The 260,457-nt window shown below is 45.2% G+C and overlaps 1 protein-coding gene and 1 pseudogene across 1 annotated transcript; one reads left to right on the forward strand and one right to left on the reverse strand.

Annotated features, from left to right (window-relative positions):
* Nucleotides 1–7,901: 7,901 nt before the first annotated feature.
* Nucleotides 7,902–232,097, forward strand: CCBE1 (collagen and calcium binding EGF domains 1). The gene is made up of 11 exons (XM_045886615.3): nt 7,902–8,774; nt 9,152–9,232; nt 199,814–199,866; nt 204,617–204,751; nt 207,005–207,157; nt 215,992–216,095; nt 221,945–222,065; nt 225,342–225,481; nt 225,583–225,618; nt 226,323–226,358; nt 227,980–232,097. Exons 1-11 carry the CDS (start codon nt 8,644–8,646, stop codon nt 228,211–228,213), a joined length of 1,224 nt encoding a protein of 407 aa, XP_045742571.1. The 5' UTR covers nt 7,902–8,643; the 3' UTR covers nt 228,214–232,097.
* LOC135362600 (glyceraldehyde-3-phosphate dehydrogenase-like) lies at nt 161,847–162,977 on the reverse strand (annotated as a pseudogene).
* Nucleotides 232,098–260,457: the final 28,360 nt, after the last annotated feature.

Consider the following 260,457-nt stretch of genomic DNA (forward strand, 5'->3'; position numbering starts at 1 on the left):
CAGGCACACGTGATATGCGTGAGCGACTCTGAAACCAGAAGCTTAAGGGCTGTATTAGATTTGTGAAAACTTGGAGAATAAACAGAATTCCAAGAAAAATATTTTCCCAGATCCTCCAGTCCCTCCAGTGGGACAGCTGAGAGATAAGGTAACTGCTGAACTAAGATGGGAACACAAAGGCAAGAGGAGGGAGAGAGAGAGAGAGAGCCTAAAAGATGAGATCTGACTGAGTTTAAAGGTATAAAGGGGAATCCAACCAAGGAGAAGAATGCCAGGGCATGGAAGAAATGCTAGCAAGAAGATGGGAGAAAGACTTGGGGAAAGGAAGAATTAAGCAACTGGGGTTTGGAAACAGGAGAAAAAAGAATTAGAGGGAGGAGGTGGATAAATGTTGGTAGGGCAGGATTTCTCAACTTTGACTCTACTGACAATTTACCAGGCAATTTTTTATTGTGTGCAGTGGGGAGGGGGCTGACCTGTGCATTGCAGGAGGGTAAGCAACATCCTGGCCTCGACCCACAAGATGCTGGCAGCACCCTCCCCAGGGTGACAACTAAACATCTCTCCAGATGTTGTTGAATTTCTGCTGTGTGACAAAAATGCCTCCTGGTTGAGAACCAAGGATTTCAAGGAAGAAATAGGATTGAGTAAGGAATATGCTTTGTACCCGGGCGCTGGGGGAAGGATGTACTTGAAGGAAGAGCAGCAGTAGAAGGAAGATAACAGAGAAGAGACAATCAAGTCAGAGGCTGGAGAGTGAAAGTTGGTGAGTAAAAGGGCAGCATCTGAGCAAAGGAGGAGTTACGGCAAAATGATGGATGGAAGAGAATGGACAAGAAAGCAAGCGAAAAGCAGCAACAAGAGAGAAAGACCCAAAAGGAAAAGCAAGGATGACTGGCCAAGTAGGAAGGACGCAGCCTGAGCGGGGATCAACTTCAAAGTGGGTCACTTGGGGGAGTTTAATGGCGGGTTACCAACAAGAGGGGTCAGGGCCCATTAGTCTTCATCAGGACGTGAAGATGCAAGAGCCAAAGACATGTCAAATTGCATACACATAACTTTGCAACTCATTATCATTACACTACAGATAAATGCTGGAGCTGCAAGAGGATTCACAAGGTCCCAACTCCCTTTCTGATGAATTATCAGGACGCTCATCTGTGATCAAACCAAACAAACAATACTAAAAGATACACTCAGTCTAAACATCACTGATCAAGCAGAAAGAAGGCAAATGATTGCCCTGAAACACCCCAAACAAAAAATGATGCACGTCAATTAAGTGAACCTAAACCAAGGCAGCTCATTTTATCTGGCATTCCTTTGGGATTCTGCATTGTTGGTAAAGATTAGGACTGAAGAATGCAAACCCATGCTGCTCTTAAACATCCAGACAAGCCAGCAACCTCTGAGTGCTGGGTGTGGGGACAGAATGGTGGGGCGGGGAGGAATAGGGAGGGGAAGGGAAGGAGGGGAGAGGTCCCAAACTCCACCATCTTTCTTGAGCAAACCTTGGTTGCAACTGCTTATCGTCCTCTAGTCTTTCTGGGTCTCAAAGAATCAGTTTCGGGTTGAAAGGAGATGCCAAGAGATTATGCTGGACTCTGAAATTTTAAAAACACTTTGCCTAGGTATTTCTTTGTGGTGACTGCAAGAATGCTACCCGCCCCCCACCCCGAGTCCTTTCATAATCTCCGAGTTCCGTAAGAGGTCTAGGTCTGATAAAGAGCTGTCTCGGGGCCAAGGACAGAACTGGAAGGATGGTTTGCAAAAGTGCCAGAGTGCCAAGAATTTGGAAACCTGAGCTCATTCTTCTCATGCCAGCATTTCACATAAATTAGCCGACTGTGTGGCTCCATGAAGACAGGTCCAGTGGATGTAGCTCAGTTTTGCTTTGGAGAGAGGTCAGCTCATACACATAGGTGAGAACTTATGGGGCCAGCTGGTTGGTATAGAGCTGCAGAGGAAGGATCATGCCCGAGCATGAATCATGATAGATTCTCAGAGTTACTGGTTAGGGTGGTAGACCTTGGGCTTTCCCTGGTTCTCATATCGCTGGGCAAACATCCTGGATGTAGTCTGTCTCTTAGGAGAAAACTGCCCAGATGCTCACCTCTCCAAAAGGCAGTTTAATATAAGTGTTGAGCGCATGCACGCTGGGGCCCCAATTCAAATCCAGCTCATTACTCTTAACTCTGTACCTTAGGCAAGTTAATGAAAATCTCTACTTCAGTGTCCTCATCTGTAAAATGCAGATAATAATAGAATCACTGACAGAGGATTATAATAAGGATTAAATGAGATAATACTTGTAAAGTACTTTAAAAATGTCTGCATGCACCTGTTGTTACTCTTTGTGCCAAATTCTTGGAAAATCACCATCCATTAAAAGTTTGCAGGAATGTGGCTTTCTTAGTATTATAGCATGAACAGGTCTCCGTTGTGGCTAAGAAATATATCGCACCTTCTACAAGAATCTAACAACCTTTAAACTGAACTCGAAGATTTTTCTACACAATATGGACTGCCACATTTGCTTTAAACATAACTGCCCTACTGAAAGATTGTGGCCTCCTTAGGCAGGGGCCCTTCACACTACCGCAAATTTTCTAGGCCTGACCCAATGAGAAAAAGCTCACAAGAAATTAATGCAATCTCACCAATAGATTTATAGGGAACATTCGTGCCACTCTAGAATTGACCACAGCTGGGTCTTAACTATCCAACTCCTTGAACACTTTTGAACCGTGATTTGATTTGGGGCACCTGGGTGCCTCAGTTGGTTAGGCGACTGACTCTTGGTTTAGGCTCAGGTCATGATCTCAGGGTCCTGACAATGAGCCCCACCTCCGGCTCTTGGTCAGGGTGGAGTCTGCTCTCCCTTCCCCCATCCCCACCCCCACACACTCTCTTTCAAATAAATAAAATCTTAAAAAACAAAACAAAACCACGATTTGATTTAAAATATATAAAAGTCAGACGGGCACAGTATTCAGAAGCACAGAGATTCTCCAAGTATATACGTTCGCATTTCTAGCAACCGTTAATGGATTTGACTGACCCAGAGCCTTAGTCACTCTGAAACGTCTAATTCAAGCACAATGGTAATGACACCATTCTCAATTCTACTACTTAGCCTCCCATGACAGAATGTCTCTAGCCTTGGCCATCCATTTCACAAACTCTCTCTTATGGAAGCAAGTTAGAGCTGACAAGGTGGATGGCCCACCGTAACTGCATCAGAATTTTTGGAGAAAAACAAAACAATATTGGCTATCATTTATGATCTCTGACGCCACAGGCATGTTATATATCTTATTGGCTCTTTTCAACAATCCTACAAGTTAGAGATTGTGGTTTCTACATTACTTATGGATAAACTGGGTCCCAAGAAGATTTCACAATTTGATCAGGGTCACAGAGGTTTTAGGTTGTAAGCTGGATTTCAAACCTAGGTAAATCCGATTTTTAAGTCTAATTTCTTCCCATTTCCCAGTGCTATTTCTATCTATTTTTTAAAGAGGGAGGTAAATATATTCTCCCTCTCTTATCCAGAGGGAAAACATATTTTAATTATAGATTACAGTAAGTACTGGGGCTCAGGCAGCACGGGTAATATATTTTATTTCACCAAGATATCCCAAAGAGCATCTTGGCTCAGAGTGGAAAACTGTTATGGTCAACATTCTTATTACCTGTCAAATTGGCTTGATACCATATTACTGAGCTCAGTATCTCCTAGTTCTCCATAAATGTTAAGTAAGAACTCTTACCCGCATGGAGGAAAGGGATATAAATAGAGCTAGCTCTACAAAAATAAAGCACAGAAGTTTGTGTGTTGGCATGGTTGACACCCAGAGGAGTTAGCTCATAAATCCTGGGATAATTCTAATGATGCCATTTTCTCGACCAGCAATCACAGAGTGGGAGCCAGTGGTCCTACCTCTAGTGTTGGCCCCTTATCCTTCCTTGCTTATGCTTATGGGGACCCAAGAGATGGGGCCATCCCAGCTGCATGTCCTGCGGTTTCCATTTGTCCCAGGAGGAGCTGTAAATTTGAGTGGTGTTAGAACACACTTAACCTAGAAACTTGGGGTTTGATCCTGCAGCTCTGAAGGTCAAGGAGACTGCCAACTCCCATTGTTTCCACAATCTCCTCCTTTGGGAGAAACCCCAGGCAGGGATTCAGTGTGTGTGTGTGTGTGTGTGTGTGTGTGTGTGTGTGTGTACTTTCAAGAATACAACATCGAAGTCACATTAATACTTTTTCTTGTTTTTTTTGAGATCTTCAACCAAGTTCTCTCTTTTTATTGTGTGTACATTTTTCTTTTAGCAGCCTATACACACATAGGCTAACTAATCTTTTAAAATTGCTTTTATTTCAAAGTTTGGCAAAAATTGGGATTCTGTCATGGACATAGATGTTTCTTCCTATCCTGGGTGAAAATTCCAGAGACCCAAAGCTTCAATGTATGTTCAGAATTTGTGCAAGTTAAAACAAAGGCAGACTAAGTGCCAAGGCAGCGTACACACCCCAAAACTAGAAATTTAAAATCCTTTTACTGTGTTAACATGCTTGAGTCTTCTTGCCTGGAGCATTTCCTCACAATGGTTTGGAGACAGGCACATTCGAGCCCTTTTCAAGGTGTAACCCTGTTTCTCTAAGCTAACCTGGCTGTATGGCAAGGAAAACTGAAACTGAAGGACAGTTATCAGGGCAACCTGTTTATTTTAGGGATATTATATTGTACGGATATCACTCAAATTCAGTAGGAACTCTACCCACACTTGTTGAGTCTTGTTTCTATGAAAAGACCTTTACTTGACAGATGACTGTTGCTATATTTCAGGGAGACCAACAGGAAAAATCTGTGATTTTTTTTTAACAATTTATAGGCTTTTCCTTTACAGCTACCTTGATTTGGTAACTGATCATGGAATTATCTTGAATTGATGTCTGAGTCTGAGAACTGATTTGTGATGTGTTTAAACATAGCATAGGACTTTCTGTATAATGATCGTGCCAACTAATTTCACTTCAGTTTCATTTTATTATTTATCCTGACTTTCCTTTGCCTGAATTGCTTTATCTAATCTTGCTCTATTCTATATAGAATATATACTATACATAAGGCATATAATATAGATAAATGGACAAACTGTAAAATAGTATGATTTGTCTGCCATCACAAATTCTTTTTTATGAAAAGGAAAAATTTGAACAAACAATGAAATGAAATGAATTGTGCCCTCAACTGGTGGTGTTCTGTTTCTTATAGTAATTTATCTTTTTTATGGATCTCTTTTTTCTAATACTATGTTGAATTTGTCCAAATAAGTTATTGGAGTCCCTTAAAAATGAGTGGAAGAGGCTACGGTTCTCATTCAGAGGGTATTCTCTGCCCTATGGTCTAGTCTTACTTTTCTTTTTTCCTTTCACTTTGCTTTTGTATGCTGACCTCTAGATTCTCAGGTCAGCCAGTCTCCCTCCGCACTGCCCCCTACACTCAGTATCCGGTCCACCAGGGAGTCTAACCTAGAGCTGAGTGTGCACATTAAGGCCCAGCACAGCCCCATGTCCTGAGGATATGGTAAATTGTGTAACAATCCACTCTCTGGTTTGTTTCAGGGAAGCTGACAGGTCTATATGGAAAACATCACAGAGAGTGGTATGCTGAAAAGAAATAATCATACAGAGCCTCCCCTGAGGAGCACTGGGTCCATATCATTAATCTTTGCCACACTCTTATGAAAGAGGCAGTGGGTGAGGCCTCTAATCCACTGTTTTATAAACGAGGGAATGGGGCAGATCGGTGGGGGCAAGCTGGGGAGTGGGGAGCTCATGCCTGGTGGGGGAGAGAGTGAGGGTGCCAGTAAAGAAAACCTATGACCCTGGAGGTCCCTACCACACTTGGCCTCCTTGTGACATCTCCCATACAGGCTGCAGCCTGAGCAAATGCAGCTTTTGTCTTTTGCATGAGTGTTTAACTGCTCGGGGAACTGGTATCCATACAAGGCCATCACATCTCCTTCTGCTTGGTTGCGGTCTCCAGCCCAGCCCCCACCCCAAGCGTGACACTAAGTGTCCTGCTCTCAGTAGCTGCCAAGGAGTTTAAATTCCAGGCCTCAGGGCAAAGGTTTTCTCCAGGTCTCTGCTCCAGCTCACCTCTTCCAGAAATGCTCTGATCACCCACTCTTAGAATTTCCTCCCCAGGCAAACCTGGGCTGATTGCATGGCCCCAGCACCTTCTCTGACGCCTCTTTGTCATGCGTGCTCAGTGTACTGGGCTGAAAATAAGGTGGCGGCAAAGTTGGCTTTGTCCCCAATTATGTCCCCTGTGCATAATGGGCACGGTTTTGCTTTTACCATTTTGCAGCCTGAATTACTTTCTCTGCCAAGCTTCGTGTCTCCATATGTGGCTTATTAACTATTTAATGAAAGTGAGAACTAATCTTCACCATTCTATTACTTGTAGAACTAACGTCCACCATGCAACAGTAGAAAAACAAGTAAAAATGAGAAAAAAGATAGCAAGATATCAAAGTAATTGATAATAAAAACAGACCCTCCTACAGGATAGTGTCTTCCCTGCAAGATGGAGACTAAACAGGTTTGTGGTACAATCTAAAGTGATACAATTTTTATAAGTTCCAGGATGCCTTTATTTTTCAATGTGCTCAGAGAGGTATCGCTTTAGAAGCCCAAACAACTATTGTGAAATAAACTTTTATTTATCTAGGAAGCAGAAAGCTAGAAAGTTAAAACTGAAAATTCTGTGCAATAATTACATTAAAAATAATAATAGTTAATGTCTACTGAGCACTCAATACATGGCAGGCACTAAAAAAAACTTTATATGCACTACCTCATTTAATACTCATAAACATTTATGAGGGAGGTTCCCCATTTTGCAGATGAGAAAAATAAATTTCAGAAAGGTTAAGCAACTTGCCCAAAGTCACATAGCTAATAAGTCACACAGCCTGGATTTGAATCCGGATCGTTTGTTTTTTGTTTTTTTTTTTTTCCTGATCCCATGATCCTCATTCTCAGGTGTTGCAAGCTTCTGAAGGGTCTTCTGAATTACCACGTGAAAACTTTCTTTGTGTGTAGCACTGTATTTTAATATCAAGTCTGTTTTATGGTCTGCTAAGTCTGTGTAAGATTTGTAGGGAAAAAAAACCCCACCTTACTAAGAAATCGGATTCCTAGTTTTAAGGCATAGTGTATCAAATAAAATCATGAATGTGAAAAACCTTTGGAAAATAGAAAAGCATTCTACAGAGGGAGGAGGCTGCCATTGCTCTTAAAAATGTCAAGGTGTATGTGATATGCACGGTAATTCTCAGTTGACCAGAATATTCTGAACCCAAGCACCTGCTTAACACCGGTAACTAGTGAACAAGCTACCTTTCGCCGGGTCCTGGCCTCTGCAGAACCACGTGTTGGTTCGGCATTACAACCTTGTGCTGTTCCAATTTCTTTCTGGGCCACGACCACTTGCCTGGCTCCGTGGGGCACGTCTATGTCACCAGGCACGGAAACTCCTGATGTGCAACCAAGCGTCCAGATGCAGAGGAATAACGAAGGACAGTGGGGTCATCACCAAATGAGCGGATTTACCGCCCCCGCCCGGGGTCTGCGGGCTCGGCGTGCTCACGCCGCGGTTAACTAGCGGCTGGCAGGGCCGGCGATTAAGGGCCCCTCGGTCTCACCTGGTCTTGGAGGAGTTTCCTCCTCCAAGTGTGGTGGCTCACGTGGCGTGGAAACCTCGTGAAAGCCGCTCATGGCAAGAGCATATAAGACCCCCCCGGGGGGGGGGGGGTGAAGAAAAAGGAAAGAGAAGCGCGCGGCTCACTTGTCCCCGGCTCCAATTGGGAAGAAAATAGCGGCTTTACGAACGATTGAAACGACCGGAGAACTTTCTTTTAAGATCTTAAGGAAGCCAGGCTGCTACGCCCTGTAAGCCGTACTGTCCCGGGCGTGAAAAGCAGCTGGGGAGAAGCGCCTGTCCTTCCGACAACTCCTTCCCGAATCCTGCCGAGAGGAGCCCAGGGTGGCGGGAAAGCAGGGCGTAGGCACTGGAGGGCGAAAGGCGACCAGAGGCCTGCCCTGGCCTTCAGAGGTGACCTGACGCCAGGAAGGAAGCTTATTAACCCTTAGGCTCCCCCCGCCCCCCTTCCTTCTCCCCCGGGGGCGAGCCGGCTCCTCCTCCCGGTCGAGCTGGCCTGGGGCAAGATGCGCACAGCCGTCGGCTCGCGCGCCCTGCCCGTCCCTCCCAGCCCAGGAAGAGGTGAGAAGGGAGGGCGCTGCCCAAAGCCGAGCCTGGCGAGTCCGTGGATCCCAAGTGGACATCCTGGGCGAGACGGCTGAGCCCCCGCGACCCCCGCGCCGGCCGAGCACCGCAGGCGACCCACCTCCCTGTTCCTCCGCCGCCGCCTCTGCACCCACACCCCGACTCCTAGCCTGACCCCCCCACCCCCGCTCCAGGACACCCCCAGCCCCGCGCCTCGCGCAGGTGGCGCAGACGCCCCTGCCCTCCGGCGCCCCCTGCCGGGGAGAGGGAAGGCAGCGGCCGCCGAGAAGCCGAGCACAGGCGGGGAAAGAGCTCCAGCGCCGGGCAGAAGCCGGGAGCTTCCCTGATGGTGCCGCCGCCTCCGAGTCGGGGAGGAGCGGCGAGGAGGCAGCTGGGCAGGAGCCTGGGTCCGCTGCTGCTGCTCCTGGCGCTGGGACACACGTGGAGCTACCGAGAGGAGCCCGAGGACGGCGACAGGTAAGCGCTGCCAGCCCCGGCTGGCTGCGCGCCCGGTTCGTGGGGTGGGGGCAGTATCCCGGCCCCTGCAGGCGCCCGCACGCCCCCCAGCGCCCCGGCTCCGCTGGCACGGGCTGGGGGCTCAACTACCCCGGGCGGCATTAAACTCCGCGCCCTGCCCGGGCTCCCCGTCAGTGGGTCTGGGGCGCCCTGGTACGGCTCCTCCGGGGCTGGGTTCGCGCCGGCGGACCCCAGCCCAGGCCCCGAGGCCGCTCGGCGTCCGCGCTCGGGGACCAGCGCCTGCTCGGCGCGCCGGGACGCAGCGCCCTGCCACCCTCGCGCGCCCTGCCCTTCGCTCTCCGCGGACGGCCAGCGAAGTGGCTGCCCTGTCTTCCTAGAGAGATCTGCTCAGAAAACAAGATCGCCACGACGAAATACCCGTGTCTGAAGCCTACGGGGGAGCTCACCACGTGTTTCAGGTAAGTCTCCGGGCTCTGCCGAGTCCGCCGCCGAGCACCGGGGCTAGTTGGGAAGGCGGCTGCGCAGAGGAGGGGTTTGGAGACGCGCTCGGTGACTGGGGGCCACGGTTGCGCCGGGATGTGCTTGGGGAGTCCTTTAGTGCAGACCTCTCGGTGTGGTTTTTGGGCCAGAGCAATGATGGGCAATCAAGTGTGCACCTAGACTTTGCACCCTAGGACCCTGAGGCGTTTACCGCTTCTTGGAATATTTCGTGTGGTGGAGAGGAAGAGGCTGAAAGCTTCTAAGTGGATTGGATTGTGGGTGCAAACTGCGCCGTGGCAAAGACGGATGGCCGCGTTTGCGTTTTGTTTCAAAAACACAGTTGACAAATACTTAGTCCTTGACTGTCCTTTGACCCTCTCCTGGGACGGAGTGCAACACACTAACGGTCTCTGGAGGCAAAAGGATGGAGGAGGTTTGCGGGCTGTGGACGTGGGTATGTGTGTGGAGGGGGGGGGAAATGTTGAGCTTGTTGAGCCATAAGGAGAGTACTTCCTGAAAGTGCAGTCCACAGATCACCTGGGTGCTTGTTAAAATTACCCCTGACTAGGGCTAGGGAATCCATGTAGATTGGAAAACGTTTCCCAGGTGGTTCTCATTCTCAAATTACTGTTCCCTGCTTGCAGCCTTTTGGAGGTGAGGGTTGATTTGTTTTCACCGTTGAGTTCTTGGCTTTTGGTCCACTGCTTTGAATGGGGGGCATAGATCCATAAACACGAATTGCTTTTTAAAGGTATGGTGCAAGGTACTGGGAATCACACTCCCGCCAGACTGTTTCAGCCAATCCTACGCTCTGGGGTGCCAGGATAAATATTGGGTAGTACAAGGTAATGCAGCAATCCCCAGAAGTGAATTTGGAGAAAAGCTTTATTCATAATGTAACAGATGAATCAATCACCATGCTTTTGGGGCCGCTGAGATCTTAGTTCACATGCTCAAAGTTTCAGATATAAGTGGTTTCAGGGCTGGTGAGTTTGTGGTACACAAACCAGTAATCAGTTACGTTGCATACGGTGCTTTAAAATCTTGTGGGCAGTGGAATGACCCCCATCCTTTAAGTGGGGCAATACTCCCTGGGCTTGGGAAGCATTGTCTTATCCAGGACATGGGTGGTCAACACCGATCAAATGTGCTGAGGCCTGGGTGGGGGAGATGGGGGGTAGGAGTATGTTCAGTTGACAGGTAAAGACTTGAAGAGGTTAACTGGGTAAGCAAGGTTATCCAGCTGGTGGGATGACCCGAGGGTACTAGCACCAGGATTGTTTGCCTGGCGCCAGCCCCATGTGTCATCCACATGACCACAGTATTAGGACGTGTTGTTTTCCTAGCATTCTAGTACAAAGCCTCTCACAGGGAAAGTGTCCCTGAGATGGTTTACTCATTTGTTCAGTCCCTGAAGGTCAGACTGCACATAAATCAGTGGTACTTGCAGAATGCATGTCCAATTTTCAGAAACCACTGGTGCCGGATTAGTGTTCTAAGTTGACTGTTACTCCTCTTCCCTGGTTTAATTTTTTTTACACTGACTCCCCAAGAGACACTATCAATGTCTTTAAGTGTTCTCATTAATGGCTATCCAAAAGAACAGCTTATGAGAACTAACAAGGCTATTTTACATCACAGAAAAATAAGGAACTTTGTTTTTGGGAATGAGAGGAATGGGAGAGGGGTTTTTCATCTGGGGAAAATGAGTAGTGGTCCCTGTGAATATTTTCTGGTTTTGTTACTTTGTTTTATGGATAATCCAGGGTTCTGTGTATACGGTTATACTGTTCCTGTAACTCCGTAAATTCCTGAAGACAGTTGATTGGCAGTTACTGAGCCCCTGTTTGCTTTTGAACCCCAAGAATGGGGGGACTTGTGCTTGGTTTGTGGATTTATTGTCTCGGCTCCTAGAGGCTCTTGCTCCAGGTGGGATCTGGAAACCAGTATCCTCTAGGAGCTTGTTAGTGTCCAGGCCCATCCCAAACCTCCCAGATCAGAGCCTGTGTGTTAATGTAACGTGCATTAAAGGCTAAGCACTTACATAGGAACCACGGTCCTCCATCTGGTCACTGTGCAAACCCATTTAAATTCAAGAGGCACAGAGGCTTCTACAGGTGCACGAGTAGTTACTCCTACCAAATCAACCAAAAACTAAAAACCAGCCTTCCAGGAGACCAGACTCCTCAACTCTTGGATGATCCTTAATTAAGCTTAAGTACAGTAGCTGAGCTGCTTGGGAAATACTGACAGATGGCCCGGATTTTACCCCTCGTCCTTTGAACAGTTTTTAGCACAAGTGAGAACTACAGAAGTCCTTCTGAACTTAAATTTTTTTATGGGACTTAAAAAAAAAAAAAAAAATTTACTCCCACCATGTTCATGGTAGTGTTAATCTGATCTGTTATTCCTAAAAGCTATAGAGACCTAAATGGTACGGAGAAGGAAAGCTGGGTTCAGAATCTTTGTTCTGGACCGCCCCCCCCCCCCACCTTTGTATACTTGTTTCCCAGGGTTTCACCCAAGCACCTTCCCACGTTTGCCTTCTGTATATGAAATGACAGCCTGAGGACTTTGTACTTAGCACCATTCTATGCACTTTACATACATTATCTCTAATCCTCAAAGCCACTCTTTTGTATTTCAGTTTTACAGGGGAAGAACCGAAACTCCAGGATTAAGTAAACTTGGTCAGGGTCACAAAGTTAATACACGTGGGAGCCAAGATTCAAACCCAGGTTTGTCTGACTTCAAGGTCTGGGCCCAGGCCCTTTCATCATCCCAGAGGTGCCTACAGAGGAGGTAGAACTTTCAAGATCCTGGGGTCTAAGGAAGACTATAAATTCAGATGGCAGTAAATTTAAAAGACCGTTTGATGGAAAACAACACTCACCATGACAGTGGTTTTTCAGTTAACCACCATCCTGGAGATCTGTCCTTAAATAATTCATATTCTGTCATATACAATATTGGTTCATATGTGTATAGCTTTCCTTCCTTGAAGGATTTCTTAATCACAGGGCTGTCTCGAGACCATCTAACCCAGTGTGCATTGGGCCAAGTGCCCAAAGTTAAACTTGAGTGAATGCCAGTGACAGCCTACCAAGCTTAGAGTATGTACTGCTCAGTGTTATAATCCGATGCAGGGTGTACTCCTTTATTAAAGATTTCACCGTTGGGGTGTGATTTATCTAAGACTCTTATAGCCAAACTAAGCATATAAATTTATCAGGGTGCTAGCCTCTTGTGGCTGTTTTTCCCCACAAGTTTACCCCACCCCCCACCCCCCGACCATGTAGTTTTGAACAAGAGGTTCATGTTTACCTTTCATTTATTGGGTCTATCAGTAAAACCTGTTAAAGGCTTTTTTAAAAATGAATACATTGTGTAGGGGATGTCCAGAAAATCCAACTTTTGAACGAAGCAGTATCTAGTAAACATTCTAACTTTCCTGATCCGGTAAGGATTTACTGAGCATCTATTAGCTTAAAATAGCCTTACAAAATGCCTGTAGAATAAGTTACTGTCTGGTCTGCTTAGAGACCTGATTTTTAGACTAAGGCCTTTGAAACTAACCAATACGCAATGGTAGATGATCCAGTTCAAAGTCCTGTAGTTCATACTGTATCGATGATGGAGATGAGCTTAGAAGCAGCTAGGAATGGCTTTCTGGGCAAGAGAAAATACTTTATCACTGTTAGGTGTTTAAATTGCATTGGCTGTAGCTCCGTTTTGTGGTTTGTGGACTGCCACGGCCCGTAGCTTCCCCTCGGCAGTGTTTGTCCCTCTGCAGCTCATTAGGTACTGCTCTTAGGACCCTGTTCCCGCGGGATATAATGACCTAGGGATGCCAAAACCCCCACTTTTCCATAATCTGTATTGCCAAATCCTGTTAAAAGGTCGAAGTTAATGTGATCTTTCTGCAAATGGGTTTGTGTGGGATTTGGAGAACAAGAAGGTCACTTAGAGCAGCCCTACCAGCTTGAGAGCCCTGCACTCTAGCTGAGGCTACATTGGAGGGAAGACTGGAGAATGTGCTATCTGGTGGGTCACAGTTCCTACAGAGGGCTCGGAGGTCAACCTGAGCAGTAATAGGAACTGTGCCAGTTGGAATCCTAGCTTGACTAAATTGTTCTGTGACTTAGGATTTGAGAGACCACTAAGGTAAAGAAACCAATTAGTGGTGAAGTTACAGGGTTATGGTGAAGGATTAAATGAGCTGATATACATAGGAAGTGCTGGATGAACAGTACCACTCATACTGTTGAATCCCCCCCGCCCTCCACGTTTGGCACGTTGGGTGCACATAGGTGCTCAGTGGACATGGAGTTTTGGACAGTACGGTAGAAATTTTTGAAAAAGTGAACTCCACATCCAGAAATGGTGTTTATACACCACTGTACGCTAGTTTTTAGATACGTTTTCAAATGCAGGAAAGCCCAAAACTGCAGTGCCTCGGGGGGGGGGGGGGGGAAATCACAAAGCGTATCTGTGTTTCTTGCTTGCTGACCATATAAAGCGCCCTACTCATGTGCCCATAAGAGCAGGAAGAAGGCATAGTTTAAAGGATCTTAGAGGCTTGCCCCTTGCCTGAAGTCACGAAGGACGCTCTGGGCAGAGACAAGGCTAGGAAGCAGACCCTCTGGTCCTCAGCCCACTGCCGACAAAGCTCAGGACCGGCACGGGGTGGGTGGGTGTGCTGTGGGTAATCGTTGGCTCAGGGCATGCTGCCCCCTTTCAGAAAGCACATCTTCATGATCCTCTGCTGAAGAGGAGCTGGTATGAAAAGAGCAGGAGACCGGTGGTTTGGGTAGGAACTGTCTAAATTGCAGGCAGCCTCGGTTTCCCTGGGTTAGACCGTCTGTCACTGGATGGTCAGCCCGCTTGTGTGTGGGGGGGGGTGGACCAAGTGTCCCCTGGTTCGTGACCATACCCTCTGAGGCTAGCCTCAGGCCTGGACAGTGTTCCACATGTCAAATGACCGAGTGAATATACAAGTGAATGAAATCAACTTTCAACTTACTAACCTTTCTAGAACTGTGGTCGCTGGCCTATCCAAGTATGCCTCCTTTTCTGAGAGGGGCTCTTTCGGAACCCACGTTCCCTGGGCTGCTGTGAGGTGCTATGGTTGTCTTCCTCAGCGCTCGGCTGGACCTGCTTGAGCTGCTAATGTGTTACAGGTGCGGATTCTCGGGCAGCTCCAGCTAATGCCCTGACCTTGCTACTTAACACCTGAAGAGGACGCAGGTGTTCCTGCCTGTTAATTGCCCTGTAGACCCTGGCTTTGAAGTGAGGATTGCAGTTTTAAAGGGGATCCCGCTCCCTCCCACGTTTATCTTCAGCTGAACAGGTGTTGGAGGAGGGCGGGGACGTGGGAGGGCTTGGCCAAGGCGGGTTCCATATCACTTTTCACTCTTCTCAGAGAAACAGCACCAAGTGATAGGAAAGGACAACCAAATTCACCACAAAAGGCTGCACATTCCCCAGAGTGCCCTCCGAGACGGGTGCAGTGGCTTTGCTCGTTGTCCCTGAAGTCATGGATGCCTGACTTTCCGATATTCATCTTTTCTAAGTGAAGCTGCGTGGGTGCACCCGGAAAAAGCAAATGCACTCTTTTATTCTAGGATACCCTATCTTCTCCGGAGAAAGTTTGCATTTCAATCAGTAGTTCACGTGCCAGTGAGCTCAGCTTCTCCAAACCTACCACCCCCTGCTCAGCGGGACCTTTCCCGCTTTTGTGAGTGAGACGGTCCGCCTGCGTTGGGAGCCCTGCTGAATAGCCAGAGAACAGAGGTCTCCGCTCCATCTCTTTATTGCTTTTCTCTGGGGGTGAAAACCACTATACCATCAGCTTCTCAGGCTAGGTTCTTTTCCATGAAGCCATTTATGAGTGTTAAAGTTTTACCAACAACTTTGGTTCACTTATTCAGCAAATACTTGAGTTACCAGGTGCCAAGCACAGTTCGAGGGACTTTGCATTTCCCACAGATGTATGCTGAAAAACTCTTGCCTCTACCCTCCTAGAACTTATATTTTAATTCGACTTTTAGTAAGGGAATTTTGAGTCAAAGCTGTCTTTGGGACCTATTTAAGTTCTTTTGGCACACATCTGATTAAGGTCCCATTTTGGAGGCTAAGAGCTTGAAATTTCCTATGGACCAGCTGTCTTTCAGCAAAAGAAACCCACCAAGCAGGGACCCAGGAGTCCAGGGGTGGTGGTAACCAAAGTTTTGTTCTACAGAGGTGTTAGTGGAAAATTAATGCGTGCCCCAAGTCTCAAGAATTACTGGAATGTGAAAGTACAAAGGGAATTCTCTGGCTGTCTGCCCTGTGAGGTGGATGGCAGCCTCAGAACTGGCCCATTAGGAACACCCAGTTCACCTCTTACTCCACCCTCCTGTTTTCCAACAGTAACTTTAAGCAGACTGTTCTAAGAAGGCCTGCCCCTCCACATTCCTCCCTTCTCCTAATCCCTTATGGATCATTGTAGTTGTAGCTGAACCTTCTGGACGGTCTCCATCCTGAGACCTGGGTGGGGGGATGGGGTGGTAGTAGGAGGTCTTCATATTTAATCTCCTTTGAGCAAAGCAGCACATCTTTCCAGCTTCACGTCAAAAGCCTGCGTGAAGAGTTTGGATGCATGAATATACTGCCTTGTTCGGTGTGGCAGAATGTGAACTAGATCATCTTTTCATACTTTCGGATTTCAGAAACGTGGACCACATCTGTGTTCAGCCTTTCTCTCTGTTCTCAACCTTTCTTTCTTGGCTACACCTGGGGGGTGTTCTGTGTTTGCCCCACTGGGGTGAAGCCCTCCAGCCTCCATCTGGGAACGGCGGGGGCGGCTCTCAGCCCAGCAGCTGCTGGTTGAGAACGGGTGGGAGGCCAGGAGAGCCCTCTGCTCTAGGATCTGGTCTGGGAGTTTGGTACAGAGCAGGAATTGGTGAAGTAGTAGGGCCCATGGCCTGTTTTTATACAATTTATGATCTAAGAATGCTTTTCATATCTTTAAAGGGTTGTTAGAGACCTCATTTGGCCCCCGAAGCCTCAGATCTTTAACATCTGGCCGTTTATAGGATGTTTGCTGACTTCTAGAAAGCCATCTCTGCCCCCCCCCCCCCCCAAGTAGGCTCCATGCCCAGCATGGGGCTGGAACTCACAACCCTGAGATCAAGAGTTGGACACTTAACCAACGGAGCTACTCTCTAGTGAGCCATCTTAACACAAAGACTGAGTGGGGTTCTCTGTACGTAACCTTGTCCACAGATAAGTTCTCAGGTCACTTGGGATGTATTTAGCTTCATCTTTAGGTCTTTGCCTTCATGTTGCCTTATTGTATTTGGACCTCCTGGCCCGAGCATCTTTGTGACTTGGTTTCCTGATCTCGGGGAATCAGTATTTGAGCTGGAATTTCTGCCCCCACCAGTCATCCCCAAGTGGTACTATAAATGGACATAATTTCAGTGTTCTTAAGCTATTTGCAAGTAGTTGAGGACTAACTTCTGCTTTTCTTCATGTTCCCAAGACCAGGCCTTCATGTTCGAGTTGAGTACTCTGGATTGCCTTGGCTGATCTTACCCTCCCCCACCCCTAATTCCATACTTTAATTCCTGACTTGCATATTGATCATCCCATGCTCTGTTGACTCAGAGCTGCCTCTCCGAGTTTGTTTTGAATTTCTATAGTGGAGAACTTCACATCCAAAAATCAAATGAGAGCACAAATATTTCGAGGGGACAGGAGCAAAATCTAATGGCATTTTGGAGAGAGGAAAGGAGGAAAACGTTGGAACACACCACCTGACCTATTAGGAGAAAAGCTCTGGGGCGTGGTAAAGAAAAAGGTATAAAAACTTGATAAGGAGCAGAGAGCATCCTATGGAGGTGAAGTTGGGTGGAGAAAAAGTTCATATTAAACTCGTGGGAGCTTCTGACCTTGGTAACAGCTGTTTTCTACGGATTCAACCAAATTTAAAAGGCCGTCTAAGCTTAGAAAAGTTGATAGCTCTACAAACGCAATTTTCTAACCTCTCCTGTGTGTCTAGCACTACCACCTTGGAGGTCAGGCTGTCTAAAAGCCAGCACGGACATGGCGCCATGACTTTCCCTCCAGCTATTCTCTTGCTTTTGCTCTCACTCGGCATTGCTCTTGGTAACGTGTCCATGTGTTGTGTTGGAATTTTTCTATAGCGAAATTGCTCGTGATTTTTATGGTGGAAAAATTGCATGGCGGAGCTGAGGTTGCCTTCCTAGGAACCCACCAAGACCACAAAGACTGTTCCTTGGAAGCAAGGTTGTTCCAAAAACGCTGGAATGTAGTTCTGGCAGTACCTGAAAGGTTAGAAGAACCTAGAATCTCACTGATGTTGCATTCTATCTCTGAGAAAACTTGATTCTTTTTTGCAAATTCTGTGAAAATTGAATTTAATACTAATTTACATATGTAAGAGATCACTCATGCCCATTCTGGCCTAGCTGGGTGGACATAGGGAAAGCAATTTTATGCCAGAACCTGGGACTTACGTGGAGGTCACCTAACCAGGCACCAGTTTCTATCTGGAACACAGAGGAGAAAGAGGAGGGGGAGTGAGTTTTGAATACCAAAAACTGAGATCACAACAAAAAGCAGGGTGGCTACCTTCCTTGTGGGTAAGTCTTCATGCAAGTTCTCAGTCAAGATCTCAGGTGTGTGGCAGAGCCAGGGTTCAAAATAGATACACAGGTATGCCTCAGTGGCTCAGTTGGTTAAGTGTCCGACTCTTGGTTTCCGGTTTAAGTCCTCTCAGGGTCATGGGATCAAACCCCAAGTCGGGCTCTGCGCTCAGCTCGGAGTCTGCTTGGGATTCTTCCTCCCTCTGCCCACCCCCCCTGCATTACTCATTCTCTAAAACCTTTAAAAAAAAAAAAAAAAAAAAAAAAAAACCCCACAAACCAAGCCCCCAGTGTTGGTTTGCTAGGACTGCTTAAACAACATGGTCTCGGGTGGCTTAAACTATTTTCTCAGATCCCGGAGGCCAGAAGTCTGAGGTGAAGGTGTTGGGAGGGTTGACCCCTTCCAGTGGGTCTCCTGGGCTTGCAGACTGCGGTCTTCCCTCCGTGTCTCCCCCCCACCCCCCGGTCTTCCCTCCATTTCCCGCCCCCCCCCCCCGGTCTTCCCTCTGTATCTCTGTCTGGTTGTCTCTTGTGAGGGCAGTATTATTGGATTCCAGCCCATTCTCATGACCTCATTTTAACTCCGTGACCTCTTCAGGGCTCCTGTCTCTACATACAGTCACATTCTGAGGTACTGGGGTTAGGACTTCAATTTCGGGAGGTCACTGTTCGGCCCATATCCTCCCCTCCGATAAAACCCAGCACACACTGGGCCACGTGAAGGGGATGTTTTCTAGACCCCCTATTTTCCATGGGTATCTGTCCACCAGGGTGATCCTGAGGGAGCCAAAGAGTAACTTTAGCAATGCCACTGAAGGGAGAGGGTTAAACCACCTAAAGTAATGTAAACCATAATGTAGTCCATGATCAGGTCTGTGGAGCTTCTGTAGGATGTGCGATGGAGGCCGTGATCTGTTCTAGCCCTTATGTTGAGATATCCGTTAGGAATGCTGAGCCCCACTCCAGATCTTTCAAAGCAGAATCTGGTATTTCCTGCGCACCACTGCGTCATTCCAGTATTCGCTTGCTCTCGTGGCTCCTCTGTTTACTGTGTAGAACCATAGGCAGTGATTCATAGCCTGGACTGCACATCGGAATCACCTAGTGAGGTTTTTTTGTAATTTAACATCTGTACTACTAGTTTCAGGGGTAGAATTCAGTGATTCATCAGTTGCATATAACACCCAGTGCCCTCCTTAATGCCCATCACCCAGTTACCCCATCTCCCACCCCCTTCCCCTCCAGCAACCCTGTTTCCTAGAGTTGAGTCTCTTATCTTTTGCCGCCCTCTCGGTTTTCATCTTTCGTTTCCTTCCCCTGTGTTGATCTGTTTTGTTAAATTCCACATAGTGAAATCCTATCATACTAGTTTTTCTTATTTCACTTAGCATAATGCCCTTCAGTTCCATCCACATCGTTGCAAATGGTAAGAGTTCATTCTTTTTGTTGAGTAATAGTTCATTGTATATAGGTACCTCCTCTTTATCCATTCCTCTGTTGATGGACATCTGGGCTCTTTCCACATTTTGGCTGTTGTGGACATTACTGCTATAAACATTGGGGTGCATGTGCCCCTCTAGGGAATGTTTAAAAAACAAGCCTAGTGTCCCCACAGTGCACGCTAGACCAGTTATAGCAGAAACTGCAGAGGTGGGCACCCAGTACCAGGAATTTTTTAAAGCTCCATGCATAACAACTTGCAGCCAAGGCTGAAAACTTGGAGCAAAGGGCAAAAGGGGGTGAGCAGTCTGGCACTTTGCCTAGGGGACAAGTGGTTGCTTCTGTGATTGCTAAGCGTGGGTCCTCATGCCTCTCAACAGGGAAACTTCTAGCTAAAGTTTGTGTTGGTGAACCATCTGTCAGCCTGGTGTCTCCATCCCTTGTCTGGTAGGTCTTAGTGTTTCTCTTGGCATCTCCTTTCCTTCTGTGGGGTGGTTCGTGGGGATGCGGGAGTGATGGTGTGGGTGGAGGTGAGTCAGGATGGGTAGACTGGTCCTCATGAGCTCGATGTTTCCCAAGCTGAGCAGTGTGAAGTCCCCTGTGCAAATTCCATCACTTTTCATTTCCTATTGCAGGCTCTCAGCTTGGTGTCTGGAGCTGCTTAGTGACTTTTGGTGCATTTTTTTTTTCAAAAATATTTTGCTTTGTTGCCACACCGCATGAACCTTCTCCCAAGATATAAACATGGCTCAGCGTATTATAAATGAAAGCTTTTCAGTTTCAAGCTGTGTTTTTCTTTCCTTGCAAGCATCAAATGCAAACATACTGTTTTTTTCCCACGTAGTGGGATAGGCAATCTGTGTGCTAGCAGAGTCTTCCCATTCCAGTTTTAGTTCTCCTCAGGTTTCTCCTCTGATAACTGAAAGAACATCTCAACCCCCTAGCAAACGCGGAGCTTTTTATAGGTTTGTAATTAACTTTAACATGAGCTAATACTCTAGCGTGCCCGCGTGGTTATCACCTGAGCCCTGTATTTTCCGTATGGCCTTAAACCAGACAATCCCCAAATGTATCCACATGGAATGCATAGGTATATACATGGGCTGCTTTTTGGAATAACAGCAATTATATTGGTTACGTCCTAGAAATAGAAATTATTATAAACTGAGGGAGGAAAGGCAATTGCATTTCATGGATGGATGTGCTGAGGTTCTTTAAAGAGGGAGTTCTTTGAATGGGAGGCAGATAAGATGAAGTGGTTCACAAGTGACCTCTGCATTTGAAATACGCTTTCAGAGTTTGACACCATAATGTGTGGCACCCTATTAGAGAGGATATAACAGGAACGGACACTTAAAATCTCAAGTGAAGGCACGAAAGGACCCTAATAAGTGACTCAGCGCTTGCCACCCCACCATCTTCAGGTCTTTTTCCCAGAGACCCCTAGTGTTTGGGAACCACATCTTCAGGTGTTGCCGCACAGATGAAAATTATTTGTAGAGGGCACATTGAGGTCAAACACAGGCTGCTCAAGGCTGGAGATGCCTAGCCCCGGGGGGGCTCTGGCAGCCCCGCTGCTACCTGCTGTCCCAGGGCAGGGGGTGGCAGTCTTCTCACACCTGGAGGCCCTTCCTGGTCGCGCGGGGGGGTGGGGGGCATATATGCATCTCTCGTGTCGACTACCCCCCCCCCCCAACCCTGTAGCTCTTAGCATCGAGCTCTATGCAAGCTGCTCCACCAAGTCCTGCCTCTCTGGTGACTCCTTTCTTGGCTGTTTATAAAAACTTCTTTTCCCCTGTCCATCCTTTAAAATGACTGGTATTCTCCTAGGATGCCTACTTACCCCTTGGCTTACGTACAGCTCGACTGTTGTGTTGTCCTGACACATTGATGTGTGCTCGTGCATGTATCTTTGATGTGATGTATGCAGTCCTGTGCGGCTGGGACCACATTTAACATGCTGTGCCCCGAAGATGAGAGGGTTTCATCCACACTTCTGAGGATGTTACAAAAGGAAATTGCCATAACGATGAGGGAACGACGATGCTGTTTTAGAGAAGTCTGGAAAGGGAAATCCTGCTTTGAAGTTCCTGCAAGGAAGGGGGCACAAAAAGGAAATCGTCCTTTTAATGATCACAATACTCGTTCTTTGCGCATTTACATCATAGCGATGCAGGACTTCGAACTGGGGTGCTCTAATTCCCCTCTAGGCTAATGGCTACCAAGGGACTAGAGTGTGGTTTTCTTTTTTCTGTGCCTGGGGAACAGAATATTTGTAGTTGCTATGTACAGAAATGGGTTTGTTCTGCAATTTTTTCACATAATAGGTAAGGAACACATCACAAAGGGTACTGATCCATTTTAACAGCACAGCATTTCATTGTACAGATACTCCTTAATTCATCTCTTCACTGGAGAGCACGCCTTCTAAGGCAGCAGACGCTAAGGGGTCCTTCCTGATGCTTTGACGGGTTCAGGTTTTAAACTGAAGATGCAAATTTCAAATAGACCAAGGTTTACCTACATGAATCAAAAAACCATAATCTAGTGCCACCAGATTGCAGTTTGTACAGGTCTTGCTGTTCCAGACCAATCTGCTACTGCCCTCCTAGAACATATGGGTGCTGGTCCCCATGACCCTCTGGTGCTCCCTGATCCTGGGCCGCAGGAGGTTGGGGCTTTGATTGCGTTCTTTCTAGGTCTGGCAATGTGTGACTGATCACTCGTTCAGAGCAGAACAAATGGAAATGGGCTTAGTTTTCAGCCCAGGGGATTTGCTTGACATAAACAACTGAAGATACCATGGGGTGTTCTGGATAATTCTCTAATCAGTCTTAAAAACGGGAGAGCCACCTTTGCGCCGTGGAGTGAATCTCTTGAATGCCTTGGGTAGTTTTTCTTACCCCATTATTAAAGAGTAGAAGGTCTTCTTACTCCCCAGGTATGTATACTCTTGAAAGCGAGCTCCTCTTTGCTGCAAGCACGGGACCGTGTGAGCTCAGGAGCCCATCTTCACAAGTGTTAAGGCCTCGCCTTCCCATCACACCCCGAGCCACCGGCCGGCTCCTGTCTGCTGGCCTTGAAGACCTGCCGTTCCATAGACTAAGCTAAGGAGGGGGAAGTGTGCGTTTCCTCATGTAGGGAAGAGCTGTACTTCCATAGTGACCTCGAGAAAGGAGAGATTGTTCCATTTGGAGGAGACTCATGCTAATAAAGTGGGAAGGAACGATGACCTCAGATGAGAAGGCTTTCTCATAAAATTTCCTTCACCTCTTTTATCCTAATATACTGGACTTAATCCTTGTCTTAAATTTACAAAAACTTTTATTGCAAATTTACATTTTACTGTGTATCCTTTTGAGTTTATTTATCTAAGGGCCCTTGTGAAGACTTCGAGCGCTAATTGGCCTGCTGGAGCCCTGCATTGCCAGGGTCCTCGTTTTGCTGCCCTGGTTCTGGTTCCATATTTGGCTCTGTTTAGAGCTGCCAAGAGGGAGGGACGTGGTGAAACAGGGATAAACCAAGAACTTCGTTTTCAGCCGAATTACCCACATAAGAGGATCAGGCTTCTCTTGAATTACCAGATAATTATTTTTCTCCCTTATATATTTTTAAAATTTTATTTAATAGTGTGATACTGGTTTCAGAGGTAGGTCAGTGATTCATCAGGTGCATATAACACCCAGTGCTCATCACATGTGCCCTCCTTAATGTCTATCACCCAGTTACCACCTGTGCTCCTCGCCCCCCAGCTGACCTACCCTCCAGCAACCCTTAGTTTCCTACAGTTAAGAGTCTCTTATGGTTTATCTCCCTCTGATTTCATCTTTATCCCTCCCTTCCCCTACGATCCTCCCATTTTCTTAAATTCCACATGAGTGAAATCCTATAACTTTCTTGGATTGACTTACTTCACTTAGCATAATACCCTCTAGTTCCATCCATGTCATTGCAAATGGCAAGATTTCATTTTTTTGATGGCTGCATAATATTGTGTATATATACCACATTTTTAGACATCTGTTGATGGACATCTGGTCTCTGCATAGTTTGGCTATTGTGGACATTGCCACTATAAACATTGGGGTGCAGGTGCCCCTTCAGATCACTATCATTGGGGTAAATACCTGGACCAGATAATTCCCTTTTAATATCCTTTTCCATGGTCAGGTGGTCCTGCTTTAACAAGATGGTAGGCCACTAGAGTTTTGCGTTGACCGTTTCCTCATTAGCTTGAAGCTTGATTCTGTTCATCTCTTCTTGTATTCTACCCTGCTTGGTCTGCATCTCAACCCGGGTTGCCTCTGAAAGCACTTTCACCAGGCTGAGGGTATAATGGGATGGCCTTAAACTGCAGCCTTGGCTTTTCGGTATACTTGCATCACAAACACAAAGAGGAAGAAGTACAAACTCCCCTCCCCCCCCCCTTTTTTTTTTTGAAAGCAAAAAGCTAACCATGTTTTCCCTCTGGGTACATTTTTTTAAATTATGAAAACAAATCTATGGTGGGAAAATCAAGTCCCAAAGGCTCACTACCAACATCCATGATTATCAATATTCTCCACCATTTGCTCTATTCCCTTTTCTTTGCTAGAGTATTAAAGATTTTGTCAGCACAAGCGGCGGGGAGTGGCAGGCAGAGAGAAGCAGGCTCTCCGCTGAGCAGGGAGCCTGACGCGGAGCTGGATTTCAGGACCCCAGGATCATGACCTGAGCTGAAGGCAGACACTTAGCCACCCAGGCGTCCCTGCTAGAGTTTTTTTAAGATTTTATTTGACAGAGACACAGTGCGAAAACACAAGCAGGGGGAGTGGGAGAGAGGGAGAAGCAGGCTTCCCGCGGAGCAGGGAGCCCGATGCGGGGCTTGATCCCAGGACCCTGGGATCATGACCTGAGCCGAAGGCAGACACTTAACGACTGAGCCACCCAGGCACCCCTCTGCTAGAGTGTTTTAAAGCAAATCCCAGACATGTCCTTTTACCGTTACACGTTTCAATATTCATCTCAAAGAAATGCAGTCTTCTAGTACAAAAATGTCACACAAAACCCAATATGCATGCTTTTAACCATTTTTTTCTCCCAAATAAAATGGAGGTTTGAGTTATTTCTCTTGAGTGAAATCATGGATGAGTGGTACTTCCATCATCACTAATGTGTGATCTCCTATTTTCACAGGTATGCCTAATTCAGACTGTTTCTAGAGGGGAAGTTCAGTACTGTACCTGGGATGTCCACGTGGAGCAGAGCAGAACTCTGTATGAGACAATGGACCAGGGACAGTTACTTGCTTACGTTTCACAAGAATAAGCTCGTTTTTCCTCAAAGGCATTTCTATGGGTTTGACCCCCCAGGATAACACCATACCATGAATGGAGTGTGTTCTTAGCAGATGAAAGTATAGTTTCAAAAAGAATGCTAATATTTCATTTAGTTTTGTACCTGTTTTTTATATTTAGGGTCTTTTTCTAAATTTTTTTTAGAGTGGGGGCGCCTGGGTGGCTGTTATTAAGCGTCTGCCTTCGGCTCAGGTCATGATTCTAGGGTCCTGGGATTGAGCCCTGCATTGGGCTCCCCACTCGGCGGGAAGCCTGCTCTCCCACTCCCCCTGCTTGTGTTCTGTGTGTCTGTCAAATCTTTAAAAAAAAAAAAAAAAGTGCACGCACAAGCAGGGGGAGCAGCAGATGGAGAAGCAGGCTCCCTGCCCAACAGGGAGCCCATATGGGACTCGATCCTAGGACCCTGGGATCATGACCTGAGCCAGAGGCAGACGATTAACAGACTGAGCCACCCAGGCACTTCTATTTAGAATCTTTTTAAACCAAGTGAACGACTTTCTTTTGACTCTTGGTAGCAAAATTATATTAACAACGCATTAGCTTCACTATCAGCACCGTAGGTGTTCGGAAGTGAAGGTAGCCATAGTTGCCCTGTTTTTAATGTTCTGATGTGCATTTTTCAGTGTGTTACATAGTAAAGTAAAACCAGTGGTCTGACTTTTTTAATGTCTTCCCATAGTTTTAGTTTTGAATATTATCTAGAGTCCAGTGACTCCACAGCTGAGAAGACAGGCCCTCATCCCCTTCCAAACCCTCCTTTCCCACTGCCGCAACCACGTTCTGATGTTTAAAACTCGTTTCTTTGATTTTTACATCTGTAGCTCTAAATAACTTATAACACTTTTCCCCAATTTTTGGTGTTGTCTCTTGATGAATTCCTTCTGTGGGAGGAGAGAATTCCACTGTCCTGAGCCACCATCCATGCGCTGCCCATCTCTGCCTCCATGTACTTATGGTTTGGGATAGACCAGTTTTCATTGTCTATAAGATGATTGTGGAAATGTTACTGACCTCTGAGCCCTGCTAAGTGCTCAGTGCTTTTCCTTTCTTCCATATTTTGCCTTTCCTGGAGCTCATAATGTTTTTTTACCTTTAAAGAAAAAAAAAAATAGAATCATGAATCCAACCCCCACATCACCCTCGTTTGTAATAAGTTCCTCTCAACATAAGTGTTCTGTCATTTCAAACTTGGAGGAATTCCTTCCAGAATTTGCGGCCTGCCCTGGTTTCTCACTAACCCCGCTGTGTCCTTGGGATCTCCCTTATTAAGGGATCAGCCTGGGAAATCTTTCTGGTGTCAGATTCTGGGTTTCCTGGATCCCCTATTTTCCCCTTTTTCTGATTTACTCTGTTTTGGTGGAGCATACAGTCTAGTACTTTCCTGGGACAGGGTCTTGGGAGGGATACATATTTTTTGAGTTTCAGCAATTCACATATCCAGTGGTCTACATTTAAGATGATACATCCAAATAGATGGTAATTTCTACTCCCCTCCCCCACTCACAATACAAACCCTCCTGCTCTCACTTGTTCCACTAATACCTGTGAGTTGCTCTAGATGGATCCAGAAGCAATTTTGGATCCTTTTCACACATCCTCTGCATCCAATATTTCACCAAATATATCCAAACTTGGGCTCTTTACTGCCACCCACCTGGTCCAGGCCATCCATACCGTTGGTCCAGACTATTGCAACTGTTATCGTTGCTTCTGCACTACCTCTTGGATTTCAGTCCTATGCAGCAGAAAATGAAACCCTGAACCTTAAAAGGGATGATGTCTGACCTAGAGTTAAAAATCTCAGTGGTTTCCTGTTGCCCTAGAAAAAAATCTATACTCCTTAACCTAGACTGAGAGGCCTTGAGTGATCTGACCTCTGCCTGTCCACCCTCATCCTATGCTCTTTCCTCAGGTCAGCTCTTATTTCTTTAAATGGCAGACTCTCTTCCTTGTCTCAAGCTGTTGCCTGTTCTGCTCCCTTTGGATAAAAGGTCTTCCCCAACTTAAAAACACCCTCCCCACCCCCCCACCCCGCCCCAGGTCCAGTCCCAGCTCCCAATCCTTCAGAATTTACAGAGTTACCACGGTATATCCCCAGTCCCTTCGGTTCTCCTTATCAGGTCCTTGTTTTTTGTTAAACAATTCGTAGTTTATCTTGTCTTTTCCTGACCAGATGTAAAGGCAGAGCCACATCTGTCTTATTTCTGAATCCCCTGTGCCTAGCACAATGCCCCGCCCATTCTCCACACAGAATGCCTGTTTGGGGAAAGGTGAATGAATACACTAGGTCACTGTGCAGTAAGATCATTTTCTGAAACAGCCATGTTTACACTCTGTGGATTTAAGTTTGTACTTGGATCTATTCCAGATATGTAAGGCCGTTTATAATACGTAAAATATGACAAGATAGCATAAATTAAAAAGACAAAAAAACTGGGACCTAAGAAATGGAGCCAGGCTTGAGGGTAAGTGTATACCACAAAGACTTACAATGGGTGGGCCAGTTGGCTCTGGGCTCTCCAGCAGCCCATGAGAAAATGCTACACGAGTCCATATGGTAAAAACTGAACAATGCCCAGGAGAACTACAACTATTAAGACCAAAGAGAGGGGCACCTGGATGGCTCAGTCATAAAGCGTCTGCTTTCGGCTCAGGTTATCCCAGGGTTCTGGGATCGGGCACCCTGCTCGGCGGGAAGCCTGCTTCTCCCTCTCCCACTCCCCCTGCTTGTGTTCCCTCTCTCGCTGGGTCTGTCAAAATCTTAAAGACCAAAGAGAAATTTCACCCAAGGGTCACTGTAAAAAGAACAGGTTACGTGATGAAATCGTCCCTATAATGGTTGTGGTCAGTTTCACAGGAATGACTCTTACCATGGTCTTCCAGTACAGATTGTTGCTGTCCTGTCCAGTCTGGCTAAGGCCCATCGATGGGTCCCTGTGGTGATGTCCAGGCTACACGTGCAGTATGCCAACAGCTGTGCTGTGTGCCGATTTTTGCTGCTTTGCTTTCTGCGGCTGCCTGCTTCAGGAGATGACCTATGTGGGTGCTGGCAGAGGGGCACGTTTCTTGGCTTTTACTATTTGTGACTTCCTTGCTTTGTCCTTCCCAAATGCTCCTGGCTTTTCCTTAATGATGGCATGATTTCTTGTTCTTACTGGCTCCTGTTCAAACATCTTAGAGATTCTACTTCCTTCCAGACCTTTCTGTCCTGTCCTTCTCTCCCATCTGTAGGTCTGGTGTGCATTTCCCTTCAAGCGGCATCTTCTAGCTTAAACACTGCTAGTCTCCAAGACAATATTCTGAGGATGTCAGACGGACATCCAGAACCAGTTTTCTCTATCTCCTGGATGCGGTGGAGTTTCCAGTGCTGGTATGTGTTCATACAGTCCCTAAGTTTCTAAAGAAGAAAATGGAGTTAAAAGACAAGACGTTATTTTCCTTAGCTTGGTAGAAGAGCAAAGTAAGCCTTTTAATGTGGGAGCTGTCCACTTAGGCTGCTCAGAGCAGAACTGTACCGTGAAGAGCAGATGCTTTCATGATTCCATAATCCTGGGGTGGGGGATAGGTGAAGTTGCTGTAGATTTTAGTTAATAGGGTTTTGTTTTCTCCATAAATAGCTCAAAGTGAAATTAGCCATTGAACATACCAGTCATTATAAAAGGTAAGCGGAGTTAACAGGTTTTATTGCATCACGGGTAGGCTACGGTACAGACTCTTCTCTCGCAGGATCGCTTTAACACCAAAATGCGATATAATGTGACCGATTACAGAACTCTGTTTGCTACCCAGGCTATAACGCAACTTTCCTGACTGGGAACTGGAAGTGTTCATAGTGAAAGTGGTGACACTTGGTTTGCTCAGCTGATTGGCTCTGGGTTCTTTCCTTCAACATTCTTATGATCCAAGTGGTGATTTAACAGGGGGGCTGTATTAACTGTATTTCCATTTTGCACTTTATGAAAAGCCACAGATGACCCAGATAGGAATGTGTATAAGGAAGTGTGAGTGACAGTCTTGGTGGATATAGTACACGAAAGGCCTTTTGAGCAGAACCTGGATATGATTAAATGCTGGATTTGCTCAGGGAGGTTTAGGTTTTAGAGCCATAAACTATTGTTATTTATTAAAGTCTTGCAGAAAATAACTTTTATTGTAAATCTGAACCTTTGGAGATCCTAAACCCCTTTTCCCTGTGGGAGCAGTCGTTTTTATAACAGAATTGTTGATTATACAAGATTTCTTAAAAGAATGCAAATATTGTGTAACAGAAGAGACTGTTTAATTTTTCTGGACATTGCCAAACACACACTTAAGACTAATTTTGGTTGTGTTCAGAAATATTGACCTAACAGTTTTTATCCGTAACTTTACAGATGAGATAAATTAAGGCTTAGGCAGCTTCCACAAAGTCTTATAGCTTATAAGTGACAGAGCCACGGTGGAGTAGTGTTTCCAATTTTGATTATTCATTTCTTAATTGCAACGGGATTTTGTTCTCAGTCCTCTTGCTACATAACAAACCACCTCAGATCTCCGTGACCTGAAACCATGATTTTCTATGGGTTTGCATTTTGGATCTCCAAATGGTGTTGGCTGGGGAGACTCAGCGGGGGCTGGAGGAGCCAAGGTGGCCCCAGTCTCATGTTAGGGGCCTTGGTACCGGCTGCCAGCTGGAATGCCTCTGTTCTCCAAGGGACCTCTCTACCTGGGCCTTTATCAGGAGTCTAGGCGGGGCTTCCTTTCCTGGAGGTCCAAGCATTCCAACAGCACGGGGATGGAAACTGTCGGAGGTAGCTTTTCAGGCCTAAATTACTGAAGACTGGAAGTAGTGCGGGTCACTTGCTGTACCCTGGCGTTTTGTGTATTTTTTGTAGTAGATTCCAGTATAGTTACTCTACAGTGTTATATTTCAGGTGTATAATATAGTGATTCAACAATTTTATTCATTACTCAGTGCTCATCATCGAAAGCGAGCTTTTTGTCCCCTTCACCTGTTTCCCCCATCCCCACCTTCCCTCTGGTAAGCATCAGTTTCTCTGTAGTTAAGAGTTTCTTTTTTGGTTTCTCATTTGTTTCTTAAATGCCACACATAAAGTGAAATCATATGGTATTTGTGTTTCTCTGACTTATTTTCACTTAGCATTATATTCATGGTCATTGCAAATGGCAAGCTTTCGTTCTTTTTTATGGCTAAATGATACTCCATTGTGTGTCTATTATATATGTGTACATATATATATTATATACACTACCTGTTCTTTATCTATTCATCTATTAATGGACACTTGGGCTGCTTCCATAATCGGGCTATTGTAAATAACGCTGCACTAAACACGGGCTTCGGCCAAGAGGCATTGGAGGGGGCGGGAGATGTGCGTGAACACGTTGAGCAGTGTGCATGGGGGCTGTGCATTTATGCTGGGGAGTCGGGGGGGGGGGATGGCGCCTACTAATTCCTTTGTTCCTGGAGGAACCTCCCAACAGCTTGTCCCTCCTGTATGCCTCAGGTGTTTTTCATACTGCTCCTTCTATGCTCTCTCTTTGAGGGTGAGGGCTCTGTCCTCTTGCCCTCCTGGCTCTCCCAGTGCCGAGCCTGCTGATTTTTTTTTTAAGATTTTATCTGACAGCAAGAGAGGGAACACAAGCAGGGGGAGCAGGAGAGGGAGAAGCAGGCTTCCCGCTGAGCAGGGAGCCTGATGTGGGGCTTGATCCCAGGACCCTGGGATCATGACCTGAGCCGAAGGCAGACGCTTAACTGACTGAGCCACCCAGGTGCCCCCGAGCCTGCTGATTTTTAATATTCCAGGTTTTCAGTCCCACGGACTATAGGAACTCATGAAATTTGACCCCTGGCTTTCAAAACCAAATGTTTCGGGGTTCATCGTCCCTGTGTGGGCTCTCCAGTGTGAAGGTCTGCTTCTCTCCCTTCTTTGCACCAGTGGGTCCATGTAGCTCCCAACTGTCTTCCTTTCCTACCCTCTTCGATATGGCCTCTGCAGTTAGTGTTGTGGGGTTGGTTCTGCCAGTCTTCAAGTTTTCTGGGCTATTTACACTGTTGTGATGGTACCTAGTGATATCGTGGGATGAGGTGGACCTGGGTCTTCCTATTCCACCATCTTCCCTAGAAGTCTCTGTATACTCTTCGTCAAACCGAGGGACAGGCCCAGCCCAGACTGGAGGGAGGTGGCCTGTGCAGGGGAATGGGAGGAGTGTTGGAGGCTGTTACTGCAGAGAAGCTTTGCTGTAGGTCTCTAACCACCACCACCCTGCGGACCCGAATCCTCCTTCACTTGACGTCGTCTTTTCTGTTGACTTAGAGTCTCATGTGGCTCCTCGGACTTTCCAAACAGCTGCTCCAACCATTTCTTTGCTGTATTTTATATTTCATTTCTATTTCTGCACACAATAGCAGTTTAGAGCTCTTGGCCCCAAGTTCTAGTTTGCTCATGGCTGTTCACTTCCTACTCCATGTGAATAAAGAGCGTCCCCAAGTCCACAGCTGAAGGCCTTGCTGCTTTCTTCTCTCATCCTTTTGAATGTTGCACAGATTTCACTCCGCTTGAATTTGTTCTCCAAACGAGCATCTTGCCAACCTTATTATTGCTGATGGGGCCAACATTTTCCTGGCTCAGCAGACCTGCTGTCTTGGAGTATTGATCCCCCTTTCTTCTCTCCATGCTCCATCTCATCTACCAAATAACAGCCTTGAAGGGTGCCTCTTCCTTCATCACTCCTGCTCAGGCTTCTGTCACCTCATCCCTCACTTGACAGTGTTCCAGGGATTGTCCTCCCTCCTGATCACCCCCTGCTCCACCCCGTTCTTCCCACAGCTGTTGGCCTTTGGGAAAGCTATTGATGAAACCTACATCCTGTCCCTTCCTACCAGTCACCTCTTGCTGGCCACTTGAACTGCTTTCCTATGTTCTGGACCTGTCAGCAGCTATGCCACCCCTCCCCCCACCTCAGTAAATATTTAGGTGAGAATTTTCCCGTTACAATCCTTAAGACCTATTCAGCCACTTTCTGTAGACCTCTGCTCAAGGCCAAATTGTAGGCATAGCTTTGAATGTCTTGGGTTTAGATTTTATTTTGTTGAAGGGTTTCTGAAATGCTTTTGTACACTGGAGTGACAGGATGGAAGATTTGGGAGGATTGATGGGGGTGGGTAGGGTGCGTGGTAGTGATAGAATGTTTTGCTCAGGAAGGGAGAAGTTGATTTTGAAGGAGCAGTAGCATTATGGAAGTGGATACATAGCCAGAGTTGTCTCAGATGTCAGCCATACAGGAGTTGTGTAAGATGTGAGCCATCCCCTGTCTGTGAACACGTGTGACAACAAGGCAGGTCTTAATTATAAAGGAGGCACATAACCTCTCCATCTTCACCCATCCTCCCCTTAGGCTCATTCTTCCCATCCTGAGCTGGTGTCTCCTTATCTCAGACATGTTCCTGTTTCCCTTTCTTGTACTTTATCCACCTTTGAGGAGGAAAGAAACTGTTAACACTTCCGTTGATTGAAAATTACAGTGGGCTGAATGTGGTCCCCCTCCCCCACAATTCATATGGTACTGCCTCCCCAATGTGATCCTATTAGGAGGTGGGTTCGTGGGGGGGGGGGTGATTGATTAGGTCATGAGGGTGGAGCCTCCGGGAATGGGATTCATGCCTTCATGAAAGGGGCTAGAGTGTTCTTTCTGTCCCACGTGTGAGGACACCGCGAACTAGGAAGCACGCTCTCCTCTGGCGCCCTGATCTTGGACTGCCCAGTCTCCAGACTGTGGTTTAAACCACCCAGCCGGTGGTATTCCGGCATAGCGGTCCAGACAAAGACAGCAAATCATTCCTATGAAAGTGTCCGTTTCTTTAGTTGTGAGATAAAATTAACAGTAATGCTGTAATCCACAAAAACCTAATCCTTGGGGTCTTGCCTTAAAAACTGGAAGAAGAAAAAAAACCACAAAAGCAATGCCCTCTCTGTCCTCCTCTGCTGCTCCCTGGAGCTCAGATGTGCGGGGGCTCAAATAGGAGCACCTGTTGGGACTGAAAAGCAAGCTAGCAGCCCAGTATCTTAGCAGCCTGTGCTGTTCGTGAACATATGAGCGAGAGAAAGCTCTATCTTCAGTCCTTATCGTTTGACTCTGTAGCTGCCAAAGAGATCTTCGAGTTGATCTCACATCCGTGATGACCATTACGACTACCATCCGTCGGGTGCCCATTCCGTGCTGTGGGTGCGTTTTACACGACGGCCTGACGAGGCAGCTAATTCCCCTCTTCCACCCGAGCAAACAGAAGCTGGGTGTGGTTCATCGGCTGGCCTGAGATCCCACAGTAGGGGCCTGTGCCGGCGGCTGGGCTTCCACCCATCTTGGCCTGACCCTGGGCTCAGGTGCTTCCTGTTGAAAGCACCCTGACACCCACGTCTGCCCAGAAGTTTGTGGAGAGCTTGGAACAACCCAAAGTGATGCCCGGACTGGTCGTTTCTGGCCCTTTATGGTATCTGGGGGAGAGGCCACAAGGTCACCGTGGTCTTGTGTCCGAGCCTTTGGGTCCATGAGCCTCTGCTAGAGAGCTGGGTTTGAAGGCAGCTTGGTTAGAGCTGCAGCGACCTGCCTGAGATGCCACCACACGCGGGCCCTGAGGGGCGATGGTCCCAAACCTCCCCTCCCTGACTCGAAGTGTCCTCTGAGCCGCTGGACAGCCCTTGTGACTGCATCTTGGAGTGTTAGGTCCTGCCAGTGCCTCGTGTGGATTCGGGGGTCACGACTTGAAGGGAGCAGGCAACTGTTGGCCAGAAACTCCTCAGGGGGGGCACAAGATGCTAATGGGGTCTAAGTGGGTCGGGCACAGGCAGGGTCAGCCAGGAGAAAGGCACTGGGCGCTGACAGGACCTTGTTACTCAAGAGTATTGTCGAGGCCCTCTGTCTTCAACGTTCATAAACCTTGTGTGCCTGGAGATGGACAGCCCTATGTCGGAAAATAGAGAAAAGTGCAGCTGGAAAGGGGGTTGCTAGCTGCTCTGTACCTCACACCGTGGAGTGGTTTCCCCTAACCCTGTGCACATCTTTGTAAAGAGTTACAAAACAGAACTTTCCTCCTGGACCCGGGAGGGATACCCGGACCATTCCTAATACATCTGCAGTGAGCATGCCTTACTTACAAAGGAGCAAAAGGTGCCTTGTAGCTTCACAGCTGGGCCTTGTGGCTTTGTTGTGACTTTCCGGTAAGAGCAAACCCTGTCCCGTGAGCGTGATGTGGCTGCTTCCACAGGCCCTGGCTACTCCCAGGGACCACAGTTGCTGGCCCCTGTCACGTGGCTGTATCTTCAAGCAGAATGTCCTTCGCTCCCAGCAGGCCAGTAAAATATTGGTACCTCTCTCTGAAGAGGTGAATCTCTGAGGGTGGTTTGCAGCATTTGCTCCCCGGTCCTTGGCATCAACCCCCAGGAGTTCACTACTGTGTTTTGCACGTTGTGTCTGTCACATGTTGGTGAGCTTGATGGATTAACTCCAGCCGCCCTGGTGGTCTTGCTCAGTTAGAACCGTGTTCCTCGGCTGACAGTGCGTTCTAGCTATACAGCAGATGTTCACTAGACCCATTTGCTGTGTCTCCTGGTGAGCAGTATGCTTTTCGGTGGGAAACACTTAACCAGCGAGAACTGGCCCAGAGTGTGTACATGCACTCAGACCTCTAAGCGCGGCTCCTCTTGAGTGTAATGCTCCCTGACACCTAGAGGTTTGCTTTTATTTTGTCTTCAGAAGAAAATCGGATTTTTTTTTTTAAAGATTTTATTTATTTGACAGAGACAGCGAGAGAGAGAACACAAGCGGGGAGTGGGAGAGGGAGAAGCAGGCTTTCCACTGAGCAGGGAGCCCGATGTGAGGCTCGATCCCAGGACCCCGGGATCATGACCTGAGCCGAAGGCAGACCCTCAACGACTGAGCCACCCAGGTGCCCGAAAATCAGATTTTCTTGACTACACGTAGTGAGGTGATATACCCAGATATTTCCATGAGATTGTGTTTTTTGCAGTTGGATCTATAAAATAAGCATAGCCAGATGAATTGTTGGTTAAAATGATATATATTTTTTTAAAGATTTTATTAGACCATGCATGAATAGGGGGGAGAGGCAGAGGGAGAAGGATTGCAGACTCCCTGCTGAGCAGGGAGCCTGACATGGGGGCTTGATCCCAGGACCCTAAGATCATGACCTGAGTGGAAAGTAGATGCTTAACCAACTGAGCCACCAAGGCACCTCAATAGACTCCTACTTTTTGAAGAGTTTTCACATGGTTGCTTCATATGGTAAGCTTAATGATGATTATCCAACACTTAGAATGGGATTAAAAAAAAAATTCTTGTGGATTCCTTCTATGATTACCAGCCATCTAGTCTGATGTTTTGTTGCTGTTAACCATGGGGAGCCTTTAATGCTAATAAACTGAGAAGTCCACACATCTTCAGTCCCATAACCAACAAAATCAGGTTTAAAATGCTGAGACAGGGAATGTCCTCTGTCTCTTGATGATTGTTATTGGCTATGAGTAGGGATGTTTGTGTCCTTATGAGTGAGTTTCCATCTTGGAGGGAGCACCCTGGTCGATGGGCCAAATGGTTGCATGTACGTGAAGGGGAGAATGCCAGCTAATGCATACAACCCTTTAGCTTTGTAGGATTTCTCCCATCAAATCATGAGAAAATTACAGTGGAATCTATGTGAAGTCCAGGCTAACTTTAGCTACTGGACTTCTATAAGTAACTTAATCCCCAAGAGAGGAAGCTAATGGAAGGATATTTAAGAATTGTGACTCTATTCCCCTTGTTTCTTACCAGTCTTTTCACTTGGTTTCTGCCTCAGCTCACCTTTTGATACTGTTTTTCAGATTACTGGCAGGGAACTCTTAAATAGGAGGAGACACTTAATTGTGGCGACCTAGTTTGAAGGCCGGGAGCGGAGGCGGATGGAGGATTTGTGTTGAAGGAGTGTTTGAGTAGAAGGCCCGTTCTTTTTGTTGAGTTGTGTGTTTCTTGAGCATGTCTTAGGGGAGGTGGGGTCACATTCCGGGTTCTTACAGTGGGTCTCTTCTCGGTCTGTGGCTCCGGTGCCACCCAGAGTGATCTCATCTGTTCCTATTTACCCTCAGCTGCCAAAGGCACATGGACGGTTCTTCAAAGTTCTAGACGTCCATGGCACTCCTCTGGAGGCCCTGCAGGCCCCACAAACATAGCGTCTGAAATGGAACTCCTTTCTCCGGCCATTCTTCCCTCTCAGCCTTGCGTTCTAGATCTCACCTAGTGGCTCCACCACCAACTTCCCAGTCTCCCAAACTGCAGTCAGGGGAGTTATCCATTATTTTCTGCCTTTCAAAAATCTCCAGGCTCACTCCGTTGATCCCAAGTCCTGTCCCTCCTCCTCCTCATGAGAGTCTCACAAACGAGATCTTTCTGTCCATCTCCATTGCTGCTAAGCCCACGATCCCTTGCCCTAAATAACATGCTCGGGCCTGGGCTCTGAACGGTCTTCCTCCGGGACTTGATTTTGTGTTGCTGTGTCACTTAAGACAGCCAGTCTGAAGTTGTCCAGCTCTGCTTGGCTTTGCGTGGAAATCACTTCTTGGCTTGGCCGACCTTCTGGGGCCAATCCATAGCCTCCCCCTCTTCCACCTCCCCATTCTCAGGTGCCCACCTCACTGAACTCTGCTGCATCTGGGGAGATGGTGTTGTCCAAAACAGGACACTTTTGAGAAAGAAAACGCTATTAATGATTATACCGATATCCTAGGCAAACAGGGAGATTGTTCTGGGCAAATCAGGACATCTGTTCACTTGATGTTGCCTCTTCCCTTGGGATGCCCTTCCCACTCTTCCAATAAATTCCCACTATCCTTAAAACTCAGCCATAACCAGAGGAAAAGACTGGTTTTCTCTTTGGAGCTTGATGTTGCTTTTTCATGCTGTTCTTAAAGCATGTGTATGCTCTATGTCCCTCAAAGGGTCTTCTCCCCGCCCCCCCCCCCCCCACACCCTGCCCACCCCATGACTGTAAGCTCCATGACCGTAAGAAGAGTATTTCTCCTCCTCTGTATCCCTAGCATCATGCCTGGTACCTAGCGCTTGGGAAATAGTCAATCTTTGTTGAATGAAAATCATTTAAGAAAATTAAGTGCATTGAACTTGGAGCCAGTCTGTAGGTTTCCTTCTGTTGCAAACCTTCAGTATTCGTGACCGGATTTAATTATGCCCAAGCTTGCCTCGGGGCTCTTGGATTTATTGTGCCTTCTAGCCTTCAACCTGTGCTTTGGTACTGGGCTTACATGCCCTGATCCTCCTGAACCTACTGTGAAATTATGGTCTCACTTCAGATATTCCCGTATCTTCCACATCACATGGTTATCACGCTTTGCAATTCTGTATTTGGGTGACTGTCAGTCTGTTTTCCCAAACTAGACTGTTAGCACAGTGAGGAAAGAAGCTGTGCTGGTCGCCTTCCACCACAGTGGCTGGGGTTAAGGAGGCAGTCAACTTTTAGGGAATGGATAGAGTCCGTGCTCACTACTTGTGGATTATGTATTGGCAAACTTACCTGCGTGCTGACATTCATATGTAACCCCCAAATCAATACTCATGGGGCTTTTGTGGTCATTCAGACACATGCAGAATAGTGAGGAATGTGTCCTGATGCGCACATTCCCAGCTGAGGGGGATCGAGGGGACAGTCGGCCGCCTTTCCGCTCTCCTACTGTAAACAAAGTAGCCTTTTTTTGTGGTCTACTTGTGCCAAGTTTTCCACGGGTTTTTTTGTGCCTTTTGTAGGTGATTTCACGGTTTAAAATGGACCCCAAGGATCGTGCTGTCTAGTGTTCCAAGGCCAAGGAGGCTGTGGTGAGCTTACAGAGAAGAGAAGCGCTGTCCAGGCTGTGGTTGTGACTTCATTGTTGACTAGTCAGCAACATTTATTAAAGAAGAGGTCTTTAAACAAACAGAACACAAGGTTATGTAGCAATCAGTTGACAAAATGTGACCAGATTCTTGCAGGAACGCAATGGTGTGTTTCCCCCAGGAACAGTGTATTTGCAAATTTAGTGTTTGTGGCAACCTTACAGAACCTCACCATGGTAAATAATGAAAACTGCATGAGCCCCATTTCTTGGGAAATTAAAGCTCTGAGAACTTCAGTGTCTGGCATCGAAGCAAATAGCTCGTGAGTACAAGACCTGAAGCTTTCATTCAGCAAATATTGCCTGAGTCACTACCAGTCAGGCTCTGTGTACATTTTACTCTCCAGATCCTTAACCCCCGAGACAAACGGATGTGAACAAAGTGTCCTAACTTCTTCAGTAAGTTATTATAAACAAATAAGCTCAGTCACACACATCACCAAACTCCTTTTGAGCTAGACCAAAAATATTTACTGTGTGTGTTTGGTCTCCAATCTGCAGGTCCATAGAGACGCCTATTAGATGGCCGAGTTGTTTTTTTAAGTTGCAAAATTTTCCAGATGAATTCCACAATGGGAGTATGTTAGCAGTATATTGTTGGACCATCTCCAGGGAAAATAGCTTTGGTCAAGGGGGAAAAATACTAAAAAAACAAAAACAAAAACAAAAAACCATTCCATGATCATCAAGTTGTCATGGGAGGAATTAGTTTACAAAGATGTATTTATTTATACATTTCCCCTTAGTCTGCCAGGTATTGAGATGTCTCAGGCAAAAGGCATTTGTAAATCTGTGGTTAGCCTTTTGGCCATGGGATTATGAAGTTATTCTAATGAAAGACCAGTTCCAGCCGATTATTTCCATGAATCTAATTCTCTCAGCTTTTCAGGAGGAATTTTGGATGACTTCATATCATTTTTGAAAAACTGGTTGGGTTCTCATTTGTAGAGGCACAAAATGGGGACAGAGTCTTTGACTTAAGAGGACGTTACTGTATAAATTTCCCTATGAAGGAAAAACATGTAAAGAACACACAGCAATGTCAAAGCTGAGGGCGCCTGGGTGGCTCAGTTGGTTAATAGGCTGCCTTCGGCTCAGGTCATGGTCCCAGGGTCCTGGGATCGAGTCCCGCATCGGGCTCCCTGCTCTGCGGGGAGCCTGCTTCTCCCTCTGCTTGCTTCTCTGCCTGCGTGTGTTCTCTCTCTCTCTGTCAAATAAAAATCTTTAAAAAAAAAAAAAAAAGTCAAAGCTGAGAACCTGTACGGTATTTATGCAGTGTGGTTTAAACAGTTAATATACACGAAATGTTTAATCTTAAGCTTGAAAAGCCTTTACCCTCTGCACCGGACATACCCAGAATATTGCAAGGGGAATATTCTACAGAGAGTAATGTCAGTGTTTAGGAATTGAAATGCAGTCCCTGAGACTATGTTAAACTTCAATTTTCCTTAGTTAAAAAAAAAATGAAAATAGGAAGATTTAGGCTCTCTATAGCAGTCTCTAACAGGCATATTTTTTCTCATGTGTTAGACTGAATGATCATTGCTTATTACTTAGGTTGGTTTAATACTTTGTGTGTTTGTGAAAAGGTTCATGTTTCCAGGCAGGGGTGCAGCTAGGATGTAGCATGTTTTTGTTTGAATCCGGAAAAAGCATCTCTTCCTCTAGGCTGATACATCGGGGTGGGGGGGGTGCAAGCAGGCTGGATTTTGGCCCCGATTGCCTCTCCCCAGCTAGGGCCCATATGCAGGGCAAGGCTATACAACTGGACGTGGAGGTCCTGATTCCTGGAGTGGCCTTCTGGAGAACAATCATGGGCCCTAAGAGACTCCAGCATTGTGCATCACCGGCTCAGGACACAGCTGAAGAGGGAAGAGGACCATGTTCCACAGGGAGGTGCTGGGGATAAAGGGGCTCCCTGACACAGAAACTTAGGACTGAAAAGATCTCCGTGCTCCGTTTTGTCTCCACAACCCTCTCATTTTACAGATGAGCAAACCGTCTAGGCAGCTTTCATCCATGTGTTTGGTCATGTAGCTCCTTGTTGGCCGTGGGGAGAGTTTCTGCCTCAGTCCAGAGAAGGGACCTTCGGTTTCCTCTGTGTCCGTATGGCACAGCAGCAGGTCAGTGGGTGCTGTGGCCAGGCCCTGCCATGTTTCCTGGGACCCCGGCTCTCCAGAAATCCTGACCTTGTGCTCGGGCACGTCCCTAGTGTGGTTCTGCCCTCTGGCTACACACTAGATGTGATGGATTTTGCTTCATGGCCGTTTTCATTCATTTGGGCATGCAGTGAATAGTCCTTGCTAAAAATGCAACCAAATCATTTAAACTCTCTGAAGTGTTGGGAGTAAGTTTCTGCCTGCCCACCTCTTTTTTTTTTTTTCTTTTAAACATTTTGAGAGAGCCGGAGCGTGCGAGCACATGAGCAGGGGGAGCGGCAGGCAGAGGGAGAGGGAGAAGCAGGCTTCCCGCCGAGCAGGGAGCCCGATGCGGGGCTCGATCCCAGGACCCTGGGACCATGACCTGAGCCGAAGGCAGACGCTTGACGACTGAGCCACCCAGGCGCCCCTTACCTCCCCCATTTTTAAATGACTTTTTTGGTGGTGCTGAACAGAAGGCGCGAAGGGAGTACTTTCGAGAATTGGTTGGTTATTCGAAAGCCGTGTGAGTGATCTGGTGTCAGGTTTAACGGTGCCCATACTGGCTTCTCATGTTCAAAGTTGGCTCCTGTTTAAAAGAACCTACCCCTATTTTGTAAACCTTAACACGCTAAGAGCACTTAGGGAAAGTGCTCCAGATTCACGGCGGGAGGCCCCGTGTCCTTATGAAATCCCTCCAGTAACCTAATCCTCCGTGTTTACGTGGAACCTTTCTCCAAGGAGGTCGGAGTACCTGGGGCTCCGTCGCGACCCCCGCCGGCTCCGAAACGTGGGGGGCGGGGCGTGCAGAGGAATGCCTTGGGGCACGCTCGGGCTTGGCTGGCTTTCCTTTTCCACTTTTAAAAGATTACTTGGCGTTACGGGCACTGATTTGGTGCTGGGTGGAAGGATCACCTGGGGCTGAGCCTCGCCTCGCCTTCCCGTGGAGCGTGATTACTTACAGTGGAGGGGAGGTGGCGTCAGGTGACCTGAATTGGGTCCTTATGACAAGGCTGGGTGCCATCGTAGGCTCCCTGGGTGTCTTACCCTACTGAATCCTGCCAGCAGCCGTGTGAGAGAAGTAGCGTGGATATCCCCATTTTACAGATGAGCAAACTGTGACAGGGAACTCGGATACCCTGCCCAAGGTCACTCAGCGTATGTGCATCAGAGTAGTTTCAAAATTGGACCATCTACCTTCACAGCCCCCAGTGCTGAGCTGCTCTGGTGTATTGTGATCAATAGGTCTGATGTGGCCTTTCTGCAACCAAGTTGTGTCTGGCATTTAACATAGTTCTTCATCAGACTCTTTTTTTTAAAACATTGTAATTTTACAACAGATTATATTAAGCTTGTAGGTTGGTGTCATTAACCATCTTGAAACTCTGATAACCCGTAAGAGTCCGTGAAGGCAATCCTTCCTGTTGAGGAGTCCCAAGTTTGGTGTCCATTGTCTGGGAGGCCAGTGGCGATGCAGTGCCCTGCCCCAGTCAGGTAGGATGCAAGTGGAGGAATGACCTTTGTCTTGGGCTTTCTATTCTGCCGTCCTCCCTTTTAGAGCTGCTCAGTTCTTTGTGTTGCCGGGCTGTTCACTCCTCGCTGCGGAGCTGCCTCTCCCGTCCCGGGCGTGCCTCGAACCTCTCTCTTTCCCTTCCACTCACCTACAGACCTGTCTCAGCTCTCGTTCCCTGGATGCTTTGCTGGGTAGCTTGGCTACATCCAAACCACTTTGTGTTGCAACAGAGGTAAGAGATTGGTGGCTTTTGGAGGTCTTTCGTGTCTACACAGGACTGCTGGAGATAATGGGACTGAGGAACGGAAAGGCTCAAGGTAGAATTTCAGGCTGTGAAGGACGAGGGGTGGAGATATTTTGGGGTGCTGGCCTGTCCCTGCCCTCTAGGTGCCCTCTGAAGCCAGTAAACCACAGGAGATCCTAGATTCGTCTTCCCAGCTCTAGTAGTTTCCCCTCCCTTTCAGGGTCTCTGGGCTTGGCTGATGGCAAATTATGGTGGCCTCTGCGTGCAGAAGCGTGCAGAGCGAGTGAGCCTTTTGGGGCCTTCTCCACACTGCAAGACTTAGCAGTAGTACCAAGTAATGCTGAACCCACAGTAGTTTCTGTACTGGAGGGAGCCTGTGACATTAGCATTTGGTGTACGAGAGACTTTGTTCTTCGGACGAAATAATAAGCCTTCTGTTTACAACTCCATCACTAAAAATGCCGACCTCTTAAAATATATTAGTTAGCCAGACAATTGCCCACTAGATACACATGCGAATAATTGGGCCCAGATGCCATTCCTGACCATCAAGAGCAAAAACTAAATGGCCTGGAATTCATGTTCTCTGAGCAGCGTCCCTAAATTCTCCCTTTGTAAAACCAATTTAAAGCCATGGCTCACTGGAAGGTAAATTAACCTCCTCCCCTATATTGCAAACTAGCAATTACCAAATACCCGAGAAAATAATTCAGTGTTAAAGTAGTTGCTCTCCTAAGATTTAATGTAACTTAAAATACTCTTTTAAACATTCTACGATAAAATGAGCCACAATCACGAATGTTTTGTAGGGCTTTAAAAGATCCTTCTCTACTATATAAAAATAGTACAAAATACAATTGGCTTGCCTTTTTCATTAAGTATGAGAGAATTTCAATGAACTGTTGTGTCCTCTGAAATCCTACCCCATCTTATTGAGATGAACACTTTTCTTTGATTCACTCGAAACGGACCTGCTCATTGAAAATCTAATTGTAAAATTAGTGTGCAAGTTCACTTCTGTGGGAATGGTCCTCCATTTTAGGGTTTTTTTTTAAAGACTCCAAAGCAGAAATTATATTTAGGATACCTCATTGTCCCTGCCTTTTTCTTCTACCACCCTCTCATGTTCTATAATCCTGCGTACCACATTCCAAGTAGAGTCAACATTTGGAATAAATCACCAGACCAGATTGCTTACAGGTTTGTGAAAACCTCGCAGACTTGCTATCAGGCTTCATAAAAAAGTGAATGTGGGTTCTTTGCGTTCTGAGTGATGATGTGCGTGTGCTTGGTGTGTTCGGATGGGGCTTGAATGTCTGCTGGCTGAGTGGCAGCCCTGGGGAGCCATGCACAGCAGTCTCTTGTGAAGATGGGTTCTGGCCAGCGGCTGTGGCCGGTGGGCTCTCTACAGCCCCTGGGCCTTTTGGGGGTTGTCTTGACTCCAAGGAATCCTGTTCTGCCTCGGGTTGGCAAACGGTTCATCTGCTGAATCTGGGTTCTGTGTGGTGGTTTTTTTCTTTTTAATCGTTTTATTGGAACATAACCATGAGCATTTCTTCACATGTTTATGGTTGCTTTCTTGCTACAAAGGCAGAATTGAGTAGTTGTGAGAGACTGAATGGCCCATAATGCCTAAAAGATTTAGTATCTGGCCCTTTACTGAAAAGTTGCCAAGAGACATTAAAAAACCAATTGGATATAACAAGTCCTTGAAGCTTGTCTCCTTACGGAAAGATCATCACCCACCCACCCATTGCTCTCGATGGGTGACCAGTCTTACAGAGCTGTGCTTGGTGACTGGGTCTCCTATGGACCTATGGCCATAGACTTTGTCCTTAGATTTCTATGTTGAATAGAGCCCAGCAATATTAGTCACAAACTAACATTATCTAAAAGTGGGAAAGTGAATTTTAGAACCAGAAGAGCCCCAGCCCTCGTGGTCAAACTCCCTTTTTGTTTGGATGACAATGTCCAGATTCCAAGAGGCTGAGGGACTGCCCGAGGTCACACGTCCAGGTGGTGACTGTCAGGATCTACCCTGGGTCTCCTGGCCCTTGTTCCAATTGTCTTCCCACAAATACCATGTTGCTGCCATGCACATGCCCAAACAAAACACAGGCTGTGTAACCTCAGGTGTCTTGTGAACATTTTCTTCATTTCTGCCCCATGTGCCTTTATACCACGTTGGCGAGAAAGAAATGATTTGTGCTCAGAAGGACAAGCAACAATCCTGTTCATGCTGGATAGGCATAGTCTTTTCCTTCACTGTTTATCAGATCAGTACTCAGCCATCAAACAGAATGGAACTTTTTTTTTTTAAAGATTTTATTTGATAGAGAAACAGAGCAGGAACACAAGCAGGGGGAGTGGGAGAGGGAGAAGCAGGCTTCCCACTGAACAGGAAGCCTGATGCGGGGCTCGATCCCGAACCCTGGGATCATTATGAGCCGAAGGCAGACGCTTAATGACTGAGCCACCTAGGCGCCCTGGAATGCAACCTCTTTAACTCTATCAGTAATTATAATTCTAACCATTTTTTTTTCTAGCCTCATTTTAAACCATCAAATTATGCTGCTTTCTCTTTGTACTATTTTAGCAATGCTGAAAGCCTTCTGACTGCCTAGATAACCTCTGGAATCAGCAGTTTTATGTATTAATGTTCCTGATGGAGCTGATGATTTTGCTTATGTGTATTATAAGTGTAAGTTTTTGTAAATGACATGACAGTCCTCAATCCACTTCTGATAGGATTCCCTATTTTCTCATCAAGGATCAATAGTTCGATAGTAACTAATATTTACACTTTTGATTTTTGAATTCTTCTAAGATTAGCCCCGTGGAAAGCAGTGCTATGGGGGTGTTCGAATTTTGTCCACCCTTCACTGTCCATGTGGGATTCCTTACTCCATTGGGAACGTAAAGCAGCATTGATGTTGAGAATGAATTTTGGGGCTTATGGGATGACCTTGGGTAATCTTCTTAACTTCTCTGAGCTTTAGATTCCTTATCTATGAAGTAGAACTAATGTACTAATAGGATTGCTGTGAGGGAAAAATTGGCAGAATGAAAAGTGTAGTACTGCGTTTAACATAGTGCTTACCTTCCGAGTAGAAGCTTTTAGAGCTGTGTGATTTGTTAAATCATTTTCTGTTCAGATAAAATGATGCCTCAAATATATTGGTTTTATTAAGCAGCTGGCCTTAAAAAGACCAGACTGCATTTCCCTTAAATTGGGTGTGAGAGTTTTGGTGTTTAGCTCCTTCCCTGAAGGAGTGACCCTCGGCTATGTTCAGGGGGTCTGAGAGGCCTAGTCTGGCTCTTACCTGGGCTCCCTGGGGACAGGAGGGATGGTTGCCAGTTCTGCCAGAGTTGGAAGGTAAGAACAATGTCATTCTTTGAGCATGATGGAGGAAAGGATAAGAGGTTAGTGGGAATGTTTTGTCCAGGCTTATGCCACAAACCTACATGATGATTTTTGTGGAATGTGGGGGGAAAGGGGCTGAGAAGTGAAATGGTGAGAGCAGTCTGACCCCTCCTCCTTTTCAGAGTCTTCTATAAAATCACCTTTGCAGTGGGGCTGGTCAAACCATACTAGAACTGAAATTCCTTCAAGTGGAGAAATGGCTTTCTCGCTTGGTTCCAAGTCAGAATGGGATGGGAGTGGTAACCTCCTCTTTTTCCTTTCTTTACCCCATTGTCACAAAAATTACTTCTATAGACCTAAGCTTTATTCAGAGCTGTAGCATTTTATTCTGGGCTACAGACTTTGCATTTTGAAGTCAAAAGGGAGTCGTTTGTGTGTTGCCTTTGCTGATCATTGAAAAGATGCAGAACGAGCCTAATTGTCCTTCAGGCTTGCTAGACCCCTGCCTACACAACAGACCCATTGCTGATGATTGGCAACACCTGTTGCCAATCAGATTCAGCTGGGGTCCTTGTCACTTGTTCCCCCATCAGTGATTGAGGAGGCCTGAATTGTCCTTGATTCTTGGATTCCAAGGTTGAGACTCCTGGGAAAGACGTATTTTAAAATGATAGTCCTGGCTTTTCCCCTTGTTTTCCCAGAGCTGAAATTTACGTGAATGACAGGAGGGAGTCCTCTGCCCTGGTCTAGAGTCTGAAGGCACACGGTGATGCCCTTTGCTGTGTAAATTGTGCACTTCCCACCCCTCCCTTTCTCCCTGAGGGTCTTGCCTAGAAAACTGTTCCTACAGCTGCAGAAGATTAATTTTGTTCCTGTCAATCACTCCATCTCAGGAAAGATCCTTGCTAAGATATGCCGAGCCATAGCTAACAGATTATTTGATTCTCAGAAAAAAAATGAACAGTGCAGAGAAATCTCAAGTTAGGTCTAGGAATGACTGCCAGAAAGTCATCAGACAGAACGCTAAGCTCAGCCTAAAGGGCAAAAGAGCACTTAGCATGCACTCTTGGCAATACCTGTCCCAAAAAGGTAGTGGTAGGTTTTCACTAGAATTGCTCTGTTTTGTTTCCTAGCAATGCAGTAAGTACACTAGTTTTTTTGGTTTTTTGTGTTTTTTTGGTGGGCGGGGGGTGGTGACAGGGTGTGGAGAGGGAGAGAGAATCTTAAGGAGGCTCCATGCCCAGTGCAGAGCCCTACTCAGGGCTCATTCTCACGCCCCTGAGATCATGACCTGAGCCGAAATCAAGAGTCAGATGCTTAACCGACTGAGCCACCCAGGAGCTCCTACACTGGTTTTTGAGTATCTGCAGCCAGCCCCAGTGCTTGCAGCTCATTTTTTAGATTTGCTTGGTTGTCCAAAGGTGAGTTATCTAAATAGCCTGAGTGTTTACCCCCTTGGACACAGTGCAGTTGGTGGGATCCTAGGTCCTTTTCTTTCTGTAGCCTGGGTTTGACCTCTGGAGAAATGGAGTAGGGTAAAAAAAAATCATCACGATCTGGGGTGAGGTTAAAAAATCCCGCACGATATTCAGATTCATTCACTGTCCGTGGCCTGTAAATAGTCCGTTCTTGGAAAATTCACCTTGCCCCTTATGTGCTGTAGTTTCTCAAGCTGTGCTAGAGTCTTTTTCTCCAGGTTCTGTGGCAGCTCCCCCTGTGCTGGAAGGGAATCTTGGTTTCCTTACATTTCATTTGTCCCTGCTGCTTGTCAGCCACTGAGCACTAACTCTACTTCTGACTACAGTTACTTTCCCAGGTGAGGTTTGGGTGCAGAGATGGAAACATGCTTTCGAGTGGGACCTGCCTGGTGTGGGAACCAGGAACTCCTAAGAAACCATTAAGATGCTCAGGAGCCAAAAGGAGTGACTGTAAGATCCAAGCAGAGAGTGGGTGAGAGGGAGAAGTGTGGTTCTGGAATGTTTAGGGAGCTTTCCCAGGGCATCAGAAATGCTTGAACATTCAAATTCCAGCTGGGATAATAACTTCAGAGGAAATTGCACTTAACGTAAGCTAGCGAAGTTTTCTCTGAGATTATCCCTTACACTAAAAGGATTAGGCACCTTTTAATGTGTCCGAGGCTTTCTGAACCCGATCACATTAGGAGGTTTCCCAGGGCATGATAAAAGTTGAAGGCAACAGGAGGTTAAATGTCATTCACTTGTAGGAACCTGGGGAGGAAAGGGGTCACCCTGCAGAGATGCGGAGCCTTTTGTTTGGAGAGCTGGGCCTCTGCTCTGTGGGTGCGCTCTGCTTGGTCCCTCCCCATCCCACTGAGCGTGGTGTCCAGGCCGAGGTGGACGGTGGAGACTAGCCTAGGCCCCTGTGCGTCAGTTTGTTGTGTTCTTTAATTGGGTTCTCTTAGATAATTCCATGTGAGTTATTTTTGCTGTGTGCCAGAAGCTTTTCTCTGAGAAGTATTCCATGGATTCTGCTGTATTTCAAATCTTCTCTATGGTCCTGAGGCTGGGATAACCGTACGGAGGAAGAGGATTAGAGGTGGCTCCCCAGCGGGGTAACCATGGCTCATAGGCCCCGCCCAAACTGTTACCAGAGCAGAGGGACGGAGCCTGCCTGAGCCCCTCCCCTTCCCCGTGTTCTCTTTCAAGCCCCCCCCCCTTTCCTGGGCCTTTTCTCCCATCTGATGGGGCTCTGAGCTCCTCGATAGTGGCCTTGGCTTGGTCACGCTTGGGGTTCACACACGTAGACTGGAGTAGTGGTCCCTGCCCTGTACACGTGCTCTGTGAAGGTTTAAACTGACCCCCTTCTCTCTCCCCACCCCCACACCCAGTTTTAGTGACCAAGGAATGGGTGCTTGTTCCGTTAAAACTGAACAGTAGCTGAGGTGGTTGAAAGACTGTACTTTGGAATCAGCAAGACCTAGATTGAATCCAGACTCTACGACTCCCTGGTTATGGGGGCAGTGGGACCCCTCAGCCTCTCAGAGGCCCAGTTTCCCCATCTGTAAAATGATTGAGGATGGAATAAGCAAATGTGTGTACAAGGCCTGACATGTGTTGTTGAAGTGCTCTCTTAATAGTAGCTACTACTTCCCATAAAGTGTTAACTTACGGATGATGCCTTTCAGTAAAGGGAAGGAGGGCTGAGTGTGGATCGTCTTGCGTTTCATTGTATCAGTGGTTGAACAGAGACCGTGCCTCTGGCTGAACTGTGGAGAGTATTTTCTTGGCTCACACCACTGACTGAGGAGGTCCTCGTAGCGACTGCAGGGGCTGAGCCCAGAGGCACGACCAGCCAGGTTCAAAGAGGCAGTGCACAGATCTCCCAATAGCCACGCTTCTCCACAGGATACGGGAAGGGATGGAAGTTTCCTGAAGCCTCTTGTGTCTTAGTAACTAAACAGTAATAGTGTGCTGTACTTTGAGATGCTTCCTATCTACTCTTAGAAATACACAGACTTTTATAAACCGTTTTGATGGACCACTTTGAATTGGGGTGTGGATGAAACGGGAGTCAAAGTATAGACTTCCAGTTATAAAACGTCATGGGGATGTAACCTATAGCATGGTGACTACAATTAATACTGTAGGGGTGCCCTGCTGGCTCAGTCAAGAAGAGCATACAACTCTTGATCTTGGGGTCATGAGTTCGAGTCCACATTGGGTACTGTAGATTACTAAAAAATAACAAAAAAACCCCAAAACCAAAAACTTAAAAAGAGAATACTGTATTACATATTTGAAAGTTGCTAAGAGTAGATCTTAAAAGTTACAAGAAAATTCTGTATCTATGGTAGTGGGTATAAACTAGATTTTGATCATTTTGCAGTATATATAAATATCAAGTCATTGTTTTACACCTGAAACTAATACATGTCAATTATACCCCAATAAAACAAATCTAAAGTGCCTTTATGTAAATGAAATGAAAACTTTGTCGCACACAAAAAAATTGAAATGTGTGCCAGATAGAAAATTGTGAAAATTCCATCCTTCCTCACCAGTATCCAGTTGAATCTGCATATTTTAATAATACATCATTCACAGGTGGAGGGACAGATCCATAATACAACACAGGCATTCCCTTTTATGACTCAATTTATGGGAAGTGCCAGGACTTTTTATTTTTAAAAAGATTTTATTTGACAGACACAGTGAGAGAGGGAACACAAGCAGGGGGAGTGGGAGAGGGAGAAGCAGGCTTCCTGCCGAGCAGGGAGCCGGATGCGGGGCTCGATCCCAGGACCCTGGGATCACGACCTGAGCCGAAGGCAGACGCTTAACGACTGAGCCACCCAGGCGCCCCTGCCAGGACTTTTTAAAGAAATTAACATGCACAGGAGTTTTCTGCCAACACTGCTGTTAAGAGCAAACCTTGCAGAGTAGTTGGATCGTTACATGATATGATTGTAAAGCAAAGTGTTCATTGTAGAGAACTACAGAAGTAGGAAAACAGTTGATGCATAATTGCATCCGACAGAGGTGGTAGTATTCTAGTGCATATTTTTCCAGTTTTTTTCTGTATGTGCAACTATACCCTTGTTGAGCTCATATATGCATGTTTTGTTTTTCATCTACAGGGAATATTTCCCATGTTAATTATACAGCTCTTAATACAGAATAGATATATTTGAGGATGACTTTTCATATCCATTTTATTAACATTTTAGGGCTGAATTTGTTCTGATACTGAATACATGGTGGATATTTTTAGGCAGAAATGAAACCAAATGTAAACACGGATTAAAGAAAAAATCTGAGAAACTGTTACCAACTGTCTTTTTCCCCCTCCAAGTCTAGCATCAGCATCAACTTTTTGCTTTAGTCACTATTTCTATTAGATAAAATCAACACAGCAAATTCCTTCAAGTTCATGTGCCCCTCCTCAAGACCACAGACTGATCCAAGCCTTTTGCATTGTTTTGCTAAGGCTGGTGGTCCCTAGTGTGTGTTTAGGGGGTAACCCAGATTCAGAAGGAGACTCTGGGAGGAAATCCTGCAGGGACCTCTCCATCTCAGGTTCTTCTATATCCATAGGGCACGGGTGGGTCCCAGTCCCAGCTTGGCTGATGGTTGAAGCAGATGGGCCAGCACTTCATCAGTAACCGACTCACCACTGCACACCAGGCCCTCATCAGAAAGTAAATAACGTTTTGAAACCATGGCTATATAAGACCGATCAAAAACCTCAGCTGTTATGAGCAATATTTATGCTTTTCAGGCAGCTGTTTTTGTTTGTTTTTAAAATATCGAGGCGCCTGGGTGGCTCAGTCAGTTAAGTGTCTGCCTTCGGTTCGGGTCATGATCCCAGGGTCCTGGGATCAAGCCCCGCATCGGGCTCCCTGCTCGGCAGGAAGCCTGCTTCTCCCTCTCCCACTCCCCCTGCTTGTGTTCTCTCTCTCGCTGTGTCTCTGTCAAATAAAATCTTTAAAGATAAACTCTACACTCAACATGCGGCTTGAACTCACAACCTTGACATCAAGAGTTGCACGTTCCCCTGACTGAGCCAGCCAGGCAGCCCTGGGGCAGCTGTTCCTAAATGGGTCTGTGGCCCTACTATGGTTAATGGTCAGAATAGCTGGCCACATACACATGAAATTCTGCATTGATTTCACAGGATTTGTGGTCCCCTAAGTCCAAGCTCATTTCCAAGTTGAGATCTTGCTTTAGACACTGTAAGCTCTGACCCCTCCATGCTTCCTCACCAGTGTCCCCTGAACACTGGCCACAGCCCCTCTATGACCCTGCATCCTCCCTTTTAGCAGTGAGTTCTTGGCCACCCACTTCTTAGGATCCTCTTTCTCCAGGTAGTCCTCTTGGGTGTGGGGCCCTGGTCCCTTCTTGAAATCTGTATCTGACCCCCAGGAAACTCACTCTTTCTTGACCCTGACAAATTCTGAGAATGATTATCCATCTTGTTAGCTTTTTAAGCTTCAGCAGTGTGATTTCAGCACCTGTCACTATGCCCTACAAACTCCAGTGGACACTCAACTGCCTGGAGCCCCTCCCACTTGGTAAAGGGGGAAGGGTGGACTCATTAGCTTTCTTCAAAGAAAATCTCTACACCTCTCAAACGGTCTTGTAAAACCCTGGGCAAAGGCTAGCTGAATTGGTTTCAAGACCATTTAATGTCTTGCGTGGGGTGTCTACAGCTTCTTTGGAATAAGGGGGAAAGTGTTGGCCACAGATTGTGTCCTAGTTCATGGACCCTCTGAGATCAAGTATTCCATGTTGACATCTTAACCTAGATTGCTCTTTCTATGGCCAAGAGCAAGGACCTCCATGGAGTGGGACATAGGAGCAATGCCTTTTGTATTAAGAAGTGCTTTGGAATGATTCTGAAAGGAAGCAGGTAGTTTTTAAATCTTACTCTTCTGTTTTTCTCCCGCCGAGAAGCAGGAGGGCCTTGTCCAACACCAGATGAAATTTTTATGACCTCATACTGCATGTGTTAAACATCCAGCTATAAAATCCTGGTTCTCAGAAGCCATATGTGGATCTGTGACATTCCCAAGATCTGTAAACCAACAGATGACTTACACTCGGAGCGAATATAGCATTTTGATGGGCATAATTTTGCATCATTATTCATATCTAGTAGAAAAAGCAGATGAGAGCAAGAAGAATTTGATACCAATTTTTTCACTGATTACTTGTGGAAAGCAGGAAAATCTCTGGGCTTTAATTCACTTGCAGATGATACTGTTAGGAATTGTCAAGGGTATTCTTATGGGGGAGGTAGCGTGGATACAGAATCTTTTTCCCCTCAACCTCTCCCCCATTCCAGCTGGGAGTTATAATAGGGAGGGAGGGATATGAGGTATTAGGGAGACATCTATACGCATAAACATTTCATCACACATTGGACCAATTAGAGATTCATTTTTATTTAGCAAGTTCTTGGAAATGGCAAATGGTACTTGAAAGGATGTAACCACATGGGCATTCAGTTAAATAATCCGCTTGTTCTGGGGGTAGTGGTTCTGTAGAAATAATGCCTGGGGAAATTTTGGAGCATATACCTCTTTAAAGACAGGTTAAAATGGCTTGCTAGCATAGTCTGGGAGGGGTGCGTTCCCCTCCATGGCCACAGAGCGTAGGAACACTAGAGTTTATACACTGTCAATAGAGACCCAGAGAGATGATCCAGGTCAGTGTGTCTCATTGTGTTCTACTAACCCTGTAGGATGTTTCAGAGGGGAGAGGAAGGATCTTTGGTCAAATATATTTGGGAAGCACTCCTTGGCATCTCTGACTTTGGCATCCACAGTAAACAAGCATATACCAGGGGTTCTGAGAAGATCTGCAGTTTAGAAACTTACTTAGCTGGATTAAGGAAGTGTTTCCCTAAGTTGCATGGCCAAGGAGCACCCTCTACCCTGAAGGACTTGTGCATTTTGGGCTTTTTTTTTTTTTTTTTTTTTTTAAAGATTATTCATTTGAGAGTGTGTGTGAGAGCGGGAACGCACACACGAGCTGGGGGAGGGGCAGAGGGAGAAGCAGACTCTCCGCTGAGGAGGGAGCTCGATACGGGGCTTGATCCCAGGAACCCAGAGATCATGACCTGAGCTGAAGGCAGCCGCTTAACCTACTGAGCCACCCCAGGCACCCTTACTTGGGCTATTGAGTGGCCCATGCTTTGGAAGGTTCTATTTTGCTTTTACAACACTGCAGCTCTGAACGTTCTTTGCTGTGTCTCCTGGGGAACATGTGTAAGAGCTCTGGTGGTGTGCCAAGAGTGGATCTGCAGAACCACTGGGCCGGAGGATGTTCAGCTTTGCTAGAAAATGCCAGGTTCCCCCAGTAGGGGGTCAGTTTACCCTCCCACCAGGAAGAGGACTCCCGTTGATTTGCACCTTCCCACCAATTGGCATGGTCTGACTTAATTTCCATCGTGTACATGTAAATTACATCTTTGTGGTTTGCATTTGCTTTTGATTCCTAATGAGCTTAAACATCTCTCCGTGAGTTACTGGGCGGTTTGGGTTTCTTCCACCATGAAATGCCCTTGACTCCGTTTGCTACTGCATTGTGTATTTTCTTTCTTGATTGATTCTTTATGGATTTTGAATACTAATACTTTGTCAGTTTATGTGCTACAGAAACTACTTCTGGTGTCTTTTGATGAAAAGATACTTGTAATTTTATTTTTTTATAAGATTTTATTTACTTGATAGAGTTAGCGAGAGCAGGAACACAAGCAGGGGGAGTGGGAGAGGGAGAAGCAGGCTTCCCGCAGAGCAAGGAGCCTGACGTGGGGCTCGATCCCTGGACCCTGGGATCATGACCTGAGCTGAAGGCAGACGCTTAACGACTGAGCCACCCAGGCGCCCCAAGATACTTGTAATTTTAATGTAACAGTTTATCATCTTTTAGGATTTATACTTTTTGTCTTAATAGCCACCTGAATTGTCTCAAGTTTTATAGTTTGCTGCCTTAAACCCACCTGGAATTGATTTTATGTATAGTGTGAGATAACCCAACTGCATTTTTCCCTGATGGAAAACCAGTTGGGCAAGCCTCTTATTTAATATTTCATCAGATCTTCCATGCCATCGTTATAAATCAGTTTTTCATATATACGTGTATCTGTTTTTGGAGTCTTGATTTTTGTTCAACTATATATTTCTGCACCGATATCAAAGCACTTTGATTGCTATAGATTTATGTATCTTGATATCTGATAGTTACCCTTGTTCTTCGGAAGGATTTTGGCTCTTTGCCATTTGCATTTCCTTTTAAATTTTATTTTTAGATTCCGTTTAATGTTGCATCATGAGTAAAATTCTGTAACTTTCTTTTCTCATGGTATGCTTGTTTGATTTCATTATCCACGTTTTACCAACCTCATAAGATTACTTGGAAAATGTGTCCTCTTTTTCCCCAGCAGAGTGTATAAATTGGAGTTACCTGGTTTTTTTTTGTATGTTTGGTAGAACTTGGGAGGCCACTGGGCCTAGTTTTTACTTTGTGAAAAGATTAATTGGATTTAATTTATTGAATGGTTACAGAAATATCCAAGTATTCTAACTTCCTTTTGAGTCACTTGTATTATGTTGAATTTCCCTAAGAATTCATCTGTTTCCATGATTTGTCAATTTTTAAATTTATAGGTATGAAATTATTATATAGAATGCCCCATTTTTCATTGTTTCCTCATTAATCTTGCCAAAGGCTCGCCCATACTGTCTTTCCAAAAAACTTCACTTAAATTTTTCTGTGCATTTTTGTTTTCCTTCCTTCTGCTTTGGTTAGTATTCAAAGTCTGGTTTTGTTTTATCTGTCCTTTTTTTCCTTCACTTTTTGGATTGACTAAGATTTTAACACACCCTCTCAGTAATTGATAAACAATTGTTATCTTTTTAACTAGTTCACTGTGCATTTTATTTTTGTAAAACTTTATAGAATCATTAAACACTAAAACATGAGAATAATTATAAGACCTCTTATAACACCAAAGATAGAAATACTAAAGAATATAAAAAAATTAAGATTAGTTCATGTTTGTGTAGGACAAAATGAACTTGATTTATGATTGCATGTATCTGTTCCAGATATGTTGCTGGGATTTAATTTGATATTTGTGTGCAAATTACTTAGAAATTATTCTCCATTCTTGATCATGTCTTACCCATAAAAGTGCGTGAAGAGAAGCACTGCACATAATTACATAGTTCTGGCATTCACTGAAGGTTTTGTCTTTTCTTCCTCAGAAGATTTTGCACTGCAGAATTTTACTCTGAGGAACATGCACGCAAACATCATTAGATCATTAGGAGACCTCACACCAAAGATTAATGCGGTTCATTTGCATATGGAACTTAAGACACTATAAAGGTCTTATCAGTGCCTTTATCCTCTCAAAGTTTAAGATCACTGCCTCCCCGTGTAAAATGTTATTCTTATCCAGTATTTTAATTCTTAATTCTTCTCCTTCCCTGAAAGTCAGGTATTACTATATTTTGCAATGAGTGTTTCACATGTATCTACATGTGGGATGTAGACCCAGATCCTTGCTCACTATTCTTAAATCTGTGACATTTTATGTGAGGTACTCTTTCCAAGGTGTATCCTCAGGAAATCCTTTTAGTGAAGATTTGTTGGTAAATATTCTGAGTTTTGTTATAAATGTTGATACTGTATTTTTGAAAGAGCCCTTTTGTTCCTCGAATATTGTGTGATAAGTCTTACTCTCTGTCTGGGTTCCTCTTGTGTTTTTATAATTTTTGACTGTGACCTCTTGTCCTTTGGTTCTTTATCTGTGGGAATTTTTTTTTAATATTATTTGAGCGAGCATGAGAGGGGGAGGGTCAGAGGGAGAAGCAGACTCCCGCTGAGCAGGGAGCCTGATGTGGGACTCGAACCCGGGACTCCAGGATCATAACCTGAGCCGAAGGCAGTCGCTTAACCAACTGAGCCACCCACGTGCCCTATCTGTGGGAATTCTTAAGGCCTGGGATAAAGTTTTCCTTCAGAGAGAATTTGTGATCCCATCCCCAGATACCTAGACCTGAGACCACTCGAAAAGATGTTTATTGCTGTGTATTTTTCACGCAAGCCTGGCTGAGGGACAGGTCTGTGGTTAAAACCGAGTGTTCCCTCCCCACCACCACCACATAGTGACAAGATCAAAATGACTCTCTATCCTAAATGCTTTTTACCTGAATATCTGTTTTGTCTGGTTTTAATACAGCTTTTTTTCCCCCATCATCTTTACTCTGCTCCCCTTTTCTAGGTCTTTAAGTGTGTCTAAGGAGCACATACCTAGTTTAATTTTTTAAATGTAATTTGACTCTTGGAAAATAGATGGACTTCTGATATTATAAAAATTACTTCCCCCTATGTCATTGTATGCTTTTTCTATGCTGTTGCTTTCTTTTTATTTTTGTCTTTGGATTTTTCATTTAAAAGTATTTCCCTCTGGTTTTTTTTTTTTTTTTTTGGAAGTTACCAATTCTAATCATTTAATGGGTTACTCTTAAATGTTCAACCTGCACACTGACATTGAAGTCTGTCATTAGTACCTTTTTTCTCCTCCTGAATAATACAGACTTTTGTTAGAATAATTTTGATCATACCTTCTGTAAGTTCTGAGGAGTATTTTAGATCTTTGCTCTAATCCCCCACACAACACATGTTGCTTTTGGGTTTTATAGTTGCTGATTTTTTTTTTTTTTTTTTTAGATTTCATCACATTGATTTGTTTGCATGCTTTTTCCTTATTGCATATCTCCCTTTCAGGGTAATGAAGTACTCTGAATCTCCCTTTCCTTTCTAATGAAGTACATCCTTTTTGGCAGTTCCTTTGGTAATGTGCCACTAATACTTTCTGCTTTTTTTTTTTTTTTGGTTTGCTTAAAATTGTTTTGCTTTATTGAATGCCAGATTAGCTGTTCACATGATTCTAGATTGATAGTTATTTCCTAACAGCACTTTGAAGTTATGATTTCACTGTCATCTGGCTTCCATTTATAGCTATTAAAATCTGATGTCAGTCAAATTGTCATTGCTTTGAAGTAATTGGTCTCTCTTCTCTGCCTGTAAATGGCCTTTGCTTTCTATATTTTTATTCTATCTTAGCTCCCTCCCTTCCTTCCCTCCTGAATTAGAATGTGTGCCTTCAGCATGTGAGGATTTTGTCTTTCATCAGTTCTGGGGAATTCTCAGCTGTTACCTCTTCAAATGCTGACTGTTCTTTTTTTTTTTTTCCCCCCGTTTGGAGATCTAATTAGATGTATGTTAGACCTTCTCATTCTCAGCCCTCCTGTCTCTTCATCCCTCTTCAATTTTTTAGTGGCTGTGTCCTGGGAAGTTCTTTCAATAACTAATTCGGTCTTCAGGCTGTCTGACTTATTTAACTCATTTTGGGGTCTTTAATACTAGTGATTATAGATTTTGCGTATTTAGAAATTTTTTTTTCCCCAGATTTCCCTGGTCCTTCAGGTCTTCATTCCTTGCTCATGTTATTTCTTTAAATGGCATTTTAAATTTGGTTCTTTTATATGATGTGAAGAGATTCAGATGGATAGACTTAGGCATTCTAATTCTCAGTGGTTTTTGTTTTTTGCTGACTCTAGCTCAAGGAGTCTTGTTTCCTCAGTGTTCTGTAATTTTTTCTTGTGAACTTCTATTTAGCCACAGTGACCTGTGGGAATCCTGAAAGGTTTGGCTGAAGGATGGCTCCTCCAGTAAGACTTGGGTTTGCTTCTGCCGAGTACCATGAATTGGAACCACTTTGAGTTCGTCTTGCAGCTCAGGGGATCCCAGATCCTGCAGTTAAGATAAATGCAGCCTCTGAAGCTGCGTGAATATAGATCTATGATTACATAGATGCACAGGGGAGACCTTGTCTGTTTGGGCCTCAGCTCAGGTGAAAAGCGCTATTATTGCTTTCCCTTGCCGGGCAGCCCATCTCTCACTGAGGGAGTAGCCCTTTGAGGATGCTGTTACCATTTTGTAAAATGATCGTGTCTGACTTCAGTTTGAAGTTCAGCACACTGCGTTTGTCTTAGTTTGGGCTTCTTAGTTGGGTTCAGGTCCCTAGTATGTGCCGGAATCGAGGCTCAAATTATCAAGAAGTCCTTCCATTCTTTCTCTTTTACTGCAGCTCTTACAATTTTGCAGGCACATCCCCCCCCGGCCAGTTTTATTTCGCGTGTTGGTCACATCTCCCTTGAAATTAGATATTCATCCACAACTCGATTAATGTTTGTTGTTGAGTCAGGATATGACCCTTTCTGTTGGTGTTTGTCCAGTTATAAGATCTACCATTTATGTTTGGGCCCCATGTTAATGGAATATTGATACCATAAAAGAAATCCAAGATTTTAGTATAAAATTACATGCATAAAATTACTTTAGGCATATAACAAATTTTATAAATATGTGTAATACAGGAAGAAACAGCCTGTTTTTGGATAGGTTGCCTGCCCTTCATTCTCCTGGCTACTTAACCTCTTATTAAAGATTTAGACAGTGCTTTCAGTGTTTTGCCTCAAGGGCTATTGCTGGCTGAGGGTTCTTCCATAAGGACACCAGGGATCCAAAGGAGCCTGGAAACCCAGTTTAATGAAATGCACAGATGATGCTAAAGAGGGAAGTGTTCCATTCTCAGTGGGGACGGGAGCTCAATAACAAGAGGAAAAACTAATACTGGAGGCAATAAATAATGAAATGAGAATACGCCTGAATTTTGACTAGAGAAAATTAATGTATTTTTTTTGAAAAATGATCTGCAGGGATTCTCAGAGCAGTGATCCTACAGAGAAGATGGGATCCAGAGAGGAAATGTGAGAGCAGAGGATGGGCAGTTACTCTGTAGTTATCTTCAGCTAATTGGTCATTGACCTAACACCAGGGAATAGGGAAGTTTTAGTCTTATTAATAATAATAAAATTGTTATCCTTGGGGAACAACGAACACTTGTAGAGTATTACTGCTTTGAAGCTGTGGTTTGCATCCACCACCATAGGTCATTTCTGCCCTACATTGAATTTTACAAGATCTTCTCCATGTGAGTTCCCGAAGTATGCATGAATTAAAAGGTAAGGAGGCTGTTTGGATCATCCTCTTACTGATGAAGTCCTTTGGGTACAGAATGCTTAATTACATAGCCTCAAGCATGAACGCCCAGACTTACCTTTGTGACCCTCTCCTTGGTTCACTCTGTTCCCTCCTTTGTAAAATGATTCCCAATTTTCAAGTCCTTCCCAGAACCGATATCCGCCATCGGCTCCTCTTCTCTGACTACCAGCCCTCATTTATCTCTTGTGATCCTGAGGTCCTTGTGCAACATTTTGGACCTTTGCTGCTTCATCAATGACATGAATAGCTTGGTGGATCAGCTCTTCTAACTTGTGTCTATGGAGATTCCTACTGCCCTTCTGACGGATGATGTGACATTCAGTGCTTAGTTACTCATTCTCTTTGTATTGAACCTTAAAGCTTTTACAGGTGAGCCTTGGCTTCACACTGATATTAAGTTCTTGTGGAGTCCATGTCTGATCCTATTTGAATCTGTAGGACAAGATACGGCCGTCTGTGTACTGAATACAGAGTAGGTACTAAGTGGTAGCTGTCACACATATTTGCTGTCCTATATTTCCCGCTATCTTTAAGATTTCCATCCAAACCATCCAATACTTAATTTTAAGGGTCTTAATTCTATAGTCCGTTAATTTGTGAAACCCCAGATTTCTGCCTCCCTGATGCATGGGTGCCACCTAGTGGGAAACAGTGGCAAATGTAGGCTGCTCAGGGCCATGCCCTTTCCCCCAGGTTCTTTGAGTGAATCAGGAGGCGATATGACTAGAACCCTGCCCCCCTTACACATAGTGCAGTCAGCTGGACTCTGCATGGCTGCATACAAAGGTAGCTGATGGATGCTCTGCTGCTCCAAGGTCCTTGTCCCAAGGGCCTTTCCTGGCTGTGTTAAAGGTTCATTCCATAAGAGTCGTCTTACTTTTTGTACCCTATTCATTGATCCCAATATTGTGTTGCTCTGTCATTGTTTCCTGGGTGTAAGAGCTCTCAGTTACAAGTGAAAGAAACCCAACTCAGGCTTGCTTTTTTCTTTCTTCTTCCTTTTTTTTTTTTTTTTTTTTTTTGAGCTAACAAAGGGAGTTGATCAGCTCATGTAGCGGGAAAACCCAGGGATGGGCTGGCTTCAGGTACGTTGGGAACATTTCTTCTGAATTGAACTTCTTACTCGTTATCTCTTGGCTCTGTTCTTCGTTTTATTTAATGGCACTTGTTTTCCACTAGTTACCTATCCATTACCCTCTCCCCTTTTATGCCTTTCCCTCCAAATCATGCAAAAGTACTGGGATTTACTATTCTGGGGCCATGTATCAATCGTTGAACCAATTACAATGTACAGGGTAGGGGGAGAAAAGTCGAACTCTGGCCAGGTCTCCATCACCTGCCCACCCCAGTCCCATGAATTGAAAGAGGGAAGGGGATTATTTCCTAAAGGACAATGGACATGTGATCTCCAAAAGGAGGATTGGATGCTAGACAGGCAAGAAGAACAGCTGTCTGTGCTGTTGGCTAGCCTTTGCTCTGATACCTGCCAGGGTTTGCACATTGCTAAATCTCTAGTATGCATTTAATGATTACTGGCTGAATGAGGGGGTTGGTGAGGAGGCCAGTGAGCCACCACAAAGCCACTGGGTACCTGGGGGAAGGGTAGAAAATTAAGTTTCTGTCATGTGAGTAATTTCAGAAACCACTCTGGGATAGTTCTAAAACTTAGTCTCAAATATTTTGAAGCTTCTACTGGGAAAAGGGGTCTGTGTTCCCTCCCCTTGAATCTGGAAGGGCTTCTGATTGCAACTAGAATATAGCAGAAGTGACCCCGTGAAGCTTCTGGGGAGAGGTCGTAAAAGACCATGCAGCCTTGTTCACCGGGACACTTGATCCTGGAGCCTCCATCCACCTCAAGAGACGTTCAACGTGAGCCCACCATGCTGGAGAGGCCGCAGCGGGGTGCTGTGGTGGACAGTCCCAGATGAGCCCAGCCTTCCAGGCATTCCTGTTAAAGTACCAGACATGAGCGTGCAGGTGGCTGAGACCCTTCCGCCCAGCCCATCTGCCAGCTGAGGGACACCAGGGAACCTTTGATGCCACGTGGAGCAGAAGAATCTCCCAGCTGAACCCTGCCTTTCTGACCCACTGAAGTGTCAGATGTGGTAAAATGGTGGTGGTTTTAAGCCACTACATTTTTGGGGTAGCCTGTTATCCAGTAATATGTAATGGGAACAAATGGCCATTTCTTCAACTGTAATGAAAAAGTGAAGACCAAACACATTTCGCATTACTTTGACTATGATCTCAAAGCAAATGTGCTATAAAAAGAGCTATTTATGAAGAAAGATTAAATGATTTCTTTTCCCCCCAAAGGCTTTCAAATAATGTGAATAAATGTCTTCCTTTTGCCAGCAGCTTGTTGGTGGCCTGCCTCCTTTTATCTCAGGGAGCCTAATGTAGCAGGAGGGCAGGGGCCAGGGTTTTACTTGCTGTCACAGCTTTGCTGCCCATGGCAGCTGGTTTACACATCCCCAGGGACTTGGAGGACTTCTGTTTCCTCATGCAGATGGAGATTGGCGGGCAACTGGAGTGTGTACCATCCGTGGCTTTGCGAAATTGAAAGTAGGCTTCCTTTCTGGAATTTTGATTCATTTCCCCCCCCCACCCCCCCCACCCCTGCAGATCTACAGCCTATCCTTTGCCCCCCAGAGCCTTGTTAATGACTGGGCAGGGAGAGAACCAGGGTGAAGTTTGGAAAGGTGGCCTGAGTGTCCTGAGCAGAGGGGAGATGAGGTCAGAGGACCATGTGGAGCCATCTCTGAGACCCATGGGAGCCACTAGAGAGTTTTGAATGGAGGAGTGATAGGATCCGACTTGTGAGATGGCTCTGGCTGCTGGTTAGGAATAGTCTGGGGGGAGAGGGACAAGGGTTTAAAGGAGATCCCGCAGGAGCCTCCTACAATAACGTGGCTGAGAGCTGGTGGTTGGACCCGTGAAGGAAACCATGGAAGAGGTGAGAAGCAGTGGGATTTCAAGAGTGGTTTGTAGGTAGGGTCCACATTATTTGCCAACGGATTGGGATTTGGGTGGGAGGAGAAGTCAAGGATGGCTCTGAAGGTTTTGGTCTGTAACGAGGAGGTTGGGGAAGCAACTGAGGAAGCCGGGTTGGGGAGAAGCCGAGCAGGTCCATGTGGGCCATGTTGCAATTGGGAGGGAGGGCTGTTAGACACCTAAGTGGAGAGGGGTAGGCACTTGGTTATGTGGGGCTGGGCGTCAGAGCGAGGACCGGGCTGTCAGGATGAAGCTGTCCCCAACAAGCGGTCTCAAGTTAGATGAGGTGTCTGAGCAGAGCGGGCACACAGCTGTGTTCCTGAGTCTTACAACCTGCTTCAGCCCATCAGGTCTTGTGACTGCCCTCTCTTCCGCAAAGTTGTGGCAGTTGAGGTGGTGACAGAAGCACAAAATGCCTCATGACACCATCCCAGGATTGGCTGTGTGACCGCCGTTGGCCCGGAGCATGGATTGGACAGTTGGCTTGGTCAGACACGGAGCGGGCTTCTCTGGGACTGTGCGTGTGAAGTTTGAAGAGCCTGAAGACCGTTTTTTCCCATGGCCTCCTGTTACTTGGGGGTAGGAGAAAAACTCTTCAGAAAAATACCATTTTATTCTGGGAAGCCAATAAAAGATGCACTTTGGTCTGACTCCTTCCTCTTCAGATGAAAAGTAGTGACTTCCACATAGCTGATCTCTGCGATGTTTACGAATTAAAACTGGATCCCCAAAGATGGAGGTCCCAATCTGGCATTTTAATGCACTTTCGGGTATAGTTTCCAACGCACCTGTATCCATTTTTTCGGGGTTGCTGTAATACCACAAACTGGGTGGCTAAAAATAACAGGAACATTCTCCCATTCTGTGAGGACCGGAAGTGTTGAAGGCTGGGTGTCTGTAGGGAAGACTCCTTCCTGGCCTCCTTCAGCCTCTGCGGGAGGCTGCGGACCCTGGGGTTCTTGGCTTGCAGCTGTGCTGTTCCCAGTCTGCCTGCCTTCTCCTTGTGTGTCTTTGTGTCAGAGTTCCAGGTCCCACCTGAATCCGTTAGGACCTCATCTTGTCTCTACAGAGACCCTTTCTCCAAAAGTCACATTCCCAGGTCCTGGGGATGAGGGCTTGAGCACATCTTGTGGGAGGACCCAATGAGACCAACTGTGACACTGAAGGAAACACAGAAGAATGGGCTGTAAAATGCTTTATAAGCTAAGGAAATAATGCTTAATCACAATAACTCCATTAAATAGCTGCTTTAGTGACAGATTTTGTATTTCTTTTGTAAAAACAGACCGTTTCAGATAAGTTCTAACTTTTTGAGATTCGTTGCATGTGTGTACCCAGAGCAGGGACGCTGCATCTCGGGGGGTGTGTGGCATTTTAGGAAACCTATTCGCATTAATGCGAAAAGGAATGGACCGAAATCTGCTGTCTTCACCTGGAACGAGCATGGATTGCTGAACTAATGATGGGATGTTTGCGCCTCTCTGAGATGGGGATTATTCAAAAGGAAAGTGATGCGGGCGTTGCTCTCTAGGAACAAGATGTACACGTGGGTCCAAGAGCCAGGGGCACGGTTGGGAAGCACAAGGAGAGGCGGAAGCGCATGGTGACTGAGAGTGAAGGTTCAGGCCCAGCACAGTGCAAACCCCAGCCCATAACCCCTCAGGGCCTTAGTTTTCCTGTCTGTAGAATGGGGACATTGACTGTACTTACGGGGTTCTTTTGAGGCTGTGAGAGGAGATTCATGTGGAGGTGGCATTGTGCGGCAGGTAAGAACATGGATTCTGGAGTCAGATGACCTAAGGGCTCACTCCCTGTGTGACCTTGGTCAAGGTGCTCAGCCTCTCTGTGCCTCAGTTGCCTCTTCTGTAAAATGAGGATAACAGTTACCTCGTTGTGAAAGTTAAATGAGTTGATATGTGTAAAATTCTTACAACTGTGCCCAGAACAGAATAAATGCTCTTGCAGTGTTTGAATGCCAGGATGAGAGCCTAAGCTCCATAAATGTGAATTATTCCTACTGTCGTTGTCCTATCCTCCTCCTCATCCTGCCCCTAAAAATGGAATATGAGCCACCTTCTCAAGGTCCTGAAAAAATGCTTCTATAGGGGGCATTTCACTTCAAGGACAGCTTGAACTCTCAAAGCAGATGCAGGGAGACATGGCCTAACTTACTCCAGGACGTACCGTGGGATTCTTTAAATGAACTAGCACTTTGAGGTGACACTTAAAAAATTCACTTCTATACAGGCCATCTTTTCAGGAACCGACTGCCTGACGTGGACTAGATACTCAGATTGGATACATGTAATCTCCTCTGTTGCCTTGTCCATGGGGCATCCTTGGGGGTATCCATTTCTGCGCTTTGATACTTCTACACAACATTTCAGCCCTGAGTATTTTCTTAACTTTACCCAAGCCATGACGACTGATTTCAGAACTCCAGACTGTTGAAAAGTGCCTTAGAAATCCCCACATCACATCCCTGCTGGTTCTGCATTCAAGAATGTTGACTCAGATGGTGAGGTGGTTCACTTTCCAGAACGTCGTTTCCTTTGCAAAGCCGTGAGTCTCCAAAGCTCCCTGCAGACGTTAGTATCTGGCTACAATTTTGCTCTGCTGTGAGGATCTTACCTTCTGTTTATAGCATGCCTTTCAGTTTCCATGTGTGACATTGGTGTGCAGCCTGGGGAATGAAATTGTAGGTGCCTTGGTCCTGGGGCCCCTGCCCCCAGAGATTCTGTGTCACACCTGTTTAACTGCCCAGTCGATACTACTATAAAGCTGTGGTTGAGAACCATCAACTTATAATCATGTACTTTTTTTTTTTTGTATCCACGATAATGCGCTTGCTTGCTTGAAGGTCAGTGGGTAATCAAGTTAAGCCCTAATAGCCCCGGTGGTTGCAGGAATGACCAGGGCTTGCTAAACATTAATGAAGCCCAGGGAGGTAGAGTGACCTGGCCACCATTGCCTTGGGCTGGTAGCAAGTCTGTCTGAGCTTGTCTGAGGCTCCTTGTTCTGTTCTTGTTAGCTATGTTCAAACGCCTCTCAGACTCGAAAGCACTGTGGCTGCCTGCTTGTATTAACGGAAAGCCGAGCACCCCTCCGTCCTTGGTCATCTTGTTTTGTGGCCACTGCCTCTGTAACAATATTTACAAGCTTGCCTCTGCTTCCTGCATAAGCCTCAGGAAGCCAGACTCTGTATTTTGTTCGTAGTCCCTGGAGTCTATCGAGGTTGGGAAGTTGTGCTCACTAGATGTTGATATTCCAACAATCACAAATCTTTTAAAAACTTCGAGAACTGCAATCTACTGAATATTTCAGAAGTGATACCCATGTTCTTTCTCCCCTGCTTCCTAGCCCCATCTCCCTCCATCTCCCCTCCAAGATGCTCTTGTATGTGTAACTGAGCCCCAAATGTTCTATCATGGCCTTGGAATGGTTCTAGCACAGGCCAAAGAATTTGGGGCTGAAATGTTAAAGTCTGGCCAATGAAAAGGAAATATCAATAGTGTTCTCTGCCAGCCTCGCAGTGAAGAATAAGGGCAGAGAGAGTTGCAAAGCACTTCTTCACCAGAAGCTCTGAGAAACACGTTCTTAGATTGCATTTCTAGTGACTCCAGCCACAGCCTGGCCAGACCAGACCACCCTCCTTTTTATACAGAAAGATAATTCTGCCACTGAGTTCTAGTCCATCAGCCTCTACCATTTGGAACAAGTTATTCCTATTGGCCTTGTGGTTTGGGTCTTTGTGTGCTAGGGAACATGTTTAATGAAAACCACACAGTTCATCCTGACAGCCTTGGCCCATCTCTTCCCCCTCCCCCCCACCCAAGTGAGGAGCTGCTCGTGACTTTCTTCTATTTTCAGTTTGTTTTTTAATTGCAAAATCAGGCATTCCTTTGAATTCATGTGTGTCCTTAAAAACCAGCTATGTTTTCGTGAGCTCAGACTTGCCCCCTCAGTGTGGCTGTTGGTGAATGTGGAGGGAATTGTAAACAATAATTAGTCAACCTTCCAGGGTCCTACTGCTTGAAGGCAAAAAAACCAAAAAAAAACCCTTAGAGCGCTGCTTTCTGTTGTCCGTGGGCTCCTACCGTGTACAGGATGAACCTGGGAATGGTGCCGGGTGGACGTGCGTGTCCTGGGGCTGTGGCCGTGCAGAGTAGGGGCCCAGCAGGAGAGCGCATGGCAGGTGGGACACAAGACGGCGGACTTCGAATATTTGCTCTGCCATCTTAGTTCTGTGCCTCGCCCCACCTGCCGTGCCTCCGTCTTCCTTTTGTAAAATGAGAGCAAGTGTAGGGATGATTTTCAAAGGGCCTGGCCCAGGTGCCCACCAAACGGCAGCCGTGAGCCAGTGGTGGAAGCCGTGAGCCGCGAAATCAGTGAGCCCGTCCCCTCCCGTGTGCGCGCCGCCTTTTACATCCTGAACCATACAGGCTCATTCTCCCTCTTTCACCCTCTTTCGTGGCCCCGGATAACGCTCGACTCCTAACAGAAATCTAAACAGAGTTGCTACGACTCAGAATACTGAATGTTGTTGCAGCCTATAAAAGTGATTTCAATAGATGAATCCCCCCAGAGTTCTGAGCAGTGGCAGGTGTGTGGAACCGTGCAGCTGCTCGCCGGGGCTCCCCTGAAGGGCAGGCTGCTTGTGTGGGCAGAGGGGACCAAAGGATGGGGCACGTCGCTTCCTCTGTCCAGGCCGTAAGGTGGTGGCCCCGAGGGGGAAGGCCCTCTTGAACGCCTCAGTCACAGGCAGGAAGCATCCGTGGCGATGGCCACGGAGGAGAAACTAACAGTGAAAACCTGACCTGGGAAGAGGGCGGGTGGATACAGAGGAGGGGGTGGAGAGAAGCTGGAAGAAGGCGGGCTCTGGTTCAGCACCGGGGCTGGGAGTCCTGGGGCACCCGTCCAGGCAGACGTCTCCGCATGGCGGTTATGGGCCTCCCGAGTGTGCTGGAGGCTCGAGTACACGGAATGTAAGTCGGCAGCTGGACTCCATAACCAAGGGTGACATCTGAGTTGCCGACTGCAGGTCACTTACGTGGCAGGTTCCCCACGTGGAGGTAAGCGGATACTCCTGATGTTAAGGCAAAGAATAAAGGGACAGTGGCTGTGCCCTCGCTTTCATCCACGGTCTTGGGCAAGTGACGAAAGGATGGATAGGCTTTGGAGTCTGGGAGATCTGAGTTCGCTCACCAGCAGCATGACTTCGACAGATTTCTCACCCCTGAGCCTCTTTGCTCTCCTGTGAGATGGAAATAATCTCATGTTTCTTAGTTTGGATTTGGTTATAACCTATGTAATGTGAGGTATGCAGAAGATGCTTTTTTTTTTTTTTTTTTTTAAGATTTTATTCATTTGAGAGAGGGAGAGGGAGAAGCAGGCTCCCTGATCTGCAGACCATGACCCAAGCTGAAGGCAGATGCTTAACCGACTGAGCCACCCAGGCACCCTGTAGAGGATGCTTAACATCATAATATCACGAGTTTGCCTCCACATGCAGGGGCAGGGGTGGGTGGCCCAGCAATGTCCTCTATGAGCAGCTTCACTAAGCGGGTTTGAGGACAAACCTGTGACTCCAGTGGCCCCAAGGCAGGTTGTCAGGAGGTGGAGACCTCCAGAGAGGGGACTTTGGTTAGTCCAGGCCTGAGTCCTGGAGGAATGAGTGGCTGATTAAACTTTTCCTGGTGGGCTATTCATCTCTCCACCTTCAGACCATCTATAGACTTGACAAGCCACTCTCCTGTTCATCTGGCTTGATCTGAGTGTGCATGGAGTTTGGTTTTGGCTGTTTCAGAGCTAAGTAGGAAGACAGGTGCACTGTTGAGTAATGCATCATTTCTTGGCAGCCTCTGGGTCCCCAGTGCCATGGTGTTTTGTTCCAGAATCCTGGGATGCCCTTGTAAGGGAGGTGTGGTCTTTCAGATCATCTTATATATGTCACATTTTTGCTATGAGTTGGTGGACTCCATCACTTCCTCTTACTTTATCTCGGTTTCACCCCTCTCTGGTCTCCTGCACAGTGCATTGAAGTTCGTTTGCCCTGACAGACCCAGCCAATGCATGAACATTATTCTAGAAACCCTTCCCATTTGCAACCAACCTGGGATCCTGCCAAATATAGTATCAGGATTTGCACAATCCCATGAAGATTAAAAATCAAAAACTTCAATTTAAAGTCCTAAGGGGCTCAGCTTTTTCTTTCGAAAGCTTCAGGACACTGGCCACGCTGCGGAGGCGAGGGGGGAGAATCTAGCCCTGTAAATTGCAGACTTCCCAGCCACATTGAAGTTCCTTCCCTCTAACCAGATATATCCCCAGAAAGTCCTAGGAGTAGTAGATTTCTCCTTTTGATCCAGGGGACCTCTAGGACACAGGAAGAGAGTAAAGAAGGTGGTAGAGCACCGAGGTCAGAGGTGAAGGGGTGGGGGGAGGGTCACATGTGAAGTCACATGGGAAGCCTGGTATCAAGATTCTCACAGTGTGGGGGAAAAGTGGGTGTGTGTGTACGTGTGCAAGTGCATATCTCTCTCTGCAACTGTGCCCTCCTTCCCCTCCCTAGACTTGGCTTATACGGATTAAGGCCAAAAGCTGTAGAAATGTTTAATGAGACTGTGAATAAGTGCTTTCCCTCATCAGATCTCTGCCATAAATTCCCTACCTGCTTAGCTGGCTTGTGTTAAAGGAATTGGTGCCCCTTTACACTATATAATCCTAAGGGAACAATCCACCAAGATAGAACAATTATAAATATTTATGCACCCAACATGGAAGCACCCAAATACATAAAGTAGCTAATAACGAGCATAAAGGAGGCAATGAATAGCAATACAATAATAGTAGGGGACTTTAACACCCTACTTACATAGGTCATCCAAACAGAAAATCAAGGAAACGGGGGCTTTGAATGACACACTGGACCAGCTGGATCTAACACCTATATTCAGAGCATTCCATCCTAAAAGAGCAGAGTACACATTCAAGTGCACAAAGAAAATTCTCCAGTAATCACATATTAGGTCACAAAGCAAGTCTCAATAAATTTAAAAAAAAAGAGGTCCTATCATCTTTTCTGATCACTGCTATAAAACTTGGAATCAACTAAGAAAATCTGGGAAGAATGCAAATACATGGAGGTTAATGCTACTAAACAATGGGTCGACCAAGAAATCAGAGGAAATAAAATACATGGAGACAAATGAAAATATAACAGTCTAAAACCTTTGGGATGCAGCAAAAGCTGTTCTAAGAGGGAAGTTTATAGCAATACAGGCCTAGCTCAAGCAAGAAAAATCTCAACTTTACACCTAGAGGAGCTAGAAAAAGAACAACCTAAACTAGTAGAAGGAAGGAAATAAGGATTAGAGCAGAAATAAATGATAGAGAAACTAAAAAAAAAACCAAAAAACAAAAAACAAAACCCCAATAGAATAGATCAATGAAACCAGGCACGGTTCTTTGAAAAGATCAACAAAATTGATAAACCGCTAGTCAGACTCATTAGAAAAAGGACTCAATCAGAAATAGGAGAAATAATAAAATGAACACCACAGAGAAATACAAAGGATTAAAAGAATATTAAAAATTACAGGCCAACAAACTGTACAACCTAGAAGAAATGGCTAAATTCCTAGAAACAGGAATCAGGAAGAAATAAATCTGAACAGACCAATTACCAGCAATGAAATTGAATCAGTAATCAGAATCCCAACAAACAAAAGTCTAGGACCAGATGTCTTCACAGGTGAATTCTACCAAACATATAAAGAACTTAATAGCCATTTTTCCCTCAAACTATTCCTAAAAATACTAGAGGAAGGAAAGCTTCCAAATTCATTCTAGGAGGCCAGCATTACCCTGATACCAAAAACTGATAAAGACTCTACAAAGAGATGGACCGACCAGTATTTGTGATAACATAGATGCAGGAATCCTCAAAATATTAGCAAGCCAAATCCAACAATACATTAAAAAAAAAATTCATAATCAAGTGGGAGTTATTCCTAGGATGCAAGGTGGTTCGATATTTGCAAATCAATCAACATGATACCACATCAAGAGAAAGGATAAAAACTACATGATCATCTCAATAAATGTAGAAAAATTATTAGACAAATACAACATCCATTCATGACAAAACCCCTAAAAGTAGGGTTAGAGGGAACACACCTCAACATAGTAAAGGCTGTATGTGAAAAATGCACAGCAACATCACACTCAGTGGTGAAAAACTGAGCACTTTACCCCTAAGATCAGGAACAAGACAAGGATGTCCATTCTCACCACTTTTATTCAACATAGTATTGGAAGTTCTAGCCATAACAGTCAAGAAAAAGGAATAAAAGGCATCCAGGTAGGTAAGGAAAAAGTAACACTTCCACTATTCACAGATGATATAATACTATATATAGAAAACCCTCAAGACTCCACCAAAAAACTCCAAGAACTGATAAATGAATTCAGTAAGATAGTAGGATACAAAACCAATATACAGAAATCTGATTCATTTCTATAGCTAATAATGAAGTAGCAGAGAATTAAGAAAATCCCATTTACAATTGCACAAAACAAAACACTGAGGAATAAACTTAACCAAAGAGGTGAAAGGGCTGTACTCTGAAAACTGTAAGACATTGTTTATATTATCTTTATTTCTTTCATCAAATAGATATTCCATGCTCAAGGACTGGAAGGATTGATAACGTTAACAGGTCCATACTCCCCAAAGCAATCTATAGATTCAGTGCAATCCTTATCAAAATACAGCATTTTTCACAGAACTAGAACAAACAATCCTAAAATTGGTATGGAACCACAAAAGACCCTGAATAGCCAAAGCTGCCTTGAAAAAGAAAAAAGCTGGAAACCGCACAGTCCCAAATATCAAGGTATACTAACGAAGCTATAGTAATCAAAACTGGCACAAAAATAGATGCATAGATTCATGGAACAAAATAGGCCAGAAATAAGCCCATGACTATATGCTCAATCTTTGACAAAGGAGACAAGAATAGCAGTGGGAGAAAAAGACAGTCCCTGCAGCAAATGGTGTTAGGAAAACTGGACTACTTTCTTAAACTGTACACAAAAATAAACTCAAAATGGATTAAAGATCTTGTCTATGGCCATACCACCTTGAATACACCCGATCTCATCTGATCTCAGAAGCTAAGCAGGGTCAGGCCTGGTTAGTATGCAGATGGGATTAAAGACCTAAATGTGAGACAAACTATTAAAAAATCCCAGAAGAGAGAGCACGGGTAGTAACTTCTCTGGTATTGGCCATAGCAATGTTTTTCTAGATACTAGACACTGAGAAAAGTAAAATATTTTGAAACTTTAGGATTTAGGAAAATACGTAATGCATGATGGTGGCATTATTTCCAGTGTGATTCATTTCAATCTGTTATGCTTTAGAAATAGATTCTCTGGGGCTGACACATAAGATTTTCAAGTATTTTTCATCTTTACTACTTTCATATTAGAAAAAAATCCTAAGTTCTAACAACCAGCATAAAACCCTTATGATTTATAATTATGAATGTTTGACAGTCCTAATATTAACACTGAAATCAAGTAACTGTTTCCCAAGATAGCTGGGGGTAGCATATGTTCATTCCATCTCTCCATTTTGTATAAAGTAAAATACACTTAAAAAAGGTTTCTCAGTCTCTTGGGGCGCCTGGGTGGCTTAGTCGTTAAGCATCTGCCTTTGGCTCAGGTCATGATCCCAGGGTCCTGGGTTCGAGTCCCACATCAGGCTCCCTCCTCGGCAGGAAGCCTCCCTCTCCCACTCCCCCTGTTTGTGTTCCTGCTCTCGCTATCTCTGTCTCTGTCAAATTCTTAAAAAAAACAGTTATGGGGACATTTGACTTTTACACATAGTTAAGTATGGTTCAAATTGGTTATCTTAGGTGTCTTAGATTTTTAAAGATAAATGGATCTTAGATCTACTTATACAGACCTGTCTTTGAGGCAAGTGATAGAATATCCATCAGTGAATTTGTGTCTGAGTAATCCTGATATGATTACTTCAGGCCCTGGGCCTTGGACCTTCTCAGTGGGCAGGGAATAATGGATCCAATAAGAGCATGTTTGGACACGGGGGCCCCAAGCTCAGCATGGTTCAGTTCTGACATTAGTAATCCCCAAGTCAGAGGTATTGTCTCAAAAAGTGTTTCTGCTGACATGGATGCCTTATGAGCCTAGAAATGGAAAACGTAATGGCAGAATTCTCTAGGAAAAGGTGTTGGAGTCAGAGGCCAGCCAGGCAACCCAGAATCAGGGAAGATCTCCAGAAGAAGGACCTCGAGTGGTGGTTGCCTCCGGCTTCCATTCCTCCTCCTGCCCTGTGACCTGTTCTTGGCCAAAGACAGGCAGTCTACTCTGATGGAAAATTGCATTTCTCTTCATTTAAAATAAACTCACCCTTCTTGTGTTTCCTGTTCCTTTTCTCAGCTGCTGACCTCAGTCTAAGGAGTGTATGTTGGGGGGTGGGGGGTGCCCTTGCCAAAGGCTGGGCTTATGGTGAAGCACGTGCCGTCTTCAAAGGTGGTTTTGCTCGACAAAGAATCTTAGACCATAAACCTGTGAGTGTTATCAAAGTTAGCTTAGGCATTCAGTAACTCCTCCTTTGATGTCAAAAGTGTGCAGGGAGTGATGGGAAATGAAAAAGGTGTGTGGTTCCTGTTTCTAAGGAGATGCCAGGGTAATTCAGCACCACCCCCCCGCCCCCGTCGCACGAAATGACAATTGGTGATGATCGTGGACATCACGGCCATCCCACCACTGTCTTGTCAGTCCCGTGGTGTGGCACTTTGGACTCTGGCTGCACATTAGAATCACCTGGGAGCTTTTAGGAATGCTGATGCTTGGGCTCCAGTCCCAAAGGTCCTCATGTGATTAGTCTGGGGTGAAACTGGACAGCTGGATTTGTGCGGCCGAGTTTGAGGATCAGCGGCTTCATGTCCACCCAGAGAGGCAGACAAGACAGGTGCTGTTATGACTCTCACTCAGCACATGTGAAAGCTAAAGCCCAGAGTGAGGTACTGACCTGCCCGACATTACCCAATTAGTCAGTGGCAGAGTTAGGCTGGAAAACAAACCTTTCGATCCAAGTGGACTTTCAAATTAAATTTGGCAATTCATTTATCACACTGTGGCCATTGTGTGAAATTCTTTGGTTATTACCTTAAAAATCCATTTCTGGGGAATGTAATGCAACTTGTTTAACCCTGGACTCCCTCCAACCTTAACGGACTGTCTCCCATGCACCAAGCTTCTGGTGCCAGGTGGGAGGAGGATGAAGGCGACCAGGCCCTTGGAAGAGCCAGGACTCTGAAGGAATGGATTTTTTTTTTTTTTTTAAGATTTTATTTGACAGAGACAGCGAAAGCGAACACAAGCAGGGGGAGTGGGAGAGGGAGAAGCAGGCTTCCTGCTGAGCAGGGAGCCCGATGTGGGACTCGATTCCAGAACTCTGGGATCATGACCTGAGCCGAAGGCAGACGCTTAACGACTGAGCCACCCAGGCGCCCTGAAGGAATGGATTTGACATCGAGCCTCTGAGGGAGTTTCACAGGAGACCAACTCCAGCCAAGATGGCACTACCTCTCTCTAGCCCGGGGGTCCTGTTTCCTCCCTGAGGAGCCATAATCCCAAAGAAGGGAAAGGGGCAGCTCTTCTTCCCTTTGTCATGTTCTCAATGTCTAGATTTGAATCGGATCCAACTTTGCAAATGTTTTAGATAATGCTGCTTAACCTACAATTCCTCACCTCAGAGTTTGTGTTAACCACATTTGGGGTTTCCCATAAATCCTCTTGCTTCACCATTTCTCAGGGTCTCCACTGGCTCACCTTCTGTCTTTTTCCCCATTTTTGCCAACTTTGCATTTAAGACTAGAATCCTCAAACCTGTCATCTCGATGTTCCTCCCTCCTCCTCTGTTCAACACCACGAGCTCCCCTGACCCCACAGCAGCCCCCACTCATTTGCCAAGGCTGCCCACATTGTCTAGCTCCGGAGGGTTCTAGGGAGCTTGTCTCTCACTGGCCCACATGAGGAGTCCTCGGTTGGGAGGGAGGCACCAGCGGTGTGCTAGCCAGGAGGCGGCCAGGCCATCCGTTCGTGTGACGTCTGCCTTGTTGGATCACAGCAAGGCTTGGTCGGCTTTGGCCCCCATGACTTCCTTAGAATTTCCCCTTGATCCTGATATGGCCATGGTGGTGGTTCTTTGTAAGTAATCTTTTAGGACTAAAGTCCCCTTAGAAAGCGTCGCCTTCTTGTAAAGAAGCTTGCTTTCATTTTTTTGTTGTTGTTCCTTTTCCTCATATATTGAATGCTTACAGTGTGTACTGTTTTAACTATGCTGACAAAGCTGTGTGGATCTTGCCTTCTAAGGTGGTATCTGTGAGGCGGGGAAGGACATCTATTTAACACCTTCTTTGTGCCAAGAACAATCTCCTACTTCATGGAACAAACAGTAGGTTAAATATGCTAAGTATTGTGTCCATAAAGAATAAAACAGCTCCTGACTCTGCTCACAACCTAGTTAGGAAATAAAATTATAGTTTGATACAGTCCAGGTGTAGAGCAAGGGCAGTGAAAAGACATGGAAGAGGGGATCAGGTTTTTTTTTTCCCCTGACGGTTGATCTGCTTGACCAGTTGCAGATGACATCGGAAATGACCCTCAAACAAGGAATAGCATCTGATAAGTGGACAGAGGAGAAGGAACTGGGTGGGCCACAGTGTGGAGCATGGGTGTGGATGGTGTTAGAAACAAGAACAGGGGATTCTGGGAATAAAACGAAGTAAATCTTTGAACAGCCTTACAAATCCTAAGGGATGACCCTGAAGATAATCAGAAACCGTGTCCAGTTTTACAGCTCAATGGTTGACTCCAGTAGAGCTTTGTGTTCAGCGAGTGATTACTTTGGTAGGGTAGTGTGGAGGACGTATACAGGGGAGACTGGTTAGGACTGTGAACTGTGGGTCATCTTCTCATCAAGACCGGATGTGTTCAGCTGTCCATCCTAGGTAGGGCAGGTGAAGGAGAGGGCAGGAGGCAAGACTGGACGCATGGTTGTCAGACATTTATAATTGGACATGCTGAGTGAGGAAAGGAAGGAGTCACTAGAGGCTTGGGTTTCTGACTGGGACATCTGGATGTGCCATTCAGTAAGAACAGAAATATGCTAAAGTTGTGATTTGGATATGTTTCTCACATGTTAACATTTGTTCTGAAACCAACCCTGAGATGTGTAGGGGGGGTGGGTCATGTCATTCGGTTTTATATCAAGTTAATGGAAGTCAGGAAAACTGTTATCAGCTCAACTTTTGAACTGTGACCACAGAGGCCAAAGAAATGGAAACTCCAACCTTGGCTTGAAGGAAATGAGCTGCAATCCCAGCGTCCAGACTTCCAGTATTGAGAAACTGGTAACCTGTACTTAACGCTGGGGATGTGGGCTGTGAGGCCATTCCTTCTGGACTGGGTTGACATAACAACCATAACATGGGATGCTGAGAAAAATTGCCCCACCTCTCTGCTGCTCCAGATTGTGGCCAATGTGCAAACCCAGCCAGCTGAAAAATATCCCCCAAATCCAGTGTGGAAGGAAGCTTAAATTATTTGGGAAGGCATGATTGTTTAGTGGATTAAGTGTGTTTTAAGTAAGAACTAAGTAAATCAAACACATTCTTTTTTGGTTAAAGACCAATCTGTGTACATTTGTTATTTTAAATTGGTGGCATTTAAAATTATAAAAATGTTGCCCAGGACAAAAATATCCTTATGTTTATATTTAAAATAGGTAATTGAGTAAAAGGTTTAGACTTATGTTAACAAGTATGGGATACATGAGACACATTAGTAACAGATTATATTGAGATTTTAAGTTAAAACATTCAGAGCATAATTTGTGAACTCTTAATTGTTAAAAGATGCTTATATAGATTTGTAGGTGGAACTTTTTTTTTTAAGAGGGAGAGTTGGGGGCAGGGGAAGGCCAGAGGGAGAATATTAAGCAGACTCCATGCCCAGCTCAGAGCCTGACATGGGGCTCGATCTCACAAGCCTGAGATCACGACCTGAGCTGAAATCAAGAGTCGGACACTTAACCGACTGAACCACCCAGGCACCCCTGGAACTTTAATTCTTAAGGCGGGATTTGGAGTTGTAAACCTGAATACATTGAATATTAACTTTTAAAGTAACAAATTCAGAAGTAACTTTTGAACTTTTAAGTGTTACAGAAACCACTCTGGAGAATATGAAAGAATATGTGCATTACAGTTTGCAGTGACCCTGTGGGTGGTGACAAATGATAACCATACGGTGACCAGCAGGGCACAATTATCTGTATACATGTGCAGCCCCCAGTCTTTGCTCCTGTCACTTCCCCAGAAGTGCAAGTCTTTGCCCTGCCCACCCCCCCATTCAGGCCCAGGTCAGGGAGCCTCTGTCTGCTCTGACTTCCTTTAGGGTTTTAAGGTCCATACCATGTAATTTTACTTAATTATATGCCCTCTTGTCAGTCTCAAATTCTTTCAGTGTAAGTCTTGTCTTCCCAACCAGAGCAGGAATTATCTTTTTATTCCTCCCATCATACCTCTAACCAGCCATCTAATAGGTTTTTTAAAAGCATGCAGAAGAAAAGCCCACCTGGGTTTGAGTTCTTTTCCCCTGAAACCATGGTCATGTATGCAGGGAAATCACGGGAGGTGGATTTTCAGAATCCTTTACATCTGTGGTTCCTACAGCACAGAGGAGAAGGCTTCAGAATACCGCGGTTCCCATCTGGGCTCCATTACTTGTTAGCTCTGTGAACTTGGCTAATTTATTTGGGCATTCCAAGCCTCCGTTTCTGCAGCCCCTTAGCCCAGCGCCTGCCGAATAACAGAGCTCCATAAATATTCATTGTTGTTGTTGCTGCTGCGTTTTCGGGAAGAAGGGAATGGTGCCCCTTCCGGCGAGACCTCTTCCTTGCCTCTGACCAGGCCAGAGAGGAGGGGGAGCAGCTGGGGCAGCCCTTGTTCCCTCTGTCACAGCCCTGGGCTGGCTTTGGCCTGTCGGGCTGCCCTGGAGAAGGCAGGAGGCAGATTCGGGTTCTCTCTGGAACACCTTATTCTAAGATGCCAACACAGTGCCGGATGGAGGGAGGGTTCGGTGTAGTCTGAAAAACCATTGCTTTTGCCAGAGGATTAACTAGATAAAGATCTTTTTCACTTGATCTCTGCCCTGATCACTCTTAACTTACTCCAAGGTGAGTGAAAACTTAAGAAACCATCCTTTAGGTCCACACTGTAGATTTTCTGCTTTGACCTGAGAATTCCAGGAACTCTCTGCAGGGGACTCCACTGGCTCAGGGGTATGAATGATCAGCAAAGCCCCAGCAGTCCGTCACACCTGAGCCAGGCTCAGAAGTATGCAGACTGAATAGCTTTCAGTCAGCAAAGTAGGTAGATCTTGCCCTGCTCCTGAGACTTTTTAGATCTCTGTCTTCTCAGTGACTATATACTTGAATCAGCATATGCTTCAGCCTGAACTTTATGCTTAAGCCTCAGGCTCACTTTTGAAGCCTTTAGTTCAATAAAATGAATGCCATTTTTCTGGCCTCAGAGAAATGCTTTTTGACAGCTCTCTGCTTTGCCCAAGCATGGGGGTGTCCTAAAAAGCGTTTTGAATTTTTTCTGCTTTCTGAAAAGCTCAGGTTCACTGTGCTTTTCCTTCTGAGCTGTGCTCAGAGAGGCCGAGAGAAAAGCTCCCACAAGCAAGTGCCATGGGAGTCCTTTCCCGTGTTATCACTCAAGTCCTCGGGGCCATGCTTGCCAGCTCTCTGCTGGGAGGGAGTGTTGATGCTGAGGACACCAGCTGAGTGACACCTGATAACTGACAAAAGACCTGCATTGATGGCGGGGCTCCCCCGTGAGACTACATTGTTCTCACGTTGGGAGAGCCAGAGCCAGCTATGACATCAGCCAGTTGATGTCGCCCTAACTTCCAGGTGCATGGACCTTCCAGCTCTTTGAAAACAAGCCTGCTGTTGCGGATGCTGTCACTTCCTCCTCTTTGTGCTCAAGCATGAGACCTACACAGTAAAAGCAATTCAGAAAGGCGAGTCAATCTGATTCAAAGGATATTGGCTTGGGGACATCTCATAAGGTCATTGTTGTGCTTAAAGAGGCCCTTTGGGTTGTGCCTGTGTTGAGCACTTGTCCCTGTCCTGTTGGCAGCTCAGGAATCTCCCCAGGGACTTTGGTAGGGAGGGAGAGGAGCTGTATGCTGAACTTCACTTGTCTAGCTGGCTCTGCAGAGAGGATGAGCCTTGTCACCTTTGGTCTCTGAGGCTCAGCCCAGCTCATGTATCCACCTAGGGGTTGGTGGGGTTATTTTCTGAGCCAGCTCTGGAGCCCTCTAGGGAAATGGCTGCAGGCGCCAATGCTGCTTTTCCTGTTGGAAGGCAGGTCAGACAAGTGTGGTTATGTAATGTGCATGAAACAAAAGCCCGTCTGAGAACGAACAGAACAATCCGGTTAAAGTGCAGTATGTGCCAATTGTGGGGGATTCCACAATCTTTTATTCTGAATTTTATCAAATGTTGCTCGAGGATAAGATTTCCTATGGCCAGAGTCTAGGAATCCTTTCTGTTCTAGGGTTATCTTGGTCTGTAACATGATTACAGGGTGGCTTTTTGGGAAGAACCGGTGAGGAGGGACGGAGCTTAGAACAATGGTCTTTGCATGATAAGGTCTGTTTTTAGATATTACCCTAAGCCATTTACCAAATAATATATACAAAAAGTATAAAACCTACAGTAAAGGTTCTAACAGGTTAAGATATGAAATATTTCAGTAGTGAACATATCCCCTTGGTCACCCCTCCCTGATTTCAGCCCCCTATTCCAGCCACACTGAGCCACGATCCCGAATTTAGTATTTGTTATTCCCACATATTCCTTATATTTGATTACTTATGTATGTATTCCCTAAGTGACGTATAGTAGTATTTTTCATGTTACGTTTCCTATAAATAGGACTTTTTTTTTTCTCCACTTAATATTAGGGGCTATATCCATGTTGACCCAGATAGTTCTAGTTACCCCCATTTCACTTTCCTATGATCTCCCATTGTAGCAATGTCCCAAAGTCGGAGAAAGAATATTTATTGATGTGGAAATATTTCGTTTGTATTTCCTTGGTAGTAAATGGAAATCTTTCTCTTGTCCAATCATACTGAAGTATTGTGAATATTGTGCCTACTCTCCATAGCTGGATCATTGCCTGTATGGGTAGATGGGTGTAGCTTATGTTTTGGAAATTTTATGCTTTAGCAATATTTTGTATTAGGAAAGGTGTAGACCCTTTCAGAAAAAGCCTTTTCAATACTTCATCAAACCTGAGCACATGAAGAATGAACTGGAGGAGGGTGAAACTGGATAGGGGGTAAAGATAATTGTATGGTAAATTAGGCCAGTAAGTATGATAGTCCTTGACTACACATGGTGACAGGGATTGAGAGACCTATAAAGATCTGAGAACTAGTAAGAGGGTAGAACCTGTAGTACTTGGTAGACCAGATGTGGAGATGAGAATGATTTGTCTGGCTTTGGTCCACTAGGTGAATACTGGAACCATTTTCCAGCACATGGGATTCCTAAGAAACAGCCATTTTAGGGGCACCTGGGTGGCTCAGTCATTAAGTGTCTGCCTTTGGCTCAGGTCATGATCACGGGGTCCTGACATCGAGCCCTGCCTCAGGCTCCCTGCTCGGTGGGAAGCCTGCTTCTCCCTTTCCCACTCCCCCTGCTTGTGTTCCCTCTCCCGCTGTCTCTCTCTGTTGAATAAGTAAAATCTTAAAAAAAAACAACAAAAAAACTTAGTGGCAATGAGGTTGGATAATGATGATTAATTTTGGACTTGTTGAATTTGAGCTGCTTGCAACATATGAGAGAGATATCCAGTAAGCAGTTATATATATATGAGTCTGTGAACAAGAGAGACATGTGAGCTGGGGAAAGACTTCTGGGAATCACTGGCAAGTGAATGGTTGGTGAAGCCACAGAAGTAGCTGAGACTCCAAGATGGAGTGTGTATGCTGGGAAGGGAAAATGGCTGAAGACCAAACCCATCAGAACACGAAGAGGAGCCGCAAAGCAGTGTGGAAGGTAGAGGCCTAAAAAGAGGGAGAAAAGTGCTATCCTGAAGACGGATGGAGAAGTTTCAAGGAAGAGGAGTTGGTCAACAGATCAGAGGTGACCGAAAAATCAAGTTGGGCAAGAATTCAAAGAAGTCCGTTGCATATAGCATCAAAGAGGACACTGGTAATCTTCAGGAGAGCTGTGTCAGCAGAAGGGTAAGGGCGGGAACCAGATGATGAATCAGCAAAGACTGGGTAATGAGATAAAGGAGACAGCAAAGAGATGTTGAAATACTGTTTCAGGAGGTTTGGTTGGGCCTGAGAAACCGACGGCAGCAAGAGAAGAACAGTAGGATTGGGGAGACTTGTTTTGAACATAGGAGAGGCATGAACATGTTTATATGCCAAAGGGAAAGATCCAGTGTAGAGGGAAGACTTAAGAGAGGAGGTAATTGATGAATAAGAAGGAATGGAATCCAAAACAAAAGGGGAAGGATCAACCTTGGGTAAGAGAAAAGATTTATATCCCACTGAGGAGGAATGGCAAAGGAAGAGACTGGTCGGGGAGGGGGATAAATTTGTAATTGGGAGGCTGGGAAGTTGAGGATGTTTCTACTGCTTGACCTCTGCAGATACCTTTGCTCCACAACCACCGATCCTGAAGAACTTCTAATCGTCTTACAAGAGTCATTTAGCATTCCTCAAGAGCTGCACTGTCCAACATAGCCACCTGTGGCTATTTAAACTTACCTTTAAAATTTTTAATTTAGTTCCTAAACACACTAGCCACATTTCAAAGATGCACTAGCCACATAGTGACCACCATATTGAGCATCAGAGCTGTAGAATATGTCCAACATTGCAGAAAGTTCTTTTAACCAGTGCTGGGCTGGAGTCCTCCCTGGAAATTCCCCCACTAAAACCCAAGCCTGGCCGGCTATATTAGACCTTCATTCTCTGAGCTCCTCGGTTAGGGTATTGATACCTATTCAGCTCAGTGTCAACTACTTAAAAGGCAATTCAACAATATATAAAACTTTATATTCCAGTAGCTAGATCAGTGTATGGTTCACAAAGAATGGTGGATAAATGGCCATTGAAAATTCAGATGAACAAACTGAAGAGTGAATGAATGGGTGTATCAGCCTTAAGTCTTCGGGCCTTAAGACAGTGAAGCTTGGGGTTCTGTAGGGATTTGACTGGCGTTCATCCATTCACGATAAACACCTTATTTATATTAAAGCTCCAATTGCAATGCTCACAGGCCATGTGTCAAAATATCTCAGAAATCCTTAACTTCCTTGAGTAGTTGACAAATTTTACCTTCAAAGAACCTTTTCCAGATTATTCCTTTGCTGATATAAAATCGGGCTGCCTCCTTATGCTTCTCCTGGCAGTAGGCAGTAAAGACCGAAGGCAGCTCTTCTCCTTCGAAATGCGAAGATAGTATTTGGTAGGATGAACACTAAATCCTTTTATCTGCCATTAACACCTTGGCCAAAGTTTGTTATATAATTTGTTTAGTGCAAGCCGGAAGTAGAGCTCTAGGGGATCTGGAACATAGGAAAATTCATTGTAGTGTTGACCTATAAGGAGTCAAAACCTGGAAAAAGAGTTTTGTAAATAATAAAACAACATTAATGCTTACTGAGTACTTTGTAGGTCAAACACTATACTGAGTAGTTTGTTGCGTTTTAATTAATATAAGCCCCACGGGGTGCCTGGGTGGCTCAGTTGGTTAAGCGACTGCCTTCGGCTCAGGTCATGATCCTGGAGTCCTGGGATCGAGTCCCGTATCAGGCTCCCTGCTCAGCAGGGAGTCTGCTTCTCCCTCTGACCCTCTTCCCTCTCGTGCTCCCTCTCATTCTCTCTCAAATGAAATCTTTAAAAAACATATATATATATAAGCCCCACACATACATGCTTTTATTATCCCCATTTGGTATATGGTAAACCAACAACCTGAGGTTTGAAGAGATTAATAGCATTGTTAGTGTCATATAGTAAGTGGTTAGAATTTGAATTTAGGTAGGTTCCAGAACCTGTGTTTAACCAGTGTGCTGTATTAGCTCCCAAGCCCCAGTGTGGTGCTCTAGGATGAAACGAGTCTGTCAAGGACAGCTGAAGGGCATGGAGGGAGGGCAGCGAAAGAAACAAGAATGAATGCTGAAATCCAGCTACGCAGTCCTTTTTTGCTTCGGATGGTCTATAGGACTGTAGCAGTCATGCTTCCGTTTTATCCTTGTAGGCAATCACCAACTACTAGAGGAGTTGTGCCCTATAGTTCATTGTATGTCAGTTTGAAATTTGGGATGATTCTGCAGTTGAAACAATATCCTAAATGGTGGTAGGTCTCCAGTATAGCAGTCTGCGTCCATGTAAATAATTCATCCTTTTTGGTTCACAGATTATCAGACTCTGAACATTAAGAGGAGGATCTTCATGGTACCCACAAGCTCATGAACCAGCATCTACCCTGCTGACTGGTACATGCTTATATATAAACATCAACCAAAATCACACAAAATTAGAGGACCAAATCCACAAATGCAAAAATACTGAACATTTCCTGATGTACTGACAGGATTTTTGGATTAAACTAGATTAAACTCTTTTCAAGAGTACCATTTTTCCCCTTTATCAGCCTAATGCATGAGTGTGCTTATGGGTTTTCATTTAGAGAGTGGGCATACGTTGAAAAAGGCTTCTCTGAGTAGCTAGTAAAATGTAAAGTGAGAGAACCTGCATTTGTGTTTATCAATGTCAGGTCAACCCATTTTGGTTAAGAAAGCAGTTAACGCTCAAAGTCAGATTTCTTGGATAAAAAGACTTCACTGGGTTCCCTTTTCATTTTAAAATAGCCAGAATGACAGAAGATCCAAACTAAAATACAGCCTCCAGAGAGGATTCTTGATGCGTTTCTTGACACCCCTCTGAGGTTGGCGTATGTCCCCCACTGGCCAGTGGGAGATGCTTGATTTACAGATGCTCAGCTGGCTCCGAGATAGGGCCCAAAGATGGCAGGGGTTCCCAAAGGGACATTATCTTTGAAGACGAGAAGTGCTGTTTATGACTTTTTTTGAAGACCGTTTGTAATGGGATGTCATAACAGGCTTGCTAAGTATGTAGATAATTAAAACAAAGTTTGATTTATAAACAAAAACAAAAGCACATAGGAAGTCAGCATTTCATGCATGCATTTTGTGGTTTGCTATGTGGACATTTTCCTCATCAAGGATGCCTTTCTGATTTCCCTGAAAGGGTCACTGTGTCCCTGTCTGTCACATCTGATGAATTACATCCCAAGGAACTGAACAATTTGGGGGGGGCGTTGAATGCCTTTAGGTCTGTCGTGGAGTATGCAAACAACATGCGGGTGATCCCTGCCCTCTGAGAGCTCCACAAAGCATTTTTTCCTGAAACAGTTCACAGTTAAGGATTAAGTTTGTATTACTGAGAAAACCGTATTTGTCAGACTCTGAGTCTGGGGGTGGATTGGAGTTGATCCCAAAGCACAGCAGGAGCCGAGATCATCACAGTGGGTTGGGAAGGGTAACATGCTTTGGGCAGGAAGCTATGGCTGAGAAGTTCAAGCATTCAGATTCGTATCCCAAGCCCAGTTTCCTGGGGCCTGGCCTAAGCAGTGTTCAAGTGGAACAGGTCAATTCCTTCACCTTTTCCCATGGAAGTTGCCAGGAGGAAAACAGGTTATTACAGGCTGCCTCATCAGGCAGTTGTCCCGGGGGCTCTGGGGCAGTCGAGCCCTCCCCTGGTTTTCCCTGTCTGATGGCAACACAAGTGCCTTGTAACTCAGTCTGGGGTCTCCTGGGAGCAGATGGTCTGGTGCTTCATCTACCTGGGATCGTTTCACTGGAATGAGTGAGAGGTGGGGGAGTACCTGCCTCAAGAGGCTCCGTGTCCTCTTTAGGTCTCTGGTTTCCCAGTAAGGTCTTAGCACATGAGAGGCAGTCAGGGAACATCTACTGGGTGATGGTCCCAGTGGTTGCAAATGGGGGTGCTGAGGAGCTGGCCAGAGCACATGGTTTCCTCTGCCTAGAGCTGCCTCCCTCTGCCACCCTCTCAGCATCCACCTGGATCACCTGGGGTTTTTGTGGGGGGTTTTTTTGGTCCTTCAAGGCTTAGTTCAAGTGATGCTTCCTCTGTGAGGCCCTTCTTGTCTTTTCCTGGCAGTGAGGAGCATTCCTTAGACCTGTGCTAGATACATACAGCTCGGTTCGCGCCATGTTCCAACCACTGATTGTCTGTTCTCTTTAAGGTGTCCTCTTTGTTACGGCTCCTCGGTGCCTGGCTCAGTAACTGGCTTTCAGCAAATGAAGGAATGGTCAGGCTTCATTGTTCTTGTGTTTTAAGTCTTTCTGGTATTTTAAAAAAATCGAGCTGTAATTGACCTACCGCATAATATTTAAGATCTACCCCATGATTCAATATTTGTATGTATTGAGAAGTGATCACCAGAGTGAGTCTAGTTAACATCTATCGTCATCAAGAATTTTTTTTCTTGGTAAGAACTCTTAAGATCTACTCCCTTAGCAACTTTCAGATCTGCAATGCGGTATTAACTAAGGGCACCATGCTGGACATTACATCACCATGACTTACAACTGGAAGTTTGTACCTGTTGACCCCCTTCACCCATTTCCCCTACCCCATCCCTCAGGGAACCACCAGTCTGCTCTTTGTATCTGTGAGCAAAGTGTGTGTGTTTAAGCGTCCAAATATAGGCTTTATCATTCTTAAAGAATTTCTCTTATCTGTAGCATGTTCCAGAAGAGGTCTTATCAAAAAGACAAAAACTCACATTGCTGCCAAACAACTCCTCTTTGTCTACTTCTACTCCCTTTGCCTCACAATGGACAGCATCCCTGCTGGGCTGGTCCACCAGCCCTACCATTGCCAGTGAGGCTCCCCGAGTGGACACTTTGTCTGGTATTTGCAATCAGGCCAGAACACATTTTTCCCCAGGCACGGCTTTCGTCCTCCGCGATGAACGCAGGGTTGGTGGTGGTGAGAGTGGAGACTGAGTTCACATCTCCAGTTTGAGGCAGGTCTGGCCCTGCCAGGATCTGTGCTGGTCACTGGATATAGGACACAAGGGTCTTGTCCCCGGACTGGACTTACCCAGCATCTTAGCAATAGCTGACAAAAACTGAATATGTTTTGAAAGGCTTGCAGTAGATCTTAAAAACACACTCATTACTAAGCTGACAAAACTAGGCAGGACACAGTGCAGCATTTAAGAATCCGGGGTTCTGGTCTAGTGCATATCAAAATTACCATTATGAATAGTAGTTCAAAATGGCCATGGATGCAAATACCTATTGAAGCAATCATAAATAGTGGAAACTGTTTACTACCTATCACCTATCTGTTTAGCATTTTTTTCCTGTTATAAAAGTAGATGAGGAATTAACATTCCTTTTAAATACAGGTGACTGGGGTTAGGTGCTTAGAAGAGTCTGTTTGTGTCAAGGGAGTCATGAAATGTACTGATTGTCTTACACCTGTCTGGTAGAGGGGACCGTCAAAGTCAGGTTGAGACCGTCTTGCTTTTTACTGGATAAGTGTCTGTCTTGCATGCCCTTGGACGTTGCCCCCGCTCTGGGAGGAGGACTCACGGCCTCCTGGCTGGTGGTGCCATGCTCTGTCCGGTGACTCTTCAGCCTTGTATGGCTCTCACGCCTGCCTGAGATAAGATAAAGTACCAGAGAAATAGAGGAGACTTTCCCCCACTTTCAACTATAAAAAAGTGATAAGGTCAATGTTTCCATATATTGAGGATCAGACTTTCCACACCAACCATTTTAAGAGATTGTGTGCAAGTGGGAGGGTCTGGGAGAGGGGCAGGGGCGGGTAGAGAGAATCCTCCAGCAGACTCCCCACTGAGCGCAGAGCCTGACATGGGGCTCGGTCCCACAACCCTTAGATCATGACCTGAGCCAAAATCAAGAGTCGGACACTTAACCGACTGAGCCACCCAGGTGCTCCCATCCATGTTATAACAGCCCTATGGAGTAATCCCTGTTTGGATGTGGAGTCTGAGGCACAGAGTGGTTGAGTACCTTTCAGCCTAAGGAAGTCCAAATAGAAGTTTCAGTTTCTACCTCAGGCTGTAGGTGTTACCTCGATCCTATTTATAATGTCTGAGCTTTTTATCAATCTGGTGATTTGCTCAGTCTCCAGTAAGGCAAGGGGGTCTCTATCTCCTAAGAGAAAAATTGGTGTGTTTCTTTATAAAAGATAAGGGGGAGTGTTTTCTGGGGTAAGCGAGGGGAAAAAACAGCCACTTTGTGTTAGGGGGATGCTAACTTCGTTTTGTGTTCTTGTTAGATTTAACAACGTAGGAACATTTAATTGGTAGATAATTCCATAATTAAAGATGAGCATAAACTTGAAAATGACCTAGAATGTGAAAGGTTTTGAAGTCCGGAGCTGTGCTCCCTGGAGAAAGCCAAAGACTACATTTAAATCAGATGTTTTATGGGGAGATGAACCGTCCTTATCTGTAAAGGCCACATTCTGCCTCTTCACAGTGGTAGAAAAAATTGTTTTAGAAATAATAATAAAAACTTTATTTACAGAAACATTTCAGCCAAGGACCCAAAGGGCCTAGCTGACATTAATTGATGATTCCTTGCAGAATTTAGCATCTCCCATTTCTTCAGCTTCTTTAAAGAAGAGTTTCAAGCCCCAGGGACTAAATTCTGTGCCCTGATACTTGAGGCTGTAGGAGTCATGGCTGCCGTGGTTATTCCAGGATCTTCTGACTGGTCAGCATTTGGCTCTGGTGCACACACACTCTGGAATTTTCTCAAGGATCATTTAAAATGGAATGTGTCAAAATAACAAATTGAGGTATTGTGTACCTGGGAGCATGTGAGCACAATTCAAGCAATATTATTGGTTCCCACAACAACAGGGTAGGTATTATTTCACTTTATGGCTCAAGACCATAAGACACAGAGGTTCAGCAAGTTGTCCAGGGAAACAGAGCCTGTAAATGTGAAGCTAGGTTTTTGTTTTTGTTTTTTTTTTTTTTAAAGATTTATTTGAGAGAGCAAGAATGAGAGAGAGAGAGTACATGAGGGGGGGGAGGGTTAGAGGGAGAAGCAGGCTCCTCGCCGAGCAGGGAGCCCGATACGGGACTCGATCCAAGGACTCCAGGATCATGACCTGAGCTGAAGGCAGTCGCTTAACCGACTGAGCCACCCAGGTGCCCCGTGAAGCTAGGTTTTGATCTCAAGTCTATCTGACTTCAAACTTGTGCTTTTTACCATTTGGCTGCATGGTCTCTCCTTTCGTCAGACCACGTGTTCTGAGTTGGGTTTGGAAACTGACCATCATATAATCCCCCTCACCATGGTCTTTAGGGTCCTATAGATATTGGGCAAGATAATTTATGGCCCACAATTCCTAGGCCTCTGGGTTTACCCCCTCACTCAGGCTTGGCTTCTCTGTGGAATCCCCCTTTCCTTTCTGTCCCTGTCACTATTCCAAGTCCTACTCATGCTTCAAGGGTTCCGCGAAGCCTTTCGTGGTTATTCAGGCTTATCGTGATCACTCCTTGAGATTTCTCCCCACTTTGAACTCAGGAATTTCTTTCTGCTCTGCCTTGTTCAACATACATTCCCTTTCTGTGTTTCCTATTTTCATAGGGTGGCGTTTTCCTATGAGGTCACGGTCAGTGGGAAAATCTGTTTATCCAGAGGGTTTATATTGAATTTGTATTCTGTGTGTAAACATTAGGGATATGAATGAAAAATGAGGAAGTCAGTGCTTTGACCCTTTAACGCTAATCCTGATGGAAGAAGGAAGAAATGAAGGATCACGTGAAGATGGTAATGCCTGTAACCTTGCGGTCTCTCTTGACATGTTTGTCCAAAGGTAAAGGTAGAATAAGACAGATGTAAGAAAATCATGAAAAATTTCAGCTCGTTTTGCTACTCCAGCCTCTTGGCCCTCCTGTCCCCCCTGACCCCAAGAATGATCCTGGTACAAGAGCTTGTACTTTGGGCCCCATAACACCCATCTGTGGTGTTTAGTCAAGGACAGCAGGTAGAATTTGGTTGTAATAACAAGTCTCATAAATATCAAGCACTCCTATGACTTGCAGTAGATCCTTTTTTTGATATTTCTCCCATTTTGTTGTATTAGGTCTAAAAATGTTTCAAATTTGTGGATGTTTTTAACTTTCCTGTACAAGCAAGCCAATCAGAACTTGAATTTGCTGATTAGAGATAGGTACAGTTGAAAAGCTCTTTTGGAAAAATTGACAGAGGGGATGAAGGGTGTATGCATGCGGCTGGGGGGTGGGGGAGAGGCACAGTTTCTTCTAAAATTTCAAAAGATTGAATTTAAATGTCTGGTTTGACAAGAGCAGAATGTCCTGTCCCTCTAATTCCATAATATTCTGGGCTCCACATACATCCTTTGTCCAAGTTTTGCTGTTTAGATAGGTAATGAATGCAATTAAAAGAAAACTGAGACATAGCTAAAATAGGCCTCCGTTTGAAGCTGAGCATAGGCCCCCTTTTCTCTCCTGCAGACAGGGGAAATGGGCTCAGTGAATTACAGGAAAGGAAAATGATTGCACGCTCCTCTCTGCCTCCCCTCACCAGGCTTGAGATCTTTTAAGGAATATCAGTTCCGAGGCTTGGGGGTGAGGGACGAGGGTGCCAACTGGAGAAATCAGGAGAGGGAGAAATTGTTCTATATAAGAAAAGGGGGGAGCTGTTCAGAGAGGAGAATCTGTGTGGGGAGGAGTTGGTGGTCACGAGCTGGGAGGGTTGCTGGGGGAAAGGGGCAGCTAGGGCACGGGGGGGGGGGGGGCTCTGCTAACTGGGAGTTGTAATCCTCTTTGGTCTTCCTGCATATCCTTCGGTGAAACTCACCTCATTCACTTGAGAATGCCCGATGCTGCAGCTGACAGACTATAAAACATAATAGCTGGGAGACTGGGGACTCCTCTCCCTCTGGAACGACCTGTTTCATTGGGAAACACCACAGCTCTGTGGGGTTAGGGTGAATTTTTGACGTTCAGCAATGAAAGTTGTGCTCTCAAATATGGATGGAATAAGAACGAACCAGGAGTGACACTGGTGTCTCTTTTAAAAACCAGCAGGTGTGCAAGGGCATGTGGTATTTTCATAAAATGCAGTGACATGACTCCAGTAAGAATTGAATTGCCACTAACTACAGTTCCCATTTTCTAGAAATGCCTTATTCCATCTGGAAGCCTTTCATGTCTCTGCATCTGTCTGTAGATCACAGACTAGGTGTGTTGCTTATGGTGATTTTGCAGGCGGGAAGGAATACCCCAGTGGTACGGATGAAAAACGTTAAGGCATAGAGCGTAACCTACTCGGGTCTTAGGAAGAGATGTAACTGACATTGGAACCCAGATCTAACTCCACCTTTTGTGCTTGTAGCCACCGTGCCCGAAGGCATATTGTCATGGTAATGCGACAATTCGGTAGTGCCCAGGGGTAACGTCTGACTTCCGTGAATAAACTACATTTAGGGCGCCTGGGTGGCTCAGTTGGTTAAGCGACTGCCTTCGGCTCAGGTCATGATCCTGGAGTCCCGGGATCGAGTCCCGCATCGGGCTCCCTGCTCGGCTGGGGGTCTGCTTCTCCCTCTGACCCTCCCCCCTCTCATGCTCTCTGTCTCTCATTCTCTCTCTCTCTCAAATAAATTAAAAAAAAAAAATGAACTACATTTAGTTCACTCTGTTCACTATACTGTAGTGACGAAAATTAAGTAAATGAACTGCAACAGAATAAACAGAACAGTTATTTCCATTTTAGTCATTATATAATTGAGCGCTGCTCCTGTCCTCTCCAGGTATGATGTAATTATCTTAGTTTTAGATGCCGCTGGGTCCCGAAGTGCATATTTTCTCAAGTACTTACTAAATACGTCAGCCCCTAATTTAGTTCTAAATGAGATAATGGCGTGAATAGCATCCAGCATGGTGCCTGGCAGGTAGTATAATTTATAAACCTTCATAATAAAACTTCTAAATCCTCTTTCACCCCCCCCCCACAAGCCCTCATCTGTCCCCCCCCTCTTTCTCATCTCTTCCCTTCTTGCATCCTCCCATCCTCTGTATGACTCGGCACTGGTTGCAGGAGGAAGTCCTAGAACTTAAAGGAGAATAGACTGGTTAACAAAGAGTCCGTGACACCGGCTTTGAGTGTCTCCATCTTTGATTTCTGCTCACGTCTGCATCTGCTGTTTTCTCAGGCACATTTTGCCGTGGGATGGTGCAACGGCCTCTAGAAAAGTCAGGCTCACCTCCTTGCAGCTTTAGATCTGTCAGAAGGAGGTATTGTTTCTCAGTGGATTCAAGAAAACCATGGAATTGAGCCTCCCTCCTGGCTCGGGTCGTATGCCCACCAGAGAACCCATCCCTGAGGCCAGGGGAATGCAGGACTCTGCTTGGCCAGGTCTGGATTACATTATCCTTGGCTGGGGGCGGAGCCATCCCTACCTCAGCCCCGTGGATAAACCATGGGAAGAGTGGTTGTGCAGAGAGAACTGGGGCGCAGAGGTGGTACTGCGGGGAGGTTACCTCAGCAGCCCTTCCAGCCACCACCCAGTATGCCTTCACGCTTCAGAGGGGGGAAACCTAGAAACTGCATTCCTTCATTGTTTGCGCCTGGGATTCTGGCTGGGAATTAAGTCTTGCCAGTCACTGGTACTCAAGCGAAGTGGTTCAGACCTGGGTTAACAGATAAATAAGCAGCTACTTGGCTGGCTTGGACCGTGTCCGTGGCAATGTGATTGGGCATGTTCAGGATCTGGTGGCGTCCCACGGTGGTGGGTGACTATCACAGCAGAGGCAATGTCATTCTGTGGGATGGGGGGCTTTTTCCGACTGCTTGACCTAGAGCCTACTACTCCAGGCTTTGTAAATCACTTAATACCCGGCATTTAATCCCTTTCTGCTGAGACTAGCTAGTGTGGTTTCTGTTGGTCTTCACTGACCCCTACTTGATGATGGTGTTACTGGGAGACGGGGGCGTGGGTACTGGGCGAGCAGCACCATGTGTGCCCACCGGGGTCCCTAATCTCTGTTTCCATCCTGCCTTTATCTTCCCTTTCTCCACTTTCTTCTTTCACTTCTTTCTCTGTTCCCGTCACATTCAGACTACAGGGTTCCAAGTTGGGTTCCTCGAGAGGTTCCAAAATGGGTTCCTCTTCAACAATCTTGAAGAAAAGTGTGGATAGGTTATTTCTAAGGTGCTTGAATGAAATCCATGCAGAGATGGAGATGGACTAGCGAGGCTCATAAAGTCCCTTCTCGGTTTCTATATCTGTGCCCTTCTGGACATTTCTTAATGAAAAACAGCATTAATGGAAATATTATGGAGTTGGAAGTCAGACTTGGGTTCATATCCCCACTCCTCAACTTACTAGTTGTGGGACATTGGGAACCACACTTTGTCTCTGAAGATCAATTCTCTTGTCTATAAACAGATAGTAATAAGACCTCATGGATTTGCTGTAAGGGTCACATAGCATAGTATATATATAAATGTTTTCCTCCATGAATGCTCCAGAAAATGCCTCTTTCCTCCTGAAGCCTTATGCTTCTGCACCTGTCCCTTTTCTGACTCCACATTACATTGAATGGTAGTTAATATTAATTGAACACTTCTTATGTGCCCTGCTATACTATATGGATTATCTCCTCTCATCTTAACAATCTCATGAGATAGGCACTTTGATGATCCTGAGTTTCCAGGTGAGGAAATGCTGTGGGATTATGTAACTTGTCTCTGTTTACACAGCCAGTGAGAGGTCTGAGGTTTAAATCCACCAGTCTGACTCCAGAGCCCAAGCTCATAACCACTGGCTGTACTGTTACTTTATTCCTAGCACCATGGCCAACTAGAGACAGCAAATGAACTCTAAAGCCTTTAATAATTGGATAAAATGTACTGCTGTTCCTTTTTGAAGATGATTAGCATATCCAGAACATTTCTTGCCGCGTTGACCTATTTGCATCGTGGCAACCACATGCTCTTTTGTGGCTTACGTTTCTAAGCTTTACGGGATGTTGTGTCCTTTTGCTATGGAAGAGGTTTTACCCACCTGAGACTAGGTGGTCTCCTTAAATGTCAAACCCATGGCTTTGTTTCCAGAGAAGTCCCGTTTTAACCAAACAAACAGCGCTGCTTCTATTGATGGTTGGCTCCCACTCAAATTTCCAGCATATATGACCGAACAGATGAACAAGTCTTCTGTGAACCACTGTTGTCTCAATAGTATAAAACTAGAGATGCGGTGTGAGCTCTCCACCTGTCAACTGTGAGAATCCGGGCTCAGGGGCCATCAGATACAGGAGTTTAGCTTCTGTTGTAAAAACAAATTGTTTGCTGCTTATTAGAGCTTTCTTTCCTTTTGTCATATATTACAGCCAAGAGTGATTTCCTGTCAACTTAGATCTAGCATGTTTCTGAAATATTAGCTAAGACTCTTGAAAATGATGCAGATATTGAAACAAACATTTCAAAAAGGGTCAGCTCCCGTAAACATTTCCATGTATACCTAATTTTTACTGTTTAAATGAGGAAAACAATTACTTGGAGAAATTCTTTTAAAAAGTCTTCTGTCATCCTGATCTGCTCTCCACTGCCCTAGAGTCAGGATCATGGATCCTGAGTTTGGACCTTCTGCCTGGGCTTCTTTCCCTCCCACTCCTCCTCCTCTAATGTAAACCACTGAAACGTTTGAAGTTGTACTTTTGAGAACAAGACTTCACTTCCCTTATGGAAATGGAAAGGTATAGGACAAACAGCCATTATATTCAGCATTCATTTACCCTATTCTTTTGCCATTTATGTAAAAAAACAAACACATGGGGATTTGTTACAGAATTAGGCACGACCATTTCCATGTAGACATTTTTTAATTATGTAGGTTTTAATGGGTAACACTTCTAGGAAATCTATAACAATTATATTTACACCTTAATTTCACCTTTTATTCACTTTTCATTTCTTGAAGGTGGCAGAGCCTTTGGGGTGGGTAGCCTGTGGGGAAGGGTGCCCCCGTGGGATCCCACTGATAAGACCTAAATGCCTTCATCTTGGAATTAACATGTATTAGTCCTGCACCTTTTCCAGTACATTTGTTCTCTCTGCCAAAGAACTGATACTGTTGGGAAACTGAATTGTTTTACACTATATTTATATACACATTTGCTTTTCAAACTATTTTTTAATGCTATAAAATTTGAGAGCTAAGAGTAGTCACCAGTGGTAGGAATTTAAGGCAATACAGGCATGAGAGGGGGAAAGATACTTTCGGTCAAGGGAACTTACCCTAGTTTCTGGAGGAACTCAGGTGGTGATAAAAGTATAAAACGTGAGCATTTACAATGAGCAGGCTCAGTGCTAAGCGATTTTTCTTGCTTTGTTATAGTTAATCCTCATAATGACACGACAAGGTTAGTTCTACAATTGTTTCCATTTTTCAGATGAGGTAACTGAGGAAAGGAAAAAAGATATTAAAAGAACAAGCTACCACTACGCACCTATTAGAATGGCCCTAATCCATCATAGCGACTGCACCAAATGCTGGCAGTGGTTGGGGGTACCAGGAGCGCTCCGTCGTTGCTGGGGGAAGGCAAAATGGCATAGCTACTTTGGAGGACAGTTTGGTAGTTTCTTACAAAATTAAACATAACTCTTACTGTGAGATTCAGCAATCATGCGCCCTGGCCTTTACCCAAAGGACTTGGGGGATGGGGGGAGAAGAAGAAGAAAAAAAACTTGCAGATGTTTATAGAAGCTTCATTCATAGTTGCCTAAACTTGGAAGCAGCCAAGATGTTCTTCGGTGAACGGGTAAATAAACTGATAGATCCAGACAATGGAATATTGCTCAGTGCTAAAAAGAAATGAACTATCAAGCCATGAAAAAACATCGAGAAACCTTAAATGTATATTAATAAGTGAAAGAAGCCAATCTGAAAATGCTACATACTATGATTCCAACTTTCTGACATTCTGGAAGATGCTAAAACTATGGAGGCAGTAAAAATAGCGCTTGTCTGGGGCGCCTGGGTGGCTCAGTCCGTTAAGCTTCTGACTCTTGGTTTCGGCTCAGGTCATGATCTCAGGGTTGTAGGATGGAGCCCTAGGTCAGGCTCTGCGCTCAAGGGGGGGGCGTTTGCTTGTTCTCTCCCTCTGCCCCTTCCTCCCGCTCTAAATATGTGTACAGAAAGTATAAAACCTACAGTAAAGGCCCTCTAACACTCAGGTTAAGATAAGAAATATATCAGTAGTGAACATACCCATTAGTCCCCCCCCCCTCCCTGATTTCAGCTCCCTATTCCAGCCACACTGAGCCACGATCCTGGACTTAGTATTATTCCACATATTCCTTATACTTTGATTACTTATGTATATATCCCTGAAGTGATGTATTATTTTTCATGTTAAGTTTCAAATAAATATGACTTTTTTTTCACTTAACATTAGGGGCTGTATCCATGTTGACCCAGATAGTTACCCCAGTTTCACTGTCCTATGATCTCCTCTTGTAGCAACATCCCAAAGTCGGAGAGAGAATATTGATGTGGAAATATTTCGTTTTATTTTCTTGGTAGTAAATGGAAATCTTTCTCTTGTCCAATCATACTAAAGTATTGTGAATATTGTGCCTACTCTCCGTAGCTGAATCATTGTCTGTATGGGTAGATGGGTGTAGCTTATGTTTTGGGAAACTTATGCTGTAGCGATGTTTCCGTGTAGGAGAGGAGTACATCCTTTCAGCAAAAGCCTTTGCAAATCAACTTGAAGGTCTGTTCCCCTTTGAGAAAAATTTAGACTTTCTAAACAAGTTAACTTTACACAAGAATTTTGTTTTGCTCAAGAGTAGCCTGCATGTCTTTTGCTTTTTTTTTTTTTTTTTTAAGATTTTATTTATTTGACAGAGACACAGCGAGAGAGGGAACATAAGCAGGGGGAGAGGGAGAAGCAGGCTTCCCGCCGAGCAGGGAGCCCGACGCAGGGCTCGATCCCAGGACCCCGGGATCACGACCCGAGCCGAAGGCAGACACTTAACGACTGAGCCACCCAGGCGCCCCGCATGTCTTTTGCTTCTTAAGAAAAATTGTGGAAAAATACACATAACCTAAAATTTACCATCTTAACCATTTTTAAGTGGACAGTTCAGTAACATTAAGTACATTCACACTGTTGTGCAACCACCACCACCATCATCCATCGTCAGTACTTATTCTGTCTTCCCCACCTGAAACTTCGTGCTCCTTTAACTCGCTCCCCCCGTCCCCCCAATGTTTTCTAGTTGTGAGAAATAATTGAATGCATCACTGCATAAGTTTAAAGCATGCATGATGGTTTGATTTTACATATACTGTGACATTATCTCATAGGTTTAGCTAACATCTGTTAGTCTCCTATAGATCTAGTAAATTTTTTTCTCATGATAACTTAAGATCAACTCCTTAACAACTTTCCTGTATATCACACAGCAGTGTTAGCTATAGTCATGTTGTACATTATATAAATGTCTTAGGACTGGAAGTTATGTTTCTTAAAACTGGAAATTTTTGCCTTTTGACCACCTTCCTCCAGTTGCCCCTCTGCTCTCCCTCCGTCTCTGGTAACCATGTCTGATTTTTCTGTGAGGTATCTCTAAGATTTCGCATATATGTGAGATCATGAGGTATTTGTCTTTCTGTGATTTATTTCACTTAGCGTTGTGCCTTTAGGGTCACAAATGGTAGGATTTCCTCCTTTTTATGGCTGAATAATAATCCTGTGTGTGTGTATACACCTATCACAACTTCTTTATCCATTCATCCATTGATGGACACTTAGCTTGATTACCTGTCTTGCCTGTTGTAAATAATGTTGTAATGAACATGGGGCTGAAGATATTTTTCAAGTTAGTGTTTTTGTTCCTTTGGATATATTCCCCAAAGTGGAATTGCCCGATCATATGGTGCATGAAAAGAGACTCAGCATCACTAGTCATTAGGGAAGTACAAATTAAAACCACAGTGAGTTATCACCTCATGCCTGTTAGAATTGCCATCATCAGAAAGATAAGAGGTAACAAATGCTGGCCAGAATATGGAGAAAAGGGAACTCTATGCCCTGTTGGTGGAATTATAAATGGGTACAGCCACTATGGAAGGCCCTCAAAAAATTAAAAATAGAACTATCCATCTGATCCACAAAATGTTTTAGAAGTTCAAACATCAGCATAAATCAAGAATCTTGGGAATACTCATGCCAAGACTGCCTGCAGCCAGGATTATAAAGCTTATAAACGTGTCCAGCAAGTTCACAGAATTTCAGACCTTGTCTTATGTAATAACACTAGGCCTCTTCTACTTTTTCTTAAGCAAGTGAATTGAGTTTTCATTTTTTTATTGTCTATGCTATGAGGGAGGATAGCAGTGCAGATACTCCAAAACAGCTGATAGAACAAACACAATTTAGCATTTACTTTTGGTACTGGAATGCATTACCAAAGTTACCGTTGGCAATATTTAGTCTCTTATGTTTTTCTTAAGCTAATCTGAAAATTAGAATATGTTCTCTGATCATGCAGCATCTAATGGAAGGAATGTTACAGAATTGTACTGACTCAGGTAGATAATTGCTAAAGATGTGAGAATGTCTTCAGATGAGCATGACACAGATCATTGAGAAATGGCCAGACATTTAGTCTCTTCTCAAAAAGTTTTGTATCATAAAATACAGAAATATAGATGAGCACTCAAAACAACTGTGCAGCTTGATAGAAGGCAGACATCTTTGTAGTCACCATCTGGGTCAGAAAATAGCCAGTTAGCAGTCGATCCCCGGACCATGTTCTGAAATGTAAGCCTTCCTTCCCTCCAAAAATAGCCACTATCCCAACGCTTCCTTGAATTTCTCTATAGTTCCGTGGCCCATCTGTGCATCCCTGAATGCCTGGTTTTGGTTTGCCTATTTTTAATTCAAGTATCTTTTAAAATCTTAAAATTTCTTTTCATTACACTTATTTGTTGAAGATCCTGGGCCCTTTGGTCTGTAGAGTTTTCCATGGTCTGGATTTTGCTGGACTGAGCCCTCATCCTTACTGAGGCAGGTTTTGAGGATATGAAACATTAACATGATTCCAGAAGGCAAAGCTACACAAGAGAGAATAATCAGAAGCACCATTCCCTCCACTAATCCATGGGCTCCGTTTTTACCCAATAATCTCATTCATTTATCCTATGTTTGTTAGCAAAAATAGATGCATATATATAAAAATACATAGTATCATTCCCTTTTTGTACTAAAGTTGGCATACTATATATGTTCTTAAGCACTTGACTTTCTTCACTTAGCAATATTTTGTGGAGGTCTCCCTCCATATCAGTTTATAGGGATCTTCATTTTATTTTTCTTCAGCTGCAGAATATTCCATGATGTGGATATACCATAGTTTATTCAGCATGTCTTTTATGTGGGTACTTTCCCCATTATTGTAGTTAACACATCATCCCGCAATGAATAATAGACTTGTGCACATGTATTTTCACTTTGAGACTCAGATTCCTAAAACTGAGATTGCTAAGGTCAAGCAGTAAATGCATTTGTAGGTTTTTATCTGCTATTTTAAGTATTACCAGATTCCACTCCATGAGGTGTGGACCAGCTTGCCTCCCCACCAGCACTTTCTGAGTACACCTGTTTCTCCACACTTTGCCAACAGTATTTTCAAGCTCTTTAATTTTTGCTAATCTAACAGATAAAAGATGGTATCTTAGTGTAATTTTAAATTTCTTATGGGTAAACCTGGACATCTTTTTATACATTTAAACACCCATCTTTAGATCTTAACTATATATTTCTGTTGGGGTTTTGCCTCATCCCTCATTTAAAAAATATATATATATATACACACACACATATGCAAAAATAGATCTAATATGCAATTACATGTAATATATAAAAATGTATATTAAAATATATCAGCCTTTTAGTTGTGGCATGCATTACAAGCATTTTCTGCCAGTTTGTCATTTGACTTACGGTATATTTCATGATGCAAAGGTTTTTTATTTTTACATAGTCAAATTTATCAGTTTTCTAAAAATTGCATGTGGAATTTGCTTCTAATTAGCTGCTTTTTGCTCTCACTTTATAGAGGCATTTCCCCTATTTCTTTTTTTTTTTTTTTCTTTTAAGATTTTGAGAGAGCATGAGAGTATGTGTGTACAATTAAGGGAGGGGTGGAGGGAGAAGGAGAAGCAGACTCCCCACTGAGCAGGGAGCCTGACATGGTGCTTGACTGATTCCAGGACCCTGAGATCATGACCACCTTAACCAGCCTGAGCCATGCAGGTGCCCCACCCCCATGTTTTCTTCTAGCACTTTTGTTTCAGTTCTTGCATTTACATCAAGATTCATTTGAAATTGATTCTCATGAGTGGATTGAGGTCTGGATCTGATTCTTTTTGTAAATGGCTATCTAGTTGTCCTAGCACAATTTATTAAGTGCATCTTTATCCCAGTGATTCCAGATGCCTCATTTTTTCCCTGGCTCTAGCTTTTCTTTTTTAGTGTTTTCTTAACTATTCTTGCATGTTTGTCTTTCCATATGAACTCTAGTACCCTCTTGTCTAGTTCCATAAAAACCAAAAAGTTTGATATTTTTATTGAAGTTGGTAATTTTATTAGAATTTAGGGAGAACTGACAGATTTATGATGTTGAGTCATCCTATCTGAGGACAAGGGGTGTCTTTTTATTCTAGAGTATTTATCTTCCAAGAGTGTTTAAAAATATTCTTTATATAGGCTTTACAAATTTCTTATTCTGATTCCCAAGCATTTTACCTCCTATGATGCTAGGTCATATGCCATCTTACTAAATTTTTTTATTATGGAGATCTTTAAAATTGTTTAATTTTTTCTAGGTATACTATCCTGTCATCTGCACATAGGGGTAGTTTTATTTTCCAATTTTTATACCTCTAATTGATTTGTCTGAGTTGGCTGAATAGAATAATGCTAATGTTAAATAGTGAAGGTAACGTCTGTATTTTGTTTCTGACCATAGTGGAAATGCCTCTAATATTCACCTTTCCATTTAGAAAGTTGAGTAAGTTGTTAAAAATAAGGTGCTGATTTTAGGACTAAGGTTATATATCCACGATTACTATTTTCTTGAGTGTGTGTGTGCTTAAAACAATGGGCATTGAAGTTTGTCAACTTCTTTTTTTAGTGCTATTGAAATAATTTTATGGTTTTCCTAGATCTGTTAATAAGATGTGTGTGTTGATGCATTTTCTACTATTGAACCTAACATGCATTGCTTGAGTATATCCCAGTTGGGATTTCTTAAAAACGGTTGTGGTCCATTATTTTTTTAATGAGATGTGATGTTGGTTGTAATACTTTTTTTGGTGCTAGCAGTCATGGGCTATTTAACATTGGACCTATCTGGTCTTTAATGGTTTAGTAAAAAACCTCAGTAAAACCATTTTGTGAGGGGTAACTTACTTTCTTACATGAAATCGGTCTATTTAAACTTTCTATCAGTACGGTGGTCCATATTGATGAACTGTACTCTTCTGGGAAATTAGACCTTTCATATAGGTTTGTGAATTGACAATAGAGGGAGTAGCTACTACCTCTAAGGCTGAGTTAAAGCCCATGGAAGAGAGCCCCTCCCCCCCCACCCCTAATCTCCAGGGCTCCTCTATGGGGAGACCCAGACCTTGATGAAAAGGGCATTGCTGTATATAGTGGCAGAAATCGCTAAGATCCTGGGCAAATGGAACTTGCTGGCAATACTCCCTCTGGGATGCTGGCGGAAGTCCTCTATCAGGACGCACCATACTTTGAAAATCACTGCCAAACTACCCAAGGAGGTGGTGCGGAAGCCATTCGTGGAGAGGTTCCTTGCCAGCAACACTCTGCTGCAGAGTCTTCTGAGGTGTCAGGCATTTCTGAGGCGCCTCGCAGGTGGCCTTCACTGCGCATCTGCTTGAAGGGATGCTGCAGGAAGCTAATGGATGTTGGGCACTGCTGATTGCTTAGCACCTCAGGAGCTTGGTGCTAAGAAGCCGCCTGCTGCCATTGCTACCCCCATCATGAGAGGTTCCATGTTCTGTGGGATCTTAGCAAGAAGTGCACACCAGAACTGAGCAGAGGAGTACTTCTTGCTATCTGATAGAGTAAGTGCCTGTGGTTCTTCACATGTTTTAAACCAGTTAAAAAGGGAACATTCTGTTTGGTTCCAATTATGTGAGCAAGATTAGACAGAGCTAATCAGGAGTGCTAGAAGCCAGAATAGTGGTTGCCTCTTAATATGGGGGATTATAACCTGGAAAGGGCATGAGGGAAACTTAGTGATGCTGGAAATATTTACATCTTAATGTGAGTGGTAGTTACATGAGCTCCTCCTATATAGAAAATAATCAGGCTGTATACATAGATTAATGCAAATTACAGAATTTACTATATATGGCACACCTCAAAAGTTAATCTTGGCTCTTATTGGCCCTTTGGGATTCTATGTAAATTTTAGAACCAGTGTCAAATTCCACCAAAAAAAAATCTGTTAGGATTTCATTAAATCTATAGATGAACTTGAGAACTGATGTCTTTATAAGTCTTCCAGTTCATGAGTCTATTTCCTTTGGCCTTCTTAAATGTATCTCAAAGATTTGTATTTGTAGAATTCTTTAATTTATTGCAAGCACTTGACATTTTAATGCTAGTCAAATGGTATCTCCTTAAAATATTTTCATTTGTGATCTCTTTATAAAAAGTAAAATTGGTTTCAATTATAAACTGGTATCCAGCAAACTTAATAAATTCCTATGCTAGAAATTTATGTGAAGGCTCTTTGGATTTTGTTTTGTAATCTTATCAATGATTAATAAAAGGTTTTTTTTGAATCTTCATTTTTTTGTTCATAAATCTCACCTGGAAGAGAGCTACCTTGAGATGTTGCCTACAGACTTCTATAATACTTTTATATGTTATGGTATTGAAAATTTTGGGCTTATTACTATAGCATACCCTGTCCTGACTAAATCAGATTAGTAAAAGCAATTCTTTTCAATTCCTAGTTTGCTGAAAGGTTTTTATCATATATGAGTGTTGAATCCTAGCAATTGCTTTTTTGGCATCCACTGTGGTGATGATATGATTTTTCTTCTTTATGTGGCAAACTATATTTTTATCAGTGTTAAGACAAACTCCTTTTCCTGAAATAAACCCAAACTGGTCATAATGCATTATTTTGTATTTGTTGCTAGGTTAAGAATGCTAATATTTTGTTTGGGATTTTCACATTGATGTTCATGATTGAAATCATCCTTTCTCATATTTTTTTAAATTGGGCTTTAAGGTTTATAAAGTGAATTGGGAAGTATATCATCTTGTCTCTTTAAGAGTTTATAAAATTGGAATTATTCAGTCCATATTTGGTAGAATCTGCCAGTGAAACTGTTCTCAATTCTTTGTTCAAATTCAGCAGTTTTTATTTGATGAAATTTTTTTTTTTAAGATTTTAATGTTCATGGTTTGCACTTGGCTTGGTCTCCTACCCTATTTTCCCCCCTAATCTCCAGACTCATTGGAAATTTGCTATTCCTTCTTCTCTTTATTTTTTTTTTTTTAAGATTTTACTTATTTGAGGGGTGCCTGGGTGGCTCAGACAGTTAAACGTCTGCCTTCGTCTCAGGTCATGATCCCAGGGTCCTGGGATTGAGCCCCATGTTCGTTCGGGCTCCTGGCTCAGCGGGGAGCCTGCTTCTCCTTCTGACTCTCCCCCTGCTCATGCTCGCTCTCTGTCTGTATCTCTGTGTCTCAAAGGAATAAATAAAATCTTTAGGAAAAAAGATTTCACTTATTTGAGGTGGGGGGGGGCACAAACTTGTGGGGGAGGGGCAGAGGGAGAGGCAGGCTCCCCACTGAGCAGGAACCTGACACGGGGCTCGATCCAGGACCCTGAGATCATGAGCTGAGCCACTCAGGTGCCCCTCCTTCTCTTTAAAGAATATTTTTTGAAGTAATTTTTAGGCTGCTTCCCTATTTCTTTTTCATCAGGTTTTATCAGCTGAATTTTCCCAGTTGTGGGTCTGCCACGTGTGTGTTACTGAGTTTCCTGCTAAGCTCTGTGCTTCCATGAGTGTCTCCGTCTGTCCGCTAAGGTTGCGAAGCAACGGAGGGGTCTCAAACTGAAGTGTGGGGTTTGTCATTCAAAGTGACCATTCTGGATGCTGTGCTCACTTGCAGGTCTAGCAAGCTCTCTTTCACATGGCTGATGCTCTTTCCTCCTTGACCATCAGAGAGCATTATGTTTCTGAACGTGTCTAGGAGCTGGTGCAGAAGCATCTTAGGCCTGATGGCAGCCTGATCCTAGTTCCACTGTCTTCCCAGGGAACTTGGTTCTGGTTTCCCCCAAATCATGCTCGTGAGGGCTGTTGGGCTGCATTTCCTTGTACCAGTGGGGACCACTTCGCAGAGACCAGAGGGTTTCAGCCACTCACCACTGCTTTTTCTCTTTCCAGGCATGGAGATTTTTGTTTTCAAGTGTGCCTATGTAGATTGGATTCCCCCACCGCCCAAATATTTATGTGCTTTCTAGCCTCCTTGTGCGTTTGAAATGAAAGGAACAAAGTAATTCAGAGCTCCCTCCCTCTTACCGATGGTTATCAAGTGACTTTTCTTTTTAAACCTCCTCATTCTTTATTGGACTCAGAGCAGATGAGCAACCTCTTAGGACTAAATTAGGACATTACCCCAAAGTTAAATTGAGCACTTCCTTTTCCATGAAATTAGTTTTTGTGTGCCACTTTTAGATATAAAACACATCAAATTTTAAGTCAAATTATTACTTAAAAGGTCAATATTGAGAGACAGAATGTCTTCCATTTTGGGTATCAGTTTTGTAGCAAATATTTTTAAGACCCAAAGTTTACTACTTCTACCTAAAATTTTATTTCACACTTCAAATCTCACACACTCAATCTCACACCCTTAAAATCAAGTTTGTTAAAATTTTTATTTAAAATAAAAAATTTACACGTGTGAAGACACTCCAGTGGACTTAGAAAGTAGTAGTTGAAGTACAGGTATGCAATTAAAAGATGGAATTCAATAGTACATGCTGGTCTTACTAAGCGGCTCCACTGCCTTGGTTTTCGGAGAGTGTCCGTGCCTACACATGTGGAGTAAGCTGTTGGTACAGACTGAACAAAAAGGGAGCAGCATGACCTGCACAACGAGGCATGGAGTCCGGCGTGCCAGGTGTCTTCAGTGTCTACAGTTTTACCTCCACGTGGGCTTGTGACTGCTTAAAAAAAAAAGTTGTTTTGCTGAGACTTAACAATGTACGACGTTTTGCTACATTTCTACCTCTGAGAGGAGAAGCTAGAATTTGAGGTGCCGGAGAGGGGCACTCTGCAAATTGTAATGGATTTGATTCAGAGTTCACTCGCCCACAGGTCCTTCCTGAGCTGCTGTGATGTGTCAGGCTCTGACCTTGGTGTTGGGGGCTTGGTAGCAGTAAAACCCAGCACGATCCTTGTTCTCAACATGGTTGCTGTGGCATCTGGTTGTGGCATCAGAAGGCTAGGGGCAAATAATAACCAAACAATCATGGAGTAAATGTGAAGTTACTGCTGTGGGGGGTGAGCGTGTTGATGAGAAAGACCTGGGTAGCTTGGGAGCAGAGTAGGCATCCGAGAAGGCTTCCTGGAGGAGGTAACATTTAGGAGATAAGGGTGAGTAGGGATACTCCATGTGCAGGGGACGGCATGTTGAAATGCCACGTGGCAGGAGGGAACGTGGCCTGCTGGAGAAGCTGAAAGGCGGACAATGTGGCTCACACTTGGACTGCCAGGAGAGACATGGTCTACGGGGCATCTTTGTGAGACAGTCAGGGCAGGGCATGTGTGTTGTTTTGATCCTTTGTGGTGATAGGAAGCCACTAACTTTTGCTGATCTCAAGTAGGCAAGTGACTGAATCAAAGTTGTCTTTTGAGTGGATTCTCTCAGGCTACATGCAGAAGGCCTGGAGTTTGGGTTAAAAGTTCCAGAGGAGCATGGCACTAGTCACACAGCCTTCGGATCAAAGAATTGCCCTTGTGTGGAAAGATCTCCACTTCGACTCCATAGTCCAAGACCTGTGAAGCAGAGTGAGGGAGCAGAGATTTTGGCTGTTATCTATAGGGAGAAACTTTTTTCCCCTAGCAATAAATCCTGAGGGGAAGCTGTCACATGGCTCTTTAGGAAAAGGACATTGGCAGTTTGGATAATGAAAAACCAAATCAAAGAACAGAGCATGTTCTTGTCCTCATGAACCGTTAATCTGGGGGCAAGTTTGCCCTCTCCCCCCGCCCCACCCACCCCCACAGAAGACAAGTTTTGGTTATATATGGAAGCAAGTTCAGAAATAGTAAGCATTAAAATGAAGAGCTAGAAAGTTGCCTTGAAGTTCCTTTTCATCCATGAGAATGTTTTATTTTTCACATGAACTTAAAGCTGAAAGCATACATTCCCATTTAGTAAAGATATTTACTTGGGAGAACTTGCCCATGTGCTGAGTGGAGGTATTGAACGCCATGCAGGGTTAGAATTTAGTCTAAAAATGGTTAGTATGCGCCTTCAAGCTTTACTTTTTTCCTTTATAAAAACACATAACCACTTTACAACTAGCAAATTTATTTTTTACCATGTTGTAAAACCGCCTTCATTTTCTCTGTGAGCCTGAGGAGAATCCTGGTCCGGGGCGTTGGTGCGAGGGCATTGGGCTGCCGGTGGCCACCCTTGGGGGATGAGGGCTGACAGCGCCCCGCCGCGGCTCAGCAGGTGCCCCTCCCTCCCTCACCACCCCAGGGCGCACATGATGCTGAGAGGAAGAGCGTGACTTCTTAAGGCAAGAGTCCCTCTTGCCCCCATCTCCACTGAGCGCCTCCAGACAGACTCTCAAGGTCTGTTTGCACATAGCACAAATTCCAGCATTTTCTTATCACGGACTTGGCATGAGTAGTCCTGGTGGTTAAAATAAGGCTGGTACCTTCTCAGCTGAATAAAGCTTCGGGCTTGGATAACATAACCTGAGTTCTAACACCCTGAGGTCTTAAAAAAAAAAAAAAATCAGTGGAGTGCTCTGTACTGGGTCACAATGCAGTTTAATTTCTTTACTGTTCTTCAGAAGAATAAGTTCAGAAAGCATAAGAAAGGTGAAGGAAGAAGAGGTGGTGAGGAAAGTCCTCATGGGGCAGCTGCTTTTGACTTGGACCTTAAAAAACCAGTAGGCTTTCCTCCTGGTGGGGACAAGGGAGCAGTCCTAGCATGAGGAACAGAGGCAGGCCGGTTAAGTGGTACAGCAGTTTTGTGGTAGGAAGGGGAGCCCTGAACCTCAAAGGTGCAGTAGGGTCAGATGGTGAGCCCGGATTTTTCTCATCCTCTCCTTTCATCTTCATCTTTAGGCCTTATGACAGGGAAGGTGGTTGTTAGCAATAAGACAAGGGCAGAAGACCCAAGACATCGAATGGAACCGCAGATGGGGTGAAGACACTGGAGTGCAGTGGTTCTCAGCTGTGTAGTGGGGACCTTCAGCAATATCTGGAGACCTTTCTGGTTGTCACAATGGATGGTGGGCACTGTCAGTATCTTAATGGGTAAAGGCCAGGGATATTGCTGAACGTCCTACAAAGCAGAGGCAGCTCTCCTTCCTGCCCGCCAATGAAGAAGTAACCAGCCCCCAATGTCAGTAGTACCGAAGTTGAGAATACAATCGTGGTTGGGTTATTTGGAGGGACCAAAAAGTCCCCTTTCATTCCTCTTTTCCTTGGCTTACCAAAGGGTGTGTTACCCTTGGGCATAACTCTTACTCCTAGTATCCAGTGTCTGTTACTCCAGGGCTTTTCTTTTCAAAGTGGAAAGTTGAAGAGACAGGAGTAGGAGTGCCTTGAACGTTTTCCACAAGAACTAGAAAGCCTGTCGGGTGAATTTATATTTCTCCTGTCAATATATATTCTGCTTGGCTTCTCCTCAGTGTTAAACACGGTATGAAAAGTTGTCGCTTCGGTTTCAAATGTGTTGGCAACTGTTGCTCAAGTTAAAGGAAATAAATAAAACTAACCAAAGGAAATAGTGCACAGCCCTGGTGCCTTTTCTCATCCCACCCTAAGGCAGCTTCCACCAGAGAAGCACATAAAGGTGGATTAAAATCACAGGCCGAGGGGTGCCGGGGGGGAGGGGGGGCGGCGCAGTCGGTTGAGCGTCTGACTCTTGATTTCGGCTCAGGTCATGATCTCAGGGTCATGAGATTGAGCCCCGTGTGGGGCTCCACACTCTGCTTGAGATTCTCTCTCCCTCTCCTTGTTTCCCCCCCCTCCCCCCCCGCAGCGTGTGTGCACACTCCCAAATAAATAAATCTTAAAAAAAAAAAAAAAAAATCACAGGGCCTGAGTCTGGCCAGCACATAGTCAACACTTCCGGTGTTCTCGGGTCCCTGAGTATATTGCCTAGTATTGAGGACTGTTTGGTGGGAAAAGCCGGACTGTTCACCCTTGGGTAAGTCACTACTACGGTTAGGAGTCCATGGCCAACTCTCTCACAGGTGAGAACGTTGGACTAAATTTCACCCACAGTTGCCTTAACCCTAAGGCTTTCTGTAGCCGACTGACAACCGGCTTCACCCTCTCAGACTCTCAGTAAGGGTTTCTTTCTCTGTTTTCTCTAGAAAAGAAATTCCAATTAAATCAAATGTGACTTGCTCTCCTTGAATTACAGAAGAGAGAGGAGCTCCCGGAAGATTTTCTTACACTGTTGTTCTCCTGTTTCCAGACCCCAGAGGCCTCTTTCTCTGGTGTGTCCAGCAAACCAGTTGTCCTAGTGAAGACCATGAGGGCAGAGGCTGGTAGCCCACTTGAGGCGCATTCTGTCCTAACAGGGCAAGTCAGGTGCGCACGTGCTGGGCCAGGCCCTAGACATCCCCCAGCAGTGACAAGAGTGGTGCTTCTCGGGGCCTGGCCCGGGCGGCTGTCCCTGAGGGGCACTCGTGCAGCGAGAACCCGAACGCTTCCTCCTGCGGGCACCGCCACATGCCGCGTGGGGAGCCACGAGGGTCATCTGGACGTCTCAGTTACTGAGCCGCCCTGCGGACAGAGTGTTAGGAAGGTGAGGCGGTCAACACTGGCTTCCCCTGGAACCACAACAGTGTTCAACCTCTGCTGAGCAGTGAGTGAGGAGCTTTGGAAGCACTCAGTGCCCAGAGGCTCCCCACTCCTCCAGCATTTCAATTAGCATCTCAGAGTGTGGGACCCGGGAATCTGCTGCCCCCCCCCTTTTTTTTTAAAGATCCCGTGGGATTCCGGTGTGTAGGCGAGGTTGGGGGAATGGTTCTTGGGAAGTGGGGATCAGGTATGTGCTCTATGTCCTGTGTGCACATCTATGGAGCTCTTTCCTCTTCCTGCTGTAGTTCCTCTTTTCCAACGAATTTTAACAAATCAAGAAGCCAACGAATTTTAACAAACATATTTGCTTGAATATGCAGCTGTACCAGTTGTCAAAAAAGGATTCAAAAGTTGTCAAAAATGATGAATCCCTGGGCGCCTGGGTGGCTCAGTTGGTTAAGCGACTGCCTTCGGCTCAGGTCATGATCCCGGAGTCCCGGGATCGAGTCCCGCATCGGGCTCCCTGCTCAGCGAGGAGCCTGCTTCTCCCTCTGACCCTCCCCCCTCTCATGTACTGTCTCTCTCTCTCTCTCCTCACTCTCTCAAATAAATAAATGAATCTTAAAAAAAAAAAAAAAATGAATCCCCTGTCAGGCTTTTTTTTTTTTCTTCTTCCTCAAGGGGATTCTTGTGCTTTGAGAGAAATTGGATAGAAATTCTCTCATTCCGTCTGAGCACCCAGGGATTAGGCTTCAGTCAGTGAGGCAAAGTGACAGACCTCCGTGTTGGTCCTATCTTCTGTTTAAACTGTCAGCTCTGTAGATTGGCCCTTTCCCTGTGTGACCAATTTGCTTTGGTCAAATACATTGATTTTTTTTCTTTACATCTGTTTAAAATTAATTTGATACAGTTCTACCACAACTCCTTTGTGGGTTTTCCCAATGAGACACATGTGTGTGTGTGTGGGTACAGCCTGTGTTCTATGTAACTTATGTGCTGATTTATTCATAGATACCTATTACAATTCTTAAAAATCCACAAATCTTGTTAACACTTCTATGTGGCAAATGAATTTGAGCCTATTTTTATCAAATATGATCTAAGACACGTGGGGAACACTTTCTGATGACTTAGGTTTAGAACTTGCAGAATACAAGTGGTGTCAATCAAGGGCAGCTTAAGCAGGTCTCTTGTGTCTTTCCAGGGGGCTTTCCTTTATTAAATTAATCTTCAAACCTCCACTGCGCTGCCAGACTTGGCTTTTGTTCGAAAACCAGCTCTAGCTGGAGCTGTTGCCTGGAGACTTGAAGCAACTTCAGAGCTGCCACCCTTGGTGACCCCCGTCAACCCCTCTCTCCCTACGTGTGCATTTGCCCAAGTGGGTAGTCCATGCTCACGCCTGTCTCAAAATCCGCCATCCCTTTCCCGTCCATGTCCAGATCCAGGGTAGCCATATCCTCTCAGGCACTCCTATTTCCCCCCAAACACAGGTTCGCGTGAAGACCCTTCAGAGAAGAAACTGGGGTATTGGATTTTTTACAAAATGTGAGCCAGCTTGGGGCGCCTGGGTGGCTCAGTCGGTTAAGCAACTGCCTTCGGCTCAGGTCATGATCCTGGAGTCCCAGGATGGAGTCCCGCATTGGGCTCCCTGCTCGGCGGGGAGACTGCTTCTCCCTCTGACCCTCCTCCCTCTCATGCTCTCTGTCTCTCATTCTCTCTGTCTCAAATAAATAAAATCTTTAAAAAAAAAAAAATGTGAACCAGCTGGTCTTTAGACTTACCAGCAGGGTTTGTCTTGGTCCTGTGCAGAAAGGCACATCCATGACTGGCCTGAAGTTCAGAGAGCATGAAGGGATTTAGGGAGTGGTGGTGTCAGAAAAAAAAAAAAAAAAAATAACCTCTTTCAGGGAAGCAAACCCAATCTGCAGACCTGCTTGGCATCCTCCCCTCAAAAGATGGCAGACAGATCTCTTCACTCTGGGCGAGATGTGCACAAATCCTCCGTACTTTTGAGGTGCCCATTCATCTGGCTGGCCCAGAAATGCCGTGGTAGAAGCTGTAGGTGGGAGGGCAAGCCGACAGGAAATGGCAACGTCAAAACCAGGGTCTGGATCCACTCACAGCTCATCACTGGGGGGAGAGGGCGGGGGGCATGGCAAAAGCAATTTAATTCCACATTGAATCAGAAGCAAAATAAAAGTGGAAAGAAGTGGCTTTTAGCCTTAGGCCTCTGCTCCCTTACAGCCTTGCTACATTTGTTTGTTGGCTTAATTATAAATACTGAGGTTTCTGACAAGTGTTAGACATCTTTCCATTTAAAATAACATTGACATTTGTATTGAAACTGCTCACGAACAAAAACATTTTACTGACTAATCTTTTCCCGAACGTTTAAGTGTAATATGGAGCCCATGTAGTTGGGGAGGGGGAACTACTTTAAAAACAACTGTCTGAATGGTATAGCCGTTTTGGAAAACAGTTTGACATTTTCTTATAAAGTTAAACATACATTCATCATACGACCGAGCAGTTCCACTGCTGAGTATTTAAATCCAAGTGAGATGAAAACCTATGTTTATACAAAACTGCATGCAAATATTTATAGTGGCTTTTATGTGTCCTCTCCAAAAACTGGAAACAAGCCAAATGCCTTTCATCTGGGGGAATGCAGACAGCCATGGTGTATCCCTACTGTGGAGTATCCCTACCGTGGAATACTACTCGGCAATAAATGGGCATGAGCTGCTCATCCGCGTAGGAAGGTGAATGGATTTCGAATGCATTAGTCTAAGTGTTTGAAAAAGCCAGAAACAAAAAGGCTATGACCTCCTCTGATTTTTTTTTCTGTGACTTTCTTGCAGAGGAAAAGTTACAGGAACAGGAAACAGGTCAATGGTTGCCTAGGCCTGGATGGGAAGGGGTTAACTAAAGGGGCACTGGGGGCAAGATTTGAGGGGGATGAGACTGTTCTCTATCTTGATGATGGAAGGCAGTTACTGACTATACATGTATCAAATCTGGCAGCACTGTACGCTTTAAAAGGTGCATTCTACTGTATGTGATTCATGCCTTAATATATATAAAAAGAAAAATGGGGGGGAGATGAAATCCTCTCTAAGATGGGGGAGGGTCTTACTCATCAGAACTGTGGTGGCCAAAGTGGATTGGGTCCAGTCTCCTTTTAACTTAGGACTTTATGAATGATTGGCAAAGTAGCAGTTCATCCAGACTGAAGGCACATGAATGAAATGAGAACTATGCCGTTAGGGGTGATCTGGTGACCTATACGAGACTCTACCAGGGCTGCCTGATCTCCATTCCCATTCTCTTCCCTTTCAACTTTTGTCTTTTGTCCACATTGATCATATTGTGCTCGTCTATACAGGATATTCTTTCCAATATCCAATTATAATTAGAATATTCTCAGCCTCAGGTTGCTTTTTTGAAAATGTACACCCATTACTCTTATAGGTTTGTTGTCACAAACCTATGAATTCAGTAAAAGACCGGCTGCTGGTTTTACGAATAACCCGGGGAGGGTGTGCACACTCTGTCTCTGTTGTGCTCTGTGTCTCTTGGCTTGTAATTTGCACAGTTGTTGCTTTGTAGTTTTGCATGGATTGGTGTGGATCAGTTTGCTTGAGCTGCAACAACAAGGTCCACAAATGAGGTAGCTCATAAAAGAGAAATTTGTTTCTCAGTTCTCAGAGCTAGAAGCCTGGGCTGAAGGTGTCAGCAGGGTTGGTGCTTTGGGAGGGATGTGAGGAGAATCTGTTCCATGCCTCTCCTGTACCTTCTGGAGGTTTGCAGGGCAGGCAGCCTTTGGCGTTCCTTAGCTCCTGTTGCAGCACCCCAATCTCTGCCTTCATTGTCACATGGCGTTCTCCCTGGGTGTGCATCTGTGTCTGAATTTTCTCTTTCTGTAACACCAATATGTTGGGTTGGGGGCTCACCTTTCTTCAGTATGACCTCATTTTACCTAATTATATCTATAATGACCCTATTTCTAAGGTCACATTTGGAGGTACTGGGAGTGAGGACTTCAACATATGAATTTGTCAGGGTGTGGAGGGAGCACTGTTCAACCCATAACAGTGTATCAACTGCTTTTTTCACCAGGGTAAGAGGCAACTACCTGGAGGTAAAAGTCTCTCCTTACCCCAAATTTGGCAAATACTCAGAAGCCCCAAGACCTATGTAACACAGTTAAACACCTTGCCAAGCTGCAGTAAAATAGAGACTATCCCTATAAATTTACTTAATGAAACCTACATCAAGAAGACTTTTGAGGATGTGAGGGTGATCTGGCTGCGACATCTGTCACCCCATTGATCGCCAGGGTTGATTCGGCTGATCTGGCTGGCTAGGCGGGTGTCCCCTTCCTCCCTCACCGCTCCGTGTGCGTCCCTCCCGAAGCTGCGCGCTCGGTCGAAGAGGACGACCTTCCCCGATAGAGGAGGACCGTTCTTCGGTCAAGGGTATACGAGTAGCTGCGCTCCCCTGCTAGAACCTCCAAACAAGCTCTCAAGAAGACTTTTGATTTAGGGGCGCCTGGGTGGCTCAGTCGTTAAGCTTCTGCCTTCGGCTCAGGTCATGATCCCAGGGTCCTGGGATCGAGCCCCACATCGGGCTCTCTGACCGCAGGAAGCCTGCTTCTCCCTCTCCCACTCCCCCGCTTGTGTTCCCTCCCTCGCTGTGTCTCTGTCAAATAAATAAAAATCTTAAGAAAACTTTTCTTCCAAAATAGAGCCTAGAACGTTAAGGGTACATTTCATGGAATTATGTGTGGAGCTCAACCGAATACCGTACATGAGGGAGTTTGTGAAATCTATTAGCGGTTTTGACCCAATTTTTAACAAGTGCTTCATGGGCAGTGGCATTCCTACTATGATGTTTTAAACATAGACCCCATTTCTCTAATGCACAGCGTTACCAAGTCATTTCCTGTAAGTGGGATTTATTGAGTGAGGAGCTATTTGGTGGTACAAGCGTGAGCTTCAATTTCAGATCATCCGTTGCCTTCAACTCAAGTTCTGGAAGTATTCAAGCGAGGGGAGTCTGGCCAAATCCCGGTGCTATAAACTCTAAAGGTAAAACCTGGGTTCGGTCTCAAAAACACTGAAATGCCATCTAACTTAATCAGATCATAGGGGTGGCATTGGTGCGAACCAGCAGGGATTAAACGGGGATCATTCAGAAGTTATTTGGCACCTGTGTAGCCCTTTAAAACCTGCAGCTGTTCCTGTCGGGCTTGGCGCAGATAGAGCATGGGTCACCTGAGCAGGGGAGGGGAAGCTGTGAAGGAGCAGAAAGGCCTCAGAAGGGCATTTACTCTGAAGATTTCCACAACTCATCCATTTAGCAAAGAATGTATTTAACACCTATTGCATGAAGACCATTTTTTAGTATAGTTGACGCACGATGTTACGTTAATTTCAGGTATACAACACGGTGATTCAGCAACTCTGTACATGTGAAATTTCAGGCATTCTCTGTCCTCAAGAGGCTCACAATAGATTGGGGAAGCTAAGCATGACACTAGCGTGAAATTATACAGTAAATGAAATAAGTGTAGACAAAGTTCTGTAGGATTTCAGATGTTTTGTGATGGTTACTCCAATTGGTAATAACCCTGTGTAGCAAGAACTTCATTTTCTGCCTGGCAAGTTGTGACACTTAGGTTTAAAATAACTCTTGAAAGTTTCTTGATTTTTTTTTTTCTCTGCTGTTTTGACCAAATTATGTCAACTAAAACGAGAACAGAAGAACAATAAGAATGTTATGGAGACTATGGATCAAAAGTTAGGGTTTGGGGGCTGTTAGAGTTCCCCAGATAAACAACCAATAGGATCTATAATTTCAAGTGATTGACTCCTGCAGTCGTGGGGCCAGAAAGTCTGAGAGCTGTAGGACCAGCCAGAGGGCTGGAGATTCGGGTAAGAGTTGGTGTAGTGATCTTGAGTCCAATGGTGGAAAGCTCAGGCAGATTTTGTGTTGGAATCTGGAGGCAGAGTCCTCTTTCCCGTACCCTACGCCTTTGCTCTTGAGGTCTTCAAATGATTGCAGGAGGCCCACCCACATTATGAAGGCTAATCTGCTTTATTCAAAGTCTCCTGATTCCAATGTTCATAACATCTAAAAAAAAACTTTAACATCTAGACGAGCGTTTGACCAAACAGCTAGTCAGTCACACAAAATTAACCATCTCAAGGGCACCCATGTGTATTGTCTTCATGGTCTTCAAGACCTTGCATCCTGAATGAAGCGCAAATGTGCGAGGAGGTTGTAGTTCATTCTCTTGAACATTGTGCTGCTGGGATTCAGCTTCTGCTTCCTGCCATCGAAAGGCCCTCTCAAGAACTCTGGTTCACCTTGCTTATCTGTATTTGCTGAAGTTTGAAAGTAAATGAAGTTAATCCAGCCAAGCTTGCCCAAGCAATATAAATTATCTTGACTGATTTACATATTTTGACATTCCACATAAAGTGGGGTATTTTTTTAAACAATGTATTATAAAATCACAATAGGGAATGTTAAGAGAAAGAAAAAAAATGTTACATAGTCATTATTCTTCCTTGAAGTATTTCATTTGGAAACATTGTCAAAACAATCCATGACAAAGTCTGTGCAGTGCCATTTCATGTGGGTTTAATTATGTTTAAAAAAAAAAAAAAAACCCCGCAAACACCCATATGATACTATTTTAACATCTCAAAAAATCGATCTGTAATAACAGGAAATCCGGGACCTCTTTCTATTTAGTCTCCTTATAACAACAATTGGTTCCAGCTTCACAGGGCAAAGGGAAAAAACAAAATTTGTGACAGCTACAATAATACTGGCTTGGCTAGATTAGACTCAATAGCAAGCTGATCAGGGAATTGATTTGGTGCCACAAGACATTTTTTTAAAACACTCACTGTTACGGGCTGCATGGTTTATTTCTTATGCTCAGTAACTATGAAAATGCCCGTGAATCTTAAGGTGATGCCAAGTAATATGTTCTTTCCATTTTTGTTTTCTCCCCCCAGATCCCACCTCTGCCAAAACTAGCACCAGAAAGACCCATTTTGGTGTCATTCTAAGATCATTCTGAAAAGTACCCAGGGTGCCACTGGACTAGACTCTCCAGCAGCCTAAAGAGAGAGCTCTGTCCAGTGTCTGGACAACATTGAAAACTGGCTTAGATTGCTGGGCCCCTAACCCCAGTAGGTCTGGGGTGGGGTCTGAGAAATGACATTCCCAGGTCCAGACCATACATTGAGAAATACTCTGTTTCAGAGATAATAGATTGAATCAATCTTGTTATAAGATGCAGGTATTTCTACCTTTTGTCCACGTTACCCATCTATATCCATCTATTCATTTATTTTACTATTTGGTGGGACTATATGGATAAAAAAATAAACCATCCCCAGAGACCATACAGTCTATTTTTAAAAAACCACATGATAATGTGGTTTTGTGATAATGCAGCAAAGAAATATGTGCCACATGCCTCACCCTTTCCTCCTGCCCTTAGGAAGTCGACCTCTAAAAGGAAATAATCTTGGCTTACTCCACTGTTGAGCAAAAAAAGAAAAACAAGTTTTACTTTGGGGGGTTGATGACTATTATTATAATCAGAAATGGTAGGGTGAATTTCTGACTCAAGCTCATGCATTCCAACCCAACGGTCAACTTACCCTTCTGATGGAGCATGAAATTGAAGCAATATGCCCGCCCCCCGCCCAGCTGAAGGACCCGCTTTGTGGGATCTGAGCCCACGGCCCTGCTGGGGACTACATGAATGACAGAGGCTCTGAAGCCTCAGTTTTCATCCTGGTTGGTGGGCAGCCGAGGGGGCATCCAGCTCTCAGCTGGTGTGCTGGGATTGTGGTCTGATTCCTCTGCCCAGCAGCAGTTCCGCCCTTTGTCCTTTCTGGCAGCCTCACACACAGAGCACTTTGAACATTGCTGTTGATGAGCTGCCCTGGGCCTCTGGGAGGTCCTGGCTCCCTAGCACGTCCCTGAAGACAACTTTCCTTTCATTTTCTGTGAGGTCATTGCCCTGACCACGTCACACAGGACTCTTCTTCCTTGGCTGTGATTTCAGGGTCCATGCCCTAGCAACTATTCTTGCTCGTTTGGGGCTTAAGTCAAATCCAAGAGAATATATGCAAAGCCCTTGCCGAAGCCAGAAGTGTTACAACCAGCCAACCCAGGACCAGATGCATCTTCCTTAAACGCCACTGTGTTCTCTTGATCGGAAACTCACTGCGGCCTGTTTTAGGTTCTGGCTTTAGAAGCCTGACTTTTCAAAGCCCTCTCATCAGTACATAGTCTTGTTTCAGACAGCAGCTCTGCTTGGCCTCGAGTAACATTTTGTCCCTCCTCTGTGTGGGCTCATGTCCCCCCAACACTGGTGTCTCCTCTCCCTTAGGAGTCGAGCCTGATGTTAGTAGCACACAGCTTGCTACTGAATTTTTCTGTGCAGGGAAGCCAACCAGATGCTGCCTGGCTTCTGGAAGACTAGCTTCTGGTCACTTCAGGTTAGCTGTCTTCTCCTTTGTTCTCATGGTCAAAGGGAGAAGTTGGAAGGCTTTCATTACTAGACTCTCTTAAAACCCTTCTGAGAAGAAAATTGGTCAATTGGCTGATTTTGTGAGAGGCCAGCTAAGAAAGGAGCTCAAAAGACTGCTCTCAGTCACTCTGTGCTAGTTCCTTTCAATAAACCTTTTGGGGGGCAAGTAACACTGTTTATTTCCAGTCACATTCTGTTGAAAGACCCCCCGCCCCCGCCCCCGCCAACCACCACCTCTCTGGCTGTCCTGTTCCACTTGCATGGATTGGTCCTAATCTGTCACTGGACAGAGTAGAGGCAGAATTTTGGATCAAATCTTTTTATAAACCAACTGAATAGCTGTGAGTAGACAACACTTAGCAGAATTTAACATTATTCTACAGAAAATCTTGGCCTTTGGTTCCTACCAGATAATCTGAGATGTCAGGATTGGGAAGTGTTCTGTGGACTAATTGTATGTGTGTCCCACCCCCAATTCATACGTGGAAGCCCCAACCCCCAGTGTGGCTATATTTGGAGAAAGGGCCTCTGTGGGGATAATTAAGGTTACATGAAGTCATAAAGGTGAAATTCTGATCAATAGGATTAGCATCTTTGTAGGAAGAGACCCCAGAGAGCTCCACTGTGTGTGCTTGCTCTCTGCACCGAAGGGCACAAAGAAAAGCCATGTGAGGACACAGAAGGCTGCCGTCTGCAACCCAAGGACTGAGTCCTCCCTGGACACCAACCCAGCTGGCTCCTTGATCTTGGACTTTCAGGAAATCTGTTGTTTAAGCCACCCAGCCTGTGGAATTTTGTTATGGCTGCCTGAGCTAATACAGGAAGGTTCAAGTTTGGAAAATGCTGGAAGGACCCCTGGAGGGACTCACTTTTGCCCACAAGGATTTTCTTTGCTGTGGTTCTCTGTGTGAATTCAGATTTCCAAAATGAGAAAAAGAGCCATAACAGCAATATTTGAATAGCGTGTGAATAGACAACATTAAAAGTTCAAAACAAGTTAAAAAATTTTTTTTTGAAAACCGTGCCATTTAAAAATAACACCAGGAAAGGGACGTCTTGGATCCATGCTCTGGTGCATGAAATATGAGTCTACTGCTCAAACCCAGAGTGGAGTCTGCTTTAAAGCTGCACCTTATTTTTTTTATTAACATATAATATATTGTTTCAGGGGTACAGGTCTGTGATTCATCAGTCTTACATAATTCACAGTGCTCACCATAGCACATACCCCCCCCAGTGTCCATCACCCAGCCACCCCATCCCTCCCACCCCCCACCACTCCAGCAACCCTCCGTTTGTTTCCTGAGATTAAGAGTCTCTTATGGTTTGTCTCCCTCTCTGGTTTCATTTTGTTTCATTCTTCCTTCTCCTATGATCTAAAGCTGCACATTTTATTTTATTAACATAATGTTATTTGTTTCAGGGATACAGGTCTGTGATTCATCAGTCTTACACAATTCACAGCACTCACCATAGCACTATACCCTCCCCAATGTCTATCACTCAGCCACCCCATTCCTCTCACCTCCCTCCACTCCAGGAACCCTCAGTGTTGTTTTCCAGAGATTAAGAGCCTCTTACGGTTTTCTCCCCCTCTGGTTTCATCTTGTTTCATTTTTCCCTCCCTTCCCCTATGATCCTCTGTCTTGTTTCTCAAATTCCTCATATCAGTGAGATCATATGATAATTGTCTTTCTCTGATGGACTTATTTCGCTTAGCGTAATACCCTCTAGTTCCATCCACGTCCTTGCAAGTGGCAAGATTTCATTTTTTGATGGCTGCATAATATTCCATTGTGTGTGTGTGTATATATATTTACACCACATCTTCTTTATCCATCTGTTGATGGACATCTTGGCTCTTTCCATAGTTTGGCTATTGTGGACATTGCTATAAACATTGGGGTGCACGTGCCCCTTCAGATCCCTACATTTGTATCTTTGGGGTAAATACCCAGTAGTGCAATTGCTGGGTTGTAGAGTAGCTCTGTTTTCAACTTTTTGAGGTAAAGCTGCACATTATTGACAAGGACTTCCATCCACAGCAGAACAGTTTTGTTGTTGTACAAAGTCATGTTGTTGGCCAGTCTTGGATACCCAGTTCAGACCATTCTAGGTGGAGCATAGGACATCAGCCCTGGAAAGTACACCAAGATGGGGCATCAGTTACCAGCAAAGGAATTGGGCACCAGCAGAATCCCTATATTATCACAGGATCCACTCAGCAGCTTAGAATGGTCTGAGGGTGAAGTCAAGGAAAAAAACATCTCAATTTGCTTCCCCACTGCCGCCATCTGTGTTTCAGTAGCTAATTGAAGAGTCGTGTCCTCAAGGATTCATACGAGCAAGGAATGTCCCACAAAATAAAGTAGCAAAGGATAAACTGTGTCTCCTGTATTTCAATAAAGCCAGAACCATAGAACAGGGAGAGACTCTTCACATTACAGATAGCAAGGAGACCATTTGCAACATGATTTGTGGTGGTGATGTGGTAGGCCTAGGAAGCTTGTCTGAAACAGGAAAAAAAAAATCCACTTAGTTTATCTTAATTGCTCGTTTCACCCTGACTTTCATCTTTATTCTTAATGTCTTATGAGACTTTAGAGGGGTTTTTTGGTAGCTAGACATTCCAGAAAGCAGCCCTCATTTTTTTTTTCTTGGAGAAAAAAAGTGGTGGGGAGTGATCTTAAGAGGCAAATGCTAACCAGTTGTAATGTCAGCGGTTATGTTTCTTAGGGAATTTAAGGGTTTTATTAATATGTTCAGATAAGATGAGCAGCATCAGCAAATAGAATCTTTGGCAGTGTGGAGAAGAGCAGAAAGTTCCTTTCCCAGTACCAGTGCCTCTTTCCTACTTTGTTGGGGGGGCTTTTTCCAAGCACATGTCTGATGAGCCTGTACCAAGGATTTAACTGGCTGCAAAAAGTTACACTTGTTTAATGATGGTACTTCCATCCTTTTAGGTAAATTTTCTGTGTCTTTTTGGAAATGTTGTAAAATTTTTTTTTAAAGATTTTAATTGACAGAGAGAGGGAACACAAGCAGGGGGAGCGGGAGAGGGAGAAGCAGGCTTCCCGCTGAGCAGGGAGCCCCATGCGGGACTCGATCCCAGGACCCTGGGATCATGACCTGAGCAGAAGGCAGACGCTTAACAACTGAGCCACCCAGGTGCCCCGGAAATGTTGTAAAATTTAAGCAGACAGGTTTAATTAGGGAATGCTAGTGAGTTACGTGTGTGAGCTTTAAGCAGACATGTCCAATATGAAAGTGTCCCCCTGCTCTACCCCCCTTCACCCTCCCCCCCGGAAATTTGCTCTCAAAATGGTCCTAAGAGTCAAGTGAATAATTTTTTATAATGAAAACAGATGTATTGTGAGTGGTCCTGGAAGAGGCTGTTTGCACTACCACGTGGGTGGGAAGGATGGATGGATGGAATGATTGGCTGATTGGCTTTGCTGCTTCTGTGGCTGTTGCGTGTCCTGGGCATTTTGCTCTCTGCGTCTTCGATTTGGGTGCGATCTGTCAGGGCATCTCGTAGAGCCTCCCGCTGCCTGAGAGCCGTGCCTGCTGCGTGTGTAGGTCGGAGGTGGTGTGATGACTGGTGAGGGCCGGGGGGCTGTGGGCGAGAGTCCTGGAGTAGCAGCCTGAAGAGCTCTGCCTTCCACTATTTTATACATTAAATTGGGTTTTGCATTCGACTTGGGGGAGCCAACAGTTTATTTGTGCTGTTAAAAACAAAAAAAAAACAAAAAACCTGTGCTCCCAGGATATCTGTGCTATTAAAGTGTTGGCGGCCCATCTTGCCCTCTGCTGCAGGGTGTGGGTTTGTCTCCCCGGATGGGCAGGGCGGGCTTCACAGCCACATGGCCTCTGGGCATGCACGGGACCCCACGCTCGGAAGGGCCCCGTGTGTAGTTGAATGCTGTGATGTCACCATCTTGAGAAGGCTTCGTGATTTCTGAACAAGGGCCCCACATTCTCAGCTTGCACTGGGTCTGGTATACGATGTGTCTGGCCTGCCTCCAGGCTCAGCCTGACCCTGACTTCAGGTCCTGAAGTCTGTCTGCTGCCGCAGGTTCAGGTCAGGAGTGTAGAGTGCATTCTAAATGCTGTGTTCTAGCCTCCCCTGACACAGTCCTTGACCGTTCTTCTCGGCTGTTCTCCATGGGGCCTGGATCTCACGTCCTCCACCCTCAGCCTGCGCCGTTGGCTGGGATCCTGTTCAGAACAAAGCACACAGACTTCCTGGAGATCTGACCTACCTCTTACCTGACCAAATCCCAACCTCCTCTTGCCTACTCCCCTCTGCCTCCTACCTCCCTGCCTTTTGACAGGCAGAGTCAGCCCAAGAAGGCCACCACCTCAAGCCAGTAGACCCCTGCTTCTCCCCCTGGTGGGTCTCCCTAGCCCCCCACCTGGCTCCCCTTTCTCTGTGGAAGTCTGCCAGCTAGCCCAGCCATGAACACGAGGAACAAAGCTAAGTCTTCAGTTCTGTTGCGGTGGTCATGTTTGATTACTGAAGCCATCGTGTTTGCTGGTTTTAGCTGTGGTTCACGTGATGGAACTCCTATGTTGAAGTCCCCTTGTCATCTGCCTTTAAATCGCTCCTGGGTCTGTTCTTTGCTTCCTGCTTTCAGCACCTTGGATCTAGCCCGGGTGCTTATCACTTTGTTCTTGGGTTCTTGAAGGCACAGCCTTTCTGACCGCCCCTGGTTTCTCCTCTCCGTCAGCCTCAAATGGCCTCATGTGCATTGCCCTTCATTCTGACTACAGGATTTGAACATGCTCGCTGTGCAGGAAGCTGAGTACTGTGGAGGAAACATGTTTCAGGCAGGTTCCAAAGATGTCATGATGTGGTCGGTGAGACCATTGGTAAAATGCACGACAGCTGGTAATGGGTACCCTGTGAAGGCTATGGAGAAAGTTCTGGAAGCATTGTCATATATGATGAGAAAACTGGGAATGAGCCACATATACTGCAATGTGTAGAGATGGTTAAATAAACCACAATCTGTCCATACAATGAATACCATGCAACCATTTCAAATAGTAGAGGAGTCTGTACTGAAGTCAGAAAATATATACTAAGCAAAAGGAACACAGAAGAGTGTATGCATAATAGTACCTCATTTCTGTATTTATGAATTATCTCCGTTAGTCTGTGCATTGAAAATAGTCGGGAAACTTAGAGCAAGTGAATCATGGTCCCTACTGGGTAGGATTGAGGAGAATTTAACTTCTTCCATTATGCGTTTCTATTAAGTTTGAATTTTAAATAACTTTGTACTGTATTAAAAAAGGAAACATTTTCAAAAGGCAAGTGTTCAAAGGATTCAGAGTAAATGAAGACTGGACCTGCTGATTGTTATAAACATTGTCTCCCTGTGTGGCTCCTGAAGTCAGAATGCTCTTAGGGGACCATCCACCCTGGTCAGATTTGTCCTGCTTTTGATGTTGGCACACCCCTGCTCACCCTGCTTTCTGGAACTCTCCATTGAGCCAGCATGAGTTCTTCACTCCAGAAGTGAATTCCTTCTTCACTGGCTCAAACCTGTTCATCACATTCTCTGCCACAGAGAGCACTTTCTTCTCTAGATACTGAGCCACCACTGATTTGGGGTTATGGTCATAAACAACCTTCCTTGTACCTTTGTACAAATGATTTAATGTGTTTTACCAACTCCTAAATTTTAAATCCTTCTGTTGATAACAAAACCAAAATGTGAATTCTGTGCGCCTAGTAAACGTTCAACAGACTTGGCTGAATCAAAGCCCAGGGGGCTTAGCTTCCACCCATCCATCAAGGTTGGCTCACTTACACCAGAAAGGGCCTCACCCCCATGAGATCCAATGCTGCTCAAAGCTCTGTACACTTTGAGCCAGTCCGAGGAAGTCCACAGCCAAAATCAAATAGTGGTATTTCCTAGCTCATATGAGAAAAAAAGGTAAAGCGGAATTTTCTCAATTTTATATATTTCCTATATATTTTTTAGAAACCCTTGATATTTGCTACAAATGGTTTACTTACGAGTGTTGGCCACATGGCCAAATGAATGCACAAGTAGCTGACAAATATGGGGGGAAGAAAACAGAAAAAGCTGATCATATTTTAGCAAATTGGTGGTCCTCTCCCAACACTCACTCTTCCTCCCTCCCTCCCTCCCCTCTGCTGTTGGCATCTGTGGCTCTGGTTGGGCTGAGGGGCCACGCTCCGCTCCACCACCCTGTCCTAATCGTGGACACAGACGCACCAGAGAATAAAAATACGTAAATATTCCCAGAAATGTGCCAACAGTTTTTGTCTGAAGCTTAAGCAATCCATAAACTTGTTGCATATGGAAGACCTCCTTCCTTGAACACTGTCACTCAGGGAAGCAGAAACAGCACAGCCCAGATCGATTGAAACGTCTGGGAAGACTTCACTACAGGCTCAGTGACGACACAGAGAACGGTACACAGAGATGTGTGACCTCTGAGGGTGAAGGCTCTTGAAATAGAGACAGCTGAGTCCCCTGCAGTGCCAGGAGGCAGAGCTGACATGGGCCAGGGGCTGACCGGTAACAAGAGCACACTCAGTGTGGATGGGGAAAACACACCTGGGTTCTGGTCAGTGCTCATCTGGCTGTAGAGACAGATCTCCAGGTAGCTCAAGTAGAAAGCAGTTTTATTGCAAAGATCAGGGGGCTATCTTGGAAATGAGGCACAGCAAGTTCGCTGGGTCCCTTGAAAAGTGGCAGGTCTTCAGGCCCACGCTTTTCTCCATCTCTCTGGGGCCACAGGGTCTTGTCCCTGCTTCTCTCTGTATCTGATTGATTCTCTTGCCTGTCTGAAAATGTGTGAATTTGCCCATGGTGGGAAAGGGCTACTCTCCTCCCCAACTCTATCATATTTACATTGTTAAGTTTCTTAGTATTCTAAAAAGATTCGGATTGGTTCCTGGTTTACCCATGGATTCGTTTCCTATGGGTCAGGTGGTTCATATTCTTCCTTCAATAACTACATGCATAATATATATATATATATATATAAATACCCTATACAAAGTTTTAACCAGTGCATTATAAGTCACTTAGAAAGTGGAACACAGATGCACCTAAGTCACCAATTATAGAGCTGTCTTCTGTTCTTCTTTGGGAGAATTTTGAGGGTTTTTCTTCCCAACACTTTCTCATCTTTGATGTGGAGTGGTCATGATAATGACCTGGTCATAAAAACTCTTCAGTTACATATCCATGTACAGTTTAGTAAAGATATGTGTATGAGGGAATTAGAGAAGCACAAGTGTTTAACTGTCCACCCTTGTGGGCGCTGGTTAGACGGTCTCTGTAAAGCTGTCACTTCCATGTCTGGTGCTGAACTTGAAGTCTGTGGGGCTGGCATCACAAGGAAAGATGAGAATGAAGTGGAGAAGAGCAAGGATGAGCTAGAATCTGTCTCCTGCCGCCTCTAGGCCTCCAACAAGCATGATGTTGGCAACCTGCGGGAGAAGCTGGTCCAGGATACACAAAGGGTGAAGGAGGGGGGTGCCCAGCTGCTGCCCAGCAAGCTGCAGTGGTACCTATGCCCTCCAGTGACCTCAGGAGCAGGCAAAGCATGGTTTCTGCTGCGCTTCACCTTCCAGATGGTGCCCTGTTGTGGCCAGTGTTCATAGAACTGTGCAGGGCCAGGAACTCTAAGAAATGCAGTCCCAGCTTAGCTCAGCTGGTGCATAATGAGTGAATGCGGCAGAGTTTGAATATATATAAATGTTCCCATAAACAATACAAACAATTTTTTAAATTTCATTATGTTAATCACCATACATTACATTGTTAGTTTTTTATGTAGTGTTCCATGATTCATTGTTTGCATATAACGCCCAGTGCTCTGTTCAGTACGTGCCCTCTTTAATACCCATCACCAGGCTAACCCATCCCCCCACCCCCCTCCCCTCTAGACCCTGTTTGTTTCTCAGAGTCCATAGTCTCTCCTGGTTCGTCTCCCCCTCCGATTCCCACCCCTCACTTTTCCCCTCCTACAATTTTATCTTTGCTTTAACCTAGCCATAAAATGGACTTACATGGAATACCTCTTTCCTTGAATACTACTACTTCAGTGGAACAAACAAAAAGCAGGGAAAGAAAAAACTGTGTGGGTTGAAGTTACTATGATGATATATTGATCAAATAATTTCAGAACTGATTATATCCTTCTCTTCTAAAAAATGGCTGGTTCTCTGAGCAGAAAGGAGCCTTTTAATTAAATTCCAACACACAAGGTCATTGTCGTGGTTCTGTCTCCAGCTGCCTTTAATGTTGTATAAACCTTTGTCTTCTGCAGCTGGGTCACATTCAATAAGTAATTACAGCACATCTGATTAAGGTCACTCCCGGGGCTTCCATTAATCATCTCCAGGAAGGAATGCTGGGGAGGCAATGTTACTGCAAGTCGCTTTCTCCTATCCTCCTGCTCTGAGGACTCCTCATGTTCTGCACTCCATCACGTCCTCCGTGTTAATTGTTCCTGGAAGACAGAAGCCAGCTGGGCCCTGAACCCTCCTGGGACTTGTCCACAGCTGGGATTTGGCCCTGCTGAGATCTCAGGGGTTCTGAGGACAAGATGCCTTGTCTTATTTCATGCATTTCCCTAAGCTTCCCCCACCGAAGCCATAGCAGGTAGGTCCACTGAGATGTCATTCAAGGTGGTCACCAAACATGATGCTGGGTATGAGGGAAGGAGGGTGAGAGGTCCTGGGATGGAATAGCCTCCTGGGGGAGCTTGCATAGTTGAGACCTGCATACGCTTATTCTGAGCAAACCCTGAAGATGATGAGAATCTGAATATCATGTGTGTAGAAGGTATATTTCATCATCGAGGCTGCGGGCAGCAAAGCTTCCCTCGGGCATTCTCTGTGCCACCCCCAAACTCCTGGGCTGTGGTTTCAGTGCCAAGACAGGACTTCCTTCACTTAAAACAGATGGAGTTGGTCTGTTTCTTCAGGAAGTGTGACCTGTGACTGTAACACTGACTTCCCTTCATATAATAGAATATAAAGAATGACTCCAGGTCATTGGCATTTGTACATGATCCAGCAGCATCTCTCTCAACTTCAGAACATTGAGTGCAACTGAAGACTTTTACTGTAAGTTAGCGCCATAACTCCTCCTAAGGCAAATACAGTAACTTCAGTCGCTTTGATCTTAAATAGAAACCCAAGTTGCTGGCCCAAGAACCAGACTCTTGAATTACGGTATTGGACCTGGACTTTCAGAGCAGAAGCTGAACATCACCTGTTTTGACAAACATAACATGAGAGAGCACAATAGCAGAGGATGTCGGTCATGGGCTACTTGCACAGTTTTGATCGACTGTGGTGTACCCATTAAAATTTACCATTGAATTCAGCTCATGCCCCCAAGAGAAAAAGCCAAGAATCCATATGTTGGTTGAAACTCAGTCTTTTACCTTTGAATATTGGGCAATCAACAGTTCTGGAAGGATTTTTTAAAAATGAGCCATTTCAAGAAAAAGTTTTATTCCAAAACCACTTCTTGCTATAGTTCCCATGAAAGGAGAATGGGTAACATTTTCCATTCATATGTTCCCCGATATGAAGAGTACACATGCGTCTGTTAAATTGGCTCTGAGAGGGATAAAATGAATGTCAAGAGCAGGGGAATCTAAGAAATTGTGTCCTCCAACTGTTTCATTATATGAATGGCTTTAAATCAGTGCCTGGCTTAAAGTCCCTGCTGGTTCCTGGCAGAGGGCTAGAATCTGACACTGATTTCTCATTCCAGCCTCTTTCCACTAAATCTCAAAGCTGCTTTATTCTGTCCAGACAGTGGGACATTCGGTTGGAGACCTGTGGTTCCACTTCATTGTGAGCACATTTCCGGGTAGTGGCTGGGCCGGGGCAGAAGAGCCATGGCCCGCTATCCTCCTCTGCCTCCATGAGACAGTCCTCCCTGCTGGACTGTGGAACACCTTCTCACATAAAATCCCCAGTGTGCTAGGGGGAGAGGAGATTCTTAGCGGGTCCACACACACGGTATGATCAAATGTGACAAACTGGATTTACATTTTTAAAATCAGTTGTAAGCAGAAAATCATAATTATAAGCCAGCATCCCTCCCTAAGTCCTTTATTCCAGGAAAAACTTCCGACCTGGAAAGAAGTGTGCTTGCTTCTCATTGAACACTGATCAATAACCGGATTCTCTTCTAGATGCTAGTTGTCCCCAGCAGCGCTGCCTCTAAAGTCTGGAAGGGAGTAGAAAGCTCCTCCATCCTTGGCTGTGCTTTGCAACACCATAGACCTATCTTATTTCCACTTCCAGGATGGGAGGGATGACCCCTTCCCAGGCCTCCTAGAGTGGTGCGGGGAGGGGGGGGAGGTTGCTGGAGGAGCAGCCTGGCGTCTGGGGCTGACCCAAGTTACTGAAATCAGAGCTGTGGCATGTCACCTCCACTCTTCAGGGCTCCTGGCTCCATAGCAGGAAACTTTACAAGGCTGTACCTGCCCACCTAAAAAAATGTGCTTTTCCTAAATAGAAAATACCATGGCTGGTTTGGAGTTGGCCCCAAATTTTCTCCCCTTTCCTTTGCCACGGGGACAGAAAGAATTTGAGTGGCTTGAGTGCGCAACTGAAATGGCCTGACAGCATTTCTCAGCAGCTGGGACTCCATCCTCACCCAGGGCCCCGCAGCCATCTGCCCGTTCCGAGGTGGGGCCGTCGCTGCGTCTGGGCTACATATGCCTGGTCTGTGCAGTAGCTGTGTGTGTGTGTGTGTGTGTGTGTGTGTGTGTGTAGCAGTCACTCTAGTGGAGTATAAGGGTCTCTCTGGGCCTCAGTTTACTCCTCTGTCAAGGAAGCAGGTCCCCTGTGCCTCTGAGGTCTGGTGGCATCAGGGGAGACTGAATGCATCAGCTGAGCTGCAATGCCCCGGCACCCCTTCTCAGAGTCGTGCCTGTGATTAGAGACTCTGTCCCCGCAGCTAGACCCCTTGGCTTCAGATGAGAACAGGAGTAACTTAAAATGCTGTCTCATTTGTCCAGGACTTTGCTGTCTTTTAGGATGGTCAACCCTCTGATGATACATAGGCTGCAGCCAGCTTTGGCTCGTGGGGCTATCCCCCAGCACACGGAGACGGCCTCCCGCAAGAGGCTACGTGAGTGTAGTCGGGAGACCAATGTTCCATCTCCACCATATCTCCCCGACGTTACTATTTTATCTTTGTATGGCTGGACACGTGGGTCAACTAGTGATCTGAGGAAGGCCAACTTCAGCTCAAGGGAGGAAAACTCCACCTTTAACCAAGCCTAAACACTCATTTTAAGAGCATATACACTGGGGCGCCTGGGTGGCTCAGTCAGTTAAGCATCGGGCTCTTGATTTCGACTCAGGTCATGATCTCAGGGTCATGAGATCCAGCCCCATGTTGGGCTCCACACTGGGCATGGAACCCGCTTGGGATTCTCTCCCCCCAACCCCTCTCTTAAAAAAAAAAAATATGCAGTGCTTTTTTTCCCCCAAAAAATGATTAAATGGGTCCTTTTACTAAAGGGGCAAGTGACGATACTCCATATTTTCCGTAGGCTGCCACTTAGCATTATTTATTGATACTAAATGAGTTTGATCAGGTATTTTCCTTTTGATTTAGACGACTTCCCAGAATGAAGTCTCTTATTTTTTTCATTTTTCATTTTTTCCTGATGGAAAATCTACTTTAGAACTATTGCCAACTTTGACGTACATTTCTTTTGAATTAAGTGAGCAAATGAATCCTTAGGAGAGTTGAAGCAGAAGGAGTTGTCAGCTTGGCTCCAGGCACTGACAGCGTCCGGATGCACATTAACAGGAGGAATGTCTTTAAGACGTCTTGCCAAAAACCAGATGAAGAGACATTTGTTCTCCGTGCCCCTGCTAGTTCATAAACTGATCCTCTGACGACACGTTCTACGTGTTACCTCTGAATTGCGACAGACACAAAGGCCTGCACATCCTGGGGGACACGTGGCTACGGTATTTTGCAGCTCTTTTCATCAAGAGGCGGAGTCCGTTTCTCCACCTCTCGTGGTGTCCCCTGGCCAACAGGATGGGACAGTGATGATGTGCACGTTCTGCAGCCTTCACTATCCGGCGGTACAGCTTCTGCCTTTCTCTTGGAATGTTCTTGCTTCCATGTAAGGAGCTCTGGTCTTCCTGACTAGATGATGACGGGCCCAGATGACAGCAGGTGCCAGAGGCAGGAGCCCCGTGAGTGAGGCCTTCTTATACCCTCCGGTGCCAGGCCAGCTGCTGAATGACTGCAGCCATAGGAGTGAGCCAAGGCAAGAACGCCTGGCTGAACCGAGCTCCAGTCGAGAATGATGGTCGGACACGTGGTGATTGTTTGAAGCTGCTGAGTTTTGGGGTGAATTGTTACATAGCAATTGAGAACAGCTACAGAGCTCTATATCACAAATGAAGACATTGAGGATCGGGAACGTTAAGGAACTTGTCCAAGTGTTGTAGGGACCTGGGGGGTGGTGGAGTCAGGATTTGAACTAAGTCTTTATGATCTCAAATTCTCCACTGCTTGTCCGTGTCAAAACTGTATGCCTTAAGTGAACAAGTCCTTAATTTCAGGAAATGTTAAGGACCTAGTCTCTCATAAACAGATGATGATGGACTAGTTAAAACGTAATTTTTTAGCACGTTTCTGTTTTTATTCATTAGGAAGTGTTTTCCAAAACACTGTTGGAGAATGCATCCCCTGTTTTTTAGGAGCAGGATTCTTGAGCTCACAGGATTCTTCAGCTCATATTCTGGGCTGGGGCACGGGCAGACACGATTTCAGAGAAGGGCTTTCTAATCCGTTCCACTTGATGAAAAGATTTACCACGGAGTCAGCCCACCTCAGAACTTGGTAGTCTGAAGCTTATGAAGCCTTAGGGGTGAAGGCCCTTCTAAAGAGGCCACCAAGTCAGGAAACTTTTCTGTAAAGGGCCAGGTGGTAGTTTAGGCTTTGCAGCCCACACGGTCTCTGTCACAACTATTCTGCCCTTGTAACTTGAAATCAGAGGACTATGTAAACAAGTGAGTGTAGCTGTGTTCCAGTAAAAATTTTATTTACAAAAAACGGGTAGCAGGCCAGAATGGGTCCGTGGATCGTGGTTTGCCGACCCCCGAATTAGAGGACGCTTGCCCGCCAAGAGGCCACCTGAGGCTGTGCTGCTGGCCCGGGTGTCTGTCTGATTTACGTGAGTCCATAGCTTCCGGGTAGCTATTGTGTAGACCAGCTAAAGCAGGGAGTAGATAAGCCAACAGGATCAGACCAAGAGGTGCTTTTAAGGATTCACGGAAGCACCCCTTCCAATGGTGCCATCATGCCGGGCACTCCCTAGGAAGCCAGGTGGCTGGCTGGCAGCCGTGTGGCCCAGGGAAGTTCCTCAGTTATGTCCTTGGGCAAATTATCATTGAGATGTAGCGTGCTTACCTGTACAATGGAGAGGATAATCGGGAGCAGACTCTGCAGAATGAGTGGGCTCTATGACACGCTGCTGTTGTCGTTTCCCCCGGGCGCGGAGATCCAGTCCTGTGCTGGCCTCGCCCAGCGTGGAGAGCAGCTGTAGATCATTAAGGTTAATTACCACCCACGAGCTGCGCTAGGGCCATGTTAATTGGACACAGTATCGCTGAGGTGCCGTTGGCCTTGCTTGGTCATCCCCTGGTCTGAGTGTTAACGTCTCCCTCGCTGCTTTCGCTGAATTGGTGACAGAAGGCAGCAGGGCCGAGGGGGGTTTGGTGCCTGGTGTTCCCAAGAGCTTACGCAGCTGATTGGCAGAGGTTACCTGGGGCCCAGGTGCACCAAATGGAGTTTTATTTTTAAAGTCAGCCTCATTCCTCAAGATCAAATATTCCCTGCTCTTGAATCGGTTTGCTCTTGTGTCCCTCCCTGGATGCCCATTGGTACTGTTTGCTCCTTCAGACTGCACTTTGACTTATTTTGCTGGAATTCTTTTGGGCATAGACTAATCAGAATAGCTGAGTTAAAAGTCTACCTTCACCATGATTATTTTCACAAGTGTTACATTTCTGGATACTATATTTGAATCAGATGCTATCATTTTATTTTAAGATTTTATTCATTTGACAGAGACACAGTGAGAGAGGGAACACAAGCAGGGGGAGTGGGAGAAGGAGAAGCAGGCTTCCCGCTGAGCAGGGAGCCCGATGTGGGGCTCCATCCCAGGCCCCTGGGATCATGACCTGAGCCGAAGGCAGACACTTAACGACTGAGCCACCCAGGCGTCCCAGATGCTGCCATTTTAAAGCATGGGTTATTTTAGGTTTTGTTGGTCCATGATTTCCTTTGTGGCAGCAAATGTGCCCTATCATATGAGGTTAATCTGAAGTTTCCTGAGTTTTTTCCTTAAGTAATTGTTCGTTGCTGAATCTGAAAGGAATCTTAGTGGTTACCTAGCCAGGCCCTGCAGTCCCTACCCCTCCTCCTTTAGAGACTCAAGTTTTTTATTGTTTTTGTTTGGTTTTCTTTTGAGTGTAGCAGACGTACAACATGACATTAGTTTCAGGCGTTCAACATAGTGACTCAACAAGTTTATATGTTCTGCTGTGTTCTCTGCAAGTATAGCTACCATCTGTCTCAGGAGACTGCTAGGAGGGTGTCATTGATTATATTCTTTATGCTGTGCCTTTTATTCCTGTGACTTATTCATTCCCTAACCGGAAGCCTGTATGTTTTCTGGATGATGTTATGGACTGAATGTGTTCTCCCCCAAATGGATGTGTTGAAACCCTAGCCCCCAGCGGGATGGCCGTAGGTGGTATTAGTAGGATAGAGCCCTCATGAACGAGACTGATGCCCTCATGAGAAGAGACGAGAGCTCGCTTGCGCACTGCTCTCTGCCATGTGAGCGCACGCCATCTTTCTTCATCCTCCGGGGAAATGAAAGTACAGCGTGTTAAAGTAAAAGTCTTCAGAATCTCAGCTGAGATGCCCACTGCTTGTATTTCAGTCAGGTTATCCTTCCCTGCAGGAGCAGAATCATCAGAGATCTCTTTTGCTGTGACCAGGGAGAGTCCTCCTAGGGGTTCCGGAGCACTGCTGCTTTTGGCATCTTCCTGGGCACTCCGCACACTGCCCTCGCTGTTCAGGGGCGGGTCACAGGGGTCTCGATATCTCACTGTACGCAGTCACTCTCTCAGTCTCAGCCATGTCATGAAGAATAGCCACAAGTATTTTTGTCTTCAGTTGGAAGCAAATAGCTTTCATGTATTGAAATGTTTATCAGGTGTGTGACGCGTCCTATTAGTGCTTTTAATGAGCTGTGAGGGGAGGCCCTTCTGATGTCACCTTTTGGTTTTCATGCTAACTTAAACAACTCTGTTCTTGTGGCTCACAAGATGGTGATGCCCTAGCATCACTTTCACACCTGCCCTTCCCGCTGGGGCCATCCCTTCTAGTATTGCTTGCTGGACATGTCAATTGGGAGTTTCGGTTGACATCTTGAAAAGCAAGGTCCTCCTCGTCTCCCCCAAATCGGCTTGCTCTCCCAGTTTTAATTTCTGCTAGGGGCTCCACCATCCTCTCAAGGTGAGCTCTAAGCTTCAGCTCTGTGATGCTGTCTTAGTTCTACCACCTCCCTCCCACTACCACCATTTCTAGCCCAGGCTGTTCTTGTTTTCTTTATAGAATATGCCATCCTTCTCTCTTCCACCATCTTGTCGTTATCACACCCCTGCAAGACAACAGCGGTCCTTGGCTCCACTTAGCCAACGTAGTCCCCAGTCTTCCCACCCAAAAACTCTGTGTGATTTTCTCATTTCCAGTTGAAATCTGAACCTGTGTGTGTGTTTTCTAAAGTCCCAGATGCTTTCATTCTCATGGCCTCGTATGGAAACATGATTGGTTCTGCTCTGGCCCGTTGCTAAACCATTACCTTTCATTGTTGCTTCTGTGCCTTCATCCGCGGGGACAGTTCATCCGGAATACCCTCCCGGGTGCCCCACCCCCACCCATTAACTTGAATTTCACTCTCTCAAGCCCTCCTTAACTTCGCTGTTCTTTGAATTTCTTCTAGTTGTCTAGTAACAAATCCTGCATTGCCTGGTCCCGTTACTCTCCCTTGCTAGGTTGTGATCCAGTAGTTGTCATGGCAACACTGTTTTGTGTTGGTTTCCGCCTATCGATAGTGATGCTATGGACTAGGAATGCCTCCGGGGTCCTGACTTGGGCCCGGACTGCTTGTGCTGAGCCTTGCAGACATTTCCCCACCCCGAGCCAATGTTGTGGCCACAATGGCGCCTGTGGTCCTGGGGATTTCAAGGCGTACCTCAGCAACGGCCAGCAAGGAACTCTGGAAAAACAAGGCTTATGATGCATCCTGGAGGGTACAAGGCATGACCGGGGCCACACAGCGAGAAAGGAAGCGCAGACCTGGCATTCTGCCTTTATTGGGGTCAACGGTGGGGGCCTAGGGTTTCACGAGGTCACTCTTTATTGGTGACTTTAAAACCTAACAGTGGGACTTAAAGCATGGGAAGGGAAAAGCAGGGTCACTCAAGTGGTCAGTAGTCTAGGTTACCCAGGGTTTTCTAAAAGGAGAACTTCATGGATGGGGAGCCTGGCTCTTTGTAGTTGGCAATAGGTTTCTTTGAAATGGGTGCCTCAGCAAGCAAAAGCTTAATGTTGGGCATGTACGTTACAATAAAAAAACCCAGTTGTCAGGCACTTGGCCTTACACACCAGAACCCCGAAGCAACCGCAAACTCTCCCACGAATGGACTGGCCAGTGCCCTCCTGGGAGCTGCAGGAGCCAAGCTTTGTGGCCATTCCCTCACACTGAGGTTACAGCCCATTTCTCTCCTTCAAGCATGCTATTCCTCCCCTCCCCTGCACAACAATTCTCTCTTCTTTGGCCTGAAGGAAGCTTTAAACTGGAATATACTCATCTTCACTACCAAGCATAGAACCATGGATTTTTTGCTGGACAGAGGTCACCAGGTTGCCTCTTTCTGTTGTCTTTGGAGCTGATACCCCAAGTCTCTTCTGTGTCTTGGGCTTAGAGTATATCCTTGGCCAAGGGGTCTGCCCACCAGCTGCTGGTTAAGACACCTCACCAACCTGAAAGGTTTTTTGGAGGTGAACATGAACCAATGAATAAATCATTCCCTCAAGACAAAAAGAGCTAATCAAAGAATCATGGCCATTCCTTGGCTTAACCAAATGTTCCTAAGAAAAGCCCCATAGAGGGATGCTTCTTGTGTGCCCCCATCTGGAGGTTAAGTCCACATAGGGACCACCTCCCCTTGCATGCGGCTGGCCATCTCCTGTGGGCCTAGCTGACCCTTTTGACCTAAGTATTTACCAGGGAGAGGTTGGTTGGTAGGACAAGGCTACACATGAGGGAAAAAGTTGTAGGTTTTTTACGATCAGGAGATGCCTCAGTGTCAGCGGAAGAAGTCCCCTGCGGGTATGCCGTCACATGATGCAGTGGAAGGAAAAGCTCTCCCCTTTGTTTATTCAGTCGTCCACAGACGAAGTCGTTTCCTGAAGTGTGAGACCAGGGACGATGGTGTCTTCACATCCCAGCCGGATTCTTGGCCTGAATCCACACTGGCTGGCCTGAACTAGATTGCTGGATTTCAGGGTGTCCCTGTGCACAGATCCTGCTTTCCCAAGGTTTCCTCTGTGAGGCATCCCGGCTCACTTGCTCCTCAGGGAAGTGAAGGAAATGAGAGAATTGCATAGGCAGAGTGTCAAAAGATGTAGATAAACGCCAAAGGTAACATCTTAGTGCCAGAATTTTAAGAGTGTGAAGTGCCTCCTGTTGCCAAATTTCAGGAATCAGCTCCCCCCCCTCCCCCCCGTTTCCTGCAGGTGGATAAGCCATGGACTAAAACGAGATGTGTGATTTCTTATCATGGATGGAAATTCCTGAGATTTCTCTCTCTACTGCTCTTTTCAGATATCTTAGAGGTCACGAGTAATTAGTCATTACTAAGTCCTTTTTTTTTTTTTTTTTTAAAGATTTATTTGAGAGAATGAAAGAGAGAGCATGAGAGGGGTGAGGGTCAGAGGGAGAAGCAGACTCCCCACAGAGCAGGGAGCCCGATGCGGGACTCGATCCCGGGACTCCAGGATCATGACCTGAGCCGAAGGCAGTCGCTCAACCAACTGAGCCACCCAGGCACCCTACCAAGTCCTTTTGATTCTGTCCTGGAAATGCCCCTCTCCCCTCCCTCCCTCCCTCCCTCCCGCCTTTTCCATTCCTCTAACCACAGGCTGTTAGTGGTCCTACTTCAAACTCCACATACTTCTCACCTGGGCATTTACAATATGTTTACTAACCTTCTGTCCCTTAATCCATTTTACTGCCAGAATACTCTTCACAAACCAGATCTCATTAGGCTACTCCCGACTAATTAAGTCCCACTCTAACTTGGCATTGGATGTCACCCTTGACCTGGTCCACAATGACCTTTCCAAAGTTCAAAAGTAAGCAGCTTGCTGTCACACACACACTTTCACTGGGGGGCCATGTGCCTGCAATTCCCTCTGTCTGATGCCTCACCTTCATGTATGTATGTACCACCTTCATATCCAAATTCCATCAGTCCTAGAGACTCAGCCCACGTGGCACCACCTCCAGGAACCTGGATCTTCTCTTCCCCACTCTTCAGCCTGATTTCTCCTTTAACCACCCGCACTTCCAACCTCTAAGTTATGATCTTTTGTCCTCACATCCCAGCCCATCTACATTGTAAACGTCCTGTGGCCATAGACCATGCTTTAATGCTTTGTGACTCTAGCTACCCCAAAGCATTGTCCCCATATAAGCATCCAATTAATGTTGATAGATCAATTAATGAACTTAGGTTGTTTTATTCAATAAATATTAAATGTGCATTAAAAGCCTTTTATGCCTCTTATTAGTACTCTGTCTAGAACTGCCCACGAATTAATGAATTATTGGTATAAGACAAAAAATATAAATGCAAGAGTTCAAAATAACTTAGAGTAGCACAACAGTTTTTTTTTTCCGCCTCAGTGAGTATAAAGTAAATCTTATCCAGATCTTTTCCTTCTGAGAAGAGGAGGAAAGGAGAAGCTCTAGAGATTAGACAAAGTGAAATTACTGTGGAAAACTCGAGTTTTATCAACTTAGATAATAAATTGCCTTAAAATTTCTATAGACAACATCTGGAAGATTAACAGATTTGACTAACCTTTGCCATACAGAAGATTAGCAAGTTTAAAATGCCGACTGAGAGAAATATTTACAGAATATGTAATGGGATAAAGGATTAATATTCCCCAAATAGAACAAGTTTCTACAAATCAGAAGTTTAAAAATGGATGAAGGATTTTATCATCTGTTGCTGTTGAACAAACTACCCAAAATGCACTGGGTTGAGTCAACACCGATTTAGTATGCCTCATGGTTCTACAATCTGGGGCTGGCTCACCTGGGTGCTTCTCCTCCCTATGGTGTCCTTCGGGCTGGAATGTCCAAGGTGGCTTCTTCACTAGCATGTCTGGGGCCTCAGCTGGGGTGAGTAGAATAGCCAGGCATCTCTTTCTCCATGAGGTCCTTCTTGCAAGGAAGCTGGACCTTTATGTGATGACTTAGGGTTCTAAGAGTGAGCTTTCCAAAGGGAACAGCCCCACTGCATAAACATTTCTCAACAAGCCTCTGTTTGGGTCATGCTTGCTAATAACATTTTGATCAGAGCAAGTCACTTGGCCAAGTCCAGTACCAGGATAGGCAGTGATAACACGAGAGCATGAACGTGAGGTATGATTCACTATAGAACACCAGTGTAACAGCCTACTACCTATATGATAGGCCATTCACTAAAGAAATAGGAATGTGAGTAATAAACATGAAAAATGCACAATTTTGTTAGCAGTCGAGGTATCGCAAATGAAAATGCTTACAGGCTGTTTTCACCAGGAAATTGACAAATCTGAAGTACCTAGTTAATATCTAGTGTTAATAAGCTTGTGGGAGAATCTTCTACATTTGGGTTGGGGTATAAATTAGTGTGGCCCTTTTAAAAGGTTATTCGGCAGGGCGTATCAAAATGTAAAATGTGCATGACTCAGCACATTCCCCTTCTACATGTTAAAATACTTCTATGAGTAAAAATATTTCTGTAAGTTCCCCCAGAATATTATAGAGGGATGTTTATATATCATTACTTCTAATGGCAATGAACTAGAACCTAAGAGCCTATTAGGGAATGTGTGAATTATAATAAATCTATATTATGGAATATCCAGCAGCCTTATTAAGTTAATTAAGTGTATGCTGATGGAGAATGATATCCAGATACATAGTTGAGTAGAAAAATAGGCATTGTGTGTCACCATTTTCATGAAAACAAAATTTGGGGTAAATACATACCAGAGGGAGAAAAGGGTCTGGAGTGAGGAATCGAATTGGGTTGGGGAGTGTATTTTTACTTTTCAGTTTTGTATTAACTTCTGATTATTTGGAATCTTTTCTGATGAGTACTCATTGCTCTCATGTGGGGAAAAATGGAGGCTCTCTTAAGACATGTCTTTATATATATATACACACATACATATACACATGTGCAGGTGTGCATAAAGGTACAGTATAAGATGGAAGAGAAAGGGCACCTGGGTGGCTCAGTCGGTTAAGCATCTGCCTTTGGCTCAGGTCATGATCCCAGGGTCCTGGGGTCAAGTCCCATATTGGGCTCCTTGCTCAGCGGGAGCCTGCTTCTCCCTCTGCCTGCCACTCCCCCTGCTCGTGCTCACTCGCTCTGACAAAATCTTTTTAAAAAATAAGATGCAGGAGAAATTTCCTTGGATGCCTGAAGCTCTGTCTGTAGAGCCTCTCTCGACCTCTTGTTCTCTTCAGGGCCCTCCAGTTTATTCTCTCTGGAAAAATAGAGGTCTGTGAGTCCCTTGTAATTCTTAATAAGAGGCATATTTTTTAAGATTTAATTTTAAGCTTTAAACTGATATTAACAAAAAATAAATTTTGGGGTTTTTTTTTCCCCAGTGTCTGGAACCAAACTTCCTAATAGGAATGAGGGGTTGTTAGAAAATGTGACTCAGGGCGCCTGGGTGGCTCAGTTGGTTAAGCGACTGCCTTCAGCTCAGGTCATGATCCTGGAGTCCCGGGATCGAGTCCCACATCGGGCTCCCTGCTCGGCGGGGAGTCTGTTTCTCCCTCTGACCCTCCCCGCTCTCATGTGCGTGTTCTCTCTCTCTCTCATTCTCTCTCTCTCAAATATTTAAAAAAAAAAAGTGACTCAGTGTACCTGTTCTGTTAGATGTCCAGCACAGCGTAAACTACTCACGGCATCTTCTGACGCCAATGTGAAATGGGTACAATTCACCCCCGGGCTGCTTCATGGAAGGTGTGATGGACAAATAGACCCTTCCATTAATGTCCGAACTCACTGCTGGGGTAATAAATCAGAGCTGGCATCTGCTGTGTGCATTTCCTCCTCCTGGTACCTGAACAGATCCCCACCGCCTTTCTCCCCTCTTTCTCTCTTAGCTTCCTCTCCTTAGCAAGGAAAAGAACAATGCCACTGGCTTCCATGCTGTGAAGCTCTTTAAGCCACACAAGTGGAAGAGAACGCAGCCCGGAGGAAGCCTTGTTTCTCCCAGTTCAGAGCTGCTGCAAGGTCAGGCGTGTGTGAGACCCAAGACCAAGCCTCATTTAATTTCACGAGATCATTTGCAAGATGATATCAAATCTGGCAGTTTTTGCAAGGGTAAAGCAATGGCGTAGAAATACACTGAGGGCTTTTATTTCGTAATGGGTTCAATTCCTTAAAATTTCTTTAACAATACACATCTGAAGGTAACATGTTTAACAGACAAATATGTTTAGGACTATTACATCTTGGCTTATAGTTACGTGAAGAGGGAATCCATTAAGTCTCAAGAAAGATCAAAGGTAGCTAGCACCAGACAATCATTTACACTTCTTTCCAGCATTTAGGAAAAACACCCAGTATATCACTGGTACAATTTGTTAAAGTAGCTCTTTCTGTTATGCCTTGGGTCAGCTGTTTATATATTATCTTGATTGTGCCAGGTATTTTATACATTTAGTTTTTGAATGTTATACAATGTAAATATTTAAATAGAGCATGCAATGTGTTATTTTCTAGGAGTATTTTTATAATGAAAAAAAAGTGCTCCTTCCAGAACACCTGTGTTCCATTTCCAGTGTTTTGCAGGCCAGGTGACGCTCATTGAAACACAAACTGAGAATCCCAGAACTATGAGAAATCTGAACTTGCTTTTAGATTCTCACATATAGGTTTCATGGATAGAATCTTTGTACTATCCAGTCTTAGGTAAAAGATGGTTAAGTTTTTTTTTTTTTTTTTTAAGATATGTTGCCTAACTTATCTGAAAATCATATGCATAACGAAACAGTTTCCTTCTTACAACCTAAAATATTTGCCATAGAAAAAAATTAAGTCTTTGGATGGAAAATAAAAAAACTTTATTGCATCTTTCTTGTAAGACTCCCTAAATAATGTTTATTGAATGTTGGCACAGAGTTCTAGATTCTGTAGCAGGGTTCCTCCAGGTGTGATCCACAGGCTCTAGAGGAGAGAGAAGAACTTGTGCAGGATCCCAGTATTTCCCCCACACTGAGTCAAGGACAGGGTCCTGGCCCCTGTGTTTTAAATACTCCCAGGTAGTTTTTAATGTATAGTGAAGTATGAAATGTTTAGAATTGAGCTAGAAAAGTCTAGGACTTCCTGAGAAGCCAAAATTCTGAGGAGGATTCTAATTATGCTTGTTGGCTTCTTCGATAAAAAAAATTTAGAAGAACTTTTCAGAAAGAGGGAAGAGGTCACTTCTGGGTGGCCTGGGTTTGGCTGGATCTTGGAGGAATCAGTCTTCCTCCCTGGTGGGGTTCAAGAAGTTAGCAGGGATTGAGAAGCCAACTGTGGCCAAGAAGAGAGGGACGCTGATGGGTCAGAGCTTCGGAGGAGGTTCAGTTACATGGGGCACTTCCATAGTGGCCCTGGAGGGCCCCAGGAGGGGAGTGAGCCAGAATTTCTGCCCGAGGGGAAGAAGGGATGTGTGGTCGGTGATGCTTCGCCACTCCAAAGCACTCTTCGGTTCTGCCTTTCTTGGACTCTCTTGGCCAAGACACTTTACAGAAGTGCTACTAGTTTCCCAGCAATATTACATAAATTTTTAAAAACCGTGCTTGCCTCTTTTAGTGTATTGTACTTTTGAGATGAGCACTAGCTCAAGAACATTAATAATGACTTATCAGTCCATTAAAGTGATAGTATCTCTCCTGATTCTTTATAAATAAAATTTTTAAAAATCTATCGTTTTCAGTTTATGCAATTTCTCTATAGTGCTTTAGGTTTGCATTGAGAGTTCTGTCTTTGTGTGAGAACTAATAATTTATCATGTTACATGAACAACTTGTTTATAGATATTCTAGAATCTCATGTTTGGAGAGGTTGTTAGACCTCGTACCGTACAAATAGTCCCTAAATTCTTCCAGGCTTTCAGTAGGAGCACATACAAGATACTGTTCAGCAATAGGGGATGCAGAATTCGCCAAGAAAGTACAATTCTCTTAAGAGACCACTCTAGTTGTAAGAAGTACTTTTTTAACTGACCAGATATCTGTCTCCTGGTATCTTGACTCTTTCATTCTGTCCTTGCTTAGTGAGAAGAGCTGGAAGAAGTCCAAGGTCTTCTCCGTCACATCCCTCACCTGTTGAATACAGTGGGTGTATCATCCTGTGTCTTCCCTCTCAGTGTGCTTTTCTTTCATCGCTTCCTCCCATGGCCACTCACTCCACCTGCTGATCTCTGTTGGATGGCCCAGTTACGAGTGACCCTTAAATATGGACACCTGGGCCTGAACTCTGTCCTTTAGTCTGAACAACAGCATTCAGCAGGACTTTCTGGATACTGTATGTCTGGAAGCCTTATCTTTTTCCCCCAGTTTTATCGAGATATAATTGAGGTATAGCATTGTACAAGTTTAAGGTATATAACATAATGATTCAATGTATGTATGTATTGAGAAATGATTATCACAGTAAGTTAATGTCTATTGCCTCACCTAGTTATAAATTATTTTTTTCTTGTGATGAGAGCTTTTAAGATCTAGTTTCTTCAGAACTTTCAAATACACAATACAGTATTTAACTCGAGTCACTATGCAGTATGTTATATCCCTAGAATTTGTCTTAACTGGAATTTTGTCCTTTTTGACTACCTTCTCCCAATTCCCACCCCACCTCAGCCCCTGCCTCTGGCAACCACCGATCTGTCCTATTGCTATGAGTTTGAGTTTTGTTTTTGTTTTTTTTTTTAGATTCCACATATAAGTGGATCATACAGGATTTGTCTTTTTAGGTCTTATTCCACTTAGCATAATGTTCTCAAGGTCCATCATGTTGTTGTAAATGGCAGGATTTCCTCATCTTATAGCTGAATAGTATCCTCACCTCTTAATAGCAGCTGTACCATAGAGCAACCCACATTTAACTTCTGGTTAACTAAGGAACCCTTTTGCAGATTGACTGCTCTTAAGCCCCTTCTTTCCCATTCTCACCTTCTGAAATTGGTTTTTAGAATTTTTTATACTTACTATCTTATTAGAGCTGGCTTATTCTTTACAGCCTGTTGATCCTTTGGGGTCCTGCCTCAGCTCATGCATGGTGGAGAGAAAGTAGACATGTCACTAGAACACAGGATTAAGTCCCAATTTTGTCCCCCATCAGCTGAATTCATATCCTCCCTTGTAAAACAATGAAGATGGTAGTGATACCCACTTAACCAAGTGTTGTAAAGCCTAGATTATTTAACAGGTGGTTTACTGAGAGGCAGAGCACACAAAATGGATATGAAAATATATTTAGAGAGTGAAATACTATGGAAAATTTTATATTCTGCATTTGCTATCCTTCCCATTTTCAGGTCACCTACATATTTAAGCAAGTTTTTGTCAAAGTTCTTATCCAAGTCGTTAATAAGTATGTAGAACAATTCCAGGCCAAGGGTAGCTACCAATCCACTGGTCTTCTTTAGAACAGTTAACCTAGTAGTACCTTCCATCCACAATATGTTTTTCCAGCTTGACCTCAATGAGATTATAAGACATTGTTAAATATCTTGTTGAAATCCAGATATGTCCATTGCATGTGCTTCCCCTTGCCCTCCTCCAGAAAAGTAATGAGAATATTTGAAAGCACGTATACTTAGTAAATCCATCTTGATTCCAAATGATCCCTACATCCCTCTTATTATTGCAAAGTTTCATTTAAATTAATCTGGAAGTTTGCCTGTGGTTTTTCATATAGTTATGGACATCATCATCTCCTTACTTTTGGCTTCTAGTCATCACATTTTTCATGATTTTCTTTTCTGACTTTTAAAGAATACTGAACAGGATTTAAGTGAATAAATTGTCAAGATTGAATAGTAGACATCATACAGATAAACAGTGGAGGGAAAAAAAGATGGGTTCTTTACAAAGTTACCCTATATGTATAAATTGTACCATGTCCTTAAGCAACCCTGAGAAATGGGTCAGATATTAGTCTCATGTGTAATGAGGAACAGTCTCAAAGAACTTTGAGTTGTTCAAGATGGCCATGTCCGTAGGGATCTTGTAAAGATTCAAATGTGATTCTTTGGACTCCAGATCCAGTGCTTCAAGGGAAGAGGCAACTAGCCTGTCTTTGATTTGTTACTTTTCTAACACCACCATTCCTTAATTTCTATCATGATTGTTCTAGAACAGGAGTCTGTGAACCTTTTCTGCAAAGAACCAGATATTAAATACTTCAGGCTTTATGGGCCTTGTGGTCTGTCACAACTACTTAATTCTGCTCTTGTAGCATGAAAGAAGCCATAGACAATACGTAAATAAAGGGTGTGGCTATGTCCCAATAAAACTTTATTTACAAAAACAAAGGGCCGCCGTTTGCTGATACCTCTTTTAGAACTTGAATTCATTTAGAAATAAAACCTCACAACATAGATTGGGTTTCTTTTTGAAAGTAGTTATGTTAGGAAAATTGATTATCTTGACACTTTAACCTAAACCACTACAGTTTGAAACTGTAAGAAGTCAAAAAGGAACCTCCATTACCACCCACCTAATATCAGGGTTGGCCGGAATCCAAATATAACATGGCCAAATTGGCAGTCAACTTCACTGGAACATTAGTTGACCCTGAATTATTCCAATACATTTATAAATTGTACTGCCTTTCTGGATCCTGTATATAATTTTCTCATAATGGATAAAGATTGAGCTGTGGCCTCCTTTGGATTAGAGGCAATATGAAGAACACAAAAATGCAAGACAACGTTTAGCTACCTTCCTCTATGGAGGAAATGTTAAGGAGTGCTTATAGTAAGTTTATCAATTTCTCAAAGATGGCAGCAAGGGATTAAGTATACATTAATTGTTTATAAATTCCCATTCCTTTATTCATCATGGGAAATGAGAGGACTATCTAAAATTTCAGAATTTTATGGACTCAAGATTATGCATTGATCTTCAAAGTAAACCAAGTGCCTCAAAGAGGATTCTGGAGGTGGGGAATAAGGCATGACCCCTCGGGAGAATTTACCAAACAGAATTCCCCATGGTGCAAGGGCATGTAGAATTTGAAAAAGCCTGTTGATTATTACAAAATAATCTTCCAAAAACAAAAAACTATAGAGGTAAAATTAATAGAACTCCCAGTCTGGTATAACATTTAAAAGCTGAAAATCATGTTATTTTACTATTATGTGGGTTTTAAAGCAAATCTGGCGATACAACCTTTGGGAGAAACTTCAGGGAATTTCTCGTTTTAGTTTCCAAACTGCTGAATGGAAGTGTAGAGATTTTGAGGAACCAGAAGATATAGTCAGGGGACGCCTGGGTGGCTCAGTCGGTTAAGCTTCTGCCTTTGGTTCAGGTCATGATCCTGGAGTCCCACGTGCTCAGCGGGAAATCCACTTCTTCCTCTCCATCTGCCAACCCCCCCCCCCCACCCCGTCCAAGTTCACACACCCGTGCTCACTCTCAAAAAATAAACTCTTAAAAAAAAAGTCAGATTCATGTAGCTCTGAAGAATTAGGATAATATTAAAGCAAGTAGGTTTTTTTGTTTTTTGTTTTTTTAGATTTTATTTATCTGACAGAGACACAGCGAGAGAGGGAACACAAGCAGGGCGAGAGGGAGAATCAGGCTTCCCACGGAGCAGGGAGCCCGATGTGGGGCTCGATCCCAGGACCCTGGGACCATGACCTGAGCCCAAGGCAGACACTTAACGACTGAGCCACCCAGGTGTCCCAGTGCAAATAGCTTTATGCCTTGTCTGATTTTCACTAGTTCTAGACCTTATATTAGTTGCTGCATAACAAAACCCCAAACTTAGCAGCTTAATACATGCTTATTGTCTTAGAGCTTCTGTTGGTGGGTTACTCAAGCACTGCTGAGCTGGGTTCTTTCTTTTATCACCTCTCACAGGCTATAATAAAACATCAGTGGACTGTGGTCTGTTTGAAGTTCAACTGGGAAAGAATTTGCTCCCAAGATCACGTGGTTGGTAGCAGGATGCGGTTACTCGTGGGATATTGGATGGAGGGCCTCAGTTCTTCACTGGCTGTTGGCCAGAGGCCATCCTCCATTCCTTGCAAATGGGCCTCTTTGGTGTGCTTCATCAGGCATACAAACCAAGGAGGCATTAGAGAGAGCCAGCAGTCCTTCATAACCCAACCAGAGGGGACATCCTATCACCTTTGCCTTCTCTATTGGTTAGAAACAAGTCACTACATTCAGCCAACCCACAAGGGGAGGGGATGACAAAAGAGATAAATGCCAGGAGACAGGTATCATTGGGGTCATTGTAGAAGTCTGCTCGGACTCCTGATTTCTTTCCGGACAGGCCAGTCTAGTCCTTGAATCGAGAGACTGTGTCACTAGTCTCTGTACCATGTGATTTACTTTTGGTTGGTTTCTCTTGTTCCTTTAGTGACTTGCCCTATGACACATAGGAAGGGGTGGAGTTGTGAATCAGATCTAGGCATTGATCTTCAAGATGTCATGGGTAGCACCTTTGGCTGGTAGTTCCCATAATTAAGAACAAATATTTCAATACCCTTAAATTATCCTTTTGAGAATTTGTGTTACTTAATATGATAACCAAGAAGACATCTATAGAGGGAAGGCAGGGGTGATGTTTGAGAGATGTCCACTGAAATATTTGTTTTTTAGCATTCCTTTTTGAAAGTATCTCAATAATAGATACAAGCCTGTTTGTGATTATGTTTAATGGATTTAAGTTGTACTGAAAAATAATGGCTTTATCAGATTTATGGATGGAAATGAAGAGAAAACAAATATGTATATTTTGGCAACTGAAGATGAACATTGCTTTAAAGTTCTTTGAAATTATCTGAAATTTACCATGGAGTTTTTTAGAATGAACTCATCCATTTCATAGCTTTTACTCTATTCTGTACTATATTAAAAAGTGCTCATATCATTCTTATCCTTGCCGTATGGGACCATAAATCTTTAGATGTATTATCTATAAGACATACTGAATGAAAAGCAAGACGTTTTGTTAGATATCATCTTGTCTTGCACATGTAGCTTATTTATAACCATATTCATTTATTTTTTTAAAGATTTTTTTTTTAAGATGTTTATTTGACAGAGTTACAGCGAGAGAGCGAAAACAAGCAGGGGGAGTAGGAGAGGGAGAAGCAGGCTTCCCGTGGAGCAGGGAGCCCGATGTGGGGCTCGATCCCAGGACCCTGGGACTGTGACCTGAGCCGAAGGCAGACGCTTAACGACTGAGCCACTCAGGTGCCCCTATTTTTCTAAAGATTTATTTAGAGAGCACCTGCACATGAGAGTGGGGAAAGGGGCAGAGAGCGAGAAGCAGACTCCCAGCTGAGCATGGAGACTGACAGGAGGCTAATCCCATGACCCTGAGATCATGACATGAGCTGAAATGAAAAGTCAGATGCTCAACCAACTGAGCCACCCAGGTGCCCCTATAACCATATTCATTTAGAAATACATATTGGATTTACCGTGTTCCATGTACTCTTCAAGGTGTTTTAAAGTGGCTCATTGAGTGCCCATAATACCCCTATAAAGTAAGCACTAATATCATCTCCATTTTCTGGGTGGGGAAAGTGCTATCGAAGAGATTTAGTGACTTGCCCTATGGCACATAGGAAGGGGTGGAGTTGTGAATCAGATCCCGTTGAGTTGAACATGTAGTTCAACTTCAGTTTTGATGGATGAAATGGAAAACATATTGAGAACAGAAGGATTAGCCACATTCCTAATGAGTATACACATTGAATGCTGTGTACTTTACTGGCTTGATAAACTTGGGAGCTGCACTCTTAGTATATGTCACATTGGCTTGCCTTGTCCTACAAAGATGGTAAATACCATACAGGGAACTCTAGAATCCAAATTTGAAATTTAGGGACAAGATTAGAAAATGGTAGCCTTGAAAATGGATCAGAGCCAATATAAAATGGATGACATTAACAGTTGACAAACCCCAGCCCAAAAGAGTTTTTAAATCTTAGCTGATGACATCAAAGGTCTCACAAATGTTCCCAGGAACTATGCCCTGAGAATTTGCTTTTTTCTAGTTTATAAGCTAGCAAAACAAAAACACAAAATGTTCTTTTATTTTGTTTAGCATCAAGAGATGAGGATGCCCATTTAAAACAATTTTGCTCCACAAGTTTGTGTCTGTCATTCTTATTTCTTTCTGTACTGTCGTCATTACCATGTTGTGGTTCTCCTGGACTTCTCTCCTCCATTCTCTGGGAAAGTTGATATTTTCCCAGCCCAAGATAACCTTAACTTTGTACATAAAGATCTCCCTCTTGCATTGTTTTGGATATTTCAAATACCTCTTTCTTGCATATGCTGAAGCATTCGAAGGAGCCTGGTTGACAAGGGAGGCGAGCCAGAGGTGGGGTCATGTTGCAGGAGAAGAGTGCGAAGGAAGAAGGAAGATGGTGAGCCCAATGAAGGGACACAAAGATTTCTTGAGCACCTGCTGTGTGCCAGATAATAATAGTCCTTGCTTCATAGGGGTATTATGGGGACTAAATGAGTTATTTTAAAATACCTTGAAGATTTTATGGAACATAGTAAATGCAATAGGGATTCCTACAATGTAGAGAACCTCAAAGATGGCATGTCATTGGACCCTCAAAATTTTCTCGTACCAGAAAAGAAAATCAAGTCTCATCGAGGTTAATTTCACCAAAGTCTTCCTACTAGTAAGGGCTAGAGTTGCTATTCCTATCTCTCTAGATTCAGAAAGTATTATTTTTTATTTTTTTATTTTTATTTGACAGAGACCTAGCAAGAGAGGAAACACAAGCAGGGGGAGTGGGAGAGGGAGAAGCAGACTTCCTGCAGAGCAGGGAACCTGATGCAGGGCTCAATCCCAGGACCTGGGACCATGACCTGAGCTGAAGGCAGACGCTTAATGACTGAGCCACCCAGGCGCCCCAGAAAGTATTTTTAGATGAAATATTTGGCCTTTACGAATGTTAGAGAATATCATGAAAACATCTTGTATTCACCTGGAAAAAATATAAATAAAACATGACAGTTGAAATCTGTGTATCCTTCTCCCCCTGGAAGAAGTACACACTATCCCACATCTGGATTGTTATATTTCTCTGAAATACCTTTATGCTGATATACGTATGTATTCCTTAGCAATAAATACTCTTATTTTCAAGTATGTAAATATTGTATCCAAATATGTGATACTTTTCTGTATCTTAAACCATAATTTATATATCTCTTCTCTTGTTGAGGCACTTTTGGGTCATTTCCAAAATTTTTAGTTATGAAAAACAGTGCCACAGTGAACATACCTATGTATGCACCCTTGTACTCATGTGTATGAATTTCTCAGTGTCCCAGTCCTCCAGGCACTTAGGACTGGAGCTGCTATAGCAATGCTCACATTTCCAACTTCCCCAGGCATGCACATCTCTCTCCAAAATGTGCCTATTTTCACTTACGACAACAGTATTTGAGAGTTTCTGTTGCTCCCCATGCTTATCAACTCTGGGTTATATCAAGCTTTTGGGTTTCTGCCAGGCTGGTGGGTGTGAAACTAATTTGAATAGCTATAATTACTATTGATGAAAACCAACCTTTTTACAAAAGGGCCGATGCTTAATGAGTACACCCTCTTGACAAATCTCAAGTCTCCATTCACCAACTTTGAGAGTCTCAACATTTCTCAGTACCTTTCTAGCATCAAGATTTAATTATGCCATTGACTTCATTATTGCTGAAGGCAAAACGACAACGTTCTGAATTGCCTGACCTAAGATCCAAGAAATTGTACAATTTTCATAAGTCTGTTACATAGAGTTAAGAAATTATTTGTAGAAACTGGTGTAACATTTTATTCACCTCTCTGAAAATTAGGAATAATTTTTCAGTTTCAGAATAAAAATGGATAGGGGCGCCTGGGTGGCTCAGTTGGTTAAGCGACTGCCTTCGGCTCAGGTCATGGTCCTGGAGTCCCGGGATCGAGTCCTGCATCGGGCTCCCTGCTCGGCAGGGAGTGTGCTTCTCCCTCTGACCCTCCTCCCTCTCATGCTCTCTGTATCTCATTCTCTCTGTCTCAAATAAATAAATAAAATCTTTAAAAAAAAAATGGATAAAATGGGGATTTTTTCCTTTCTAGATCTTAGCGCCATAACTCAGGACTTCTTTTCTCCTTCCCATTCTCCCAATGAGTACTTGACTTTGATGTGTGCAGTCAATTTGGTGACTTTCGAGATGAACAGGTTATGAACTCCAGGCCACAGAGTTCTGGGAGACATTTTCAAGGGAGTGCAGAGAAGTTTCTGGAACCAAACAGAATCTGGGGAGAACCCATTCTTTAAAGCAGTGATTCTCAGATGTCAGTGAGCATCAGAATCAGCTGGTGGGCTTGCTGAAACACAGATGGCCTGGCTCCATCCTTAGAATTTCTGATTCAGTAGGTCTGGGATAGAGCTGACAATTTGCCTTTCTAACAAGTTTCCCTGACACTGGAGAGCACACTTTGAGAATCGCCGCTTTAGAGCAATTTACCCCAAAGTAGGGGTGGTACTGGACCAGGATGGAGCTCTCGGACTGAGGGTTATATCCACACACACAGGTAATTTAGGCATAGCCTACATATTTTAAAGGAAGCGTGTGTTTTCAAATATTAAGGACAAGACTAAGTAAAACCAAGTGAAGTTCTTATTTTGAATTTGAATTTTTAAAATTCAAGCAAAAGTTTTAGTACATGATATGAATGTTACAAGTGTTTTATTTTTAGGTCAGTAGACTTTTAAGACAGGCAAAGCAAACTATTTCTATGAAGGTAATAGTCATGCATTTATTTATCATTATCCCACCTTTAGTAATCCTCTTCCATGTGCCACGTTATGAAGGATGAATCTTGCAATTTTTAAAGAAACGGTCATGATGATGATTCTCCAAATAGGTTGTTTTGTTTTGTTTTTCTGCTGTTCGAGTTCTCCCAATGACCTGAATCAGGCCCAAGATCATGGATGCCCAGGACATGTGATGATAGTCATGTGATGATTGTCATTACAAATTGAAGTTGTGACTTAGGTAAATGGATTAATGTATTTTTGTCCTTGTGTATATACATGGCCACATGCATATATATATAACCCATATATGTAATGGATCACCTGAATAACTTGGATATTGTAAGGTGATCTAACATTTCTGTGCATGGAAAAGCAAGGTAGCTTTGTTTAAAAAAAAAAAAAAAGATGATTGGGGGGTGCCTGGGTGGCTCAGTCAGTTAAGCATCTGCCTTCGGCTCGGGTCATGATCCCAGGGTCCTGGAATCGAGTCCTGCATCAGGCTCCCTGCTCAGTGGGGAGTCTGCTTCTCCCTCTCTCTCTCTGCTGCTCCTGCTTGTGTGCTCTCTCACTCTCGCTTGCTCGCTCTCAAATAAAAAAAAACTTAAAAAAAAAAAAAAAAACAGACCCATGGCATGGAAAAGGAATTTGTGTGTAAAGGTCTCTTTTAACCTGGATATGTTTACACTCGTCTTCATTTGATAAAGATTTGTTTTCACTGAATATGTAATTTTCATATTTCTGTATGTAGGTTTCACACTAAAATTCTTTAAATATGAATGTGAAAATCATTTTATTTCCATAGTGCTTACATTTCTTTAGAAAAGTTATGCGTGCTAATTAGAGTTCATATATTTTTATATGTGCGTGTGTGAACATAAAATTGGAAAAGTATGGACTAAAAGCAGTACAAGAAAGTGTTATTCTACTTATATCTGTCTTTATAACTGGTCTTCTGTGGGAGGATTTAGTCATTTTAAGTGTTCTAACCAAGTTTGCCTTGGTGTAAGTTTCAATTCTTATTTTCTATTTCAAAAGACAAATTCTAGATTCATAATAGAAGTAATGGGCAGTCAGATGTAGGTGCATCAGATATCATTAACACCTCACTGTCCCCTGACAGTTCTCACGGTCCATTTCTTTTGAACTTACCATGCTCAGAATAAAATGTCATTTCTAATTGTAGTCTTTGTTTTCTTTGAAGATTTTATTTGAACATATATTTAACATAATGGAATGAAAACCAAGAATAGCATTGTGGGGGGGGGACTAGGACCAAGGTTTCAAAATGTTATGAAAAGGAAATAATCAAATGCAATACTTCCCTTTTATGTTGATCCTCTCACTCTGGCTCCTTGCCCTCCCCACTGAGTGAAGTGCTCTGAAGCCTGTAGGCACTGGTGACCCACCAGACAGAAGGTTCCAATTACCAGGCACACGCAGCAGTTCTGGGTGCCACGGATGGGATTTGGCGGAAGTGGACAAGGCCTAGCTATAAGGAGAATGGACGAGGCCGGGGTAGCTTTTCATTTTATATAACTGTTGTCTCAAGAGGGAAGTTAAGCAGAAATCTTTCTATTCCGAGTCTGAAGTGGCTTAACAGGGTAGAAAGAACATGAACTTTGCAATCAGGTATTCACACTCCCCTCCCCTCCCTTCCCCATTTCTGGCTGTTACAATTAATCCGAGTTAATTAACCATAGATCGGTGAGAATGCTTCTTCAGTCCGTGGACTGGGTATCCTGATCTCTCACAGGATTTTGAGGATGACATGAGACAACCTATGAGAAAAGGAGAGACTGGTTCCTGGTACTTTGTAAATATTACTTCCCACTTCCCCCTGCCCAGCAAAGCAGAGCACCAGGACCTTTGTAGGTTAAGCAGGCTGTGGGGCCGGGTCCACACTGCCTGGCCCCGTCATTGGAAGAGATGAACTGAATGGGCTGTTATCCATGTTTCTGGACACAGGTCCTGACTTCTGGACCTTCAGCCCCTAAAAAGACCACCATATAAGAACACTGAGATATATGGAAGGCCACGAGTATGCTTATTCGGTGTCTAGTAGATGAAAATGACATGGAAGTAGGTTTTTAAAAGCAAATTTAATTGGTATGGCCCATGCTCGTATTGGGGGCCAAAAGGAGAAACGATGCCACTTCCTCTGGGTCCCTCTCAGGCCATCTGGAGCTGGCCAGCACAATGACTGGTGGGTCTGTCTCTTTCCCTCCTGGGTGCCCCCTCCTCCCAAGAGCCGAGAACTCATGCTCAGCACTCCCAGCACCTGGCAGTTGGATGAATGAATCCTCAGCATTTGAACAGATGACCTCTAGGTTTGCCCCAGCATATGTGTTGATGTGATGTTGTTGTAATGATACTCTCAGAAGGGTCGGGTTTCTGGAGGCTGAGTCCAGGACTAGAGCTCTGCAGAAGAACGGTGTTCAGGGTCCTTGCCTACTTGGTTTTTAATTTGGTGAGGCTTTTGTATGTTATGTTCTTCAATCAGAATGCAAGGACTCATGGAGTATCTTCCTGTCTTGTCTTGACTGTAGATGGGCCACATCTTTGGGATGAACTGGAGGCTCTGTTGTTTCAAAGTGGTGACTGGACAGGAATACTAACACTGCAGGAAGGCTTGCTGCTCTCCAGGTGTGCTTCTGAGTGCCTTGCATTTTTCAAGTGTGTGGGCTTTTTTGGGCGGTTAAGGACTACAGTGAAACCTTAGCAGGTGTAAGACAGGATATCCTATAATCAACATACTCTAGTTTTAAGGTGAAACTTGTATTATCCTGAGATCTTTGCAGGTGGACTCTCAACCAGGAAACTTTATTACTCAGTTCCCAAAATGGACAGGTAGTCTAGTGAATTCTATATTAACCTGAGTCACATATGCTCGTATGAAGCAGCCAAATCCTAAAATAATTCTTAGTATATCAAAAGCAACTGACATTTCTCTGAGGGCTTGTTCTGTATCAGGCATTGTGATAAGGATTTTACATGTTTTATGTCGCTTTATACTCAGAACAGCCCTATGAGGTAAATGTTATTACACGAAATCCAGATGTTAGAACTGTACGGTAAAGACTGTGTGTCGTCTGACTCCACATCGCCTTAATGAAGAAATCAGTGAGCAGATGGCCAGAGTGAGTTGTCTGAAGTCAGGAGGGTCAGCTGATAGAGCTGGGGCTGGGAGTCACATATCTTACCTTGAACTCCAACGTTCTTTCTGTTACACTGTATTTTCCTTATGATTATCTTTTAGGTTCTCTCACTCCTTAGTTGACTTATTTCTGGGACCCTCTTCAGAACAAAATGGGTTTTCGTCGCACACTCCCACTACTACAACTACTGTACCCACATGCTCCCCATGTCAGAGTTCCCACGTGTTATACCCAAGACCCTTCTACCATGGGGCCCCTTCTCACCTGTCTAGGCGTATCTCTGTCATTCTATAGGCATCTTCTGCTCTTGCCAAGCCCTGGAGAAACTCTTTACAGTCTTGAACTTATCCCTTTGCTCACCTGCCATCCTTTGGTGAATTGTCAAAGACATGGCTTATAAGAACCCAGTTCTGATCTCCTGTCATCTAAGAACCCTTCCTGGACTGCTGCCCCCCAGTTCCCTCCCCATTGTCGGAAAGCCTGCCCCTCTCAGATCTCTGCCACTCACTTAACACTGACTTGAATGGCTTTATTTTATGTTGGTGTGTTTTGGCTCCCCAAATGAAATACCATTTGAGAGTATCACCTTCTTGTCTTATACATAGCCCTTCAGTGAATAGTAGGTACTTAATAATTTTTTTTTGTTCCTGAGAACATCTTTTTTTGCTCCTCTCGTTCATTTTTTTGTCTAATAAGAGGCCTGGGGGATTTGATAGCATGTGAGATTCTGGGACAGGAGAAGGAGAAAGATCACATGTGGTTGAAAGTGAATGTGGTTTCTACTTTTATCTTGAATGTGTCTCTTTCATTCTGGCAGGGGCACTGATGAGGTGTAGTTCAGGTATCTGGGTCATTTCTTTTTTAAAGTTGGGAGTTCTTTTTATTCAGTAATTGTGTGGCCAGCAAGTTGATTTGAGGGATATCAAATCATTCAGCTTACTCTGATCCCTTCTTGTGTTAGAAGAACACTTGAGTATTCAGATGTATTTAACATGACAGTCCTCTCTAGAGGACATTTCAACTGGCTTTTTGGTATTTTGCTTGAACAGTCTTGAATCCGTCAAATCATGGCCATCACTTAGCTGACAAGAGTTTTCTCATTGTAATAAAGCATCTGATTAAAATATTGTGTTTAAGAAAAATATCAATAATTCGAGAAATAATAGATCCAGCACTAGAACAAGACAATGTCAAAATAATTGGGAAATCTGTATAATAACAGCAATAACATCTAGTGCTATTGATCACGGTATTTGAGAAGAGAACTGTTTTAGAATGGGAAAGTGATGCTCTATGGAAATCATGTGTCTCACTATTCTCATCCTCTGTTTTGTGTCATGAACCACAGCTCAAGCCAGATTTTCCAGAAAATTACAGAAGCCATGTCACTTTTAAGAATGCCAGCTGATAGAGGAATTGAAAATTAGCATCAGAGGATGGGATGTCCAGCCTCCTGTTCAAGTCTAACCTGACCTTGACCCCATTCCCTCCTACTTTCTCAAAGAACTTGTCCTCTTAGTCATCCTCACTCAGTTATTTTCTGGCTTCTCACTTAAAAAAAACAACAACAACAACAAAAAAAACTCCACTCCTGCTGGCTGTTATCAATCTCTCCCATTGAGCATTCAAAGTTCTTAAAAGAATCATCCATTTTCACTCTCCGTTTCATTTTTACCCTTTTTACCTCAAGTAGCCCACGGTATTAAGCCTTTTGCCCACACTGCTCTTCTGAGATTGTTCTTCAGATAAAGGTCCTCTTACTGTATGCAGTGTTCATTTTTCCACTCTTACTGAGGCACTTGTTTCTCCTTAAAGCTCTTGACCGCCTTTTTTATTTTAAGCTCTTTACCCTTTCAACTTTCTTAAACATGGTCTCCCTGGTTCTCCTTTTTCTCTGACCATTTCCCCCAGTATACTCACTGGGGTTCCCCAGGGTTTCATCTGTGGCCCACCACTCTTCTCTCTTTGCTCCTTCATGGCACATAAGATTTCAACGTTGACAGTCCCTCTGTGGCTGAGGGCTCCCAAATTTTCCCTCTGCTCTGGGTTCTCAGATGGCTGAACTCATGTACTTAATATTCCAAATTCTGCCCCCACCTGCTTCCTCCTCCTGTTTTGTTTCCAGTGTTAGTGGTAGGGCCTCCCTCAGCTTGGTTAGAAGCACAGAAATTGTCTTTGATTCTTTCTCATCTCCCACATCCAATCTATCAGCATGCCTCTGGGTTAAATTTCTAAGTAATTATTTCTTGAATCCATCTCCTGATGCTTTTCCCTTATCTTCCTTCTCTGGGCTTCTGTGTCAGCCTCCCCTCCTAGCTGGTCCCTCAGTCTTCAGTCTTGTCCTCGTCAGATCCTACTGCTTGGTTCCCTTTCCACAGATGGCACGTATGGAACTCCCACCTGGTCATGGCATTCCCCACCCCAGAGAACGACAGTGATTCTCCGTGACCTACAGCATTAAGTCTGGGTTCTTCAACATGACTTGCAGGACCCTGAGTTCTCCCCTTGGCCCGAGAAGCAGTCTAGATAGCTAGATAGAGTAGTTGGAAGCTAAGGACCCTGCCTCTGTTGGAGACCTGAGAGGTCGATTCTCTATCCAGGGGCCAGGACAGTTTGGTTTAACCTCTCTTTGCCTTTATTACTAACTTGTAAATCAGATGCTGACGCTTGGACATCCATCATCTCCCAAGCGGATTTCCTTTTCCAAATAGCTTCACTAGAAAAGGAGAGGAGTTTGAGCCCTGAAAAGTGTATCTAGGAGACCTGAACAGGGAGGGCGAGGCTCCGTGGAAGACCTATAATGAACACACATACTCTGTAGATAAACAAAAGCTGCAGAGCCAGTCAGGATTTGGGGAGTTGAGTCTTTGCTCACCGTATCCTGTGTTCCCTTAACTATTTGTCTAACCAGCAGACTTTTTGCAGAGCCAGTAGCCTGGCTTCCTGTATGAAGGGCATCTCACGGCCCAGGGTTCTTGGGGCTATAAGTGGGGCAGTCTGAAGGCACGTGGTAAGCAATCAAATGACTGTTTTGGTACAGGAGGTGGACTGTTCTTACTCCAAGGTGGAAAACTTCAGGTAGTCACAGAAAGTTGAACTTCTACATGCATTTGATTTAAATTAACCCATCTTGGGATCACATCAATGATGCTGAAGGCGGTCCTGTACAAACGGAAAGCATGACACCATGCAGAGTCCGGGCACAGGAGACGCAGGGTCCAGGACTCCCCTGGTTCTGCCCATCGTGGGCCATGGACGCTTTACCTCTTTTAGCTTCGATTTTTCTTCATCTCTCATCTCTAAAAAGGGTTTAGCACTACCCAGCCCTGACTACCATCACAATGATCTTCAAAACAAAATTTAGTAAATGTGCATGAAAGCACCTTGACAACCCTAATGTGCTAATTAGTTACAAAATGTTCTAATTATTACAATTTATAGTTTTATAACAACTAACAGAGTGGTAGCTAAGCCAGGCACCTTATATATGCATTATCTAATTTAAATTTCACAGCCCTTGAGATTGTTACAATTCCCATTATACAGTTGAAGAAATGGAGACACAGAAAGGTTAATAAGTATCTTACCGAAGACCACCCAGCTGGTAAATAAGAAAGCCAGGTTTTGAACCCAGAATGTCTGACTTCAGGATTCTGCACGTTATCAGTGTGCACATTGCCTTTCTGCTAAAGTAGCCTGCCCACTCCTCGTCTCTGTGCAAGCTTGTCTCTAAGCTGGGAATGTCTTGATCCCTCTGATCCCAACCACTATTTCTGCCCCATAATGAATCTCAGTATATACCTCTTCAACTGGCAAACGATGTTTTAAACTCAGTACTCAATGCTGATGAGGGTAACAGGGGTGGACACTTTTACTTCATGTTAACAGGAGTGTTCACTGATAGAACTTTCTGGAGAGGGATTTGGCAATCAAGAGCCTTGAAGTTCTGTTTAGGAATTTGTGATAAGGAAATAACCAGGGGTCATGTAAGAGGTATCTGTTAAAGGATTATGTATCTTAGCATAGAACTTCAGACTACAAATATACAGTAAAAAAAAAGTTCAATCATAGTTTATCCATGATTTAGAATATAATGTAGCCAATAAATATCTTGTGTTCACAAAATTTTTAATGACAGAAAATGAGACTTTCAAAGCCAAGAACAAAAGCATATAGCATACAGTCCTTATTTTGTGTAATACGTATGTTTAATATAGATGTATTATACAATAAAATGCTCAGTATTTATATATGATAAGTAGGATTATGGAACATTTTTATTCATGCTTTACATTTTCCAACTTTGTTATCACCATGTAGTATTTTATTTTTTTTAGAAAAGCATTACTTTAAAATCTTTTCTCAGTGTTCACTAATCCAATGAATTTCTTTTAAAAATAGAATTTCTAACAATTTTTTATTCTGCAAAGCCTACAGATTTCCTGTAGCACTTTCTCCACATTAAAAAATGAAGATGCCGAGATCAAGTGGTAATGATGACCTGTGATCACAGGCCAATGGGGACATCTGATTCCTTGTTAAATCTCCTATGTCTTCACCTGAGTCTAGAGTGAGGGAAACACAGAAAAGAAATCCTTGACTGATAGCAGCACCCACAGGTGTGGGATAGAAAGCCGGAGGACACTACAGCAAAGCCCTTGGGTCCACTGCTGATTATAAAGGCTTCGTGCCATTCCCCAAATTCCCTGCTGATCTGTATATTTTGGGGGAAATGCCTCCCGAAAAAAAACAAAGTAACTTTTACTCTGGAAGGATGTGTTCACTCAGACTCATCCACATAACTCATGAATACATTTCTTGTTACCATAACCGAGAGCCAGGGAAATCCGTATGGGGGGGGGGGGGCGGAGGTTGTGTTGAAATCATGAAACCCAAAAAAATCACAGTTCTGATGGGTAAGAAAGGCAGAGCTGGGGGATTTTTATGTGTGTAATACTTTTTGGAATTTGGCTCTTAATTTTCAACTTAGTAAAATTTTTGTTTGCTTAAAATAGCTCTTATGGAGCAACGTTTGAATGTGAGTCTGACACATGGGATTTAGATGTTGCTGGCAGGGAGGGTTAAAGATTCCACTTTGGACTATAAAATCTGCACGTCTGGCTGAGAGATGAAGACAGATGGATTGAGTAACGGGAGAAGTTCAGCATTCAGAAGATACTGTTCCAGAAAAATAACTTTATAGTCCTTTTGTGACTGATGAAAACCAACAAAAATCTATTACTCTTTAAAACATTATTTCAACAAAACACCCAACTCTGTACACTGCTACAGTTAAGAGGCATTGTGCCAAATTGGATTAATTTGTATTTGTGTTTAGCATGTCTGAATCTTTAGGCTTTGAACCAACATTTTTTAGAGAAGTTGATGGTAAGCAGGATGCTCCTTTTGGCAATCAGCCAAATCCAACTCAACTGAAAATCATTATGGAAAATTGGAGACATGTGGTTCTGGTGGATGCTACCCTGTCAGGGAAAATCAATTATTATTCTGAATCTTAGAGTCGACCTTGTTTCCTTCTATGGGTTTTGTCAGCTACTTTGTGTGCAGGAGCATGCAAAATTGCAACATGTTGACCCTCCCTGTATGGATGTTTTGACGTTTATCTGAAAAGTCCCCATTGCAAGAAGTTACTTGGAGAAAGTTTAAACATACGTTTCTCCCTTAAAAACTGTCATTGATTCATTATCCAATCAGGCAGGTAAAGATAGCCTGTGTTGAATTCTGGTTAATCCAAAACTTATTAGTGGACCAAAGTTTATATTTAACATCTAAAGTTTGGCAGAGGTACGATTCCTAAATAATTTGGGACATGTTTCCTTTGAAGAAGGAATTTATCCTGGATATTTATCCTTCCTATAGAAGCCATTTATCCTGCATATTTAGTAAAAAGCTATTTTAGCTAAAAGTTGATCAGATTCAGGTGTTACTTTTCAATTGAAATGTGGAGAAAAGGCTGTTTTTGTAATTATTCAAATTACTCTGCTATGATAAGAGAGCCTTAAAAATATCCAAAAGTTGGAGCACCTGGGTGCCTCAGTCAGTTAAGCATCTACCTCTTGATTTCAGCTCAGGTCATGATCTCATGAGTCGTGAGATCAAGCCCCGGATCAGGCTCCTTGTTCAGGAGGGAGTCTGTTTGAGATTTTCGCCCTCTGCCCCTCTACCCACTTGCATGCTCGTGCGCTCTCTCTCTCAATCAAATCTTGAAAAAAAAAAATCCAAAAACTCAGATCAAGTAACTGAATTTAAGGAAGTCTTAAAGATGAGGTCAAACATTATTAAAAGCTCTGTTAAATATAGCATACAACGTGGTAGTAAAATGCTATTTAAAAATAACAAAATTTTGGGGCGCCTGGGTGGCTCAGTTGGTTAAGCGACTGCCTTCGGCTCAGGTCATGATCCTGGAGTCCTGGGATCGAGTCCTACATCGGGCTCCCTGCTCGGCAGGGAGTCTGCTTCTCCCTCTGACCCTCCTCCCTCTCATGCTCTCTGTCTCTCATGCTCTCTGTCTCTCATTCTCTCTCTCTCTCAAATAAAATCTTTAAAAAAAATAAAAATAAAATTTTGCAGCCATCAGAAATTAAAGTTTGAGATAAAATGCTTATTCTGTGAAATGAGGTGAGAGAAGCCGTATACACAATAGCATATCAGTATGATCTCAACGATTTACCAAATACATATAAAAAAGTGAAAGAGTTGCCAAATACTTGACATTGTGTTGTAGAATTATGGGTGATTATCCTGTTCTTTGTATCTTTCTGTAATTTCTAGGATTTATATATTTAGATACATGGGCATAATTTATAATCATAAAATGATTAAATTACCAAGTTCTTAACCATTTCCAAATAGTGATAAAAATATAAAAACATACATCTTTTACATATCCTTGGATTGATTCAAATGCCTGTCAATTTAGAAAGAACCAAAGACCATCTTTTTCACCCTATATATATATTTTTTTCCCCTCTAAAACACATCAATTTAGTGAACAACACATTTGGGTTTTTTCCCCGCTGTACGGCATCCACTCCCTCTTTCTAGTAATGCCATCCTCGTTTTGTAGAAATTGTTCTTTCTCACTCTGAGTACAGCAAGTGGAATAGACCTCCCACGCTGGTCAGAGCCTGGGGCTAAGGCGTGAGCCAAAGCGTTAGCCCCAAAGTCACATTGCTTGGCACAGGGATAGGCACGGGACCCAGTCTGGGCCAGTGGGAGAGAGGAAGTCCTAGGACTTGTATGGCAATGATGTCGTCCTATGAAACCTCAGACTCTTGGACGTGGTGTTGTGAAGATGTGTGCCTGGAGCTGCAGGGAGGCGCCCAGCAGATCTAAGAATGGAGCAGGCCGAGGAGCTGCAATACTGAGAGTTGGATCCCAATGGTACATCTCACACCCTGGAATGAGGCCATCCTTTAAATCTTTCCGATTGTCTGAGCCAGTAAGTTCCCTTGCTCCTTAGTCTCATCTAGGTTAAATTTTTCATTCAACTGAATGAACACCAGCTGGTACAGAAACCACATAGGAAAGTGCAATAACCAGTCAGATAGTAACATTTACTCCGGTCCCATGCTGTGTTGCGCTACCCGCAGTCCTCCTCTTTCCTGCTCTGTTGCCTTTACTCTCCACAGTGTAAGGCGCACCTTCACTGGGAAGGGTTTAGAGAAGGTGGATGTTTGAAAGCGGGGCTGAGGGGATTCCTTCTGAGTTTGCTTGCCTGTGCGACACGAGTTCTGGGAACGGGGCTCCCAGGAGGGCTAGTTTATGGACTCCCCCCACCACCCGTTACAATTTGTGTTATGGCACCACAGGCATTAAAGAGCCAATTTTCACCATATCTAAGCAAAAAGCCTTCTTGCATTCTTGTTCTGTCAAATTAGCTAGCACGAGCCATCTCACTTGACCTCCTATTTGTCAAGGCTGATCTGTATTTGAAGTGTGGGAATCCATGCATGTGTGGAAATTTCATCCTTGATCCCTCACTATTCTTCACTGACCTAAAAAGCCTCGTCTTTAAGTAATTGTTCCTTTTCTCTTATCAAGTAAGAGATTCTCTTGGTACAGAGATTTTCTTGGTACAGAATCAGGAAACACTCATAATCCAAGATTTAAAGATCCCCATAATTCTGTCAAAGAAAACATCAATGAACATTTAGACTGGGAAATGTTATGGATATTAAAAAAGGATTATAGGGTAATTTTTTAGTCTTTTTTTTAATTACTAAATTGACCTCTTCCCGATTCATGTTTTTCAACTACATTTTAAAAATCCTGGTACTCCATTATACGAATTCTATCACTTATGTAAACAATGTCCGGTTGTTAGATATTTAGCTGCTTATGCTTTCGTTCCTTTCTAGGACAGTATGAAGAACATCCTCGAATGTGCGTACATTTGTGATCATTTTATTAGAACAAGTTCCTAGATATTTGAGTTCTCTGGGTCAGAGGGAGAACCAAATATTAAGGACTTTTAAGTTGTCCTCCAGAAAGTTTATACCAATTGACGTTTCCAGCAGCACCGTATGAGAAGACTTGTTTCTTCACACTCTTGCTCTGTTACCATTTGAAAAAAAAATCCTCTTTCACACTTGCAGCATTGCGTGTGTGTTGACCATCATTCTCCCACACTGGACTGTAAGCTGAGGACAGACCCAGCATCTCTTCTGCCAGGACCTCCTCTGATATCTCCCACACAGCAGTAAATGTCATTTACTCTCAGTAAATCATTTATGGACTGATAGATAAAAATGTGTGTATATGTATGTGTACATATGCCTGTGTGTGAATCCCTTCTGACGTGCATTTCAATGAGCCTGAAACTTTGCGTTATTGAACTCCAGAAGCTTCAGAGGACTGCCTACATAAAACTAAAAGTGATTCCATCTCAATCACACATCGCAAACGTTGCTCAGGGGTGATAGAGTATTCCTGTTTTAATGGCTCAGCTCATGCCGAGTGTTAAAACCAGGTCTGATTTATAAAGTACTGAGTCCACTTTCTTTGATCCCCTTCTCTCTCTGCCACACCATGCTAACAATTCTACCACCAAAAGAGCGTGTTTTTTTTCACTTTTAAAAATTTAAATTTTTAAAATTGATTTTAATTTGAAACAATGATGCTGGGAAGCCATACATTTTCCAGCTTATTCCGAGCTGTTCACAGAGACAGTTGTGCATCCAGAGGACTCCATCGTTCTCATATTTCATATAAGAATAGTTTGCAACTTCATGGTATCTCTTTTACTTCATTCCTCTTCCTGTGCTCCTTTTCAAGTATGTCCGAGGACCTCCGAGCTGGTATTGATCTGCAGTGAGGCCCTGGGTAGAGGGACCAAGAGCCGGACAGTGACAGAGACCCAGGGAGGAGTCGCTTTTAGAGCAAACTGCCTGATCAGAGTTAGTTTGTGGTTCACTGGCCTGCTCAGAGGACGGTTTTATAACAACACAGGTGGGCATGCCATGGGTCTTAGTTTGGGTTCCCCCAGAAGCCGCCCCAGAGACCAGGATTTATAGATCTGCGGTATATTTGGGAGCTGATCCCAGACGACACTGGTGGGGAAGGCGGCCAATAGAGGGTATGCCTCAAGTAAGTTCCTGCTCCGGGGCCCCGGGGCTTAATCCTGCCAGGAACTCTGGGAATAGTATAAAGTTAGAGCCCGATCCAGGAGCTACCAGTCCTTGGTTAAGGGCTGCCCCCAGGGAGCTGTTAATTCCCCAGCACCACCACCTCCTCCCCACTTTGGCCCTGCCAGCCGGCACACGGGTTCTCGTGGACAGAGAAGGCGCCGAGGCCAAGTGTTAGAGATGCTGGCTGTTGCAGGTTGTGTGGGTCCCCGATGGTAGCTGCCGCATGTGTCTCCCTGTAACTTCATGGCCGCACCACGCATATGCCACCAACACTGCTTTCTGTGTTGTTTGCGGGAGAGTTACGATCCCCTCATCCCGGTCGAGCCACTGGCAAATAAGCAAGTTTCACACATGGGAAGAATAAAGGCAGCAGTGAACATGATGGCCAAACAGGGAAGAGCCATTAGCAGATGAGTGAGAGTTCTGTTTATAGTTGTGTTATGAATGGTTTGTTTTCTTAATCATGACCCTCTAACCAAATGTGGGTAAGCACTAACTGAATAATGTGCCTGCTACTAGTTGAGAACTGAGCGATGATAAATAGAGGGGGACTCCCAGATGGGGATTTTGTCAGCTGCAGGAGTCCCAGCCTATCAGCAACTCATCAGAGTCAAGCTTTGTTCCCCGCGCCCCCCCCCACCACCACCAATCTGTAAGTTTGCAGGGATGGGGCTAGCTGGCAGCTAAGGTACTATTCATTTCTTCCTCCCAGCCTGTGTGACATACATTTTTTTTAGTATAATTGACACAAAATGTGACATTAATTGTAGATGTACAGCATAGTAACTCCACAACTCTATACCTCGTGCTATGCTCACCCTGAGTGTAGCTTCTGTCCCTGTGCAACGTTATTACCATACCATTGACTATACTCCCTGTGTTGTATGTCCCTGTGTGGTTTTGCTTCGGTTTCCCTTGCCTTAGGAGACCTATCTAGAAAAACGATGCTACAGCCAGTGTCAAAGAGATTACTGCCTATGTTCTCTTCCAGGAATTCTGTGGTTTCAGGTTTCATGACATACACACACATTCAAACATATTCATTTTATTCCTGTGACTTTTTTTTTTCTTTTTGGCTGGGTAGAGTATACTTTATTGATGGTGTGTGACAAAGTTGGGCTCCCCAAGCCCTTCCCCTTCTTCAGGGGGTCTGGGATGGAAACTGTAGAGGTCGGGAGATTCTCAGTGTGTTGGGGGATGAGTTGGGGTGAGGACTTCCCAGCAGCTGAGGGCCTCTCTCCTCTCGCTGGAGCTGGTGGTCCAGGGGCTCTTACTCTTTGGAGGCCAAATGGATTAGAAGGTCCACCATCTGGCTGCTATAGCAAAATTCGTTGTCCTACCAGGAAACGAGCTTGACACAGTGGTCACTGGGGCAATGCCAACCCCAGCATTGAAGGTGGAAGAGTGGGTGTCACTGTTGAAGTTGCAGGAGACAACCTGGTCCTCAGTGGAGCCCAGCATGCCCTTGAGGGGACCTCCAATGCCTGCTCTACCATCCTCTTGATGATGTTGTATTTGGCAGCTTTCTCCAGGCGGCAGGTCAGATCCACAACGGACACATTGGGGGTGGGAACATGGAAGGCCCTGCCAGTGAGCTTCCCATTCAGCTCAGCGGTGACCTTGCCTACAGCCTTGGCGGCACCAGTAGAAGCAGGGATGATGTTCTGAGCAGCCCCTTGGCCATCACAATACAGCTTCCCAGTGGGGGCATCCACAGTCTTTTGGGTGGCAGTGATGTCATGGACTGTGGTCCCCAGTCCCTCCACCATGCCAAAGTTGTCACAGATGACCTTGGCCAGAGGGACCAAGCAGTTGGTGATGCAGGAGACATTGCTGATAATCTTGAGGGAGTTGTGGTACTTCTCATAGTCCATGCCCATCACAAACATGGGGCTATCAGCAGGAGGGGCAGAGATGGTGACCCTCTTGGCCCTACCCTTCGAGTGAGCTCCAGCCTTCTCCATGGTGGTGAAGACTCCGATGGACTCCACAAGATACTCAGCACCAGCATCACCCCATTTGATGTTGGTAGGATCTCGCTCCTAGAAGATGGAGATGAGCTTTCCATTGATGACAGGTTTCTCGTTCTCAACCTTGATTGTGCCGGTGAATTTGCTGTGAGTGGAATCATACTAGAACATGTAGACTGTGTAGTTGAGGTCAATGAAGGGGTCATTGATGAGGACAGTATCCACTTTGCTAGAGTTAAAAGCAGCCCTGGTGATTAGGCCCCCAATATGGTTAAATCCATTTACTCCAACCTTTACCCTTGTGTCTCAGGGATGCAGCGGACACTGCCCCAGAAATGCAGCTCTTTGTCAAAAGGGAAGGAGCAGATAGCCTCCTGTGACTTACTCATTCCATAACTGTAAGTCTGTATCTCCCATTCCTCTTCACCCATCTTGACCATCCCCCACCCTTCTCCCCTCTGGCAGTCATCAGTTTATTCTCTGTATTTATAGATCTGATTCTGCTGTTTATTCATCCACGTATGAATTTTAGCTTCCACGTATAAGCGAAATGTATGTTTTTGTCTTATTTCACTTAGCATAATGTCCTCTAAGTTTATCCATGTTGTTGTAAATGGCAAACGCTCATGCGTTTTTATGGCTGCATGATATTCCAGTGTGGTCGTGTGTACTACATCTTCTTTACCCATTCATCTATCAATGAACACTCACTTCCATATCTTAGCTATTGTAAATAATGTTGCAATGAACATAGGGTTGCATGTATCTTTTTGTAGTATTTTCATTTTCTTTGGGTAAATGCTCAGTAGTGAAATTATTGGATGATACAGTATTTCTATTTTTAATTTTTGTGAGGAATTTCTGTACCGTTTTCCACAGCTGTTCCAAATTACATTATGAGGGTTCCTTTTTCTCCACATTCTTAGCAGCACTTGTTATGTCTTGTCTTTTTGATTCTAGGCATTTTGACAGGTGTAAGGTCAATATCTCATTGTGGTTTTGATTTGCACTTCTCTGGTAATTGGTGGTGATAAGCATCTTTCCCTGTGTCTGTATGTCTTTGGAAAAATGTCTGTCTAGCCTCCGCTCATTTTAATCAGATTATTGGTTTTTTGGGTGTTGAGTTGTAATAAGTTCTGTATATATTTTGGGTATTAACCCCTTATTGGATATATCATTTGCAAATATTTTCTCCCATTCGGTAGGTTGCCTTTTTGTTTTGTTGATAGTTTCCTTCACTGTGCAGAAACATTTTATTTTGATGTAGTCCCAATAATGTATTTTTGCTTTGGTTTCCTTTGCCTTAGAAGACCTATCTAAACAAGTATCGCACCACTGATGTTAAAGAAATTACTGCCTGTATTCTCTTCTAGGAGTTTTATGGTTTCAGGCTTTATGACATACAAACATATTCAAATTAAACACTTAAGTCATGCAAACAAACTTTGGAAGATATCCACCAAAGAAATGGTAATGATTCTGAAGAAAGGAACTTTTTAAATATATCTGTGATACTTTTGAAATCTGATTTTCCAAGAAGGAATTATTCTTATCAAGACTCTTTAAGTTCTTGATAGAAACATATGTATATGCACATGTGTGTGAGAGAGTTTGACTAGAACAGTGACTGGAACAGAGTAAGTGCTAAATGTGTTTGATATTATTACTATTACTGCATACTGACTCCCATCCAAGATCCTGAGAAGCCCCCTGAAGGGGAAGCTTATCATTACCATTGAGGAATTTGTGTTTTTTAGAGTTGTATCCTCAGAAAAATGTTGGGAACCACCAGGAGGTCCTGGGGCTTTTTTGAACCTCCCATTTTATGTTAAAACCAACAGAACAACATCTCCCGTCTCATGATGCTGATCACAGGCCTAGCACCAAGGATGCAGTTCCTTCTGTCCCACCTTCCCCAGAGAAGTGCCCTGCCTAGTTCAGAACCATGGACAGTGTTGTGGGAGGCAGCATTCCCCTGCCAACCCCACAACCTTGGACAGTCTGATCCTGTGACACGTCTTTTTTTAATCTTTGACACTCCCCCACCTCCCTGACCAAGTATGTTGTGTGGTCAAGAAAATGGGTCTGTCTTGCAAAGTCAAGACATAGGCCTTTCAGTGACTGTGGCTCTAACCCCCTGCCAGCCCAACTGCTAATGGCTCAGAAGAAAGAAAGCCCACTTCTTTGCAAGCCTGCTGTTAGGAGCATTGGTGTTAAGTGCAGTGTAAATGACTCTAGGAAGAAAGGAACAAAAATTATCAGATGCTTTCACCTAACTGGTGCACACATACTCAGTCTTAAAATGGGGCTTCCGTACAACCAGGGGCTCTGGGGTCCAGTGATATTTGACAAGTCAAAAATAAGACAATGATGTACATTATAGAGGAGGCAGTGAGCTTTGGTTTAAGGTGTATATAGATTATACATAATGCCTCTATGGCACTATATTCTTTATACGTGAGTAGAAGACTTTTTACCGGAAGCAGAGCCCAAAGAGTCATGACGAATGCTTACCCTTCTGAACACAAAACAGGTGAAAGTTGTTCTTACCCCAAGAGAAGGAAACCCTGCCCCTAATGAAGCCAAATTGAATGATCCAAGAATGTCAAATACCCGGGATTCCTTACAATTAGCAACAATGTAAAAGAATGACTTGTTTATGAGTGAATCAATGAATTGTTTGTAGTGATAGTTTAGTTGGATGCCCTGTTCTCCACATCCTGTGCTCAGAAGGGCCCAGGCAATCTCACCTACTCCCATTTTTGCAAAGACAAGGAAATAGAAGCATAGATGTCCAAGGACTTGTGTAGTACCAGAAGCTCCTCTCCAATGTCTTATCTGCCATGAGAAAAATGTGCATTCTTGGTTTAGACTCTTCTGTCTTACATACAGTTTGTGTTATGGGCAAAAGTGCCAGGGAAACAGTGGTGGTCAAGGCGAGCTGGCTGGCACTAAAAAGCTTAATTGATATTTGGTTTATTTCAAGATGACCTGAATGTGAGATACTGGTTGGGGGGGAGGGGGAGGTCACACAGTGCTTTCTAAGGAAGACCCAAGTGAAAAAGTTGAGTTTGGATCCAAACTTTGGACTCTTCTTGGCAGAGCAGTATGGACAGCATTGCCAACACTTACCCATACGTTCTCTGTGTTTGCTGTGAAAAATCTGGCAACCACCTTGCAGGTTGCTCCATGCCCCTGCTACGTTTCACTATGACCTTGCCCAAGAGGACTGTGGACTGGACTCCAAAGCCTCTGGAGTCTCAAGAGCCAGGTCACAACATGGAAACCAATTAAGTGAAAATTCGGTTAGCAAGCCAGGAACGTCTGTGGTAATGAGCCAAATCATCTCCTACGAAGGGAAACAGACCGTGAAGATGAGTCGTAACAGGAGAGTTAAACAAAGATAAACCTTGGCGACCCCCCTCCCCCACTTTCCTTTTGAGTACAGATCGTTTTTATCCTCTATCAGTGGAATGTTAATGACTCCCATCCATCGACAGGGTACTGTTGCAACAGCAAATACTGACAGCTCCTATCGGCCACTTGACATGTTTGCTGGCCCTTCTCATTTTCATTGGCTCACTCTTATCCCCTCAGCCTTAATGAAGAGTTGTAGATATTTGCATTCCTAGCCAAAGAGAGAAAAAGTAGACGTCTTTCTGAAGAAAAATTTTGTCCCTGTTCCCTTTCCTTAGCAACGTGGCTTCCATTTATAAGAGCAAGGGTGCTCTGCAAAGTAAATTAGAAGAAAAAATAAATGTTTCTTGAGCACCAAGGTAAGGCAAGCACCATGCTTGAGCAGGACTTGCACAGTCTCCTCAGTCTCCCCTCAAACCTATCAAGTAGAGCTTCCTATTGTGCCCATTTTGCAGATGAGGAAACTGAGGCTCAGAGATATTAGCATGTCCAAGGCACAGCTGGAAAGTGGCAGAGGCAGGATTTGAACTCCGAAAGCCTGACACCTCAGCTTCTTTATTCCTGCCTCCCTCCAGAGCGGATTTTTCAAGGCCTAGAGAGGAGCAGCATAGAGCCAGCACAATTGTGAAGGTAATATTTTCCCAGAGGATCATTTTTCCTAGTATTTAATTAGTTTTCATCAAACTCAAAGGTTACCTTGGCCTTCTAACCTGAAATTGTGTCCAAGAGAGGCTTTCCGGAGGGTCTGTGTTGACAGTCCAAATGAACTACTGCTCAGAGAATCAGACACTCTGAGTTTCTAGGCTCAGAAACTCGGAACACAGTAGCTCGGAGAAGATCTCAAAAGACATGGGTGGAGGAGAATCTTAACAGCCCAGTTTTGGAAGTGATACCATTTATGGACAAATTGCAGCTCAGATCTGTTAACTAAGATCTATTATCTCGATTCCCGAATAATTGGTCTTTAACTAAAACATAGCTGTCATTCGCATGACTACAATACCAGCTCGAAAACTTGAGAAACAAACGTGGCTCATGGAGGCCAGTAGACAGGTTGCCATGGTTGTGCATCTTTTCCTTGGGGCCCCATTGTGATTTGGCTTCATCTTCCCGCCCTTCTTTTCCTTGAGCCTCCCACCCCATCACCACCACGTTTTGCCCTTGTTCATGTATCACTTTACTTTATATCCTCTTTGGAGAAAACTATGACATGCATACATATCAGAACTTCCTGCTTCTCAGCTTTGCAAACACTAAAGTAAAACCATGTGTATGTGAGCCTGGCCCCCTGGTTATTGTAATTCCAGGTGTTATCCAGAAGTACCCTTGAGCTAGGATCAGGAGGGTCAGAAATTGAAATTATAGAAATTTATCAACAGCCACTAAACAGCCTAGAGAGCTGTGGCCAAAACAACTTAAAATATATCTACTAAAATAGATGGCTTTTCCCTTGTGTTTCAATGATTGAAAACCAAGAGGCATTCTGTGTTGTGGTAAGGGTGCTCTGGGGTAAGGATTAAGTGTGTGTTCTTTAAAGTCAACAGATGCCACTTAGATTAGGGCTGCAGCTTTTTTTTTTTTTAAAGGGGGGGAAAAAAGGAAAGAAAACATGCCTGAATTCCCCAAGGGAAGTCTGTATTCCATAGCAAACAAAGCCCCAGCCAGAAGCTACCCTTACATGCACAGGGCTTCAACCTCAGGGTCTGAGCCAGCTGAAAATGTCACCCGTGGCTTTCCAAGTTAGACTAGCCCTTCAGGTCGCTGGTCGTGGCTGCACTGAAGGCTGCGCTTCAGGAAAACAAAGTACCAGATCCAATCTGTGAGAGCACTGCTCTCAAGTCAACTTCGTGGGAGGGCCATGTGTCCATGGAGGAGCCAAGCAAGGGGAGCTCCCCCCAAAGTCCGGGCATGGTAATCACTAATTAAGTGCCACTGGATACTGTACTACCTCGCAGCAGTCTGCTAGATGCTGTGCAAGGTGCAGAAGTGCTCCCTTATTGATCTTACAAATCTGGGATAAGCAAGTGGTGTGGCAGGGGTGTGAAAGTTCTTTGAGAGGATAACGTAGTGATGGCCCCATGCCAGGCGGTGGTCATACTGCTGTTCTTGGGATGCTTTCTGGTGTCCCAGAGCTCCAAGCTGTGGCCATCCCATGGAGGTCAGCGGGGCCATTCGAGTTCGTCGTGCCTTCTGCTGCCAGCCCACGGTGGGCCGAGCGTGGTGCACGGGCTGCCCCAGAGCAGGAGGGGTCTGCCCCCTCCTCGCTTCCTGAGACGCTGTGGCTGGCAGAAGCATGGTTGGAGCCAGTCGGACCTGGGTCTGGATTTCAGGTCGGAGCCGTTTCCTTACCCGTAACTCAGGGTTTGAGATGAGGCTCCTGCACGTAGGTGTTGCCTGGCCCTCCCCCCTTTTATTCCCTTTAAAGTGTAGCCTTTGCTATCATGTAGGGTAGCCAGGGCTCTCTTGTCAGCCACCTCCAGATTCACAGGCTTGCTTCTGCCACCAGAAGCTTCCACTGGCTCAGTGCTCAGCCTACCCGGAAACCACCCCCCTCACGTCCTGATGGAGTGGCACACTGGCCACCTGTCCCACCACCTGCCACCAGACTCCACGTACCTGACTGGGGTGTCAGGCATTGTTGACTGATGCTGAGGCTCGGCAGTCCTAGAAAGCATGCCTCAGAAGGAAGAATATAGCTGAACTTCGGCCAAGAGCCAGACAGGAAAGGTGCTTCATTATCTTCATTTTTCTTTCCCTCCTGACTGAACAGCGTCCCTTCATATTCTCCCTGCTACGTATACCCATGTCACTCTTTAGTTCTCTTCAACGGAAAAACCTCAACCTCTGCTTCAAGAAAATGACTTACTCTCCAAAGAAGTCTCCTTTCCCCCCACCGCCAAGTCTTCTGTCATCAGGGGGTGCCCTGGCTTCAGCTTGGAAGAGCAGAGCCCTGCTGTCTGCCCTGCTGGGCTGGGAGGAGGCTGGGACCCAGAGCAGGTGATGGAGAGGAGATGAGTGCTTGTGTTCTCGCTCCTTCACCCCTCCAGTGAGGCCTGTGGACCATTGCTGCTTACCAGGGAGCCTGTTCTTCAAGCACCTCTCTTGATAATACTGATATTTTTCTTCATCCACAGAGCACCCATATCTCATCCAGCAGAAAGGATGCTGTCCCTAGCAGTAGGACTCTGGGAAAGGGGATCCCCATATGGGCTGAGGAGTGGCGGGCTCTTTCCTGCCCTGGGCTGCCAGAATCACACAAGGACACCCACTCTGCCTGTCTTAGAGGGGACATCACCATCCCCGCGTGTTCTTTAGTCCCATCTCTGTGATGGATGATTTCAGGGCAGGGGAGTTTCCAGCTCTTACAGCCACAGCTCCTCTGGCTGCCAGAAGCAGAAATCTACCTCGGGGAAAATGGGAATAAATTATAAGGCTACAGAGGAACCACCAAACCTAAGGACAGAATGAAGTATGCATGAGCCTTGCGTGATCAAGATTAGAAAGTCAGAGGTTAATGTTAGTTTCTCTGTCTCATTAAATGTCCGTTCGCTCTCATTATGGTTTGAATCCACTCATTTTGCCTCTTCCATTTGACCGTCTTGTGCTTGTTCAATGTACACAGCCCCCCGCCCACCAAAGGGCTATCCCAAAGTTAGAGTCCATGGATGCTCTGCTCTGCTCCCCACAGCTAACCTGGATCTCTTGTCTCTGAGTTGAAACTCCTGCCCAAATCTGATTGGCCCAGCCCAGTTTATGGCCACTCCGCAAAGCCAGTATCCACTGATGCAGCAAGGGGTTCTAAACTGTGTTGCCCTGGGGACCCCTTTCAGGAGCTATGAGGAGGTCAACTTCCCAGAACTAGAATGTAATAACGTTTTTCATGACAATGATGGTGATGATCAACTGTCACAACTTTTAAGATATGGGGGGTATCTTCCACTCACTGTATCCGGGCAGCCATGGGGATATTTTTGGAATCCTGAGAGCACTCTATTTGCAAACATGACAGCATCACAACGTGCATCACGGGTTTTAGCTGCTTGGGAAAAAGTCCCGGAGACATAGTAAAGCAGTTGTTAATGTACACAGTTGACTTTTAACTCCTTAGAACCAAAAGGTGGTGGGGTGGGGGTGAATCTGATATCTCCAGCATTCCTGGAGCAGGAGTCAAAAGTTGGCTCTCGGTACTCAGAGTGCTTATTTAAAAATGCTGCCTCACCAGGGCACCTGGGTGGCTTGGTTGGGCATCCGACTCTTGATTTGGGCTCAGGTCATGAGATCGAGCCCCCTGTTGGTCTCCATACTCAGTGGGGAGTCTGTTTGAGATCCTCTTCCTCAGTCCCCCCCCCCAAAATAAGTAGTTAAAAAGCTGCATCACCAGTGCTCCCATGGCACAAAGAATGTTTTAGGGGTAAAAGCACAGGAATTGGTGACTCCCGGCTAACAGACTGGTTCTGAAGAGTCAGACTTCATATGTGAGGATGTCTTAAGACCATCTTAACCAATCTCTTTTGTGATCCTCTATGTATATCTACACGTATGTGCTGTGACAATCTATCAGGATGAAAAGAACTATCTTAGCATAGAAGAATTTCAGTGATAAAACATTGTGTTGGATTTTAATTGGCAACTTAAACCATTTGTTACGTGAAATAATGGTGCATCTTACAATTGATAATGTCTTGCATTCAGTGAAATACAGTAACATCAACAGTAGGGGGTGCAGAACTTCAACCAGCAGAAGCTTAGAGGAGGTAGGGATCTGGTTTTGGGAGGAGAAATCTTGGGGACTTGTCTTGTGTCAGGGTTTGCACAGCAAGCATATCTTCATATAAATTGTACATGACCAGTCCATAAGTAAAGCAGTGTTCTTGGGGTGCCTGGGTGGCTCAGTTGGTTAAGCAACTGCCTTCGGCTCGGGTCATGATCCTGGAGTCCTGGGATCGAGTCCCGCATCGGGCTCCCTGCTCAGCAGGGAGTCTGCTTCTCCCTCTCCCGCTCCCCCCTCTTGTGCTCTGTCTCTAAAATAAATAAATAAAATCTTTAAAAATAAATTAAATTAAATTAAAAAAATAAATAAAGCAGTGTTCTTGAGGAATCCCCATATTTGTGTTTTATATAAGCGTGCCAAAATACCAGTCATCTAGGTCTGCAGTGAACACCAGGAGTGACGGGGCATGCCATGACATGAAGGGAGGGGGCAGAAGCTGGCCCATGTAGCTCCAGCCCAGGGAACCAGGAAGGACCTTCATTTGGGGAGGAAGCCAGGGATTTGATCACACAGGACTCTTTGGACCAGAACAAGGAATTTGAATTTTTATTCTGTGTGCAGTGGGATGCCAGTGGCTGAGTTTGAGCAGAGGGGCTGTTGACATTTGTTAAAGGTCATTTTGGTTATTAGGAAAACAATGTCCTATAGGTGGTACGGAAAGAAAGCAGAGAGCAGAGGTTGGTGAAGGTTTGAGATTAAAGACGGCGAGGGTTGGAGCAAAGATGGAGAAAATATAATTAAATCCTAATAAGTATATCACACTATGCACAGAGTATGGCAGATGGCCCCAGCATTCCCTACCGTTCACCCAGCAGGGAGACCCAACAGTCACTCAATACATGATTGTTTCTCTGCAACATAAGGACCCTCGCTCCCCAGGTGTTTCTGTCTTTCTTGTCCAAGAAGTCCATGGTGACAGAGGCTCACATTTCACAGCATCAACTCCAGCGCGGTGGCCTGGTGTTTGGGTTCATGGATTTTCCTGCTGGCTCCCACCTCTGGCAGCCCAGCACCCTTGGACAACATGGTTCACACAGTGACTCCCTTCCCCGACCTGCCCCTTGAGAAAATCACCATTCCACTGCTTGGAAAAAAAGTTGGGTCACTTAAACAATTATTTCTTTTCTTGCCCAGCTCATGAACAATGACATTCAATAAATCAGTCCTATCTAAGAATACATTCAGAGCAAAGGAACCATCTGGGTTTCCGAAAGGTCGTTAGAAAGTGTACATGAAAAATTTTTTTCCTAATCCCCGCCTGTTTGAATCTGGCTGGTTTCCACTGGGCACTGAAGTTCCTCTTTTGTGTAATGTGCTTCTGCAAACTTAAGAAATGTGCTAAATTCCAAATGTGTCCAAAATCGCCTGGTTTCAGTATATGTCCATGATGGGTTTGGTTAAGGACCAAATTCTTTGTTTTTCCTTTTTTATCCCTTTGTATTAATTACATTCAAAACAAGAATGTTAGCATTTACTTGATAGTTACCATGCATCTATGAATGTACAATAAAAATAAAAATAAAATTGCTGAATTTTCCTGTATATATTAAATGATAGCAAATAATTTATAGATAGGATCATTAAAATTCTCAATCATACTAGATTACTATCCATTGCAGCTACTGCAATGTGCATGTAATTTTTCTTTCATGTTTGCATCTTTACATAGATAAGTTTCTCACAGAGTCCACTGAGGATACAAGACCGTTTGGGATCCACAGAAGCACTGATTATAGATTTGGTTGTTTGGAAAAACTGTGGTCTGGAAGTTTATTTTTGCTTTTTCTTAGACCTAGCATGGCTGAGCAAAATTGCTGGCTTTAAGAGACCAGGATCATGAGAATGGGGATCATGTGATGTGACCCAGCAATCAACTGCCCATGTCTGGGCCGCAGAAATGACCGTTAACTGGCCTTGAGTAGAAGTTGCATGACTGTGCTGTTCACCGTTGATATTGTTAAGAGCCTAATTTTATGCCTGTACTAAGTGCTAAGTGCTTCATATAAACTAGCTAGCTCTTCTTACCTCCATAGTGACTCTGAGGCAAGTTTCAAATTGCCATTTAACAGATGAGAAAACTGAGACACAAAGAGGAAGTAGGCAACTTGTCCAAGGTCACACAAATAGTAATGGATGGACTTGAACTGTAATTCACGTCTGACCCCAAGCTCAAGCTCTATAATTACTGTGCTGTAATATCTTCCTTGACCGAGAGAAGCGCGAACTACCATCATATGTGGCTTGTAGGTTAATCTGGAAAATAAGGATATAGGGACAGATACAAAAGGTTATGGTCGAGTATATACTTCCTACTGATCACCAAGAAAATATTGACTGCGTATAAGATCTGTAAGATTTTTGACAAATGCTTTCAGTTCATTTGGATTCATGGCGGATTGGTATACAGAGCATAAGTGATTGTTCTCATCAGGTGATAAAGGGACAGGCATAAGCACAGCATGAGGGTAGGACAGCAAAGGAAGCAGCCTGGCCACAGCAAGGTTCTCCTCTGACAGATGGTGCGGACTAAGGTTGAAAGAGGAGAATGGACCTGGAACATGAAGATCCTCAGCAGCCAGTGGGGGAGGGGGGATCATGGATCTGACGGGTGAGGGCCTGCCACAGAAAGGGTCATTGAGAATTTGAACATGGGCATGGCAGGAGGAAGGTGGGATTGCCCTGGCCATGGCAAACTCGGAAGACCTGGGAACCTGGAGTTGTGCAAGCTGGCTCAGAGCTTGTTAGCCATCACCCAGGGTAGACGGGTGTGGCTTCGACACAAGTGGTAGTCGTTGTTGAAATGTAAAGGGTGGATGGAAGCACAAAGTCTTTGTTAAAACCAATAGGCCTTGATGTTTGGGTGAAGGAAATGAATTGGAGAGTATAAGCCTGGATGGGTTAGAGAAATGAGATGAGGAATTCCAAAGGAGATGTTGGTTTTGGACAGAAGATGATACGGTTGATTTTCAGATGTTTTTGACTCTGAACAGTTGGTGAGCTATCTGGGTGAAGGTTTCCCAGGACCATTGGTAAGTGGGGCTGGAGCTGGGGTGAGAGGTTGTGCTAATGGTGCAGATGTGGGGATCCCTGTTGCAGTGAAAGCCACGATGAAGGCTGAGGATGGAGACAGAAGAAAAGAACAAAGGGGCCAAAGAGCTTGAGTTAGAGAAACCTCAGCTAAAGAGGACCCAGTACAGGAGAAGAGGGACGCACATCTCTCATTTCTGGGGAGAGTGATAGTGCCATTTCAGAAGGAAAGACTTAGGTTGATACTTTCCAGCTTTTTCATCCCAAATGTGATCACTGGGAGGTTGCATCTCCTGCTGGTGGCTTTTGTCCACCCCTTCAGATACACTGTCCACCCTATGACCTCCTGCTCTGTGCCAGGGGGCTGGCCTATGTGGCCCATATCTTCGGGGCTACCACCTCCTCTGGCTCCCTGTTGGGTATAACCAGTGGGAGACCCCAGGGGGAGATGGGAGGGATGGAGGAAAGAGGTTTATTCCTCTGGCTCCCTTCTTGCAAGGCTGCCTCAGCCTGATGCTCTCCTGCCACTGAAGGTCACTGCTCCACCCAGGGACCCACTGAGCACACACTCTCCCCCTGCACTCAGTTTCTCGCCCTCTTTTCATCCCTTTGGGAATTGCGGTACTGTATTTGTCTCCTGGGGCTGCCGTGACAAATTACCACAACCTGGGTGGGTTAACACCATAGAAATGTATTCTCCTACAGTTCAGGGAGCCAGAAGTCTGAAATCAAGGCGTCATCAAGATTGGCTCCTTCTGCGGCTTCTTAAGGAGAAAATAGCCCGCGCTCTTCTGATAGCTTCTGGCGGTTGCCAACAATCCCCGGTGTTCCTTTACGAACACATCACTCCAATCTCTGCCTCCACCTTTAAATGGCCACCTTCTTTTTCTCTGTATCCTTTTCTGCTTTTCTGTCTCTTACATTGGATTGAGGACCCACCCCAATCCAGTATGATCTCTCCATCCTTACCTTCCTTACATCTGTAATAGACTTTATTCCCAAATAAGATCATGTTCTGAGGTTCCTGGGTGGAGGGCAGTGTTCAATCCTCCTCAGGTGGCAACAGCTCCTGTGTGGTCATCCCTGAGTTCCTGCACTTACCTTTGTAGTTTCCCTACACCCTGCCCACATATTTGTACCTTATTCTCTTTGTAAACAGCCCCTCCTTGGATTATCCTAATTTTAATGCACCTTCTGTTTCCACTTGGGACTCTGCGTGATGATCATCCCTTTGGTAAATTTCTTACCTTTTGTACAAACCTATACATATTAGAACTAACTTATCATCGCTCCCTTTTTGGGCTCAGCTGCCAGGAAAGTTAGCCCTAAACATAATGTTCAACTGTAGAAGCTCTCTTTAGCCTAAATTTCTGCTATATTTATCTTTCCCCTTTAATGACTGTTATTTTGTTCTCATTTTAATATGTCTTTATAAATTACTTTTAAAGATATGAAATAGTATACTTAGTAAGAAAATGCTGGTTCTCCAAGTCTCCCTTTCTCTGGCCAAGTCACTTACAACTTCAAGCTCATCCTTAGAGGAATCCATTTGCACATCTATTTCTCACATTTGGGTGGATGTACATTTGGCTCGTCTAAAGCATTATGTTTTGAATTCACACTGGTTGATCCTGACTGAGAGGAATGTTTAAGTTGTTTTTCCTGTGTGCATGGTTCTGAGTTTGTGTATAATTGTGATCACCCGTCTTCAACAAGATGAACGTGTCCCGTCATAGTTAATCCAACCTACTGCATCAGGCCGAGTGACGGTCACTCTCACCCTACTGGGCCATCTCCTGGTTTTGTGTTGAGTTTGAGGATGCCATCATGTGGCCCTTTGGAAAATGAAGAGGAATATGACATCCAAATCATTGCTTTCAACTCTTAATAGTTTGAATGTGACCCAGAGATCTGTGCTCTTGTACTTCTCCTTCCACCCCACAAGGGAGCTTTCAAATAATATCAAGATATCTGGCATTTTTTTTTTTAAAGATTTTATTTATTTATTTGAGAGAGAGAGAATGAGAGACAGAGAGCACGAGAGGGAAGAGGGCAGAGGGAGAAGCAGACCCCCTGCTGAGCAGGGAGCCCGATGCGGGACTCGATCCCGGGCCTCCAGGATCATGATCTGAGCCGAAGGCAGTCGCTTAAGCAACTGAGCCACCCAGGCGCCCGATATCTGGCATTTTTCATAGAGTTGTAGAGCTGGGAAGAAGCTGGAAAGAGGCCATGTAACCCAACTCGTGTGAGTCCCTCATTTTTCAATGAGTAAACAAAGGTCCAGAGAGGTGAATTCACCAACCAGTGCCCCATGATGCACTTGAATTTTAGCAGGGATGATGTTCCCAGCACAGCACCCTTTCCACTAGGATTTGTTACGTGTGATCTTGGCAGGGTCCGAGTGACACACACAGCAGGTACTGTGGAAGTTCAGGGGGAGAGGAAGTCCCTTCTTGCTTGGTGCAGAGAGCCAGGGATGGTGTCGAAGAAGAGGAAATTGAGATAAACCTCGATGTTAACCTCTACCCACATTAACTTCTGGTTCTCATGGGGAGGGCAGGAAGATGTCCAAGACTCCATTTAATATGCCCATCAACTGAATCAGGTGCTGGCTCTTTACCCAAACAAGAGAAAATAGTAGTCCTTGGAATTCTCAAGCTTACAGGACTTGGCTTTGTGGCTCCAGTTGGTCAATGAGAATGTTTGATTAATCAAGAAAATTGCACTTTGACTAAGAAAGAAAAAGGTAGACATTCTAGGATCAGATACTAATAAGAGCCATTACTGAGGAAAATACTTTTGAATGGAATAAGTCTAGACTAAAATGTCAAGGAAGCATATTTTTAGTTAGAATTTAATTTTTTAATGTCTTGTGGTTATTCCAGAAATGAGTAAAATCGATAACACGATAACATAGGGATTGTTGAGATTGATTATACTGAGATTCCGTGATCTTTGCTTTCCTCCCCCCCTCCCAAATTTGAGAGTCTGTTCATTCAATCAGTGAATCAGCTTTGTAATATTTATTGGCATTTCCCTTCTGCCACATCCTGGGGAAATTACAAAGATGAACAAACAAGCCTCTTGCCTCGTAGGAGCTCACGCTTGTGGGGGGAAGGACAAACATTTGAACAAGTGAGAGCTGAAGGAGATAGAGAATGTTTTACAGAGGGATCTTGTGGGCTGGACATTTGATATAGCCGGATCCCAGTGGGGAATGATAGACAAGGTAAGGCGAGGCCACTCACGCTTCACAAAGGATTGGACTGGAGTCCTAGGCACTGGGAGCCAAGGAACGTTCTTACACAGGGTCGTAAAATAGATATGCTTTAAAATATTTGCACTCAATGGGATGTGGGAAAGATTGGAGGCAGGAAGAATTATTAAGCTATAAAAAAAAATAGTAGTATTGAGAGGTTTTTAGGTCTGAACTAAGGTAGTTGGCAGCAGAGATGGAGAGGAGAGGTGGATTCCAGAAACATTTTCAAGTATCCGTCCTGGGATGAGGGAAGATTATATAACGGCGTGATTAGGAACCCAGACTTGTGCATCAGGCGGATCTTGGTACCGATTCCAGCCCCATCACTTGTGTGGCCAGAGCAAGTTGGCTCACCTGTCCGGACGTCTGTGTGGCAGGATAACGCCTCTCCGTGGTGCTGTGTGGTGCGGAGTGCTTGGAAGACCATGGGGCACCCAGTAAATGTTATCGGCGCTTACTGGGGCGGGCCTGACACCTAGAAATCCTGCCCTCCAGCTGGCCGGAGTGTCCCAAATTCCTCCTGCTCTGCAGCAGACCTTCGATGGCACGCGAAGGGGTGCTTGATCCCCACAGGGGTAGTTCTCACTACTCCACGGCCGCCCGTGTACCCACAGCACCGCAGACCGGGTGGTCCTCTGGGACCTCAGGCACGACCCCAGCCCCGCAGAGAACAGGTCAGAACACTTGTCTGGCTGACAACGAGCCAGGAGCCTGTCTTCACAAGCAAGAGGGGGCTTTTCCTCTACTTATATCTGCAGATCGCTGTTGGTCGGTCTCTGTTCCTTTTTAAGAGGATTTATTGCTCCTCGGTGACCTAGAATGCAATGCGTCCTCTGACAGGAGAGACGGCACAAGACTGGAAGGGAGTCGGCGGTCCACCTCCTTGCCCGTGAGTTATGACTGCCGGATTTGAGCAGCCTTGCAACAGAAGAGCTGCCGGCCGCAAAGCATGGGTCCTTGCAGTCCCCTCTGGCCCGCCTCTCGCTTCTGAAATGGAATTTATGGCCTTGTATCTAATGTGCCTTTTTTCCATTTTTTCTTCTTTTCCTTTTTTTTTCTTTTTATTTATTTATTTATTTACTTATTTTGATAAGGAAATTGGAGCAACAAAGCCAAGTCCTGTAAGCTTGAGAATTCCAAGGACGCAGAGTTGGGCTCAAGTTCACCAGAGGAGTGTTTAGCGCTGCCCTCTGGCTCACCTTTGTTTAGATAAATAATTGAAAGTGTGCCATTTACAAAGCTTGGGCCTCAGAGGCACGTAAAGGAATCTGGCTGAAGGCTCCGTAATTGAAAGCAGGAGATAACCAACTACACAGCCTATTCCTCCCTTGGGATATTAATGGGGTTGGGGGAGATTTATTGTCTTTGGAATTCATGTTCTTAAGTTGCCCATTTCAGAGGATGAAAACATAGGACTCTTTTCTTACAAAAAAAAAAAGAAAAAAATGCAAAACATGCCCCATGTCCCACCTGGGGATTGTTTCGATTTTCACTGAGGCTGCAATCACTCAGCCGACATTTGATGAGCGTGGGCGTTGGGCAAGCCTGGGCTTGGTGTTACGGACAGCAATACAGGAACCTGGGGTTTTGCCCTGAGCAGCTCCCAGCTAGATGGGAAAAAGGGACACACTCAAATTTCAAGGCATGACAGCCCTCGTTCTCAGTACTCACTGATTCTTAAAATGCTGATTCCCTGGTGCCCACCCCAGAAGTTCTGATTTAACTACTCAGGACTTTGTTCTGGGCATAAGTATTTTCATCATTTAAAAAGAAATCTCAAGTAGATTCTAGCATGCCGCCAGGATTGAGACCCACCATTGTTTGGGCTTTTTTTCTATATCCCCTGGGATGAGCACAGATAGTATGTGGATGTTCACAGGAATTGGAAACCCCTCCTGGTGGGTAGGAGTTCAGAGGCAGACTTCCAGAGGAGGAGGCAGTTGAGCTGAACCTCAAAGGGTAGGTGAGGTGTGTTTGGGGTCAGGCGGGGGAAGACTAGTCACACTTCAAGTAGAGACTTCTGGAAGGGGTTTCCTCCACACCTCAGTGGGTTTTCTAGGATTCAGCTCAACCTGGCACACATTCAGTTTTACTAACTGCCCACACTTTGGGCCTGGGTCTCAGGAAGAATAAATGGGCTTCACTCATGCTTCTGTCCTCATTTAGCGACCACGGTCCAAGGCTACCCTCTAGAGCCAGGAGGTGGAAGGAGAGGTGTTGTCCCCAGGGAGGAGGGGGCGGGCCCCCCCAGGCTGTCCCCGCATCACCATCAGGCCGCCGCTCCCACTGAGCAGCCCTGACACCCCTGGGCTCAGGACGCAGCTCTGCTCTGGCTGGCGTGGGTATTTCCACATCTGCATTGTTTTGCTTCCAGACCTTTTTAATGAGCGACTGTTCTGAGACAGACACTGTGCTTTGTAGTTTGGGGACTGAAATCCTGGCTCTAACCATTCTTCAAGGTATGACCTTGGCCAGGATTCTTAAGCTGTCTGGCACTCAGTTTGTTCACCTGTGAGATGGGAGTAATCACAGACTGTCTTGTCATTCCTTGTGAGGATTCGATGGGACTCCTTAGGAAGCAGCAGCTTCTTACCTTGTGACTCACTCTAGGAGACCCTTCCCTATGTTTTATGGATTTCCACTGCCCCAGGCAAGGAGCCCCCGACAGCGGTGAGAATATGGTCTGTGGAAGAGTGAGAGCAGGTCCTGAGTATGTGACTTGCCCTTGGCTCATTGGCTTCTGCTAGAGGGTGGGATGGCACAAAGCCATGCCCAAGGAGGGAGCCCTGCTGTGCCCTCTCCACTGCCCCTGTCCCTCCAAGGTAAGGCCCCCTTGCCCGACTTCCAGGTTTAATCAGATGGCAGGGTCCAAGCAGAGCAGCCTCATTAGAAAGAGGGGATGGGGACTTGGAAGGGTATGTTGGTGGTTTGTTGGATGAAGCTGCTGTTCTCTCTGGGCCTGCACCTGCTGGGAGGCTCCTAGAAAGACATTCAGGAGACCGTGGTTTCTTTCGGCAAAAGGAAGCCAACAAACCAAAGGGAAATCACATATGTGGGACCTGCCTGATGATCTTCTGAGGGTCCCTGCGGCTGTCAGCGCTGCCACAGTGGAAATACAGAAAGGGTGGGGAGGGGCACTGCTGTGGTTGTCCCCCAGGGGGAGCCACACAGGGAGAAACGGGCACGAGGTGGTCTCCTGGAATCTGTGAGGAAGCCCTGTGCTCTGGGTCCAGCCCATCAGCACCATTGTGGGCGAGGGCTGCGCTCAGGCCGGCGCTGACCAGGGCATCCTTGGGCTGGAGGGTGGTCTCAGTGGCCCCCAGGATCGTTTTGCCCCCCACTTTCCTGGGAGTTCTCTCTTGACTCAGGGAGCCCTGCTGGAGGGCCACCTCCTACCTTTTAGAACTGAGCTTTCTAGAAGTGGACCCTCATTCCATAAGATGCATCCAAGATAGCCTTCCTCACAGGCATCCAAAGCCCCCAGAGCGCCAATCCCTGGAAGATATTGGCCCAAACTGGAAATACCTAGAGCAGCTGTGGCTGTGTGGGAAGGTCCTTCCCATTGACCCCTGCTCCCTAACCATTGCCCCATCTTGCCACCACATATAAACACCCTTCAGTTCCTGCAGACATCTGCAGATCTCTGCAATGTTGAAATGGTACCTCTGGTTCAGTGGGCCGCTATTGAGCATAAGAAGACCATTGCTTCCCTAGTGTCATTTATTAGACTTCAGAAAGCAACCCCTAGTCCATCCCTTGCCCCAAGGCATCACCCCTCACCCCCTATGGTATCTGGGATTCTTCACTTTGTCATGGTGTCTAAAAGTCCATCAAAGACTTACTCCTCCAAGTCGAGCACCATCCTTCCCCCCCGCCCTTTTTTTTTTTTTTTTTTTTTTTTTTTTTTTTTTACAGTTGATGCCCTAAGATAGTGGTGTCTCCTAGTGTCCATAACAGTGCTTGGGATGTATGAGTAAACAACACTGAGGCCACTAGGACAAGTTTTCAAGGTTACAGTTATTGCTTAATCACATGGCACTATTTGCTCATTATCGCAAATGCTATGCTTGGGGGAGGGAAGAAAACTGCTCTCTCCAACTTCTGAGAGCCACTTGGCCTGAGGTTCCATCAGGAGACCAGATTAGAAAGCATTTCAAAGATGTGGAGTAGGGGCATCAGTTAATAATATAACAGCAAGGAGTGGTCACGTGCATGAAACAGCAATGCGTCTGTTAGCCTTATCACTTCTTCCTAATGGAACCCACAGAAGGATGTCTTTTGGCCAGGAATAAGGAACTAGACCCCAGGGAAAGCCATTCAGAAGACAGCACTGAGGCCCTGCCAGGGACTTAAGCACTTATGTGGCCAGAGACACTAGAACTTCCCTTGTTCTTTAAAGCAAGCTCACAGTTAAGAAACACGTTTCCTCCTCAGCTTGCTTTGCTCAGCCTGGTACCACTGGTTTCTTGTTTAAACTCAAGCTACAACTCTTTCTCGAGGTTACCAGTAAATAATTTACTAACTGCCAAAAGCACTCGGACATTCGTCTGTTATTGACAGAATCCAACTCTCAGTGTGATAAGGTCTGGGTCTACAGGTGAATAAAAATATTTGAACCATCCATTAGTGGTTTCTGCACGTGAAACAAATATTTGTGCTTTTGATAAAACACACAGTAGTCATGGAAACTGTACTTACAATTAACCCCCAAATCCAAAGCCTTTTGTACTGTTACTTCCCAAAACTAGATCATCCGTATGTTACCAGGATAACTGGAAAAGATCAAGATCTTGGTTGCCAAGAACAGAAGTGCCACTTGAATCTCAAGAATAAAGGGAGCTGTGGTTAGGATGGTTGGTGTGAAGTTGGGGTAGGGGGGAGGCTGCGGTGTCAGAAAACTGAGCCGCCCTGGGGGTGGCTCCACCCTCATGTCCCTCGTGAAGTCTCTGCTGCTCTCAGGAGTCTGACCATTCCTCAGACTCCCCCCTCCCCAACTCAGGGTTTCAGCCACTGGTCTCTCCAGACCTTTTTTCTCAACTGCAGGAGACTCGGCTGTACCACCGTGGCTAGCTAGCCTACCCACGGGGCATCTGTTAGTGTAGAGCCCTGGACAGGAGCGTGAGATTGGTCTGGCTCACTGTTTTCTCCTGGGAGAGATGGCTAGATCAGACACTCTTGATCCAGATGTCCCTTCCCAGGCTTCTCAACCTAGAGGGACAGGAGCGTTGCCTCTTGGTATAAAGTAGGACTGTCCGGGCTACCCAGTCAGAAGCAACAATGGGCTGGGCAGTTTTCCCTAGGAAGGGACCATGGGTGGGCAGGCACAGAGACTGACCTCTCTGGGTAATTTGAGGTTCAAGTTAATAAGGCACTGTTATCCCTTACCATGTAACGTAAAACCAAACAGTGCCATGTCCCTCGGGCCAGGATAAACAGCACCTCGTCATGCTCTTCTGAATGTCCTGTCTCTGCCCTGAGTGGCCTTCCATTCTCTGCACTGTCTAGATAGATCTTAGCCCTCCCATAAAATCCACATCTAATCCACAGAGAATTCTCAGACCGCACCGGTCTGGGCCTGCCCTGTTCTGTGGTCATTTTTGATGGACTGAGTATTTTTTGATATCTTGAGTATTAGATTATTTTTGACGGTCAAGTTGTAGTTGAACTGTTTTGTTCTGAATCCTCAGGTCTTTTTATTTTAGGATTCTTCCCATTTCCCAAGGCATCTATTGGTGACTTGCTCAGGGTCAGCATTCGATTGTTATTCATTGATTCAGTGTAAGTTAATGTGCTGTTTATCTTCAAGCCTTCCAGTGTTTCGTAGCAGTTCATCATAACTGTTATGAACATTCATTTACCATACACTGTAACCCCTGCGCTGAAGGAAGAGGACAGAGTAATAGTAACCATGACTGTTCCTCCTGCTATCATTGTTACTGTCTCTTTATTGGATATTTCTTATGTAACAGGAACTATACCAAGTGCTTTGTCCATCTCATTGAAACCCTAACAAAGTACGTATCCATACTGCATTTCTCAGAAGAAGAAACTGTGAAATGTAAATTTATACATAACTTACATCAATTCGTCCAACCAGTAAGTGGGGGAATTGGGTTTCAAACTCAGGTTTGCCTGACTTTAAAACAGATGTCCATAAAGTGATACCAGGCAAGGTCTCCACATTGTTGTGTTTAACCGTTCTGATTTGTTCGGGCCTCCTAAACACAGAGGCTTATGTCGCCACTCAGCAAAGATCCAAAATTAGCATCCTGACACCCCTTCTTACCCTGGACAGGGTGGCCGAGTTGCCAAGCCTCTGGACTGTTGTTCCAGCTGCACCATTGAACAGTCTGGGACGGCCTAGACTAGCTGGGCCTCCCAGTTCTTCATCTCAGACAGGGAGCACATACTACTTACTCTAGATAAAGCTGAATATTTTTAGTCCCAGGAGGCAGAAGATGGTAAAGGCAATGTCATTATTCCATACAGGAAACATTACTAGGGTTACACACTCCTTAATCTCTATCCACTACCCTTGCCAGCCCCTAATTCCTTCTGCACCTTGTAATACAGAAAAGGAGGAAGGAAGGAAGGAAGAGCCCATAGGAGGCCAGAAAAGATAAACCAAAAGGGGGGGGAAAAAAGATAAGGCTATTACTCTTATCATGTAAAAATAGCGTCTTGGATACATTCTTCCTAAGGAAGGAATTCTAGCCAAGTTCAGTTCAGTCAGGATGTGCCAAGCATCTGTGATCTCTCCAACACTAGGCTAGGTCCTCAGGATAACCAGGACCTGATCCCTGACCTGGAGTTCATGGTCCCTTAGCAGAACCTGATTCCAGCATGCACAATGGTAGAGATTCACATATCTTCCCATAGCCCGTAAGATTCTCTGCAGCACTACCTTTTTTATAGAGCCCCAAATTATACTTTGTTGTCAGGGATCAGACTTACTATTCTAAGAAACTCTCAAAATTTGCAAAAAGGAAAAAATACCATGATAAATGACAAACCACACTGTCGACTCAATATAGAGGTGTGGTCAGCCTCTCCCTTCTAACTGATACTTCGGATATCAAGGAGCCCAGGTTGTTTTAAAAGTGGGTATACCTTGCATCAACAACATCCATTCTTGGATGGGAACCCTGAGGAACCCTTATTGAGTTGATCCGTGTATTGACTGACACGGGATGACCTCCTGAGAACCACCACTTGAGCAAATTTATCTCAAGGTCTTTAGCACACATGGACTGCAGGTCCCGGGGAGTCAGAGCTACCCTAAAGAACCTATGGCATGAGCCACGTCTGAGAGCCATCCAGAGGTCTCATTACTTTCCCATGTGTTTGTAAAACATTCTCAAGACATCTGCTCACTCATACCAATGTCTGGAATGGTCAGAAACTAATTTCTTACAGCAGTTCCTTCTAATTCATGCCTGTTCCCCCCACCCCCACCCCGAGGACTGCGGATGTACGTTTTTGACCTGGATTTCTTTTTTTCCAGTCAAAAAATACTCATAAATGGAATATTTCATATTATCATTAATAATTTTGCATGGAGTAGTAATTACTTGGAACCAGAGGGTTTTTTTGAAATTTTTAAAACCCATTTAAGTATAATTTACATCTTTTTTTTTTTAAAGATTTTATTTATTTGAGAGAGAGAGCACATGAGGGGGGGGAGGATCAGAGGGAGAAGCAGACTCCCTGCTGAGCAGGGAGCCCGATGTGGGACTCGATCCCGGGACTCCAGGATCATGACCTGAGCCGAAGGCAGTCGCTTAAGCAACTGAGCCACCCAGGCGCCCCAATTTACATCTTTTTTAAAAGAATTATTTTAGAGCGCACATGTATGAGAGGGGCAGAGGGAGGGAGAAAGAGCATCTCCAGCAGACTTCCCACTGAGTGTGAAGCCTAACATAGGGCTTGATCCCACAACCCTGAGATCCCGAGCTGAGCCGGACACTTAAACCGACTGAGCCACCCAGGCACCCCTGACTTACATCCTGTAAAATGCACCAATTCTAAGTGTACGGTGAGTTTTGACAAAGTATACACCCATGTAACTACCACCACAGTGAAGATAGAGAACATTTTCGTCATCTCAAAAGCCAGGATATGTGGCGGTTGGGGCAAATCTAAAATATTGCCCTAGTCCAAGACCCCTTCTGCCCAGAATGGGAAGCAGGGACCCAGAGCAGGACAGTGATTTGTTCAAGCTCACGTAGGCAGTTCGTTGGTTTCTTCAGTATCACTTCTCTCACTAGTCCTTTTTTCTCTCTGGCTTCCCTCCTGGGCCCAGTTCTTGCAGGAGGACATCTCCCCAAATCATGTCCTTGGCCCACACCTTCCCAGGCTGTTTTTATCCGATGCTCAGCTTCACCCATCCCTCTGAAGTCCCTGCTTCGCCCTGGAGTTGCCTGAGGCCTCAAATGTCCTAAACACTATGTCCAAACCGAGGGTAATTAAAACCTCCTATCATCCCCAAGTTTATGCCATAAAAGTCTTTTGTATTTAGCTCTTTTCCCACTTAACCTGCACTAGTTAATGGTGACCTCATCCTCCAGACAGCTCCGCTGAGAGAATTCTCTAGTCTTGGATGTCTCTGTTTTTCGTGTTCTCTACATCCCATGTGTTAGGAAATCCTATAGATTCTGCCTTCAAAATTTCTTTAAAGTCCGTCCTCATTGTTCCGTTCCACTACCCCATTTACACTGTCTTAATTTCTTGCCTAAAATATTTCAGTGGCCCTTCCTCTGGGCCTGTACTGTGACTCTGACTCAGATTCCGTGAGTTTCAGGCTTGGGCTTATCCTGAAAGTGGTCTCCATCCTCAATCAAGGGCAGGGAATTTTTTCCCCAGAGGGAAACTGAGATTGCAAGACAGAGAAACTGGATTTGGGGCCAACCTAGAGAGACGAGGCTGCTGTATAGTGAGGGTGAGTGCCCCTTTGTCTGGACCCAGATATATTTTTCTGGGGCAGGAGCAACTCCCGTGGGCCACACATTTCTGTAGCCTCTGACATTGAATTACGACTCTTTCCATCTGTACTGAGAAAACACAGTGTACTTCTGTCATGATGTTGTTAATGCCCCATCTTGTGTTCTTGGGAGTTGTGAATACGTATTTCTCGCACACTGTGTTCAAGGGCCACATGCACATCTTACTCATCACCGTATCTCCTGTAACAGGTGGCCTCTCAAATCCTGCAGCTTGGATTCGTGTCCAGCTCAGCTACTAATTTGAACAGTTACTTAAGCGTTCTGTGCTTTAGTTTTCCCATCTGTAAAAAGTGTGGTTATGCGAATTTAATTAAGTAATCTATGGAAAATGCTTGGCTTGGCATAGAGGAAGCTCTCAATTAAGTGCTAGTTGAATTAAGTCAAATGTAATGCTTCCAGTTGTTAGCTAATCTGAAGTTGTTACCGCAATTCTGGATCATTATATAATTCGGTTTGTAAAGTAGAAGACTCCTGCTCTCATCTGTAACTGATTTAGAGGTAGAAATCCCACTTTCAGTAATGTATGAAATTAGACCTGAATTAATGTCCGTTGTATTTCATTTTTCATAAGAGTTTGATGCATGTGAGGAATATGTCACATGAGTAATTAATGTAACAAAGAAGATCTCAGATCGGGTCCCCTCCGTCTTTGAAAGTCATTACAGCTAAAGCCCTCTACTTTAAGACTTCCTCATTTGATTCCCAGGTGACTGACCCGTGGGCAAAAATCTGAATCGGGAAATTGTAGTTAGATGTTTCCTGTGCTGAGAGCTCCCTGGAGATGCCTCATTTACAAGGTGAAATGCAGGGAAGGCGGCCGAGTGCCAATGAAAGTCTGCCCACTGTGCAGAAAGGAGGATTGTAGCCCTGTCAAAGCAGAGAGCTCTCTAGCTTTGGTTAATTTGCGAGGAAGGCTCCAGACATTTACATTTCAAGGGTCAGTATTTCACAAGGCTCAAGGCTCCATGCACAGTTGTTCCTGGAGCAGAATAAAAGGCTGGGTCTTCTCCAGGCCCCCTTATGTCTTACTAAGCTCTCATGCCAGTAGCCTTGCTCCCATAGATCCATTTCCTTCAGTTATTTTAGCTTTTAGGGTGTATTAGGCTCCTAAAGCTGAAACCAAAAATAATAGCTTAAACAAGGTGGAAGTTTCTCTTACATAAAACCATCCCGAGTCCTTAATTCATATGGTGGCTGGACAGCATCATTGAGCTTCTTGTATGTTGAGCCACCCATCACTAAGATCCAAGATAGCGCACTACCGTGTTCATGCTCCTACTCACGGGAAGGTGAAAGGGAGAGATTATGTGCCCCCTTCCATGTAAGGGTGGCACCTGAGGGTTGCACTCATGGCTACTCACATCCTGTTGCCCAGCTTATTCACAAGGCAGTACCTGGTGGGTGAGAGGCTGGGGAATGCTTCCTTTCTTTCTGGGTGGTTAGGTACCCAGCTATAATTTGGGCTTTTGTTACAATAGAAAAGGAAGTAGATAAGGAGAAACCGCTGGCTATCTCTGCCACAGTAATGACCTTTGGAAGTGCAGCTGTTGTGGGTCATCTGGGTCTCTTACTAGGGAGAAAAATAGAAGGCGATGTTTAAAAACAGGCTTGTGGATTATTTGCCTTCAAGCTCTGGCCCCATCAAGGATACTCTTCTATGCCAGTTCGTCAGTGAGAAGTTAATTTTCTTCTATTTTAAAATATAACACGTTCTCACTATGGAAGTTAATACCCGATCATTGCAGGAAATCTGGAAGATACAGGGCAAGCAAAATGAATACAACATGGGTACATAGGAGTTTGCAGTTTAGGAGTCTTAAGAGAGGTCAGAGTTGAAATCCTGAAGCTGAATGCACCCTTTGAAGGAGAGCAGGAAGAAATGCTAGCTGAGCTTCAGGGAAAACCCTGAGTGGGAGGAGAAGGCAGAGAAGCAGGCAGGAACTTGAGGATGCTTTGGTAACCATGGATGACTTCTTGTATTTGGTTTATCATGAAAATTCAGTGCTTGAACATATTTTCTTGATGAATGCCATTTAGCAGATTATTAATAACTATTCAGGCAGGGTCACCTGGGTGACTTAGAGAAGCGTCTGCCTTCGGCTCAGGTCATGATGATGGGGTCCTGGGATTGAGCCCCGCATCGGGCTTCCTGCTCAGCGGGGAGCCTGCTTCTCCCTCTCTCTGTACTCCTCCCCCGACCCCTCCCTCCCACTCGTACTTTCTGTCTCTCAAATAAATAAAATCTTAAAAAACAAAACCATTCAGGTGTTCCTAGGATGATGGTTAGAGGGTTGATAGAATAAAAACACAGCAGTGACTAGGGCTCTGGGCCCCACAGTGTCACTGCATAGGGTGAACTATGTTGCTGCAAGGAATAGTCTCCGCTTTCCACGCCCTGTCCAGGGACAATGACCCACAAAGAGAGACACAATTCACAGTTCTCGGTGCTTCTGAAAATTAGCAGCTATGGGAATAAACGTCAGCAGAGATGCATTGGCTTAAACATGTCTCCTGAATGGGGGAAATGGTTCTATTAAAATCCTTTCTAAGGCAAACCTCTATTAAACCAGTTTTCTGATGAAAAAGAAAAAAAACATCTTTCTAAATGATACACTCAATCCCAGAAGCAATCTCTTAATAAATGCTATATATTGGTTCCCAGTGACTTGGTCAAAAGCAGACTGGTTGAAACCTAGTTGGTCAAGTTTGTCCAAAATGTCAATCCTGAGGAGTCTCTGGGTGAAGTAAATCATGATGGATGCCTATATGCGCTATTCTCAAATGTGCTCACGAATGTTACTTCTTTACCAGCTTTCAAAACCAGCTTCCAAAACCATTGCCAAGCCTGGCATTAGAAATGTACCAAAACACCCTTGAAAAATCCCTAAAGATCCTTTTAGTTTCTTATTTCCTTTATTTTCTCTTTTTTTTTTTTTTTAAAGATTTTATTTATTTGAGAGAGAATGAGAGAAAGCACATGAGAGGGGGGAGGGTCAGAGGGAGAAGCAGACTCCCTGCTGAGCAGGGAGCCCGATGTGGGACTCGATCCTGGGACTCCAGGATCATGACCTGAGCCGAAGGCAGTCGCTTAACCAACTGAGCCACCCAGGCGCCCTCCTTTATTTTCTCTTATTAAGAAAATCAGTACCTGCTCATTGCAGGAAAATGAAAAAAAAAAAAAAAAAAAAAGAACCAGGCTTACTGTGGTGATCATTTCAGTGTCTACAAATATCAAATCAAGATGTTGTGCACCTGAAACTGGTCTAAAGCTATGTCAATTTTATCTCAAAAAAAAAAAAAATCCACAAGGAGCATCTTTCGTCTTACCCACATAGAGCCATGAATACCCAACCTAACCTTTCTTTTTTTAATGAAAAGATGTCTCACTACGTGTGTGTGTGTGTATACAGACACAATTTTATTGTTTCTTATACAAAGATAGTGCCAAACTATCTCTCTCAATTTATCATTTTTATGTTTCAGAAATGATCAACTTCTCAAATGAATTAGGGAAAAGGCAGCCAGCAAGCAAGATGACGAGGGTTGATGGGGTAGAAAACTCACTTGGGGGAGACAAGGAAGGGGAGCATCGGCATCGTGGCAAAGAGGCAGAGAGTCAGTCCCAGGTTCTCGTCTCCAAGGCCCTTGTGGACTCGGGGCGGCCCTCTACCGAGGTCCCTGACCGTGTGCATCTGAGAACATGGCAAGGAGATGGGGAGACACTGACCAAAACGTGGGAGGTGGCTGCGCGTGTTCTCAGCCCTGCAGCCTGGGCTGTCGCCCGCACCCCCTGCGAGCTCCTGGGCCAGCTTTGAGCAAACAGCACGAGATCCGGTTGTGTGCACGCATTTCACTGTTGAGAACGAAATTACACTGAGCAGAGAGAGGGGAATGGAACGCGTTAGTAGCTTGAGAGGGTTTCACTTCTCCTGCTAGCCGGTAAAACGATCCTTGCGCCGGAGTGACCGTGGAAACGAAACGGCCAAGACACTGGCTTTGGTACTGCGGTCAGTCAGCCCGGACGGCGTCTGCCTGAAAGCCAGGGCGATGGGCAGTCAGACTGTGGCCCAGCTGCTCACTTCCTGATGCCCCCTCCTCTAAAACACTCGAGCATCCCTGAAGGTGAGCGCTGGACGGGGAACACAACAGGAAAACCAGCCCATTTCCTTCTACGTGTTCTGTTTGATGTAGGTACAGAGCACCATACTAAGCTCTGCATGCACATCTTCACTCCTTGACCCCTCACTGCAAGCCAGTGAGGTGGGTACTATTACTACCCCATTTTACAGATGAGGAAATCAAGCTAGGGGGACTTTAAGTCACTTGTCTAGGTCCCACAGCTGGAAAGCAGCAGAGCCTGGATTCAAACCTGGGAGGTACAACCCCCAGGGCCAAGACCCTAACCACCAGCTCTTCTGTCTTCCTGGGATGTGTGTGATGAACGTTTGTGGAAGGAATAGATTATCACCACTTGAAGCCTTGTAGGGATAAATGCTTTCTGGTTGTTATCTCAGCCCCATCTAATAACCCTCACGTACCTTAAAAAAAAAAGTTTTTCAGTAGTTCAGAGAACTAAAACCCAGATGACACCATGATCAGGGAGTTATTGGCTAGAAGTATGACTTCAACAGTGTTCTCTCCTCATTTGATCTTTTTGTGTATGTTTGGTAAAATACACATAACATAAAATTTACCATATTAACTATTTTTAGGTGTGTAATAGCATTATGCACGTTGACATTGTGGTGTAACCGTCACCATCCATCTCCAGAACTTTCTCATTCCTGAACACTGTGTACCCATTTACCCACAACTCCCCATCCCCTCCCCACCCAGCCCCTGGCCACCACCTTTCTACTTTCTACCTATGAATTTGACCACTTGAGGTACCTCCTGTAAGTGGAGTTACACAAAATTTGTTCCTTTGTGTGATTTCACTTAGCGTAACGTTTTCAAGTTCCATCCGTATTGTAGCACATGTCAGAACATCCTTTAAAGGATGAATAATATTTCATTGTGTGTGTGAGTGTATCACATTTGTCTTCATTCATCTGTCAAGGGACATCTGGGGTGTTTGTACCTTTGGCTATTGTGAATGATGCTGCTGTGGACAAATACCTGTTTTGAGTTTGCTTTCACTTCTTTCCGGTATATAGTCAGAATTGTGGGATTGTGTGGTTACTCTGCTTTTAATTTGTTGAGGAACTGCCATGCTGTTTTCCGCATTTGATCTTGACCATTAGTAATTGTGCATATGAAAGCACGTTACACGTAACATATTCCTTATGATTCCCTTCATATTGTCACTGAGATTTGGCAGGAACAAGCTTATATGCAGTTGAAGAAATAGGTTTGGTCCCCCCCCCTTTTTTTTTTTTACCTTCACTGATTGCTATAGTAACCGTGATCTTACTCGATTTGCCTGGGAGAGGCACTTTCTGGTTAAAGAGCTGGAACCAAGCATGCCTAGATGGGAGGTGAGTCATTTTACTGGGTTCTGTTCTCAGGGCATCTGGTATAAAAGGAATTCTAGTAGTTCATGTGAAGTCATGCAAAGCTCAATAAAAGTTTTGGCAAGAGAAGAAGGTTGAAAGAGAGGAAAGCTTCCTCACTCTAAGGAGTTTTACAAAGAAATTCAGGACCACTTTTAAATCCTCAGGCCTTCAGGGACACCTAGGTGTGTCAGGAGGTTAAGCAACTGACTCTTGGGGCGCCTGGGTGGCTCAGTCATTAAGCGTCTGCCTTCGGCTCAGGTCATGATCCCAGGGTCCTGGGATCGAGCCCCACATCGGGCTCCCTGCTTGGCGGAAAGCCTGCTTCTCCTTCTCCTACTCCCCCTGCTTGTGTTCCCTCTCTCGCTGTCTCTCTCTCTCTCAAATAAATAAAATCTTTAAAAAAAAAAAAAAAACTGACTCTTGATTTCAGTTGAGGTCATGATCTCAGGGTCATGAGATCAAGCCCCGAGTTGGGCTCTGCACTCAGTGCAGAGTCTGCTTGTCCCTCTCCCTCTGCTCCTTCCCTGTCTCGTGCTCTCTCAAATAAATGAATAAAATCTTGAAAGATCAATCAATTCATCCATCCATCCATCCTCAGGCCTTTAATGTAGTCCCAAGGGTTTCATGGGCTGTGTTGTTTCTGGCAGGAGTCTCCCATGGACCCCCTCGTCTGGTATGCCATGGCAGGATTAGGTGGTGGAAAGAGACCGTGCATACTGGTCTCTGCATTTTCCCGGCCTTGTATCTCTTCAATTAGGATGGACTAACTGGGGATGTGGGGAAGCTGCCATCACCTGGCCTTCAGAAGGCATCATGGGGAGGCTTTCATTGTTTTGGAATGAGATATTCCATTGAAAGGGTTCTTTAAAAATGTTTGGAAATTGTGTGTGCCTGGGCAGGATTATCTGCTCGTGGGCATGTCCCCCAGGGGCCTCCTGCTTGATGTGACAGTCTTGAGCTTCTCGGGTACACGTTTCCCCAAAGACTGTACCTTCTGCCTCTTGTAGTGGTAGATGAAGGGTAGCTGACACAGGGTTCCTGGGGGCGGGGGGGGTGGGCAGGGCAGGAAGTCCAGCTTCTCACCAGACTTTCAGATTGTCTTGCTCTCTTCTGGCCTCCCCCTTCCTCAGTACCTGGTGTGTGTGATTCGTAAGCCTGGCTGAGGTGCTGCAGGCTGTTGGCTTCTCCATAACCCCCTCTGGAGGCTCGTAGGTTTGAAGTTACTCCACTCTGCAAAATCACTTCCCAGGGAACTGGGTGGCTCACTCAGTTAAGCATCTGCTTTCGGGTCAGGTCATGATCCCAGGGTTCTGGGATCAAGTCCTGCATTGGGCTCCTTGCTCAGCAGGGAGTCTGCTTCTCCCTCTGCCCCTCCCCCTGCTTGTGCGAGCTCGCTCACTCACTTGCTCTCTCTGTCTTATTCTGACAAATAAAATCTTTTAAAAAAATCACTTCTCATTCTCCCATCTACTGGCCACATTGCTATTAGACTTCATATTAGAATTATATTCCTAATCATGGATTTTGACCTTGCATTTTTATTTCTTATTCCTATTATTTGGGGTTAACTTGTGAAAGAAGAGGCCAAAAATATTACTTTTTCATCATCTTAAAATCAAAACTTTTCTCCCTCCCTCCTTTCTCCCCTCCCCTTCTCTCTTGTTTTTGGAAGAACGTATCAGCCATTGAATAACAAGTGGAAGGAAGAGATAAGTCGTAAGATGAAGGCATCTGGGAAGAGTGGCTTATTTTCTTGCTGTGTTCATAAAGCTGTAGCTACAACACTATTCTGACCCTAAGCCAGGCCCTGTGCTAGGTAACTTTATTATCTGTAATCCTTGTGATAATTCTGCAAAGCAAATATTATGATTCATGTTTTATCCACGAGGAATCTGAAACTCAGCGAGTTTAAGAGATGAGCCCAAGGTCACATCGCAAGCTCTTTAAGTGACAGAGCCAGAATTGTAAACCAGATTGCTTGACCCCAAAACCATTGCTCCATCCACCACATGGAGCTTGGCACAAAGAACCCTAAAATACTCTAAAAAGTGCAGTTCTTTCTCTCATTTAAAAAAAAATTCTGATCCCTCTGGTGCATATCTAGACAGCTATGCAAAGGAAACCCCAAATCTTAGGAAAATTTACTATTGTGGAGCAACTGTTGAAATATTTCTTGCCTTATAACTCACTTGACCTTTCAAGATCCCTCCTTGTCCTCTAATTCTATAGACAGTTTAAAAAAAAAAAAAATCTTTTCTAGAATCTGCTAACTAACAGCAGACAGATGATGGCATTTCTACCATCTTCATTTTCCCGATTCCGTTTTTCCTTCCAAAAGCTCTCCTACACACTCGGTTGCTGGGATATATCTCTGGCTCCACTGTGTTTATTTATGATTTTGTATGTGTGTTAACGCTCCAGGGCACCCAGGGGAAGCCTCCACAGACTTTCCCGATTAGCAGATGTTGCCCTTTCTATGTAACCACCACCCCTGATCACCACTTCCCCTCGCCAAGAAATGAGAAAAGCATTTGCATTTGGAAAACCAAGCTATGACACATGAAGCGGATTAAGCAGGACCATCTCCCCAGAATCCACATGAGCTTTTCCCATCTTCGTTTGTTTTTCTTAAAGATAAAAACCACACAGCCGTGTTTGTAGTTCGGTCTAACAAGTGCCTTGCTTGCATAACGAGAAGGAGATTTCACTTTGGCTATCTTGACTTCGCTATACGTAAATTATGTTGTAAGTAATCTTTGAAATGGCATGACGTGTGGCCAGTGTTTATTTTTTTATACTTTGGAATATTTCATTGTTTATTTTAAATGGTTTGTGTTGGATGGGTGTTTAACATGCAAAATAATGCTGTCTTCCCAGGAACTCTAGAGAAGCAGGAGGGTACAGTGGAATCTCAGATCTCCTCTTGAGCAGAGAGGTGGCGTTAGGTATGCAATTTAAGAAAAAAAACAGCCAAGGGGAAGTTAATTCTTAGTTGAGAAGGTATTTAAATGAAGCATGGCCATTCTGAAGCTTAGATCTTCTCCTGATAGAGCTCCGTAGCCTTTTGAAAGCATATCAAATCACTATGTTATTTAATTTCATAAAAAGGCAAATGACAGATTACTTTGGGCTCCCCTAAATGGACAATCCCAAGCCTTTGCAATGCTCAGAAAGATCAGAATGCCCACATATGATGTCTTGGATGTAGAAAGAGAGATTGTTGTAAGGGTTGCATCCATGTGCATGAACTTTGAAATGCCATCAAACTTCTCAGCAGCTGTACGTTAGGTGCACTATTTAAATAGAAATAGAGCCATATGTTTAAATGTGCTGTTGTACTTAAGATGTATCAAAAACACATGTTTCCCCTCCATCCAACTTTCTTGTGATTTGCTTGAGTTTCACATAATCTAGGGCACTGTTCTTCCTCTTACAGTTCTCTCTAGGACAGCTTCAAGTAATGCAGTAAGAGCTGTGAAATTTTAATGAATACCCTATTAAGCAGTTTTCCTTCTGGTTGTTAGGAACTTGGACTTTCTTAAACCATGCAAAACTAGACAGTGTAAGTTTCACGGACTGTAAAGGTAGAACCTCTACCTCTGTTAGAAATAATAATCAAAATTTCTACCCCAGGGGCTTCCCTTGTCATGTAAAATTATAAATCAGTTGGAGATGTTGGGAAATTATGTCCAATTGGAAAACTCTGGACATTGCCACACATCATTCATAGCAGTAAATCTTACACGCGCGCACACACACACACACACCATAAAATAGGCTGAGGAATGATTCAAAATAACCTATATTGAGTGTACACATACAGATTGTCAAATGTGTCCTTTGCAGGGGAGGGGACCTTTAGTTATTTCACTCAAGTCTGATTCAGGAACATCCCAGATGCTACCGGTTTTTATAATGGAAGCCCACTTATTATGCGTTTGAAGTAAGATTGTCCACCACAGCTGGATTGCACATGAGAAATGTTGCAGGGAGAAATGAGGCTGTGCTGTACCCAGTTGGGCCTCAGAATATTCTCTCACCAGATGTGATATTTGTAAGTTGTATACATTGTATACATTTTTAATTCATTTTATATAAAGTTTATAAACGGATTTAATAAAATTCTTGTAAATTTTAAAAGTTTTAGGAAGAGGGGCATCTGGGTGGCTCAGTTGGTTAAGCATCTGCCTTTGGCTCGGTCATGATCCCAAAGTCCTGGGCTCGAGCCTCGCATCAGGCTCCCTGCTCAGCGAGGAGTCTGCTTCTCCCTGTGCCCCACCCCTGCTCATGCTCTCTCTCTCACCTGTTCTCTCTCTCTGTCTCAAAGTCTTTAAAAAAAAAAAAAAAAGTTTTAGGAAGAGATTGCTGAGATTGTTTCTCCTGTGAGTTTAACCCGCCTAGCAGACCAGTCTACAAAGACTGATTTGACGGGCACCTGGCTGGTTCACTGGGAGAGCGTGCAACTCTTGATCTTAGGGTTGTGAGTTCAAGCCCCATGTTGGGTGTGGAGATTACTTAAAAACAAAATCTTAAAAAAATAAAATTGACCAATAATTTGTAAAAGAAAGTAATGTTGTTAAATTATTGTCTCACTGAAATGTGATGGAAAACATGTATTTAAGTGTATCATATTTTTCTTTTTAAGATTTTATTTATTTGACAGAGAGAGACACAGCGAGAGCAGGAACACAAGCAGGGGGAGTGGGAGAGGGAGCAGCAGGCTTCCCGCGGAGCAGGGACCCCAATGCGGGGCTCGATCCCAGGACCCTGGGATCATGACCTGAGCCGAAGGCAGACGCTTAACGACTGAGCCACCCAGGCGCCCTAAGTGTATCATATTTTTCTGAGAAGTCTTTGTCTAACCTGGTGGAAGGTTCGGACCATTTGACAAAAGGTGGGAATTTGCTTTAGGACCCAGATAATGCCTAATTTCCCAGATCTGTGGTTCCTGCCCCCATATTCACTACAATGTACAAATGATATGCTCACACACGTGGCGGCATCGATAGACTGCAGGTGATGTGCACTTCCCAGTCGCTGGACCATATTTAACCTAAAAAGCGTGTTCAAATACAGATGATTGAGAATGATATTTTGATGGGAATAACCTTGAATGTGATTTCTCTTACTGTTACAAAGAAATCGTTTTTTTTTTAATGATAGTTTAAACTTTATAATCAATGCAAAAGATCTTGGGCTATATTTTGGAGATTTGCAAATTCACCACACCCAGGTTAATGCTTGGCCTCTGAATTAACATACTAATTTTGGAAGTGGTCAAAGGAAGCTTACCAGGAACCCAGCTGGGAGAGAAGGGGAAGGAAGGGAAGAGTAACGAGGCTGGAGAGATGGAGAACAAAGGGGAATGTGCTGCGGCGGAAATGTCAGTGTTATATACTTTTACACATACTGTAGACATTTTGTTACCATGTAGGTCCTTTTACAGCCCTGCCATTTTTTTAATTCTGCAGTTCTCTTTGTTGCATTTACTTGCATTATGAATCCTGCAAGACAGTGTGTAATTTTTGCTTTAAAATAAGCATGAAAAAATAGCCTTTTATGTGTACCCAGATACATCATGCATGAGGCATTTTGTTCCTTCCTAAAGTTCCCCCCGGTACCCTGTCCTTTTATTCTGAACTCCCTTTAGTATTTCTCGTCACCCAGCTCTGCTGGTGATGAATGCTTGGTTTTCTTTAATCTGAAACGCCTTTATTTCATCTTCATTCTTGAAGGGTATTTTCACCGGATATAGGATTCTGGGTTGACAGGCTGGTTTTTCTCCCCACTTAAAAGATGTCGGGCCACTGTTTCTGGTTACCATCGCTTTTGATGAGCAGCGCATGGCCACACGCTTATAGATGTGCACATTCTCTCTGCCTGCTTTCAGGATTTTTCTCTTTAGTTTTCCCAGCAGGAGGACTATGATGTCTCTAGACGGTTTTTTACGTGTGTGTATTTAACACATTTCAGGTTTGCTGAACATTTTTAGTCTGTAAATTTGTTTTTCACTAAACTTGGGATTTTTTTTTTTTTAAGATTTATTCATTTCAGAGAGAGAGCACAAGCATGGGGTGGGAGGAGAGGGAGAAGCAGGCTTCCTGCTGAGCAAGGAGCCCGATGCGGGGCTCGATCCCAGAATCCTGGGATCATGACCTGAGCCAAAGGCAGATGCTTAACCCCAGGCACCCCATCAACGTGGGATATTTCAACCATTTTTCAAATTTGTTTTTGGTTCCGTTTTCTCTCTCCCCACCTTCTGGAACTCCAAATACCATACATTAGAACTTTTGAAATTGTCCCACCAGTCCCTGAGGTATAGTGCATTTTTTAAATCATTTTTTTCTCTTTAAATTGGCTTATTCCTGTGCTTAGATCTTCAAATTCACTAATTTCTGTCACCATTCAGTTGTTAAACCCATCCAGCGGGATGGTATTTTGTTTTTGTGGGTTTTTTTAAGATTTTATTTATTTATTTGAGAGAGAGAAACCGCATGAGAGGGAAGGGGTCAGAGGGAGAAGCAGGCTCCCCGCTGAGCCAGGAGCCCGATGTGGGACTCGATCCCAGGATTCTGGGATCATGACCTGAGCTGAAGGCAGTCGCCCAACCAACTGAGCCACCCAGGCCCCCTGTTTTTTTTTTTAATTTGATATATTTCCCAATTCTTCTATTTTGTTCTTTTCATAGTTTCTGTTTCTCTTAGATTTCCTACGTTTTCATTGATTACAAGTGTATTTTCCCTTATATCTTCAAACATAGTTGTAACAGCTGCTTTAACATTGTGTCTGATAATTCCAACATCTGCAGTTGGAATTGGCATCGTTGGTTGTCTTTCCCTTGAGAATGGGTCACATTTGTACAAGTTGTATCATGGAGACCCTGAATCCTGTTCAATTCATCCAAGGAATGTTGATATTTCTCTTTTAGCAGGCAAGGAACTTGGTTGGATGTAATGTGAAAACTGCCTTGCAGTAGGTGGTAGCTCAAGCCTTCAGCCTGTGTTGTATTTAGCGGGGGTGTTTTGAACCTGCTCCTCACACGCATGGGTTAGGGCTTACCAGAGCTTGGGAAGAATTTATACCTAGAATTTAAGGCTCCCCTTTTCCAGCACTCTCCTTTCCAGGGTTTCCCTCAATTTTTCATGCCTCTGGTTGCCCCAGCTTTGTCCTCCATTTGATTGAGCCAAAACTCCCTGTGGGTTCCCTGTGTTTTAGCTTTCCACACCACATAGCAACTGTGATAGGCACTTTGACAGGCTAAAGCCCTAAAAAGCAGGAAACTTAGCCCGGGTTGGTCCCTTGTTCAAAATTTCAACTCTCCTCTTAAATCCTGCCCACTTCTCTTTACTCACCAGGACCTACCAGTGGTGATTTGCTTCTGTTTTGTCCGGAGTTTATAGTTGCTATCTGTAGGGGGTTGGTCTGTTAGGAGCCTACAACTTCATACCAGACACTTAAGATTTCCAGTGGAGATTTACATTTTGAACTGACGGCACCATTTCTCTTAGAATTGCCTGCTGTTGGGGCACCTGGGTGACTCAGTCGGTTAAGTGTCCAATTCTTGATTTTGGCTCAGGTCGTGACCTCAGGGTCGTGAGATCGAGCCCTGCATCGGGCTCCATGCTCCACTTTGAGTCTGCTTGAGATTCTCTCTCCCTCTCCCTCTGCCCTGCTCCCACATGTGCTCTCAACTCTCTCTCAAAATGAATGAATGATGAATGAGTGAATGAATGAACTGCTTGTTTGCTGTTTTTTTAATTCAGATATTTTAGATACCTTTCAGTACCTTATGTGGTACAGGTGTAAAGCAAGCACTCAAATGGGAGTCAGAATACTTGGGTCCCAGCCTCAGTCTTACTAATAATTAGCTATCTAATTATTATTATAATTAGCCATCATTATAATTATCTAGTTGTTAGCTAATTGTTAAAATTAGCAAGTCAGTGAATCCCTGGCTTGTAGGCTGAGGGGCCTGGAGCTTCAAAGTTCCTTTATATCCTGAGGCCTCTGATCATCTGATCTAACTATCTTGAAGTCTCTGCGTTAATCCACTTCATTGGATTCAAGTGATTAATTACACATATTATGTGATGAAAAAGGCGTCCCGCTATTGGAAGATGTGTCCATGTGCTATTGATAATATTTCCCCTTTTTATCTCTGCTTCCCTTAAAGCTACACAACCCCTTCTTTCCCTTAGGCCTCACTTTTCCCTGGGCACAAGTCATTCAATAACTAAAAAGAATTATATTTTTAATCTAACATCCCATTTAAAATACATTTTTGTTTGTCTCTTAGGAAAAAATGCTGCAAAGGGTATAAATTTGTTCTTGGACAATGCATCCCAGAAGGTATGTAATATAAGATTGTCTTCTCACCTTGTTTGTGACTAGTCGTTAGGTGTCTATAAAGTTCAGATGTATATAGAATGTGTATGTAATTTCAGGGTTTTTTTGGCATTAAATTCTTCTAGTGCCAATTTAGCTCCATGTATAATATGCTCTACCCAAATCATTACACAACTTATACACATATATTGAGCATCCTCAATATATACAAACAGTACACATGTATTTCAGGTTTTAAGCTCAGGAGGCTGTATTTCCCTAATCAGCATGTCATACACAGTTAGAACACAAGCATCCTCCCCACCTCTCTCTGCTTTTCATATGCTAAACTCAGAGCCCCTTCAAGCTCTGTGCTCAGCCCAGCACTGAGGAGACAGAGCAGTGTCAGACCTGGGCCCAGTCCTCAAAGCCCACACCCTCAAGCTGGGGAGACAGGATACAGACAAGCATGAAATCAGAGATACCTGAATTTTTTTTAAAGATTTTATTTTTATTATTTATTTGTCAGAAAGAGCGAGGGGGAGCACAAGCGGCGGGGGGGGGGAGTGACAGGCAGAGGGAGAAGCAGACTCCCCGCTGAGCAGGGAGCCCAATGTGGGACTTGATCCCAGGACCCTGGGATCATGACCTGAGCCAATGGCCAAGGCTTAACCAATTGAGCCACCCAGGCATCCCAAGAGACCTGAATTTTAATAACACGTTCCATATTGCCTTAGTCCATTCTGGCTGCTATAACAAATACCATAGTCTGGTGGCTTAAACCACAAAAGTTTATTTCTTTTATAGTTCTGGAGGCTAAGTCCAAGACCAAGACCCTGGAAAACGCCATGCCTGGTGGGAGCTTCCTGGTTCATAGATAGCCACCTTCTTGCTATGTCCTTTCATGGCAGAAGGGACAAGAGAGCTCTCTGGGGTTTCTTTTTTTTTTTTTTTTTTTTTTTAAGATTTTATTTATTTATTTGACAGAGACAGAGATAGCGAGAGCAGGAACACAAGCAGCGGGAGTGGGAGTGGGAGAGGGAGAAGCAGGCTTCCCCCCGAGGAGGGAGCCAGATGTGGGACTCGATCCCAAGACCCTGGGATCATGACCTGAGCCGAAGGCAGACGCTTAACGACCGAGCCACCCAGGCGCCCCTCTGGTGTTTCTTTTATAAAGGCACCAAGCCCCTTCGTGAGGACTCTGTCCTCATGATCTAAGCCCCTCCCAAAGGCCCCACCTTCTCAGACCATCACCTTGGAGGTTAGGATTTCAACATGTGAATTTCAAGAGGACAGGAGGATTCAGTGCATAACACACACATCCTACCTTAGTCTTTGTGGGAAAGTATTAGTACTTGACTCATGGTTGTTTTAAGAATCTTAACCGCATGTGAGGTACTTGGAACAGAAGCTGGCTCTTATTAAGTGCTTGATAAATGGTTCCTGCTGTTGTTTTTAATAATGACCACAACATGTGTGGTAGAGGCATTCAGAGCAGAAAGTGTCTGGAGCAGGCCCGGGGCACAGAGGACCCAGGGCAGTCTGAGGTGATCTCAGGAAGGAGGGGGAGCCGGCTGATCAAGGAAGGCTGCCAAGGACCTGGACAGGTAGGAGGAAGAGAGCTGCAAAGGATCCCAGCGCTGATCCAGAGAATGCTAAGAACTGTTCGGAGAGTGTGAGATTAGTTGGCCTGGGGCCGGGGAGAGGTGGGTGGGTGGGTAATGAGAAATAGGTTTCTTCACTGTCAACCAAGAAGTCAAGCCTTTGCAGAGAACCAGGAGTGCAGCCAAGGCAATTCATGTTGCATTATCGCATAGAGAGCGGTTTTTTTGTCTCAGTTAGAAATCAATGAATCCCCCCTGCGTATTGCTCTCTTCGGTGCAAGGGTGGAAGAGTTCACTAAACCATAGCTGGGACCTTTGAGAAAGCGGCTTTAGGAAGGTTGGTTAGGAAATCACTTTACATAAGATGGTTTATGTGGCCTTGGGCCTCTCTCAGACTAAATTTCTCACTGCCAGCCAATTCTGTTGGCTAGAGCATGGTGGAAAAAACCCACAAAGAAAAAACCCACAAAGGTCAAAATAATTGCGTTCTTTTATAAGCCAGCTTTTCTCAGTCTGCAGCTCTGTCCTTTATATTTCAATTTGGCGGATACTAAGAAAACTAAGTTTAGGCCAGTCGATTTAAGATCCCAGCTAAAGACCTTGCCCAGCCTAAATAAAAACACATTACATGGGTACCACATACTTAGGCTTTCTTGAAATGTTGGGTGTTGTGGTTTCGAACATCAGAGCCTAAAGGTAGCCTCCCGTCGCCCTCAGTGGGGCCTGTGACACTGTGATTAACAAAGCCTTGCTCTAACTAGCAGGCTGCTCCGTTGCTGTCGCTAGAACACTGAAGTCTTTCAATCTGTGGGAAGAAGTCTGTGTGCATGGGCTTCTTACTAAAGATCTCTACAGTCATAAAGATTTCCATGAGCAGGAATGCAACATAGAAATGTGGAAAGTCAGAAAAGATAGTATATTCGTTAGGATTGTCCAGAGAAGCAGAGAGAGGTTTCCTTAAAGGAATTAGTTGACAGGCTTGTGGAGGCAAGTCAAAAGTCCGCAGGATAGGCCGGAAACCCAGAAGCAAGGTAACGGTCGGAGTCAAAAGGTCGTCTGCTACCAAAATTCCCTCTTCCCTGGGGGAAGTGTTTTTTCTAGTAAGGCCTTCAACTGATTGAAAGGGGCCACCAACATTTTGGAGGGCAATCTGCTTTATTCAGACTCTACCAAATTAAATGTTGATCCCATCTAACAAATATCTCCACAGAAACGTCTAGAATGTCCTTGACCAAGTATGTGGGTACTGTGGCGTCTCCACATTGACACATAAAATTAACCATCACAGATAGTAAAGGGACTAGAATTTCTAAACAAATGTGCTGAGGAGAAGGTGCAATTTAAGAGAGTGTTGCCTCGTGTTTGTTACTCTAAGTCAAAAGTCAACCACCTGTGGCCAAATCTGACCCACCGCCTGTTTTCATAAATAAAGTTCCATTGAAACACAACCATACTCATGCACTTAAGTATTATCTACGGCTGCTTTTGCCCTACCACCGCAGAGGGGAGTAGTGGTTGCCAACCAGATCTACTCTGCCAAGCCCTCTGCTGTATTATTTTGATTTGCCAGGTGATAGAATAATCTCATTTGTCCTAGCTCAACAGTTATTAATTGAGCATAAGCTGTAGGAAGAAAGTAGTGCCAGTTAGTCCAAGGGACACCGTCCTTGCCAGATACCCAGACAGTAGTAAGAGCTAGTAATAAAGGCAACAGAAGAGCAGGTTAAGCTTTACTGTGTGTCGGGCCCTGTGCTTTAAGGCATCATCCAAGTTAACCTTCATAAAAGCGCCAGAAAGTCGTCATTACTGTCACCCCTATTTTATAGGTAAGAGGATGAGACTTACAGGACCCGAGGTCACAGACGACATAGTAGCAGAGTTCGGAGGGCTGGCTCTGGAACCCATACTCTTCACCATAAGGCTGCATGCCTCCTAGCCGGGGACAGAGTAGGCATTCCACAAATAAGGCAGAACACGGGAGTAAGAGAAGAGTATAGAGCACAAAACATGGGCTGCCTAGGGGCACCTAAGCGTCTGCCTTCGGCTCAGGTCATGATCTCAGGGTCCTGGGATCGAGCCCCATGTCGGGCTCTCTGCTCAACAGGAGTCTGCTGCTCCCTCTCACACTCCCTCTGTGCTCTCCCTCTCTCAAGTAAATAAAGTCTTCAACAACAACTACACTGGCTGCCTAGAGGTGATATTTAGTTGAGGAAACCATGTTTGACTGGCAGGAAAGTAGACCTGGCATCACAATTACAGGGGAAAGGATTTAGCAGGGGCAGCTTTGCAGGTCCTCATGAGAATGGCATGATCCTTGCCCCACGGACACCGTCTGCATCGGAGCTAAAGACAGACCGACCCACCCATTCCACCTTCCTGTGCGGCGGAGCAAAGCCGGGTTTACTCTGCGTCCGAGGATCATTTATCTGTCAGCACCTAGGGAAGATAGCTCAGTGATTGAGATGCTGGATCTAGTCTGGAGGTGAATGTGCAGCCTGAGCTCCTGACTCCGAGCCAAAGTCCCTTCAGAGGCTTGTTAAGTATCCGTTTGTAAGGACTGGGAGGAGGAGAGGCTTTAATTCTTTTCAAGTAAGAGGGCATCCAGAGACCTCCAGCTGCTCCCAGCCCCTCCTCAGCATGCAGGATACACACACGCACGCACGCACACACATGCCCCAGCCCTGCCTCACTCGCACCAGCTCTGTTCCAAAGCCTCCCTCACGCTCCTCCTAGCCTGCGTGACTTCCAGCCGTCGCACTCACACGATGGTGCCCACACCCCTCACCAGGCCGGCTGTTCTTTGGTGTTCATCTGGAAGGAATTCCCTGTCTCTACCGCGGGTACTGCTGCAGGGCTGGGGCATCCAGAGCATCTTTGCTTCCCAGATGAGTGGCAGACCCCAGCGGATGAGGAGGTGACCGGGGGAAAATCACAGGGGATGTTTGCCTTCAACCACGGGCCGGGCTGAGCACCAAGTTCCCCGACGTAGTACTTTTAAAAGGTGGCCCATGGCCCAAAGGGTTAACACCCTTCTAAACGCAGCCGGCCACCCTTCCCCATTCTTGAGCAGGGTGCAGCCCCGGAGGTCTGTTCCAGACCCGGGCCCCGTGTCACCGCCCCCGTGTGCTGAACGACGGTAGCTGACGTGAGCTCACCCTTGTCTTTTTCAGATTACGACGTGTGTGCCGAGGCTCCCTGTGAACAGCAGTGCACAGATAACTTCGGCCGAGTGCTGTGCACCTGTTATCCAGGGTTCCGGTACGACCGGGAGAGACACCGGAAGCGCGAGAAACCTTACTGCCTGGGTGGGTTGGCGACACACTAATGTCCCAGCTCCTGGGATCGTGATTCTGTCCTTTGTTGGATACTCTCCATCCGTGGGGCCAGCTCCCCAGAGCTGCTTTGACCTTTGTTTCTCCCCTTATGTCCCGGTGCTCAGATAATATCATGCCAGCCGTCACTGCCTTGATCAGACCAACCTCGGCTGAGGAATTCTTCAGGGAGCTGGTACCAGTCAGATCCTAATAATAGGCAGTGAGATCTGAGAGCAGGAGAAGGGGAGCATTATCAAAGCGAGAACAATGTCAAACAGAATATAAGTGGGCAGAAACGTCAAAACACAGAAGCACGAGACTCCACGGTCCCTCGGAAGGCAAGGCGGAGAGGCTGGGAACGAGGAAGGGCCCATGTGGCAGGCAGATTGGAAGTGAGTCAGGGAGCTGAAGCCAGCCACCTGGACTGTGCTGAGCGAGCTCAGCACCTGCCCTCGCCACCGGCGGGGTCCTCCCCGCACTGGCTGGGCTGTGCAGCCATGCCCTCTTTGTGTTCCTAAGACAGGGTGATGGTAATTGTTCCCTGGAGCCACGTGTCTCCAAGAAACACTGGGGGTCTTGTTTTTAGAAAAGATTCCTGGCCTCGCCTCCAGAGCCTGAGGGCGGGTCCAGAAATCTGCATTTACAGAAACGTCTCTAGTGACCCCCGTGCACAAGCGAGTTTGAGAAGCCCCTGGAGGATGAACTGAGGAGCCGGGCACATGGTCCCAAGTGGAGAATAAGCGAGCTGTGATGAGCGGCCCCTCCTCCTCTGTCCCAACTGGGGCTCTAGAGAGCGCCATTGAAGAGAAGTTCTAGCTATTAACCTCCTAGCTTCTCCCCAGTGGCACCTGTGGGGGCACCCCACACTGACAAGAGGACTGAGGCCACTAAGTGGACCCAGGACCATTGGCGCCTCCTACAGAGAACGGGGCGCGCCAGTCTGTCTCTCTGAGGTCCCGGGCGCGGGGGCTCTCCTTTGAGTTTGTGGTAGCTGCAGTACTCTGTGCTTCCCATTTGGGGATCCACAAAACTAGCATTCTGTTAAGAATTCCATCTGCTTCTCTCCTTTCAACCTCCTCCTCCCTCTGGACAATAGGGGCAACTTCACCCTTGGGTGTAGGGCAGAGGCACGTGAAGAAAGGTGTTCAGCCTGAGGAGTTGCAGAGGTGAATGCAGCTGAAGCACTTAGTCCACAGGTGACACGGTGCATATTACCAGGGGAACGTCCGAATGACCACACTCCCGGGGGCCCCCAGGGGCCTGCCATACATGGGGGTCTGCCAGAGGTGGGTCCCGGGCCACTGGTCCAGAGTAGCTGGAACGTCCGCATCTTGAAGTGCAGGGCTGAGCTCTGTCTGCCTCCCACATGTACACGGTCAGGACTGAGTATCGTGTTCCCCTACACACACACACACACACACACACACACACCCACACACACACCCACACACCCACACACCCACCTGATGTCTTCAACCAGTGAGCAGGAAACAGACCCGGGCGGCCTCCTCTTCCCCTGGTGGGAAACACTTTTGTTTCCACCCCATTCCGCAGGGGAGCAAGTCTGTGATGTGCACGGTTTATGGGGACTCTGGTGACTTGTTTGGTGGTCTCATGGCTCGTTTCCACAGCTCATGGGCGGTCTGTCTGGGTCATTGATGACACCGAGATTTCCTGGGGAAAACTCTCCATTAGATTCATCGTGACTATTTTCTTTCGCTAGAAGTGGCTTTTCTCAGGTTTCATTACATCTCTTCACTGGGAAGGAGCCATTCCTAACTGACCTTGGGTCACCATCCTGCCGCTCTGAACCTAGAGCCGTAAAGGGGGCGGGGGAGGGGGGCATAAAAACCCTCAGCCCACTCGGGTCCTTGCAGAAAATCATGGCTCTGATGCGTGCTTTTCGAAGTGTGTTGCTATCTGTCAACTCATTTCCTCTTCTGAGGAGCCCAGCCAAGTATTTCGGCCCGGCGACCTTATCAAGTCTTGTAGATGGGCATTTCGAGGGCTGGCAACGCCTGCACCAGGCCACATGACTTGGCAGTGGCAGATCCCGTCCCTGATCAGCTTGCCACCGTGGCGACACGGCCTGAGGCACTCCGGGCGCGCTGGCTCATCACCTTCTCTGATCGAGGCTGGCAGAGGGTCCTTCGCAGACCTTCATGGGAGGGCCACGCTGAATGTCACCTGTTGTGAAGAGCGTCCTCTGAAACGGAGCATTCTCTGCCTTTGGTCCAAACCCAGATATCGACGAGTGTGCCACCAGCAACGAGACGCTGTGTGCACACACGTGCATCAACACCGTGGGCAGCTACCGCTGTGAATGCCGGGAGGGTTACATCCAGGAGGACGACGGGAGGACGTGCACCAGGGGAGACAAATACCCCAACGACACTGGTGAGTGGGGCAAGCGATGTGCGCCCATAGGTCGGCAGGCCCTTGGGAGCCCACCAGGGCTTTCAGCCACTGACATTAATTCGTGGGCCAACTTGAAAGTGAGCACAAGAAAGGGAGCAGTGGGGGCAGGAAGGGGCGTTTGCATGAAGGGCAGGTGGGATCTGGGTTAAGAGAGGGGTAGGACATAAGGTCGAGCCCAGTGGAGCAAAGCCTGCCAGCAGCGAGGGTTGCGAGTTCGTGCGTATTTGCAGAAGCTCCCCACCAAGTGGAGGTGGTGCTGTGCTCGAGCAGAAATCAGTAGAACTTAGCTAGGTGCTTGGACCACCCTCAGATGAGCAGAGCAGAGGCCAGAAACCCTGTGTTCTCTCAGAGAATGGGTTGAACATCGATAGGAAAAATGTCCATGTCAGGTAACCGTGTACATCAATGCTGCTTAACGTGTAGTCCATGCAGGAACTCTTTGTTACTTGGTTCATGATTGCATGAAAACAGAAGTCAAGTGTTCAGACATTTTTATGCCCATTGGAGAGACATTTTGTCTAAATCCAAAGATCAGCACTTGTATTTTGTCGCCTTTTTCTAGTCATTGGTTTTTATTGTGTTTTGCAAATACAGTCCACAGTGAAGTGAAACAGCGTTAAAAGCTGGCATTCACAGAGTTTGAGAAGCTCATCTATGTTATGTCAACCCAATTCAACTGATATGTCTGTCACTGAGGGATACGATCAGCCCAAATATTGGATCGCCCCCTTAAGTTTGGAAGACGGAACCCTTGTGCTCCTGTACCCAACACTCATAGGCCAGGAAGCTGCTCCCATCTTCCTGTGCTCGGGGCATAGCTCTTCCCCACCCCCCTTGGGAGGGGACAGGATGCTGTCTGTCCAGAGAGGCTGGCTGGGCCTTGGACCATCTCTGATTGGGGAGGGGGTCCTGGGCAAATCACCTGTGCCAAGAAGGCAGGGAGCTGGGAAGGCTAAACGGTCTGGGCACTCGGGAAGTGGTGATTCTTGTGTGTAGCCTGAGATTTCTACAAGGAGTGGAAGACAACTGCCATCAGCTGAGGATGGCAAACAGCTGGGAGACAGCTGCCTCATATGGAAGAGCTACAAAGCAAAATTCTGAGAACAAGGGGTTGAGTCAGGAGGAAGCCACCATATATTAGAAGTAGATGCAAAATGTGCTTGGAACCAGCACAGGATTGGGCAATCTGGAATAATGTGAATGAATCAGAGGGCTTGGTCTAAAGCACCTCTTACAGTCTAAAGCACGTGGGGCCTACATGCCTAGAGGTGCTTAGAGCAGGGGTGAACAGTCTTTTGGGCAGAAGCGTGGATTGAGGAAAAATGTTTGCAGGCCTTTTTTTTTTTTTTTTTAATTCAAAACTAAAATCACTTTATTTTTGTCCCATGGTGGAGAAGGTGGGAGAGGGGCCGCGTGTGTAACTTACCTATTTGATTGTCTCCTTTATTGAGAGGAATTAATCCTTTGAAAACTGAGGTGCAGCCTTTTAGCCACTGACATTAATTCGTGGGCCAACTTGAACATTAGCCACGAGAAGGCAGCTTCCTAAGTTTTCATGTTGGAATTGGATTTGCAGCTATGCTCTGAGCCGGGAAGTCCAGGGGCTGTGTGAGCGACTCAGCCTGCCAACTCCATTGTCTCTTTGCCTTACATTTCTGTTCAGATGAAACCTGTTGACTTGGGCATGAAGGGCAGCGTTGAGCAACCCAGTCTAGACCTTAACCATCAGAAACCGCAACCACAAACGCTTACTGCTCGAGTGACGGGTGGGATTAGATAGGAGGGATCCCTAAATAACAGGACGTGGCCTCACCCCTGAGCAGTTCCCACCTGGTGGGGGCAGGGTGGTCTGCCTTGGGACCCGGCCTTTAACTCAGAGAACCAGAGAAGCTGGTTGGAGCTTCCAGAGACAGTGTAAGAGTTTTCCACTGAAATGTACTTGTTCTTTGGTCTCGGATGGCCTCCCTGTGTTGAGTGGTACCCTAGGGAGGGCTCTTGTTTGAGCATAGTGATAAGGTGGGCCCGGTGGGAGGCACTCACCTCCTGCCTCGTGCTTTGGCCGTGTAGACCTGCCCGGGGGCCCAGGTACAGAGTCGGGGCCCAAGAAGTTCTCCTTGTGTCTCTGAAGTTAGCAGTCTGTTGTGTTAGGTCAGTCCTCGGACCATAGTCTTCTGCTTCCTTCCCTGAGAAATGAATTCTACTACTTAAACGTTTTTAGGGTAACACACAAGAAGTTTCAGTGTGAGAGAGCAAGTTCAAGAGATCAGCAATTTTACTTCAGTGATGAGCAGTTTAACTTCTCTGGCTGAGAATTCTGGGGAAAACTGAAGTGCTTGTAATGGTAAGGGATATAGATAGGCAACTTTTTTTTGCACCTTCTCTCTTAGTCCTTTCATTTAAAGATGACCTATTTTCTCTCGACCGTTTATTACAGCATGTCCCCACATTGTGTTCTACAGAGCTTTGGGGTCTTGTGAGCTGCAAATAAGCCTTTCTCCAGAAGCATCTGGGTTCAGATGTTTGGGGAAGAACATGCTACTGCACCCACTTTAAGGGTTCATGGGCCACGTGCGTGAATGGCTCAAAGAGATTGCCTTTTTCAAAAATGTTAATTTTGATTAAGCCTGAATTTCCCCAAATTATTTTCTTAAGAAAGGCCTATAAACATCTCGCAGACAAGAGTATCCTGAAAAATAGAATTTGGAAAATGCTAACTTATTAACATCAAAAGCCTGAGCTCGGGGGTTGAACTTGGTAGGTCGTCTGGTTGGCTTTCAGGCAAAGACGCCTTCGCTAGATGAAGCAGCCAAAAGCCCAGAGTGAAGCCATTTGCTGTGGATGGCGGAGCATCTGATGAACGAAAACAGGACAGGAGTCCTCCATCCTGCCATACCGAGAGACCGTTTGTTCCTGTTTACAGGGAAATCAGTGGGAGAGGTCTTTCTGTTTAATTAGTAAGAACGGTCTGGTGGTTCTACTGTTGAGGTTTATTGTCACACAAAACTCATTTACAGATGAGCCTAGACTGCAAATTCCCTTTCTCCTCTCTCTCCATCCTCCTCCTCATAGAACAGCTACAAATAGTTTAAAAAAAAAAAACAAAAAGCTGAACAGCACTGTCTGTTGAATCGCACTCCCCTGCCGCCGGCAGCAGCTTTAGACAAAGAATTTCTCAGTATTTTTCAGTCCCCGGTGTCCATTGAATTCACCACACACGCACACAGGACGAGCATTTGGTTTTAGTGTTTTGCTAAGAAAGACATTCCAACACCAGTAACCAGGGACGTCCGGAGGGAAGGGACAGAGAGGAGGAATCCAGACCCATAATTAAAATTGGGAGCAAGGACGCCCTGAATGTGAGAGTCATAACTTAAGCGACGGGCCACCGAGGAGGTGGGGGGATGACTTTGATGGTGCTGGCAACAAAACGCAAGCACCCTAGAGGCATTTCTTGGACAACCGGGAGGCCGTGGAAAGTTCCTTGGCTGGGGGGCTAGGATTCTGGCAGCCAGAGCTGCGGAGCATTAACCGCTGGGGGTCGTGGGGCAGGTTCCGGGCCCCAGCTGCCTGCTCTGCGGGAGGAGCAGGAATGTGGGACTGGACAGCTCTCAGGACCCTCGCGCCCTCCCGCGTCTCTTCCACAATGTGCTGGGATGTAGCGTGAGTAACCGAAGCCCGACCGGCCCTGCGAGCCCTGGTGCAGTCCTCATCTCTTGCTCCTCCATCTAAATGAGCACCAAGGCTCCGAGACCTGCCCAGCTTCACCACCTAAGCCGAGAACTTTCCTTACAGCATCTAAAAGATGATTCGTGAACATCCAGATACTCGGCTCAGCAACTGGAAAAGTTAGGGGCCAGGCGAGCCAGCTAAGCAGCTTCATCTGTTTTGGACTAATGAATAAACCTAATATTTCATTGTGATTATTTTTTTGTTGAAGAGATAATGGGTTTTTTTTTTTTTTTTTTACATAATGATAATTGAATGTAAACATGTGGGATCTAAAATCTCCTTTCCCCCTCCTCTTTTTTTTTTTTGAACTTTGCATTGTCCAGTGTCTGACGTTAGAGTCAGAGGAATTTACAGTCAAACCCAGCCTCAGCTCGCTGTGAGAAGAGCGGGTGGAGAGCAGTTGGGGGGTGAAAGGTTGCCATGCGCCCACGGGCATGGTGGCGCGAGCCGTCTGGCTGCTCAGCAAGCAGGGCCCGCTCGGTCACTTGCTTGCTTTGAAAATATGTCACTGGAACCAGCTTAGATACTCCAGGGAGTCTGTGTAGCACTGATGGGGAGACAAATTAAGGACATGATGGCTCCGTAGTAATGAGCTTACTGCTCTATTTTGCAACTTGTGTTTACTTTCTGATAGAGCGACCATGACCCCCGGCGTCCCTTACTACAGTTCAAAGTGTTGGGGGCGGCCAGGTGTTTCGTGTAACTTTCAAGCTCCACTAATCCCTAGATCAGTGGTTCTCAGCCTGGGGAGCTTTAAAAATTGCCAATCCCGTTCCCTGGCTGCAACCCCCAGATGCAACATAATGGGATTTTTTTTAACCACCCCCCCCCCGCCCCCAAGTGGTTATAATGTGCCGTTAGCATTGAGAACTGCTTGCCAGGGCACAAACTTGCACAGTCACCTTTTAAAAACAAACATGTTCTGTTCGTTGGTGACATTGCCCATGTGCAATGTGTTGGGAACATCCTTTAGTTTCTGAGTTTATTGAAATACTACTAATACAGTATCTAAGGAATTCTATTTCTAATGCTTTGGGATATAGATCCTGCTCGACGTTAGTAAAAATTAGAGCTCTATGCCCCCATGTGGCTAATCAATAATAATGCGCCTTTAAAATCTGAACTGGTTGGAGCAAAATGTTGGGTAATCCTTCGCTTAACATGAGCATGGTCACGGTTCGAGATACTCAGTGACTATAGCATGAATTGAGAGGACTGAAAACATGCAAGATCAGAGATGTCTCCCCAGATTTCTAAATGAATTATTAACGTAGCATACACGAGATTGTTTTAGCTGCAAGTTTGACATTACTGTAGACAAATTGCAAGATAGATGAGCCCCGATTCAGAACAGATTGCATGTTCCAGGCCTGCACACACAATTTATCTTCCAACTGTCTGAGAGCTCTTTCCAAAGGATGATGTAAAGAACCCTATCCCACATCTGTTATTTTGTAGGGAACTTAATACCCCCAATAATAACATTTATGGAGCACTTGCCATATACTGGGCACTGGTCTAGGAACTTACGGGTCTTATTTCATTGCTACTACGGTGGTTACCCAGGTGATAAATGCGTTTGTCATTTTACTGTTGGAAGAACACACCCAGAAGCTGTGGCTTCCAACCTAAAGGATACTAATTGGCAGCATCAGGATTTAAATCCTGATCATCTGACTCCACCAGAGCCTCTGTTCCCTGCTACTCTGTTACTCCATGCCCATGAATGGACACAGTTAATCCTTGTGTCTGTGTTCTGATGATTATACAAAGGGACAGAGAACAGACCAGGCATTTTCAGGTCAAAGTCCCTCCGCGGAGCTTACTCCCCAGAGCAGTGACAGCTGAGCAGCATGCATGTGCTTCAGAGTCCCTTGGAGGGCTTTGGCATAACTGTGCACTAGGCCCCGCTCCCAGGATTTCCTATTTTTGAGAACAGGTGCCCAGGCAGTGATGGTGCTGCTGCTGGTCTGGGGGTCTCACTTGAGGACCACTGCCCCGGAGTCTGCCTGCCAGAGAGCACCCGGGTATCCTGAACAGAACCCCCGGTAGCCGGCTCCCTGCACCCCCACGATGCCAGGTTCAGGACCTGGGAGCTCCCAGCCTGCGTACACAGCACGCTGGAGGACCTAGAGCAAGTCACTTTCCTTATCTATAAAGGAGATTGAACCCAAAATACATCACTTCTAACACTCCCTGATCTAAATGAAGTAGAGTCTAGAAGCCAGTAGGGAGGTTTATTCTTACCGTGAAAATATCAAGTTGCCTCCATCACACCAACGCTTGGAAAATTTAACCGAGTACGTAGAAGCAGAAATGGGAAGATGGGCTTCTAACTCTGGTTCACGATGGCCTGGCTCTGCCAACAGGGCTAGTTCCTTACAAAGGTCAGCTGCAAATTGTTAAACAGGTGTCCTCATCTGTTTTGCACTCTTATTGCCTCACATGGCCTGGCAAATAGCAGAAGCTCCAAAGGTGGACAAGAGGGAGAATGGGGAGGGAGGGATGAGCGAGAGAGGTGGGTTACGGGATGGGATTATATAATTCGACCAGTAGATGAGATGGAACGGATGAATGCTAGGTTGGCAGAGATGAATGTCCTCCAGCTGTCCTTCAGTGCTGACAAAACTAATAAACCTGGAGTGGGGATCCTCTATTTATGCAGGGGTCTGCCATTCCCTGCCATCAACACAACCGGATGTGGTAAGGCTTCAGTTCTTCACCCAGTGTAGTCTGCATGGAAATGCCCTTGTATTATTCAGTTATGTTAGAGACGGATCTAAGTAACTCTGGTCCTCCTCACATGAGCCCAAGCTCTGTAGGCAAGTAGGACTGTAAATTGGTACATTAAACTGGGATAAAGAGCCCAGAGGAAATAGCCAGAATTGTAGAAAAGGTGTTGGACTCAGATTCGGGAAACCTCAGTTCTAAACCCACATCAACCAACTTGCGAGATGACTTTCAGATACCAAATGTCAGTTTTGCCTCATTCTGTTCATGTTAATACTATCCTTCAAGAATTCTGGGGTTCTCAGGCAAGAGCAATGCAAAGGGCTTGGTGGGTCTGAAGACTGTGCCAGGCACTGTTTCCCATTTATTACTGGCAGGTGGCATGCCCACTCTTTCACAGGCCTTACCTTCATTTAATCATCATGGTAGCCCTGGGCCGTAGGAATTATTCTTCCATTGTTATGGTTAGGAATTAGGGCTTATCGAGGTCAGATAACTTGCCCAGGATTCCGGAGCTCGTCAGTGACAGCTGAGCTGTATAGCCAGGACAATAGCACTTGGCAGACCACACTCCTAACCAATCCACTTAACCTCCTCCAAGCAGAGACCTTCCCTAGCCTCATAATTCAACTCAGTATTACACAGCTGCAATGTGAGTCAACCTCACCCCGCAAGTGTACCTGTTGAACATGCTATCAGTGGGAAGCCGCTGATAAGACAGCTAGCCTAGGAAGTGGGAATGAGTGAGGTGGTCATGTTATACTGCGTACACATAGGTGGATTTAGAGACTGCCGTTGTGGCATAGATCCAGGTGCTTTTTCCAGGCATTCAAAACCTGAGCTATAGGTCGACCCTGTCGCTTATGGTAACTTAGAGATGGAGACCTGCTTCACCCACTTGAACCTGCTGGCTTGAGAAGTGTTCCCAACGTGGGTCCTCCAATCCATAGGCCTCCCGTGACGTGCAGGGATGGGGTGTGGCAGGTGAATAGCCAGAGATCTCAGTTGTCAAGTTGCCCCCAGGCCCCCCTCCCCTCCCCAAAGAGCAGAAACACAGGTCACCATGTAGATCACCAAGTAGGGGACTGATGCCCTTGGAGAAATCAGTGCGCTGCGTGAGGAAGTTTCATGTGAGCATGGGGCTCTCCTGATGCCCAGCACGTCTATCCGTTCGCTCCTTCTGTCATAGACTGCCACCAGCTGGGTGGCTTAAAGGATAGAAATGTATCCTGTCTATTCTGGAGGCCACAGGTCTGAGATCAAGGTGTCAGCAGGGTTGGTTCCTTCTGAGGGCCATGCAAGAGAATCTGTCCCATCCACCCCGCCCCCTGCTTCTGGGGGCTTTGCCAGCAATCTTTGGCATTCCTTGGCTCCTACCCTATTACCTGACCTCTGCCTTCATCTTCATGTGGTGGTCTCCCTGGGTGCGCATCTATATCCTGATGTCTCCTTTTTATAAGAACACCGGTCATGTTGATTATGGTCTCCGCCCTGTGACAGTAGAACTTCATCTTATTACGTCAATGACCCTATTTCTGAATAAGGTCACATTCTGAGGTACTAGGGATTAGGGCTTCAACATACGAATTTTGGCAGGAAAACAGTTCAACCTATGACGCTCTACTTCACACGTAGTGTGTGTCCACTACGTGAGCGACCAGAAATTCCAGTTCTTAGGTGGCTTACGCTCTGGTGTAGGTAGAGTAGCCTCTCCGTGGGGAAGCTTAGAACACCGCCATTTGAGAGGACACGTGGTAAATGCTGGCTGACCTCAGGACCGCGGTCTCTCCGTAGAGAGGACAGGCTTTGTGGAACATCTGACCTAGGTCTGGATAGTTGATGGGTTTCCATGAATGGAGACAGCACAGAGGGCTTCCCAGAAGAGGGGGGAATAAGATAAAGCACATGAGCCAAGGAGGACAAGAAATGGCTTAGAGGGACATTCCTTGGCTGTCCCCAGTTGCATTCCAGACAGCCCTGGTGAACATTGGCCCTTGGATGGGGGTATAAATCATGTCAGGTTGGTAGATCCCACCTCCTAAGAAGCACTGACGAAAGGGCCGTGGTTCCCCTGTTCACACATGAAAGAGGAAGATCCCGGGGTGCCTGAATGGGAACAGCTGAAGACAGAGCACTGCGGGCCTGGGCGGGGGTGGGGGGCGGGAGGTGCTGCCTCCATCTCTGCCCTGACCCGGGAGTGCAGTCAGTGACCTGAGAACCGTAAAATCGCCGGCCTCCCTCACACGTCCCGCTGTCCGCGGGTCCTCCGGGGACTGCCAGTTGCGAGGCTGTCTTTCTGGGGTCCGGACGGCCTCCAGCCTCCCCAACCCACCCGAGCCCGTCCCCTCGCGCAGGGCATGGCGAGAAGTCGGAGAACGCGGTGGAGGCCGGAACCTGCTGTGCCACGTGCAAGGAGCTCCACCAGATGAAGCAGACAGTGCTGCAGCTGAAGCAAAAGGTACGTGCCTGCTCGGCTAGAGACAGTCCCGCAGTAAGAGGGCTCAGCAGAGGGGAAAAGGCAGAATGTGGAGAAACGAGAAAAATGAGTTGTCACGCACGACCTCTGTGAGCGTTCATGGAGGTGGGTACCAGCTGGGTTGGCACCCGGGCTTGGCTTCGCCCGCCCACCCTCAGAGCTGCTGTTGGAAGGGCAATGAGACGATGAAGGCAAGAAAGGGATTGATTAGGTAACTGTTAAAGCAGGCCATGAGGTGAGGGGCGTGTGGCGAAACTGTCCGGAGGATGAGCTAGGACTGTTGAAACTTTTGGTAAAACGTCCAGACACATGGTCCTGGGGCAGACGTACACAGTTCTATTTTAGCTAATGTTTTGGTGATGTTTTTCGACCGAGAACGTCCTGTCTATAAACATCCATAAGCTGATGATGAATTTCTGTAGCAGCTTTATTTTTCCCATTGGAAAGCAGCCTCGTGTCAACAACAACGAGGGCTGACTCACTTTATAAAAGGCTCCCACGCAAGCCTCAGAGACTCTCAGATTTCTAGTAACATTGTTAGGCCGTGAGTAATGCCCCTGTGATAGATCTGGGGACCTGATTTCTTGAACAACTGTTCTGGATCCAGATCGATGGTATTTATCATGCCTCAGTTCAGTTATTTTGCCAGCAACTCAGAAATTGCTCTTACACTGATAAAACATATACTTACTGGTTTGTTTAATCGCTTCTGCCCAAGGCTCTTAGCACACCAAAGAGGCGTATATAATCTGTTTAACTTTGTTATTCTAAAGGGCAAAGGGTAAGCATAAGACAATATTGCTTTTCCATGTTCAACAAACATTCAAGCAACCCTTAATGAGAACCACAGCTACGAGCAGATCAATGGGCAGAGAAGAAGAATGGCTTTGCTGGTCTTTCATATGTTGTTGGCAAAGATCTATATATGTATCCTGTAATCACGATCCTAAGTAGTCTGTGATCCAATGATAGGGAGAACGGGCGGAACACTTTGTAAGCATAGCACATAAACATATCCCACACATACCCTCAGGTTAAACTTGGATTGATGTTAATATTTATTGAGCAAATCCAAAAAAGTGTCCATGGAAGAAATAAGTTCGCGTTTCATAGGCCAGAGGATTAGGGCTTGGGGGAGGCAGTTGCTCAATATCTCAAGGCCTAAAGCTGTTCTCTGCTTCCTCTCCTGGATAGTTAAAAATCCAGGGGGAGACGAACCATGAGAGACGATGGACTCTGACAAACAATCTGAGGGTTCTAGAGCGGAGGGGGGTGGGAGGATGGGTTAGCCTGGTGATGGGTATTAAGGAGGGCACGTACTGTATGGAGCCCTGGGTGTTATACGCAAACAATGAATCATGGAACACTACATCAAAAACTAATGGTGTAATGTATGGTGATTAACATAACAAAAAAAAATCCAGGAGCTATAGGGAAGCTTTTCCCAGCCTGGAGGATCCTTAGAATAGTGCCACTAAATCTCACATGTTCGGAAATGCAGTCGCTAAATCAGTATCTGGCTTTCCCTTGGCCTCCCTGGCTTTCACAGAATGTCTATTCTGTGCAAGAAATGTCTAAAGAGTTGAAAATTTTGTGTCCTCATACCCGTCACCTTTAAAGACTTTGCTGTAGAGCTCCATACAATCCAGTAGCAAGTACTTCTTAGTACTCTAGTAACTCGTGCGGTAACTCTCACGCACTTAGTACTCCAGTAACTCTCATGAGGTTAACTCTCACGTACTTAATACTCCAGAAACTGGTATTCGGTAACTCTCACACACTTAGTACTCCAGTAACTCATGTGGTAACTCATGTGGTTGGTGGGACTGGAATTGGTCCACCTCATACTGAATTCTGCAAACACGTGGTGGCAAATCTGACCTAATGCTAACATTTAACATTACGAGGAGCAACTCATTTTTCAAGGCACCTGTAAGCATGTGTTGCATTCTGTAGTTGATAAAGCAGTCTTACATCCAGGATCTCATTTAATTCCCACCATGACCCTGTAAGAAAGATGCAGGTATCCTCAGAGAAGTAAAGTCACTGCCTAAGAGGCAGGCTAGACTTCTGCCCCTGTGCTGGGGGCAGGATTGTCCATTGGATTTTAACATCATCTCACTGCAGTAGATGCCCTCTGTTCTTTCAGAAGGAACGTAGGACATCTGCCCAAATACACTTTGACTAAGAAGTAGGTATTGGGTGTCTTGGACCATGGCCAACCCCATGATAGAAAATAGTATGCAGACATGCTGAATTGCCCTGTGAGTGTAGTCCGCAAAACCCCAACTGTGGGGTACTCAACGGTTCCAGAACTCCCCTGGGTTCTTTGGTGGGTAAATTATAAGGAAAAAAAGGTGGAGCAGCGACCTGCGGATTGAAGGAAACTTAAAAGACCTGTCGTTTCTGTAAAATGAACAAGACTAAACCATAGTGTGTGGGCATGCATAGTTAGGTCATTTTTAAATTTTTTTTTCTTACAATTTTTAAAAGTTTTTACTTAAATTCCAGTTACAGTGTAATATTAGTTTCAGGTGCACAATACAGTGATTCAGCATTTCCACACATCACATTGTGCTCATCACAACAAGTGCACTCTTTAATCCCCATCACCTATTTAACCCATCCCCACCCACCTCCCTCTGGTGACCATCAGTTCGTTGTCTATAGTTAAAAGTGTGTTTCTTGGTTTGCCTCCCCTTTAAAATTATTTTTAAAACACAGGAAGTTATTAAAATCAGGATAGCGGTTACTTTTAGGGGGAAGGATGAGACTGTGATTGGGTCAGAGCACATGATAGGTGACTTCTGGTGAGTGGCTAAGTACCGTTTTTTGACTTAGGTTTTTGTAAAAAAAGGTACTTGCCTTATACTTATTTGCTAGGATATAGATTTGTGGGGTTTCCAGATTCTGTGCTTTTATTTTCCAATAAGAAGTTTTTAAAAATTGTATGCAGACCCCAGTGGCTCCAGCTCCATAATTTCTTTCTTTGGTTTGGGAAGGAGGAAAAAGTGATTTGGCTAAAAAGGGAGATTTGAGAATACCATCATGTAACTCGTAGGGAGGGTGCCGGGCCTGTCAGCACTGAGGGGAAAGTTGGAGGCAAGGAAGCCAGTTTCCTGCTGCATGGACAGTTTGGTTTGAGGTGGGCGCCGCTGCTGAGCATGAACGAGGACTCGGGAGGGGTTTGGGGAGCACCTGCTGTGCCTTACGGTGGGCTGGGAGAGGAGGGAATACAGGCCCTGTGGAATCAAGTCCTGCCTTCATAAACCGTCCTATCTGGGCAATCAAGCCAGTGGGGTGAGTCTGCCAACAGTTGCCCCGTGGAAGGGGACAGACAGCCTCCGAAGGTAGAGGTCCGTGGGGCTTCAGGGGCATGCGCACACTGGCGGCCCGCCGTCCGCGTTTGCACGTTCTAGCACGGCCTTTAGTGCCAGGCAAAGAAATGACTTCTCAGTCGTTTGTGACCTCCTCTGCCACCTTGATCTAATTGCTCTGCAAAAGGGGCCTTCTCAGGATGTTGGGAAGACTAATCCGTACTAAAGTGACTAGAGATGCTTTGCTGAGGATCACTGGTAATGTCGAGAGAGGCAGCTTGGTGTTAGGAGCACAGATTCCAGAACCATATAAGCTAAGCTTAAATTCTAGCACCACTACGTGCTGGATGTATGACCCTAGGGAAGTGACTTAATGTCTTTGCGCCTCCCTTCTATTAAAAGGGGATGACAGGTAGAGAAGCTTAAAAAAAAAAAGGATGACAAAACTCTTTTTGTTTTCATGATCAAATGAGTTAACATTTACAAAGGACTTAAAACAGTATTTGCTACTTAGAGCTTTGTGTTTACCAAGTAACATTTTTTTAAAGATTTATTTGAGGGACACCTGGGGGCCTCCGTCGGTTAAGCATCTGCCTTAAGCGTCTGCCTTCAGCTCAGGTCATGATCCCAGGGTCCTGGGATCGAGCCTCGCATTAGGCACCCTGCTCAGCGGGAAGCCTGCTTCTCCCTCTGCCTGCTGCTCCCCCTGGTTGTGCTTTCTCTCTCTCCATCTCTTTCTCTGACAGATAAATATTTACTTGAGTGAGTGAGCGTGGGGGGCAGGGGCAGAGGGAGAGGATCGCAAGCAGACACCCCACTGAGCTCAAGAGCCTGATGTGGGGCCCAATCTCACGACCCTGAGATCATGACCTGAGCCAAAACCAAGAGTCGGAGGCTTAACTGACTGAGCCACCCTAAATAATGTTAATTGTACGTCCTTACAAAGTGCTTTACAGCAGCGCCTACCTGATTCATACCAACAGCTCTATGAGATACTTTATGACAAAGGCTAATAATACGAGATAGTGATATTCATGATTCTATCAATTGGAATCCAGGGTAATGTAGACTCTCCCTATATTACTATGACCTTCGCAAATACCTGCATGCCACAAGCCCATCCTCTGCTGTGTTTGTGCAGCAAGTCAAGCCAGGGACCCTGGACACCTGCTGGGATGTAATTACCCAGCGGGAGGTCAGCCGGGAAACGGAGGTTGACATTTACAGGGTCACCTCATGACATTTACAAGGGAGCAAAGAGAGCTGGTCTCATCTTCCAGGCTTGATCCCTCAGATCCAAAGATGGGTGTAGGGCATCAGAACATGCCAAGGCTAGGGAGGAAGTCTGCCATGCTCCTTCTCTTGGCCTCTGTCGCCCTCTAGACCCAGGGTTTCCAAGCAGGGCCTCCTCCAAGAGGATGTAGGGACAGATGTAACATGTTCCAGAAAATCTCAGACATACCTGGTTCCTATGGGACTCCAGGATCCAGAGTAAGCCTTCTGGAGTGGATAGCCCTGACCCTCATAAATGTGCCTTTCTCCACCTGACTTTGCACCCCCAAATTAGCTTCTTGAAAGAAAGAGACTAGAACTGCCATTTTATCAAGTCACTTACTATGTTTCAGGTCCTGCGCTGGGCACCTAACCTACATTTCCCATTAAATCCCCACGGCCCTAAAGGTGGGTGGTGGTGGTCCCTTTTATTGGTGAGGAAAATGGAGGTTCATAGCGTTCAGTTCTCCCAGGTCTCACGGATTCACATAGCTTACCTGACCTCAAGGAATGCGAAGGTCATTTGTCTGGGCGGCCCCTCTGACTTCCCCTAGAGTGAGCGGCCTGCAGCCCAGGAGGGAAAGCGAAGAGGAAGCTCTGGTGCCCTTTATGCCCTAGTTTCAGAAGTTACACACGATCACTTCCACCATTTTCCAGTTATTGGAAGTGAGTCTCTAAGAACAGCCCACACTCAGAGGGCAAAAGTTAGCTTCCACCTTTTGAAGGTAGGAGTATCCACAACTTTGTGGACATATTTTTCCATCACGGTCACTGTTTGTCACCAGCTCCCGAACACCTGAGTGTGTAGGTGAACCGTAGGCCACATGCCTAGTCCTGGCTCCCAAGGCTGAGGGCCCATGTCTTAATCACCATTGTCACCTTAGAACCAAGCACAGGGCCGGGCACATAGTAGGTACTAAATAAAATAATGAACAAATTGAAAGCCTGAAACAGGTAGATTCTATCAGTTATGGGAATAATGAGTCTAATGATACCTAGACTATCTGGAGCCTGTCCAGGTTTGTCTACTAACCAGCCAAGTGATCTCATGCAAGTAATTTTCACTGGAAGGTGTCTGGATTTGGAAGGGTATCTCTGCCGCCCCTTTGAGCTCTAACTGGCTTGGATAGAGGAGAATGACCGTGAAAAGGATTGGCAGCCCCTGCAAACACAGAAATGTGAACCATCTTCCTGGCCGTGGAGCCGTCACCTCCTGACCGGGGGATCCTCTTCTCTTTCCAGATTGCCCTGCTCCCCAACAGTGCTGCCGACCTGGGCAAGTACATCACGGGCAACAAGATGCTGGCCTCAAACGCCTACCTTCCGGGACCTCCTGGGCTGCCTGGGGGCCAGGGCCCTCCGGGTGAGTGGGGAGGAGAGCAAAGGAGGGGGACAGAGCCACCAGCCACTGCCTGCCGGGAGCTCCCACGAGTGCGGGCTGGACCAGGTCCAGACTGCATGGGTGAGGGCAGCTGCAGGATTCCGGGGAGCTCCCACACCCGTGTCATGAGAGGCTTGGGGGAATTGGGTCCTCGAGCCTGAGAAACCCTCATAACTGGGAGAAATCTGGAAGAAGAAGGTCATTGTCCTGGGCTTGGGTAAGATTCTTAGAGATCATTTTCAGTTACGGAGGAACAAAATGAAGACTTATTTTTAATGTTAACATACAGAAATAGAATTGGGTGAGGAACACATGGGGGCACATCAGCCAGCCGTAACCCCTTGTGGCTAGCCTCATTTCTAATGTTCCTCAGTCTTACTTCCTCCTTCCCCTATTGTTTGTGAACACACTCACATTGGTATTTCTTTATATGTATAGATCTATATATTTTTCTTCGAAGTCAACTTCGCTGAGATACAATTATATACGGTAAAATGTACCCCTTTAATCCAGTTCAAGTTCTGAGGAATGTATACGTCCTACATCAAGCTCGCTCTTACCACTACCCTGTATCAAGATATAGAATATTTCCATCACCCCAAAAAGTTCCCTTGTGCCCCTTTGCAGTCTACTCCCCTGTCCCCAACTGTAGGCAACCACCAACCTGCTTTCTGTCACTACTTTTGTCTGTTCTAGAACTTCAGAGCAATGGAATCTCATCATGGGTGTGGTTTTTGTCTGACTTCCTGCATTCAGCATACTGCTTTAGAGATCCACCCTCATCGCTTGACAAAAATACCAAATGTGCTATTGTTCCATCAAGAAATATATAATGAGAACTTTATTTTTCTTTTTAGCAAATGTTTGCGGGTTTTTTTTTTTAAGATTTTATTTTTATGAGAGAGAGAACGAGAGCACAAGCAGGGGTGTAGCAGGCAGAGAGAGAGGGAGAAGCAGACTCCCCATGAAGCAGGGAGCCCGATGTGGGGCTTGATCCCAGGACACTGGGATCATGACCTGATTTGAAAGCAGACACTTAACCAACTGAGCCATCCAGGTGCCCTACAATGAGAACTTTAAAAAATAGTTACATGATGTTTTATATTTTATTATAAGTCCCTCCATAGATAAGATAGATCAACAGAATCCACACCAGTAAAGGAAATGATATTAGTGTTAGCAGATGATTCTAGAACATGGAGTGTCTTCTCCCTGATTATCATTGCTTAGTAGTGTGCTAGGTGTTATGAATGATGACCTGGCCTTCTAATGACAAAGACAAGACACAAAGAGCAAAGGCAAATGGAAGAAAATGGTATCTGCCTGCCCCTAAGTAAGTGAACAGGTGCTTCCTGCTGTGGGAACTTCCAGGAGAGACCACGGAGGCCTGCAGTGATCCCAGGACTTGGGTTTGAACTGGACATGGAAGAGTGGGAGGGTTTATTCGAGAATATGGGCAGATTTGAGGTTGGAAGTTCAACAAAAACAAAGGCTCCAAATTCCTTCCAGACTATTTATTTGTTTTCTTTTTCACTTATATCTTGATCTCCTGGTTTCTACCAAACATATCAAACTGGGTCTCAGCCTATATAGGGAACAAGAACTGGTCCAGGACCTTGGTTGACCTTGTTCACTCCGTTGGCCTGAGGTACTCTAGCCCATGGTGAAATTTTCTCCAGATCCTCCCACAGGCAGCCTCTTGCTGCTTCTAAGTAGATGTGGGTCTCCTTGCAAATTGATTCCCAGCACAGAGTTCCCCACCCTTCTCTAAGAGTATGTTCTTGCTCTGCTTCCCTGGAAGAAGTTCATCTCTAGGCCAGTCTACAAATCACTCCAACAAGGACAAATAAAGTAGAAACAAGAGTACCATTGGCTGGCTGGCTTCTTAATGAATGACTTGCTAGCTTTCCTTTCCAGTTCTGCCGTCTGGTTTCTAACAGAGTTTGAGCTGTCCAGGGTCCTTGATGGAGCAGAGAGTAACAGAGGACTAACTTTAGCAATGGACTGTGCCCTTACTTTGTCCTCCGATCCTTCCTTTCTCTCTCCTTATTTCCAGCATCGGTTTGTGATATCCTCCATTGAGATGTATTGGGACAGCTTGGAGAGATAAAAAGGTTTCTCTTATCCATAACTAAAAGTCCAGTCCCAGGGCTTACGATGAATCACAGACTAGAGTGTCAGCATGGGAAACTACACTGGGTTCGTGGTGAGGGGGTGGTTGCTGCTCCCCCGACCCCCCTCTCATGTGTAAGATGTTGCCATTCGCACATCAAAGCCCCACATTCTAAGGACACTTGACATACAGTGATCTCTGAAGTTCATTGATTGTGTAAATGAAGGCAAAATTAGGAAAGCCACTATCAAGAAAAGAACAGGTGTTGTGGGGATGTGGAGAAAAGGGGTCCCTTGCACCATGTTGGCAGGAATGCAAACTGGTGCGGCCACTGTGGAAGACAGGATGGAGGTTCCTCAAAAACTTAAAGGTGGAACTAATATGATCCAGCCATCCCACATGTGGGTACAATATCCAAAAGAATCAAAAGTAAGATCTTGAAGAGATGTTTGCATACCTGTACACATGACAATGGTATGCACAATAGCCAAGCTACCTGTGTCCATCCGTGGATAAATGGACAAACAAAAGGTGTATATAGCCGTGGAATATTATTCTGTTGTGTATGTATGTGTATGGATATAGTTATATACATCTATATTTGATACATTAGCTAATGTATATCTACTATATACACACACATTATATAGTATTATGGTACACAATGAAGTAAGCTATTCTCTTACAGAGAAGGGGTGTCGAGATGTTTTTTGAGAACTGTGGTCTACCATGATTATATAAGGATGGAGAATTCTGCTCATGTTAAGTTTAAAATGCCTATGGGGGGGGGGCGCCTGGGTGTCTCAGTCGTTAAGCAACTACCTTTGGCTCAGGTCATGGTCCCAGGGTCCTGGGATTGAGTCCCACATTGGGCTCTCTGCCCCGCAGGAAGGCTGCTTCTCCCTCTCCCACTCCCCCTTGCTTGTGTTCCCTCTCTCACTGTGTCTCTCTGTCAAATAAATAAATAAAATCTTTTAAAAAAATAAAAAATAAAATGCCTATGGGGCATCTTAGTAGAGCTATCAGAAGGCAAATGGCAGATTGCAAAGACAAATGGCTGCAAAGGGCTCCCAGACTCTCTGGTCATCCAGAGCCCTTGTCCTCCTTGTGGGATGTGGAGCTAATGAGCTGTTCTTTGATTACAGGCTCACCAGGACCAAAGGGGAGCCCAGGCTTCCCCGGTATGCCGGGCCCTCCTGGGCAGCCCGGCCCGCGGGGCTCAATGGGACCCATGGGACCATCTCCTGATCTGTCCCACATTAAGCAAGGCCGGAGGGGCCCTGTGGTCAGTATTTTATCGGAGATCCATTTACTATTGTTGGGGGCAGCGTGTGTTCTTGTCCCATGCATTTTCCTTCTGTTGAACTAGATCCCTTTGTCTTGTAGGGTCCGCCAGGTGCACCAGGAAGAGATGGCTCTAAGGTCAGTCTTATGAGTGGTCCTTATAGCCCAAGTTTTCCCAGTTGCAACCTATTGGGCAGGCATCAAGTAAAGCCCAAGCACTGCATCCTCTCCCCACTCTGTACATAACAAAATTGAGACACTCTTTTCCCCCAAGCTGGAAAGAAAATCTAAGATGTAAACAACCATAATAACAACAACAACAAAAAAAAACCCCACCAAAACCACCCCTAAGAATGAGCACCAGTGTGCATTTTAAACAGGCCCCTCTGCAGCAGGGGGTTTTTCTCTTGGGCCAGTGTTCTTCGGCAGGGCTGTGTGGTGTGTCCCCACTCCTTTGACATGTTTACTTCAAGAACAGGAAAAGCTCCAGTCTCTGCGAGTGGGTGCTTTCACTTCCAGAGTTCCCCGCTGCTGCCCCCACAAATAAGTCAGAATGCATTACTTTAGAAAGTTACTTCACAGTTTGCCTGGAAATACAAGCAATGCTCTTGTCTGATCCGGTTTGAAAATACACGGCCCTGGGGAAAATCGGAATGAGAGACACTTGACCCCAGCAGTTCTATTCAAACAAATGGTCCCTTAAGTCCAGCTGCAGGCTTCCATTTGTTTCTGATAGAAAATACTTGTTTGTGTAGGTCAATGGTGATGGTGGGGGTCTACATAGAGCCCAGGGGTGGCTTCCCATGTGGTCCCCCAAGCTAATCTGACCTTTCTGCTTGCAGGGGGAGAGAGGAGCTCCTGGACCCAGAGGGTCACCAGTGAGTAGCACTATCTGCCCCGCTCCCTCGGGGGGAATGTCCTCCGGAGTGTAGCTCTGATGAGCCTGTAAGATGGTCTTACCAGCAACAGCCAGCCCCTTCTAGCCATGACTCAGCTACCCAAGGGGAACTCAGTGGTTTAGAGGAGAATATGGAGGACTTTAAGAGCTAATTGGGATTGATTTTTTTTTCTTTTGTCATGGCAAGTCTTTATGTGGGAGGTCTTAAGATTAAAAAAAGCCAGTATGCCATGAGTCTATTTCCAGGTATGTCCTAAAACATCCAACAGGGCTGTCATAACTCTGAACACTTAAGAGTTTAGCCAGCACTGCAACTCTAGCAGGTCCAATGAGCAGGCCTATCCCCAAAACCCCGCAGACACACGCATGGCTACTTAGGACCGCCGAGAATACATTGGCTTGGATATATGTTAGTGTCTGGGAGACTAAAAAATGAAAATTAGTAGTATCCAAAGCACAGAAGAGTCAAGCAAGTCCATTGCTTTGGAAAAGATCGGTGTCATTTCTGAAGACCGACAGACAGCCTCGGCTTGGATGCAGGAGGTCTGGGTTCTCATCTCAACCCTTCCACCGATTAGCTGTCTTGTCCTGGCCATCCTTAGCACCCCCGGATGTCTGTCCGTCTGCTCATTTGTGCAACGGCAAGCGGGATCTGAGCTGCCACTCTTCAAATGAGCATCAGTGACTATCAAAATACTCTCCACCACTAAGGGCTTTGCAGTTGGAGTTTTGGAAGCGGCAGCTACAGCATCAGAGGCTGGGCATGATAAGGATGTTACTGCAAAGCCGCGAACGAGCCCAAACCTTGCCAGTTCACACATTAATTTGACATGCCCCACACAGCGCCACAGAGAAGTTAAAGCTTAACAAATACTATGCAATGATAGAAAATGTTCAGTCCATAGAAGAATGAGGAAGGCCTTGGACTTTTCCCAGTCAATGGGGCACGGATGTCTTTACAACATTCTTTCAACTGCATTCAGGTCACAGTTATAGTCAATGATCCTTATAAATGTTTTAGTCATTTCCTTTTTTAAAAGATAATATTTAGAGCATTTTTGTTACTCTAAGCCCTTTATATATATAAACTCATTTGGATCCTCACTTATGAAACCCTATGATGTTGAGGCTATTATTATCTCCAGATAGAGAGATGGAAACCCAAAGAAATTGAGTAACCTGCCCAAGACCAGCTAGTAAGTGACAGAGCTGAGATTCAAACCCAACAGAATCCCAACCTCTTGACCACTACTCTACACTACCCCGTTTTCTTTGGAAAGTAACATAGGAGGGTTCTTCTCAGATTCTTTCATTCTACCAGATTTGACGTAGCTGAGAATTGGGAGGGAGGAGAGAGAATGTGTCACCACAGCTCATACGGGAGATGAATTAGGAGGCAATCTTAAGAACGCTCCCCCACCCCCACCCCTCCAGCCGCCAGCTACTATAGTAGTTGTTTACTCCATTTGGGACACAGAGTTATCAACTAAGTAGTTGCCATCAAGCAGGGGGAATAGCAAATCATGGAGCCTATAGAAGCCATGGCTTTGCACAGGATTGAGTCTGTGGTCTTCTGGCTTTGATTCCTCTCCTGTGCGCAGGGACCCCCTGGGTCTTTCGACTTCCTGCTCCTTGTGCTGGCTGACATCCGCAATGACATCGCCGAGCTGCAGGAGAAGGTGTTTGGGCACCGGACACACTCTTCAGCAGAGGAGTTCCCTTTACCTCAGGAATTTTCCAGCTATCCGGAAACCATGGATTTTGGCTCTGGAGATGAGTACCCAAAAAGAACCGAGATGAGGGACTTGGGACCCACAAGAGACTTTTACCCTTAGCACATCCCATCATCATCATGCCAAAGGAGGAGAAAAGAGTGTTTTCACCTGCAGTTAAATCATATACAGAGAAAGAAAAAAAAAAAAACAACCCAACCCACTGGAGACCTAGAAAAGATACATCTTTAATTTCTTTCACTCTTTTCCTGCCTTTTTCCCTCCTGCTCTTCTTCTAAATAATATTTTCAGAGTCCCCTGCCAGAGACATGAGGGAGTAAGTCACTCATTTACCTGCTTCCCTCCAAGAGCCAGCTGGGGGCGGGGGGGGGGGGGGTGGTACATATTGGAACTTTCCTTTTACTTCCTTCTTGTTCACGAGTTTCTGGATTTCTGAGTTAGGTACTCTCATGGTGTCTTAAAGTTTAGCAGAATATCCAAAAGGGAAAGGTGGCAAGGTGAACTCTGAGAAGACATGAGGTTACTTATTAAAAAAAAAAAAAAATAGTTATGTGTCCAAAATAGACTATTACTCAGTATTAAAATTAGCCTTCTTTAATTAAAAGGGGGAAGACAACAATGTATGTTTACCTTGGTGGATAATTCTTTTTCCTTGTCAATCTAATATATTTTAAATATTCTATCTTCTTATCCAACCTTGTTTCCCAATTTTGATTAAAGGAAGGAGGGAAATAAGGAGCAGAGATTAGGGAAGATGGAGGAAAATTATAGTTCCTCTATATTTCCTGTCCTATGAGTTGCCACATTCTAAATTCCAGTATGACTATTAAGGGTTTGTGCCATGCATATCTGTAAGTTTCCTCTTCAGAGAAGATTATTACTCTAGCTGTAGGAGTAAATCCTCTTCTCAAAACAAAGTAAATGAATGAAGTGCCCAGATTCTCATTAGAATAATGGGCTCCTGGTTTGCCAAGACATTTTAAAGCTATTTGATCAAATGAATGGGCTTGCTCAGTAAATCACGGATTGTTAAATAAGGGTGGCCGACCCTTAGGGACCCCCGCTGAGTGGCCTGACTCTGGGTGCCCGGGAGAGGCCGTTACACTGTGATCCTAGTTAGATCAGTGTGCACTGATCTAGCTGGAGGCTGGAAGGAGGTGGCTCGCTTGGGTCACTGGGGAGGGAGGAGGGGAGCCTCAGGCAGGGTCCCCACAGAATCGGCAGAGGCAAGTCAATTTGCACTCCTTGGGAATTGGAAGTCCTTGTCTGGGGCCAGCGAAGCTTGCCAATCCAGAAAGTAACACACTTTTGGACATCCTCTTGCATGCAGAGCGAAGAAATAACAGTTTTTCTTGTTTGGCAGACATTTCCTTCCCACTATTCCCATTTTTCCTTAATTTTCCATCATTTAGTCCAAGTTCTAGTTCTCACAGGCCTTCTCCTTGATCCGCCTTCCTCAGCAGATGTGGGAAGCAGCTGGGAAAGGGGTGTATTCTCAAACCTGCCAGTGAGTCTGTGGTCGTCCATACACCTCTGGGTCCCAGAGGGAGGCGTATTCCAGAAAAGACTTCCTCTGGTTCCTTAGAAATAGGAGCAAGAGAAACCCTGAAGAGACCAGCAGGAGCATCATCTGCTCCTTTGGAATATCATCGGGGAACCTCTTGGTTTTGATGGGGAGCACATCGTTTTCCTCAAGTCCCCATTTGATCTGCCACCCAGAAAGGCAGCCACCTGTTCGGGGGCCCTTTCTCCCCCTATACTGAGGGTCACAGATGATGCTGGTCACACACTTGCTCATGGTGGGGTTCCTCTTCCCTGCCCTGCGATTTCTCCCCACATTTCTGGGAGGTGTGTGTTCTTGCCTCTCTTTTTCCTTGTTGCCCTTCATTGAACTCTCCTCCTAGGAAAGCTTGTTGACGAGAGCACTGTTGGTGTGCGGACACCCGCCTCCTTGCCACCTTCTCTCTCCAGAACGCTAGGAAGGGCTCCCGTTTGTGGGTCTCCCGCGACAATGACCTGCCCTGCCTTGTTGCCATCAGGGTACAAGTACTGACTCCAGTCAGTCAGCCACTGCCTGGGCTTTTCGTTTCTTCCTCTTGCACAGTTCCCGGTACCAGCCCGCCAAAAGGTCACAGCAACAAGCAAATGCATTCTCAGTGCTCCTTTTCTAGCATTTTCCCTCTCCCTTCAGTCTCTCCAGAGTCTGATCTCCACAGCCGGAGGCCTCGCCAACCTCGGGTTCACCGAGAGCTGAGCTAAGCAGCTGTTGATTCCCATCTGGAACGCATTTAATGCTGCCTGTTCGCAGAGCACAGTATTTAAAGGGTGTGGATGGATGGGTGCCAAAGCAAATTATTCACAGGTCTTATGAAAGATGATTAGGTCCATCTTTGATTTTTTTTTTTAATGAGGATTTGTGTTTAGAAATACAAACTTCTTTATTGTCAAATTCTAAAATGCAACCAAAACTGCATGTTTGACCAGAGGCTAGGATAATATATATTAAAAAAGGAACTGAAGGAAGCAATATCTGGCATTCATGAGCCTACTCTACATCCTCTTCTCCAGCAAATCACACAAGAACCTGTAGAACTTCAATCTGCTAGATGAGGGCAGTTTATAGTTGTTCATCCTCAGATTTTCAAAACTTGGACTGCTATTCAGGACCAAATAGGTACTCTGTATGCCCAAATTATACTGTTCAAAGATAAGACACAATACTGTTACTCCTAATGTATCTTTAGGTTATGGATAGAACGTCAAAGCTCATTGGCTAAACAGGGCTTCTCAAAACCTAATGGGGGATAACATTTGCTACAGCTTTGCTAAGCCACTCCGTGTTTTATGGGGGAGAAGAGATCTTTGTAGAAATGTTGACTTTTCATTTTTTGCATTGCGTCCTGATAACTAGAATTTAGAATAGGAACCTAATCATTGCTTTTGTTTTTGGAAAGCTGTGGGAATAAAAATAGGCTGTTGAAAATAGTGCAAGGAGAGCATACATTTTAGTTGAGGAAAATCCTCCTCCCTCCCCAGTTCCAGAAGGAGAAATTATAAGCTTTATTATGCCGAGGTGGGGGGGGGGTGGTACAAAGGCAAAGCTGCCTTCTCTGTCCTGGGTTTATGCCGCCATCCGCCACTGAGTGAACTGACCAACTGAAGTCATCTCTGCTGTATAAACTCAGGCAGGGGTCCATATGCACACTGGCACACCAAATACCAGGTGAAGGGCACCCCAGTCCTGGTCCTGCTCCCTCTCCAGGATTCACAACTACTCTTTGCCTTGTGATGGCTTTTCCCAGGCAGGCAGGGGCAGATTGTCGCTGTGACTAGGCGCCAGGCACCTCCTTGCACCGAGGGCAAGTCCCTCATCACATTTTGGGTATCACTGCCCCTCCCACTCCCCAAGGCCGGCCTGTCACACACAGACAGGAGCCTCATTGTGCAACCTTGACATCTCTCAGATAACCTTCCTGAAAGGGAAATTTATTTGTAGGAATCCAGGCCAAACAGCTAATAGAATAGAGCCATCTCAAGTTGTTGTTAATGAATTCAGGGAAATAGATGAAGTTTTTCCTGGCATGGTCAGCATGTGTATTTCCCAACAAATCAAAAAATAATTTTCCATATGAAGGGAAAAAAAAACCCTCATGACTGTAATTGTTAAAGCATAAAATCTTGGACTTCACAGGCTCCTTCAAAAAATATTACTGCTTTAGGGAAAGTCTAGAAGACAGACCCTTCTACACATCCCCCAGAGACCCTCAGCATTCTTTATGAGATCCTAAGAGCACGTGCCCTGGAGGATTGTGTGTGTGTCACGACTTTTTTTATTTCGCAGTGACTAGTCCTATACTTCAGTAGCTGGGTTCATTATTTATAACAGGTCCATATTACAGTTGAGCTAATATTCAAACAGTTATGGATGTGATACTATGAAGTACTTTTGATAAGATTATATATGCTTAATAAAGTTATTTTTCTTATGTGGTTGTGCTGTGTTTTGTCCTGATTCCTGATCTTGGGGAATGAGCTGTCTTCTTACAAGGTGAAGACAAGGAGATGGAGACATTTCTCCCAAGAGCTGGAACCTGCACTCTGGGGAGGCTCCCTCCTGGGGTCTGAGTGTGGACCCAACATTAGAGTCTGAGTCAAGGTCTAACGGCCCAGGTTCCACTGAATCTGCGTCTCAAAGGCCCGTGTCTCCAGCTGGGGAGGATCCTCGGGGACACCCCCCCGCCCCTGCCGGGGTGGGCTTTTCAAATCAGAACTCTCTGGGGATCATTGGAGAGGCCTTAGGAGCTCACAAAATGGAGGCCTGTGAGGGTCCCGCCCCCTAGTCCTATTGAAGTACGAGCGACTCCGTTTTCAGTTGGTTCTGGATTAGAATTCCACATAAGGTTGCCTTTGGAGGAGAAACTACCTAAAAGAGAGGGTGGGGAGGAAGCCCCTTGAGTTGGTAGCTGAGGTCCCCTATGTGAGGACAAGAAAAAGGGAATTGTCATCAGGTAGGCTTTAGGGGAGGAGGAGTTCCGTACTAAAAAGGGAGGATGCCTCTATGAGATTTGTAGCACTCATTAGCAGGGTGCCTTTAACATGCCGAAGCTGGCCTGTATTTATACGTCTCATTTTCCTTCTGCAAATATTTATCAAACGCTTGTAAGCTGCACGCTGTGCTGGGCTCTGCAGACACAACAGGCAGCGAGAAGCCCTAATCCCCATCCTCCTGGGAATCTCTGGCAACACAGACAAGGATCCTCCCAGGCAAGATCAATTAATCACGAAACTATGCAGTCACAAACTGTGATAAGCCCTGGGAAGAAGTGCTTGGAGAGCCAGGCCCAGCCCTTGCCAGCAGGAGCCGCCCGGCACTCCCTGCCCCCCCACCCCCCAGAGTGGCAGGCGGCACCCAGCAGCACCCAAGCCTCCAGCCCTCGCGGAGAAAAGCTTCACGAATCCTCTAGGGGAAGGAAGCCCAGGGAGATCTGGGAGGCTGCTTCATATGTGATCTCTCCAGCCTTCTTAATTTAAACAGCAGCTCGCGACCTGAGCTGACAGCCCATCCGTGCCGTTGGCTGGTCACCCCCTGCACTCGGGTCTTGATTCTGGCAGAACTGGAAGCTAGTTGCCTCCCGAGACCCGGACCCTCAAGTTGTGAAGAAGCTTGCTGTGCTTTTGAAATACTGCCTCCGCCCCAGCTCCGTGTGCAGATTTTCATCACCTGTTCACGCGCAGCTCCAGGGTCACAGGGTGGCCAGGTGGGCACCTGCACTCAGCAGCTGGGGGGCTGGGGTGGGCACAGGGAAAGGCACCTTTTTGTGAGGGGGTGTGGGGGCCGCCACAGTTGAACGGCAGGGTTCTGGGTTGCTGGTGGAGACGGGAGGCGGGGAGGTGGTCAGTTCCTCCGGATGCCGAAGCAGGGCAGCGCCCCTGGTGGGCTCTTCTCGCCCTCCTGGAGGCTGGCCTTCGAAGAGGTGTTGGCACGGTCAGTACCTCCTGGAGGCTGTGCCAGACGGGCCAGGCCGTGCGCACCATCCAATGGCCTCATCTCAATTATATCAGCAAAGACCCTAACTCCAAATAAGGTCATGTTCTCCAGTGCCAGGTACACATGAACTTTGGGGAGTGGGGAGGAATACCGCTCAACCGAGTACAAGAAGGAAGTTTTCAACCTAATCTTTGGCTTTTATCACCCTGCTTATTTCCTTTAATAGCATCTTTTCAAATCTGAAATTCTTGCCCACTTCGATAAAAATTTATTGAGGGCCAAGGATAGAGTAGTGACAAAAGTCCTTGTTCTCGTGGAGATGCCTTTTGGTCCAGGCAGACAAACGGATGATAGATGTTAGTCCAGGTTCTCCAGAGAAACCGAACCAATAGGATGAATATGTGTGTAGAGATGTTGATTGTGTGTGTGTGTGTCTGTGTGTGCGCACATGTATAAAACTATAAATGTGTATGTATTTACACAGAGTTACTTTAAGACTCGGCTTATGTGACTGGCAGGCTGGAGACTCCAGGAAGAGTTGGTGTTGCAATTCGAGCCCAAAGGCAGTCTGCTAGCTGAATTCCTTCTTTGGGGTAGGTCAGTGTTTTTCTGTTAAGGCCTTCAACTGATTGGATGAGGCCCGCCCACATTATGGAGAACAATCTGCTTTGTGCAGTCTACCCATTTACATGTTAATCTCATCTAAAAAAAAAAAAAATTGCAGCAACCATCTAAGATAATGTTTGACCAAGTATCTGGGTCCTGGGGCCTTGACAAGTAGACACATAAAATCTACCATTACAAGGTCTGACTATGTTAGAAAGAGCTATGGGGGAAATTAAAGTAGGGTAGAGGAATAGAGAGTGGTGGAGGGTAGGAAGCTATACTTTAGATGTGATATTCTGGAAAGACCTCACCAACAAAGGGGTTGTGAGCAGAGACCTGAATGAAGGGAGAGGTGAGCCATAGGGAGATGTTGGGGGGAAATGATCCACACAGAGATTTGAGTGAGACCCTGAGGCGGACCTACCTGGTGTGTTCAAAAAGTACCAATGAGCTCACTGTGGGTGGAACAAAATACACAAGACGGCAAGTGGTAGGAAATGCCTCGGAGAGGTAACCACAGTCCGGGTAGAACCTTAAGGCCCTCTGTTAGGACTCAGTATTTCCTTCTGGACCCGTGGAGGGTTCTGGAAGAGGCAAGGATGGAAGAAGGGAAACTCACTGGGAGGCTGTAGAAGCAAGCACCTTGTTTCTTGACTGTCTCTCTGAGAACTTGCTGCTGGTCTGTTGTCTGCTTCCTTGAGAGACTGGAAACCCCTCAGGGGCAGGAACTTTCTCTTTCTCTCGACTGAATTCCCAGCATCTCCCACTGTGCCCAGTATATGGTGGGAGTCCAATCAATATTTTTTATAGTGAATTTGATAGAATTCACACATTTTGTCTTCACAAAACCCTACAGGGTGGGTACTTTTATTGTCCCTATTGTATGCATCCACTTCAAGGTAAAATAACTTGCCCAAGGTCACAAAGCTAAAACATTCATAACAACCAGAAGCATATTTCAAAGCAAACATCAATTCACTGTCAGCTTAACCCTGTAGGATCCACACAGCTCAGCCACCCAGCCTCACATTCTCCCCCCATGTTGGACTCACACCTGACTTCACAGGAGAGGCCTCTGTGGTACAGAAGGCCAGGGGCTGCATGTTAATCTGTGCTGGACTGACTACCTTTCTGACCTTTTGATGTGAGGTGACTGGCAAAGGCACACAGTGAGACTATATACATATGATATATTTTCAAGGAAATGATGAAAGGATAATGAAGTTATTATGGTTAGTGCTAGATATGGCCCAAAGAAAACTAGGAGTCACGACTCAAAAATTATGTATAATAGATTAATACTTTAATAAAAAGAAACACGCTGTTGGGGCGTCTGGGTGGCTCAGATGATTGAGCGTCTGCCTTCGGCTCAGGTCATGATCCCAGGGTCCTGGGATCGAGCCCCTCATCGGGCTCCTGACTCAGCGGGGAGTCTGCTTCTCCCTCTCCCTCTGCCTCTCCCCCTGCTCATGCTCTCTCTCTCTCTGTACCACTGTCTCAAATGAATAAATAAAATCTTTAAAAAAAAAAAAAACAACGCTGTTGTTCAGGAGATTTTTTTCTAGAAGGAATATATCCAATGAGTCCTTATTAAATAGTCACCCATCAACACACATAACCATTTCTTGTAAAAGTTCATGGTAAAAGGGAACATAAAAAAGCATGTTTCCATTCAGGTATATCTACAGAGAGGGTAAGTTACTGAGCTGCAGATATCTGTCTGGTGCATGAACCCGATGGAAAGGTAAAGCTTAGACTGCGCAGGTAGCCAGCCAGACCGTGAGACCAATGGTTTCCACATGCTTTTGATGATGACCCACTGGGGTGAGGGAGGGGAGGCACCACACATTTTACACAATGGCCCAATATTTATAATTGGAACAAGTTTCATGGTATTTACCCCTCCTACGTATGATACACTCTTGTATGTTCTCTATAGGATGTCTTTTTCCTTTTTTTAAATCCTGGTCACAATCACGAAGTTGATTCCATGACTTACTAATAGGTGGCAGCCCACAGTTGGAAACCCACTTACTTAACCAGTGCTTCTCAAATGGGACTGTGCATAAGAATCATTTGGGGAGGGGCGCCTGGGTGGCTCAGTCGTTAAGCGTCTGCCTTTGGCTCAGGTCATGGTCCCGGGGTCCTGGGATTGAGCCCCGCATCGGGCTCCCTGCTCAGCGGGAAGCCTGCTTCTCCCTCTCCCACTCCCCCTGCTTGTGTTCCTGCTCTCGCTCTCTCTTTGTCAAATAAATAAATAAAATCTTTAAAAAAAAAAAAAATCATTTGGGGACTTTATGAAAATGAGCGTTCTTGTTCAGCGCACGTGGGCAATGCGGAGTCTGAATTTGCGTTCTGACACCCTCCCGGGGCCCGGGGTGGGGGGGGGGGTTAGTCACTGCTGCTGATTCGTGAACCGCACCGCGACTAACAAAGACTCTCATTTGTCACACGGGAGTACCTGCTCAACTTTGGATGGGAGCAGGAGAGAATCAGATTCACTAAGAACTCCAACAAGAATCGGGAATGCAAATATGGCTCTTAGAGATCAATTGTCCAATCCTTTGTGCCTGATACTTTTCAAATACACATAGATGTGGTTTCCCTGGAAACTGACATAGCATCAATAAAGCTTATCTCTGCATTAACAGTTTATCAGGAATCGAGTCAATGGCCAGCTGAGGGGGAAAGAAAACATCTGGAGGGAGGAAGGGGACGCCCCTGGAAGAGAATATGGGAAGGCAGCAGACACAAGCTTTGCCCATTTTATTGCCTCTCTCCCTCCATGGGCCCTGGCCTTGACAAAGGTTGCTAATATTGGTAGGCTGGTTCCCAAACATGGGAGGGAAATAATGAAGTCCATACAGCTCGTCAATCCAGTTAAGTGTGATTTGGTTCCTGTTCCATATGCGGTGGTCTTCACCAGCAGCCCAGGTGATTCAGGGACTCCCAATTCTCGTCCATTTCCAGCAAGGGGACAATGTTTTCCATTCTCATTTCTCCTCCAGCCTGTTTTCCTGTGGCTTTATATTATCATCTGTCTCGAACATCACTGCCAACCACACTGGGAATGGGAGCTGGGTGGGGAAATTATTAAACCAGAAGAGAAGTCCTATCTACGGAGTCATATTTTGCTTTATAAATAGTTTTTATGATATAGGAGGATGGGACTGTTTCCAAAGTCAAGTTTTGTTGTTTGGGTGTTTTGTTTTGTTTTAAACTATAATCCACAGGCGTTCTTGGCTCTCTCTGCTTTGCCTTCTCCCCCCCCCAGTAACACAGCCATGTGCTGGGTCTGCCCTGAGTCAGCTCAGAGAAGGTTGTGGACCTTTTTACCCCCAGCATTCCGGAGATAATGCCCAGCATCTTGCTAGGCTGCCATCATGCCCTGTAACTGAAAGACCGGGTAATGTGGACTGCTTCTCCAGGGTTCCCACAAGGTCATTTATTTACAACTCTGTAAAAGTCTCAGCCAAACCAAGCAGAACATATATGTGGTTATAGAGAGCCAGATGTGGGTAATTTGCCTTCTGCAAAAACCTGGAAAGGAGAAAGGTGCCATAAGTGGAATTAGGCTCAGATTATTCAGAAAGGAAACCACAGCTGGAAAACATTTCAGAAAGAGGCCCCTTCAGAACAGCCTTCTTGGACAACAGCCCAGCACATCGTCCTTCCAGGGCTGAGTCTGTGGTGCTGCAGGCTGCTGAGACCCAATGCCACTCGCCTGATTGGTACACACTTTATGTATAAATATTCATGCAAGGTGGGATGACAGCCATTGGGTTGATACGATTTGCTTTGGTTGTTCCAAGGAAACAAAAGTAGCCCCAGGGGATTGGTTTTCGGAGCTACACGGGCATCCTTCTAGCAAAGATAAAATCTGTGCATGGTGTAGGAGAGCATTTTCTCTTAGTGAGTCTTTCTTGGGTAACCAACCCACTTGGTGGCACCTGGATCTTCCTCTGCTCGGTTCCCTGACTACCGGACTTGAAGTTCCATTCAGTGGCCTGTCCGTGGTCGGATGGGACTGGAGGGCTGCACCCAGTTCGCAGAGAGCTGCGTAGGCAGCTCCCAGGCACCCCTTCCTCAGGCAATTCAGGCTCTTTTGTGCCTTCTACTTGGTCCCCAAAGGCCCCCCAAGAGACCAAGGAATCTGGTTACTGTTCTCAGGGGAGAATTGCCCCAAGGTCACTCAAGGCTAAGGGGTAGTGGGGCTGGGGAGGAATCCCGGGTGTGTGGATGGGACCTCTGAGGAGTGAAGGGCCACCCTCTGAGGGAATGGGGAATATGAAACCGACAACCCAAAATACCAAGCCACCCACCCCCATGGCTCTGCCTCAAGTCTGAAATCCTCACCACTAATTTCACTTCCTAAAGACCATTCATTCAGGCTACAGCTTTCCGTTGTGAGAGCCGGTGTATTCATTAACCAGCAGGCACATGGAGAAATTAGTCACCTGATTCCATGTGAAGACTCAAAACAATTTGGGGGAATTGGTGAGATATAACAAGGAGGGAAAAAAAAACAAATCTAACCTGAGAACTAAAGGTAGGCATGGAGGAAGTCCCCCAGGGAAGGAGGGCGGTTTATGGGACACCAAGACGACCCATGAACGTGATGATCTCAAATGCACCATCTCTTCCAGGTCAGTGAATGTCGTCTCTGCTAATCATCCTCGTGAAGGTGAGGTTTCTGAGTCACTTCTGTTACTAGCTGGCTGACCCCCCCATGTCATACTGGGGGACCATGAAGGACCCAGCTTCACTTGACACAGTTTGGATCCTAGGAGTTATGCGGGGGCTTCCCCGCCCCTCACTCCTTGCTGGTTTCAAAGACAGGGTCGTCGCTTTCTCCCACACAGAATCTGGAGGCTTTATAAGTAGGGAGTTGTGCCACTCTGTCTCCCACCCTTAGTCAAAAACTTCTCGAGGACAGGAATTTTAACCATCTTCATAGCTCCTGGGGAACCTAGAACAGTGCTTGGGGCACTGTCAGAGTTCAGAAAACGCAGGAAGCAACCAGTCGCTAAGGATACTGCCACTGGGGGGTCCCCAATTACTTCTGTTCATTCAATTCTTCAAAAAGTACGTATCGACTGCCTTCTATGTGACATACACTGTGGGGAGCACTGAAAATATAATAGATCTCAAGACCAGTCCTGGTCCCCGGTGTCTGGGATTACAGTCTAGTGAATGAAATCCCAGGCCTGCGTCGATACACACTGAAGCCCCAGCACCTTTTAAATTTTTTTCTGTACAGAATTCCCACAAGGGTCTTTATTTTACAATTCAAAACTGGGTTCATGCTGGATAACACCACCTATTTATTTTGATTCTCACCCCCTTTTTTTTCTTTTTTAAAGATTTTATTTATTTGACAGAGAGACACACAGCGAGAGGGGGAACACAAGCAGGGGGAGTGGGAGAGGGAGAAGCAGGCTCTCCGCTGAGCAGAGAGCTCGATGCAGGGCTCCATCCCAGGACCCTGAGATCATGACCTGAGCCAAAGGCAGATGCTTAATGACTGAGCCACCCAGGCGCCCCTTGGCTCTCACCCCTTTTAAGGAAAAGCAACCACCTCCACACAAGCCAATAAAACAAGGCCTCTTACAAACTTTCTGCTGCCTCTTCTGCACGAAGTATGTATTTACAGGGGGCTTTCGCAAGCTGCAAGGCCTGCCGAGGAAGTGGAATTTTCCTGTTGAGCCAAAATTGTGTTTGGGCCCAAAGCTGAAGACAGAATGCATCAGCAACCCCCACATTCTAAAGTGAGCATCTTTTTTCTAAAAGATTTTATTTATTTATTTTAGAGAGAGAGAGAGAGGGAGGGGGAGGGAGAGCAGGGGAAGGAGCAGAGGGAGAGGGACAAGCAGACTCCGCACTGAGCTTGGAGCCTGACATGGGGCTCGATCCCACAACCCTAAGATCAAACCCTGGGCCAAAAATCAAGAGTCAGACGCTTAACCGACTGAGCCACCCACGCCCCGCTAAAGTGAGCATCTTCAAGGAGTTAGGCAGCAGCCGCCTCCCTACAGGACCTTGCGAGCTTCTGCTCAGAGCGGTGCCTGCCGCGCTTACTCCCCACCCAACCCGGGGTTTTGGGAGAAGTGGGCCGGGGGAGGGGGAGGCACAGATAGCCTGTAGAGAAGACGGGGTTCTGGGGGCCAGGTGATTCCCTATGGACGGGGATGAGGAGGGGAGCTCCCCATCCTAAAGCCAAGTGAGAGGGAGTTCCGAAAGAATACCTGTGACAACGTGGGGCACTCACAGGCATGAGAGAGGGCAGCTCGCTGTTCCCTCACTAGGTGCGCGCTGAGCTACAGGACTCACGGGTGTGTGTGCTCGCTGCCATGCGAGCAAGGCCAAGGAACGGGCCTCCTTGAGAGGATGCTCTGAGAGTCCAGGAGTCTGATTTGCTTTCCTTTTCCACCTACAGCCCCCAGGCCCATGAGGAAGAAGACAGGATGCTTGGCATGCGTGCCCTGAAGAGAGGGGACATACTCACACATAAAGACGAACACCTGTGTTCGTGAAGTTAGAGACCCGGTAAGAGTAGCCTCTCCCTCGGAGCCTGAGGAACCATGGTTTCTTGTCCCTGGGAGGAAGATGGGGACAGACCATGGAGGTGTTTGCAAGGAGGGCTGCCTGCATGTGAAGGTGACAGAAGGAAGAGGAGTGCCAGGGACCCCCCCCCCAACTCAGACATGTGGCCATCACCAACACCGGTCATCACGCCTCCTGCCTCGCTCCAACCGCTGCCCCCCCCACCCCCCCCCCGCCCCGCAGAAGCTTGAACTGGTAGAGGCCGGGGCTGGAGGACTCTCAGCTCCTTTCCAAACAACCAGGCCCCAACCCTAGCCCCCACTGGAGTTGCGGAGCAGGGAAGAGCCAAGATTTAAATCAAGTTCAAGTTTAAAGTATTTTAAAGGAACAGGACTTGGTCTTAAATCCCAAAGGTGGTTAGAAAGTTCAAATTTGGCCAAAATGTCATGAAAGGAGCCACAACCAAAAAAAGAGGGGGGACACAGTTCCACAAAAGTTAAGGACCACTTTGTATCCTCAACAAATTGAGACTTTTCGATAAACCACTTACAGATGAGATGCATTCTTTACTTAGCACTTTCAAAACCTCTTTAGAGTTACTGACTCCAGGCTCTACTTCATTTGTTTTTATTTATGCCCAAAGATCGTCTTTTCTTTCAACCTTTTAAGTCTGAGTGGGTCCGATCCCAATCCAAGGCAAGTGCCCGAGGAGCTGTGGGTCTGAAAACGTAGGCAGGTGCCTCCGTCTTTGTGAGACAGAGCATCCTGCCCTCACCAGCGCTGTCGGCAGAACTCTGCGCTCTGTTTTTAGAGAGAGAGCCATCTCCATCCTGGCATTTCACAACGCCTGCTGTCTCGGGGAACACATGTGAGGAAATCCAGGCCTAGCCAGAGATTTCCTTCAAATGCCGGGGGAGGTGGAAAAATGAAAGACGTGCATGGCAAACCAAACATTGAGGTCACTTGGTTTCCAAATGGGAGGGAGAAACACCAGCATGTGCAGATTCGCCTGCAAAGATTCCCAGGTCTTGGACCTGGGGCGCATAATTAAGACGATACTCTTGGCATAGGGGATGTCCAAATAGCTCCATAATTAGTCTTGATTGCAGTGACTCACTTGGGGGAAGGCAGATGGATGGGTGGGAAGGATAAAAACAGAATGGGGGGGTGCTTGTTTATCTCATTTTGATTTTTGAGTTTGGGGAAGTCAGTCCGTGACACCATTAAAACATTTCATATGCGTTTTATGATTTTTGAAAATCTTTTTTAAAAAGTAGTTACCTAAAATATTATGATGTGTTAAATGATAGCTTTAAAATAATCCCATGGGGTAGAAGGAATAGATGGGAATATGGATAAAACAAGAAAGGGACGCCTGGGTGGCTCAGTCGGTTAAGCACCTGCCTTCGGCTCAGGTCATGATCCAGGGTGCTAGGATCGAGTCCTGCATCGGGCTCCTTGCTAAGCGGGGAGCCTACTTCTACCTCTGCTGCTCCCCCTGCTTGTGCTTTCTCTCTCTGACAAATGAAGAAATAAAATCCTTAAAAAAAATTTTTTTTTAAAAGATAAGACGTTCATGTGTTGGTAACTGAAAGCTGACTGGTGGGTGCATGGATGTTCATTATAATGTTCCCATGAAAATGTCTTTCTAAAAAAACCTTTCAAAATTGCATGAAGATTTAGTAGCTTGGAAAAATAACTGGCTGGTTATCAAATGGAAGCATTACTCTCCTAAGGTCGAGATCACAGTCCGGTGTCCACCGGGGCTGCCAGAGCCTGTCCCTTGAGGGGAAGCTCGGAGCCTTGCTCTCTGGAGCAGACCCCATTGTACAGAACTGGCTCTGGCCTAGAGAAATCATAGCCATACACTTTGGATGAAATCCCACTCTCTGTTTTTCACTCTTCGTGTTTCTTCCCAATAGAACGGGACCAATGTCCATGGAAGAAGCTGAGTCATACGCCCTCCACTGCCATTTCTGAGCAAGGTTTTTCCTCTAAAATGTTCTAGTGGGCTCATCAATTTGGGGATTTGTCACAGTCGTTTCCTGACCATCCCCATAGCCACAGACAAAAGCACTAGGATTGGGTTTGGTCCCCAGCAAAAAGAGTTCTCCAAGCTCCAACAAGCTAAAAATCTTTACATGGAATTCGCTTTCAGGCTTCATTCCACACTACCAGGCCCCACAAATTTGTACCAGCTTCTCTCCACTCCCTGGACAAAAGGGACATGAGTGGAGTGGGACTCTGGGTCTCATGGGAAAAGATGCCAAAGATTTTCCTTTTTTTTTTTTTTTTCTGTCTGTCCCGTTGGGCAACTTAGTAAATTCTAATTCTAAATGAATGTGGGGGCACCTGGGTGGCTCAGTGGGTTAAGCATCTGCCTTCAGCTTAGGTCATGATCCCAGGGTCCTGGGATGGAGTCCCTCGAGATCGAGCCCCAAGTAGGGAACTGCTTCTCCCTCTCCTTCTGCCTCTGCCCCTCCCACTGCTTGTGCTCTCCACTAACTCTGTCGCTCTCTCTCTCTCAAATAAATAAAATCTTAAAAAAATAAAAATAAACGAATGTGAAACTTTGGTTTTCTGTAAACAAACACAGCATCTGTGGAGGTAAAGGGTATCCCTGTTGTCCATTATCCAGCAATTTTTCCTCTTCTGGTAACAAAATCTGCCCTCCTTTGGAGAACCCACTGGTATGGCTGGGGCATGGCCGACCCCGCTTCCCCCACAGAGGTGCACACATCCATGACCCAAGCCTGTCTGCATGGTCTTCCCGCCGCCAAGCAAAGCCTAGAACACAGCGTGTATCCCAGCCGTTCTCACGTGTGTCTCCCAGCGCCTGTTGGTACCTCTACATCCTGTCCAGGACCCCAGGGAGCTACCACCCAGGGCAGCAAGTCATCTTTCCTGCTGTGTGGGGAGAGCCCCCCCTGGGTATGAAGTCAACAGAGAGGAAAGCAGAACGAGAGACTGAGGAAGACAGACCCCAGACAACAGGACTTGAACACTTGGAACATGTGCCAAGTGAGACCGACCCCGGCATTTTTCAGTTACGTGAGCCTCGTTTCAGTCGGATTTCCGTTGGAGCTGTTGGCTGCCACAGCAGAGCTCGGGCCGTGGACCGTGAGCCCTCACTCTGCTCTTTGTCGCGGGTCCGAGTGCTCCGTCACATCGCGTCCGTCTGGCTGCAGAAATACAGTGAAGCCGTCTCTAGAGCCTCTCCTGGGAGCTAACTGCCACCAGAAATTTCAGAAATGTGAGATACAGTACTTGGGAGGCATAATGGTCCCAGAAAAAAAGGCTTTAAGTAGTGGTTAGACTACACCCTAGAGGCATTTAAGAATGGAGAGGCTTGGGGCACCTGGGGGGCTCAGTCGTTAAGCGTCTGCCTTTGGCTCAGGTCATGATCCCAGGGTCCTGGGATGGAGCCCTGCATTGGGCTCCCTGCTCAGTGGGAAGCCTGCTTCTCCCTCTCCCACTCCCCCTGCTTGTGTTCCCTCTCTTGCTATGTCTCTATCTGTCAAATCTTAAAAAAAAAAAAAAAAATGGATAGGCTTAGGGACAAGGGAGGATGCTAAGCTACATGCATGAAAGTTATCGAGGCCTCAGCATTAAGAGTTGTTTGGGGGCTTCAGGCACAAAGGTGGAAGCTTCTGGGCAGGACTGCCTCAATTCCCTAGAACACACTTGACAGGGGCCGGAACCCATGCCAAATTCATGATCTAGGACCTGGCAAAGACTGCTCTGCTTTATGTTCTGACAGAAAGAACCACGACACTGTGTTCTTTTCCAGAGAATCATAGGATTCTTGAGGCCTCAGAAGTCTCCAAAGTGAGTTGCTTAAATAATGTAAAGAATAAATAAGCAATTTGGAATTTCCTTACTATCCAAAAGACCTATATGTTTTCTTGCAGTTGGCGAATCTCATTAGGAGTGAGAAAAACAGGGGCGCCTGGGTGGCTCAGTGGGTTATGTGTCGGCCTTTGGCTCAGGTCATGATTTCAGGGTCCTGGGATCCAGCCCCTTCTTGGGCTCCCTGCTCAGCGGGGAACCTGCTTCTCCCTCTCCCTCCACCCCTCCCCCTGCTGGTGCTCTCCCTCTCATGTGCTATCTCTCTCTCTCAAATAAATAAATAAAATCTTTAAAAGAAAAAGAAAGGAGTGAGAAAAACATAGAGGTTAGTCTTTCAGCAGAACTGGCCCCCAAAATGCAGGCAAGATACTCTGGGGTAGACCCAGGAAGCTAGGAATGATGTAGGTGTGACCCATAGCCCTTAAAATGGGACCACTGAAGCAGATGGCTAATCGTACTCAACCTTCCCCCTTAGTAATAATAAAACTTCCAGTTTTTCACTGAGCTTGTGACCATCCAAAATAAAGGCTGCATTTCCCAGCCTCCCTTGCAACTAGAGATGCCATGTGACTAGGTATCAGCCAATAAATGTAAGCAAAATGTTATGTTTAACTTCCAGAACGTGTCCTCAAAGAAAGGGGACATGCTCTTTTCCTCCTTCCTGCTGGCTGGAATTTAGATGTGATGTTGAGAGCTTAAGCAGCTGTTGTATACCATGAATTGAACCATTAAGGATGGTAAAGCAGAAAAAGATGGAGCCAGGGTTCCTGATGGTCATGGAGCCATTACACTAATCCTTGGCTGCCTGCCTCTGGCCTTGTATGTGAGAGAAAAATGAACTTCTGTCTCTTTTAACCACTGGAATTATAGCTAGTTTTTAGTTTTCTGTAATAGCAGTGAAACTTAATCTGATCTGGTAAAACCCTCAACAGACAGGTTCTCTGAGAGTGAAAATTAGCATATCCTCAAACCCAATTAGAAGACCCTCCAAGGGGAGGGAATGGGGCAACTGGGTGATGGGCATTAAGGAGGGCATGTGATGTGATGAGCACTGGGTCTTATACGCAACTGATAAATTACTGAACACTACATCTGAAACTAATGATGTACTATATGAAGGCTAACTGATTTTAAAGAAAAAAAGAAGACCCTCCAAAATTCTGCCTCAGGTCGGGAATGGACACCATGGTATAATGTGTTTCAGCGGAAATGAGAGAGTAGTTCAGCCCCTCGCCCCAGGGTTCGTGACATTAACTCTGAAATGATGGGGACCGTCCTACTTTCTCTGGCTGGGGTACTGAGTAGCTCTGAGAGGCTGCTTGCTCTCAGACTTCCCACCCAGACTCTAACCTTGGAAGGGAGGAGGTTAAATGCTACAATATAAGTGTTTGCATGCTTGCTCTTTGGAAATCTGCTTTCCCAGCCCCAGCATTTGTTAGAAGAGACCCCAGTGTTTGTCAGCCCCTCCGGGGGCATCTGAGGGGCGGTGCACCTGCGCAAGAAGAGAAGGGAACTAGGGAAGAAAGACATTAGCCCTGTGGTTCTCAAGCCTGCGTGGGCCTCAGAATCACTGGCAGGCTTGTGAAAGCACCTTGCTGCACCACATGCCCAGAGCTTGTGAATCAGCAGGTCTGGGATGGGGCAGAACATCTGCATTTCTAACAGGTTCTGTGACCCACACTTTCAGTACCCCTTACATTAGATTATATATAGAAATACATAGAATATCCTTTTGATATTGGTCTTCGCTTTGACCAGAGGAAGTGTAACCAAACAAAAATAATTAACAGGTGTCAAGGTACTCCACCCAAAAGCAGAACTGAAGAAGAGAGGGATGAATGAAAAGAGCAAGACTCCTTCAGAACGCATCTCTTTAAAAGCAAGGGGAGCAGGACACAAAGGGTCTTTTGGAGGAGGCTCTGCAGAGGCGTGGCCCAAGAGACCAGGCAGTCCTGGTGGAGGCTGGGCAGAGGGGTAGGGAGGGGAAGCAGGAATTGGGGGGCAATGCTAAGGTTTAGCTCTGCTGCTGTGAGAGTGGGTAGGAAAGAAAGAAATCAATGTGTTTTTTTAAGAACAGAGTCGCGAAACTATGTTTTAGCAGAAGCAGACACAAGTCCTCTATCATGTGCAACACTTGGGAAATTAGCACGTACGCGGAGACTCTAAACATGAACGTGCAAATCGCTTTCCCTACCGCTCAGTCTGAGGACCACAGAGCTGTCAGGTCAGCCTAGGTTTCCCTCCTCTCCCGAGCGCCCTCCGCACACACTCCTGCATTTCCTAGCTGGGTCGGCAGGTGGAGCAGTTGAATCACACAGTGAGCCCGAGTCACGCCCCCCCCCCGCTCCCCCCCCCCCCACCAAGCCGCTGCCCTGTGCCGCTTTCATTGGGGATAAGCCTACATTCCTTCTAGAACGTTCCTCAGTGGAGGGCAGCGGTCCTGGTGGGAGGCTGCAACAGCAGTGTCGCTATATGGTCTGAGGTTTCACTTAAACACCCAGCCGAGCTGCCTGGAAACCCCCTTCCCCTCTGCCCAGATGCAAACTCTTGTTTTTCATGCCAAGGGCAGTTAAGCCAGGTGCCTGTTACAGCTTCCGGCAGGCGTGCTCCAGAGGGGCTTCGTTAGGGGCCAACTCCTTACCACATTAATATTCCATCTGTAAGGAAGACTGCTAATTGCCTGGATTTAAGGAAGATTTTTTTTCTCGCTTTTGGAATCAAGGAGAATGTATTGGCTCTCCACTGCTTTGTCTGCCTGGGTGAAGGGAAGCTGAGGTTCTAGGCTGGATATGAGACTGGAATAGGCCACGCAGAGGCAGTGCTCAGAAGTTCCTGCGTTTCACTCCAGCACCTGACTTTCCAGGATAGGACACAGATCACCTGCTCTGCTCTAGCTCCAGGAGGCTAGGTTTGCGCTGGACCAACACAGTGTGGAGGACTGAGTCAGGGCCCCTGGGTTTCAGCAGCAGAATGTCCAGCTGTGAACAGTCACCGCAGTGTGTCAGGCCAGAGCCCATAGCCGTCGTATTCCAGAACACAACTGATTGCTAGGGCTTGCAGGTTCAATTTGAGAAGCGCGTCCCATCCTATCAGACCCAACGCCTTCCCCTTTTATAGCAAATATTGCGCAAAGCTCGCCTATAGTTTCCTAAAATGAAATGCACAATTACATACACAGATATTATTTTTATCACTCTAATGTGCTAACAACATGTAAAGAATAAATTAAAGAGAAGTTGTTATAATAAATTAATCTGTATTCCAACAGCTAGAAGACACAAGGCTGATGCTTGCACCTATTCACACCCTCACCCAAACACGACGGCCGCAAAGCAGAGTAAGTGTTGGTGACCATGAGCTGCATTGTATTGGTGATTAACTCTCAGTAAAATGCCAACCAAGAGTAAGTATACTCTTTCCTTAATTTACGTAGAATTATAAAGTTTTAAAAGATAAATTGCGTTTCTATGGAAAGCAGAGTGAGGCTGTAGGCTCTTCATTCGTTGTGACAGGAACCCTGCCCACACTTCTTGCACGTGCATGCACACACACACACACACACACACACCCCATACACCACACATCATTTCCTGAACAACCCGTAGGAGGTAGTATTGCCACTGTTGGGAACTGAACATGGAGCATTGGTGTGGAGACCAGGGAGGGAGTGCCCCCAAAGCAGGGGGAGAGCCCTTAGTTGCCTCCAACCCTCCTAGAAAGCATCAGGTTCTCCAGGTAATTACCCAACGTCTCTCTCAATGGCAAAATCCAAGACTTGCACACCTGATACCAGAGTTGATTACAAGATAGAGACCTATCGCAGGTGGCTCCGCCCTAGGTTCTGTGACTATTAGTTCTGACCTCAGCTGGAACAACAGTGCAACCCACCACAATCAGCCTGAGAGATGCAGGCGAAAAGGAACACCCGGTTCATTCTCCTGAGCCAACTTCCACCCACCGCCCCCAACACACACCTTGCCAGGCTACTGAGGAAAGGCCTGGAAGCTAAGCCCACAGCAGATCTTCACAGAACAAGGCTGGCCCAGCTCTGTACCAGCCTCGGGTGTCAAGAAGCTCCTGGTTTGGGCTCTAGTTAATTGAATGTTCTGATTACTTGATAGCTACTTCACAATCCTATTTCCTTCGATGCTTATGCAAATGTTCTAAATTCACCCTTCACCAAAACAGCAATGGCTTCATTAGCAGGCAAGATTCCTTCCTCTTTCATCTCTTTTCCAATTACCCATAATGGAATTGTAATATTTCTGTATCAATAGAAATGCATTCAGTAAACCAAGTCCGGTTTCCTAGCTTAATAAACATACATATTAGAGAACTGAGCTTTTGATTAAGATTACTGCATCATTTGGGGCCCCTCTCTCCTCACCACTGATGGTGCCTAGGCCGACACCAAAGCTTGTGTTTCATGTGGATTCAGATCTCAGGAAATCTGAAAGCTTCATTGATTTTTTTGTTTCAGTCGTTATATATTTTTCTACTACAGTAAATTTTTTCTACAATAAACGTAATGTGTGCTGTGTCAGCTGGGGGTCTTCTGAGAAGCAGCTGCAGATGGACTCTGATGTTCATGGGTGCTGTTAGAGGAAAGGCCTTCGTGAGACCATGTGGAAGGAGCCAGACCTGTCTGGAAGCTGTCAGGCCACAATGCAAGGCATGCCGAGTGCCTGTTAGGGTATTTATGTAGCTGAGAAAATATGGGCTAGATCTATGCACAAGAGAGTGCACGAAAAAAAGAAAGCAAAATTGGATACTTTGAAGAGACTTAGTAAAAACAAATAATCATTGAAACATATATTTTTTATCAAATCATGTATGGATGAGATTGCTATAAAAGCTTAGGGGAAGGGGCGCCTGGCTGGCTTGGTTGGTAGAGCATGCAACTCTTGACTCGGGGTTGTGAGTTTGAGCCCCGTGTTGGGTGTAGCAATTACTTTAAAAAAAAAAAAAAGAACTTTAGGGGAAATTGATTAATACTTAGTAGAATTCTACACTTTTATTGTGTTACAGTATCTCTGCAATGTAAAGAACCCAAAACTGTAAATTATAGTCAATGCATTAAGGGTGTGATTTGTGTAAAATAATGAGAGTACCAAGCAGTGGATCCTGTGCAAAGAAAAGACAATAGGCTTACATCTTCAGATTGGTGTGAATATACATTCTATGCTTTAAGCTAAATGAAAACGTTTACTTTTTTTTTTTTAAAGATTTTATTTATTTGACAGAGAGAGCACAAGCAGAGGGAGAGAGAGAGAGAAGCGGGCTCCCCACTGAGCAAGGAGCCCGATGTGGGACTGGATCCCAGGACCCTGGGATCATGACCCAGGCCGAAGGCAGCCGCTTAACCAACTGAGCCACCCAGGCATCCCGAAAACGTTTACTTTTTTAAAGTCTGGTTTGATGGACTTTCTCAATGAACCAACCAACCACTCCTGACCGCGGGAGGCTTCTGCATTTGTTAAATATAATACAGTTGTCTTTGCCACGAATTTTTACCTAATGAAATAATAATGAAAAAAACAAGATGTGCCTGGGGTGGAGAGAGTTTGTGAAGGTCAATATAGGGTCACGGTTAGATCTTTTCATTTCATAAATATTTGTTAAGAAGGGTGTTAGAACCTTGTTGAAATCATAAATGGCCTACTTTGATTTCACATCTGCATTTGGCAGAGATATCAATATATTATACATATACTTTATGACATTATATATATATATATATATGGCATAAGTTTCTGGGCCCCAAAGGAAAAAAAATCAGCCAAAGAGTTTCTCTACTGTCCCATATATTTTCCGTCCAAGACATGTTAGGGAATATTCAGCTGTCACCTACATTGTAATTCAGCTCTCTGCTAAAGGAAGTATTGGTTTTTTGTTTTAAAGATTCTGTTTACTTATTTGAGAGAGAGAGAGAGTACGCTCAAGAGAGCATGAGGAGGGGAGAGGGCAGAAGGAGAGGGAGAGGCAGACTTCCCCCTGAGCAGGGAGCCCTGACATGGAGCTCTATCCCAGGACCCCAGGATCATGACCTGAGCCAAAGGCAGACACTTAACCCACTGAGCCACCCAGAAGCATTGGTTTTAAGATTTGATTTGTCCAGGCCCATCTCCAACCCCAGGCTGTTCCATGTGGTTCATCCATCCATGCAGAATTGCCTGCAAACCTTTAACTGCCCCAGCCCCACCCCATGGTATGGGGAAAGCGCCCACTCTGGAGCCTCACAGATCTCCCCTTCACCTCTCCCTGCCACCCACAGACAGTGTGATGGGAGCAGGCCCTTTGCCTGCCTGAGGCTCCAGTTCCTCACCACTAAGTAAACATCTAATGCCTACTCCCAGGTCTTGTCATGAGGCTCACAGCAGACAGGTTGTACGAGCTCCCGATGTACATGGACACCAGGAATGGATGCTCCCTCCTAGCTAGCTGCACCCTCACAGCACTGGAAAGTTCTGTTCTGGAAGAACCTTGGTCCTTGTTTCCTTTGAGGACCTCTCAACACCCACCCTGCGAACACCAAATTTAATGACCTCTTTAATGACATGCACATTATTTCCCACTTTAACATCTACAAAGTCGAAAGCATCTTACAAATCAAAGGTATTTTATAATTGCTGTCAACCAGGCAACAGTCCTCATGTACTCGCCATCACCTGTTGCTTCTTCCCATTACCCGTAGCTGTGCATATTATCAACCCTTCCATTGAGTTATGTGCATTTTTGGTACTCACGTGGTCTTCAAGAAAATTCCACTCTGATTCAACATTAAAACAAAACGTTGTTGTGTCTACCAAGACGCACAGAACTAGAACAACAGTGTGAATTTGCTGTTAGTAAGCAAATGTTCTTCGGTGGAAGTAAACCACAGTTCTATATTTTCTTACAAATCACTTCAAAAGATCTCAGAAATGTAGACACCCATGAGCAAGTGAAGCTGTGTCACCTTTTGTTTACTGAGATAAGGATTGCTTACCAAGAAATGCAACAGAAGGCAGAAGAAAGGGCCAAATCCCTCAGAATGGATGAAAGAAATGTCAAATCAATGAGAGACCAGTGACATCAATTTGTGCATTGCAAAGGACTATTGTTAAGATGGTGTCAGGGTTTAATGGGCGGTGGTTTTTCTTTCTTAGAGATACTTCAGCTAATGATGGGTCTTACAATCTAAGGCATCTTAGAATTGATAAGGCATGGTCCTTTCCCTTTTTTTTTTTTTTAAGAAAATGAGTGAAATCAGCATAATGTGTGTATTGTCTCTATTCTGAAGTTGCCCTGATATCCAGAGATCACATGAGAGGCAAAGTGGTAGAACATGCTGCCCCAGGAGGAGTGGGGGGCGGAGGAGGGACCTCTGCCTTCCCTCCTGATGGCTTTGCCTTTCATGATTCCTCTTGCTTGTGAGGCCCGCTGCTCTTCCTGCTCTGAGGCACCCTGTCATCCTTGTATAACTCACCCTACCTTTTTTACTTTCCTCACTGATTGGGTTCTGCTCTTAAGATCATAAAAGTCTTGCTGAGGCATGAGTGCTGCCTACATACCCTCACCCATTAGTCTACTTCTCCAGTTCGGACTTAGCCTCTCTCTTAAAGAGTGATCATGAGTTTTACTGACTCACCCACTTCCTTGTCCACCCTTCTAACAGCCCAAGATACGCAGGTGGTGGTCCAGAGGGAGTGAGAGTCTTCTGAATGAGAGATCAGTGTGCCCACACTACCACAACCACCCTGACCCTCCCCATTGGTTGGCCTATGGTTTGGGGTAAGATAGTTCCAGTTAACATTTAAATAGCCATTTAATATAGGGCCAAAAAAAAAAAAAGTTATAGGAAGTGACTGAGTATGGTGTGGTCTATTTAGATAAACATTCTGATTATTAGATAAATATCATATGCTCCATAAACAAATAAAAATACAAAGAACTATAAGAGAACACTTTATTCTGAGCACAGTTTAACACTGCAAGATGTTACGGTTCTTTGTGATAAATATCAATTGTCTTTATCCTATAGGGTTAAAACTCCAGGTTTGATAAAGAAGCCTGATTCATAGAAGGCTAAATAAACCAACATTTCCTATCTGGGTTTTGGAAGAAATTTCTGAGAAGTTAGTTGTATATTCAAATAGTGTGCCTTTCATTGGTTTCAAGTTTGCTATCGCCTCTAAAAATGATGTACAAAAGTCATTTCCCTTAATCTCTTCGTGAAGCTGAACAAGCTTAGACCATCGACATTCCCCTCCTCTCTGAAGCACATTGCCATCTTCAGGGCTGCAGGCTGTAGACAGAATCTTCATTTCCAAGGAGTGACCCCTGGATACCTAATGATTACCTACAACTGCACCCCCACCGCCCCCCAAATTCAGCCGAGCTCCCGGTGCTTGGGATCAAGCTGCTGCCCGGTCTTCCCGTTGGCCACCGCAATTCCAAGGGCAGGGGAGAAGGCCGGCAAGACTGGGATTGGGGGCTCTTGTCCCAACTGCAGCTCACTGGAGGGTTTCAAAGCTTGGGGGAATTAGGCTAGACCCACCGAGGAGTCTGGGGCTAGCAGGTCGGAGAATGCAAGAAAGCTGAGTGTTCTGGTTGCAGCTGGAGATTGGGATTTCTGACCCTTGTATGAGGAAAAGGATGTGGCTGAGTGTGGCACTGGGACACGTTAATGCCCACATGCAGAGTGGATGTTTGAGAATTAAACCACCCATAAAGTGTGGCGTTATAAATGGGCTGTGACGGCAGCAAACATTTACTTTGAGCCACAGAGGTCTGGATTTGCTAAGCCACACGGGTGAGTGCACGATGGGGATCGGAGCCAGGAGGTTACCGGGGACTCCTCCGTGCTCTGGAGTGTTTTCAACTCAATAAAACCTACCCCAGTGTGATCTGGGGGCTAAATAGGACAATATTAAAACAAAACAAAACACAAAGAGACTCCAGCCTCATTCTCTTTTTAAATAAAATTGGGTGAGCAGGGGCAGGGGGTTCCGACTGGAAAGTTTCATGGTACTTTCATATAAATTATGAATTCCACGTTGGAACCAAACAGCACAGTTTGAACGTAGCGCTTTCTGAAGCTAGGAAAACAGGCTCCTAGCGCTGGCCCTCCTCCCCTCCTGAGCTAAGCCACCTACCTCCTTGTGGGAGAGACAAATCACCCCTGCAGTCTCGGTGCCCTGGCTCACCCCTTGAGAACCTCCTTTTTTCCCTTTCCTTCTTTCTTTCTTTTATGTACATTTAGTTCCCACAGGCTTCCTTTATCAATATTTCAATTGGTTGCTGCTGACCTATACTTGAATCCAAATATTTGCCCTATTCAGTGTGAATTGTGCATTCAGCCAAATGCTTGATGATGTGTGTGCTCTTTTGAGCAGACTGAATGGGCTACTTGACTAGGTGATGCCGATATAGCCTGGCCATTAGTCGTATTTGTTAGAATTGACCAGACGCAACAAGGAAAGAAGGAGAGAGAAGAAGGGGTTTGTGTTCAGTTTTCCTTGCAGCACAACCATGGTGAAGAAAACGAAATTGTGGACTTTCCAGGGCATAATTACAAACTGTCTCTATGTTCTTCAAAACAGACTCTTAGTCTAGCATGAATCAAATGAGCCAGCAATCAAAGGAGATGAATACTCCTGAAGGCTCACAGTTTTATTTGCTCATTGGAAAATTACCCCCTGTAAAATGAATACGGTATTTTTAATGGTGACTGGCATTCGTTTTTCCATTGTTCAGATGAGGACACAAAGAATGAAATAAAGCTTTACACATCAATTGCCTTCGGTTACTATTGGTCTCTATACTGCTGTACAAGTATGTCATTTTTCTCCATCTACAAGCCGAACTTTTATGAAGATCTGATGTCACAGGACTGTACAATTTATAACTATAATATGCTAAAGCATTATTCTTACAGTTATGTATCGACCTACAGTGTGCCCCATACTGAGTTAAGTTGTGGAAACACATTGTGTGGAATAAGATCATGGAGTTAAAATTCTTGGCCCGAACCCAAGCGAGGAAACCAGCTCAGGTCCAAGAGGATTTTGCCAGAAACAAGAGTGGCTTTGAAATAGATGTGAATTTGGCCAGCACCCTGGAGCAGGAAGTGGTAGTAAGAAGGTACCTGTGTGTTTGCACTTGCCCTTGAGGGGTTCATAGCTTATTGGAGAAGGCAGACATGTAAACAGTGTAGAAAAGATAGGAATGACGATACTTGAGGCAACATATGAAGTGAGGTAATTGTGGGCTATTCACAGACACAAAGAGTTTCCAAGGCAGACTGTGCTTAAAAAAACAAGACAATATAGATATTCAGAGCTGGAAGAGGTCCTGTCCAAGTATGCTGGGTATGTCTAACTATGTTTTTAAAGCCTTGCTTGAAGCTTCTGGCTCTGATGCACCTGTCCAGCTCCCACCATGCATATTTTAAATTTGTCTTAAGAATTTACAAAATTGGGCGCCTGGGTGGCTCAGTTGGTTAAGCGACTGCCTTCGGCTCAGGTCATGATCCTGGAGTCCCTGGATCGAGTCCCACATCGGGCTCCCTGCTCGGCAGGGAGTCTGCTTCGCCCTCTGACCCTCCCCCCTCTCGTGTGCTCTCTCTCTCTTTCTCATTCTCTCTCTCTCAAATAAATAAATAAATAATCTTTAAAAAAATTTACAAAATTCTTTGAGTATCTCCCACATAGCTCTTTGATTAAAAGTGGATTTCTGGGGTGCCTGGGTGGCTCAGTAGGTTAAGCGTCTGTCTTCGGCTCATATCATGATCCCAGGGTCTTGGGATAGAGCCCCGCATCAGTCTCCCTGCTCAGCGGGGAGCCTGCTTCTCCCTCTCCAACTCCCCCTGCTGTGTTCCCTCTCTCGCTGTCTCTCTGTCAAATAAATAAATAAAATCTTTAAATAAATAAATAAATAAAGTGGATTTCCTGGGGTAACTGGGTGTCTCAGTTGGTTAAACGTCCCACTCTTGGTTTTGGCTCAGTTAAGATCTCATGGGTCATGAGATCGAGCCCCACATCAGGCTCCACGCTCAGCAAGGAGTCTGTTTGAGATTCTCTCTCTCCCTCTGCCCCTCCCCCCATTCACATGCACACGCGCATGTGCTCTCTCTCTAAAATAAATAAATAAATCTTCAAAAAAAACCCAGTGGATTTGCTGCCTGACTTCCCTGTTTCTATTACACTAAGGCCCTGTTATATAAAAGAGGAGTGGGAAGACAGAAATAGATATCTATTAAACACTTACTATGTACCAGCCATTGAACTAGACACTTTCAACTTTGTTTCACATTTATTTATGGAAAAGATTTTCACTTACTCCATGGCTCTTGATTCTGTCAATGCTGTAAGTATGTAATTTCTCCTAAAATTTTTGAAATGTACATATTATCTTCATTTTAAAATGAGAGATGAAAATGACTTCCCTTAATGAGAAAGTCACCTTGATATCTGGTGTTTCCCTATGGTCAAGAACACCACAGAGTAAAGGCGAGACACTGAAGTGGCCTATACATAGGATATTTTATTTAGGGGGGTGGGAAAAGGGAGAATGTCAGAGAAGTGCCTCAGAAAAATTTTTTTTCTAATAAATATCCAGCAGTGATCGAACTGTTACAGCTCAAAGATCTTTGGAAGAAAAGGATTATATGAATAAAAAAATACATAAATATTGTACTAATAAGAGCATATGAACCTGATTTATGTAATAAATCAATATTAGTCATAATCGTGATGACAGAAGAGTGAGGTTCATTACTTATAATGAGGTTAAATGATCATTTCTAAAAACATTTGTATTGCACTTGTCTTCATTTCTTAGGGCTGCAAAAACAAAGTATAATAAAATGGGTGGCTTAAAATGCAGAAACTCATTATCTCACAGTCCTGGAAACTAGAAGTCCAAAATTAAGGTGTTGGCACGGCCACACTCCTTCTGAAGGCTCTGGGGAAGGATCTGTCCCAGGCATCTGTCCTGGCTTCGGGTGTGACCAGCAATCTTTGGTGTCCCTAACAGCACCTATTTTCCAATGGCCTTTAAGCAATTTGGTATCTTATGTGGAATACATTGCCAATATAATACAATATGTTTCTAATTCTAGAACTAAATCACACTGGTGTAATTATTTATTGATATTGTGGTGCGCCCACAGAAAGTCCTAAATGAAGAGGAAATGCACAAAAAGATGTTTTGCAAATCCTTCTCTCTTACTATAGAAAGCCTGAGGTCTTGTCTAAAAATTGCACTAACGGAGTAAGGGAGAGGAGGACAGCAGTCCTGTATATGCCATTGTGTACAGCGCTACATTTAATGAGGTGTGTTGTCCACATCACTGTGCCTGACATTTCGGGAAGATAGGAAAGCTCACAGTCCAAGCCAGTCGAGGTTTTGATCTTTTTCAGTCTCTCTCTCTCTCTCTCTCTCTCTCTCTCTCTCTCTCTCACACACACACACACACACAGCGACCATAAACAGGGAAGGAACGGGAAGGTGTGATGATTTAACAGCAACCAACATGAAGGAAGCTTCTCCCTGAGAAGATCTGGCATTCCCAGCTATTCCAAACCTGAGTGTGTTTCATGTTTCCAAGGCAAGAAAATAAGGGTCTTTTTTTACAAATAATATGCTTGACTAACCAAGAAGAGGTTAAATATTTGTCAACTATCTGGGGTGCCTGGTGGCTCAGTCGTTAAGCGTCTGCCTTCAGCTCAGGTCACGATCCCAGGGTGCTGGGATCGAGCCCCGCATCGGGCTCCCTGCTCAGTGGGAAGCCTGCTTCTCCCTCTCCCACTCCCCCTGCTTGTGTTCCCTCTCTCACTGTCTCTCTCTGTCAAATAAATAAATGAAATCTTTAAAATATATATATATATTTGTCAACTATCTGATGAAGTTACATGGACTTGATGTAAAAAATACATTTTCCCATTGTCCATATTTTCTATATGGGCAGAACTATTTGTATTTGACATTTGTTGCCAAAATATTTTGTAATCTCAAGTGCTCCAAAATGTATAAAGTATTTTAAAGGCATGCTTAATATCTGGTGGTTTTAAAATAATTATTACTTAAAATATTATCTCCTAAACCATAAATATTAAGTGTATGAATTAATACAAAAATATATGAGTTGGTGCAACATGGGGCTTTTCCAAGATATAGGGCATTTAGCTTGGTTCAATAAATGGTTATTATTAATACCATGTTTTCCTTATGAAAGGGTCCAGAATAAGCCACTGTGGCATAAAAAATATTTTAAGCTGAAAGCACTTAAGTTCCTGAAACCCCTTATTTGCCTAAAAGCAGGGTCTCCTAAAAGAATTCTGTTGTCAGAAATCCTTTCCCCTCAACCATCTCTAATCTATTCTTGGAGAGGAAAAGTCTACACCACACCCAAATGTACTGCCACAAAACTATCATATCTCCCATCTATTCTCCCAAGGGCCCATTTATTGTTCCAAAAAATCATTTGTTTTTAAATGCGCTTTTCTTCCACTTCCCCACCCTGTTTCTAAGAAGTCATTTGTTCTCCCAGAAATGCTCCTCTGCCCCTCCCCATCTCCTATTAAAATGGTATGTAAATCCCAGATTCCTCCTTAAGTCACATTTTTCAGTGAATAAAAATCTGCCTTTTCTCTTGCTAATCTATCTTTTGTCTATTTTATTTGCAGGCCTCAAGTATGGAACCTAAGAGGGTAGATGAAAAGTATTTCCTCCCCAACACTTACTCTCTGAAACTTGCAAGGCACAGTTTACATGTTTACATGTTTCGTGTGTTATCACATCCTCCCAAATTGGTTTTGTGATTGGACAAATGAGGTGACTCAGACTGAGAAAATAGAAGACCCCTGGTCATGGTAGAGGTGGGATTTTTAAAGCAGATCTATCTGACCCCAAGTCCCATACTCTTTCTATTGAGCCTCTATATTGTTTTGATGGTTATGTCACATAAATTCAGGTTTTAAGAGAAGCTACATGATCTTGTTTGGATCGCTCTCTCATTGCTTAGTGACTGAACACCCCTGTGGATCCAAAATGACCTACTCCATCCCTTTGTGATTCACGGACATGTAATGAACCATGTGCTATATGATTATACATATATAAATCTACATCACCAGGCAGTATGTTTCAGACAGGACAGTATTACCTGGTGATGTAGACTTTCCTTTATATACAAATTGAGATGGAGCCAATGTAAACACACTTGAAACTCTGGATGTTGCGAAAAGGCAGCTCGGTCCTCAAAACCGGAGTATGGTGTATTGTGCGCTCCCCAAGCTTGCAATGTAGTGGCTATTGGTCCTGCATTTGCCGCTAACCGTGATTTTTTTTTTTTTTTTTTTTTTTTTTAGTAAATCCCTCAGGCTCCCTGAACGTCTGCTTTTTCACCGGGCATTTCCTATTGAAGCCTTTCTTCCTAGGATTGTTGCAGCAACTGAGAAAACATCGAGGAAAGAGGTTTTTAAAGGTTAAGGCCGCACAGGGCTATAACTTTAAAAATCCTTCTGAAGCATGTTGTTCGAGCTCACATACCTGGTGCTGCCCTAGTCGAGGTGTTAGGTCAACCACCCGCCTGCTCAGTCCACGCACTTAAGGGTTGGGTTTTTCCCCAGAAACAGAGGCATGCATGGCACCCTTCAAGACTCATGCTAGAAAGCACGGATAATAAATTATTAAGAGAACAAAGGCTGAGCTCATCGAAAAGCTATTGCTCTGTGGGTAAATACAACCCCACTGTGTATTAAACAAAAATTAAACCCCATTTTCCTTTTTATAGTTAACTTGCCATCAATTCAAATAGAGAGGACAAGGCACTGGACACAGTTAATAGTCTGCAGACCGGCCAGGCCTGGCTTTGAAAGCATTTACGCTTCCCTGAAGTGCTGCTTGTGTCCAATTATAACTCACTACTTACCATCTTCATAATTTAAATCTGTCCGCCCCTTAGGGGGGGAAATTTTTTGCTAATCAAAGCCATGAATGCACCTTTTTCCTTTTGACAGCATTAAATTAAAGCTAAATGGTCGGTTTTGAATGAGTTACTGTGAAGAATAAAGGCATTAATGAGGTAATTTCATTATGGAGACTCATCCAGGCCTATGTGAAAGCGAGGGAAGTAAGTGGAGGGGAAAGCTGCAGAGGAAATTAGGGTTCCTTCCACCCTAATTAATGTTTGGGGGCATTTAGTACAGGCACCAAATTAACTGCTCCAAAGAACTCTCATTGAAAAAAAATACATTGTTGCCCTCCTGTGTAATTAGAAGACACTCCAAGGAGAACCCTCTGTGAGTATAAAGCCCAGCTTTAACTGATTCGGCGGCTCCCAGGGAACGGGCCATTAGGGAGGCTGAAGTTTAGGGAAGCGCCAGGCAGACAATATAGGATTGTTTAGGTCCTCGGGCTCGGGAGCTGTAAACAGGTAGCCTCTGAATAAGGAATTATGAGACTCCCGGGAGGCCTGTCTTCCCAGCAAAACAGTCTTAAATGCATCCAAAAGGAAGAAAGAAAGGTGAATAGGCCCAGCGTGGTTAGCAAAGAGAATGCTCAATGCTTGTCTTAAGTGATTACGTGAGGTTGTGCCCGCCTCTCTCCTTGAGTTATCTTTACACTGCTTTTGTCTCCTCTAATTGGAGCTGATGAGGTGCTAATTGGAGGCCTTTTTTAAAAGCCCACTACTTTAATCATTGGAAAATCTGGGGAGACTGAGGGAGTGGAGTTAATGAGACCAAAAAAGAAAAAAGAGAGAGAGAACTATAAAGTGTAGCTGGACCACAAATAAAGCTGTCATCTGTGTGGGTCCAGGAGAGGTGAAACGGAAAGGTTTGGTGGGGGAGGAAGGGGCGCGACCGAGAGATTTG

This window comes from Mirounga angustirostris, unplaced genomic scaffold (genome assembly GCF_029215605.1).
Source record: "Mirounga angustirostris isolate CCGP_5_RB_7025 unplaced genomic scaffold, mMirAng1.0.hap1 SCAF_14, whole genome shotgun sequence".
Taxonomy (NCBI): domain Eukaryota; kingdom Metazoa; phylum Chordata; class Mammalia; order Carnivora; family Phocidae; genus Mirounga; species Mirounga angustirostris.

What these genes read in the sequence shown, in the direction of transcription:
- CCBE1 (XM_045886615.3), top strand. Translation starts at nt 8,644, where the DNA reads ATGGTGCCGCCGCCTCCGAGTCGGGGAGGAGCGGCGAGGAGGCAGCTG. An exon ending in GAGCTCACCACGTGTTTCAG is followed by an intron (nt 9,233 to 199,813) that starts GTAAGTCTCCGG and finishes TTTGTCTCTTAG; the next exon opens with GAAAAAATGCTGCAAAGGGT. An exon ending in CAGGAAGAGATGGCTCTAAG is followed by an intron (nt 225,619 to 226,322) that starts GTCAGTCTTATG and finishes TTCTGCTTGCAG; the next exon opens with GGGGAGAGAGGAGCTCCTGG.